At 32.1% G+C, this 232478-nt stretch overlaps 8 protein-coding genes and 1 long non-coding RNA gene across 14 annotated transcripts; 3 read left to right on the top strand and 6 right to left on the bottom strand.

The window, feature by feature from the left end:
* Nucleotides 1–3835: 3835 nt before the first annotated feature.
* Nucleotides 3836–21266, bottom strand: LOC143064324 (coiled-coil domain-containing protein 130 homolog). Its single transcript, XM_076237082.1, has 7 exons — nucleotides 21167–21266; nucleotides 18289–18422; nucleotides 9789–9963; nucleotides 9307–9391; nucleotides 8176–8348; nucleotides 7281–7419; nucleotides 3836–4385 (listed from the first exon to the last, which is right to left on the bottom strand). The coding sequence occupies exons 1-7, from the start codon at nucleotides 21167–21169 to the stop codon at nucleotides 3853–3855; spliced, it is 1242 nt and encodes a 413-aa protein (XP_076093197.1). The 5' UTR covers nucleotides 21170–21266; the 3' UTR covers nucleotides 3836–3852.
* A 158-nt stretch (nucleotides 21267–21424) lies between these two features.
* LOC143064295 (glycogen debranching enzyme-like) lies at nucleotides 21425–71373 on the top strand. Of its 5 annotated transcripts, none has more exons than XM_076237059.1 (30): nucleotides 21425–21559; nucleotides 22706–22819; nucleotides 23131–23353; nucleotides 24539–25118; nucleotides 25642–25750; nucleotides 25957–26074; nucleotides 29099–29311; nucleotides 29710–29849; nucleotides 30278–30465; nucleotides 33286–33309; nucleotides 34223–34322; nucleotides 34819–34982; nucleotides 35210–35311; nucleotides 36372–36524; nucleotides 37088–37238; nucleotides 41613–41838; nucleotides 42332–42603; nucleotides 42770–42903; nucleotides 43643–43776; nucleotides 44182–44348; nucleotides 44823–44925; nucleotides 52980–53205; nucleotides 53574–53685; nucleotides 55345–55480; nucleotides 58375–58487; nucleotides 59065–59276; nucleotides 59724–59821; nucleotides 60797–60884; nucleotides 66286–66474; nucleotides 66821–71373. In XM_076237059.1, the coding sequence occupies exons 2-30, from the start codon at nucleotides 22741–22743 to the stop codon at nucleotides 66971–66973; spliced, it is 4707 nt and encodes a 1568-aa protein (XP_076093174.1). In that variant the 5' UTR covers nucleotides 21425–21559; nucleotides 22706–22740; the 3' UTR covers nucleotides 66974–71373. The 5 variants fall into 5 exon arrangements, with proteins under 5 accessions (XP_076093174.1, XP_076093166.1, XP_076093151.1 ...); XM_076237051.1 differs by lacking the exon at nucleotides 33286–33309 and adding an exon at nucleotides 31885–31908; XM_076237036.1 differs by lacking the exon at nucleotides 33286–33309 and having other exon boundaries at nucleotides 34199–34322.
* Nucleotides 71374–79499: 8126 nt separating this feature from the next.
* Nucleotides 79500–94115, bottom strand: LOC143064287 (G-protein coupled receptor-associated protein LMBRD2-like). Its single transcript, XM_076237025.1, has 13 exons — nucleotides 94016–94115; nucleotides 90310–90505; nucleotides 89597–89823; nucleotides 88603–88770; nucleotides 87595–87805; nucleotides 87235–87309; nucleotides 83681–83966; nucleotides 83251–83432; nucleotides 82427–82560; nucleotides 81895–82003; nucleotides 81211–81412; nucleotides 80511–80657; nucleotides 79500–79857 (listed from the first exon to the last, which is right to left on the bottom strand). Exons 2-13 carry the CDS (start codon nucleotides 90481–90483, stop codon nucleotides 79631–79633), a joined length of 2142 nt encoding a protein of 713 aa, XP_076093140.1. The 5' UTR covers nucleotides 90484–90505; nucleotides 94016–94115; the 3' UTR covers nucleotides 79500–79630.
* Nucleotides 94116–94375: 260 nt separating this feature from the next.
* LOC143064280 (uncharacterized) lies at nucleotides 94376–99314 on the top strand. Its single transcript, XR_012975214.1, has 2 exons — nucleotides 94376–94517; nucleotides 98675–99314. It is a non-coding gene; the product is annotated as an uncharacterized LOC143064280 (long non-coding RNA).
* Nucleotides 99315–103363: 4049 nt separating this feature from the next.
* LOC143064273 (uncharacterized) lies at nucleotides 103364–114519 on the bottom strand. Its single transcript, XM_076237007.1, has 4 exons — nucleotides 114101–114519; nucleotides 108850–108951; nucleotides 106086–106142; nucleotides 103364–103564 (listed from the first exon to the last, which is right to left on the bottom strand). Exons 1-4 carry the CDS (start codon nucleotides 114434–114436, stop codon nucleotides 103454–103456), a joined length of 606 nt encoding a protein of 201 aa, XP_076093122.1. The 5' UTR covers nucleotides 114437–114519; the 3' UTR covers nucleotides 103364–103453.
* Nucleotides 114520–119405: 4886 nt separating this feature from the next.
* Nucleotides 119406–127929, bottom strand: LOC143064267 (alpha-ketoglutarate-dependent dioxygenase alkB homolog 7, mitochondrial-like). Its single transcript, XM_076236994.1, has 4 exons — nucleotides 127525–127929; nucleotides 124930–125103; nucleotides 121193–121317; nucleotides 119406–120854 (listed from the first exon to the last, which is right to left on the bottom strand). The coding sequence occupies exons 1-4, from the start codon at nucleotides 127816–127818 to the stop codon at nucleotides 120719–120721; spliced, it is 729 nt and encodes a 242-aa protein (XP_076093109.1). The 5' UTR covers nucleotides 127819–127929; the 3' UTR covers nucleotides 119406–120718.
* A 1-nt stretch (nucleotide 127930) lies between these two features.
* On the top strand, nucleotides 127931–139847 carry LOC143064264 (cilia- and flagella-associated protein 57-like). Its single transcript, XM_076236979.1, has 20 exons — nucleotides 127931–128059; nucleotides 129431–129925; nucleotides 130681–130928; nucleotides 131552–131711; nucleotides 131954–132106; nucleotides 132402–132547; nucleotides 132967–133132; nucleotides 133504–133830; nucleotides 134167–134352; nucleotides 134620–134784; nucleotides 135044–135199; nucleotides 135515–135608; nucleotides 135863–136053; nucleotides 136314–136487; nucleotides 136860–137018; nucleotides 137364–137507; nucleotides 137746–137862; nucleotides 138130–138261; nucleotides 138789–138932; nucleotides 139176–139847. Exons 2-20 carry the CDS (start codon nucleotides 129452–129454, stop codon nucleotides 139488–139490), a joined length of 3651 nt encoding a protein of 1216 aa, XP_076093094.1. The 5' UTR covers nucleotides 127931–128059; nucleotides 129431–129451; the 3' UTR covers nucleotides 139491–139847.
* Nucleotides 139848–144802: 4955 nt separating this feature from the next.
* On the bottom strand, nucleotides 144803–166017 carry LOC143064255 (putative very-long-chain enoyl-CoA reductase art-1). Of its 2 annotated transcripts, none has more exons than XM_076236963.1 (12): nucleotides 165949–166017; nucleotides 153330–153380; nucleotides 152874–152925; nucleotides 152644–152688; nucleotides 152190–152293; nucleotides 150422–150534; nucleotides 149423–149528; nucleotides 147750–147822; nucleotides 147333–147376; nucleotides 146692–146749; nucleotides 145595–145729; nucleotides 144803–145124 (listed from the first exon to the last, which is right to left on the bottom strand). In XM_076236963.1, the coding sequence occupies exons 1-12, from the start codon at nucleotides 165952–165954 to the stop codon at nucleotides 144997–144999; spliced, it is 915 nt and encodes a 304-aa protein (XP_076093078.1). In that variant the 5' UTR covers nucleotides 165955–166017; the 3' UTR covers nucleotides 144803–144996. The 2 variants fall into 2 exon arrangements, with proteins under 2 accessions (XP_076093078.1, XP_076093070.1); XM_076236955.1 differs by lacking the exon at nucleotides 165949–166017 and adding an exon at nucleotides 153675–153701.
* Nucleotides 166018–194117: 28100 nt separating this feature from the next.
* Nucleotides 194118–197094, bottom strand: LOC143064238 (uncharacterized). The gene is made up of 2 exons (XM_076236922.1): nucleotides 196931–197094; nucleotides 194118–196215 (listed from the first exon to the last, which is right to left on the bottom strand). Exons 1-2 carry the CDS (start codon nucleotides 197006–197008, stop codon nucleotides 195067–195069), a joined length of 1227 nt encoding a protein of 408 aa, XP_076093037.1. The 5' UTR covers nucleotides 197009–197094; the 3' UTR covers nucleotides 194118–195066.
* Between the last annotated feature and the right edge of the window lie 35384 nt (nucleotides 197095–232478).

Genomic DNA, 232478 nt, shown 5'->3' with positions numbered 1-232478 from the left:
AAACGGATGTCCAACTTTACATTTATGAAAAACTGTATTAACCCTTATGTATAGTGATCCTATTTCTTATTCTCTGATCTTCTTGATTCTTGGCAGGAACAACGACATGTGTTGGTTCTCTGTGCCGTTAAAGCCGTTATTTTGCCAAATTTCATTTGACTCGGTGACTGCATATCATGCTGGAATAAGAAAAATGTCCAACGACGTTTTTCATTAACTCAACGACTGAAAGTGAATTTTATAAGTAGATACAGCAGAAAATGAATAAAAAGAGTAAGACAATAATAAGATCTAACAAAAGTACAAATATTTGCCTCATGTGAGTTCAAATATTGCTGATTCAATAAAAATCTTCTCTACACAGTCGTTTTTCAAACGGTAGCCATTTTGTCCAAGTTGATATTTCATTTTTCAAAGCAGTTAACGCGTATTTTTTATAATTAATAAAAACAAAAGTTAGATAAAATCCTAAAGACGCTAATTTCCGACGTTACATGTGAACCTAAAGTTTCAATTAAATGTTCATGATAATTAAAACAAATCGTGTTATAAAATTTGGAAAAAGAGGTTGATGATTGCTGCCGAAAAAAAAGAATAGTGCATGTTGCTATAGACTCCGCCCGGGGACATAGGTTCGCCACAGGTTAAATTTTGCAATTTTTATTAATCGTTTATAGCTTTTAACGATTTATTTAAAAGAATTGGGAAATGGGGAAAACATCCCATTACATGAACTTCGTCCAACTTTTGCAAAGACAAATTGGAGACACCAAGACAGTCCTCTAAATGTAAAATGCGAATTGAAATTTATGTTGCGGAGGTACTCCGAAATAGATCATTTAAAGTCGTCACTTCAGTAAGGTGCAATCACCAATATTTAAAGACTTAATACCAGTTCACGGAATGTTTTACTTCGCGATTTGTCCTGCTATTCATGTTAACTTATAACGGTCGTGATGAAAATAATTCCTGTACTAGCGAAGCCGGAACTTTTCGTCAATATAAACTTGTGCATGAAATGGAGGTAATTGAAAGACGAATCCCAAACAGCAACGAAAACCGTTTCATCGAATTAATAAAAACCCGGGATTATATTTGCCGTTTTCACGGACGATCCAGGAGTAGATTACTATACTTTAGAATGTATATCAGAAGTTAAACGCTATAGATGACTTGGGAAATAATTCTCAAGCCAAGGTTCAAGTAATTGAAGGGGTGCATTTCGACAACTTATGTGCCAGGGAAAATACAATTCTATTCAAATTTAACCAAGGGTAAAAATGTTCGATTTACTTGCAGAGTGTCAGATATATTTGTATTGGTTGAATTAAGATATAGAAATTTTACAATGACAGATGATATGCACCTTGAAAGTTAACATCCTATGATAAAACAAAAATATGGAAAACCGTATGCATGTACTTCCGTCCCATCTTTCCTTCCTACATTACTTGCGACAGTACTGCATTTTTAGTTGAAATAACTTAAAGAGTAAACATTATTAAATCGATTTCCACAACTCGAGGTAATTTTTGACATCACAAAACGAACAGAACCAGAATCAACCAACAATATGAAAAACCGAATAAAACTTGCAAAAATTAAACGAAGTCAAAAACCCTCTACGACGCCGCATGTTAAAGTGTAACGTCGTGTTGTAGGAATGTCGTGCCCAACGTTTGAAAGTAGAAATAGAGCTATCAATACTTCAATTCACCCTTATTACAAGAAGCCGTGTAGTTTGCGCTTATTTAAAAGGAGATGGAATGCTTGCCATGCAATTTCAGTCCTCATATAGTTCCACGTCTTATTTGTTTATTTCAAACTTGTCTGGCTGTACAGCCCTTCCAAGGCAGGTAACTTTAAAACTTGGACGGGATTTTAAAAATATATAAGTTTCTCACTTAAGGTATCCAAAGAAGGTAACCAAAGATTTTGCGACGATGCAAATATCAAACTTTACAATATAAATAAAAAATCTTTAACCAATGAATTCAAATAGCAAAACCTATGCAATTAACAAATATATACTTATTAAGCTTCATGTAAATTATTTAACAATGAAATACATTAAATATGAAATTTGGATTTTTACCAAGGGAGCTAATAATTAATTAATAACACTGTCTGCCACACAGCATTTCGGGGATTCTCCCTTTTGGTATCTTTCCTCCCTCTTTTATAGCTGACTAATCGGGGGCTTTTCTCATTATTGGGGGCATGATGATGACCCATAGTTGTTAATTTCTGTGTCATTTAGTCTCTTGGCAATCATAATACATATTCTTTTATATATAGCGATGTCGTTATTACGACATAGCTATGTCGTTTTAACGACATAGTGATGTCGTTATTACGACATGATATGTCGAAATTACGACATAGCGATGTCGTTATAACGACATGTTATGTCGAAATTACGACATGTTATGTCGAAATTACGACATAGCGATGTCGTAATAACGACATGTTATGTCGAAATTACGACATGCTATGTCGTAATTACGACATAAAATATTTTTTTTGAATGGCCCTTATCGGCTTCCGTAGAATTCCCTCTGACGTGTTTCTAAATTTATAAAAACACTAAATATAAATACTGCTTAATTCTGATTTTCCGTGTTGTTAAAAACACGCATATAAGTCAAGGGAAAAATCAAACATGAAGATTATGAGAAGAACATTACAGGAAAGTTGTTTATGTTCAATCCTTTTGCTTGTTTTTACCTTTTAAAGCAAGACAATCATAAGAATCTGAGATGTTGCTGAATGTTTAGAATAAAACGGTTGACGTGAGGGAATGAGCCCTGAGTCAACGGTAAAAGTCTACAGATTGCTTAAAAGCAATCGTATCCCAAAAAGGACTAACACAAATTTCTCTGCTTAAACTGGACCACGATCAATACATGATAATTGTAAGGCAATTTTAATACTATACCAACAAGGTTCAAACCCCTGGAACCCTCCCCCTGGATCTGCAACTGCAATGTAGGTAGGCTTAACTGGATGTAGGTAAGTAAGAGATTGGAAAACACCCTTTACTGTTACAGCATAACTTACAGAAACTAACTTTGGTTCTGAATACCAAGATGTTTTGGTCAAGAGTGCACATGCTATGCCTAATTTACTTAATGATGGAACTTATGTTGAAGGTCAGTGATATGAAGGTTTTATGAAAAGTGTCACCTAAACTTAGTGTCATTAATGAATGACAATGATCCATGAAAATGATGTCAAGTAAACCAAGCCAGACAGACATGCACACCTATAAACCAAATATAATATCCTGTTGTTAATACAATGTGCCAAAGAAACATACCAAACCACAAAAAAATTAACATTTGACCAATGAACCATGAAAATGAAGTCAAAGTCAAAATAAAACCTGCAAGTTAAGTTTCATAAAGATCTGGTAAGAATTGTACACATGAGAGCACTAACGATTCAATTTTCCATATTATTAATGTTTCTCCGGGGAAAAACTCTTTTTAAAAAATAATAAATCGGCACTGATTTTCAAACTCATTCAAGACATTGCTGATACATGTATAAATCTATAATATAAGTTTTATAAAAAATCTGGCAAGAATTGTACATGTAAGACACTAAACAAGACTGGACAGATGGACATACAATATTTCTATGTCCTCCATTTTGCAGGGACAAAAATTTAAAAGTCTTTGCCAAAGTGAATCATAACAACTTTAAGGCCATTAGAGCAATACTTGTTTCAGTTGGGAAACTTTACTCAAGTGTGGGCCAATCTTATCAATTGTGTGTTGATCTAGTACATCATTTATTGTCATGGGTACAAGGAATAAAATGTAAACACAAATAAAATTAATAATTTATTTATCCTTCTGAAGATTCACTTTCACTGTCAGCATATACTGACACTAAACTAAGAGCACCACTGCTGGTTATTGGACTTTGTAACTTTATCACAGGACTTTTGCAAGTATCTGCTTTAATAATGTTTTTGTCTATATCACAAAATGATTTATAAGAATCAGGACGATTTATAGAATCTTCAGGAACAATATCACTCCCTGTATCTACAAAACCAGTGGTTAAATTTCCATTATCCATTGCCTGTTCAACTGAAATGTCCATACCAACTTTCATCTTTTTAAATTGTGGAGAATCTTCTTCTAAATTGCTTTCCAGTGATCTCTTTTTAACTCCTAACATTTTTCTGATCTGCTTTGATGAATTAGTAGAAGATTTAATCGTGTCAAATGGACTGGTTTTCCTCAATGCAATAGATTTGGCTAAGTTATGTTTGGTATCATTTCCTTTTTGTAGCAAGTCTTCTGTTTTATTTGTTTCAAAAATGGGTCTTGATTCAATTTCTTTCCTTTTCTGTATCTGTTTTTCATCATATTCTGAAATGTTGGAAATAAGTATTAAAACTAATAAAAGTGGTCAAAACACAAACATTAACTAGATTGAAATGTGGGCCCTGCTCTGGTAATGTAATATAATAACTTATGGTAAAAAAATTGTATCTTTACCATAGGACATGGGGTTGACAACTGAAACACAAACTGACAAACTGAAGTTTTTGACCTTAACCTATGAAGTTTTACATAAAATATGACCACGGGAGGGGTCTCTTCCTATATGAAGGTATATACAGATTGAAATAAACAATAAATTTCCCCATAGGCGACAATGATAGCCATTTTTGAGATAGACTTTAGAAAGTTGATTTTTTTAACGAAACCTTGCTAGAATTACAGAAAAATTATTTGGACAGTATTTTTTGGTCCAAAAAATATAGGTTCGCGATGCTTTTCTTTACATATTTTGTACTTATCTCCCAATCCTATCAATTTTGCACTTAAAAATACATGTCTCGTCCTAGCGTTGAAAAGACATCTAATTTCCGTTAGGGCTAAGGAAAATAATTTGTTTGGCCTATGATAAAATGCAGAATGCACAAAGTCTCTAATAATACAAAATAACAGGCGCACATATCAACCAACCAGGATTAGCCATACTCTTAATTCTGAATACAATGTTATGCTCATAAAATGGCTGCACCCCAAAAATCTAATGGTGTATTGTAACCTACAGATGTGCCGCTGAAATGGGTCCCTTTTTTGACACATCAAATATATCAATGGGTTGCTATTTCATCAAGGTAATATGTCAACGGGTCAATAATTTTCAACTTTCGATTATATTTTTGTATAAATGTCGTATTAATCGTTTAAAATCAAGTCCAGATGTAAAAAATGTAATATGCGATAGCTGAGGTATCTATGAATGGGTTATGATTTTGCCATGAAATATGTTTATGGGTTAGGATTTCACAAGACTATAATATATTAATGGGGCTATTTTTGAAATCCCAACTGCACATCGGTACCCAAAAATCCATGTTGTGACAGTAGGCCTAAGTCTCAGTAGTCCACTTTATATAATCTTACTTTCAGTAGGTCTAAGTCTCAGTAGCCCACTTTATATAATCTTACTCTGAGTAGGTCTAAGTCTCAGTAGCCCACTTTATATAATCTTACTTTCAGTAGGTCTAAGTCTCAGTAGCCCACTTTATATAATCTTACTTTCTGTAGGTCTAAGTCTCAGTAGCCCACTTTATATAATCTTACTTTCAGAAGGTCTAAGTCTCAGTAGCCCACTTTATATAATCTTACTTTCAGTAGGTCTAAGTCTCAGTAGCCCACTTTATATAATCTTACTTTCAGAAGGTCTAAGTCTCAATAGTCCACTTTATATAATCTTACTTTCAGTAGGTCTAAGTCTCAGTAGCCCACTTTATATAATCTTACTTTCAGAAGGTCTAAGTTTCAATAGTCCACTTTATATAATCTTACTTTCAGTAGGTCTAAGTCTCAGTAGCCCACTTTATATAATCTTACTTTCAGTAGGTCTACTCTCAATAGCCCACTTTATATAATCTTACTTTCAGTAGGTCTAAGTCTCAGTAGCCCACTTTATATAATCTTACTTTCTGTAGGTCTAAGTCTCAGTAGCCCACTTTATATAATCTTACTTTCAGTAGGTCTAAGTCTCAATAGCCCACTTTATATAATCTTACTTTCAGTAGGTCTAAGTCTCAATAGCCCACTTTATATAATCTTACTTTCAGTAGGTCTAAGTCTCAATAGCCCACTTTATATAATCTTACTTTCAGTAGGTCTAAGTCTCAATAGCCCACTTTATATAATCTTACTTTCAGTAGGTCTAAGTCTCAGTAGCCCACTTTATATAATCTTACTTTCAGTAGGTCTAAGTCTCAATAGCCCACTTTATATAATCTTACTTTCAGTAGGTCTAAGTCTCAGTAGCCCACTTTATATAATCTTACTTTCAGTAGGTCTAAGTCTCAATAGCCCACTTTATATAATCTTACTTTCAGTAGGTGTAAGTCTCAGTAGCCCACTTTATATAATCTTACTTTCAGTAGGTCTAAGTCTCAATAGCCCACTTTATATAATCTTACTTTCAGTAGGTCTAAGTCTCAGTAGCCCACTTTATATAATCTTACTCTGAGTAGGTCTAAGTCTCAGTAGCCCACTTTATATAATCTTACTTTCAGTAGGTCTAAGTCTCAGTAGCCCACTTTATATAATCTTACTTTCTGTAGGTCTAAGTCTCAGTAGCCCACTTTATATAATCTTACTTTCAGAAGGTCTAAGTCTCAGTAGCCCACTTTATATAATCTTACTTTCAGTAGGTCTAAGTCTCAGTAGCCCACTTTATATAATCTTACTTTCAGAAGGTCTAAGTCTCAATAGTCCACTTTATATAATCTTACTTTCAGTAGGTCTAAGTCAAAAGTGTAGCCCACTTTATATAATCTTACTTTCAGAAGGTCTAAGTCTCAATAGCCCACTTTATATAATCTTACTTTCAGTAGGTCTAAGTCTCAGTAGCCCACTTTATATAATCTTACTTTCAGTAGGTCTACTCTCAATAGCCCACTTTATATAATCTTACTTTCAGTAGGTCTAAGTCTCAGTAGCCCACTTTATATAATCTTACTTTCAGAAGGTCTAAGTTTCAATAGTCCACTTTATATAATCTTACTTTCAGTAGGTCTAAGTCTCAGTAGCCCACTTTATATAATCTTACTTTCAGTAGGTCTACTCTCAATAGCCCACTTTATATAATCTTACTTTCAGTAGGTCTAAGTCTCAGTAGCCCACTTTATATAATCTTACTTTCTGTAGGTCTAAGTCTCAGTAGCCCACTTTATATAATCTTACTTTCAGTAGGTCTAAGTCTCAATAGCCCACTTTATATAATCTTACTTTCTGTAGGTCTAAGTCTCAGTAGCCCAGCAAGTTTCTTATCTTCGTCTGTTTCCTTCACCAGTGAGATGTCAAGGGATGATTTTAATAATAATTCTTTATCTACCTCTTCTGTTACTTTAATTGCTTTCTTCTCATTCTACAACATATGTTATTTACTGCATCAAAACCTGAGTTAAGAGATGTAGGGTCTAATTCAATGAGGCAGCTCCAAGTCAACATAAGCTGCAGAAATTCATAAACTGCCACAACATGTCTAATTACTAATAGGTTTTTGAAAAATAAGACCTAGGCATATTCATGGATATTTATGTATATGGACTTCAAAGGCAAATGTGTGATAAAGCCACTTTTTAGTTGAAATTTTATAAAGAAAACATAAAAAGTATAATACATCTCCAATAACATCCTCAAGGGTTTACAAGACATTATGTCACATAGATCTGTCAGATATTGGTATTTTCATCTTAATTTTTTCTTTAGGATATCAGTCACCAAACATTTTTCAAATAAAGCTAGGTTTTACTATAAGTATTAAATATACTTAACCATGTAAATTATAAATGTATGTCAGGTCAATGTAAGGTGAACTCTGCCAGAAAGATATATGTGTTCTTTACATTTTATTCATCAAGTATAGTTGCTACATTGCTTATAGTATCTGAGAAATAGACCTTTCCACAAAACATATTGTTGACCCAAGGAGAAGAGACATGTACACCTTACAACCATTTCATATAGCAAATATACTTGATCTAACTTAGATGTAACTGTAAGCCTTGGCTACTTAAGAAAACATTTCTTTATGTAAATATAAAATATTGATCCATAGCCAATATCAAGCAAATCTTGGACTTAAAAACAAGTTCTTGAATTACAATAATAATCATAATACCCTAAATTTTTCTCTAGCTATTTTGTTAATTATATAGTCATCTTTATACTGGTTTCGTTCATCAGCTATTTGTCCTATTGTTTTAATAACAGATTTTCCTCTTTGTTTATCATCTGAACCATGTTCAAGTTTGTACATAGAATCTGTAGCTAGTTTCTTCTGTGTTGCTTTATCTGGAAAAGAAAGATATCATTTTTTTTTTCAGTAACATTTATTGACGCACACTCTTTTAATTAATTTACTGATTGTTGGTGTCTAGCGCCACTTTCAGATCTATTGGCTATATCATGGCAGTTAGTTTTTATTGGTTGAGGAAGCCGGAGTTCCTGGAGAGAACCACAGACTGTTGACAGGAAGCACTTGCTCTGTTGGCTATATCATGGTGGTTAGTTTTTATTGATGGAGGAAGCCGGAGTTCCTGGAGAGAGCCAGAGACTGTTGACAGGAAGCACTTGCTCTGTTGGCTATATCATGGTGGTTAGTTTTTATTGATGGAGGAAGCCAGAGTTCCTGGACAGAACAACAGACTGTTGACAGGAAGCACTTGCTCTGCACAAGGTTAGAACTCAAACCTTAGTGATGACAGGATAGTGCCTTTTCCTGTTTGTTATCAAAATAATCACTGACATGGAGTTTTTTTAATAGCTGTTTGAATATTAAATGAAGCTGTATGTCTTTTGCAGTTTTTTTGAAGGCCTTCTTCAATTGGTTTAAGACCTACAGAATTTTAAATCATATTAAACATAATTTACCATTTATCAAACCGTTTGTGACTATGAAAGTTTTTCGTTCAGTTTTACAACATTTTTTCCCTTTGACAGTATCAGGATTTTTAAAGAAATAAAATGGGTTTGTTGAAGACTGTACTTCAACCTTTAATGGTTTACTTTTATAAATTGTGACTTGGATGGACAGTTATCTCATTGGCACTCATACCTCATCTTCTAATATCTATCGTAAAACCGTGGTTTGAATTTAAAGGTAAATGGACATGACTGCAATCCTTCCAAGTAACTAGAAGTAAGTGCCACACTTTTTGTTTTCTTTATGTTAATTACTTTGTTTTAAAGTCAATAATAATTATGACAGTTTCATTTGTGGAAGAAATCTGAGTTTCTATGTACAACCTACCTTCTGGAACAATCTGTTCATTATCTTTTGGATCCCATCTTTGTTCCTTCCTTCTGGCACCACATAAGATTACATAGTCATGGTTCTTGGAAGAAAGAAATACGTCTCAAATTACCTTGCTCTAAAATTCATTTAATACATTCAAGAGATAACAAATTTCAAGCTTCATTTAAGATGTATTCCCATATTGTGCCAATATTTCATTTTTATGTCGCTAACTTTTGATAAATCAAAACATTAATTGTGGAACATAACATGCAGAAGAAGATATTTTTTTTCATATTTCAAAACGATTTTTATGAGACAGAAAATGATAATAATTTCTAAATGAAACACAAGTTCACATATATGGGGTTTTTCACTTTTAAAAGTCAGCAACATATATACATTTGTACCTCTCTATTTATTAAAATTAAGATTGATACTTTATTGCAAAGCCTTTAGGAGATAAAATCTTTCCCAGAATCAGCTGGTGATATTACCTTAGGATCTGTCTGTATTTCAAAGTAGTTGTCACAAAGATGGCATTTCATCCTGAACTTGTAGATGGGGGTCGTGTAGTAATTTCCAACTTTTGACTTTTCTGCATTGTACCTTACACCCATTCCAACAGGACTGTTACAACCACCACACCAAATATTATATGGCAACTCAAATCTGCAAGTATAAACAAATTATTCAGGGTTTTATTTTTTTTCAAACTTAAATTATATTTTATGGTCAAACAAATGCAAACTTTTATGGTTCAATAGTAGATACTAGTCTAGTGTTTTAGGATAGTAAAAACTGTTTCCATAATCAATAACTACATTGTATGATAAAATTCTGAAGACATGACAATGAAAGTATTTTTAACTAGTTTAACATTAGTATAACATAATATAGTAAAACAATAAAGACAACAACACCCATCAATTACCGCATGGTAAGAGTTTATTCTGGTCGACATGTTTCGCCAAAAAGGGTGGTGTCTTCAGGACAATATTACACATGAAATCAAACAGTGAAGTACAAATTTTGCGGTTGTGTGGTTCGCCGAACAAAAGAGGTTGTTATGACAACCTTATAGATATAAATAGAAAGTGAAAGTAAAATAAGAATATAGTATAGTTAAATAGTAGTGTTGTCAAATCGTACACTTTTGCCTAACCGGTTACTCGGACAATCGTTCGACCGATTAACCGGTTAACCGGTATAGTTCAGATTGGGGTTTGAAAGCCTTATCACTAGTACCCTACACATAGATATAAGATGTAGTATGAGTGTCAATTTGACAACCTTTCATCCAAGTCATACATTTACGCTTTTAAAATTTAATATTGTCCTTTTGGCATTATACGGCTTGCTTTGAGGATTCCTGGCGAAGTTTGATCTTTAATAATCAGATGCACCGTATCAACTATAGCGTATGTACCAACTTAAGATTGAACCAGGTGCTCCGCAGGGCGCAGCTTTATACAACCGCAGAGGTCGAACCCTGAACAGTTGGGGCAAGTATGGACAAAACATTCAAGCGTGATACAGCTCTGAATTTGGATTGTGATCAAATTTTTGACATTACATGGTTTTTTTTTACACAAAACAAATGTCAAGATTTTACAAATCAATTAAAGATTTCTTCTTCAAACTTTTTAAATCTAAAATTAAATAGTTGACACAGCATAGGTTTCTGACACAGAATGAATGTGGTCTAATGAACTTAAAAGTTTTTTTTTTGCCTTTGAGCAATTCACTATGCTGTTGAATATTAATCCTCTCAAAAAAATGTTTGAAGAAATTTTCTTTTTATTTATGAAATCTGAAATGAGAAAAATTTAACCCCCCCCCCCCCTTTTTTTTCACATCCCCGCTTCCCTTTTTCCAAAACTGATATTAATTCAAATTTCTAATGGAGTTTGCAACAATAACTACTCTTTTAAATACATCATAAAATATTAAAATGTAAAATAAAGTGTTTGTTATCACTGAATGGTAAAGATTGGTTGGTAGTAAAAGTGAATATACATTGTTTATTGTATAAAACAATAAAAAAACTTCATCAGCAACATTTTATATTGGTAAATTTCCAATGAAGTTATTTACATAAAGTTATTGGCAAATAAAAATAGAAAATGACATCATAGTCATGTCTGGCAAATGTCCAACATACATTATCTAAAAACATTTTAGATAAGATAAGGAAAAAAAGCTTCATCAGCAACATTTTATATTGGCAAATTTCCAATGAAGTTATTTACATAAAGTTATTGGCAAATAAAAATAGAAAATAACATCATAGTCATGTCTGGCAAATTTCCAACATATATTATCAACTACTATTCTATACAAAGAAAGATAACTCCAATTGAAAATTAATTGCTATTGCACAATATTGTGCAATTAGATATTTTTTGCTATTGTGCAATACTGTGCAATTGAAAATTTCTTGCTATTGCACAATACTTGATATGGAATCCTGATTTGGACCAACTTGAAAACTGGGCCCATAATCAAAAATCAAAGTACATATTTAGATAAAGCATATCAAATAAGCCCAAGAATTTAATTTTTGTTAAAATCAAACTTAGTTTAATTTTGGACCCTTTGGACCTTAATGTAGACCAATTTGAAAACTGGACCAAAAATTAAGAATCTACATACACAGTTAGATTTGGCATATCAAAGAATCCCAATTATTCAATTTTTGATGAAAACAAACAAAGTTTAATTTTGGACCCCAATTTGGACTAACTTGAAAACTAGGCCAATAATTAACCAGGTGCTCCGCAGGGCGCAGCTTTATACGACCGCAGAGGTCGAACCCTGAACAGTTGGGGCAAGTATGGACAAAACATTCAAGCGTGATACAGCTCTGAATTTGGATTGTGATCAAATTTTTGACATTACATGGTTTTTTTTACACAAAACAAATGTCAAGATTTTACAAATCAATTAAAGATTTCTTCTTATTTAAATCTAAAATTAAATAGTTGACACAGCATAGGTTTCTGACACAGAATGAATGTGGTCTAATGAACTTAAAAGTTTTTTTTTGCCTTTGAGCAATTCACTATGCTGTTGAATATTAATCCTCTCAAAAAAATGTTTGAAGAAATTTTCTTTTTATTTATGAAATCTGAAATGAGAAAAATTTAAACCCCCCCCCCTTTTTTCACATCCCCGTTTCCCTTTTTCCAAAACTGATATCAATTCAAATTTCTAATGGAGTTTGCAACAATAACTACTCTTTTAAATACATCATAAAATATTAAAATGTAAAATAAAGTGCTTGTTATCACTGAATGGTAAAGATTGGTTGGTAGTAAAAGTGAATATACATTGTTTATTGTATAAAACAATAAAAAAAACTTCATCAGCAACATTTTATATTGGTAAATTTCCAATGAAGTTATTTACATAAAGTTATTGGCAAATAAAAATAGAAAATGACATCATAGTCATGTCTGGCAAATGTCCAACATACATTATCTAAAAACATTTTAGATAAGATAAGGAAAAAAAGCTTCATCAGCAACATTTTATATTGGCAAATTTCCAATGAAGTTATTTACATAAAGTTATTGGCAAATAAAAATAGAAAATAACATCATAGTCATGTCTGGCAAATTTCCAACATATATTATCAACTACTATTCTATACAAAGAAAGATAACTCCAATTGAAAATTAATTGCTATTGCACAATATTGTGCAATTAGATATTTCTTGCTATTGTGCAATACTGTGCAATTGAAAATTTCTTGCTATTGCACAATACTTGATATGGAATCCTGATTTGGACCAACTTGAAAACTGGGCCCATAATCAAAAATCAAAGTACATATTTAGATAAAGCATATCAAATAAGCCCAAGAATTTAATTTTTGTTAAAATCAAACTTAGTTTAATTTTGGACCCTTTGGACCTTAATGTAGACCAATTTGAAAACTGGACCAAAAATTAAGAATCTACATACACAGTTAGATTTGGCATATCAAAGAATCCCAATTATTCAATTTTTGATGAAAACAAACAAAGTTTAATTTTGGACCCCAATTTGGACTAACTTGAAAACTAGGCCAATAATTAACCAGGTGCTCCGCAGGGCGCAGCTTTATACGACCGCAGAGGTCGAACCCTGAACAGTTGGGGCAAGTATGGACAAAACATTCAAGCGTGATACAGCTCTGAATTTGGATTGTGATCAAATTTTTGACATTACATGGTTTTTTTTACACAAAACAAATGTCAAGATTTTACAAATCAATTAAAGATTTCTTCTTATTTAAATCTAAAATTAAATAGTTGACACAGCATAGGTTTCTGACACAGAATGAATGTGGTCTAATGAACTTAAAAGTTTTTTTTTTGCCTTTGAGCAATTCACTATGCTGTTGAATATTAATTCTCTCAAAAAAATGTTTGAAGAAATTTTCTTTTTATTTATGAAATCTGAAATGAGAAAAATTTAAACCCCCCCCCCCCCCCCCTTTTTTCACATCCCCGTTTCCCTTTTTCCAAAACTGATATCAATTCAAATTTCTAATGGAGTTTGCAACAATAACTACTCTTTTAAATACATCATAAAATATTAAAATGTAAAATAAAGTGCTTGTTATCACTGAATGGTAAAGATTGGTTGGTAGTAAAAGTGAATATACATTGTTTATTGTATAAAACAATAAAAAAAACTTCATCAGTAACATTTTATATTGGCAAATTTCCAATGAAGTTATTTACATAAAGTTATTGGCAAATAAAAATAGAAAATGACATCATAGTCATGTCTGGCAAATTTCCAACATACATTATCTAAAACATTTTAGATAAGATAAGGAAAAAAAGCTTCATCAGCAACATTTTATATTGGCAAATTTCCAATGAAGTTATTTACATAAAGTTATTGGCAAATAAAAATAGAAAATAACATCATAGTCATGTCTGGCAAATTTCCAACATATATTATCAACTACTATTCTATACAAAGAAAGATAACTCCAATTGAAAATTAATTGCTATTGCACAATATTGTGCAATTAGATATTTCTTGCTATTGTGCAATACTGTGCAATTGAAAATTTCTTGCTATTGCACAATACTTGATATGGAATCCTGATTTGGACCAACTTGAAAACTGGGCCCATAATCAAAAATCAAAGTACATATTTAGATAAAGCATATCAAATAAGCCCAAGAATTTAATTTTTGTTAAAATCAAACTTAGTTTAATTTTGGACCCTTTGGACCTTAATGTAGACCAATTTGAAAACTGGACCAAAAATTAAGAATCTACATACACAGTTAGATTTGGCATATCAAAGAATCCCAATTATTCAATTTTTGATGAAAACAAACAAAGTTTAATTTTGGACCCCAATTTGGACTAACTTGAAAACTAGGCCAATAATTAACCAGGTGCTCCGCAGGGCGCAGCTTTATACGACCGCAGAGGTCGAACCCTGAACAGTTGGGGCAAGTATGGACAAAACATTCAAGCGTGATACAGCTCTGAATTTGGATTGTGATCAAATTTTTGACATTACATGGTTTTTTTTACACAAAACAAATGTCAAGATTTTACAAATCAATTAAAGATTTCTTCTTATTTAAATCTAAAATTAAATAGTTGACACAGCATAGGTTTCTGACACAGAATGAATGTGGTCTAATGAACTTAAAAGTTTTTTTTTTGCCTTTGAGCAATTCACTATGCTGTTGAATATTAATCCTCTCAAAAAAATGTTTGAAGAAATATTCTTTTTATTTATGAAATCTGAAATGAGAAAAATTTAACCCCCCCCCCCCTTTTTTCACATCCCCGTTTCCCTTTTTCCAAAACTGATATCAATTCAAATTTCTAATGGAGTTTGCAACAATAACTACTCTTTTAAATACATCATAAAATATTAAAATGTAAAATAAAGTGCTTGTTATCACTGAATGGTAAAGATTGGTTGGTAGTAAAAGTGAATATACATTGTTTATTGTATAAAACAATAAAAAAAACTTCATCAGTAACATTTTATATTGGCAAATTTCCAATGAAGTTATTTACATAAAGTTATTGGCAAATAAAAATAGAAAATGACATCATAGTCATGTCTGGCAAATTTCCAACATACATTATCTAAAACATTTTAGATAAGATAAGGAAAAAAAGCTTCATCAGCAACATTTTATATTGGCAAATTTCCAATGAAGTTATTTACATAAAGTTATTGGCAAATAAAAATAGAAAATAACATCATAGTCATGTCTGGCAAATTTCCAACATATATTATCAACTACTATTCTATACAAAGAAAGATAACTCCAATTGAAAATTAATTGCTATTGCACAATATTGTGCAATTAGATATTTCTTGCTATTGTGCAATACTGTGCAATTGAAAATTTCTTGCTATTGCACAATACTTGATATGGAATCCTGATTTGGACCAACTTGAAAACTGGGCCAATAATCAAAAATCAAAGTACATATTTAGATAAAGCATATCAAATAAGCCCAAGAATTTAATTTTTGTTAAAATCAAACTTAATTTAATTTTGGACCCTTTGGACCTTAATGTAGACCAATTTGAAAACTGGACCAAAAATTAAGAATCTACATACACAGTTAGATTTGGCATATCAAAGAACCCATTTATTCAATTTTTGATGAAATCAAACAAAGTTTAATTTTGGACCCCCATTTGGACCAACTTGAAAACTAGGCCAATAATTAAAAATCTAAGTACATTTTTAAATTCAGCATATCAAAGAACCCCAAGGATTCAATTTTTGTTAAAATCAAACTAAGTTTAATTTTGGACCCTTTGGACCTTAATGTAGACCAATTTGAAAACGGGACCAAAAATTAAGAATCTACATACATAGTTAGATTCGGCATATCAAAGAATACCAATTATTCAATTTTTGATGAAATCACACAAAGTTCAATTTTGGGCCCCTTATTCCTAAACTGTTAGGACCAAAACTCCCAAAATCAAACCCAACCTTCCTTTTATGGTCATAAACCTTGTGTTTAAATTTCATAGATTTCTATTTACTTATACTAAAGTTATTGTGCGAAAACCAAGAATAATGCTTATTTGTGCCCTTTTTTGGCCCTTAATTCCTAAACTGTTGGAACCAAAACCCCCAAAATCAATCCCAACCTTCCTTTTGTGGTCATAAACCTTGTGTCAAAATTTCATAGATTTCTATTTACTTATACTAAAGTTATTGTGCGAAAACCAAGAATAATGCTTATTTGGGCCCTTTTTTGGCCCTTAATTCCTAAACTGTTGGAACCAAAACCCCCAAAATCAATCCCAACCTTCCTTTTGTGGTCATAAACCTTGTGTCAAAATTTCATAGATTTCTATTCACTTAAACTAAAGTTATAGTGCGAAAACCAAGAAAATGCTTATTTGGGCCCTTTTTGGCCCCTAATTCCTAAAATGTTGGGACCAAAACTTTCAAAATCAATACCAACCTTCCTTTTGTGGTCATAAACCTTGTGTTAAAATTTCATAGATTTCCATTCACTTTTACTAAAGTTAGAGTGCGAAAACTAAAAGTATTCGGACGACGGACGACGACGCCGACGCCAACGTGATAGCAATATACGACGAAAAATTTTTCAAATTTTGCGGTCGTATAAAAATGAAATAAAACTTCTATATCTCGTAGGATTGAATATGTCTGAAACCGATTATTCTTTTCTTTTCTCTTGTTGTCTCCGAAAATAATGTGGAGTGGTTCAATTTGAAATGATTAATTATAAAAAAGAAGATGTGGTATGATTGCCAATGAGACAATTTTCCACAAGAGACCAAAATGACACAGAAATTAATAACTATAAGGCACCGTACGACCTGTTTCTTTGCTTTGTTTGCTTGTTTCTTTAAGCATGTTACTCGTACTATCACGTATTCATTGAGAACATTCACATTGGTTTGCATTTCACAATTTTTAGTAAGCAATTCGTTTCAAGTTAGACTACGCCTTGCACGACGGAGGTTGCACATTAAGATGTAGGTCTACACAAAATTAGATTAAAAACGAACTTTAAAATTTAATCGCATTACTGATTTAAAGTTACTGTTAAAAAAACATGTAAACTAATTATGTTTCTTTTAGATCCTGCCCCAAGCTGAGAGACAAGTTCTAATTAATTTTATGTTTTTAGGATTAACAATAACAATCAATATACTGGATAATTGATCTGTCTAATTAATTAACACGACGACAATTTTTAAATAAAACATAACTATTTAATGATTTCTATACAAATATATCAAATCTACCAAAATTGAAAAAAGTCCGGTTAACCGGTTAGCGATTTTGGTATTCGGTCGTTCGAACGGTTAACCGGTTAACCGGTTAACCGTTGACAACACTATTAAATAGTCAATAAAGTTATTAATGATGTGGTTAGCTGCTATTCTTACACGTCTGTGTAGTTGTTCTCATGGAGGTTTCTAGTGGTAATATTGTAGAAATGATGAAAGCAGATCATAAAATGTCAGTTCATTTCAAAATAGGACAACACTCCACTGGCCATCCCGTACCAAATTAACTGGCTTCGCTCTAAGGGAGGTACTGCTTCCAATTGTATTGGTGATAGGGTGAAGTGTATGATTGCCGCAATTTTCAAAGGTGGATCCTGTCGGATGCAGGGGTTCACAGTAAAAAAGTAAACTTGAATTTGAACAAGGTGAACCAACACCTGAAGTGGTTATCCTGCGGTTGGGTAATATTGGGTGGTTCACCTTGTTCAAATTAGTATAACATGTTTAAATTGTAGCTTGCTTGCTTTAATCCTTGCAGTACATCAGCAGATAACATCTTTCTGTCAAACAATTTTTACTTAAGTCATTTTTTTATATGGTTTTTGTCAACTTGCTAAAAAGTACTGAGCCAAAAGCCTTTGGAACTTTACTTAAATGTGCATCTCAATCAATGATCGCAATTTATACAAATTCTTAAAATTAGTGTAAAAAGAATATAAATATCAAACCTGATAACAAGGATTCCTTGACCAAGTTTTTTAGCCCTGTCTCGTAGTGGATGTTGACCAAAATGCTTATTAACAGAACCTTTAGAAGGATCCCAGTCTGGTGGATAATATTTGTTGACAGATTTTCTTTCTGCCTGTAATTGAAAAATTTGTTTTCTTATTATCAGATACATGAAATATTGACATGTATAACATATTGTACATGAAAGATCTATTAAATTATCATTCAAAGTTTTCTTTAATTCAAATGTTACTTTAATTAAAGAGTTTTGTGTGACAAGGTAAGATTTAAAAATTTTATGCTGTATGTTATAACCTGCACACCCATGTGATTTTTCTTTGTTGACAATTGCAGTGATTTTCCTGCCTTTAAAAACCCTGATGATATATAATGATATATATATCAAAATGTACTAAGAAAGAAAAAAAATAACCTCATTAAAATGTTGGCCCCAACCCTACCTATCCAGAAAATAGCTGGCTTCTCAAAATCTTTTATTGTCCTGATGTGAAAATATATTTTTTTATTTAGATAGGCATGAAGACTTATAAACATTAATACTTAAATTTCTCTTTGCCAAAAAAAGAAAAGAAAATGCCTACCTACCTACCCACTGTCTCGATGTTGCCTAGGGTTTGGGCAAACCGAAATATATTTTTAAGTGTGACCCTAAGGCCCCAGCCCCATAGTTAATATTAATTGTATTCAAGATGTTACCATTTTATTCTACCTTTCAAATAAACCTTTTTTTAAAATTGCCCAATATCACAGTGGTTGGGTAGAAAATGGATAGACACTGAAGCAGCAGATGACGAGCTTGTTACATAACTTCATAAGTAAACAACTTTAGTTATGCACAGGGTTAGGACGTACAGGATGTAAGATCATGATCCATATATTTCAGTTTCATGACGTCACAGGACACATATCAAAGGAAAGGACAGAGATTTGAGGTTGGACATAGATTGGAATTTAAAAGTTTCACAAGTTACATGAATATTAAATTTATTTTTTGGACTGTTGTTGGGGTTACATTTGTAACACAGCAACAGTTTCCAATTCCCAACATGCAGAACAGAAATTAGGAAAGAATCTTTCTATCCAAGAACAATAAGGGACTGGAACGCACTGCCACTCACCAACACCAGAGTAGGTAGTCAGACTTTCTTGAATGTTTCAAGACTCACCTACATGAGAAGATTTAGACCACAGTCCAGGATGTTTTTAATGGAAGCAGGACAAATCGCCCCACTGGCAAATCGCCCCACACCTAATCGTCCCACTGGCAAATCGCCCACACCTAATCGTCCCACTGGCAAATCGCCCCACTTTTTCACCAACTCGCCCCACTTTAAAAAAAAAACGCCCCAAATTGATTTACCAAATCGCCCCACTTTTTAAAAAATATGTCTGCCAACTCGCCCCACTTTAATGAAAACTAATCTACACAAAATACAAACAAACCGAAAATTTATTTAATTACTATTATTGATATACTGAAATTATAATTCTAAATATAATTTTCGTATTGTTGGAGAATAACTGTATTCTTAAAATTGAGAATGGAAATGGGGAATGTGCCAAAGAGACAACAACCCGACCATAGAAAAAAACAACAACAGAAGGTCACCAACAGGTCTTCAATGTAACGAGAAATTCCCGCACCCGAGGCGTCCTTCAGCTGGCCCCTAAACAAATGTAAGCTTAGTTATTTGCATAACAATTGAAAAGAAACCTGTTAATTGTATCATAATGCAATATATCACAATGATTAAAGGATTTGGATTTCAATTAACAGCAATTTGTTATCATAGCAATTACCGGATTAGTAACCTTGTCCCTGAATTAATATTTTATAATTATATAATAATTTATAATAACATTTGTTGTTGTCACTTGCATGAGACCATTTTTTGTTAAATACGATATTCGCACATGCCTTCCGTTAACTCGATTCATACTTGTACTTTTCATAAGTGGGGCTAGTTGGCATAAATCAATTCATCAGGATTTTTCTATTTTTCACAATTGGGGCGAGTTGACATTCACGTTACCGAAATACTAATACTCACTTCTTACTGCTATTTAAAAAAAAGGAATAATTTACGATGTTTCTATAAGGTTTTCAATGGGATAGCATCTTTTTCCATAAGTGGGGCGAGTTATCATTACTAAATTCATCCTGGTTAATAATATATTAATCTAGATTTTACCGTTTTCCATTAAGTGGGGCGAGTTGGCAGGAGTAATATTAACGGGATTTAACACATTTCACAAGTGGGGCGATTTTTTAAAAAGTGGGGGGATTTGGTAAACCAGTTTGGGGTGGTTTTTTTTGTGGGGCGATTTGGTAAAAAAGTGGTGCGATTAGGTGTGGGGTGATTTGTCATGGATTCTTTTTAACCTCACTGTATATATATATATATATATATATATATACACAATACATATTTCTAATCTCAAACATGAACATGCGCATCCAAAACTGGCAAAATAATCAGTGTATTGATGGTGGTTGCATAATGGTAGAAGAAGGTTAGTCCAAAGTCCCTCCAAATAATTATGACATCTAGAAACTTGTTTTTTTTTTGCTTTGACGTCTTACTGCAACGCATCACGATTATAAATCTGGAATAGGATTAAATCTCATCACTAATATTTAAATTACTAATGACACTATAGTTTATACCAAGGATTTTTATAGTGTCACTATACCAATCCTTATCACATAATCAGTTATCTAAAGACTATACACATTTTTTATCTCATATATTTTTCTCTTGCAGTTCTGTTGGGTGAGAAAATTTGTCCCACCCTCTTTAGTTCCTTTGTTTAACGGTATATTACATATAAATGTATAACATTATTTGATTTTACCATTTTTTTAAATGAAGGTACTCGATTTCAAGCAAAATAGTTGGTGAAAATGAAAATGAGACGTTTTTGTAGTAACACATCAGTTACGTCCCTTAATATATATTTTTGTTTCGGATATTATTCTGAAATTTTATGAATAATATTATTCTAAAATAAATAATGTTGCTACATAAATTAAAAAATAAAAAGTAAATATTGGACATAACAAATTCTAAAATATATATTCTCTTTAGATTACCTGTTCATTATTTTCGAACTAATTCAGACGACCTTGAAGCTGAGGGTTAACAGGTCAAAGTTAGGTCAGGTTTGGCAGACGAATTTATCAAAGTGTGGAAAACTTAGTGACAAACCAACTTACCTAGGAATACATTATAATGTAAAGACATTTTTGTGAGTATTTTCCCACAAGGGTATATCTAATGTTCTGAGGTACTGTGCTAAAAAAAAAGACATCCTGTTTGAGGGATTTTGCGTTTCCAAATAATAGGAAGCGACGAAGCAGCGCATCTATTTTAGGTGGGCAAATATCCACTTATTGATATGGGACGAGCTCTGACGTCCCACGGCCCCAGCTTGTCTGGCAAAACAGTCGTTGGACGTCAGAGTAATCTGGGATGTATATTTGGTCAGTCTGTTTTTTTCTGTCTCCTGTGTCCATATTTCACCCTTCCCATTTTTATTTTCCTCATTTTGACCTTTTTGATTTTTTTAAGGACGAAAAAAAAAAAAAAAAAATCCAAATGATGAAATGGAAATATGAAATGTCAAAAAAGAACACAGACAAATTATTCTGTCTACCTAAGCAGGTGAACTAGGGAATTACAAAATGTACCAGTACTTCTTTAGCTCAGTTGATCAGAGCAATGATTTGAATGTAATTTTCTAATAGTAATAAGAATCATGCTCTCCTGTAACATAAAATCTATTTAGCTAAATAACAAAAAATCAGAACAAGTCATAGATTTTTAAACTGAAATATTGCATTTACATAAAAGACTTCCTGTATCAATGCAGATAAAACCATGACTGGTCTTTTTGACATAGAAACGAATTAATCTTTAATGAATGGCTATTTTCTACATTTTGTATTTTGAATTTATTGAACCATAAAACTAATTTTTGACTTCTTCTTATGTCAAATGTGAAGAGTCAAAAATTAGTCTTATGGTTCAATAAAAACAAAATAAATTATTGCCATTCATTATAAATAAATTTCTATCAAAAATAAGGCTCAAAGAACGTTTTATATTATTTATATAAACAATAACAACGTATACACATGTTGGTGTATGAATACACAACGTCAGAGTGGGCGTGTTGCCATCAAAATTGACAACATTGAAAATAAAACTAATAATTTTAACCAATCAGAAGACAGTTAATACACCAAATTTATTTATTATAGAATAAAATCAGTTTTAGGAGTATAATTAAAGGCCATCTTGCTGCCCCATTTCCACTTTTTTTTTTTATTGAAACCTTATTTACAAATTACATTTTTATATGACAAAGTTTTTCAGTTTTCAACTTTTGTAGCTTTTTAAAGGTAATAGTGGGGAAAGAAACAAATCATGGCTGTGAACCAATCACGTGTGCTGACCCTTCATGGTGGAGAAAACAATGAGTTCAAACTTTACAGGCTGGAGAAAGGTAGGTTCTTTTTATTTAAATTTGTGTAAAGTTCGTCCTGTAAGTATAGTTGACCAAATTCATATACATGTAAAATTCTTAAACTCAAATAGAAAATTTGTTTTTATCATGCAATCATATTTTGAAATTGAGAATGGAAGTGTTGAATGTGTTAAAGAGACAACAATTTACTCAACCAAAGGGCAGAAGGAACATACGAAGGCCGTCAATGGTTCTTCTACACAGCAATTTTGAATTTGTTATTTATAAAATTAATTTTTGAATTACTATGAGTATGAAGGGAAGTTAATTTTTGATTTTTTTTGTATTAGGTTGGACCCTTCGATTTGTCTTGGGTCCGTCACTTCATGCCAGTCCAGTGAGAGTATTCTGTAATCATCCACAAGATAAACATACAAAGTATGACAGAGATACTTACTATGAAGTATATTGGAAGAATTACACTGGTTCTAAGATAGACAGATATGATGTAGTAGCTGATGTACACATTTATATTGCTGGATCCTTTAACTACTATTTTACAGTGGATGACAGGTCAGACTCAGTGATGTAAAAATTATAAATGCTTGGGTATCATCAAAACTATAAATTGTAATCATTATACTTGAAACTTTCAATACATCAAGTGATATTGTTTGCCTTAAATTAGTGGAGAATAAAGCCTTTTACCCCTGGAGAAGAATCCCAATTTGAAAAAAAAATGGCTTAAAATTATTCCCAAAAAGACATTTTTTTCCCCAAACAGTGCAGTCTCAGTAGTAATTGTGCATGAATACAAACTGAAAAACACTCATTTAAACAATTTTCTTGCCTAAAATGACTATATGTGCACATTTGAGGGTCTATTTATTTATCATCACTGACAAAATGGGGTCTTATTTTAAAGCAGGGTTTGACTCTTGAAAATGGGTCTGTAAATTGAAGTTTCAGTCAAATTCATGGTTTATTTTTAACTTCCCAATTTGATGAAAATGACGCATATTTTCCCCAATAAAAAAGGGTAGAGGTAGTTTTGAAAAAAGCCAACAATATCACTGACATCATATATCTCCATTGCCAGATCAATAATTGAAAAAAAGTTTTTTACATTTTTTACAAATTTTTTTGCCAATCCTTTGTATAAAGAAGAGTTAATACATTGTAGCTTTATTCTGGCCCTATAAACTGGCAAAAAAACTACTCAAAGGTATTTTGGCCTATCCTAAACTTGAGAATAACACAGTTTTGTATATTTATAAATGTATCTGAAAGTGTACTATTAAAATTTAACAGCCAGTTTAACCCTTTCCTCCATGGAATTTATTTTCTTACATACTTGATTTGCATAGGATTTTTTTAATAAAAAAAAAATCATCAGGTTTAAAGTATTAATGCATTGTGAAAATGAATATTTTATCAATGAAATTCAAATCAGATATTCTCATGACTATCCTTTTCATATTGGATACAATTTAAAGTCTGATGCAGACATTTTGTAGTCAAAACGTTTCAACTGAGGTCCTACACAGGCGTCAAAATGGAGTAAAGGGGTGGCGTCAAAAAGCGTCATTATGGAGGAAAGGGTTAAGTGAAATATCTAATTCAGCAGCGTATAAGAATGATGACATTGCTTAGGAATATTGTAAATTCAAGTTTTCAGGTGACTATGACATTTTCAACATTTGCTTTGTAATTTATCAAAGTACTAGAATTTTATAATGATAATGATTATAATTATAGGGATTCAAGGAAATCCGCATCTGGACAAGGCTACTTTTTGGTTGATCCAACTTTATCATTTGGTACAGAAGATGATGATGATGATGATGAAGATGAGATCACCATGGACTGCATACAATGTCAGTCTGTAATTACAAAATTGCTTGGACCGTTCCCTGAATGGGAACAAAAACTATATGCTGCCAAAATGTCTGGCTATAATATGATCCATTTTACACCATTACAAGAGTTAGGAGAATCTAATTCAGCCTACTCCATACGGGACCAGCGCCATTTAAGTCCTGTGTACAATAGTGATGGAAAACAGTATACATATAAAGATGTTAACCAATTAGTCCAGAAGATGTCTAAGGAATGGAAAGTTTTATCTCTGACAGACTTGGTGTTTAATCATACTGCCACAGATACACCATGGATTGTAGATCATCCAGAATGTGTTTACAACCTAAAGAATTCTCCACATCTCAAACCTGCTTACCTTGTAGATAGGATCTTTTACCATTTCAATGTAGAAGTAGCTGATGGCAAATGGAAACATAGAGGAATTCCCATAGAAATTACCACAGAAGAACATTTGAAGGTACCAAAAAATTATCAACTTTGACTGTTTTTTTTTAAACTCATCTGGTCTTTTAAGGATCATGTGAGCTTGGTGTATATTCTCATCAGAATTTTTTCATAGAATTTTTTCTCGTTGGCATTATCTGATCTACCTTTTAACCTTTGCATATTGTATGTTTATTCATTATATTTCTTAACTTGCAATAGTGGAGGTGGCAAAACAATAAAATATAAAGCAATGTCTAGTGAGTTATGGGGTCTGCTAAAAAAAATGAAATTACTAAAATGTATTTTAAGTATGAAAATAAATGAAAATGATAAGAAACGAAGTGCTTAACACAAAAAGTTCTCAATAAATACTGACTTCTCTTGTGAAAATAAAAGTTTTATGAAAAAAACAATAAGGAATAAAAGGTTCCCTTTTACAAAAGAACAAGAGAGTTATTTCCTAATTTCAATAACCAAATTAGGTCATGCATTAGAAATTCCTTATTTTTAGACTTCTAGACGTTTGGTAATATAATAATGATTTTTTTTCCCAGATAATTTATGAAGTCTTATCTAAAGAAGTATTTCCAATGCAGAAACTGCACGAGTTTTACAGTATAGATGTAGAGGAATGCTTGAAACAATTCAAATATGCTATTGAAGGTATACTATTTTCATATATGACATATTATTTATTTCATAATGAGTAGAAAGTACAAAGTAACATCTTTTCATTACAAAGAACTTTTTTTATTTCATCAAAAAAGAACAATAAATTTTACTTACATATATATCCTAATAATATCACAAACATTATGTGCTCAAAGAGAAATTTCATTTATTTTTAAGTTCAACATTTTGTTTTGTAGAAAACAGATTCATAACTTCATCAAGACCAGTTTTAGAGATAATTCAGGATAAAGAATTCCGTCGTAATAAATGTTCCATAGACTTAGACACAGCATTAAGGCTGTATAATACAGATAGGTAAGCTTTACACAACGTAGCTAATGTTTTGGGTTCAATTAATTTGTAATATTTTTCAAATGATAAGATTTCTGATTAGGTCAGTTTATTAAAAAAATGCTTATGCTAGAAATTTAATTGTTGATATGATGTTGAATTACCGGTAGCATACACAGATTTATTGTTCACGAAAAAGTTACTTCGTTTGTGCTTGCAGTTTTAATTGTACAAATTTAAAGAAAGTATCTACCAAAAAATTCAATTCCTCTTCAATATGTGTTATGCTGTTGTTTAAACACTCATGTATCCAGTCAAAAACAGAATATTTTCCTCTACCTTTAAGTCTTGCTTTAGTGATTTGTTTTTTTGGCATTGTAAGAAAGTCAAATATTGTAATAAAATGATGATGAAGGAAGATTATTGGTACCTAGAATGCTATTTTTTCCCGCATCTGAAATTCAAAATATGACTTTGAAAAAGATTGTTAGGGCTAAATCTTTATTAGATGTTAAGGGATTACATTGTTCAGTGGTAAGTTTCTGATCATGAGAACTACCTACAATCATATATGTGGAAAGTATTACAGATGTCAATCTGATTACTGATTTATTTTGTTTTTTCGCTGCAAGAGGCCAGACATATCTGTGTCAGACTTGTTGACTGAAGTTTTGAAAAAAAATGTGTGCATTTATTGTGATTTTAGAGGACAAAACAAAAATTAATGATTAATTATTTTAATTTCTGACAGGCAAAGTTTCATACTAATATACCAGATATCAGAATTCCATTTCGTATATTTTGATACTCAGTGAATCACCTAGTCTCATTTTTTATACGACCGCAAAATTTGAAAAATTTTTCGTCGTATATTGCTATCACGTTGGCGTCGGCGTCGTCGTCGTCGTCGTCCGGCGTCCGAATACTTTTAGTTTTCGCACTCTAACTTTAGTAAAAGTGAATGGAAATCTATGAAATTTTAACACAAGGTTTATGACCACAAAAGGAAGGTTGGTATTGATTTTGGGAGTTTTGGTCCCAACATTTTAGGAATTAGGGGCCAAAAAGGGCCCAAATAAGCATTTTCTTGGTTTTCGCACTATAACTTTAGTTTAAGTTAATAGAAATCTATGAAATTTTGACACAAAGTTTATGACCACAAAAGAAAGGTTGGGATTGATTTTGGGAGTTTTGGTTCCAACAGTTTAGGAATTAGGGGCCAAAAAAGGGCCCAAATAAGCATTATTCTAGGTTTTCGCACAATAACTTTAGTTTAAGTAAATAGAAATCAATGAAATTTAAACACAATGTTTATGACCACAAAAGGAAGGTTGGTATTGATTTTGGGAGTTTTGGTCCTAACAGTTTAGGAATAAGGGGCCCAAAGGGTCCAAAATTGAACTTTGTGTGATTTCATCAAAAATTGAATAATTGGGGTTCTTTGATATGCCGAATCTAACTATGTATGTAGATTCTTAACTTTTGGTCCCGTTTTCAAATTGGTCTACATTAAGGTCCAAAGGGTCCAAAATTAAACTTAGTTTGATTTTAACAAAAATTGAATCCTTGGGGTTCTTTGATATGCTGAATTTAAAAATGTACTTAGATTTTTAATTATTGGCCTAGTTTTCAAGTTGGTCCAAATGAGGGTCTAAAATTAAACTTTGTTTGATTTCATCAAAAATTGAATAAATGGGTTCTTTGATATGCAAAATCTAACTGTGTATGTAGATTCTTAATTTTTGGTCCAGTTTTCAAATTGGTCTACATTAAGGTCCAAAGGGTCCAAAATTAAACTAAGTTTGATTTTAACAAAAATTAAATTCTTGGGCTTATTTGATATGCTTTATCTAAATATGTACTTTGATTTTTGATTATGGGCCCAGTTTTCAAGTTGGTCCAAATCAGGATTCCATATGAAATATTGTGCAATAGCAAGAAATTTTCAATTGCACAGTATTGCACAATAGCAAGAAATATCTAATTGCACAATATTGTGCAATAGCAATTAATTTTCAATTGGAGTTATCTTTCTTTGTATAGAATAGTAGTTGATAATATATGTTGGAAATTTGCCAGACATGACTATGATGTCATTTTCTATTTTTATTTGCCAATAACTTTATGTAAATGACTTCATTGGAAATTTGCCAATATAAAATGTTGCTGATGAAGCTTTTTTTCCTTATCTTATCTAAAATGTTTTTAGATAATGTATGTTGGACATTTGCCAGACATGACTATGATGTCATTTTCTATTTTTATTTGCCAATAACTTTATGTAAATAACTTCATTGGAAATTTGCCAATATCAAATGTTGCTGATGAAGTTTTTTTTATTGTTTTATACAATAAACAATGTATATTCACTTTTACTACCAACCAATCTTTACCATTCAGTGATAACAAGCACTTTATTTTACATTTTAATATTTTATGATGTATTTAAAAGAGTAGTTATTGTTGCAAACTCCATTAGAAATTTGAATTGATATCAGTTTTGGAAAAAGGGAAACGGGGATGTGAAAAAAAAAGGGGGGGGGGTTAAATTTTTCTCATTTCAGATTTCATAAATAAAAAGAAAATTTCTTCAAACATTTTTTTGAGAGGATTAATATTCAACAGCATAGTGAATTGCTCAAAGGCAAAAAAAAACTTTTAAGTTCATTAGACCACATTCGTTCTGTGTCAGAAACCTATGCTGTGTCATGATCAACTATTTAATTTTAGATTTAAAAAGTTTGAAGAAGAAATCTTTAATTGATTTGTAAAATCTTGACATTTGTTTTGTGTAAAAAAAAAACATGTAATGTCAAAAATTTGATCACAATCCAAATTCAGAGCTGTATCACGCTTGAATGTTTTGTCCATACTTGCCCCAACTGTTCAGGGTTCGACCTCTGCGGTCGTATAAAGCTGCGCCCTGCGGAGCACCTGGTTGCATTAATAAGGACCTTGCAATAATTTCTGAATTGAAAGTAATTTTTTTTTTTTTTTAAATGTGATTTGTAACAGAATTTTATTCCTTTTTACATTTGCTTCTTGTAGACCTGGTGTACAAAGTCGTCAAGAAAGAATAGATGTATGTTCCAAAGTGCTAAGACACAGACTGGATGAGTTGGCTACAGAAAAAGAAAACATGGTCATAGACCATATTGGAAAAGCATTAGAGAACTTTATAGCAAACGCTAGATACAGATATGTGACTGAGGATGGTCCAAAACTAGGCAAAGTTACAGTTAAGGAGCCATTGATGTTTAAGTATGTCATCGTTTCTTAATTTTTGTTTATAAATCATACAGTGACATGAACTAAACTTGGCCTCAATGATTCTTGTATAAAGTTTGTAAGTTTTGTCCCATCAAATCATCCAACCAATATGGCTTGTAAATAGAACAGAATGGTTAATGATCTAATTTTCCTAATCAATGGGACAAAGTGTTGACAGGATAAGAACATGCAGAATGTCTGTATGTTCTAATTCCTACCATCCTAGTCTTTTGACAAATTCACAATACCGATATTTGACCAAGTAAAATCTTTTTGTTTATTATAGCTGTAACTTATTATAAATAGACAGAAACTATAAGCTGTGAAAAGGATAAACAATACAAGATCAGCAGAAATGCAATTATGTATTTTCAATGTTTCATTGACAGTTATTTTGTACAACCAACAACACACCAAGGAACATTGGATTTTGAAGAGAGTACAATGTATGGTGATGGAGCTGCTCACATAATGGCAGTAAATGGTTGGGTAATGGGGGATGATCCCCTTAAAAACTTTGCAGAGCCAGGTTAGTTTCTTGACATTTTAGACAAATTAAAAACTAGGAAGAACTGAGAGCTGTATTATTAAACTTTTATGTGATGGTGTTCTTCTGTTTAGTACTTTAAAGTATCCTCTTTCAAATTAAAGGGTTAAAAATATATGAAAATGTCACATTATGTGTGTTACAAAAGTTGAAGTGTTATGAAAACAGTATATTAGGGAACAATCAATTTACAACCAGTTTAGATTTTAGAATTTTTAGAGTTTTCGAAAATGCAAAATATAAGTAAAAACACATAGAACCCCAAATCTACAAATTTTACAATCATGCCAAAGATAAGGATATTAATTTGATGGATAGAATATATTTTTGAAAACGTTTTATCAAATAATGGTTTGCAAATAAATTATCACTTACTGTTTCTTTAATGTTGAATTGGTGTATATTAACAGGAAGAGATGTATATCTAAGAAGAGAGCTTATAGCTTGGGGAGATAGTGTAAAATTAAGGTTTGGAGAAAAACCAGAAGACTGTCCCTTCTTATGGGATCTGATGAAGAACTATGCTGAAACTACAGCTAGAATATTTCATGGTGTTCGATTAGACAACTGTCATAGTACTCCATTACATGTAGCTGCAGTAAGTGGAGATAATATACATTTATAGAAAAAGTTTGATTTATTTCAATAATTTAAAACATGAATTTGTCAAGAGGTTGTACCTATTTTACTTTTGATATTCATCAAGGGCTTTGCTAGTCTACTCTTTCAATTTAGGGTAAACTGTTCTTCTTCGGAAGACTTTCACATTTTTCTAACAAATTGAATCAGTATCAAGGATGTGCTAGTGACTGTCATCAAAAGTTATTCTTACGTATATCATTAGGGGAAAGGAAGAGAAGCCATACTCTTTATTTCTAATTCTGATTGAAGTGGTAGCCTACATGTATGATGTTTACTGTCAAATGTAGAATTGTTAATAAGTATTATAAAAAAAATATTCATATATATTATATTATCAGGCAGTCTTCAACAAACTAGATATAAGTTAAGTTTCAACAAACTTACACTTATTGTAATAAACCTACATTTTGTAGTATATGATTGATACTGCTAGGAAGGTGCATTAGTTTCAATATATACTCCAACTTATTGTAATAAACCTACATTTTGTAGTATATGATTGATACTGCTAGGAAGGTGCATTAGTTTCAATATATACTCCCACTTATTGTAATAAACTTACATTTTGTAGTATATGATTGATACTGCTAGGAAGGTGCATTAGTTTCAATATATACTCCCACTTATTGTAATAAACCTACATTTTGTAGTATATGATTGATACTGCTAGGAAGGTGCATTAGTTTCAATATATACTCCCACTTATTGTAATAAACTTACATTTTGTAGTATATGATTGATACTGCTAGGAAGGTGCATTAGTTTCAATATATACTCCCACTAATTGTAATAAACTTACATTTTGTAGTATATGATTGATACTGCTAGGAAGGTGCATTAGTTTCAATATATACTCCCACTTATTGTAATAAACTTACATTTTGTAGTAAAAATGTATATGATTGATACTGCTAGGAAGGTGCATTAGTTTCAATATATACTCCCACTTATTGTAATAAACTTACATTTTGTAGTATATGATTGATACTGCTAGGAAGGTGCATTAGTTTCAATATATACTCCCACTTATTGTAATAAACTTACATTTTGTAGTATATGATTGATACGGCTAGGAAGGTGTATTAGTTTCAATATATACTCCCACTTATTGTAATAAACCTACATTTTGTAGTATATGATTGATACTGCTAGGAAGGTGCATTAGTTTCAATATATACTCCCACTTATTGTAATAAACTTACATTTTGTAGTACATGTATATGATTGATACTGCTAGGAAGGTGCATTAGTTTCAATATATACTCCCACTTATTGTAATAAACTTACATTTTGTAGTATATGATTGATACTGCTAGGAAGGTGCATTAGTTTCAATATATACTCCCACTTATTGTAATAAACTTACATTTTGTAGTATATGATTGATGCTGCTAGAAAGGTGCATTAGTTTCAATATATACTCCCACTTATTGTAATAAACTTACATTTTGTAGTATATGATTGATGCTGCTAGGAAGGTGCATTAGTTTCAATATATATGATTGATACTGCTAGGAAGGTGCATTAGTTTCAATATATACTCCCACTTATTGTAATAAACTTACATTTTGTAGTATATGATTGATGCTGCTAGGAAGGTGCATTAGTTTCAATATATATGATTGATACTGCTAGGAAGGTGCATTAGTTTCAATATATATGATTGATACTGCTAGGAAGGTGCATTAGTTTCAATATATACTCCCACTTATTGTAATAAACTTACATTTTGTAGTATATGATTGATGCTGCTAGGAAGGTGCATTAGTTTCAATATATACTCCCACTTATTGTAATAAACTTACATTTTGTAGTATATGATTGATGCTGCTAGGAAGGTGCATTAGTTTCAATATATACTCCCACTTATTGTAATAAACTTACATTTTGTAGTATATGATTGATGCTGCTAGGAAGGTGCATTAGTTTCAATATATACTCCCACTTATTGTAATAAACCTACATTTTGTAGTATATGATTGATACGGCTAGGAAGGTGTATTAGTTTCAATATATACTCCCATTTATTGTAATAAACCTACATTTTGTAGTATATGATTGATACGGCTAGGAAGGTGTATTAGTTTCAATATATACTCCCACTTATTGTAATAAACTTACATTTTGTAGTATATGATTGATACTGCTAGGAAGGTGCATTAGTTTCAATATATACTCCCACTAATTGTAATAAACTTACATTTTGTAGTATATGATTGATACTGCTAGGAAGGTGCATTAGTTTCAATATATACTCCCACTTATTGTAATAAACTTACATTTTGTAGTAAAAATGTATATGATTGATACTGCTAGGAAGGTGCATTAGTTTCAATATATACTCCCACTTATTGTAATAAACTTACATTTTGTAGTATATGATTGATACTGCTAGGAAGGTGCATTAGTTTCAATATATACTCCCACTTATTGTAATAAACTTACATTTTGTAGTATATGATTGATACGGCTAGGAAGGTGTATTAGTTTCAATATATACTCCCACTTATTGTAATAAACCTACATTTTGTAGTATATGATTGATACTGCTAGGAAGGTGCATTAGTTTCAATATATACTCCCACTTATTGTAATAAACTTACATTTTGTAGTACATGTATATGATTGATACTGCTAGGAAGGTGCATTAGTTTCAATATATACTCCCACTTATTGTAATAAACTTACATTTTGTAGTATATGATTGATACTGCTAGGAAGGTGCATTAGTTTCAATATATACTCCCACTTATTGTAATAAACTTACATTTTGTAGTATATGATTGATGCTGCTAGAAAGGTGCATTAGTTTCAATATATACTCCCACTTATTGTAATAAACTTACATTTTGTAGTATATGATTGATGCTGCTAGGAAGGTGCATTAGTTTCAATATATATGATTGATACTGCTAGGAAGGTGCATTAGTTTCAATATATACTCCCACTTATTGTAATAAACTTACATTTTGTAGTATATGATTGATGCTGCTAGGAAGGTGCATTAGTTTCAATATATATGATTGATACTGCTAGGAAGGTGCATTAGTTTCAATATATATGATTGATACTGCTAGGAAGGTGCATTAGTTTCAATATATACTCCCACTTATTGTAATAAACTTACATTTTGTAGTATATGATTGATGCTGCTAGGAAGGTGCATTAGTTTCAATATATACTCCCACTTATTGTAATAAACTTACATTTTGTAGTATATGATTGATGCTGCTAGGAAGGTGCATTAGTTTCAATATATACTCCCACTTATTGTAATAAACTTACATTTTGTAGTATATGATTGATGCTGCTAGGAAGGTGCATTAGTTTCAATATATACTCCCACTTATTGTAATAAACCTACATTTTGTAGTATATGATTGATACGGCTAGGAAGGTGTATTAGTTTCAATATATACTCCCATTTATTGTAATAAACCTACATTTTGTAGTATATGATTGATACGGCTAGGAAGGTGTATTAGTTTCAATATATACTCCCACTTATTGTAATAAACTTACATTTTGTAGTATATGATTGATACTGTTAGGAAGGTGCATTAGTTTCAATATATACTCCCACTTATTGTAATAAACTTACATTTTGTAGTATATGATTGATACTGTTAGGAAGGTGCATTAGTTTCAATATATACTCCCACTTATTGTAATAAACCTACATTTTGTAGTATATGATTGATGCTGCTAGGAAGGTGAGACCTGATTTGTATGTTGTAGCAGAGCTATTTACTGGACATGAAGATCTAGATAATATATTTATGAACAAACTTGGCATCAATTCACTTATAAGAGGTAAGGATATGATAAAAGTTACTAATAAATGAACAGTGGAAAAAGATATCAATGGGACAAAAAACTAACTACACCATGGTCAAAGGCAAACAACAGTCCTCTCAACACAACACCTAAAAATTATCTGAAGATAGAGCAAAATGAATTCCAGTTAAAACCTATGGAAACTATTTATGGATTTTTGAGTGTTTCTTTCTTATTTCTTATATGTATGTGTGTATCTATTCACCCTGTAGTTAATGTATGTAAATTATTACTTTGCCAGTGTCATCATTTTGTTATCTGTACCTCATTTATTTTGTATGATGTTTAGACTTTTGATAATAAATCTTCAATAATGGTCACTTCCCTTTAAAAGGTGTTATCTTATTATCCTCCCTGCATAATACCTCAGGAAGTTCATCTAAACATTTATATTTTAATATAGCATGATTTAACTTATTGGATAGCACCACTTTGCAATAATGCAGTTCTATTTCATTGTTTTATTTTCCAGAGTCACTGAATGTTGGAAATGCCAATGAACAAGGCAGATTGATACATAGATATGGAGGTCATTCAGTGGGTTCGTTTAATCAACCTAGATTACGACCTTTATTACCAACAACAGCACATGCTTTATTGTTTGATCAAACTCATGATAACAAGAGTCCTATTGAGGTAATCATATGTTAAGTTCTATATTCGATGTTTTTCTTCTCTCTCTTTTAACTGAGGCAAATTATGCTTATACATTCAACCTCAATATGATACACTAGAGTGAATCATCACCAAAAACGTAAAATATGTACACTCTTTTTTTGGGAATTTTAATTCATTGAATAAATTTAGAAACAAAATGGAATTACTAATAACATACATAATCAGATTTGTAAACTTTATTGTAGTTGAGATCTCCATACGACAGTTTCCCTAGTGCTGCTTTAGTTTGTATGGCATGTTGTGCTGTAGGAAGTAACAGAGGATATGATCAGCTTGTTCCTAAACATGTAAGTATACTAACGTTTCCTGTTTATGAAATCTATGCAAGATGATGTGATCAATGATATGTCATAAAAATGGTAGTGTTGATTTTTCTATTTACATTAATAACCACATGGTTTGTTACAAAACATTAGACAAACACAATGTATATAATCAGTGAGATCAATTATAATAGAAAAGAAAGAATATGATGTATCCATCCATGACTCAAACTGAGTTCATGCACAGCAAAAATTCAAGAAGGCAAAGGAACAACACTTTCATTCCTGTTCTTCATCTCAAAGTCATAGTGAGACCTTCAACATGGAGCAAAAAATCACTGTGCTGCAAGTTTTAGACTGCCCCTAACAACTGTTTAGGCGTTATAAAAGTCAAGTTTTATTTTTACTATAAGTTTTGAATTGAGACAAACCTTTGCTTTATTTTGAGGTGTAATTTCTGAGATCATAACTAACAAAATGATAAATTAATAGGTGTATTTTATTTATATTGATCCTGATAACATTGTTAGGTTGAAGTATATATTAGTTATTTGCAGTAGTTATTTGCAGTATACTTCATAGTCAAATGTGCGAGTGCTTAATTGTTGTTTTTTTGTGTATTTTTTGTGTATTTTTTTATATTGAGATTTCTCCTCACAAACTACTAATGCCTCATGTTTGTCTTTTCAAAGTTAAAATACACTTACTGGGTGCACTTGAGTCAATGTCAACATAGTATTCATTAAATAATGATACATTGCTACTATTTTGTTGAGTGTATTTTCTGTGGTATATTATTTTATTTTATTATTTTTATAACACTTGTTACATATCTTTTATTGTTTGTGTATTGTATATGTTATTGTTTATAATAATATTATCTGTATGCTATATGCCCTCCTGGGGCCCTAATTTGGGAAATACAAATATTCTATTCTATTCTATTCTATTCTATTCTATTCTATATTTTCAAACTCTTACTGAAATGTTCTAAACAATAAAAAGTGTTTCAGATTGTCTTCTTTTATAATATTTCACTTCAACTACAACTTCACAAAAAATAAAATAAAATAGTTTTCTGCAGATCAATGTAGTGACAGAAGAAAGGAAGTATATGGCCTGGACAACTGATGAGTCTCCTGGTAGACCATTTATGAATAAGAAATTTGGAATTACAGCAGGAAAGAAAATACTTAATGAACTTCACTTCAAACTTGGTTATGAAAAGTATTCAGAGGTGACATATATTGACTATAAAATTATTTGAAATGTATATGAATGTTTACTTTATTTTCAATAAGGGTTTTGAATTTGATATATTTCACTGAACATGAAAATGTGATAAACTGAGTGTGGCATGTTGTCCTATTGACAAATTATATTATCTTGATTCAAAAGTCAGTAATTCGAAAATAGTCTATTCAAACAAAGAGTAAAATGTCACAGAGTTTGTGAAAATATATAACAAAAAATCACGATTGTATACGAAACATAAATTGAAGTAAGAGGATATAGATATATAAAAAAAGACTTCTGCAAGATGAGGTTTAAAACATGATGCAGATTCTAACATTAACCAACTTACAACCTTGTATAAAAGACCTACATTCCAGATACCAGCACTGTCAAAACTTAGAGGCTAGAATTGATCATAAACACTATCATTGGCACTCACACCACATCTTCCTATATCTATTTGCAAGAAGAATGATAATGACAATAGTGATAAGATATATTTTCTTTGAATAATTTTCAAATGATGACAGAGTTATTGACCATTTTTTTGGTTCTATTTTTCAGGTGTACGTTGACAACTTACGAGATGATGTTGTAGCAGTTACTAGACATAATCCCAATAACCATGATTCTGTAGTACTAGTTGCCAGAACAGCCTTCCAACATCCACAAGACCCACATGGAACAGGCTATATAAAGCCTATAGTAGTTCAGGGTACTTATATAGTGTTTGTTAAGGAATAATGTATGGGAGTCCTCTTTTGATCAGACAATTTAAACATAAAAATAACCTTGAAGAAAATTCATGTGCTAAATGCTAGTTCTTCAATAATAGGTTGTATTAAATTAGAAAAGAAGAGAACTGTTGTAGTTGTGCCTTCTCTTGACAAACAAATGTACTTAAAGTCATGAAACTTCTGATTAAAAAAAAAATGAGGCATGTGTTTTTTTATAACTAAATGGATAGTTTTATTGTAAAACTTATGAACATATACTTTTTCCCCAAGAAAATTCTTTAATTTGAGCAAGTTAAGGGCTATTCCAGAAAAAAATGTATGGGGGGTTGGAAGGCAGTTTTTGTCAGCACCCGCCACCCAGACAATTGTAATTGAGAATTATAGTGTGAAAAGTTGCTCTGATATCCATCACCCATGTATTATTAATACAATGTGCCTTCCAACCCCCCCCCCCCCCCCTTATACATTTTTTTCTGGAATAGCCCTTAGAAGAAATTTACTTTTTTGAATTATTAGCTTCCCAGACAATAATTTGACTACATGTTTTCATAAAGCAGTGACCTCAGCATGACCTTTCTCCTCAAAACCCAGTGATCATAATATGCTTGGCTCTGTCATCAAATAACCTTTATCTAACTGTACATGTTATACATGTTCATATCTCAATGGTTCTTTGTTAATTGTTTACTAAGGTGACAATCAGTAAACTCGGCTTCAAAATATGAAAATTAATTAGCTGCCATGTTTTCATACCAAAACAGACCGAGTGAAAATTGTTGGACGATTATATGTAACAGCCACTATGTTCAGTCAGTTACTTTTTTCAGGCAGAACTTTTCAACTAGTTGTTTTATTCCGAGTGCAGTCGATAAGTTCCGGAAAAGTAGCTAGTTTAAAGTCCCGTAACAATGTAGCTACATGTAGTTGAATAGTTCTGTCGGAACAGAACAACTAGTTAAATCGTTCCGAATATACCATATTTCGTCCTTTTTGTAGAAAGAGGGGGAAGAATGAGTATCAGTATATATAAGAGCAAATCACTAATTTACAAGAATACCCAATGCACTGAAAGGGGTTTCTTTGGGAACAAATATGAAAAAAGGGGCATGGAACTTTTTTTGGGGGGGAATAATGAAAATGTATTTATACTTTGATGTACTGAGGGGGAAAAACAAACTCCCCCAGCAAAATTTAAGTTGTATTTCATAGCTCACATAAAACGGAATAAGTTGCATTATCATTCATATTTAGTATTCATAGTACCCTCAAGAGAGGGAAGAATACCCCCCTCCTCATGTGGGTCTTTGCATCAGTTCTCCAAATGGATCTTTGTGACTGGTTGTTAAGTTCTGTTGGAACTTTTGGGCTAGTTTGTTAGCTCTAGTTTTGACTTATTTACCAAAGAGGAACTTTGTGGCTAGTTGATAAGTTCCTTTTGACTTGTAATCAGTTTATCTTGGTTTCCCTTTGAAAGGTACAAATATAATATGTTGCTTTTACTTTCATCAATTCTCCAAATGAAACTTTCAGTCTGGTTGATAAGGGCTATTCCAGTAAAATTTACCTAGGAGGGGCGGAACGCCGACGATATTTTTTTCCATAGGTGGGGGGTTATCAACATAATTGTATTCTGGAGGGTGGTGGTCCCGATTTAAATTCATTTCTGTTGGTGGGGGGTTTCTGAATGATAGGTTAAACATATTGTTCCCCCTGTTATGAAGGAAGATTCTCCTGAAAAGGTCATCCGACTGCAAATAAAGTTGGCAGACCACTAATTTTAAGCGTCCGTTTGTGTTCTTGTCAAACCAGTGATCGGGAAGGACGTGCCCCCTGCGCCTATAGCGCATATTGACAAGAAATGGCGCATACAGTGACAAATATAAGCGCCCACGTGGCGCACGATACTTTTCACTTCGTTTCGAAACGTTTAGATATCGTCAAATGAATTTCCATGCCGCCATGTGTGTGTACACAACTGTGTAATGTTCCTCCAATAATAGGAGCACCTATATATTTTTGGGACGTCTCGGATGTTTACCTATGATAATAGAACCATGCGATTTCACGTCTCGGGTGTTTTCCTATTGTAATAATAAAACCATGCGGTCTAACTGATAACCCGAAAAACGTAATTAACCATCATTCATGATATATATTTTTTTTATAAACAACTTTAAATTTGTTAAATTTGGCTAGTACAGACGAGATTTAGCCCTTATAATAATCTCATTTAGTTTAGCTTGCTATTATTTCGATTGAAGAACCCCAAAGACTTTTTAGGAATATAGTTTTTGTCTCCATAAAAGACGCTTAACTGTCCTTGTCATTTTTTGGTCTTTGGCTCATTTTGACATTTTGTAAACATGACTTCTTCAGCGATTTGTTGTTTTGTTCTATGAATTAATGGTACTCTATACTGTTATTCTTGTCACCGTGATGAAGATATAATGATACAAGAAGTGCAGAGGAATTGCCTGAAATGTCCTCTGATACGGAACGTCTGGAATAAGTATGGTATCGACGGACCCAAATTTAATGTAAAAAAAACCAACATGAACATGAACAAGGCAACAGTACCAGTTTAAACATTGTAAATAAAGGTTAACTTAAATATTGTTGCGGTTGGAAGAAGTTATTGTATATTCATTGAAATTGAAATGGCAGAATTTGCTGTACTTAAATCTCTTTCCTTGCAAAGAATATGTCCTTAATAAGGTGGACTGGCCAATTCTTTGCAATTTTTGTCCCAAATAATATTTTATTGCATACAGTTTATAACAACTTCAAGTACCCTCTCCCTTGTATACCGTCTCCCCACAAAAAAATATGTGTGGGTGACATCCAAACTATGCGGTCCATAAAAAAAAATTTATATTTGGCACAGACAATTAGATTTTTATTGCGCATGTTGCGTGGGTGGTATTGAAGGAAAAAAATGGCCTAATTTTTGCGGAAAAATATGGCCTTGTTACACAGGAGAGTATATCATCTTCCTCAACATTTGCCTATTGAAAAAAAAATGTATATAAGAAATACAAAAAATAAAAAAAGAATTACATTGTGCCTACCAAAAATATTTTATGGCTCAAACTAAACTCTGAAACATCAAATGGTTGGTGCCAACCAGTTTCCCCACCTGAAGAATATGTCGTACCTGAACATGTTATTGACAGTTTTAAAAATAAAATGGGCCATAATTAAAATCGCACCCCCCTTTTTCGGTCACTGTGAGCTATTGCCGTCATGTTGCATCTGTCGTCTGCTGCTCCATAACATTGTTACATGTTTCATTTTATATTTTAATAGCAACATAGCTAGTATAAAAAAGAAGATGTGGTATGATTGCCATTGAGACCAGAGGCGGATTTAGGGGGGGCCAGAGGGCCCCCTCTTTTTGGATGCACTGAAATAGATAAACCAACAAATTTTACATTTATTTGACAGGATGCAACATTTTTGTATACTTTAAAAAACTAGCTAACTTTTATTTTTTTTCTCTAGGTAGGGGGTCTTGGAAGAAAATACATGTTCTAGGTGGGGGTGTATTTTTTTAATCTTTTCCATAGGTGGGGGGTCAAAAAATAAGTGGCGTTCCACCCCCCCTGGATAATTTTTACTGGAATAGCCCTAAGTTCCGTTGGAACTTTTGGGCTAGTTTGTTAGATCCGGTTTTGACTAATTTGGCAAAAAGGAACTTTCTAACTAGTTGATATGTTCCGTTGGAACTTTTCAACTAGTCATTTTGTTCCGGTGGAACTTTAGTAAGTTCTTTCTGCACTGAACTTTTCAACGTCCGAACAAAGGAGCATTTACATATACAATATTGAAGCGTAAAATATGACAAAATTTTTAAGATTAAGTTTTAATGATATATACATGCATTGGTTCAAGAATTGGATTAACATCATGTTTCACCAATCACTCATTTATATGACTTTAAATCAGTTTATCTGATGATATATAGTTGGTGATATATATATATATATATATGTGATAATTCAACGGAACAGCCTTTTAATTACTGTCCATTGTCTAAAGGTTTCTTGAAGGTCTCTAATGGAAAGTTAGTATAATGTATTTGATTGCATTGACATGTTATAAAAAATATATCCCATGAAAAGGAAACTATTAAACAAAAACTAAAATGTTTTACTATAGTAAGTAGATTCTATAAAAAGAAATTTTAAAATTCGTTTGATTTTCTGCTATAACGTCACATTTTGTTTTAAATATACAATTAATTGTATAAAGTTGTCATCACTTGTTTTCAAGCTGGATTCGAGGTCCATATGTTGCTCTATATTCTGTGTTACTAATAAATTTAATAATAATGCTTCATTTGTTTTTTACAGGACGAGTTAAGGAAGTGTTGTTTGAAGGAAGAGTTCTAGAAGCTAAAGAATTCACATATGTCAAAGATACTGAATACATTAATGGTTTACCTAATTATTACCTGGAAATGAGACAGAACTTTGATCCTAAACAAACTAAAATGGTGGATATTACCTTATCAGAAAGTGGAGAAACTACACAAATATCATTTAAACAATTTACACCTGGAAGTGTTGTAATTATTCAGTAGGTATCCTAATTTCTATTTTGGATGAAGACATTTTTACAATTTGTGGATACACTAAATTATACTTATCAGAAATAAAGTGCTGATATGTTAAGACATTTGTTATACATCCCTATTTTATTGTCAAATAGAAAAGTTTTATAAGCAGTATTGCATGTTTAGGAAATCAGTTGAATCGTTATACTTGAAATGAAAGATGTCAGATGATTGTTTTTCATATATCCTAATGTTTTCAATTGAAAAAGTAATATAGTTTAAAAGAAATGATACATAAAAGGTAAACCACTTTCCCATGATAGGGGAGGATTGAGTGCTCACACACATGTTAAACCACTTTCAAATTCTATATATGTGACTGTCCTAAGACTAAACAAACAACTAACAATTAATCAACTAAAACATTTAATTCAAATCATGCATAGAGGAACATTTCAAAAATTCAAAATTCAAATTGGAAACAACATATTTCTAAATGCAACTTATATTTTGTAGGTGTGGTTTATCTAATTCTGCTTCTAAAGCAATATTAAAGATCCGACAATTCTGTGGTCAGTTTGGCTATCTGATGAGATCTTACAGTGGTCGTAAAACATACGATGAATCATGGGACACCACTAATTTCCAGGCCATTGTTGGGAAACTTTCCTTGACAGATCTCAATCATGTTCTGTATCGCTGTGATGCTGAAGAACAATCTGATGGCAATGGTTTTGGTGCCTATGATGTGCCAGGACATGGTCCTTTTGTTTACTGTGGTATTAGAGGTTTGTTATTTTTATTTTGAATTTAAACTCCTATCACTTTGATAAATAACTTTATTAGGGGAAAAAGGAATGTCTAACACATTTTCAGAATTTCATTGATTGATGTAATTTTTGTCAGTATGAGTAATTTTTTTAGTATTCCACTTTGAAATCTATTTATTTCAAGGTATCGTTGCTGTTTTGAATGAAATGAGAGAAAGAAATGATCTAGGACATGCTGTTTGTGGAAATCTCAGAGAGGGGAACTGGCTTCCTCAGTATATAGCTAACAGACTTAAAGTCAAAGAAGGAACAAAAGTTGTAGGTTAAGTTTTATCTTTATCATTATAAACTTATATTGATATACATATGGATGCCTACTTCAACATCTCGTTGATTACAATATTCCTCATAATGAAATGTCATTGGTTAAATGTTCAAACCTTAAAATTCAAGGGTTTACACAGATTTTTATACCGCCACTTTGAAAAAGAGGGGGTATACTGTTTTAACTTTTATACCCCCACTTTAAAAAGGAGAGGGTATACTGTTTTAACTTTGTCTGTCCGTCCATCAGTCTGTCAGTCTGTCCTTCTGTCCAATGAATATTTTTTGCTGCATCTTTTTTAGGAACTACATAACAAGGATTTCTGAAATTTGGTTTCAGGGTTTATAGGAGTCAGTTATACCGTTTAATGCATTTTCAGATTCATCACTCAAACAACTTCCTGTTTACCGAACACTTGTATCATTTTACACTATTCAAATTATCCGCTTGCAGCTGGGAAATTATCAGTGAGCAGTAGCTCATAGTTTCACTTGTTGTATTTACTATCAATAGGGGATTACTGTTGTAGTTGAGGGGATAAAGTTGTACAAATTTGTACTTTTTATGTCTAATGATTTATCTGTGAAAATGCAAATCTTAACTGAATTTTCTAACATTAAATGAAAAAGAAATTAATTTAAATAAGAGAAAATGTAGCAATTAAGTAAAGTTGACTACTTTATAGTTTTTATTAGAAATTGACTTGAAAGATTCACTTTTTTTTATTTACAGCTAGGACAGTGGTTTGATGATGTATTTAAACATCTGTACAATGTGCCAAGGTCTCTGGTTCCATGTTACTTTGACACTATTATAATGGGATCCTTCATTGTGCTTCGTAGCAGGGTTGTAGAACAGATGTCGGAGTAAGTGCCTTTGCTTTTATATAGATCATAAGATCATAGGATTCCAAATTGACAGTGCAGATTCTTCAAATATGATGATCTTATTTTAAAATAAAGATTTTTTATAATAAAAGTCCCTCAAATAAAAAATGTTGTCATGTTTAGTCAAATTTGTCTATTCACCAATATTTCCTTATAAGTTTGTGAATAATTATACCTGATAGCATAAAATATTCATAATTTATGGTTTTCTAGCAGTATACTTTTCTTTGATTAAGAGATATGTATTTTTAATAACTTCTGCTATGCTTTTTACACAGCATGGCTAAGAGGGTAGTGGTATAAATTGAAAATAAGTGAACATGTACTTCAAATGGTGACAAAAATACTTTTCTTTATTGATAATTATTACTTGCTTTATTTTAGTTTTATTAAAGATGGATCCACTTTTCTTAAGATATTGGCAATGGGAGCTGTTCAATTTTGTGGCTTTGTAAAGACATCTAAGTTGCCTCCCTTGTCCCCTAACTTATCACTACCTAAACCACCTGTAGATGAAGATGACAAAGAGGCCACATTATCGTTAGCAGCTGGTATGTGTGACTGTCATGTTTGTATTTTATTTTATTGATTATCATGACATATTTTTAAAGTCTTAAGTACCTATTGATGATAAAATTTAACTACCACAATACACACCCATAGATAAAAACATTTATTCCCTTTTTTTCAAATTCTGAGTTAATTATTTTTTGTGGTAATTTTCCATATTATGCTTCTCCACTGCGAATTTTTTTTCTCATAGTCATGTAGAGTGAGATCACTATGATGTCATAAGCCAAAATCATTGACCTAGCCTAGGAAAATCTCTAGGAAAATATGAGTAAACAGATTATCTTAGATCTTCAGACTTGAGAACAATCTATCCCCCTTAAATGAGATTGTAGCCAAGTAACTCTCTTGTATACTAAGCTGTAGGTAATCTATAAGTAACTTGTGCTTATCTTGTAGTATCTTGACAAACATAAAAGCTTTGTATTCTCTACGGAAGACTTTTTCTGTTTTAGGCTTTTCTCACTTTGGTGCTGGATATATGAGAAATTGGGGAAGGGATACATTTATTTCATTGAGAGGATTATTACTGGTAACTGGTAGATATCAGGAAGCCAGGTAAGTTAATTGGGGAAGGGATACATTCATTTCATTGAGAGGATTATTACTGGTAACTGGTAGATATCAGGAAGCCAGGTAAGTTAATTGGGGAAGGGATACATTTATTTCATTGAGAGGATTATTACTGGTAACTGGTAGATATCAGGAAGCCAGGTAAGTTAATTGGGGAAGGGACACATTCATTTCATTGAGAGGATTATTACTGGTAACTGGTAGATATCAGGAAGCCAGGTAAGTTAATTGGAGAAGGGATACATTTATTTCATTGAGAGGATTATTACTGGTAACTGGTAGATATCAGGAAGCCAGGTAAGTTAATTGGGGAAGGGATACATTTATTTCATTGAGAGGATTATTACTGGTAACTGGTAGATATCAGGAAGCCAGGTAAGTTAATTGGGGAAGGGATACATTTATTTCATTGAGAGGATTATTACTGGTAACTGGTAGATATCAGGAAGCCAGGTAAGTTAATTGGGGAAGGGATACATTTATTTCATTGAGAGGATTATTACTGGTAACTGGTAGATATCAGGAAGCCAGGTAAGTTAATTGGGGAAGGGATACATTTATATCATTGAGAGGATTATTACTGGTAACTGGTAGATATCAGGAAGCCAGGTAAGTTAATTGGGGAAGGGATACATTTATATCATTGAGAGGATTATTACTGGTAACTGGTAGATATCAGGAAGCCAGGTAAGTTAATTGGGGAAGGGATACATTTATATCATTGAGAGGATTATAAATGGTAACTGGTAGATATCAGGAAGCCAGGTAAGTTAATTGGGGGAAGGGATACATTTATTTCATTGAGAGGATTATTACTGGTAACTGGTAGATATCAGGAAGCCAGGTAAGTTATTTGGGGGAGGGATACATTTATTTCATTGAGAGGATTATTACTGGTAACTGGTAGATATCAGGAATCCAGGTAAGTTAATTGGGGAAGGGATACATTCATTTCATTGAGAGGATTATTACTGGTAACTGGTAGATATCAGGAAGCCAGGTAAGTTAATTGGGGAAGGGATACATTCATTTCATTGAGAGGATTATTACTGGTAACTGGTAGATATCAGGAAGCCAGGTAAGTTATTTGGGGGAGGGATACATTTATTTCATTGAGAGGATTATTACTGGTAACTGGTAGATATCAGGAAGCCAGGTAAGTTAATTGGGGAAGGGATACATTTATTTCATTGAGAGGATTATTACTGGTAACTGGTAGATATCAGGAATCCAGGTAAGTTAATTGGGGAAGGGATACATTCATTTCATTGAGAGGATTATTACTGGTAACTGGTAGATATCAGGAAGCCAGGTAAGTTAATTGGGGAAGGGATACATTCATTTCATTGAGAGGATTATTACTGGTAACTGGTAGATATCAGGAAGCCAGGTAAGTTAATTGGGGAAGGGATACATTTATTTCATTGAGAGGATTATTACTGGTAACTGGTAGTGTTGAGATTATCGCGGGAACATAACGTTCCAACTATTGTACATGTCTATTGTCGACGTCGTATTGTCAGTGACGTCGCCTTGGGCGGAAATACGTACTTGTATATTAAATGTAATGGCTGAACAGTTGTTGTAATATCGTTGCCTGAACTATCATCTATAGGTAGATATCAGGAAGCCAGGTTAGTTAATTGGGGAAGAGACACATTTATTTCATTGAGAGGATTATTACTGGTAACTGGTAGATATCAGGAAGCCAGGTATGTTAATTGGGGAAGGGATACGTTTATTTCATTGAGAGGATTATTACTGGTAACTGGTAGATATCAGGAAGCCAGGTAAGTTAATTGGGGAAGGGATACATTCATTTCATTGAGAGGATTATTACTGGTAACTGGTAGATATCAGGAAGCAAGGTAAGTTAATTGGGGAAGGGATACATTTTTTTCATTGAGAGGATTATTACTGGTAACTGGTAGATATCAGGAAGCCAGGTAAGTTAATTGGGGAAGGGATACGTTTATTTCATTGAGAGGATTATTACTGGTAACTGGTAGATGCCAGGAAGCCAGGTAAGTTAATTGGGGAAGGGATACATTTATTTCATTGAGAGGATTATTACTGGTAACTGGTAGATATCAGGAAGCCAGGTTAGTTAATTGGGGAAGGGATACATTCATTTCATTGAGAGGATTATTACTGGTAACTGGTAGATGCCAGGAAGCCAGGTAAGTTAATTGGGGAAGGGATACATTTATTTCATTGAGAGGATTATTACTGGTAACTGGTAGATATCAGGAAGCCAGGTTAGTTAATTGGGGAAGGGATACATTCATTTCATTGAGAGGATTATTACTGGTAACTGGTAGATACCAGGAAGCCAGGTAAGTTAATTGGGGAAGGGATACATTCATTTCATTGAGAGGATTATTACTGGTAACTGGTAGATATCAGGAAGCCAGGTAAGTTAATTGGGGAAGAGACACATTTATTTCATTGAGAGGATTATTACTGGTAACTGGTAGATATCAGGAAGCCAGGTAAGTTAATTGGGGAAGGGATACATTTATATCATTGAGAGGATTATTACTGGTAACTGGTAGATATCAGGAAGCCAGGTAAGTTAATTGGGGAAGGGATACGTTTATTTCATTGAGAGGATTATTACTGGTAACTGGTAGATATCAGGAAGCCAGGTAAGTTAATTGGGGAAGGGATACATTTATTTCATTGAGAGGATTATTACTGGTAACTGTTAGATATCAGGAAGCCAGGTAAGTTAATTGGGGAAGGGACACATTCATTTCATTGAGAGGATTATTACTGGTAACTGGTAGATATCAGGAAGCCAGGTAAGTTAATTGGGGAAGGGACACATTCATTTCATTGAGAGGATTATTACTGGTAACTGGTAGATATCAGGAAGCCAGGTAAGTTAATTGGGGAAGGGGTACATTTATTTCATTGAGAGGATTATTACTGGTAACTGGTAGATATCAGGAAGCCAGGTAAGTTAATTGGGGAAGGGATTCATTTATTTCATTGAGAGGATTATTACTGGTAACTGGTAGATATCAGGAAGCCAGGTAAGTTAATTGAGGAAGGGATACATTTATTTCATTGAGAGGATTATTACTGGTAACTGGTAGATATCAGGAAGCCAGGTAAGTTAATTGGGGAAGGGATACATTTATATCATTTAGAGGATTATTACTGGTAACTGGTAGATATCAGGAAGCCAGGTAAGTTAATTGGGGAAGGGATACATTTATTTCATTGAGAGGATTATTACTGGTAACTGGTAGATATCAAGAATCCAGGTATGTTAATTTGGGAAGGAATACATTTCTATCACTGGTATTTCTTTTGGTGGGTGGTTGTAATAACTTATCACCATTGGCAACAGTTAGTAATTGACTGTTATAGGTCTAATTTGGCAAAGGCATTTACCATATCTCTTTACTGCATATCAATTGAAGCTTTTATTACAGTGAGTTGACTATGAGGTTACTGTAAAACTTTATCTATAGCGCAACCTGTTTTTTAAATTGACAATACAATAGGGACATTTAAATTGACCAGTTGGTATTGTTAGATTTAAATCTACCTTGATTCTACCTGTAGTTTTTTATTTACCAGTTCCAACCTTACAGCATGCTTTTTTCATGAAGTTTTTCTTTACCTAGGATTATTCTATTCAAAAATTGATAGGGAAGAAAATAGTTTTGGTTTACATTGTTTTAAATCCCTGATATATGAATTATCTAATTTTTACCTAAATTTCCAAATCAGTAAAAGATTAAATTAACTACGAGTTAATATGTTTGAAAATTTAAACTGCTTTTACATGCTAAATCTTTCTTTAAAATTCGAACCCTTATACATAATATTGTCCAGCTGCCAGTGAAACAAGAAATAGCTGTTCAGGTGTTTACAGTTTAAATTTTCAGATGCATATGTTGTTCATTTCTTCTCATGACCCTTCAAGATTTCCATTTTGGATTATTAATTATTTGCAATGTTTGAAATCTATTGGTATCATTGTGCATACATTGGATTTATTTGATTTAAATTCACTTCTCAGACTTTTTATAGTAATTTTGCTTCTTAAAATGTGATTTGTTTTATTCAAGAATTTATTGCCAGGAAGGGATCAAGGAGAAATAATTCATTCGAAATAACTTTGGAGTATACCTTGCAGTGTTTTTTCTTTGAAATCTACTATTATATTAGTAGGACATTAGTGCATAAAATGCTGTGTTCACACAAGGAAATTCAATTTTCATAAGATGGGATTTAGTTATGTTAAAGATTAAAAAAATTCAAAACTGGAATTCAAGTAGGAGATATAGTGTGAGTTCATCCAACATGTTTCTGTGGCTTTAAATGTGATTTTAAAAACATTCATTATTAATTTTGGGATCTATTACAAACTTAAGATAATTCACCATTTAAATGGGATCTTGGAAATGAAATAAAAGTTGAATTAATGCAGTGGATATATATAGTCTTAATCTAGTGATAAAGTGAAAAATGAAAGTAAAATATTCTAAAATATTCCTAACATGAGGATATATGTTTTAAGTGAATGTGAAATTGGAAATAGTCATTATAAAATTCTGGATCAAATATTGTTTAATTTGGAAATTCATCATAGGAAATGAAATAAAAATGTACACTTTGGATATATTATAATCAAGTGATATAGCAACCATATGAATAATATTTAACAAAATATTTGTAAAGTGAGGATAACTATTTGGAATATAGTAATGGAAATGACAAAAAAAAATTACAAGATTCTGAATTATGTAAAGATTCTGTGAAAAATGAATAAAATTGGGAATTATTTAAAATCTTTGGAATTCTGGATGAGATGTCAAATATCAGTGTCAATAAATAAATAAAATTGTTTATTCAACTATGATTTTGATATTTCAATGGGCACAGGACGTTTGCGCTTTTTTACCTGTAAAACGATACGACATTTGCGCTTCAAATACTATGGACATTTGCGCTTTAAATTTTGATTCACCAGTATTAAATTGACCGGACATTTGCGCTTTTGCACCTATTGTCGTCTATCTGTAATTTTAAAGAGAAGTAATTATTGCGTAAATAAATTTAACTTATATTTGGCATTAGTACGACAAATGGTCCAGAATCATTCCCTGTACATTATAATGAACAGTTCTACTCGACTCATCCTGATATTTTTATCTTTTTAAAGAGCATCATTGAACAACAGTATGTGAATCACATTAGATTCGTTATATTGATGAACAGGCACCCCTGTCAAGAATTGGGAAAGAGAATATTGAATATATATTTGAAATGTGTGCGAAATGCCAGTCTGAACAGATAAACAGAGCTAAATTTGTCCAATCCTTGGTCTTCATATATCAAGCGAAAACTGACCTGTGATGACTGTACGTGTTTTTGGTCTTTAGAATGTTTACCGTTAGCTCAGTGTATATAGACTTTTAAACACATATCAATGTGCTATGAAATGAATGTGCTATGAAATGTGCTATTAAATGATTTTTTTAAACCTTTAACCATAAAGAAAAAATATTATTCTGCCAGTATTAAAGAGGAAGATATGATAGTCATAAAAATCCAATATTGCAAAAGGGCAAATGTCCTATGTTAACAGCGCAAATGTCCTTTTTTAAAAAGCGCAAATGTCCTATGATTTGAAGCGCAAGTGTCCAAAAAAATAAGCGCAAATGTCCTATGAAAAAGCGCAAACGTCCCGCGCCGATTTCAATATGCATAAACAATTTGTACAGGGAACATGTCAATAAGTATTCATCAACCTATTGAAATAATATATTTATTAAGATTTCCAAAAGAGCAAAAGCAAATTATATTGAGTTATCTCCAATTAGAAAAGGCCAAAGAAAGATAAAAAAAGAAGGTTTTTTTCAACAATACAAATGAAATAATGTAGCCATTAAAGTGAGTGAAATATTACGACTGGATTATTCGGGGTATTAAACACTGCTAGTATCTGGCTATGTAAACATTAAGATGAAGTGTAGTGAGTTTTAGGCCATGCAATTTTAAATACACTGCAAGAAAATAACATATAGACATTCTTGTTTGACTTGATCACTCCTAATATTTTAAATGACAGTAAAATTAAAATCTCTCTATTTCCTTCTGAATATTGTTTCTTTGGCAATTGTATGACCAATTACTTCTAGGAATACACTCATTTCAATAATAAAAAGATTGTAATTGCAATGTTTATTTGCTTTTACTTGTTTAAGGATTCTCAAACGAAAAACTTGAAAAGTGATTTTTTTTTTTAAATCACACAGAAATATTTATCAAATCTTTTACTGATTTAGAGTTTTAGGTAAAATATAGATAAATCATATATATTGGGGATTTAAAACAATGAAAACCAAAACTTTTTTCTTCCCTATCAAAAAGAAAAATCTTAGGTAAAGAAAAATTCATGAAAAAAGCATGCTGTAAGGTTGGAACTGGTAAATAAAAAACTACAGGTAGAATCAAGGTAGATTTAAATCTAACAATACCAACTGGTCAATTTAAATGTCCCTATTGTATTGTCAATTTTAAAAACAGGTTGAGCTATAGGTAAAGTTTTACAGTAACACCCATAGTCAACTCACTGTAAAATATTTTCTTGTCCAGCATGTCCAATAAAATACTTTATGTCTTTTTTATCCTTTAATATTTAATCTGTATTGTCTTGTTTTAGCAGCCATCTACATATGACTAGGTTATAAAATGTTTAATGTAGGTTTAATTTATAATGAATTCAATTATGTTTTTAGCTCACCTGGCCCTTAAGTGAGCTATTCTCATCACTTGGCGTCCGTCGTCCTCCGACGTTAACTTTTGACATTTTGAACTTCTTCTAGAGAACCACTAAATGGAATAGAACCAAACATGGCATGAATGTTCCTTATAAGGTGCTGACCAAGTGTTGTTACTTTGTTGCTGATCCATCATCCAAGATGGCCGCCAGGGGAGGACTTAGTTTAACATAGGACCCTATTGGAAATACATACAAATGTCTTCTTGCAGAGAACCACTGAATGGAATGAAACCAAACATAACATGAATGTTCCACATTAGGTGCTGACCAAGTTTTATTACTTTGAAGTTAATCCATCATCCAAGATGGACACCAGCGGGGGACTAAGTTTTACATAGGACCATATGGGAAATACATACAAATGTCTTCTTTTACAGTCTGCACCAAAAATTTTTTCAACTACTAGTCCGAAGACCAATATCCTGACATTTTTTTTATTGGTCCAAACAAAGTTTTGCAAAAACTTACTAGTCAGAATGAAATTTTACTAGTCTGGGGCATCGGACTAGTGGCTAACCATGCAGACTGCTTTTAGAGAACCACTGAATGAAATGAAACCAAACATAGCATAAATGTTTCTTATGAGGTGCTGACCAAGTGTTGTTACTTTTTATCCGATCCATCATCCAAGATGGCTGCCAGCAGAGGACTTAGTTTAAGATAAGACCCTATGGGAGATACATACAAATGTCTTCTTTTAGAGAACCACTGAATGGAATGAAACCAAACCTAGGGTGAATGGTCCTTTTGAGATGCTGATCAAGTGTTGTTACTTTGTCGCCGATCCATCATCCAAGATGTCGGCCAGCGGGGGAATTAGTTTAACATAGGACCCTATGGGAAATGCATACAAATGACTTCTTTTAGAGAACCACTGAATGGAATGAAACCAAACCTAGCATGAATGGTCCTTATGACATGCTGGCCATGTGTTGATACTTTGAAGCTGAACCATCATCTAAGATGGCCAACATTGGGGGAAATAGTTTAAACATTGGACATTATGGAAAATGCATACATATGTCTTCTCTTAGAGAACTACTGCTTGGAATGAAACTTTAAATGTCATAAATGCTCCTTATGAGGTGCTGATGAAGTGTTGGTGCTTTGTTATCTTTTTTTATATGATTTCAAAAACCCAAGTATAGTCAGGTGAGCGACATAGGCTCTTGAGAGCTTCAAGTTTATGTGACTATTGAGTCATTTTTGTTCTAATAAATGATTTATTTTGTAGGTTTATAATACTAGCATATGGTGGATGTTTACGTCATGGTCTTATACCTAATTTATTGAACGAGGGAAAAGGAGCTCGTTTTAACTGTCGTGATGCTGTTTGGTGGTGGCTGCAGGCAATACAAGACTACTGCCAAATTGTCCCAGATGGTACAAGTATTTTACATGATATAGTACACAGATTATATCCTTCAGATAGTCCAGAAGTTCAAGAACCAGGCTGTTTTGTAAGTTATGAAATCATGCTTCTTGGTTAATTGTTTTTGCCTAAATTTATATTTGCAGTAGCGGCTGTCACAGATTAATTAAACAGGGAGTTGGGGACTTAGTTTTTACGTTAAATTTTTGTTGTTGTTAATGTCAGATATACCTTTAATGTCCACTCATATTTATGTATGTATTGTAGAAGACATTACTAAGTTGAAAAATTTATGTCCAAAACTTTTGTCCTTTTGAACAATAAAATATGTTTAAACTAGTTAAAGGTTCTGGTTATAAGATCTCATGTTTCTATTGAACAGTATAATAAAACTTCAGTAAAATCTAAACTGTTTATTGTTAAGTGTGACTCCACTAAATTTGTACTGTTTTGCAGGATCAGCCATTATGTGATGTGATGCAAGAAGCATTACAAAGACACGCTGAAGGTCTGAAGTACAGAGAGTTTAAAGCTGGTCCAGAGATAGATAGTCAGATGATTGATCCAGGTAAGTCTGAAGTACAGAGAGTTTAAAGCTGGTCCAGAGATAGATATTCAGATGATTGATCCAGGTAGGTCTGAAGCACAGAGAGTTTAAAGCTGGTCCAAAGATAGATAGTCAGATGATTGATCCAGGTAAGTCTGAAGTACAGAGAGTTTAAAGCTGGTCCAGAGATAGATAGTCAGATGATTGATCCAGGTAAGTCTGAAGTACAGAGAGTTTAAAGCTGGTCCAGAGATAGATAGTCAGATGATTGATCCAGGTAAGTCTGAAGTACAGAGAGTTTAAAGCTGGTCCAGAGATAGATAGTCAGATGATTGATCCAGGTAGGTCTGAAGTACAGAGAGTTTAAAGCTGGTCCAGAGATAGATATTCAGATGATTGATCCAGGTAGGTCTGAAGCACAGAGAGTTTAAAGCTGGTCCAAAGATAGATAGTCAGATGATTGATCCAGGTAGGTCTGAAGTACAGAGAGTTTAAAGCTGGTCCAGAGATAGATATTCAGATGATTGATCCAGGTAGGTCTGAAGTACAGAGAGTTTAAATATGGTCTAGAGATAGATAGTCAGATGATTGATCCAGGTAAGTCTGAAGCTCAGAGAGTTTAAAGCTGGTCCAGAGATAGATAGTCAGATGATTGATCCAGGTAAGTCTGAAGTACAGAGAGTTTAAAGCTGGTCCAGAGATAGATAGTCAGATGATTGATCCAGGTAGGTCTGAAGTACAGAGAGTTTAAAGCTGGTCCAGAGATAGATAGTCAGATGATTGATCCAGGTAAGTCTGAAGTACAGAGAGTTTAAAGCTGGTCCAGAGATAGATAGTCAGATGATTGATCCAGGTAGGTCTGAAGTACAGAGAGTTTAAAGCTGGTCCATAGATAGATAGTCAGATGATTGATCCAGGTAAGTCTGAAGTACAGAGAGTTTAAAGCTGGTCCAGAGATAGATAGTCAGATGAATGATCCAGGTAGGTCTGAAGTACAGAGAGTTTAAAGCTGGTCCAGAGATAGATAGTCAGATGATTGATCCAGGTAGGTCTGAAGTACAGAGAGTTTAAAGCTGGTCCAGAGATAGATAGTCAGATGATTGATCCAGGTAGGTCTGAAGTACAGAGAGTTTAAAGCTGGTCCAGAGATAGATAGTCAGATGATTGATCCAGGTAGGTCTGAAGTACAGAGAGTTTAAAGCTGGTCCAGAGATAGATAGTCAGATGATTGATCCAGGTATGAATAAGCTACTTTTACTTTTTTATTTTATTATATAAACACACCCTTTCAAAGTAAATTTTTAACTTTATATTTGAAATATTAATTTTTATAACTTCTTACTTAATCATGTTTACATTCCTGTTTTGATCTCAAGACACAAGAAAAGTTGTCTGATCTGTAATATAAGATAAGTAAGTTAAAAATTATGTCCTATTCCCTATTGTTACAGTTTTCATTTGTCAGTTGATGCATTTAGAGAGGTGATGCTTACACTGTTTAATTATTGTCGAGTCTTTCTGTATTTAACAATTACAATATTTATACATATTAAATTAAAAAGCACATACAGAAATTACCAGACTTTTATTGACAATGTTTGTTAGTATTATGTGTAAAACTGAAATAGAGAAACTCCAAAATTCAGAAGAAATACAACTGATTCCTGGTTTTACTTATAGGTTTTAACAATGAGATTGGTGTGAACTGGGAAAATGGTTTTGTGTTTGGTGGTAATGAGTGGAACTGTGGAACATGGATGGATAAAATGGGAAGTTCTGAGAAAGCTGGCAACAAAGGAAAACCAGCAACACCAAGGTTATATATGCCTAATTAGCTACAAAATTTAAAAACTCATCAAAAATACAAGACATATAATTTGGTAGTTCAGACACATGTTTTGCCTAAAAAAGACAATTACGTGATGCTTTAAGTCAAAGAGCATTAATAACCAAAAATACCAAAATGTTATGTCAAATACTGTTCTATAGTAGCTTTATCATGTTTGTAAGATAATTTAGATTAATTTTTTGATTAAATATTCTCCAGCTAACATTTTGATATTGTTGTTGCCTATAATAGAATTTAAGACTTAAGCAAAGATTAGATTATCTATAGAAACAAGGGATTGTATAAAGTGATCTATTCTACAAGTCAAATTTTGAGAAAACAATGGCTGCAGGAAATTTTTCTTTTCTTGTTCATGATCATATGTAACTAGAAACAGGTTAAGTGGATTTGCTTTGATATCTATTTTATGGGTTTTACTTTTAGTCTTGAAAATAGAAGTAGATAGGTTTTAAAGAATGTGGGATTTTTAAAGTTCTCATGAGAGAAAAGAGATTTGGGTATCCATCAGTGAACCATATGAAGGTATAAACAAACATGCCGCTGGTATGAGTTCTAATATGACTCTCAATGAATTATAGGTCTGGGTAAGAATTTTTGGGAACTTCAATATTTAAATGTTAGTCCCATCTGCATATCTGTACCATATATTTGTATATTGAGGATTATTGTGATTTTTGACAATGACACTTTAGTTTACCTGGTGAAATAAGTTCCAAGTTGGTGAAATTTGTGCCTTATCTGGTGAAATAAGTTCTAGGTTTGTGACATATGTTTCTTACTTGGTGAAATAAGTTCTGGGTTTGTGACATATGTTTCTTACCTGGTGAAATAAGTTCTAGGTTTGTGACATATGTTTCCTACCTGGTGAAATAAGTTCTGGGTTTGTGACAGATGTTTCTTACCTGGTGAAATAAGTTCTGGATTTGTGAGATATGATCCTCACCTGGTGAAATAAGTTACTTGTCTGTAAAATGTATTCCACTGTTATCTTATAAACTGAGCATTTGTCTTCAGTGAGTTTAAAGCTATCATTCAAGTACATTATAAAAACATGTACTATATTGATATGTATGAAATCAGAAGTCCATTACTAATAAGAAGAAACAGTATAGTTAATGATGAACATTTGTACTAAGTTAATTTGAAAGGGACAAAGTGACTGATCAATTATATTAAAAGACATAAAGAAACAAAAGTCACAATCTTTTGAAACTGTGCCATGACCTAAGTACATGTATATAAAGAACAACCATGACTGTTAACCAGAAAAATAGAGGAATACCACATAAAACATGAATATAAATTATGATATCATATCTTCATCCTATGGTTTCAGTAATGCCTTCAATTGCAAATCATGTGTACCCATGCAAGCATAGTACAGCATTCAGCTATCATAATAATATAAATACTTATATTCTGTGAAAAAGTTTTAATTGGAACTTATTCATTGATTTCTATGAAAATTGTTTATTCAAAACTTTTATCACAGGAACGAATATTTCACTTATAAAAACTTTTACAGTGACTTGACTGTTAGTGTTGCTATCCACCAATTGCAACTCATTCAAAATTTTGACCAAATTGCAATTTGTTTTATAAAATCAAATTGTTCAACTGGTCAGAATATTGAACAAATTGTTCAGTCAAAATGTGAAAGTGCAAGGTGATAAAATAAAATATACTTACAATCCTATAAGACTTGTACTCCACTTAAATGATGTTATTACTAAATTTGTCTATCAATCTGTATAGTTATATTATAGCCATTACCATACTAAAGGTGAACTGTTTTATTTTGAATTGCTATAAAAATGTCCAAACTAAGCTTTTATATAGTTTTTCTTTCGAAAAGGATTTTATATTTATAAGAATCATATATCATTTAAAATAATACATCATATATTCAGTAAAATACGTGTGAAATAACAATATGCTATTGATAAGTTTCCTTGGGGAGATAACCTAAAATACTATTCTTTTGAATGAAGATTTTTTGAAACCAAAAAAGATTATCTCCCCTTCCTACAAACATATTGCAATTTCACAAATATTTTACTGAATATGAAATGTTTTTATTCACATCATGTGTGATTCTTATGAATATAGAATACTTTTCAAAAGAAAAACTATATAAAAGCTTAGTTTGGACATTTTTATAGCAATTAAAAATAAAACAGTTCACCTTTAGTATGGTAATGGCTATAATGTAACTATACAGATTGATAGACTGATTAAGTAATACCATCAATAAAGTGGAGTTAAAGTCTTATAGGATTGTAAGTATGTTTTATTTTATCACCTTGCACTTTCACGACTTGACTGTGGTTTTCTACAGCAGTTGGTTCAAATTTCTGACCAGTTGAACAATTTGGTTTAATAAAACAAATTGCAATTTGGTCAAAATTTTGAATGAATTGCAATTGGTGGATAGCAACACTAACAGTCAAGTCACTGTAAATATTGGCACAAAATTCATGGAGCTGTGATTTTTGTTCTGGAACTTATTTCACATTTGGTAAAAAAATAGTTTCGTGACAAATTTTCCAGTGCTGGAACATGTTTTCTGTGATATAAATTCCAGTGGAACATATTTCCTATATTACCAGTGTAAAACCATTCAAACAGGCATATATCAAACAGTAGTGGTAAACAATTATTAACACAAGTAAGATAATAGTTTCACATCTTATATCTGATTATAATATGACTTGCTTTTAAATAAATGTGTGGTTAAGGACTTTTGGGAACTTCTATATTTGAATGTTTGTGGTTTAACCCCAGCCACACATATGTACCATATATGTGTATATTGAGGATTATTCTGATTTTTGACAATGAATGAATGTGATATGTTACAGGAATGGGTCAGCTGTTGAACTTGTTGGCCTCAGTAAATCAGCAGTTAGATGGCTTCAAGAAATGAAAGCAAAAAGCAAATATCCTTATGATTCTGTAAATGCTAAAATAAATGGTAAGTATTTCTTCCCTTGAATTTTTTTATACTAGTTTTAATTTGTGTAATAAATGCTCAACAAATAGTATGACAAAATTGTATAAATCTAATTGTAAATGAAATATTTTATATTTATTTTTAAGTATCAGTGCAATTATTTCTTCTTCTGATGTCACCATACAACATTATGACTTCTTAAACAGTTCCAATGTGTCAGTCTAGATAAGAAATTTATATGCATACCACATAGACATGTTCTCACCATAATATACATGTAACATTTGCCACTGTACATTAAACTCAAATCAATAAAAATGTTTTTAGAATTGATTTCTTTCAGTGTTGCATACTTTAAAATGCTAAGATAATGCAAATAGATTTAATAGTACTTTATATTTTTCAAAATTGAGGGGCCAAAAACTAGTTTCTACTTTCTTTGCTTATTATGTCATCCTTGATCTGTAATTGTGAAACGTCTTTTGAAAAAAAGATATTATGTCCCAGCTACTACGTGGGGCAAGAATGTATTATAAGATGGCTTTTAATAAAAATGTCAGTTTCACTTCTACTTCAAAGTTACATTATATTGTTTCAGGTGCTGATGTAAAAGTTACATTCAAAGAATGGGAAGAAAAGATACAATCTAATTTTGAAGAATTTTTTTGGATCAACTCTACACCAATGCCTGACAGGGAACCTCACCCAGAACTGATAAACAAACGAGGGATCTATAAAGATTCTTACTTTGCCAAACCATTCTTTGCAGATTTTCAATTAAGACCAAATTTCTTTGTGGCTATGGCCGTGGTGAGTTTTTAAAATAGATTTACTACAATACAGACACTGAGTAATAAGATATGTTGATTTCAGACTAACTGTGAAAAGTAAGACAATGACATCATGGTTATAAAAGCATTTAGAAATGTTGACAATCTTCCTTGTCTAATTCTGTGAAATAATGAATTTGTTCAAAACAAGAAGCACTTAAGACTCAGTTCATGTCTGCAACTAATAATGTTAAAAGGTCATAGTAGAAAAGTATGTATTGATGTTGTTCATCTAAAAAGAAATGTGTACCAGTATTGAGTATATCACTGCATGTACTCGTAGTTCAATGAATGGATTGAGTATATTACATCACAATATTAGCTTCTATGTTTTTTAAATGGACAATTTTGTATAAACAATTATACATCAATGTAAGATATCAAGCTTGCTCCTTTAGAGTTACTTTGATATATTGATCTGTTTCAGGCACCAGAACTATTTACTCCAGAAAATGCATGGACTGCTCTGAAACAAGCACAGGATATTCTAGTTGGACCTTTAGGTGTCAAAACATTAGATCCAAGGTAATGAAAATACCAGATTTTACTTAATAATAAAACCTTCAGTTTACATGATAGTTGGATCATTTTAAATGATTTATTAAAAGGTTTGAATTAAAAAAAAAGTTCTTTAAAAGTTCGGTATTTTGTTTAGATGAATCAACTTAGATAACATCAGAATGATATATAACGTTGAATTTAGATAATTTCTAGATACTTCTCAAAATATTTTATATGTCATTCACTTGAGATTTGTTATATATAAAGGCTTTGTTTTATGTATTACAGTGACTGGTCATATGTAGCAGATTTGTTATATATAAAGGTTTTATGTATTACAGTGACTGGTCATATGTAGCAGATTTGTTATATATAAAGGTTTTATGTATTACAGTGACTGGTCATATGTAGCAGATTTGTTATATATAAAGGTTTTATGTATTACAGTGACTGGTCATATGTAGCAGATTTGTTATATGTAAAGGTTTTATGTATTACAGTGACTGGTCATATGTAGCAGATTTGTTATATATAAAGGTTTTATGTATTACAGTGACTGGTCATATGTAGCAGATTATGATATAAAGGCTTTATGTATTACAGTGACTGGTCATATGTAGCAGATTTGTTATATATAAAGGTTTTATGTATTACAGTGACTGGTCATATGTAGCAGATTTGTTATATATAAAGGTTTTATGTATTACAGTGACTGGTCATATGTAGCAGATTTGTTATATATAAAGGTTTTATGTATTACAGTGACTGGTCATATGTAGCAGATTTGTTATATATAAAGGTTTTATGTATTACAGTGACTGGTCATATGTAGCAGATTATGATAAGTTTTATGTATTACAGTGACTGGTCATATGTAGCAGATTATGATAAGTTTTATGTATTACAGTGACTGGTCATATGTAGCAGATTATGATAAGTTTTATGTATTACAGTGACTGGTCATATGTAGCAGATTATGATAAGTTTTATGTATTACAGTGACTGGTCATATGTAGCAGATTATGATAACAGCAATGACTCTAATGATCCTAAAGTAGCTCACGGTTTTAACTACCATAATGGTCCTGTGAGTATATTGGAAATAACATTTAAGCCCATAAAAATGACACATTTTAAGCATGATGCAAATCCAGATATAGTGTCGTAATTTCTGCTTCTTGCTATGTTTTGATATAGTTATAAAGCCAGCAAATACGAATATCTCATAAAACTAGTAAATGCACGGGGTAATAAATAAATACGGACGTCAAAACTGTTGTCTGTTCTCTCTCATCATTGGTAGCGTGAATAACTAGTCAATAGTAAAAATGATACTTTTATTAAACAGCCGATATATTTCCATACAAGTACAATATTCCAACAATAATATATATAATTTACATACGGGCGGAGCTACTAAAATAATAGTCTTTTACTTGTATTTTCGTACGGACCAACCGGGATTAACTTGACAATATAAATAAATATGCAAGGCATACAGCTATCTGCGCTGCTTCTTACCTCTAAATTATAACCCTTACTTGTAATATAAAATGCGAGGCATACAGCTAATGCGCTGCTTCTTACCTCTAGGAACCCCCGGGACGAGCCTTGCTGCAAGCCAAAAGTAAACACAGCAAAGACTGACGAACGTGACGTTGCACTCGTATTTATTTCAAATTACCGGAAGTAAATATTCTAAGCAGGAAGAAAAACATAACGTAACATAACGGAAAACGCTTACATAAAATATAGGAGTCCTCGACTCAAAATGCTTATAATAATACAACCTTATAAATAAACAAATCTAGACATATCAATTCTTTCAGTTAAGAACTCATAAATGAACACTTTTGGGTTCACGCTTAAAATATTGACCCAACGGTAACGTTCTGAACAATACATGACAAAGTTGCGCCATATACGACGTTATCGATACAGCTAATAACATAAAGTAAAACGTACGTTAATTACTCATTCAATATACTAAATACTAGAAATAACTTCTGACAACTTGTATAAACTCTCTTAATATAATAATAACAATATTCCTTTACTTGGAAATAACCAAAACACACATTTACAACACTGCCTCTCCCCCAGAATACATTTCGTCCTCGAAATATGTCTTGTCAATTCTGAGAGTACATTTACAAATTCTTTTCACATTAATACTCTATCATGAAAATAAAACAATTTTTGCTCATCTCCAATTTATAAAAAACAAACAAATATTTAAGCTAACTTTAAACTTAAACATACATCAACAAACTACTGCGCCTGTTAATGTTATCTTAAAAAGCAATATCTGCGTCAACAAACTAATGCGCCTGTTAATACTTTAAAGGCAAAACACACGTTTTATTTAAAATTTCCTTCAATGTATAACATGTATAAATATCTTCTCTTATATTTATATAACAATAAAGAATCATGAAAAACAAAGTTCTTTTTTTTCATCCAGTTACAGCACTAATATACAGTTACTCCATTAAAAGTTCAATCCAAAATTCTCAATTCTATCAGACGCTGGAATTATAAAACATTATGAAGCTAAACTTCATCTAAACAACCGGCTATAAACTATAAGCCTACAGATGTCCTATCTAGTACTATACCACAGTCAAGGGTACCACCGTGTATAAATATATACACAACCTCGATACTGATGCACCATACAAACATAAGTATAAAAATTAGTACAAAAGAATAAAAAATGGTCATCTGTATTCCCCGAGAAATATCTAAAATGGTGTAGACTATAGCTCAGCATACCCATGGTGTAACCTAAATGTATATTGCAATCTAGACTAATCATTAGCCTTAACTTATTCTCGCACCAAAACAAAAATGGCACCTAAAGTATCCCAACTGCCAATATACACCCACCGAAAGCAGCTTCCCACCAAAATAGTATTAAACAATCTTTACTGCAACAACAACAACAATTCAATAGGACCATCAAATTCCAGATTCTGATAAAAAATAACCTGTTTTCTGAAAATCTCAAAAACAATTTCAATACCACAATATATTTCAAAAGTGTAAAAATCTATAATACTGTATACTCTACATATTTGTGCTTAATGTACTCAGTGTATAAACTAATATTACAAGTCTTGTCAATAAAACATGAATCACTTATACATTTTATCAATAACAAAAAAAATCACACAAGTTCCATATCAACATTATAAAAAATCTGAATCTACACAAAAATACTCTGATATTTGGCCAGTGTAGGCTTATCTGCTATATAGTCCTAACTATTTCTGATAACCCTGACTTATAAATCCAAACTGCGGGTTCCCTCCGAAAGTATTCATATTTTCTGGTTTCCCTCTTTTTCCTCTTGAGAAAGGACAATCTCTGCTGTAATGTCCCTCCTGGTGGCATGAGTAACATGTATTTACTCGGTAACTGCTGTTTGCATTTAATTGGTCTTTCTTAATGTCTTCAAAATCAATCAACTCGTCTAAGCCCGTTTTAAATTCTGCATTAGCTACATATTGGTTTGGACTCTCTGTCCTACATACCTCGAAGTCTTCCGTTTTCCCTTGTGCTGTGAAATTTTCATAAGTATTTACCTGTCTGACATTACAATTTTTGCCTACATTTTTTCTACAACTTGCGTGCCATGTTACTATATTTATTGCATCCTGCAATGTTGCTGGTTTCTGTATGAGGACTTCATATGATAGTGACTGGTCTGGCAGACCCTTAATAAAGTGTTCTGTTTTAAAACGGTCCAGCAAATTTGAGTCATTTACATCAGGGTATGCCTTACCTACCATCCACTCAACACGAGAAGCATATTCTTGTATGCTTTCTTTCTGACCCTGTTTGATAAACTGCAAATTGGTCATATACGTCTCTGGTAAAATGTGATCCCCAAATCTCTGTGACATGGCATCATGTATTTGTTGTATGTCTCTGTGAAAGGCAACAGGAAGCTCATTTACAAATACCAAGGCGTCATCTCTAAGACTATTTAAAATGAGCTCCTCTACTTGTCTGTCGCTGGACCAATTGAACCTACTACCCAATAACCTAAACTGTGTCCAGAAGGCCTTGAAATCCCCCTTACCATCAAAGAGTGGACTTCTAGGTTTTGGTTCTTCCCTTTGTAGTTGCTGAACACGACTACTTTCTCTTACATCATGTGTACTAACTGGGCGTGGTGTATAAGTGTTATCGGTACTTGGACCAGCTGCTAACTGTTGGGTCACTGATACCTGGTTAGTTTGTTCAGTTGTGGTCATGTTAAGGCCTATGCTATTTTGACTAAAATTCTGAGTATTGGTGTTATTTTCAGCCACATGGTTACCCCTTGCAATTACTAACTGAGCTATACTTTCCTGATTTAGCTTAACTTGCGTGCTCATCTCAGAAAATCTGTCATTTTGATTTTTTAATTGTCTCTGAATGTCCATTAGAATCGCAATAATATCGTTATCATTCAAATTCGTCTTACTTTCCTCAACCGTATTCTGCACAGGCGAGGTCATAGGACTTACTGTGGGGCTGGAGGTGGATAAATTAACATCATCTTCTATGACCAAATCCATTAAATTACAGGTCTCAACAGTTCCGCTCTGTGAAATAATCACATTTTTCATACTTTCCCCCCTTCCAAAAATTGGAGCTGGGAATTTTCTATTTCTAAGATCCATGTTTAAAACAAACAATAATAAATTATGCCAAGGAAGCTAAATGCACCTCCTTTATAAATATTCTTTTTTCTTTCTAGGAAGCTAAATGCACCTCCTTTTTAAATATTCTTTTTTCTTTCTAGGAAGCTAAATGCACCTCCTTAATATATTTAAAAAAAAAAATCAGAAGCTAAATGCACTTCTGTATTTTCCAAAATAAGCCACTTATCACAGTATAATGTATAGAGCGAAATGCACTCCATACACAATATATGTCACTTACTGTGTTCCATACACAGTAATATTTCTAAAAATAGACGTGCCAAATTCCTTGAAACGTGAGAACTAAACCGCTGCCACCATTGTCGTAATTTCTGCTTCTTGCTATGTTTTGATATAGTTATAAAGCCAGCAAATACGAATATCTCATAAAACTAGTAAATGCACGGGGTAATAAATAAATACGGACGTCAAAACTGTTGTCTGTTCTCTCTCATCATTGGTAGCGTGAATAACTAGTCAATAGTAAAAATGATACTTTTATTAAACAGCCGATATATTTCCATACAAGTACAATATTCCAACAATAATATATATAATTTACATACGGGCGGAGCTACTAAAATAATAGTCTTTTACTTGTATTTTCGTACGGACCAACTGGGATTAACTTGACAATATAAATAAATATGCAAGGCATACAGCTATCTGCGCTGCTTCTTACCTCTAAATTATAACCCTTACTTGTAATATAAAATGCGAGGCATACAGCTAATGCGCTGCTTCTTACCTCTAGGAACCCCCGGGACGAGCCTTGCTGCAAGCCAAAAGTAAACACAGCAAAGACTGACGAACGTGACGTTGCACTCGTATTTATTTCAAATTACCGGAAGTAAATATTCTAAGCAGGAAGAAAAACATAACGTAACATAACGGAAAACGCTTACATAAAATATAGGAGTCCTCGACTCAAAATGCTTATAATAATACAACCTTATAAATAAACAAATCTAGACATATCAATTCTTTCAGTTAAGAACTCATAAATGAACACTTTTGGGTTCACGCTTAAAATATTGACCCAACGGTAACGTTCTGAACAATACATGACAAAGTTGCGCCATATACGACGTTATCGATACAGCTAATAACATAAAGTAAAACGTACGTTAATTACTCATTCAATATACTAAATACTAGAAATAACTTCTGACAACTTGTATAAACTCTCTTAATATAATAATAACAATGTTCCTTTACTTGGAAATAACCAAAACACACATTTACAACATATAGGTACAAGAACCATAATGACACCAAAGGAAAACATTTACACAAAACTCGTGTACTCATGCGAAACTGACAAATATGTCAAAAAGCTCAATTTAAAAAAAATTTACATTTAAATAATGATATGGGTCAAGGTTTTACCACAAAAATATTTTGCTACACAAGTTCTATACAAAGGTGTTAATGTTGATAGAATACTTTTGGAGTTAGGATTTGTCTCATTACTAATTATGCCAAAAACTATGTGTAAAAAATATCCATTTCATTTAAGACATGTTAATTTTAACAAGTGTATGGAATCATTATGACATCACAGGAACTGACGTGTCCAGATTAAATAAACCCATTTATTTTTCTAATAGTAAAACTAACATGATTTTGAAAGGAAAGAAGAACTTTTCTATTTTTGCCACTTTAGGGGCCATATATAGCCTTTATAATACCCCTTCCATCTTTCAGACACAAAAATTTGGATAGCAATGTTATCATTCCTAAAAACAATTGTTTCCTTAAATGTAAATATATATTCTATTACATATTTTGTAGGAATGGGTTTGGCTGATGGGTTACTTCTTACGAGCTAAATTAATCTTTGCTGACAAACTAGAAAAGAGAATACCAGGAATAAGGAAACAGACTATGGGATATATCAAATCTAAAATGACAGTACATTTTGAGCATCTTACAGGTTCTCCATGGCAATCATTACCAGAATTAACTAATTCACACGGATCTGTATGTATTATTAATCAAGTGGGGATTTAAAATAGATGGCTTTTAATTCTGTTTGTTTTCCATTTTTTTAATTGTGAAAAAAAAAAGTTTTCATTTTTTTAAATGGAGGATAATAATCAATATAAATTGATAATTGAATGTATTCTCTCTTCGATTTTTCTTGATCCTTCAGTTTGTAGTTTTATGGTAATGTTTAATGCAATCCCTTTATCATTGTGTATATTTAAGTTAATTCAAGATGATTAAATCATTATTAAAAGGAACATGTTTGATGTAAAATAAATATAAAAATGCTGTGATGTTTTTTTTTTTTATTTGTATGCTTAAAATAGTTTTCCTTTTTCAGTATTGTCGAGACAGTTGTGCTGCCCAGGCTTGGAGTGTTGGGTGTTTATTAGAAGTATTTTATGATTTGAATCAAGTAGAAGAAGAAGATGACCTTGTCAAGTCTGCTGTAAGACCAAAGGACAAACATGATGTTCTTGTTTCTGTTTCCTAGATGTACAATGATAAAATGTCAGCAAATACACCAAATTTTATGTAATATGACTAGCATATTAAGGTAAAGTTTTCTTGTGATATATGCTTATATACATTTTGGAAAAAATGTTGATATTAGTTTTAAAGTTTAACAAAACACTAGTATGCATACCTTATACATTTGTTGAATAGCATATTATTATTATATTCTCAGTTCGTAGACCTCTGCTTACCGATATGAGAGTATATATTGACTTTGTTGGAAGTTATTTTATTTTGTGAAATTTTATGATGGCCTTGCCATAGATGATAGTATCATGGGTTTTAAATAGAAGAATAACATCACAAATTAAGAATACTGTAAATTTAGAAATTATTGCGTGCATTTATTATTGCGATTTTGTCATTTTAGACTAAAATGCGATTTTTATTTTTGCGATATTCAGAAAAATCTTGTTTGTTTCACATAAAAAATTTCAAAATGCAAGATTTAATCATTTTGATGATAACCCTGTAGCAATTTTCACCATTATAAAAACATTGCAATAATTTCTGAGTTTACAGTAAACTTGTATAAAAGTAGCATATAATAAATTTAGTACTGGTTTTTGGAGTTAATATTTCCATTGATGTTTCAAACATTCCTATATTTTTATGCTATGACATAAGTTTTAGTTTATGCTGTGAAACCAATCTTTACTGATCTGTTTACTTCATGGGTACTTGGCCAGTAGGTATTGAAAAAATATTGTAAAAAGATATTTTTTTTAAATGATAAATTGAAATGAAAATACCAGGGGCATAGCTGGGTCCATATAATGTTGATGCCCAAATAATGAAAAGGGTTGAAGAATTTTTTTTTTATTTCTCAAAATTTTCTGTGATCAGATGCGGTGCATGTTAGCGAATATAGAGTTACTCTCCTGATTACTCTTCCCATGTAAATTTATTTCAAATTATTTTTTTTTAAAACAATGTCTACAAATAATTTACAAACCTGTATATAAATTGAGGTTGATAACCTAAGGTTTGCTACACTTCAAGTTATTTCCATTGTTGGTACATTGAAAGAAATTAAGACAACATGGACATTGTACATTAGTTTTATTAACAAACAGAATTCTCAATCTTAGATAAATGTGAACTCATAATCATGAAAAGAAAGGTTTTTTTTTTAATTTTATATTTTACCTCTTTCTTTTAATGGATATTTTCATTTATATTTGTATTTGCTTGGTACACCAACTAAATAACCTTCAGAATTGTTATGTTTTATTCAATGTAATTTATAGTTATACTTAAGAATTGATTATTGATTATGATTCGCTTTTGTGTCATTTTAGATAATGTTAGGTACTTTTACAAATGCCTATTTATGAGAAAGAAAAAATATTTATAAATTAAACTGTTAGATGGGGTGTAATTTATTAATAACTATTGTGCCATGTAAGAATATGATGACATGTTTGAAACCTAATTGGATATTTTTCTGCCTACAAATGGAAAATTAAAATCTGTGTTGGTTAAAGTATGATATGCAAGTTGTAAATTGACAAAGGCATTTTTTAAGCCTGTTTAGCTTATGACCTTCCCACATCATCAACATATTACCAAAAACTTTTGCTAAACATAACCAAATTATAACAAGTCCTTCTATAGCATGAAAATTTAAAAATTAATACAACAAAATATTGTATGACACAAAACAGGAAAAAATAAAATACTTAGTAATTATATTCAAATCAAAATTAGATAAACAAAATTACAAAATCCTGCATGCCACACAAAAAAGCAGGTTAAAAATCTCTTTTAAATTTATGTTCTTTAAATACGGTTTCTGATCACTGGGAATTTCTGGGTAAACCATCAAAGTTAAAACTTGATAGCGTTTTGGTCCAGTATCTTGAAAAGAAAAGGCTGTAGCAAAATTCATGATGGAAATTAAAGAGATTTTTGAAAATATGATAACAATGAGAAAACCAAAGTATAATACATCAACTTATGAAATACAGTCTAATTAGAAATGTTGCTTAAAAGTATCAGTATTAATTATTTTTGTATATTAACGTTTGATAAAACTACAAATGCTTGCCATTATATTTGTATCTGCTAGTATTACAGAATTTATAGAAATATTTGTATGTGTCATATTTTTTACATAATAAACCAAATAAATTACAACTGTTAACACTATTGATCTCAGGTAACCAGTATGATTAAATTTTGTTCTAAACAGTATACTCACAACAAAAGAAAACCTTAATGTATCTTGCATTATCTGTTATTAAGCCTTTCTAAAGTATTGGTGGATAGTTGTCTCACACCACATCTACTTAATTTTATATAAATCATAACAGTGTATTTTAGTCAATTAAATTAGCTATCTAAACTTGAGTCATTTAACTTTTGTATTTATTATTGTTGGGTTGCTGTCAATCAATTAAAAACATGATATCCAATGTTTCATGTGGAAATCTTACAAAATCACAACAATTAAATCTTTTCAAAAGGATCCGGTTTAGCAGGGCAAGCTGTGTGTGAAAAATGTGCCTTTGTTACAATCCATTAAATTGATTGAAATCCTGTTCATCTTTGTTTTAATAAAGTTTATACAACATTTATTTTTATGATTCACTTAAACCAAAGAAAACTGATAAAAGTGTTACATGAAAATTGAACATGTATGTGTTTCTTAGTTATTTTTGTTATCTGTTTTGTAGAGGCAAGATAAACAACTGTAAAATGTACATGTATGTGTTTCTTAGTTATTTTTGTTATCTGTTTTGTAGAGGCAAGATAAACAACTGTAAAATGTACATGTATGTGTTTCTTAGTTATTTTTGTTATCTGTTTTGTAGAGGCAAGATAAATAACTGTAAAATGTACATGTATGTGTTTCTTAGTTATTTTTGTTATCTGTTTTGTAGAGGCAAGATAAATATAACTGTATAAAATGTACATATACACTATATGTATTTAGATACTGTAAATTCAGAAATTATTATTAATCTGAATATTGCGACTGTTTGAGCAGCGCAAAAGTAAGAACTCATATTCTGATATCTGATGCATACATCTGCATGTAGCTTTATCTGAAATCGCAATAAATAATCTTGCATTATTGTCAATTCTTCAAAAATCGCCATAAAAAAATGCATGCAGTAATTTTTGAATTTACAGAAAGGTAAAGTGAGAAATTATGATGAGGGCATTATTTTGATTTAATTCACAAAAATAATTCCTTATGTTTGATTCATCTTCAAGAAGCGACATAATCAGAGACACGAAAATAAAACAGTTACAACTGACAGAACAACCTGGACATTTTTTTTTCTTCTCCCAAGCTAGATGCTTGCTTTGTGGGCATTAACCAAATGATTACTTTTATAAACTGTGTTATTAAAAATGATGCAAAGCACCATATGTAGTAATTTATAGAATTTACTTGCCTTAATTATTATGGTCAAATATTTGATCAGGTGACCTTTTGAACCCTCTAAACAACAAAGGGGTATCATCACTTTGTTATATAATATCAGTCAGTATTAAAATGCTTTATAATAGATGTTTAATCCTGTACTAGTTTTTACGGGTATTTGATATGTTGGTTACCCTTTATATCATTGTTGCATTTATTATTTTAACTTCTTAATGTATTCAGACAATGGTGAAATTGATCCTCTCCCGAACATAATCTGCCAAAAAGATCATATTGTATATACAATAGCACTTTATTTTTCTAATGATTAATGTTGACGTTTAACAGGCTTGTCCAAAGTGTTAAGGATATTAATAATAAGAAATTAATCTAAATGTTCTCATATTAAAGCTGTTCTCCCAGAATCTGAAATAATTACAAATTCTCAGTAGCTAACGATATTGTATATTGCAGACTTGTGACTTGTCAAATGAAAAAAATTGCCCCACTTATAATTTTTCGTTTTTTTTAAACCATAAAAAATCATTTGGTGATGAACACATTAAATTTGAATCCTTTAGGTTTCTTTACCGTTATTATTTTTTCTAGTATCTATTCCCATATAAGATTTGAAATCCAGCAGAATCCAGGGCTAACCTTGTCATGGAATTTTGCATTAATTTTCAGAATTTTGTTAATGAAATATATTCTGTAAGTAATGTCTTAAAGTCTACATGATCACTTCAAAACCATTTGATATATTTAGTAGATATTATTTAGTCCTCTTTGAAGTTTTTGATTCAATTTATAAAAATAATGTGTCTATATACAATCTGGTCATTTGTTTTTATAGTTTTTGTTTTAAGATCAGCTGATCTGATATTTGTACCTGTAATATTTTTGTTTTATATTTTAATTTTGTTTTTTTGCTTGTGTTACATATTTTTAACCTCATATTATAATATTTTTGTTACCAAGAATAAAAATCTTTTTATCTGAAATTCTTTTGAAAATTTCTTTCATGAAACAATGAAAAATAGACAACCTTTGATGCACTTCTGTCAAAAACTTTGGTTTTAGTGAACATTATTCATGCATTCAGGGGCATCATCACTTATGTTCCAATGTTGAGCAAGAGGTTGCAAAATTATGATGCTATATTGTATGAATTATTCGGCAAATTGAATTTTCATAATTGACCTTCAGCTCTGCTGTCATTAGGGAATTGTCATAAGGTACCTACGAACAAACATTATTTCTAGTTTATCCTTCATAATGACTATCACTAAGATGCTTGATGAACGTTAATAGTACAGGGATACAGGGAATTCCCTCTAACTGGTAAATGACGTCACAAAGGCGTGCATAATTTTTTTCCGATGAAGGACAAACTCGAAAGTGGTCTATTGACGTTACTTTTCTGAGCTGTAAATCTGTTAATATAATGTGTAATATCACTTAGTTTATATTTCACACCAACTCAAGTCATGAACAACACACCATGATATAAAATTAAGAAATCAAAGGTCTTCTCTAAATTTAAGAGATAATTTCCTGTTTAAAGAAAATTCACTGATGTTGGCTTACTATACATGGATGCCAAAATTGTATGGTTACTATGCACTTTTCTTTTAAATAAGTACACAAGACAACTAATATGAGTTTGCTCAAGGTCACGTGTCTCTTATTATACTTCATCACTAACCAGTTTAAAATTATAATCTGTTTGATAATTTAACATTTTCACAGCAATATCCACCATAAAAAGCAAAAGATTACTTCTGACCTGATAAACTATATTTACATATCAATGTCACAAACATATTTGCTCCCAGTTTGAGTTTATCTATTTTACTTCCTAAGGAGATGGAATAACAAGCACATGTCAAACTTTACAGCATGATATCATATTTTTTATTTGGATAAAGGAACACTACCGTAGATAAAATATCAGAAAACATAAAATAGGAGATTACTCTTATTCAAAATTTACTGAAGATGTAATTTCCTAACAAGAATGTGTCCAAAGTACACGGATGCCCCACTCGCACTATCCTTTTCCATGTTCCATGGACCGTGAAATTGGGTAATTATCTAATTTGGCATTAAAATTAGAAAGATCATATCATAAGCAACAAGTGTACTAAGTTTGAAGTTGATTGGACTTCAGCTTCATCAAAAACTACCTTGACCAAAAACTTTAACCTGAAACTCCCACTTTCATTTTCTATGTTCAGTGGACTGTGAAATTGGGGTCAAAAGTCTAATTTGGCTTAAAAATTAGAAAGATCATCTCATAAGCAACAAGAGTCCAGAAGTCATGGGTTCTATGCTCAGCCAGGTTAAATCAAAAGTTTTCAAATGGGTATTTGCTGCTTTCCCCATAGCACAAGATATTAAGGAGTATGAACCAAGATTGGACAGCCCAGAGTTCCAGTAGAGTGACAAGTCTTTATGCAGAAATTGGAACTTTATATTCATCTGACTCATCATGTTGGTCTTGTGCAAAGCAGTGTTCCTTTTCAAATTATTTTTGTCCTAAAAATGCTTTTAATATAAGAACTAGATTTTTGACTTAAACCAGTCAACTTGTCATTTTGGTGGCATTGTAATGAAAATCAGTAATATTTGAACATTTTATTCATTTCAAGTGTTAACAATACAACATTAATATATATATGTAAATAAATCCCAAGTAAACACACTAACCATACCATTCTATATCACCTTTAGAATAACATAAGTAAAGTCTACATCTGTAACTACGGTTATATCAGTTTGAAGTAATGCCATTGTTTATGTGTCCATGTGAAGGGGTTATATAAATACAATGTATGACAGCTGATAATGAAGTCATTACAAAATATAATGTCCAATTTTATTTCAATTCTAACTCATACATGTATACAACTTTTTTTCCCCATTTTTTTTAAATTTCCGAAGGATAACACTAAATACAGTCTACTTTCATAAGTACTGTTATTCTATTTCCATTTAAATACCAAATGAAATTGCTACTTTAGAATAAAATAAAACTTTTGCATCTTTGATATTGGATTTTTAGATCTTTGGAATGAATAAATGTCTTAATGGTAAACTGAAAACACTGAACCAAAACTAAATATATTTTAGAACAATAATTCTTGCAAATATGTGTTACTAACACAGCTGTGAAAATTGAATTACACTATATGTATGTGTTAACACAATAACAGTTGCTTAAATGTATTCAACAACAAAAAAAAACTATAAAATATAACAATAATAAGAACAGATAAAGATACTTATGGTGTGTATCAAATTAAGTATACAAATATCCTGAGCAAAGTTCAAAAGAAAGTATATTAAGCATTTCAAGCCACTATTTCAATCTAAGAGCAAACATAACTCTTTATCAGCTAAGAAAATAAATGTTTTAATCAAACCTCCTGGATTTTTTTTATAACATTTAAAATTGACATTGCTTACCCATTCCCTGCTGAACTACAGAAAATTATTTTATAGCCATATCAATTAATCTATGAATATAAATTCAATGAAATTAGCACCAATAACTCTACCATGTTACATCATATTATGCAATGTTCCAAGGCAGGACATCATTTGGTGCTTTAAACATTAATCATAGTCAGTGAAGCCCAAAAAGCTATAAGCTACCAACTAACTTATTAATATCAGCCCTCAGGGTCCTACATCTAAGTTACCTCTACTTCCATTACCCTACTAAATTTTACTTTGATTCAGAATTCTAAGATGCACATTTTCGTTCAAGCCTAGAGCTTTTGTGCATTTTTTTAACACATAAGAAGATGGAGTATGAAATATGATTCAGACTAACCTACTTTTGGCCAGATGTGATTTACTTAATGAAGTGTTCTATAAGCAAAGTTTGCCTTTATCTTCTTTTAATGATACCAAGCCTCATCACAATAGACATGTGCATGTAAAATTCTTCAATTTTTCAACTTTTATCAACTTCTGAAAACAGTCCAATACTAGATCTGGACCCGAGTCCCTGCATGCATTTGATTGAGGTCAGTGACATATACTGAGCCAAAAAAGTTTAGCAACACTTTTTTTTTCACTTTTTTTTTTTGGTTGTTTCTGCCAAAATTTTTTTAAAAAACATCATTGATATAAACGAGGGTTTGGATGGGGTTAAATGATTAAAGAATAATGCCCTTAAAAAATAACGGGCAAACAAAATGAAGATTAGAGAAATGCTTGGTCTAAGTTTTTGAAGATTAGAGAAAAAAGGGATGAAAATTAAATGTTTACAGAATGACAGACCCCCCATCCAGACCCTCATAAACCTAAGGTCTACCTGTAATTTTAAACAGTCATACTTTTTTCCCTGGTGATTGATTTCGCACCATTTAAGCTTTGCACATGTATTTGATGTTTTACCTTCTCTACCTGTTCTTTTAGAACGAAATTTGAAATTTTGTTTTCACTAATGTTCAGAGACACACCATTAGTTAGAAAAAAAAATGCATTGGGCGTCAACCAGTCGTCCCCGAAAATGACCGTCAGAAAGCTCTTGGAATGGTTGATGCCGGAATGAGTGTTGCCGACGTTGAGGCTTAATTTAATGTGCATAGGTCAAATGTTAAGAGACTAACAAACAAATATCGACAAATTGCAGCTGCACAGGATAGGCCAAGATCTAAAAAACTAACGTCAATGGAGGAGGGCTACCTTCGCTTAACGTCAACATGTGACAACTTTATTCCGGCCACACAAGTAGTGCATAGACTAAGGGCAGATACTGGAGTGTTTGCCAATCTGTTATCGATACACAAGGAGCATGGACGAGAAATCCATTTTGAATGACACTATACTCATTTCTGCATTTTGACCCTAATGCACTCCATACAAAGAAATAACTAGTGAATGTGAGTGATAAACATGCATGTTTTTTCTGACATGTCTTAATTCAATTTTGTTATTATTAAAATTATGTTTTTATGATTTTGTGATAAAATAAAATTTTATATTTTTGTTGCAAAACTTTTTTAGCTCAGTATCTATGTTAGACTCAGATTAAGGATCAGTCTCTAATCAATGTCCGTTCCTCAAATCGACGTCTAAATCTGACTGCTCATTCTCAAATCGACGTCCAAATCTGACTGTTCATTCTCAAATCGACGTCCAAATCTGACTGCTCATTCTCAAATCGACGTCCAAATCTGACTGCTCATTCTCAAATCGACGACCAAAATCGACGTCTAATTTGAAGTCATGTTTTGCCAAAACGACGCCTGATTGGTTGTAGTCTTAAATCGATGTCCAATATCAATTAATAATATACTACTGGACTAAATTTACACTTATACATGTACATGTTTTTTAGGGTTCTTATGACAACTAAATTTTCAAACATTTATACATACTTTCCATATAGATTTTTCAACCCAAAATAGGTAACATGCATACTTATCTTGATAAAATGTCAATCCAATCGATCTACATATAGTGTGTCATTTCTATTAATAATGAGAAATCAACCCAAGACAAAGCAAACCAAACGACATATAATAGAAGCATTTATTAGATCGTTGGTTTTCCTGCTTATATGGTTTTACACTAGTAATTTTGGGGCCCTTTATAGCTTGTTCGGTGTGAGCCAAGGCTCTGTGTTGAAGGCCGTACATTGACCTATAATGGTTTACTTTTATAAATTGTTATTTGGATGGAGAGTTGTCTCATTGGCACTCATACCACATCTTCCTATATCTATTCAACAATAGACAAAATAAAGAAGTACTCTGAGCCAATTGTTTTGAGAGTATTATAATTCGGACTCTGTAAAAGAGAGACAAAAGATACCAGAGGTACAGTCAAACTCATAAATCGAAAATAAACTGACAACGCAATGGCTTAAAATGAAAAGGACAAAAAGACAAACAATAGTAAATATGACAAAACATATAATACTAGAGAATAAGCAACACAAACCCCACCAAATATGGGGATGATCTCAGATATTTTTCAACAAATTTCCGAGTTTTACACCTGGAGTGAAACGTATATGCCAAAAAAGTTGGCATTATGTTTTTATGTTTTTCTGTTACACCCTGTTCTAGGTTTAGTGCTCTAACACATGTTTAACCTCCCTCCCCCAACATATTCTATATGGGCCTGTAGTGAAGTATTTTCGATGGTTTATGTCTGTCATATTTGTTTTTCAGAATTGTTTTCTTTTTATAAATAAAACCGTTAATTTTCAAATCTTAATTGTTTACATTATTCATGTTGTGAACTTTTATAGCCTTTGCAGTATGCTTTTATCATTGTTGTCTATAATTGCTCCACTTTATTTGAACTCTGGTGGATAGAATGGAAATATACCACAGCTCCTAATTTTAATATATTCTCTAAAATTTTAAAAATTGATATCACAACCTGTTTACATACTTTTAAAATCAAGTATGTAATAAATCTATATTTTTTTAAATATATCTTATTTGTCACACATAATATGTTTGAAGGTCTAAAGGTTTCAGCTGCTATCTGTTCAGTTCAATTTTGTTTTTTGTGTCCAAAACGGACATTGATTGGACGGACATTGAGAAGCTAAAAATTGGACGTCAGTTAGAGAAGCCAAAAAACGGACGTCAATTTGATAGGCATAACATTGGGCGTCGATTTGGATTGTTATTCTATTGTGACGTCAGATTTGGACATCGATTTGAGGAACAGACATCGATTAGAGACGGGAAGTCAATCTGAGTCTTCCATATATACCAGATCATAACTGATCATTCCAGGCGAAGAGTCCAATTGTCACTAGACTTACACTAATTTGAGAGCATTAGTGCACCAACTAGAGGCTCTTGTAAGCTAGTATTGCTCATTTGGAATCAAATTGATTGCCTTTAAGGGAACCATCAAAGAGTTAAATTATCTAACATTTTGAATTGATAAGCTACACAACAGCAGATCAAATACTTCAGTGATGTGTAGCTATCTGGGTCTCATTTAAATAAGATTTAATAAGAAAAACATCTCTCTATTCAACCATTTAAAAGCTTTTTGGATATTTAAAGCTCTACCTTTAAGTGCTAGTGTTTAAACACAAAAGTACATGTTATACCATAAAGTAATATTGTTCATGCAACTATCTTTGCAATAAAAGTGACCATTTAAAAGGTGTAAATAACAGTTTACTATTATGCTTCAACTTCCAGATTCTACATTGAAATGACAGTTCAACAAAATCTTAGGATAAAAGATCAAATATTTTGTGCAGCTTTGAAAATTAAAACCTATACATGTTTTTCATTTTAAACAAGATAAGATAATTTAAACATGACAAAACAATTTAAATAGCCTCAGGTCTACCATCTCTTGAAATAAAATGCATTTTACAATTCATACTCACAAAATGTTTCAATTATAAACTTTCATACAAAAATGCTTACTTAATAACAAACATTGATCATGCAGTTACAAGAAATAATGATCAAGATCTAATTGTGTAAATATAGTATGTAAAGTGCATATAATAAATTCTAGGTTCTATCACATTAAAAATTCTTGGTGTTCTATTTGAAAATGTAATTGAATTGTAGTAGATACTCATAATCAAACATTTTCTAAAAAAAAAAATAGAAGACAATGTATTCATGCGTTTTCAAATACATTTCCTATATCAAAATACATATGTTATTACTTCACAGAAAAATGGTGATTATTCAATGTCTTCATTTACACAGACTGACCATGGGTCAACAGGTGTGACTCATATATACTGAGAACTTGTAAGTGGTATGTTGCAGGTAACTGTTTTCTACTGCCAACAGTCATTTTAAAAGCTAGTATTCAAAAATAGTGATCCCTTTGGGAAAAAAGGACTTTGGTAAATTTTATGGAATTAGACTTTGAGAAATAACTATATTAATTCTAGTTCTATGGACAAAATAATTAAGGGATACACGATAACATTTACCACTGTTAATCTGAAAGGACAATGTTGTTTGATTGGTTTACTAAATATGTTTGAATCAATAATATCAACAAGATCAAACTGAAAATCCCTACGACAATTGTTATCTCCATGACATTTTTATAACAGGCACCTGCCTATAACTTTATATATAACTACCACATTATTCATATGACTACAGTGAAACCTGTTTAAACTGAACCCTGGATTAAAAAAAACTGAATTTTTATTTCAGGATGTTCTTTAACCTATGTAAATGGAACAACTACCTATACCAGACAAAATGTTTGGTCCTGAAGAGGTTCAGTCTTAACAGGTTTCTGTATATAACTATCTTTAATACAAATAATATATTGACCAGTATAATATACATACATACCCCTTTGCAACAGTAACAAATTTTTAATAGTCATAATGAGTCTATAAATTAGTGATCAAATATAACAACATATAAATATCATTTAAGAAATTAGAAACTCCATCATCACTTTATAATTCTAACATTTAAAGAACTAATGGTAGTTTTAAATATCAAACTAAAAAAATGTCAGGTCACAGGCTATAATTTTAAGTTATAAAATAGTGAACAATTTTTAAAAATTGGGCTATATTTTTGAAAATGATATCCAAAATATTTAAAAATTTAAAAAACCCGACAAATTCAAATCAGTATCATTCAATATGAAACTCTATTGATGAAACATATCAATAATGTTGAAGAGAAAACATGTGGAACATCCTGAATTACAATATGCCATTCCTATACAATTTGTGTTTCATTACTTTTAATTTTTAATAACAAGAACACAAATGTCAATAATCCCTTTATTTATCTTATTTCTGCTTTTCAGGTTAAAATTATTATACATGATCCTCTGGAGTTTTTCATATTTTTCTGAACATATACTTGTGCGGTTTTAACAACTTGACATCTTTATAAATGTGATATCAAATTTATAATTAATGAATGATCAATACCCTTTATTTCAATCATTATCAGTCTGTTAAAGTATTTGGTTTTTACACCATTATATTACTTCATTAGCGCATGTGTTGGGCAAAAAATTAAGGTCAGTATGTTGAACAAAGGACAGAATATCTTAATTTCCATATCACGACTTAGAAAAGTGTGATGATGATAATGTGAATGAAACGTCTTGACTAAGTACTAGATAAATACTAATCCTAATAGAATATAACCATAAGTGCATAAATTATTTTTAAATCTTATTTTCATTGCATCCTTGAACTACACTCTTTCGTACACAACCATAGAGATATTTCATTTAAACTTAAAACAGACATGGTATCTAAATATCATCAAATATTCCTTTAGGTGGCCGAGGTCTAGAAGATCCACTTGATGATCCGTATCTACTGGATGTAGTTCCTGGTCTACTAGACTGGTACCCTTGTGATATTCTGTTAGTATTAAAGTCCTCTACCTCTAACTCAGCTGTATAGTCCAAAGGTTCGGCTTCACGTAGAAGTCCAGTTTTATCATTCTCATCTGGACTTCTAGCAACAGACTGTTTGGCTGAAAAAAAAAATCATCTACAGTGAAACCTATTGTCCCTTGTCAGTAAGTGTCAAAATTATTTTGGTGTCAACTTCCTTTTACCTCTTCAATTCAAACAAACGTGAAAATCGAACAAAACGCAAAGTCCCGTGGGTGTTCGGTTTGGACAGGTTTCACTGTATTATATTTTTATCATAGTCAAATCTCTTTATCATAAGTATCTTGACTTGATCAAGAAAAAAGTTACAGATAGTGAACTGGGTAAGGTAATTAGAAATCTTTGAATGTTCAAATAAACTCATCATAGATACCAGAATTAAAATTTTATATTTAGGCCAGACGGGCGTTTCGTCTACAAAAGACTCATTAGTGACGCTCGAATCTCAAGTCTAAATAAAGTACGAAGTTGAAGAGCATTGAGGACCAAAAATTCCTAAAAAGTTTCGCCAAATACAGCCAAGGTAATCTATTCCTAAGGTAGAAAAGGGACATACCTAGTAAATAATAAAACAGCTAAAATAAATTTCCTTTCCTATATTTTATTCTTATTTATTTTGAATGTAGTGACAGGGCATAAAAGCTTGAGATGGAGATTAAACCTAAATTGAATGGACTGATTGATTGATTGATGTTTCCTTAACGTCTTAATTCTAATGTACAACTAAACCTACCTCTATTCATTTGGAAATCTCCAGCAGTTTCTACCTCTTTTCTGGCTGTTGCATTTCTAGAACTACTTGACCAGTCAACACCAAACTTTTCACTCCATTCTCTTTTTCTTTCGTCACTATTTGCCTTTCTCTCTAGTTTTCTTTTTTCTGATTTCAAAGAAAAAGTTTCAAGTGAAATGTTTCCATTAACATTCTTAAATTTCAAATTTGTTGTAATCATAAAACCGTTGTCTTGTATTGATACATTTAATTCATACTACAGTATAAAATATGATTTTCATTTTGATCAGATAAAGTACTTAAATCCTGCTTCCAGAAACCATAAGTGGTATTTAGCACAGATTTTATGTCAGCTGTATAACCCATATATGAGAGAGTAAAGTGCATTTACTGAAATGATTTTGATTTACTTTCTTTTTTGTCCACTGATCAGTAAAAAGGGGGGATGTGCTTAGTACCAATCAAAATCTAGTTTGACACCCTCACATAATATAGTGCCTGTCCTAAGTCAGGAACCTTGTAATTGGTTTACTTTGATTATAGGTTAGTGTTTCTTGTATTATTTTTTACATTTGTTGTTGAGGGCAGACTTTCATAGTTTCTGTTAAATTTGTGTTACAGGGTTGCTGCCTTATTGATGTAAACAACAATTTCCACTCACAAAAGGTTTTAATATAAATCTAAATAGTCTTTAACTTACCTCTACTTATAATATTCTTTCCCTCATCTATAAACTCCTGTGTCATATCATCATCTCCTATAAACTGTTGGAATCCCAGGAAATGTAGGATTCTACTTCCAAGACTGAAGTAGGTACATATACACAGCAGCACTATCATGATTGGGAAGTAAATGTTAAATCCATCCGATACTATAGATATCACATCCATGTGTCCCATTATCTGGAAATAGAGATTTTTTTAAGGAATATAGTGTGTATTGTTGCATTTCTTTATTCTACATTGGCTAGAGATCTTACAAAACATGTTTAACCTCATCACATTTTTTGTTCCTGTCCCAAGTCAGGAGCCTCTGGTCTTTGTTAGTCTTGTTTGTTTTAAATTTTAGTTCATTTATATGATTTGGAGTTTAATATGACGTCCATTTTCACTGAACTAGTACACATTTTTATTTAGGGGCCAGCTGAGCAGCATTGAAGACCCATTGGTGGACTTCAGCTGTTATTTGGTCGGGTTGTTGTCCCTTTCACATATTTCCCATTTCCATTCTCAATTTTATGAAATATTACTTTTCATAATTGATATCCTCCTGCTTTATTTCATTTTTGATTTGAAATCTCTCCATTAAATGTATCTTTACACTTTCTTTTGATACATGCACAATATTTGAAAGGATATCACTATACATGTATAACAATATTTACCTGAGTGTATGAGGTTTCTTGCAAGCGTTCATCATATGTTATATGACTATCCAGATGAATTAGTCCAAGAAAGTTCAAACAAAGTGGTGGAGTAAGTCTACAAAGCATCCTGTAAAAATACATGTATAAAACATAGTCCATTAAGTACTCTCTATATGAGCTGAAATTAAATGATTAAATGTACCTTTCAGGTTTTTCAATATATCACATTGTTTAGTTATTCCTCCTACACATACCATTTTTCATTTGCTTTTGTTGTGTTTTATCCTGTCGTTTGTTTCTGACCCAGCCCCCTGTATTATTTAAAAAGAACTATACATGCTTTGAACTCAATTTTTATATTTAAAAACAATCATGACCTTTATTGAAAGTTTTATGGTTTTAAAGTATTTACTACTTTAAAATTCATTTAGCTTATACAGCTTGCCTATACACTTTTTCACATGAATATGCAGTAAACATTTGAAAATTGCCAACTAACAACAATATCTCAATCTTATAGACATGGATATATCTGTGACAAGAAACTTACATTCCAGTGAATACTAAACTGTATTCATCTGTCTGGTGGTGGGGAGCAATGTAGTAAAAGTTAAGTATCTTGATCTGGAACACACTGTAGTAGGCACAGAAACACAAATAGGCTATTGTAATAATTGAAGCCAGCTGTAAAGAAATGTATTTATCATTATTTTGATGAATGCAGTTGGAAATGAGGTACAAATGTATTGATTTTATCCATGATCATTGATAAATTGATAAAATTAGAATGCAAAATCTATTTCTTAAAAATAACTATCTTTCAATTTCTTAAGGTTTAAAAGAAATCTCCTTATTTTCCGTACATGTATTAAAAAAAAGTTCTCTGTTCAACCCTGCAGCATCTTCATATGCTTGTTAAAAGTCAAGAACCTCATTGAAAGGTGATTTATTTTGTCATCTTAATAGATTTTTCTCATATGGAATATTTGGTGTCGATGGCAAGTCTTGATAGTCACTTTTTAAATGTATACTGTTTTCAGGGCGGGAAAGACCTGTCTCTGGTTGAAAGTGTAAATTGACCTCTAGATGTCTTTTGATTTATTACATTGTTTGGTTGCTGTCTCATTGCCATATACTCCTTAGATCTCTTTTACCCTTCTTTTAAGTAGACTCTACAGAAATAAACCAACAATCTGAATCTGGTTGTTCTATTGAGTTATATAATCAAACATGTTTCATACTAGACACATGTCTCTTTTGACACTGATCATGCTTTTACATTTTATACATTATTGTACATATACTCACCTCAATGTAAACAAGTCTAAATTGAAAACTCACCTCAATGTAAACAAGTCTAAATTGAAAACTCACCTCAATGTATACATAATCATAGTTGTGCTTGGCTACATTAAGGAACACAGCAAATAATGATAGGACCGGAGATTTAATGAAGAATAAGCATTCTGACCAGACGACCATGAAAGAGAAAATTGCTAAAATAACAGTGACAACTCGAAATGTCCATGGTCGTGCCCAACATTTCCAATACCATTCTGAAATTACATAATTTAAATTTACAAAAAACTCAAATATCATGTACCCAATAAACAATCTCAAAGAATATATATCAACATGACCAATATACAAACAATTTAGATGTAAACAAGGAATCAAGCTTAGACTTATACATTCACTAAAAAAAGTTGTGAGAACTCAAACTCTAAACAAAATCTTAATACACAATATTTTTCATCAAAAGAAGTATTTTGTTTCGATAGAGCAATACATTAAACAATCTTACCAACAGTTGGTGTATAAATACTACGCCACCACCCCTTTTCCACCATAAATGACCTTTTGAACCTTCTCTCTGGACTATTTCTATTCATTTCCTCATCCTCTAGATTGAATGCCTTCTCCATTAAATTATTCCATTGAATCTGTGTACGTCTGTGTGTCTGGCTGGCCTGTATCACACGTTTGTGTAGTTTAACAAGAGCTTTTTCACTAATGACATCTTGAGCAGCATTGTAATCTTCGTAATCATCTACATTGGGTTTAACAGACTTTCTCAAAGATTCTGGACACTGAAATCAATATAAATATAAAAATAACAGTACACTGTCACAACAAAATCAACTGAATACAGTATTGTGGTAGAGACGATTTCCACATCAACCACAAAAAGAGACTCCAACCAAGGTCATATCAGACGTTGAAACTGTCACGGACAGTGAGGATGAATCTTTTGTGGTCATGTGGAATGAACCAGAAAGTGAAAAGGAGACAGATGTCATCGTACCATCAGACGATGAAATTGATACTGTTCCTGATGAAATTGACGTTCCTGGTAACGTTGATGACGATCAAGTCTGCACCAGCGAACCGGATTCTGATTCAGTAGAGGACGCTCACGATGCTGATGATTAATTACAGACTCAAGATCAAAATGAAGAAAACGACGAAGCAAGTAGTTTTGTCCAAGATGCTCCAGTAGAGGAATCAGAAACAGAAGATGAAGAAGAAGAAGATGAAACAAGCGACAATGTAGTGAGACGATCCACCAGAATGAAAACATCGACAGCAACTACTAAGTACAAAGATTTTGTGACAAAGAGTGCTCAGAAAACAGATTGGATGATATGAGCAGAATATCTGAAGTCAGCTGTGTCTTCGGGAATTTTCTCAAAATACGGCGATGATGTTTCGAAGGCCATGCTGAAGTTAATTACGAAGTCAGATGATTGAGGATATTGAGGTGATTTTGTTTTAGACGAGGACGTCTTTTCCTTCAGACAGGGGGAAGACAGTTGATATGGATGTTTTAAAATATTTGATGTCATGGAAGACATTTTCTCAGAAGGGGGAGAATGTGGTAGAGACGATTTTCATTGATTTTATTATTTTAATCACTTCTCTGTATAGTTTATCATTATTACTTATTGATCAGTTTATCTATGTATTATTTAATCATTAGAGTATTTAGTATTAATCAGCTGTGCTTGACCGCACATTGGTAACTGTTTCTACCTGTACAATTTATATATCATTAGTTAGAAAGCTCAGGTGAATTTCTCTGTGGTCAAAATTATCTGTGTTCTCATTGGTTAATTGGGACATACCCCCAGATTTGAAATAGGTATATTGTTTGAGAAAAATGGAGAATTTATATTTACTTTAGTTTGTGCCATATCTATATTGTTTGGAATGGAATGATATTTCATTGATAGTCATTTGCAGTATTTTGGACATATGGAATTTAGTATATTCACTTTATAAGGTAAGAATGCACTTTATTTACTTTGAGTTGTATGAGAGATGAATGAATTGTATGTAACGCTTTAAGCCCTATTTGGTAGGTATAACCCTATATCTCTATATTATGTAAATGTGTGTAAAAGAGTTGATTCAGAGTATGATCTATATGAAAGCGTAGTTTGTAAGTAGGGAGATAGATTTTTGAATGATTATGAGAATGACCTTTGACCTTTATGTCATGAGTCTTATACGTCACATTGCTTTATATTGATACTACGTCATAGCCAGTAATTTTAATATATGATAACGAAGTTTATATTACTATTGTAATTGATTATAAAAAATGTTGTAATGCTTTGATTATATGGAACTATAATGTGTATTTGAATACTTATTGTGTTGTACATTGTTTGTAGGACCCATTGATCATACAGACATATATTGATGATAGAAGTAGAGCATTGGTTATAATGCTAATGTAATGCTGTTGATGTTATGTATAGCCTGATTCCACAAATTGGTAAGGCTTATCTTGATCTTTATTTATATACGTATTATTGATATACAGTGAAACCTGTCCAAACCAAACACCCACGGGACTTTGCGTTTTGTTCGGTTTTCAAAGGTGTTTGGATTGTAGAGGTAAATGGAAGTCGACACCAAAATAATTTTCGCACTTACTGACAAGGGATAATAGCTAGGTGACACAACAAACAACATTTTTTTTCATGTTGATTTAGATGAAAATGTAAAAATATCAGGAGATGAAGATACACGTATTGCTTCATTTTTGTTTATAAATAAAACGCCAACTTGTCGATCACGCTCGTCGTTTAGAAACTATAAATCCTTTAATAATGTCCGGCATGGAGCGATTTTGCTTTTATAATTATTTTCTCAGCCGTTAATTCACTAACCAATTTAGATTCCCAGTCACTGTCAAATGACGATCTGTAGTTGAATCGAGATTGTCATTGTACACACGAGTTCTCGGACTAAACTGGCCACCCGCTGATTGATACTTCGCCACAAGATAAGAGTGAAACAACAGCAGGGGTCCAGTTATTCTCGGACTTTATCGTTGCTAAATAGCTAACGGAAGTCTCTAGGAGCATCTGAATTATATATATATAGGGCCTCTAACGTGCATTTAATTGATCTAACGGATAGTTACTTTCTTGTCTTTATCGGTGATGGGGGCAGTTGACAAGTTTAACGTTTCTTTACAAAAAAATCCTTTGTCACTGAAAACATGGACACAAACAAGCTAATTAATTTGTAATAACAACTCACCAATTAATTTAACCTCAAATACCCTCGGGGATACTCTGTCATCCTGTGTATGTTTAATTAAATCATGCAAACAATTAAAAATACGTTTTTGACAGGTAATATTTTAATTCATATTTACTAACGAGCCTTCAAAAGGTGTTCGGAATTCTGTGTTGACAGGGTTCAGTTATTTCAGGTTAGATTAACGTTAATTGATAGGGAAATTGTGTGGGACTTTGAAAATTGTTCGGTTTAAACTGAAATTCGGTTTTATCAGGGTTCGGTTTACCCAGGTTTCACTGTACTATAGTACCTTGATATATGTTAATAGAATGTTTGATAGTTATATTCAAATGTAGATCATATACTTATTACTACGTTTATGTTCGTTATGGCTATGATATTTTAACTTTGTATTCATCAAATGACGTCAGCTTTTATAAATGCAAATATGTGATTACTTCATATGTAACTGTGATAATTAATAACTTTATTATATATTTGTTATTATTATTTCAGGGCTGTATTTATTATATTTCCTGAATATTAATAAAGTATGAAGAACCCTAAACAGAGTGTTGTTATACGATCCTTTAAAAAACACCCTGTTATAGTATTAAATCTAATCTCAAGTTCAACCTCATTTTATACTGAAGATGAATGGTTTGGTTTTAATTATGCAGATGCATAAAGGGACCAATCATATATCATAATTTAGATATAAGAAGACGTGGTATGAGTGCCAATGAGACAACTCTCTCATTCAAATCACAATTTGTAAAAGTAAACCAGTATAGGCCAACAAAACAAACAAACAAACCCTACCTTAGATAAGACTGTATCCACATGTTGTCTCAATGGATTATTGTAACGTACTTTGTCAGACACTTGCTTTATCTCCTGTAATAGAAGGGTGGTATTACAATTATATGTATGATCAAATCATACCTAATAAAGTCTACTTATATTATATGGAACATAAATATTGATATACATAATATATCCTTAGTGTAAACTTTTAATAATTGTGAAAACTTTCTTAAAACTAGTAGAAGGGGGAATATCGTTTCCAAGTTCAATTTTTAAAGATATTTTCATAAACAATATTTGATATGATAAAAAAATTCATACAAAAAAATTACAAAATAATATTTGAAATAGTAATTCGTTAAGCATTTCACTAACCTCAAGTACATCTTCAAGATTTTCTTCTGCTTCTGTTTTTTCTGTGCTAAGTTTAGAAATTTTAAATTGTGTCCTTCCCAACATATGTCCATGTTTACTACTATTCCAAACAGTGCGAGGGACTTCTACTAATCCATAACCAAGTAACAGGACAAGTAAGAACAAACCCCAGGTATTACTGGCTGTTATTCCAATCACTTTTAACTTCTCTCTGAAAAACAAGTAAAAATAAACCCAAGGTATATATCTAGACATTTGTTTGATCACTTTTAACTTCTCTCTAAAATACAAGTAAGAACAAACCCCAGGAATTACTAGCTGTTATTCTGTCAGATCACTTTTAAATTCCCTCTGAATATTTTTTTTTCTTTTATAATGATAACTAATTTATTAGTCTAAAGCTGTTTCAATTACCTTGCTGCTAAATCTTTCTTGAACATAGTACCCCCTGAATTTTTTAAGCAAGCATGCTTAAAATGGTAGGTGATATAAATCAACTACGTTTTATTTTATTTCAATTTTTTAATTTAAATGTTTGATCTTTTATTCAAGCACTAGAATCTTAGAATCTGCATTAATAAATTGATGTTTTTCTCACAGATACACAAACAAGAGCTACCAAAAATAGGTAAAATTGCATTAACTCTTAAATAAGAAAATCCTACAGAATTGTACTTGACTCGTGTTTTATAGTAAGCATTGATGTATTTACAATTTTTTTTAACTACTCGCCTGAAAAACATTTTTACAATATATTATTTACTAGACATCCAATAAACAGCAATAGTTGTATACTGACCAAACAATTTTTTACTTGCCTTAGCTATCAACCTTCTTGCTAGCTATGAAAACTGCTGTTGCATAAAAATTATTGACACCTCAGCAATACATGTCAGTTTGGCTAATGAATATATGTTAATCCTAAGCAATAAATACCAAATCAGCAAATATAATACTTAACATTGCACCATCTTATTTTCTATTTGAAAGTAAATCTATTAAACTTACGCATCAATATGAAGGTCAGGTCTTGCTGCTACATAAATCAAACAAATTCCAAATATTAATAGGTAGGTTCCATAGTATATGGCGTTTTCTATCAAAGCTGTCTTTATCTTTCCTGCTACACTGAAATCTCCAGCCGTTGAATAGGACTGCATCAGCGGTAATAGTAGCCTACGATAAAAACAAATCTAAGGTAAGTAATATACTCAATCTAAATCATCTTCAAATAAAAAGAGATGTAAAATGAAAAAGCAAGATGGCGGCATAAAAAAGCCAAAAGACATCAAAATCTATAGAAAAAAAGCACATTGATTAAATTATTTGTAAAGCTAATCCTACATCGTACATGTACTTCTTAATACCCTTATAAACATTTAAAGTAAAGTAAATGTGAATGTGTCTTCTTTTAAGTAGTCGTTAAGTTAGCATTTTACTGAAAGCACATACTTAAAGGATCTTAAAAAAGAGTAAAACAAATGGTTGTGCAGATAATTTTTGCTTTGATTAGTTTTCTTGTGTGCTTTTGAAGATTAAAAACAAATAATTAAAACTGTGCATACATGTTCTGATTTTTCTTGAACCAGACTGTTTTACATTGTTATTTTGGGGCCTTCTATAGCTGACTAGGCGGTATGGGCTTTTCTTATTGTTAAAGGCAGTGCAGTGACCTATAGTTAATTTCTGTCATTTTGGTCTCTTGTGGAGAATTGTCTCATTGGCAATCATACAACATCTTCTTTTTTATGTTAACACATCTCACAAAGATATTTATGACAGAAAATATAATCTATCTACTGTGGATTCATCTATTGTCGTGGGTACTAATTTTCGTGGATTATGGAAACCTTACTTATTCAGTGGATATTTTATTTTGTGGTTTTGCCAAAGTCTGCATACAAGCCTACATATAGAAAATTTGTCATTCGTACAACATTTAATTTCTTGGTTCCATGAAAATTGGTATCCAACAAATAATAATGAATCTACAGAATCTTACCATGTAAGGAATTGAGACGACCAATATACAACATGCCAAAGTGCAGGTAAAACATTATCTGGTACATGACTGAGAGGTTTTTGACATGGAGAAGATTCTGCACTATATTTCTGTGAAGGTGTTGGTCCTGGTGTTGTAGTCGCATTTGTGGTATCAGTGGTATTAGATGGGATTGGAGTTGTCACTGCAGGAGGCTGGTTGTCCTGAAGGCATTGTCTGTAAAATGTCTGAAATAATGAAAAGTTACATGTTTATTACAAGGGCTCTCTATAAACTTAACGATTTAAAAACTTAATATATATACATCATATACACTATTTTGAAAAATAATTGTTGGCTCTGAAAAAATTGGGACAGACAGCAAAAACAAACTTCAAGGTTTAACAGAGAAGTTCTTGAGAATCATAGTTTGTCTTTATTCATGTTGCCAAACATAATTATACATAATTATGTTTTCCATCTTGCAAATTTGGTCAAATTAAAATCTGAATAGTACATATATATTATTTTTACCTGTACAAGTAAGGTACAAAATGTGTTGAACATTTAAAGTTAGTATCTTTTAAAGCTCCATACATTCATTGTACATAGGTTAAAAAACTATTATCTGTCATCAACAAGAGAAGATAATTGCATTATTGCATACATTTGTAAATAAACAAATTTATATCTATTTACAATTCATTTGTAACTTATGTGAAAGTGATACTTACTGAAGAAACGTCTAAAGGTAAAACAAACACTATCAGGAAGGAGAAGTACCATGCCACAAATGTTGCTAATGTTGTCAATGCGTGATTCTTCCTTAGGTCACCATAGCGATGTAATAAAAATGCAGCTAAACAACACGTACATATAATCTCAACAACAAGGGGACCTGCACTCATTCTATCATTATGGAATCTGCAACTGAAAATAAACACCAATTTAATGTCATCTTAGTACATTTGTACATTTAAAAATTAATATATTATCATTCCACTGTCAAATATATTTTGTCCAAGCTCGATCTGGCTTTATAAACTCAAGCCAGTTCCAAGTCAGAAACCAGCTGTTGCAGTGGTTGTCTTTTGATGCTGTATATCATTTTATTTCTGTTCATATTTGTGCATTAATCTGGCTGTTATTTTGTGTGCCACTCCTTTAAGATTTTGCTTTAAACAAGTGAAATAAAAGATGACATTCTAAAAACATTAACACTTTTTTTTTTGTGAATTATTTTAACGAAATGGATAATGACTATTTTCATTTTACTTCTACCAAGCTAAATTGTATTTTATTTTACATGGAACACATAACAATAATACCAAATTGGCTTTGTAAATACCAATGAACAGTATCCTTAATAAATTACAAGTAATAATATATCATCTAATCACAAAAATACATTTCATTTAAAAAAATCATGAATTCATAAAAATATAAACATCTTCGTATTCAACATAAAATTGAATAAAAAAAAGGCTGTGAATGATTGTGAGATTCCAACCTGTAGAGTGCAAATTGGAAGGAGTGATGGCAAGGCCGTAGCTACCATTGAGGCAAGTGAGGCAATTGCCTCACTCAAATTTCGACACTGATTATTTTTTTTATACATATACAATATAATAGTCATTTGTTGTTCTGTCTCAACCTTAATTTCCATATAACTTGTCATCATTCCTTTTAAACTATTCTTCCTGGTTATAACTCAGCATCTCAACGGGTGATGTTTCTCGATAACATTAACCTAGTAATGATAATCATCATGGATCTCTAGTTAAAAACAGGCTTTTGCAGAAAAGGAAAAGCGACACTGAAGGTAAAGAAGGAATAGTTCTAGTAAACTAGTTTTTTTTGTGAACAGACTCTGAGTATTGTATATAACTTCATAAGAACAATCCAAAAACGATAAGTAGACTGACAAATCAAGTACTGGTATTCGGAAGGGGACAGTTCTGTCTTCATATTCTTTCTCCGTTTAACCAACTTTTGACAAATCAAGTCATCGCAAGGGGGCAGTCCTGTCTGCGTATTCATTTCACGAACTTTAATCTTTCTCTTTACAGATAAATAAAATATAAATGATATGAAACATGCATGTATTACTTTCTATCCATGTTTCTTTAACCTTAAAAATTGAAAGAATATCCCATATATTCCAATTTGATATTATTGAGGAATGGTAGAACCTTTAACACAGGATTTTGTCTTTACTTATTCGGGACTACGGAATTTCGTTTCTTTATATTCGGGTTTTCAGAATCGGACACCCCATACCCCTAAATTTATAGATTCTGGAACTAAAATACCACCAACTATTTCCAGAAATAATTTGAAATTATGGACCTACATGTAAACATCAAAAACTCCATTCCAATTCCCCTGTACCCATATCATATATACTCTATAGATAGAATCATATACATTTATCTTATCTCATTCTATCCCTAGTTTGTCTACTCTTTGTCAGCATAAAAGCCAGTTTAATATTTTGTAACTGCAACTGTATGATGGTGCTTACAGGAAAGCTTAATTCCCTTTTGCAAACAAAACTGTTACTACCGATGCTGCTACCAAATTGCTGATACAGAAGGAATTGGAAGAAGACATTGATCATTGTGTTGCTGATAATGTGCTTCCTTTAGAAACACAGAATGCCCTAAAACGACTGAAAACTTGGAAAAGAGCATGCATGAGTGGCGAGAGATTGTGCGGGCTTGCCATGTTCATCACGATAAGGATATCAGCAGACCAAATTATGATTCTGAAACGAGTTGACTGAACCGGCCAGCCATAGAAAAATTTGGCAAACTCTACTGAATCGATGTTTGTTCTATGTTCTGGCAGCAGACTCAAATCAGTGATATTTGGATGATTATCTTACATGTAAATTTAAATAAAGTTGTTAAAAATTTGGTGTTAGTAAAAGTCTTAAAATATTAAAAAAAATATATAAAAAGTGTCCAAATTCAAAACATTATCAAACTCTCTAAAAATGCCTAGAATGCAGGATTTTGCACCATTCATTTCATACCCTCCAAAAAAATTTTCAATTATTTTGCCTCACTAAGATAAGATGTCTAGCTACGGCCTTGGATGGGAGTGAACATGAACAGACCACAGTGGCGGATCCAGAACTATTCATAAGGGGGGCCCGCTGACTGACCTTAAAGGGGGGGGGGGGGGGGGTGTTCAAGTCATGATTCAGGGAATCCCTATATCAGCAACCAAATTTTGGACCAGGTGTTAGAAATGTCATCACAGTATCGGGTCTGTTCGCCCTGATTACATGTTTGACCTGGGTCCATTTGCCCTGAATTAGTTTGCCTTTGTTTTGTTCTCCCAACTTTATTATTATACTCATAAAACATGTATTATAGTAGTCTCAGTTATACTGCATATAGTGACTGAATACACCTTATTGGTATTCGTCTGATATTACTGGACATCACACAGGTTCCTGAAAAATTTTGACATCAATAATACAAAATATCTGACCTGGGAAAAGTGATTGTTGTACGACGTCAATAGTTCAAGCGGGACAGATTCTCTAGTCAGCTGGGAATAGCGGTAAGGTGTAAAGAATATTTTTGTTAACAAACATCAATAAATATATTCTACTAATCTATGCATATCAAAGGGAAACTAATGAATTGGTTGCAGCAATACAAATATTTGGCAAATATTTCAACACACTTAACCCTCTTGCTGCCAGAGGGACACATATGTCCAGACCGACTGTGCCATAGGGACATATATGTCCATGTTCTAATTTATGCAAGCTTCTCATCATTGATGAAATTCTTTAAAAATAAAAAAATTAAAAAGTGCAATATGTTTCTGCAATGGCTCTCAAATGTAATGATCATTACGACATGACTTCATATATCGAATGACGTCATTGTTTGGCATGTCACATCACAAACATTGAGCAGTCCTCTTTCCTGGCACATGAAATGCAACACTGAAAAACATATGGCAGCAAGAGGGTTAAACATATTCTGTTCAGATAATAAACATTATGCACTAGACAGCAAAAAAGGAAAACATATAAAATCAGGGAAAGTGGACCCAGAGGGAACATGTATCAGGGCGAACAGGTACTAGGGCAAAAGCGAATCAGGGCAAACATGAATCTAATCGAACGTGAATCATGGTGAACGGACCTGGATTCAGTCATCGCTGAAGAGTTACATGTACATGTATATTTAGTGAAATTGTTTAGAAGGATCTGAAAGTGAGCTATAGAGGCAGGTGACCGCTGAAACAAGGTGACAATTAAAGCAGGTTTGACTGTACATTATTAAACGACGATCTGGTAAATAATTTGGTAGAATAATAATTTTGCAGATGACATGATTTTTGCTACTTTTAAAAATATTAGATAAAAAATTTCGACCATCACTATTTTCCACTTGGTGTTAGGCATGTTTTTACCGTAATTTAAAAAATCAGCGTTAATGCATTTTCGAGTAAAATAGAAGAAACTGGTTAACTAATTTGCTGTCAGCATCATCTGACGTCACCAATCGATTTACAGTGAAATTCTAACAAGGAAATCGAGTTTCGCGTTAATTACATCGTAATCCGGATAATTGCTATTAAATTGCATAGAATCAATACTTCCCAACAAAAATTGTAAAAATACATTTATTCATAAATTATAACGCGAGAATATTAAAAATAAATATGAAGACAGCATTGTTATTGTATTTTTAAGAACAATTGCAAAAGTAAAATGCGTAAAATATTTCGTTGTTCCCCGTTAATATTTTTAAGATCGATATTTACTTTTCCATATCCGACTTCCGTCTTTTTACAACAGAATTTGCAGTAAAACAAATGAAATGTTTAGATTCTGTAAATGAAGTCTGTGTGTCAATATTAGATAAAAATGATTGTTGTCAGTAAAACCACCATACACGGATTATTAAATTTTGTAAGCATCATTATTGATTAATCAAACATCCTTTAATTAATGTAAAAATGAGTTACATAAACGTGTTATAACTCGATTTTTTTAGATTCATTTTACAAAATTCATTTAGTTGTTCAGATTTATACACATTTCAGATTTATTATGAGAGTTTTGTCATATGATGCCAGGGGCCTCTGTGGCCGAGTGGTCTAAGTAGTTACTACTGTAATCGCTAGCCAGTCAACACCGAGGTTGAATGAACTTACAGGTCCGTAACTAGCCTCTTATAATAGTGAAGCAAAATATATTCACCTAGCATAGCTATGTGGAAAAATTTTGGCAAGGGGTCTGGGGGCCACTCAAGGCCACCAGAAGCTCTGAAAAAAAGCCTCAAAATCGTGCATTCTGAGGGTTTTCCAGACTTTTTCTTACATTAAAACGAAATCAATTTTTAGCTATTTTTTTTTAACAATATTCTTGTCTCAAGGCAAAAACATAGATTTAGTGTAATTTAAGAATTAGGTTTTACGTGGACAGCTTTAAAGGTAGACCGATATGTAGGATTAAGCAAAAATCGTAATTCTCATTATAATTAAAATCGGATCTGTCTGTTCTTGTCTTGTATTGTGCTTTGTTTACGACTAGATTTAAATATAGTGACAGTGCAGTATTATACTTTAAGTACTGGTTCTGCTTAAGTCGACACTAAGGACCATCTTGACCTTGATTTAGGTTACTAATGATTCTTTTATTGTTGAAGACCCCCAGCAACTATCAAGATGAAGAGCAGGAATAAAAACTTTGACCATTGATCATTTGTATTTTTCTCTGAATTGACTATGTGTGAGATTAGGTCCTGTGCAAGTTTACTACACATTCCTTTATTTTCTGTTAAAGGGTCTGAACACGACTTAATGCAAGTTTAATCCGTCAATGTATGAAAAGGTCATATGGTAATACATTGATGTTTTTTTAGTAGATGATTTGATACTGGAAAATTGGTGGTCTTACTTTAATTTATACCATGTCAGCTATCTAGTTTTATCTACACAAAAAAAACAGTTTTGTATTCTTTGAAATCAAGTTCAATTCTCAATGCAGAAACGACCATTTTTTTCTGTGTCCAGTAGCATCATGTATTCTCAAAATATTTAGCACAATGTCTGGGCATCGGTGGACATGCAACATTGCAAAACCACACGTTTACAAATGAAAAGCAACACTCATACTATCGTCATAAAGTAGGACAATAAATGAACAAAAGACAAACCCAGGACACAGAAGTACAAACAATAGACCATCAAATCTGAAAACTAATAGTAAAATAGAAACATGGATCACGAAAAACATGCAGGTGCGACATCAGAGAGTGAAGAGAACTTGCTTCAGATTACAAGACACTTTCCGTGAAAACAATTTGATAAGAAGACAATCTTTTGTTTCAGTTTTGTTTTTTTAAATTTCCAACATGAGTCATTTGCCTCAATGTAGTTACGACCCTGACTTATACATTAGTGCCCACCTTAAACTTGCTCTGAGGTGAGAGTTTTTGCTGTTTGTTGAATGGTCACAATGTCACCTTATGCTCAACAATAAAAGCACAGTTTTTAGGCCTTTTGTACTTTTTGCAGGCCAATAGTTTTCACTTTGATTTAATTGTTTTATATCTGTCATATCGCTCCTTTTATAGCTGACTAGTAGGTATTTGTTTAACTCAGTGTTTAAAGCTGTACTGGTGGTCTATAGTTGTTAATTTTTTTATACGACCGCATTGGTCGTATATTGGTATGACGTTGGCGTCTGCGTCATCGTCGTCGTCATCGTCCGAATACTTTTAGTTTTTGCACTCTAACTTTAGTAAAAGTGAATAGAAATCTATGAAATTTTAACACAAGGTTTATGATCACAAAAGGAAGGTTTGGATTGATTTTGGGAGTCTTGGTCCCAACATTTTAGGAATTAGGGGCCAAAAAGGGCCCAAATAAGCATTTTCTTGGTTTTCGCACTATAACTTTAGTTTAAGTGACTAGAAATCTATGAAATTTTGACACAAGGTTTATGACCACAAAAGGAAGGTTGGGATTGATTTTGGGAGTTTTGGTTCCAACAGTTTAGGAATTAGGGGCCAACAAAGGGCCCATATAAGAATTATACTTGGTTTTCGCACAATAACTTTAGTATAAGTAAATAGAAATCAATGAAATTTAAACACAAGGTTTATGACCACAAAAGGAAGGTTGGGATTAATTTTGGGAGTTGAGGTCCCAACAGTTTAGGAATTAGGGGCCAAAAAGGGGCCCAAATAAGCATTAATCTTGGTTTTCGCACCAAAACTTTAGTAAATAGAAATCTATGAAATTTAAACACAAGGTTTATGACCATAAAAGGAAGGTTGGGTTTGATTTTGGGAGTTTTGGTCCCAACAATTTAGGAATAAGGGGCACAAAGGGTCCAAAATTGAACTTTGTTTGATTTCATTAAAAATTGAATAATTGGGGTTCTTTGATATGCCGCATCTAACTGTGTATGTAGATTCTTAAATTTTGGTCCCGTTTTCAAATTGGTCTACATTAAGGTCCAAAGGGTCCAAAATTAAACATAGTTTGATTTTAACAAAAAATGAATCCTTGGGGTTCTTTGATATGCTGAATCTAAAAAAGTACTTAGATTTTTGATTATTGGCCCAGTTTTCAAGTTGGTTCAAATCAAGATCCAAAATTATTATATTAAGTATTGTGCAATAGCAAGAAATTTTCAATTGCACAGTATTCAGCAATAGCAAGAAATCTTCAATTGCACAGTATTGTGCAATAGCAAGAAATTTTCAATTGCACAGTATTGTGCAATAGCAAGAAATCTTCAACAATTGCACAGTATTGTGCAATAGCAAATATTTTCAATTGCACAGTATTACGCAATAATTTTTCTCATTTCAGATTTCATAAATAAAAAGAAAATTTCTTCAGACATTTTTTTGAGAGGATTAATATTCAACAGCAAAGTGAATTGCTCAAAGGCAAAAAAAATATTTTAAGTTCATTAGACCACATTCATTCTGTGTCAGAAACCTATGCTGTGTCAACTATTTAATCACAATCCAAATTTAGAGCTGAATCCAGCTTGAATGTTGTGTCCATACTTGCCCCAACCGTTCAGGGTTCAACCTCTGCGGTCGTATAAAGCTGTGCCCTGCAGAGCATCTGGTTTATTTGTTATTTGGTCTCATGTGGAGAGTTTTCTCATTGACAATTATACTCTATCTTATTTTTTATATTGTACCGGTATACCAATATATTTTCTTTTCTAATATACTGTGACAGGATTTCTTCGTCCATTAAAACATTTGGTAGATACTAAGTCAGCTGTAAGCGGTTGAGCTAAGAAAGTACTTCTTTAGCTCAGTCATTTAACACACTGCCTAGCAACACAGAGGTCCCAGTTTCGCGTCTAGGTGGAGACGAGCAATTTTGTAATGAAATTCATTCTCTCCAGTTACAATACAATATATTTTAGATTGACTTCTGTCATAAATTATGATAAACAAACAATTAAAGATAAAGAGTCAGTTGGGAAGTTCAAAATGACCATAATCATGATAGTAAAACTAAAAACAATTTAGGATTAGCACTTTAATTTTCTATACATTGAAATGAGAACTTTTTTCCTAAATAAACATGTTTTTTTTTTAAATTTTAAGTTACTAGCTGTGTTTGTGTTGCTTGACTAGGTATGTATATGTTATAGCTGCTGGTCGATTTATTTTATTTTTTTTATTTTCAGTTACTAGCTGTGATTGTGTTGCTTGCCTGGGTATATGTTAAAGCTGCTGGTAGATTTATTTTGTTTTTTTTTATTTTCAGTTACTAGCTGTGATTGTGTTGCTTGCCTGGGTATATGTTATAGCTGCTGGTAAATTTATTTTGTTTTTTTTATTTTCAGTTACTAGCTGTGATTGTGTTGCTTGCCTGGGTATATGTTATAGCTGCTGGTAAATTTATTTTGTTTTTTTTATTTTCAGTTACTAGCTGTGATTGTGTTGCTTGCCTGGGTATATGTTATAGCTGCTGGTAAATTTATTTTGTTTTTTTTATTTTCAGTTACTAGCTGTGATTGTGTTGCTTGCCTGGGTATATGTTAAAGCTGCTGGTAGATTTATTTTGTTTTTTTTTTATTTTCAGTTACTAGCTGTGATTGTGTTGCTTTCCTGGGTATATGTTATAGCTGCTGGTAGATTTATATCCATCAGGACATTAGAAAAGCAGTTCCCAACCTCATAGATTATAAATCATACTATAGTAAAATGGAGGTGAAAAATGACAACTCTGCCATACTGAGTAATTATGAAGTTCTACAACTCCTGTCTGACATTCACACTGGAAGAGGACAAATCAAACCAAACAAGCACCAGAAAAACCTTGCAACTATTACCTATGAAACTGTTAAATATCTAGAAAATACACCTTGCAAAAATCAAAGTCCACAACTTATTCAAAACATCATGACTGATTTGCAAGCATTTAATTTAACAAAAGCAGAAAAACTACAAATTTTGAATCAGTGCCCAACATCAGCTGTTGAAATTCAATTGATTATAGAAGAAAGTGAAGAACGTTTAACAGAAGACCAGATTTATCAGCTGTTAGAAATCATAACAAAATATAACGTAACAAAAGAAGCATCTAACGCTGGAGATGAAGAGATGGAAGACGAGGAAGATTCTGTTGAACAAACTTAACTCATTTACATATATATCATGCCTCTAAATTAAATTTCTACGTACTTGTACATGTATTTATATATAAAAAAAATTAGATACTATTTATTGTATTGCTTTGTAATGAACACAGATATCTTTAAATAGGATATGGAAAACTAACTTACATATTGTTAGTGGTTTATAAATCTTTTAGGTTGTTGTTTCCCTGTTTTAATATTGATGGCAGATCTAAAGAATGTATGCCATATTAATGAAATCAGGACAAGACTTTTTGTGTGTTAATTTTTCAATTTCATTTTATGGATCTTTTATTGCTTTTTGTTGCCTAAACTTTCTGTGTATCAATAACTGTTTTCAAAATAACTAAAAAATTGAGAACTATGAGCATGAGTAGGCAATAATTAGTTTCAGTAGCTCTTTATTTTTGTAGGTCTTGTATATTCTTGACAAGATTTTTTTTTGCTATTTTCAGATTCTGTCTATCTGTTTGTCTGTTATAGTGTTAAAAGACAATTCTAAGGAATTTAAAAAAAAATTTATGCAAGTATAATACCAGGTGCTCCGCGTGGCGCAGCTTATACGACGCAGAGGTCGAACCCAACACAGTTGGGGCAAGTATGGACACAACATTCAAGCTTGATACAGCTCTGCATTTGGGTTGTGATAAAATTTTTGACATAATATGAGTTTCTGGCACAAAACAAATGTCAAGATCTTACAAATCTATTGCACAATATTGTGCAATTAAAGATTTCTTCTTCAAACTTTAAGAAATTTGGAAAAAAAATTGAAAACTACTACCAGCCCCTTTTTTTTAGCAATTAGTCCAAAACATTTCTTTAGACATAATTTACAAGAAGCGTAAGGAAGGTAAATCTGAACATACCCAAGATTGTATGTTAAATGATCTTGAGTTACCTCCCTTACACTGCTTATTTAAATTGTCTTAATTTTCCACTGACCAGAAAAACCTAGTTTTTCCCCCTTTTTTGGCCCTTTCACCCCTAATTCCAAAACATTTTCAGAAATGACCCGCCAAAGTCAATACTAACCATCCCTTCATGGTATGGAAACTTGTGGTATTATTTCAGAGATATTTATACACTTAAACACAAGTTATTGTCTGGAAAATACAAAAATGCTTTTTTGGGCCCTTAATTATAAAACGGCTGGAACCATAACCCCAAATATCAATCCCAACCTTCTTTTAGTGGTATTGAACCTTCTTATTAAATTTCATAGAGATCCATTCACTAAACAAAAGTTATTGTCCGGACAAGTTATTGACTAAAAACTACACAAATGCTTATTTGGGCCCCTTTTTTTGGCCCCAACTTCCTAAACCATTGGGACCATAATACCCAAATTCAATTCAAACCTTCTACCTGTGGTATGAAACATTGTGGTACAATTTCAGAGCAATTGAAATACTTATACACAAGATGATATCCTGAAAGTAGAAAAATGCTTGTTTTGGGACTATCATCCCCAAAATCAATCCCAGCCCTATAAAAAGAAGATGTGGTATGATTGCCAATGAGACAACTCTACACAAGAGACCAAAATGACACAGAAATTAACAACTATAGGTCAGTGTATGGCCTTCAACAATGAACAAAGCCCATACCGCATAGTCGGCTATAAAAGGCTCTGAAATGACAATGTAAGAAAATTCAAACGAGAAAACTAACAGCAATTGATGTTAACAAAAACATATATGTGACACATAATCAAACAACAACCACTGGATTACAGGCTCCTGACTTGGGACCATGTCAATTTTTGCCCCAATTGTTCAGGGGTCATATCCAGCTGTGCTCAGCAAAGCAATTTATTGTGGATTGATGTAAACTTGTATTTTCTTGGATATTTAAATATGTGGATTTGCCAGTCTGCACACATGTCTAAGAAAATAGTTACGTTCATTAAACATTTAAATATATGGTATACCTTTACCCAAAAAACCACAAAAGTTGATATCCCACAATCAATTATGAATTTACTGCATGTATATATTATAGACAAATATGTATATCTTTTATTGATGATTGTCTTTGCTGTTTATATCTTCTGTTGACCAGTACCTATGATAGTTTTCCTGATGGAAGGCATATGTTATCCTGATCTGCAGGTAACATCTACTGCATGTCAAATATCAATCTCTTCAATAGTTATGGTAAAACAAACAAACTTTTGTCCATGAATACAAATTTTCTTAAATCAACTTCAACAGTAACATGAAGCTTATAGAGATTGGCAGAAGTACACCTACGAACCATCTTATGTCAACTTTGCATAGAGTTAAAATCTTTGACAATATCATAAAAACTAATAGTGTCTCATCCTTCACAAAAGGCATCAGTCAACCAACCTTTTTCTGGATCTAATATTCTCATTTATGAAAAAATTATATCTCCAAACCAAAACCACAAAATATAATAAATCCTACAAATGAACCTTATATGCTTGAAATATAGTTGACCTTTTGCACATCTAAGAAACAAACTTAACCAGGAAAAGTTAACATTGATCAATGAACCGAGAAAATGAGACCAACTTACCAAGGTCAGGTGAACCTTGCCTGACAGACATTTTCACTCTCCAATTTTTCCCATTTTACATGCTTTAATTATAGTTGACATTTTAAATATAGCATCTTAGAAAAAACTTAACCAGGAAAACTAAAGATTGACCTATGAACCATGAAAGGTAGGTCGACTCATGGTCAGATGATATTTGCCAGACAGACATATACACATACAATCATTTCATACACCAAATATAGTTGACATATTGCCTATGGTATTAATAAAAACAGACCAAAAAACAAAAACTACACATTGAGCAAGTAACCGTAAAAATGAGGTCAACGTAAAATAAAACATGGTAGACTGACATGTACATTGTTAAATATTTTCATAAGCTAAATATAGTTGACCTATTGCATACAGTATTAGGCCAATGACAATGGACATATAACAGACAGAAAATTCATAACATGAGACATCTAAATAATATTTATATAGCATTCAGGTCTCTAACCTTCTAAAATATAAAGCTTGCTAATGCCGCCACTACACTATCCCTATGTCAAGCTTTCTGCCACAAAACATGCAGGCTCGACAAAAACTCAATCAACCCAAACGACCTACCTACATGGACATCTGTTTCAGGATTCAAAAATGTAATAAGGTTCAAGTAAATACAATAAACCATGTTGAAGGAGTTTCAATTACCAATATTTGGTTGTCTTATCAGCATCATGGGTAGACCTTCTAGTATTATATGTAATTCTATTAGTGTCCTGAATAGACGTTAGTACAATGTAATATTAATCAGCTTATAAGCATGAGGTGTGCCTTTTATCTTTAATATGTTTCTAGTTACATTGTAATTCTAGATGTTCTACAAGAACCGAAATAAATTTGCACCTATTTTACACAATAGATGTGTGACTATTGGTTTTCTCTTTCATGGGGTTGCTGTTTAATAAATATATTTATACTTTTCGTAAGTTGAAGGTTTAATAAGCTGTATATGACTATGGATAACGTATCCTTGACATTCTAATAAAATAGATTTCCCAAGTGGTGCTACTGTATTTGGATAATTATTTCTGGTTAAAGACGGATTTAATTTAGCAACATTTTTATCTGCAAGGAAATTGATAATAACATGTTCTTGTCATTTTTTACAGTTAAGAATAAAAACTAACAAGAATGTGTCCATAGTACATGAATGCCCCACTCGCACTATCATTTTCAATGATCAGTGGATGGTGAAATTGGGGTCAAAATTCAGAATTTTAAGTAAAAAAATCACATCATAGTGAACCTGTGCACTAAGTTTCAAGTTGATTGGACTTCAACTTTATCAAAAACTATCTTGACCAAAAACTTAAACCTGATGCACATGATGCAGGACAGACAAACGGATGCAGACCAAAGAAAAAAAATGCCCCTAGGTGGGGCATAAAAAGTAACAAATTTTTGATCACCCATTTTATAAATACATTTTGGAATGAATGTGGGGTAGACACTTCGATCAGACAACAACCCAATTATACAAGAACACAAGATACATGGATGCCAAAATACACTGTTATCAATACAATATATCAAGCTGCAAAAGTTTATCATATAAAGGAGAATTGTAGCATATCTTTTAATAACATACTTTAATTGTACACTCATACTTCAACAATTATAAATTTTAAATACAATCTAGTCTATGTCAATAATTAAATGACAACATCAGAGTTAAAACTAGTTTTTCCTCCTAGAAGTACTTTCCTTTCCTTAAATCCTTGGTTGGCAAAATCATTATGATCTCTCACAGGTACCTCACGTCCCTGTAAAAGATACATGCGGATTAATATACTGGTATCAGAAAGAATTTACCACAATTACTGGGTTAATTAATTTGCTTTCTTCATAGATGGGACATATGGTATTATAATGTATATCATTCTCAGTGTGTCCATCTATCTGTCCGTTTACACAACATACAAGAACTAGAGAATGCCATTAAAAAAAACATTTCTATATTGAATATAATTGGGACGAAAGGCTCAGTGTTGAAGACCTTACTTTGACCTATTGTAATGGTTTACTTGTATAAATTGTGACTTTGAAGAAGAGGTGTCTCATTGGCACTCATACCACATCTTCTTACATCTATATATCATATCAATTTTAAAAATGTTCTGTTTTTTGTGATATAATTAAAGCAGGGTTGGCAAAAACCCGGGTTTTATGAGTATTGCCCAGCCCAGTGGGAAATACTGGGAAAACCCGGGTTTTACTGAGTTTTAGTGGGAAATACTGGGCAATACTGGGTAATATAAAATATTTGTCTGAATTTTAAAGAGGATTCAGTGATAAACACAAATGCAATTTATTTAATAAGATATTTATACCCTATTTTGTTTGTTTAGCATTTGTCTAGATTGGCAAACTGTCAATAGAAAGCAAATAAATCATTTTTTTTTTCCAAATGAATATAGCTCCTATTAAGAATTAACAATTACATGTAGTAAAAAAACATCACATTTAGTAAAAAAACATCACATTTAAATAATGTATATGTACTGTCACTTATTAATAAGTAATTATTCAGATTAGAACACAGATTTGTTTATGTAACAATAATCAGTCCTTTCAATTTTATAAGTGTTAATGGCATGACCCTGTAGGGTGTTTATTTAGCAATATGAATGTATAACAATTAAAATTAACAATTCACTTAAACACTGCAATAAAATGCCTTTTCAAAATTTGGATTATTGAAACAATACTTGGTAATTAAAAGGTATCTTTAAATGTGCAAATCTTGTATTCTGCCTACATATAAAATTAATAGAGAAGAGAATGAAATTGAATTTTCTAGGTTATCTGTATAAAAAGTATATATTTAGCTGTTATACTATGAAACTATAACAAGTCTTTACTATTTTATGTTAAAATAAGCTTAAAAAATCATATTGCCCAGTAATGCCCACTATTACCCATTTCTGGGAGTATTGCCCAGCCCGGGAAAACCTCCCGGGTGGGTAATACTTTGCCAACCCTGAATTAAAGGACTATGACAGACAGATCTACTTTAAGGCAATTTTCCCCAAGTGACATACTAACATATGAATGCTTGTATTGATGTTCCTTGTTGTAGATTGTACTTTGACCTATATAATCAGTCTTCACGATGAACTGTTAAATCTAGAGGCCCGGAGCTCAATTTTTGAAAAAATTTAATTAGATTCTATTGGCCTGTAGATATGATTTTAACAGGCCCGAGAGAAATTTTACAAGCCTGGGCTGCCTGGGCTGCCATTCAGCGTGAAGACTGTATAATGGTTTAGTTTTACAAGTTGTGACTTGGATGGAGAGTTGTCTCATTGGCACTCATACCACATCTTCTTATATCTATTATATTGTGGTTGGATTGGTACAAATAATTATTGTATAATATAAGGTTCCTTCCAATTTGAAGATATTCCAGTTTGTCATTCTAAATTTATTATTATGGGACTCTATTTCAAGTTCAACTGTTTGATTTATAAGGCAATATTTCATCATTTATATCATATATAATGATATGCATGTCTATGTAATGTTTTCAATTTTTATACCCCTGTTAACAGGAAAAGTGCTTTGAGCATGAAACTGTAGTGACTTTTTTATATCTATTAAAATAACCTCCCTTTATAGTTTTTTGATAAATTTTTAATGTAACATCTAGGAGTTATAGAACTTTATGTGTTGTAAAAGCGATCGGCGTATCATGCGCTCATGGTGAAAGGTCTGTATTATAATTGAAAGAATTCTGCAGAAAAGTTCACTGGAGCTTCTGACAATCACCATTAAGCATAAAAGTTTTGATCCAGATTTTATAAAGGAGATAATGCAAGTAATATTGATTACTTCAAAATGAAATAGATTAAATAACTTGATTTTTATGCCACTGTCATACAAGTGAGATTTACCTGCCTATAAAACCAGGATTTATCCACCATTTTCTACATAAGAAAATGCCTGTACCAAGCCAGGAATATGACAGTTGTTATCAATACGTTTGGTGAGTTTCAGCTTTTGATTTCGCCATTAAATAAGGGTCTTTCCATTTTGAATTTTTGTGATTTTACTTTTGGTATTAGTTTGCTAATTAAATGTAATGTAATCAATTACATTTGAATTACACCTAAATTCAAATATAATTGTTCACATAGCTGACATGAGTACAACTTGATTCTCATTAATAATGGCAAAAAATGAATGGTAGATGTATCTGCCAAATAAATTCCAATCAACTTCCTGTACCATTCAACCATTGAGACACACAAAATCAGTACTGTAGAGTATGGGAACTGTACTTACATATAATTGTCTTGGTTTACTGCTATAAACATGCCATCCACGAAGAGATTCCCAATTCTACAAATACAATGTATTAACACTTTAAATAATCTTTATTCTTTTTTTTTGGAGGTTTTCAAGCTTTTATCAAAAGAATGATTGCACATTATCTGTAGATATCATTTTTATTTCTGGGTTTCCTTGTACTTTATCCTATCCTATGGTATTACTTTTTGTGTATACACTCATTTCTTCCTAATATTTTATACTATCCTAGGCCTATGACTCTTTGTGATTTATTCTGAGTTTTAACGCCACTTTTAAGCACTGCATTAAGGCTATTTCGTGGTCACGTTTTTATTGGTGGAGGTAGCCAGAGTGCCAGGAGAAAACCATTGACCTTTGATAGGAAAAGTGACAATCTAAGTCAATTTAGATTGGAGTCAAGTGCGACCTCATGAGAAGGATTCGAACTCACAACCTCAGTGTTGAATGGATAGTGATTACAGTAGTCACAACTTAAGACTACTCGGCCACTGAGGCCCCCGCCTTATTGTGTATACACTGATTACTTCCGAATATTTTATACTATCCGATGGTATTACTTTTTGTGTATACACTGATTACTTCCTAATATTTTATACTGTTCTATGGTATGACTTTGTGTATAAGCTGATTACTTCCTTATATTTTATGCTGTCCTATGGTATTACTTTTTGTGTATACACTGATTACTTCTTACTATTTTATACTGTTCTATGGTATTACTTTTTGTGTATACACTGATTACTTCCTTATATTTTATACTGTTCTATGGTATTACTTCTTGTGTATACACTGATTACTTCTTACTATTTATACTGTCCCATGGTATTACTTTTTGTGTATACACTGATTACTTCTTACTATTTTATACTGTCCTATGGTATTACTTTTTGTGTATACACTGATTACTTCCTAGTATTTTATACTGTTCTATGGTATGAATTTGTGTATAAGCTGATTACTTCCTTATATTTTATGCTGTCCAATGGTATTACTTTTTGTGTATACACTGATTACTTCTTACTATTTTATACTGTTCTATGGTATTACTTTTTGTGTATACACTGATTACTTCCTTATATTTTATACTGTTCTATGGTATTACTTTTTGTGTATACATTGATTACTTCTTACTATTTTATACTGTCCCATGGTTTACTTTTTGTGTATACACTGATTACTTCTTACTATTTTATACTGTCCCATGGTATTACTTTTTGTGTATACACTGATTACTTCTTACTATTTTATACTGTCCTATGGTATTACTTTTTGTGTAATACACTGATTTCTTCTTAGTATTTTATACTGTTCTATGGTATTACTTTTTGTGTATACACTGATTACTTCCTTATATTTTATACTGTTCTATGGTATTACTTTTAGTGTATACACTGATTACTTCTTACTATTTTATACTGTCCCATGGTATTACTTTTTGTGTATACACTGATTACTTACTATTTTATACTGTTCTATGGTATTACTTTTTGTGTATACACTGATTACTTCCTTATATTTTATACTGTTCTATGGTATTACTTTTTGTGTATACACTGATTACTTCTTACTATTTTATACTGTCCCATTGTATTACTTTTTGTGTATACACTGATTACTTCTTACTATTTTATACTGTTCTATGGTATTACTTTTTGTGTATTCACTGATTACTTCCTTATATTTTATACTGTTCTATGGTATTACTTTTTGTGTATACACTAATTACTTCTTACTATTTTATACTGTCCTATGGTATTACTTTTTGTGTATACACTGATTTCTTCTTAGTATTTTATACTGTAACAGTCCTATGGAATGACTTTTTGTGTATACACTAATTACTTCTGAAATATTTTATACTGTCCTATGGTATTACTTTTTGTGTATACACTGATTACTTCTTACTATTTTTAAATGTTCTATGGTATTACTTTTTGTGTATACACTGATTTATTCTTAGTATTTTATACTGTCCTATGGAATGACTTTTTGAGTATACACTAATTACTTCTGAAATATTTTATACTATCCTATGGTACAACTTTTTGTGTATACATTGATTACTTTTTAGTATTTTATACTGTCCTATGGTATTATTTTTTGTGTATACTGATTATTACCCAGTATTTCATACTATCCTATTACAGGATTTATTTTGTATACAGATTATTTCCTAGTATTTCATGCTATCATATAATAAGAATTTTGTCTGTCTTAAGTGCAATTACCCTATACCTCTTCTTTTCCAATAAAAAAAAAATTGAATCGTAATTTCCTGTTGATATGCACATCTACGTAGTATGTCCTTATTATCTGAAAAGGTTTCGTGAAATTCTGTTGTGTGGTTTGAGAGGAGTTGCGATGACAAACTGTTGCAGTAGTACATTAAAGTAAATAAGTTCAAAGGGGCGTAACTCCTAGAAAAAAAATTGAATCGCAATTTCCCGTCGATATGCACAACTACATAGTATGTCCTTATTATCTGAAAAGGTTTCGTGAAATTCTGTTGTGTGGTTTGAGAGGAGTTGCGATGACAAGAAACAGGACTGACGGACGGACGGACGGACGGACTGACAGACGGACTGACGGGTCAAAAACATTATACCCTCCGCAACTTCGTTGCGTGGGGTATAATTATGTATTTGACAAAGTGAACTAGATGAAAGTTTGTAACAGTAATAACAGTTATAACAGTAATTACAGTACATTTTAAAGAGTAATTTCTATTTAAACTTACATGTTCTGCATATTTGGCATAATAGAATACCCCCAAAATAACAGCTGAAACCTTGAGAACATTTGGGACAATCCCTCTCAGACCTGTGGCATTGGCCTGACCCTGCAAAGAATAAATAAAATATCATGCCTATAACATTTCAAACTAAAGAATCTAACTGTTTCTTTCATACCTGTACATGTTTTGAATATATAGATATGACTATTACACAGCTGTATCACTGTGTTATTTATAACAGAATTTTCTTTAAGGATTTTTTTTTCTACTCGGTAGCAATGGTCCAAACACACCTTATATTAATCAACTCTTGAGTCCAAAAGCTTTGGAGGAAGTTCATATACAATATATTTATATACATCAATACTAAATAAATCCTTTATATTTGTTGTTAATTCATTTCAGGTTACTATTTTTTGGCTTTTTGTAAATTTTACAAGATAACACCTACATGACCTACAGACATCATCTAAATCATCAATTAAGAAAATGGCTGTTCAAAGCAAACCTTATTACTTTCATTTCTAGACCCAAAGGCACAGACCCATATACCACTTGTGCCATATACATGTGTTTGAAAATATCTGTTAATAATTGAATGTAAACGTGTCCATAATATCCTTTCTCTCAAATAATAGTCTATTGTCAAATCTGTTATTGACCTGTAAAGATCCATCCATATGAATTGCTTTGAAGGGAAATAAATTTTATATCAGTGAAGAGCTAGCAGAAAGAGAAAGTAAAATGAGTATAATTTGCCAGTTTTTTTTATATCTTTTGTTATTCTAAAGATTTAAGATACATGTATCAAGTTATATCTTAATAAATATTGGTTAAAAAACCTATATATACAAATGTATTATGTTCAACCTATGATGATTTGAGTGGGCAGCAGTCCATTTGGGACATTATAGAAACAGTCTCCAGTTGACAACTTTTTTAGGGAAACAGCATATGTTGAAATTGTTTAATAACAGAAACAAATCAGTAATTGGCTATAGACTATTGTTAAATTATTTGTTTTTGGATTCCTTTTGGATTTCCGAAAAGATAGAGAAAATTTCTGGATAAGGGAACTAGGTACTGCAATGCCATATGGTTGCAATGATAATGTCAAAGGAGTAGGAAATTTGTCAAGTCCAGCCTGCAGTGATGTTAATGTAATGAGTTTATTTAATACTACCTTACGAAACCAACGTAGTCATGGACAAAAACGTTACCATCGGCCTAATGTAAAAAAGTCTTCCAAATCGAGATCGGCCTCTGGAAGCTTTGATGACCTTCTTTCTCATCTGCATCATCCGTTAGGGTTACATTACATTAGAACTATTCTTTTTTCACTGCCGGTTAATTTTCTAAAATGTTTGAGAGATTATGCACTTGACAAAGGAGGTACTAATACATTTTCTCCAATATACAGACTTGTCAGTATAATTTGTGATGTAGCTCTTTTCCGTCTCTTTAAACCAGTAAGATCGGAACCTTTACATGAGGAAAAGAGGAAATTCCTTCCTGTTCACTTTAACAATAGAGGAATTGATGCAATCAACATCAGCAACGTTCTACATCACAAGGAGGTAACATCTAAAATTCCTATTTATTTTCAAAATCAGTCTGTTCCTATTGTATCCTACAGTTACACCAAAACCATTGCACCCAAAATCTTTAACTATAAACAAGCATTACAGGACCTTGATTTAGAACAATACCTAAATAAACCTCTGACATGTGACTGTTCCAACTCGCCTTACAATTACAGCCCCTCTGGCCATGTTATTACTGGGGATCTAAACATAATTCAACATGAAAATCTCCGAAAGGTGATTTCTCGTGGTCCTAAGTTTAGAGAACCCCAACACATCAATTGGAACCATAACTTCAAAATAATTATGGATTCCATTGAGAACTACGCCAGAGCATGGGCTAAGCGAGAAGAAGTTCAACTGGACACTTTGTCAGAATGGGTCAAAACAATCAGGTCTCTGATAAAACGTCGCATTCATAAGTTGAAAAACTGTGTGAATGATCGACCTAAGTCCATTTTCAGTGACAAACAGGCTGTGAAATGTCTATCATCTCTTCAAGATAAGTATGTTGTTGTGCCTGCGGACAAAGCTTCAAATAATATTGTCTTTGTATGTAAATCGTATTACTACGAGTGTCTTATAAAAGAATTAGGAATAAATGAACACTCAGGTAATCCCACATACAAAAACATATCATTTGACAAGGATGAGATTTTGGCGAATCATAAGTCCTTCATGGCTTCTATGAACATTGCATTGAACAACAAATCGGAGGACTTACCTTGTTTGTATTGGATACCTAAACTTCACAAAATTCCGTACAAACAACGGTACATTGCCGGCTCATCTGCTTGTTCTACTAAAGAATTGTCCATTAGATTGACTAAAATTCTGTCCGCAGTTAAAGAGGGTCTTCAGATATACTGTGAAACTGTTTACTCACGTAGTGGTATTAACCATATGTGGATTCTGAAAAACTCTAAAGAACTTCTGGATAACTTTAAATCTCGGTCTTTTTCTGAAATTAGTTCTATTAAAACTTTTGATTTTTCAACCTTGTATACAACCATTCCCCATGTGAAATTGAAAACCCGTCTAAAAGAAATAATTCACAATGCTTTTCATCATAAAAATGGTAGCATACGCTATAAATTTATCACTTTGGGATACCACAAGGCATATTTTGTTAATAAGGAACAAAAGGGTAAAACATACTACACAGAGGAACAAGTGATCAGTATGCTGGAGTTTCTTATTGACAACATATTTGTTGAATTTGGAGGTAGACTTTTTCAACAAATTGTCGGCATTCCTATGGGAACGAACTGTGCGCCTCTCCTTGCCGACCTCTTCTTATTTTCATATGAATCGGAGTTCCTTCAGACACTTGTCAAAAACAAGAAGATCAAAGAAGCCAGGTTATTTAATTTCACTTTCAGATATATTGATGATGTTCTTTCCATTAACAATCCGAACTTTTCTGATTGGATTCCATTAATATACCCACCAGAACTAGAAATTAAAGAGACCACAGACACGGCTTCCTCTGCCTCATTTTTAGACTTGTACCTCGAATTTGACATACACAGTCATCTCAGTACCAGAATCTATGACAAACGAGACGATTTTAATTTTGAAATTATCAATTTCCCCCACCTAAGTAGTAATATACCAACTTCACCTGCATATGGAATATACATTTCCCAACTTGTTAGGTATTCAAGAGCTTGCAGCTCCTATTCAGACTTTGTAAAACGTCACCAGTGTCTGAGCAGAAAATTGATGAACCAGGGATATGTCAAAGAACGTCTCGTCCTTTTTCTAAAAAAGTTCATCGGAAGATACCCAGAACTTGTTGATAAATATTCCGTATCAACTTCACAAATAATACAAGATGGTCTTGAAGTATAGATTTTGCGTACTGACGTTTGTTATCATCTTAATTACGTATTATAGTATTCTTTTATATGTCTTTTTTAGATATTCATTTGAAGTGACTCTGTGGTTATGTAAAACCACATACTTTGAACGGCAAAATTATTTCATTTATTGATATTACTTTTACTTAAGGATCTTGACATACTATGAATGACAAAACTATTTTATTCAATAAGACTACTTTTTCTGTTTAGTCTGTTTTTTATGATATACATTTGACGTGAAACTGTACTTATGTATCCCGTCATACTTTGAACCACAACATTGTTTTATTTATTATTATTACTTTTACTGTTAAATCTGGTTTTTGTTATATCTACTTTACGTGAGTCTGCATTTATGTATGCCGTCATACGACAAAATTATTTTTATGTCTACCTGTGCGAATTTCAAACGCGCAATTTTACACCAGTAATGAAAACCTTCTATCATTTATGGGTAGACTTTACATAGATAAATTCAGCCGTATTTGACGTGAAACTGTACTTATGTATCCCGTCATACTTTGAACCACACCATTATTTTATTTATTATTTTTACTGTAAGTCTGTTTTTTGTTATATCTACTTTATGTGAGTCTGCATTTATGTATGCCGTCATACGACAAATTATTTTTATGTCTACCTGTGCGAATTTCAAACGCGCAATTTTACACCAGTAATGAAAACCTTCTTTCATTTATGGGTAGACTTTACATAGATAAATTCAGCCGTATAGGAAAAGCAAAATGAGAATGTTGAATTTGATGTATGCCTTTTTGTGCTACTTTGTTACATTTGTTGTTTATGTAGTGATATTAAGATGATAACACAATATTGACTGTTGTACCCCTATTTTTGACATTTTTACTCTTTGAGTATGTTTGTTTTGTTCATGCATCGTTGACAATGTAATGGAATTTGATGCGACTGTCATACAAGTGAGAGGTTTAGCTAGCTATAAAACCAGGTTCAATCCACCATTTTCTACATTAGAAAATGCCTGTACCAAGTCAGGAATATGACAGTTGTTATCCATTCGTTTGATGTGCTTGGACTTTTGATTTTGCCTTTTGATTTTTGATTTTCCTTTTTGAATTTTCCTCGGAGTTCAGTATTTTTGTGTTTTTACTTTTTTCTTAAACCAATGCATAATTGTACCATTAAAATTTGATACAGATTAATCATTTTTAAAAGAAAATAATAGGACTGAGAGGCAAACAAATTAGACTTAGTTCACTTTACTAGATATGAAGTTAAAAATTTCTTTTCTTCAATCATTTTTCAATGTTCAATGATGTGGCATTTGTCACATTTAATTAAGAATTAATGTAATTCAATTTCTATCTCATTTTTCTACATTTACAACAAATTCTATTTTCTTTAAAATGTTTTTATATCTTCCAGTCTTGTCTTAATATTTTATAATTTTTGCATAAATTGACTTGTATTGTCCATATGCCTTCAACTCTCTGTGTATAAATGTGTTTTTCATTTAATAAATATATATTTTAAGGCATTAGACCATAGGACTAGGTCAGTTAAAAAGAGTTAATGTTATGTCCTTGTTTTTTATACTACATGTTTCAGCTCTAAATAACAATTATTAAATCAATCTCATACTTGTTTACTGTAATAATCTATTATTAGATAGCGCTAACGACAGTGTATGAAACCTCTGCCTGCTAAATGTTAGAACCAGAAATAATAATGGACTTTCTGTCTTTAAACTGGATTTCATCTAATTTCAGGTATTTTGAAAACCCAGATTTTTAGTAAAAAATTAAATTGTATATTTATTTGGTAACTCACAAGTACTGGAGCCAAAGCTCTAAATGTAGCATCCATTGGCATTCTAAACACACGTTTAATGGGATTGACAGGAAGATTCATGGTTTCCAACGCAACGACTGAATTTGGGGGTTCATGTGGTGCTAAACGTTGATCTAACAACCATTGTTTTCTCAGTGCCCGGTCCTCTGCAGTCATCCCTTTGCCTGACAATCGTTCACGTTCATAAGCCATAGGCTCTATATTCATTGCAGGATATCGACTCTTGGCATGTCGAAAATGAGTTTCCATTCTTTTTTCCAGCTCCCATGGTTTTTCGTTCCGTCCTGGGACGTTTTCTAGGTTTTTATTTTCCATTTTTAGAGATGCAGTGATGTTTTTACCACTGCCCTTCAAGCGAATGCTCGGAAACCGTAAAAGATTTCATTCAATGTCAAGGTCACAATAAAGATATGATAAAATAAACGTAACAATTCCCGAACCCAGACCACAATTTAAAATAAAAACAAACAAAAAACACACAAACATTCAACAAAAATAACGAAGACAGAATTAAAAATTATAAATATTTAAGAGTACACATAACTGAATATGAATGAATTTAAGGATTTGTATATTAAGACTTAGTCTAGTTTATAATTAAATTTGAGAATGAATGTAATTTTATTCTTTTATTGAGCATTCACAATATATATTGTTGTAGGTTCTGACTCTGACAATGCTAATTTTCTGCATCCATTGAAATTTTCAAAAGTTGTAAAATTGGCTATTATGTAAGGTCCTGAACGTATATATTGCCACTCTGTAAATACCTTGTTCAATATGGAAACATATACAACAGGAACTAACTGATACATTTGCACATTTTTCTTCTATAAGTGTCACTATTCATAGTTGTAAAATTGTGGGAATTTTTCAAATATTTTTAAAAATTTTGAAATTGTCTCAAAATTGAGCAAAAAATATCGAAAATTGACATTTTTAAAACAGGGGCTAAAATAAATAAAAATTTAAAAAAAAGCACTCCTTTTTCTTGATTATTAAGGAGAACTAGATACTATTTTAGTAGAATAGTACTGGGGGATGTACAAAAAAAATCAAAATATAATGATATTTTTCTGATATGGAAAAATTAGTGAAATCAGTGATTTCTTGTTGGTTACCATGGCAACAGAGCTTTTTTTTGTAAATGTCTTAATCATATCAGTTTTCAAACAATAAACTATATCCAACAATATGTACTAAGGCAGCAACCATTTGATTTTCTGGGGGGGGGGCTATGGTTTTTTTTTCTGGACAAATTTTTTTTTTCGCCTGCGGCGAAAAACAATCTATTTTTTTCGCGACAAGTCGAAAACAATTTTTTTCTTTCAATTTTAGCATTACATATAGTGGCAGCTGAGGGGGAAACAAACAATTTTTTTTTCTCAGAATCAAAAACAAATTATTTTTTTCTCCGAAAACTGGAAACAAACTTTTTTTTCCAAAAAAAACCATAGCCCCCCCCCCCCCCCACAAAATCAAATGGTTGCTGCCTAACTATTTATGCCTATAAAGATATTAAACTATCAGAATAAAGTGTTGAAATCATACTAGTTTAGCCCTGAAATCAGCAGAATTTACATCCTAACCAAGTACCTAATTGTTACCATGGCAACCAGATGGATAATGGTTCAAAAAATAACAAAAATGTGAATGATATAACTTATTACACTCAAAAACTGAGAATGAGCCAAATCTAAAACCCCTCATGTGCCACTGCCTGCTTGATTCTTACAGATCCCAGTACTCAAATGTACACTGTGATGTTTATTTTTGTAATAATCAATTATGGCAATGATTTGTAATGTAAGATCTTACTATACAAATCCTTGATTATGGTAATTAATTGTAACATATTTTCTAATGCATGCCATTTGGTTTGGTCCCAGTAATTTGGGAAACAGTGGCGGATGCAGGAATTTTCGAAAGGGGGGGTGCTAGCCCAGGGCAAAGGGGGGGTGCAGGGGGGGTGCAAACATATGTCCCGATTCAAATGCATTGATCGGCCAAAATAAAGGGGGGGTGCGGACCCCCGGAACCCCCCCTCTGGATCCGCCACTGGGAAATTAAAATATTCCATTCTTTTCTATAGTCTATTCTATACAAATCCTTACTGAATTTTATGAACGCCTTTAAGATCAAAGTCAAAATACATTCATTTACACCGACAATAACTGAACTAGGCTATTACTTAGTTGGTTGGGGTTTTTTTTAAGAAAAAAAAAAGAATCATGTTATGCAACATTGACCAGTCCAATGACAACAATCTGAGGTATGATCAGATTTTTTTCCCTAAAAAAAATATACCTATCCCCATTTTGATGAAAAAAGATATTATAACCAAGCAGATGGCAAAAACAATATTCTGAATCTAAATTTCACCATACTTAGGCAGCAACCATTTGATTTTCTGGGGGGGGGGGCTATGGTTTTTTTTTCTGTACAAACTTTTTTTTTCGCCTGCGGCGAAAAACAATCTATTTTTTTCGCGACAAGTCGAAAACAATTTTTTTCTTTCAATTTTAGCATTACATATAGTGGCAGCTGAGGGTGAAACAAACAATTTTTTTTTCTCAGAATCAAAAACAAATTATTTTTTTCTCCAAAAACTGGAAACAAACTTTTTTTTCCAAAAAAAACCATAGCCCCCCCCAGAAAATCAAATGGTTGCTGCCTTAGAGTTTTAAATTTTGAATAAAAAATATTTGATTGATAGCGTCGAAAACTTAATTGGAAAACCCATGAAAATTTTGTCAAGGTTTGCATGTTTATCTTTGTCAAAGATGTAAAGATGAACATATAGACATCAGAGACACATAAACAGACAGACAACAGAGACAGATGAACAGACGGACAACAGAGAAATGACGAACAGGTAGACAACATATACTAGATAAACCTATAGACAACAGTCAGATGAACGGAGAGACATCAGAGACAGATAAACAGACAGACAACAGAGACAGATAAACAAATAGACATCAGAGACAGATAAACAGACAGACAACAAAGACAGAGGAACAGACGGACACACAGATAGACAACATATAGACAACAGAGACAGATGAATGACGAACAGATAGACAACATATAGATAAACATATAGACAACAAAGACAGATGAACATAGAGGCAACAGAGACAGAGGAACAGGCGAACAACATAGACAGATGAACAGACTGACAACAGAGACAGATGAACAAATAGGCAACAGAGACAGTGGAACAGACGGAAAGCATAGACAGATGAATAGACAGACAACAGAGACATATGAACAAAAAGATAATAAACAGATGAACAGACAGACAACAATGACAACAGAGGCACGAATAGACTGACAACAGAGACAAATAAACAGATAGGCAACAGAGACAGAGGAACAGACAACCAACCAACCAACAGAAAGATGAAGAGACATACAACAGAGACAGATGAACAGATAGACAACAGACAGACAACAGAGACAGATGAACAGATAGACAACAGACAGACAACAGAGACAGATGCACAGATAGACAACAGACAGATGTACAAACAGATAACAGAGACAGATGAACAGACAACCGACAGAAAGATGAACAGACATCCAACAGAGACAGATAAACAACAGAGACAGATGAACAGACAGATGTACAAACAGACAACAGAGACAGATGAACAGACAACCAACAGAAAGATGAACAGACATACAACAGAGACAGATGAACAGACAACCAACAGAAAGATGAACAGACATACAACAGAGACAGATTAACAAACAGACAACAGAGACAGATGTACAAACAGACAACCAACAGAAAGATAAACAGACATACAACAGAGACAGATTAACAGACAACCAACAGAAAGATGAACAGACATACAACAGAGACAGATGAACAGACAACCAACAGAAAGATGAACAGACATACAACAGAGACAGATGAACAGACAACAAACAGAAAGATGAACAGACATACAACAGAGACAGATGAACAGACAAACAACAGAAAGATGAACAGACATACAACAGAGACAGATTAACAAACAGACAACAGAGACAGATGAACAAACAGACAACAGAGACAGGTAAACAGATAGATATTATGGATCTATCACAAGTAGGTTCTATCAAACTAACTTATAAAGTAGAAAACTTAACATTGAAAATTGCTAAATAATTCAAAGTCACTTACCATGTCCTAGGGAGCATAGCCTCAAAATAGTCATCAAACTGATATACTGATATAAATGCAACTTTCTGTTAAATACCAATGATCTATCACAAGTAGTTCTCATTAATTAACTTAAGCAGAATCCTTTAAAAACAATCATTGAAGCTAGAACTGTTGCCGTCACCAGAAAAGCTATCCCTTTGTCCCACTTTCAGTGACTTTTGTCTCAGGAGAGACAAAATTTGATCAAAGTCTCAAATGGCTTGGTTGCATTTGTGAATAAATTTTGCTGAAAAATTACCAAGTTCCAAAGTCTGGAAAAAAATGAGAAAAAATCCTCAAACAATCCCATAATAGCAGGTGCTCAACTTCAACATATGTGCAATTTTCCTGTGAAGTTTCAGGGATCTGGATTGTAAAACGAAGGAGGAGTTGACTACACAAATCAAGTACCAACTTTTCTCTGCCTGCCCATCCTCCTTACATCACCATACTACTGATTTTGGAGTTAGTTCAACCCAGTCAAATGTTGGTGATAACCATCCTCAACAATGACCCTTTCAAGATTAGTTTAAACATATTTATTTATAGTGGATTGGGAAACAAGTTATTGAAACTTATATTAATCCCTTTCCACTTTGCGGGTGCGAGTGCTGCCTTGTAGTGGCATTAGCCTGCTCTTTTTCTAAATCTTCAAGGATGTCTTTTACGTGCAAGAGATATGGTTCTCTCCTTACAAGGGTCAGCCATTTATCGTCCCCTTTCGATGGACTGTCATCGTTTCCTCAAGAAAATACTCACAATGGTGTCAAGGGGATCCGAAAATTTAGTCCCTGAAATCATCATCCAGAAACGGGAATCAAAACAGGAACCTTTGTGTTAGTACATGTAGTCCGATGCACTAACCACTACACAATGGCTCTCATTTCAAGATTAATGGAACAGTGTCAAGTCCCCCTTCTAAAATTTCCTTGAAATGTACCTAAATGGCTTGAACAGCAGATATACATGTGATGGTATTCTAACATTGTTTTGATTTATGTTCTTGGTTATTTTTTGTGTAATGTGTTTTGACCTCTAAATATATTTTATGGGTTTTTTGTTGGTTTAATGTCACTGAAATAACACACATTTCATTTTACTGATCAGATACATTTTAATAGCATGGTCACATTTACAATCTATTACAACAAAGTAAAAATGTTTACATGTAACAAAGAAGAACAAAACTGTAACCACACAATCAGCTACAAGATGAACAAATAGTATGCAATGACTGGAAATCTAATACCGGTACTCTTCTCTCCTATTAATGTGGAAGACATGTGTTTCTTTGTGATCAATCATATTAAAAATCTTACTTTGAATATCATATCATATTATTAACATTATATTTTAGTTACTCAATATGCATGTAATATCCTATCATATTCTGAATGTCAAATTTAATAATATAATAAGTCACTAAACATTTCTGTTTATTTGCTAAGAACATTGTCACAAATTAATAGTCTTTTTTAAAAAGTATTGAACAGATAAAGATAATTAGTAATCATTTTGCATGGATAAAATCATATACTATTGTACAGTAAAACATTTCAATCAGTTAACTGCCATAGAGGATAGAGTAAGCAGTTCATTCATTAATAGTACCTGGATCTGAAAAAACATACATGTCTGGGAAAGTATCTATCACTCAATGCATTTATGATATGCTAATCACTTTTACCAAAAATATGCTGTTTGATAAAAAAAATAAAATAATGTATAACTTTTCTCCAACAAAAATGTTGGTCTCTAATGCATAACTTAACTGAAGTCCCCCATGCCAAACATGGGAGATTGACTAGATTTTTTGGCAAAAGATCGGTAGTTATTATAAAACCTAGTGCACTTAACATATGCTCTGCAAGTTCCAATTTTTTGGCATATCTGATTGTTATCTGAAACCTCAGTCAATATTCTCTTTATCCTTAGCTCCCCTTTTTCCAATACATGTACAAAAATTCACAAAATGCACTTTTTCATGACGATACAATAACATTTATAACTTCATTTTGTAAGCAAAGCCAGTAAAAGCTGTCTTTTGATGTCAAGTCCTGTATAACTCAGTGTCTCTAAGTTGGTCCGTCCTGAACATGCATGAAATATTTGCCACTGGACATTAAGCAACCAAAAATCAATCAATCTCTAATTTGGTTACTTTCATTTTCTATGTGTTGTTATATCTCCATATCACAAAAAATCTGCCTAAATTTCTTGGTATTTTCAGACTTGCCAGAAGCTATTTTTCTTCCTCTTTTTTGTACTAGCATGTATGGTGTAAAATTATCCCCTGGTTTGGAACATAAAGTACAGAAATGCTTGTACAGATGGACTATGACATAGAAAGCATTCAGGTACAATCCTGATCACAAATTTCATTGGTCAAATAAAATATTGATTTATTTTGTGTCCTCCTCATTCGGTTCATTTCGCAGTATTATTGATATTCTTCTGTCTTTTGGTATAATTTGTCCTTTAAATTTAGATTCTGCTTCAGGAAGAACTTCATGGGAGTACTCATACCTTATAGCATCTCTGAAATAAAGGAAGTCCATGTATACTTGTTTTATAGTACATGTAAAACTTAGCCAATCAAGTATGTAATACTAATACAACATTATTTTTTAATTTGATGTATCATAATACAACTTTAACAAAAAGTTGGATATGATAATCAGAATCTTTTGTCTTTGGTTTTCAAACTATGGATTGTTAAAAGATATATTTGTTATTATAATAACTTATTATGCAAAATCTTTGCACTTTGTTAATGTCTTATAAAACTAATTTTCACACTCAATAAATGAATCGCACTTAAAAAATCAATAACAAATTCATGGCTATCATGAGCTATTTCTTAATTTCATACTCACTTCATTATGTATAGTGACCTTCTTTTCAGTAATATATCAGCATATTTATTTTTATCCTTATCATGTACCAATCTCATCACAGAAGAAGACAATAAACTTAATCCAGCAATGGTATTACCACAAAACTGTAAGTAAAATAAGACAATAAACTTAATCCAGCAATTGTATTACCACAAAACTGTAAGTAAAATCAAATTCATTAATATTAAATGCCTTTATTTTCTTATTTGTGCCCTCAAACGCAAATAAAGTATTTATGAACAAAAACTCAAACACATATCTATGGGAAACAGCTCGCCTAGACAAGTGCAGCAAAGTTTTATTATCAAATAATTCAACTGTCCTCAAATCACTTTGCCAGCACACTAAGACCGCTGCAGCATTCATGTCTTACAAACATATCTACAATGAAAAATAATGAAATAGAATCTTTCATATCACAAAACCATAATTTCATAAACTTCACTGCACTAAGACTGAGCTTCAAATGACCAAGCTATGAAAATGTATTTTCAATGTTAACTTTTACCGAAATGACCAGTCTGTGCTATCATACAAAGAACTTTAAACTCTTAACTTTGTTAAGGTGACTTATTGTTATGCTAAAATTAATTAAATATTATTGTAAACATAAACACATGTTCCCAATATAACAACAAACCCATGTGCCATCGATAGTTAATAAATACATTTATTTTAGTTATTTCTCTATACCTCTCGAGAATATGTGAATAAATGAAGAAAACTTTATACATTTTCTAAAATGTTATCTTTCTAGAATGCCAAGGTATACAAGATCATACAAGTGTTAAGTCACAAAGTTTCCTCTTTACAATATATGAAATTAAGTGACGTTCTTGCATTGTGTTCACTCCATATTTACAAATTACAACAATACTTTCACACAGATACAATGTATAATTTAGTACATTGTATATCAGATTGGTATAAAAAAAATTGTTGATTGTACTGTAAAATACCATTTCTTGTTAGGTTAGTTTTCCTCTATGATAAGACAAAGTCAAGTATATATATTGGATATTGACATCCCCAAGATGTTACACAAGTTACTTCTGGACTGACTAATGGTATATTTGTCCAAAGCTGCATGGTTAATTTGAACTAAATTTACCATTATACAAGTTATAAGGGTAAACACATTTGTAAAGCATGTTCACTACATTACACTAGTCATTGTGGGGCCTTTAATAGCTTGCTGTTCGATGTGAGCAAAGGCTCTGTGTTGAAAGTGGTACTTTGACCTATAATTGTTTACTTTTTAACCAATTGAATGTATGGAAGGAGAGTTGTCTCATTTACACTCATACAACATCTTCCAATTTCTAATTCTATCATTTGCAAATAACTGTACAAAGTCAGGAATAAGACAGTGAAGAATATATTGTTTTATAAGAGCAGATTAGTCTTAATGCATATAAACTTAATGCAGTTTAACTTAAAAATTAACTCCCCTACATTTATTATGAAAAATTCTAGGCCAAACTTTTTTAGTCAAAAATTATATTTTTTATAGTGCTTTTTGTAGGTTGAAAAAAAGGAGCAGATCTATTTTTATTTTTAATACTCTTGATATATATTTTTATGACAGCCACATACAGTAGCTTTAATTTGATCTTACATTCTACTTGATCTAATAAATTCAATCCGATTTACTACTTAGTTTTACATAAAATAAATAGGGAATGTGTCCATGGGACACAGATGATGCCCCCGCTTGCATTTAAAGTAATTGAGGGACATAAGTTAAGAACAGTAAAAGTGCCAAACCCAAATTTGTACTTAATCTGAGTTTTGTTGTACATGTAATAAGCATAAGTTTCATAACATTTGCTATTGTGCAAACTAAAGTTAGAGAATGGAAACAATAAATTTGTTAAAGGGCATAACTTTAGAATTGTTACAGTGAAGCTACCCAAATTGAAACTTGATCTGTAATTTGAGGTAATAAGCATTATGTATAAGTTTCATAACATTTCGACGAGGCAAACTAAAGTCTGAGAATGGAAACCAATTTTGGGACATATGTAGCAATGGATATACAAAGGGTAAAACTTAATGCCCACTCCGCTATGATGGAATAAAAAGGTTTAAATCTAAAATCTGAAATATTTCACAATACCTAAACTGTTTCCCTCCTTTATTTTGCATACAATCACCAAGTTGAAAATAAACTAATTGTACCTTTCATCAGGCGGAAACCCAGTTAAAATAGAACAAAAGAATCGAAGCTCTTTGTTAGAAAAGGCGATAAATGCTCACTGTAATGTTTACTATAGTAACAACATTTTTAAAAGTTAATAGAAACAAATAAAACGACAATTTTTTTCCCAATAACGAAGTGTTTTATTTTAAAAACACCATTTGCATAAGTTTTCAATTCATCTATTACATAGTAATGCAGAACAATTAGATATCAAGTCCACGACATGGGTATCTATCAAGTTGGATGTAGAAAATGCATAACCTCCGAATTTTTTTTAAAATTACCTCGTACGGAGAACATATCAATCTTTTAGTTCAGTAATTTTTGTGTCTGTCCTTCCATTATTTGACTCAAGAAAAAATTCCCAAAAATGGGTAACAATTGTATCGAAAAGAGAAAATCAAGGGCACCTTTCTATGTTAGCTATATAGGGTGTGTTTGAGGTGTATATCTTGTCCTTTAACGTACAAAGTAAAAGTATTTGATATATCATCTCGCTTCAGATTCTATCATTTTTATATATCAAAGCTACAGGTTGACTTTATAACATAAAAAAATCACAGTACGAAAAGATGAAATATATGGGTCAAGTGAAATACACATCTAATGAATCACAAAAACAGAGTAGGTGTGTTTGAATACATGTAGCTATTTTTTTACTAAAAGTACTTGACGACAGTCTTTTAAGTTGGATGATGAAAATGCATATATCTTTGAAAAAATATTTTTTTTTGTGTGTGATAACTAGGTTTTATAATCTTCACCACTGAAAATTTTTAGTCTGCTCTTCCACGAAATATTTAATTAGAATTTTTTTTAAATGTTTTAGAATTTTCAAAAATTCCACCTGACAACCGATCAGACAATAGTTTGAAGTTGACCCAATGCAGACAAGATCATTAACTGGTGCTCATTAGCTAGTAGATACATTTTTCTTTTAAAATACAACTGACATATAAGGATCGTAATGGTGCTATGTGGATAAATTTATCGGTTTTCAAGAGCAAAATTGGAAGCATGTCATCCCTACAATGGCTTCCATTTCTACGATTGTGAAAATGAACTGGCGTAATGGGGAGATAATTTTGACGAAGTAAAATCCCAACTGTCATATGGTTACAAGAAAGCATCTGAAAGCTTGCACAAATTAAATTAAAAAGTTACAGTTTAGTTAAAAATATAAATCATACATGTACAATGAGATACATGTAGTTGAATTCGAAATAATCCTTTTTTTTATTGTAGTAATAAACCAATTTTCAAGACATTTTGACAAAATTATTTTTTTGGATTTTTAAAAGTTTTAAAACATATTGAAGTTCAGGTCAAGTATTGTCACTTACTTTGGACTTCAGTTAAACAAAATACCAGCATCAACGAACTGTCAAACATAAACATATCCCTACTCTGGGCCATGGCTGCCTCAATATAGGGTTTTATATATCATTTCTGTTCGTAGACAAGATTACACTGTACGTACATGCACATGTATGTTAACTTTAGAACAACTCACCCTTACTGCATCAATATGTGGTTTGATATATCCTTTCTTTTCTAGGTCTAAAATATGTACGTATGCTAACTTTGGAACCTCTGGTGGGAAAGCAATATCTTTAACTCTATTCAAAATTTTCTGGTTTTCTTCATTCCACGATCTTCTTTCTGTTTCTCTAAAACCATGGATTGCCTACATTTTAAAAAACTACATGTCAAGACCCGAAAAAAAATCAAACATTGACAAAGAATCATTGGAACTGATCTTTCTTTATAAACATGATGAAATGAAATATTATTTGCAAAATTTTGGTACTTTTTCTCTATCACATCTAACATTGTTTAACTACAAACATGATATGCATGGTACATGTGAATGTATTAAAAACATTTTTTTGAACAAAATTCATTGTCAGCAATGGTTACTTAAAAACTGCTATGATTATTTAATCACTTGCAAAAAAAAATATTTAAAGATTAAATTATTACTTTTTCTCCTTAGTCCTGTTAGTATCAATTTAAAAAAAAATTATATTGTGACTCTTTAATCATTAACATTACACTACTTTTCCATTTTAATGTACATGTATAATTCAAATATAGTTGACAACTAATAATTAATCATTATAAATTGATTCTATCATTACAATAATTTTTCAAGTCATCTCCAATTTATCTGTTTTTGTATCAATTGATAAATAAATAAATACTTAAAATACAAAAAAGTGATGGACAGGCAGGTTGGAGTATATTGCCTTCTAAGACTCTACATGTATAACATCATAAACATGTATCAATCAGTATGCATTCAATAGACAACTTTCAAATTCGTTGCAAATCCGTCAAAAAGTTTGGTTTTAGTAAACATCATTTTAGGGGTGTCGTCACTTCTGTTCCTTTGTTGAGCGATTGGTGGAATAAATGATAATGCTAAATTGCACAAACTATTCAGCAAATTAATTTTTTTATAATTGATATTCAGCACTGCTATATATATATATATATATCATAAAAGAATTGTGATTAGGTACCTACATGTAAGGAAAAAATAATGTTTCTAGTTTACAGGTTGGGAACAAACCCTCTATATGGTGATTATACCTGTATAGAGGGATAATCCTTCTATAGAGACATAAAATTATCCCTCTACAGAGTTTTTTTTTTCGTTTAGATTGGATTTAAATCAAAATAGGGCAGAATGGCATTTTCTACTTATTATGACGGTAACCTGCAACACTTGTTGCACCAATTGATGTACCTTATTTAATATGCACATGCCCAGTTTACTGCTTATCTGACTAAATATACAATCTATTGTTCACCATAATTGAAAGCTGTGATGATCAGGTAAATTCCACTCACTTATGCCTCACTGAACAGAATTTCTATTGTTAGATTTAACATAAAATTTTAAGGTCAACTATCCCTTTTGTTGTTGTTCAGATAGGTATACAATAGATAGCAAGTTTTGTCACTGAAGCAGAAAACTGGTCATCTCAATTTTTAGAAAAGTGCAATTATTGATGCATATAATGCTAGAGATTATAGCCAATAAAACTAGAAAATGCCATTCTGCCCTACTTTGCTTTAAATCCAGTCTAAACAAAAATACCCCTCTATAGAGGCCATTAGAGGGATAATTTTATCCCTCTAAAGAAAGATTATCCCTTTTATAAAGGTATAATCACCATATAGAGGGTTTGTTCACAACCTGGTTTATCCTGCACAATGACGATCACCAAGACACTTGATGAATGTTTGTAGTGCAAGGATACAGGCCCCTTTATCCAGGTTGGGAACAAACCCTCTATATGGTGATTATACCTGTATAGAGGGATAATCCTTCTATAGAGGGGTAAATTTATCCCTCTATAGAGGAGTATTTTTGTTTAGACTGGATTTAAATCAAAATAGGGCAGATTATGGCATTCTCTACTTATTATGGCAGTAACCTGGAACAGTTGATGCACCAATTGATGTACTTAATTTAATATGCACATGCCCAGTTTGATGCTTATCTGACTAAATATAAAATCTATTGTTCACCATGATTGAAAGCTGTGATGATCAGGTAAATTCTACTCACTTATGCCTCACTGAACAGAATTTCTATTGTTAGATTTAACATGAAATTTAAAGGTCAACTATTCCTTTTGTTGTTGATCAGGTGTTCAGATAGGTATACAATAGATTGCAAGTTTTGTCACTTTAGCAGAAAACTGGTTATCCCAATTTTTAGTAAAGTGCATATGTTGATGCATATAATGCTAGAGATTATAGCCAACATAACTAGAAAATGCCATTCTGCCCTAATTTGCTTTAAATCCAGTGCAAACGAAAATACCCTTCTATAGAGGGATAATTTTATCCCTCTAAAGAAGGATTATCCCTCTATACAGGTATAATCACCTTCCAGGGGGTTTGTTCCCAACCTGTTATCTGGTAAATGACGTCACAAAGGCGCGCATAATTGACAAGTTTTTTCCAGTGACTGACAAACTCGAAAGTGGTCTATCATAATTACAGTTTGAGTTGTCATTTTTGTAAAAGGTACAAGTTGTCTTCCAGTCATATTATTTTGTAGAAGTAGAAGTACCCAATAGACAATACTTACATTGTCCCAGTGGTCGTATTCATATCTAAGCCTCCTCATATATGGGTCAACTTCATGAAAAAGTGACATTTCTTCGTTTTCACTAAGGAAATCTTCTTGTACCAACATATTGGTATGAATTTCTTTTTCTAAAGAAATATCCTTAGTATCATAATAAGTCGTTATATAATTACTTGAAATTGTTTTATTTACGCCCTCATTTATCCGCATTGAAAACAGATTAGTCAAATTGACCTTTGTAAATGGCTTAAGCAATCTGCTTAATTGCATTTTCCTTCCATAGCTTCGTAGCATTTTCTTCTACTTAAGCAGGGATGACCTACAACCGTTTAATACATTTAGGAAGTCGAAAGTTGTTGACAAAAATCTCCATCTTGGAATCTGTATCAGCGCTGCGCTTTATATAAACTATATTTACAGAGATTACAAGCGCAAAATTAATCTAGATAAAACCGGAAGTAAACTGTGTTTCCGTTTCCCACAGCAACCAGTATATACATCGTTCATTGAAGAGATACAAGAAAGCTTAAGAAAGGTAACTTATGTTCCCATTTTGCTCCAATCTTTTGTTAAAAATATATTAGTGCTGTATAAGTTATTGCATTGTTAGAACAATCATGCAGGTACATTTAGTTGTCACAAAACTGCAATCTGTACAAACAAAACTTTGTTTCTCACAGTGTGATATGTTTCTTTCATCTGACATCTCATCATCTTCAAATAAATTATGTCCAGGAGTACACGACTCTAATTTGTTTCAGCATTGTCAAACTGTGCAACTAAATCTGTATGATTCTTTAAAATTTAATAAAAATGCTGTTTACTTTCTTCTTCTTCTTCTTTAGTTACGGAATACCATCAACTTTTTGAGGATTACTTTCCGGCGCATGCCTGTATGAGGTCGCTTCAAGAACCTGTTTGGAATTTTTTGAATTGACCACAGTTTTAACTTCTATTGGTATTGGGTTTGTCTGCTCCTCACACAAATTTGTACCTACACATTCCCCTTCTTGGCCTCTTTGCACCCTATTTTATTATCTTAAATACTGGGTGAATTATTAGATGAATAACTATACTACCAAAGGAAAAGCCCAATTTCATTGAGTCTCAACTCCTCTGAAACCATATAATGTCAGAATTTATATTTAGATAAATGTAGTGTTTTGTACTTCATTAATTTGTCTTTGAAACAATCTTTTATCTGCCTAAATCACCATTTTTTTTTTTTAAATATACAAATTTTTGAGACTGTTATCAGTCTGTGTTTTATATGCTTTCGTGCATGCTCAGTTGATGTTCTGCCTGTAAAATTTATAATACTAAAAATAATAAGGTCACTCATGTCATGAACTTTGCACAGGATTTATACTTCTAAGTCTTATCATTGTCACATAGTTTTTCCGGTAGTAGCAAGAAAACCAGGACAGGTTCAAACAAAGATTTTGATCTAGCAGAGAAAAATTTTCACCTTTTTATCATCACAGCTTTATTAATTATCAGATGACAATTCTAGGCTTAAAATAAGATGTATACATTTTGTAAGTACTTCAATATAGTCACAGATCCACAATTTATACTATATATTCCAGTTTTTTGAAGTAACAAAGGCACTAAAAATTGCTAAAGAATAAGTTAGTAAGGTGTTTGTTGATATGATGTTTTACCCTCTTGTAATCTTCAACATATTGAAGTATTATTTAGACTTCAGTGCAAATTGAAATGTTATTATGTTACAGTATTCATTTATCTACATGTAGATGCTAAAAGTGTTGTTATAAAAATCCTGAAAAGTATAAAGGTTCAAATGTTATTTGTCATTTTCTTTTATCTAAATGTTCTGTTTATATTCATGTCAGGAAATAAAGAGTAACCTGCTAAACATCTGGTTTTTATTTGATATTTTCAGGAATCTGAGAAATCTGTCAAGATGGCAGCAGCCAACTTTGATGCCAAGCACATCTTTGGTTTGAAACCAGGCGTAGCTGGAAATGTTTGTTACCATGATGAACAGACAATTGTGTATCCATCAGGAGCCAACTGTGTTATGTACAACATTGATCAGAAGACACAAAAATTCATTTTACCAACAGAGAAGAGTGAAGGAATGACAGCATTGGCAATAGGTCCAAACAGAAGATATGTTGCCATAGCTGAAAAGGGAGAAAAACTTGTAATAAACATTTATGACTTGCATAATAACAGAAAGAAGAGATCTTTAGTGCAACCACCAGATATCAAAGCCACTGAATATGTCAGTCTTGCATTTTCGCCTGATTCAAAATATCTGATTGCACTGACAGGGAAACCAGATTACACCTTACTGTATTACACCTGGGAGAAATCTAAAGTTTTGGCTTCAACAAAGACAACCAATCCACAAACCAATAATCCAGTTTATCAGGTATTTATAATCACTGTGTTTTAACTTGACCCTCATCAACATGCTGTATGGAAATTTTATATACATGTATTTGGAAAGAGTGAAATTTCAATTTGTTAGGCGTCTTGATAATTAGATATTTTAGCAAAGTTTTTACACATAGAATCTGTCATGAAATGGTAGTTAAAAAAATATTCAGTTGTACAGGGCTGTGTTATTTAAACTCAATTCTTATTATGGTTGTACATTGACCTATAATGGTTTACTTTTATAAATTGTTATTTGGACGGAGAGTAATGTCTCATTGGCACTCATACCACATCTTCCTATATCTATCAATTCTTATTAATTATTATTAAGAAATTTGAAGTAGCAGCTGGCAGCATTCTAAATTTAAGTTAAGGGAAAGAGGCTACAATAATTATATACATGTACCAAGTATTTATTAAAAAAGACCCAAATTTTACAATATTAACAGAATTGATTAGGTTTTCTTTGCAAGGTTTGTAACATAGAAGGTTTAGTTTTAAAAATTAAATACAGTATTTAATATTGTTAATAACATTGTGAAAAAAATGGGAATTTCCCTTTAATATCCTATTCTTTACCAAATCAATTGTACCATGAATGACCTCTACTCAAGTCTCATATCTATATTAATATTTCGTTGGAACCTTTAAATATATTAAAAAAATTGGTATAAAAATGTATTGTTAATTATTCTTTAAATCTTTTAAAAATATTTTGCAATAAGTCATACTTTATTACCCTTTCAGGCTAGCTTCAACCCACAGGATAATACACAACTGTGTGTAGTTGGCAATGGAATATTTAGAAACTTCCGCTATAGTGAGGGTAACCTCAAAGCTTTCAATTTCCAAAAGATGGAACCACAGAATTTCTTATGTCATGCTTGGGTGTCGGAGGAAAGAGTTGTGGTTGGAACTGATACTGGAAAATTGCTGTTGTTTGAAAATGGAGAAATAAAAAACGAATTCAACATCGGAGCATCACTCCAAGACAAGTAGGTTTTACTTTAAAAGTTCATCAAACTCTGCATGGTATTTTATAAATTATTGATAGGAATCGATAGAATCTTAAATGCTCTTTAGTTAAATTATAATTTTCCATATGTTTTGTTAACACATACAAAGGTAGGTTTTTGTACACTATTGCCTTTAATTGTATATATTGTTGTTACAATTGAAGATGTAACCATAAACCAGTATATATCATTGAACCAAATATTTACTGCTATCATTCATTTACTCTAATGACAGTTTTTAAAATATATCAAAAGCATTAATGATTTTTAATTGAACTATGAAAAGTGCAATCCATTATATGGTTAACAGCTACTGACATATATACAAATGTATAAATTATGATGCAATAATTTATCTGGACATGCCTTATATGAACATGTACATGTACGATTTAACGATATGTATTTAAATACATGTATGTAAAAAAAAAAAAATTTGAATTATGTGAGACCATTATTTATGTTTAAAAACAAATGACCAAGAAGGCCCCAAACCATGAAAGAAAAACAGTTACCTTCATGTTTATAAAGATCTATAACTCACTAAAGAGCATTCTGATTTTGTGGCAGCCATTGTACATGTAATGATTTAACTGTTTTAGGAAGCAGGCAGATGATGATTCCAGCATTGTAACCATTCCACAAGTTACTGCAATAGTTGCCTACTCTAAAGGATTTGCCTGTGCCTGCGGTCCTGGAACTGTACATCTATATGAAAAGACAGATGATAAAGATTTGTTCAAAAAGTCCAAACAAATTAAGGTATTCATCCTCAGAAAATATAATTCATATAAATGCAAAAAAAATAATTTTATTAAAACTACAAAATTATAATTAATTTTTTTTTTGTTTTATTATAATTTTATGTTTAAATATTTAAATATTTGTATTGCAAAATGTGTGTGTTTATCTTAATGAGAAACTTGTTCCGTGCCATTCCTTATTTTTATTCAGTAAATGGTTCTAAATAATTCTAACAGGAAAATTGAAATATTTTTTTACAGATTCCACAAGATAATTTCAGTTCTTATGCTACTAAGGCTCAACAGCAAATAATAACATGTTTGGCCATCAGTCCATCAGAAGAAACTCTTGTTGCTAGTACAGACCAAAGTCAGATTTATCATATACAGTTACCTAGTGCTGATCTTGGAAAGGTAATTCTAGAGTTTACATTATACATTAGTATGCTAAGGTTAGTTGTATAAAATGAGAACCATCAAAAAAAATTTATACTGTTAATTGTATTGAATTTCTAACAAATACAGCTTTAACAGAAAAAAATTGTGGAAACATCATGTTGATCTTAGTAACTGAAGCAAGTACAGTTTTATGTTTGTTTGGATTAATTTGGATACACATGTATTTACCTGTATTTATGTATTCTTATTTCTAATGTAAGATTTGTTTAATTGTATGATTATTAACTTTTATTGGCATTATCTTTTTCAGAGTGAAGGTGATGTTGTCCAGTTTGAAACTCTATCACAATCCTTCCATAGCGGACAGATTTTAGGCGTTGATATTTGTATCCGTAAACCACTGATAGCTACATGTTCTTTAGACAAATCTGTTAGAATATGGAATTATGAAAAGTGGTATGATTAATTAGTTTCATGTTAAAACTACCATAATAGTATATGTACCTACTAAGTTACTAATTAATATTTGTTAATAACATTGTCATGAAGACCTCAAAATACCTGTACTTTATATATAACAAAAATAAGAGACAAAGAAATAAGTAGACAACTTCTAACTAAGTTTATAACTTTCTAACAGTTATAAGTTATCCATTAGATGCAGTTAATTTACTTACTTTCTATTTCATACAATTTTGAAAAGGGGAGATAACCACTTTTTAATACATAGCATGTCTGTCAATCTCAACAGTTCAATGAGTTCATACATCCCAAGAACATAAAACCTCAAGCTCTAGCGGAATGTTATATAATTACTTGTATTTATACTTTTGATATTTGTTATAAACTTTATATTTAATTAATTTTAATTTCAGTAATTTAGAACTGTATAAAGAATTTCCTGAAGAGTTGTTTAGTATAGCCCTCCATCCTTCTGGTCTTTATATTCTTGTTGGTTTCAATGACAAACTGAGGTTACAGAACCTGTTAATAGATGACATCAGGACATTCAAAGAATTCAACATCAGAGGCTGCAGGGAGGTAAATATAAAAAAATATTATTTGTATGATTTGGTCAGTTATATATACAACCATATTTTTAACATATACAAAAATGTTATCCATGGAAATTATTACTTTGTGTAGACATGTGAACATTAAAAGAAAGTGAATTTGACAATGAATTAATATTTTGGTTTAATATTTGTTTTTCTTTGCTAAATAAATTGTTAATAAATTTTATGACATAAAGCAGAATAAATAACTGTTTAAATAAAATTTGTCTGGTTAATAGTTGACATGATTTATCCTTCAAGAGGTAAATTAAGGGAACTTTATTTTTGAAGGAAATGTATTTATTTGTCACATGTAATCCCAAATAAGTCTTCAATTTATACTATGATATTTTACAGTGTACCTTCAGTAATGGCGGCCATCTTTTTGCTGCTGTTAGTAACAATGTCATCCAGATTTTCTCTACTACAACCTTTGAAGATGTTGCCACCCTCAGAGGTCATAATGGCAAGGTCAGATCTATAACATTCAGTAATGATGACACCAAGTTAGTTTCATGTGGTATGGAGGGAGCTGTTTATGAGTGGAACATCTTTACATCAAAGAGAATCCGTGAGAATGTGGAGAAGGCCTGTAGTTATACTGGGGTTTCTGTAACAGCTGACAACAAAACAATATATACAGTTGGAACAGACAAGAGAATTAAAGAACTGGCTGATTTTGAGGTAAGATGATCAGTCAAGGCTATATATGTTGAAAATATTTCTATACTTGATCTCTAAATTATTGTCTGGTGGTAGTATTTATAAAAAAAATTTAAAAAGTACTGACGTCATGTCCTTCTATATTTTAAATTTTATCACACGGCAAGAGAAAATACCCATACATGTATATGTCGTTAGATTTTCTTTCTTTGTACAGTTCTGTAGTGGAACAATTTAAAATTTTGTAAGCTACATCATTCCTAAAACAGACTTTTATTTCTGCTTTAATGATGAAAAGTTAAGAGTAAACCCCTAAGTACTTGTCATTAGTGTTTAATCCAATTGTTTTTTATTTAGGTTGTGAGGAACATACCAGTAGGTGATATTTCGTTAACAACAGTTGCTCTGTCACATTCTGGTCGTATGTTGTTTGGAGGTACAGCCAGGGGATCTGTTTGGTCATTTAAATTCCCATTGACTATGCCTGTTGATGGTAAACCTACATGGGAAGAGAAACCAGGTCATGGCATGGCTATTACTAAGGTAAGTTATAATTTATTGTTTTAAAGTTATCTTTGGGAATTATGATGAATTATCTCCCTTCTCAGTGAACTGTATCATTTATATGAGTGTTCCATAACTTCTGTGTTTTATCTTCAATACTTATTAGGGACTTTTTATTTTGAATTTTGCTCAAAGTTCAGTATTTTGTGTGATTGTACTTTTTCACATTGAATATTTTCACAATCAGCTTTAATTTAAATCCTACAATTGTTACTGTTAATACAATAATTTTGTTTTCTGATTTAGATGAAGATCACTTATGACGACCAGTTTTTGGTGACTGTTTCTGAAGATGCTTGTGTCATGTTATGGAAGCTGAGGGATCAGGAAGCAAGAGGGGTATCTAAACGTGATAAAGATATTGGATGGACTGAAGAAATTCTCATTACAAAGAGTGATTTGGAAGATAAGGTATGTTAGCAACATATTTTTTATTTTAAATTATGTCTTATTATATATACTAAAGTTTCAATACTCTGCAAGTACTGTCAACTGATTAAAGGTTTTACAAAGAAAATCAAATTTTCGTCCTTTACTCTTAATTTCATAATTTACTGAAAAAATTAAAATACTGGAATTCATTTCATTCATTTACTGGACAGATTGTCTTGATATATATTTTTCTTACAAATCTATCATGAGATTATCTACCATAACTTTATTTTAACAGAACAACCAAATGGCTGAGTTGAAACAGAGGGTACAAGAATTACAAACAGAAAACGAGTATCAGCTGAGGTTGAAAGACATGAGTTACAATGAGAAAATCAAGGAATTGACAGAGAAATTCATTGAAGAAATGGAGGCATTAAAAACCAAAAACCAGGTAAATTTAGTGAAAAAACTTTGAAATGTTGCTGTAGTAACATCAATTATGTAAATGAAGGAATATTTAATAAACAACACAAATAAATGTTTTATAATATATTGATGGGTTTAAATGTTGTAATTTTGTTCATTTAGAATAAAGAAAGAATTAGAAAGAAAAAAAATTGTACAGTGCTCTGGCTATAATTTGAGGACAAGTTGTTTTTTTCTAAGGTCCCTACAATGTGATGTTTGGTTTAATAATAAACAGCCAGGTAAAATGTAAAATAGTTTTATGCTGAAAATTGTCTTAATCAACATTTCATATATACAGGTGCTGAAAACTGAAAAAGATAAAGAAGAAGCTAGACATGAAGAGGAACTGACAGAAAAACTAGAAGCTCACTCTAGAGAACTTCAGGATTTAGGTAACATAATTATATATAATTTATATGATTTTACTTTGTGCAAAAAGCATCAACTTCAGAATTTCTTAAGAATCATTATTATCTTTGAAGTTTTTTTAGTTTATGTTGTCACTTTGACACATTTCTTGTTTCCATTCTCAATACTATCAATGCTTTTTCTTCATATTTCATAAACAGATCTATCAAAAATCAATGTAAAGTTTTCGTTAGTTAACCATAATACATGAGGTAATAACTCACTATTTTGTTCACAGAATCTGCCAATAACCAGAAACTAATGTTAGAGTATGAGAAATTCCAAGATATGCAGGCCAAAATGAACCGATTACAGGAGGAATATGATCGTCGCCTCCAAGAGAAGGATGACAGTAAGGAGAGAGCTCTACAAGAACTGACTGAATACTTTGAAACCAGAGTCCAAGATATGACTGCTAAGTTAGAACAGGTATGTTATTTAATACAGGTTTAGAATTGTACTAGGTAGTAATATTATAACATGTTATTTCTTTTATAATATGATTATGTTTAATTAGTGCATATAGATCGACATTAACCGAAGTACAACTAATCAAGTACACAAAAAATGTAATTGATATCATTTTAATAAATGTGCGAAGTTTTTAAATTTGAATCAATAAAATGTCAAGCATTGTCTAAAAAATGCTCCACATAATTTCTTAATACCAAAATATTATGTCATTGCAGGCACATGATGAAGCTCAGCAAGCAGCCAGAGAATATGAGGAAACTAAGAAACAGATAGAGGAAGACTCTGACAGAGAAATCTTAGACATTAAAAATAAGTATGAGATGGCACTGAGAGAAGAAAAAGATAAACACACCAAACTGAAGGGAGAAGCTGGTATTACACAGAAGAAGGTATTTATAAAAATAGTTTGCTTATACAGATTGCTTTGAAGTAAAGATACATTGTCATCATTTCATACAAGTGAATACAAGTTTAAAATATTTTAGAAAGCTTAAAGTTCTAATGCCAACAATATAAATATCTTATTTACCAGCAGCTGATCCTTACATGCTATTGTTATTAGTTCAAGTAAAATGAAAACAATTTTGACATTTATTTATTTTGGTGTTGATGGCTGATATTTGAGTCTATTTTGGAATTGAGTTTACAGACACTTAGAGACTGACATATTGCTTTAAACTATTGTGTCATATATAAAACACATGTCCCATTTTATGCATATATTGCAAAGATAATTAAGACAATTAAAAATTCAATTTCAGTATGAAGGTGTACAAAAAGAAATAAAGGAACAAAAACAACAGATCAAGACCATACAACAAGAGAACAAGAAACATGAAAATACAATCCAGAATATGACAAAGGAAATAGAAAATCAAATTAAAGAAAAACAAGAGAGAGATGATACTATTCAAGATAAGGTATGTCTAACAGGATTTTGACGGGAGTGCTATATTTTAATGTTCTATAATTTTTTATTTGCATTTATAGGAATAATCTTAATATGATAAGTTGAACATTGTAATATGTTACAAAATAGAAATTGTTATATTTAAACATTTTGTTATTGATGTAGTAAATGTGAATACACAGAAGTTCTTAAAGGGAAACATGTCATAGAAATAATATAAAAGAATAATTGAAAACTGTATTTTAGTTACAAATTATAATTAACTCATTATGTTCTTAATTTGCAAAGCAAACAAATGAAGATTTATTTTAAACTTATGATGATAGATAAAATGATATTTATTTTTTTCCTCCAGGAAAGAAGAATTTATGATCTGAAGAAAAAGAACCAAGAATTAGAGAAGTTTAAGTTTGTGTTGGATTACAAGATAAAAGAATTAAGAAAGCAGATCTTACCAAGAGAAGAAGATATTAAGAAAATGAAGGAACAAATTCAAGAGGTATTGTATATAACTCTTTATAACAAAATACAATAGAATGGTCATTCCATGTAAAACACTAGATACCTACTTGAATATTGTATGTCAATGTGATCAATTTTAAGCAATATTTAATAAAGATGAATGGCACATTTCTATTTCAAGCAAAACCAACACTGTAGTGCTTTAGCAATATTTGTATTTATAAGGTATTATACACTCCAATAAATGTCCCTAATCTAGATATTAATATTTGTAGATGGAAAGTGAATTGGAGAGATTCAACAAACAGAACACACAACTAGAATTGAGTATTAAGGAGCTGACACAAAAATTGAAAGCTACAGACAAAGAAATGCACCAGGAGAGACAGAAGGTAAGATTGCATTGTGTAAAATTATCCTTATGAAACCATTGCTTAAAAAAATCTAAAAGCAAATAAGATTTAAAAAATATTTATTCAGGCCAATGTGCAGTAAATATTATTATTTAATTTTGAATTGATTTGTCCAATATATATAAGCTCTTTAAAACTGATTTCATCAAGAAGTTTAAGCCAAGCTAATTTTTTGAAAAAGAATGACTATTGATATTAAGGGAAGATAATTGAAAATATGTGATTATATAATCCTGTATTTAATAGGTGCGAGATGTTGAAGCAGTTGTGAAGAGATTTAAGACAGATTTACACAACTGTGTTGGTTACATACAAGATCCTAAGATGTTGAAGGAGAGCATCAAAGCATTGTATTCAAAACATGTACAAGAGGACATTGTAAGTATTAAAGTCTATTATTGTTATTAAGCTTGAAAACTACAATATCAAAATAAAAGTAATGTATAGATACAAACAAAATATTAGGCTAGAAAACTACCAAATGGGAAAAAAAACTGTTTGAAAGCAAACTCTGTCTAAAATACGGTTTCAAAATTTACATAATAAGAGGATGTCACTATGTTAGTGCAAGTTGTTTCTTTTAAACTTAGAAGGTTTGCATCTTTTTCGAGTCATATATACAATTTCTAATCTTGATTGCAACCACATACTTAATGTTTTGTTTATTCAAAACGCAAGATAATAAACACACTATATGTGAGAGTAGAATGAGAACAAACTAACATTTTGTCCTTATTTGGCAATATAGTGGACACATTTATTGAAGTGATCAAATACATGACTTTTTTCACACAAGTTTTTTAAGGGCTACAGGGGATCCAAATTTTGTTTGTGTTATTGTGTTATTTATGTTTTCTAACAATACATCTGTTTATCTAAGTTAACACACAATATATCTGTTTCAGACTGAATCAGCCAGTGTCGATGCTGATATCCAGAAAGAATACAGTAGACAAAGAGAACATCTAGAAAGATCTGTAGCATCTCTACGTAAAAAGTTAGCAAAGGATTCTGGTATCCACAGAGCAGATAATGTTAGGATTATGCAGGTATTTATCTCAACAATTTTATTCACATACCCTTCAAATATTATAATTCAGCTATTTATGGGAACAAATTATATTTTATATCGTATTTCTGTAAAAGTAGCTGCCCTTTTTTTTTGTGACAGAGATAAGTATTCCAATTCCCAGGAAAATTAAACCTTTCTATGGTAGACATTATGAAAAACTTTGTATTTTTTTTAAATTGTTTGTAAACTAATAATAAAGTTTTTAATCTATCTTTATTAGGAAAATGTATCCTTGATCAAGGAAATCAACGACCTGAGACGAGAACTAAAGATAGCTAGAACAACAATACATGACTTAGAAGCAGCTATGGGACTTCATAGTAAGAAAGCTAAGAAAGATCCAAATTCTGTCCAGACCATATCATTTAAAGCACCATCCGTAATGGCTGAGCAGGAGCTGGAGGAGAAAAATAAAATCATTGAAATGCAGAGAATGGAGATAAGGAGACTTCGAGAAGAATATGATTCAGGAGGATCAAGACCACCTTCTAGACCCTCATCAAATCCTAAACTACCACCTATGGAAGTGGCATAAACATTGTATGGAAATTAACAATTCTTTCTACTGCCCCTTTTATTCTACACTGCTAAATGGTAGATGAATAATTTTGGTCCGTTTAAACAATTTTGGTACTTGCATATCTATTTGGAATTGTTTACTTTTTAGAAATTTACTTTCTAAGTTTTTTTAAGCTCTATCATTGTTTTCCAGAGGATAGACTACTTCAGACTGTGATACTATTTTAATGACTTTTATATATATTTATTGATTTTATTGAGTGCTAAAGCTCTCACAATATTTTGTGTGATATCTTATTTGTAAATTTGTAAATATAATAAAAGTAAATGTTATATTTAATTGTACAGTCGAATAAAACAAATTAAAGTACAATCTTTGTATTCACTTAGAACGCTTATCAACATGGTAAAGGACCATCAGACACTCGTTACTAACTGTTCCTACTACTGCTCATCTTATACATTCAAACCAAACTTATTTTGGTTGATGTTTTTTCTATATATCACTAAAACAAACAATCTGTAGGTCAATTTATTGGTCAGTTTGTTTGCGATTTATTTTTAAAAATTAACAAAAAGTAGACTTAAAGAGAGAAGTTGTAAGTACCAGTCTTGTTTCAATCAGTGTGATGTTGGTAATAAGTCCAGGTCAAAGTTATTAAGGCAAGGTTAACACATTGTAAAGAACTGTGCAAACTTATAACAGACATGGAAAGATTGATAAATTACATTTATATAAAGATAAAAAGATGAAGTATGATTACCAAAGTCACAACTTTCCACAAGAGTTCAAATGATACAGAAATTAACAGCTATAGGTCACCGTACGGCATTCAACAATGAGCAAAGCCCATATAACATAGTCGGGTATAAAATGCCCAGAAATAACAAATGTAAAAAAATTCAAAGCAATGGATACTGAGAAGACAAACATGTTAAAACTTTGTTTACAGGATGACAACATATGAACAACCAAATAGAATACAATACTGGAATTCAGCTTTAAAATCTGCTTACTACATGAAGTTGGTTGAGGTACAATAATCTCAATAAACCACAAAAGTCACAATAAACAAACTAAAACCAAGGTCTCAATAGAAAAGTCAACAACACAGAAAAAACAAAAAAATAACACTGATCAGTTAACCATGAAAATGAGGTCATCATCAATTAAAACTTGCCAGACTGACATGATGTAAAATTTCCATACACCAAATACAGTTGACATAGGACAAAGTATTAGAAGGACCAAAACACAAAAACTTAACTTTAACCACTGAACCATGAAAATGAGGAAAAAGATAGATGACACCTGACAGTTTGACATGTACACCTTAGAATCGATCCATGTATACACAATATTATATACATTTGTAATAGACATATTGTGTAAGGTATCGGAGATATAAACTTGACCAGGAAAATGTTACCTTGTTTACTGATCCATGAAATAAGGTCTCTAGGCCAGATGAAAACTTAGTCTCAAGGACCTTGAAAGGTAAGAACATGTTAAATAAAGTTCCCTTTTACTCATAGTTAGAGAGAACTTAACATTACAAAAAAAATCTGAACTTTTTTTCCAAAAGTCACTGAGCCATGTTAAATGAGATCAGGGACAATGGGCATATGACTCTAGTAAGCTTCTTAACATATATATATATAGATACAAATTATGAATCATCCAGGTCTTCCATCATCTAAAATTTAACGCTTTTAAACAACTAGTTATCGCTGCTGCCTTTGCTGGATCACTATCCCTAAGTAAAGCTTTCAACAGAAGTCACTGGCTTGACAATGAAAATAAAATTATCAGCAATGCGCATCATGATACGAACCCTGAACAGTTAGGGCAAGTATGGACACAACATTCAAGCTTAATACAGCTCTGAATTTGAATTGTGATTACCATAAATAGCTGACACAGCATAGGTTTCTGACACAGCATGAATGTGGTCTAAGAACTTTTTTATATTGGACATCTAACTTTTATGGTCCAATTTCCAAAATCTAAATACAACATAACATGGTTAGATTCAGCATATCAAATTAAAGCTCAAGTCAGACCCCCATTTGGACCAACTTAAAAACTGGGCCCATAATCAAAATTCTAAGCACAGGTTCGGATTCAGCATGTCAAAGAACCCCAAGAATTCAATTTTCTAAAATCAAACTAAGTTTAATTTTGAACCCTTTGGACCTTAATGTAGACCAATTTGAAAACAGGACCAACCAGATGCTTCGCAGGGTGCAGCTTTATACGACCACATTATTATTATTTATGAAATCTGAAATGAGAAAAATTGACCCCCCCCCCTTTTTTTTCACATCCCCCTTTCCCTTATTGCAAAACAGATCTCAATTCAAATTTCTAATGGAGTTTGCAACAATAACTACTCATTTAAATACATCATAAAATATTAAAATGTAAAAAAAGAGCTTGTTATCACTGAATGGTAAAGATTGTTTTAATTTATCAGTTGGTAGTAAAAGTGAATATACATTGTATATTGTATAAAACAATGATTTAAGTTGATTCAACTACTATTCTGGACAAAGAAAGATAACTCCAATTGAAAATTTCTTGTTATTGCGCAATATTGTGCAATTAGATATTTCTTGCTACTGCGCAATACTGTGCAAATGAAAATACTTGCTATTGCACAATACTGTGCAATTGAAGATTTCTTGCTATTGCACAATACTGTGTAATTGAAGATTTCTTGCTATTGCTGAATAGTGTGCAATTGAAAATTTCTTGCTATTGCACAATACTTAATATAATAATTTTGGATCCTGATTTGGACCAAATTGAAAACTGGGCCCATAATTCAAAAATCTAAGTTCATTTTTAGATTTAGCATATCAATGAACCCCAAAGATTCAATTTTTGTTAAAATCGAACTAAGTTTAATTTTGGACCCTTTGGACCTTAATGTAGACCAATTTGAAAACGGGACCAAAAATTAAGAATCTACATACACAGTTAGATTTGGCATATCAAAGAACCCCATTTATTCAATTTTTGATGAAATCAAACTAAGTTTAATTTTGGACCCCGATTTGGACCAACTTGAAAACTGGGCCAAAAATCAAAAAGTTAAGTACATTTTTAAATTCGGCATATTAAAGAACCCCAATTATTCAATTTTTGATGAAATCAAACAAAGTTTAATTTTGGGACCCTTTGGGCCCCTTATTCCTAAACTGTTGGGACCAAAACTCCCAAAATCAATCCCAACCTTCCTTTTATGGTCATAAACCTTGTGTTTAAATTTCATAGATTTCTATTTACTTCAACTAAAGTTACGGTGAGAAAACCAAGAAAAATGCTTATTTGGGCCCCTTTTTGGCCCCTAATTCCTAAACTGTTCCGACCTCAACTCCCAAAATCAATCCCAACCTTCCTTTTGTGGTCATAAACCTTGTGTTTAAATTTCATTGATTTCTATTTTTCTATTTACTTATACTAAAGTTATTGTGCGATAAACCAAGAATTATGCTTATTTGGGCCCTTTTTTGGCCCCTAATTCCTAAACTGTGGGAACCAATACTTTTTAAAATCAATCCCAACCTTTCTTTTGTGGTTATAAACCTTGTGTCAAAATTTCATAGATTTCCATTTACTTAAACTAAAGTTATAGTGCGAAAACCAAGAAAATGCTTATTTGGGCCCTTTTTGGCTCCTAATTCCTACCTAAAATGTTGGGACCAAAACTCCCAAAATCAATCCCAACCTTCCTTTTGTGGTCATAAACCTTGTGTTAAAATTTCATAGATTTCCATTCACTTTTACTAAAGTTAGAGTGCGAAAACTAAAAGTATTCGGACGACGATGACTCAGACGACGACGCCAACGTGATACTAATATACGACCAAAAAATTTTCAATTTTTGCGGTCGTATAAAAATTAAGAATCTAAATACATGGTTAGATTTGTCATATCAAACAACCCCAATAATTCAATTTTTGATGAAAAAGTTTAATTTTGGTCCCTTTTGGACCCTCATTCCTAAACTGTTGGGATCAAAACTCCCAAAATCAATTCCTTTTGTGGTCATAAACCTTGTGTTTAAATGTCATATATTTCTTTTTACTTATACTAAAGTTATTGTGCAAAAAACAAATGTCTTCTTAAGACGACGACGTGATACCAATATACGATCGCAAAAAAGTTTTTGCGGTCGTATAAAAACACTACCAAAGACTTAATTAACAAACCAAAACAAGTCTCGTTAATCAAGAAGCATAAACTGAGTCGTAATTATAATATATTAGTTTATAAACAAATATCAGGGATAACTTATCCCTCCTATTATATATGTGAAACTCTCAAACATGTCCATCCCCCCCAAATGTGTCGTATTCCCCAAAATGTCTATTTCATGTGAATATGTCCCTAAAATTCAAAACATTAGGCAAGTGTTATTTTCTAGAAGAAAGTTTCCCTGCATAGAGGAACATACCTTTTGAATGTTTTTTTTTTGGTATATAAGTTATTATTTGTATGGTGTTATGTTTTGCCACTATTAGGGGATTGGACACCTTTGGACAATTTTTTTAATGGACAGGAGATGTTCTTAAAATAGACACATGTTGGTGCCCTGTAGTACCTAGACATTTTTTGTAGTTCAGTGACCTAATATGGGCATGTCTTGGTAAATCAGTGATGGGTATGAACTGAGTGTTAACACATTTTATATCATTTATAGAACAATTGCATATTGGCTTTATTCAGGTTGTAGTTGCCTATAACTGCTTACATCTACTTTATTTGAACTTTGTTGGATATCTATCTCATTGGCAATCATACTAGATCTCCATATATTTATAAAGTGCCAAAAAAAAATGTTAAAATCTCCTACATGCCAACATCTGGTTCTCTGACTTAAAAACTTTGCTGTGCATACAACCTAGCTAGGCCTAACTGCAGAGGACCTTGGAGTAGCAAAGACCCTAGAGATGAAGTGTGTAGGTGTGGATACGCCCTAGCACTTATCAACCTTGCCCCAGCTATGGGTTAATATAGTCTAGATGAAAGTCGTCAGCCTTGGAAGGCAATTCATATAGGAGAAGAAAACTCTGATATAAAATTCCAGGTAGATTTAACTTGTCAGCCTTGGTCGGCAATGGATCTATAGGAAAGACACCTTTAGTAAAGATTTTCTGGTTCTCCAGGTTGGGGATTGAGCGATAGGCCAACAACCTATCCTTGTAAAAAACTTAAAAGTTACAGAAAAGAGAAATGGAAACATTCGCGCCCTATGCGACACATGGCGCTAACAGGAGTTCTATATCTATCTATATCATACAAATTTTAAACACAAAAAATTCATTTTGATCGCATTTAATATCAAAACTAAAAATAAAATTGTATACAAGACAATAAATAAAGTGTTGACACATCAAAACAACAAGCACTATGCATTCAAGTGGCTTAAGTACAAGATTAAAGAATTCATTTTATGATCTCTCTGACATTATTTTTGTAACTTCATTCATTCTCTCCTTTAAAAATAGAAAGTCTACAACAGGAAAGGGACAATACTCTTTCTTCCTCTTGGATAATCTTTGAACTCTTTCTTGTAGTTTTTATGCTTTCCTATTGCCCATACAGCCATCTGGTAAAATCCTACAGCAGTAAACGTTGCAGCTAGAATAAAATATATTTGGTTAGATGGTTTTGATTCACTACAAGTAAATATGTGAATATTTATTTACAAAGAAGCAACTAAATTTCATTTTTAAAAATATAATAAATGAAAGAACTTTATTGGACTACCGGTAATTGAAATACATGTCGCTCCAGCACAAATGAAAGCAAATGAATTTCATATTGATCTTATGATTCATCTTTCAAAGATTGGTAAGAGCATTTAAGTTTGAAGATGAACTGAAGTATTAAATCAATAATTTATTATTTCTCACCTTCTCCTTGATAATCTTAATCAATAAAAGGCAGGCTTGCATAAATAAAGTGTATGTGCATTTTAATATAGTCAGACATCCTATAAATACTACTTAATTTTACATAAATCTTAAGTATCTACTGTTTTATTCTAGATATTTGAAGAAAACCACATTATGTAAAGTTTTAAGAAGTAAGTTAAATATGCTTGTTACCTGGTAAACACTGAGTCATTATACTGAAACTCATCCATGCCATCACTTCATACGTATAGTTAGGACAAGATACACATTTAAATAGTTGATTGAAGGGATTTGAGTCTGGTTGTGGAATCTTCCTGACTTTGGTACCTTAAATAAAAAGAGTATAATTTAAACCACTTTCAAGAATTATTGTGTATGAAAGAGGCTTTTCCCTTCAAATAAAGCATAATGTGCTTTAATAGGATACCGGTAGTTGTTGCCTCAATGTGGAGGTTGAAAAAGTTGTATCAACTGACATTTTCTATGCACATGTTGAGTTTTTCTCACAGGTGAATTAAGCATAGGAGAGGATTTCAATCTCTTTCCACTAAAAATATGACCACACTTTCCTATTCAGACAGTCTCACTATCATGAATATCTATTATAACATATTATACTGTTTTGAAAGTGCATATAATTTCGGTTCTTTTCTATTTTTAGTAATAAATATAGTCAACTCCCATTATCTTGAAACTGAAGTTTCACTCAAAGGAAGCTCACAGGAATTTAATTAAGGTTCGACAAAAAGAATAACTGTTATTGTATTAATCTTTTGTCAGATCAGATCATCAGTGTTCAGTGATCCAAATTACATTTTCCATTTGAAAGCTGTTGCTGTTTACATGCTTTATTCTCTCTTATTTGCAACCCACCAGTTCATATTGTGAGAAAGGTCACTTGAACTGACTCAAGCTTAGCATTATGTACATGACCTCATGGCAGGAACATTAGGACAATCACTTTAATCCTAACATAGTTATAATTCATTTAGCATGAAAATTGTGTCGAAGACGAACTATCTGATAAAGTGTACTATAAACAAATCATTGATTGTGGGATTGAATTGAAGGTTTATTAACATTTCGTGGATAATCCCCGCAAGTGATTTTTGACAGGTGTAAAAAAAGTATATGTTCAGACTGAATACTTAGTGTCTGAGAGTCATGGGAAATTTAGACACATCATAATTTGACCCATTAAGTACTTGGTAAATAAGAGTGGTATATTTGTAATTCACTATAATGAAAATATTGTTTGGTTGTACCTTATCTACAGCTATACAACATACCTGGTGGTCTCATATTCTTAAAGCACAAGTGGACAGATAAGTTTCCAATTTCAGATAACTGTAAAATAAAGACAATGCATCTCAAAAGATATCCTCTGCACTGGTATAGATGGAAGCAGAATTTAAGAATACCATGTCATTTAAGGAATAACTGCTCAACAGGCTTACATACCAATTAGTTATTATTAAATGCAATTCATACTATGCATGTGCAATGTAATATGCTGACTAAATTTGAAGTCTTTCTGGTCCAACATAACGTAAAATTTACAGTATCTTCAAATAGAAAGTAGTTGTCTAACAGAGTTGAACAGCTCTCCCATGATGCAACTTAACACTATCAAGCTTCTTACCAAATATGAAGTCATTCTGGTCTGTAGTACAAATGCATAGGATATATGTTTGACCAATATCAAGTCCATTCAACATATTGAAATTTAAAGTATCAGCAAACATGAAATTGGTGACTGACAGATCCCAAAAGTATTCTTTACAAATTATTATTGTGAAGCTGGCCTGCTTACCAAATACAATGTCATGCTAAATATATCCTATATACCGACAAACCATGAATTCCGTCATCTCTAGTGCAGTGAATAATTTTGATATTTTATGTTTTGTCTGAGCTCAAAAAGACTTACCAAGAATGCAGCTAATCCACCATATATCTGAAGGTCTCCATATGCTAGATGAAATGTAGAAAATTTAATTATATCATATAGTAAAATAGACGTGTATATAGACAAGAGAAACATCAACCCATTAAAACAAGTTGACCAAATATAGTCATCAAATGGTCAACACACATTTTCAGGAAAAGATTTCAAGGATTTTCTTTCTAATTTAGTTTATAAAATTATAATCCTGGTACTTTTGATAACTATTAACCTCTACTTTTATAGAGTTATGAAAAATCTTTTAAAAAGAAGCACAAGCTTCAATAATCAATTCCATTAATTAACAAGTAAAAATATATTTAAGTTTTACTTTCAATTAGTCACATTTAAGCGTAATGACAACATTAAAATGTGGATATTTCTATATGTGTGTATTCCTACCTGGAGTAGTATACAGAGGATGGTTGATAAAATAGCTGATAAAAGCTGAAAATCCCCAGTAATAACTGCAGTTCTGTAAAGTAAATAAATGTGTAAATATATATGTGTAGTACACTGCACACATATGAAAACTACAAAAAATTGAGACCAAAAATAATTTTCAATCATAGGAAAATGTACCTATTTGTTGCAGAGCTCCAGATAAGCTGCGTATTTGCGTGATCACGCAATACAAATAATAAAAAACCCAATGCAATTGCCCATTGCAGGGTTCAATAACCCAATTAATTCAAAGGAACACCCAATTATATTCCAAAACCATGAGTTCTCAACCCTTTTATTGGCTACAATTTGCGTTATTTACCCTTATCTGTTTACAGTCGTCGCGTAAATTATTTTTATAATATTTATAATTGGAAATTTCTTTCGTTCTAAAATAGATCCTTGCATCATGTAGCTTAAATGGGTCCCTGTTAGAGTTTTCCGTTGCTCAATAGGTACACGTGTTTTTGAAAACATTTCGATCTTCTCGGCGTTTATCCAATTAGCGTGTGTCATGAAGTCATATTTTTTTCGCATTGCTCAGGATTTATCAAAACATACATTGAATTAAAACGAAAGTGAATGTCCGGTAAAATATTGAATAGAAGCATGTTTTCTGCTTCTTTTGAAAAGCTGACGGAAAGTTATGATGATAACAAGACTCAGCCAGTGTTTTTAGGAAGCGTCCATCGAACACACGGGCGTGTGTGCGTACCTTAACAAGAACATTGCTAATAAAAACAGGGTTTCCTCAAAAATGAAATCAGTTGAAAAGTGAAAGGCCAAATCAATTATGACATGAAAAAGCATCAGAAACCAAAAGTTCTAATAAAAGACAACAAAACCCAGATTTATGAAAATTGGAATAAAACAAAAACATTCAAGTATAATTAGAGTTTATATACTATTTTTTTTTCATTTTACGGTTAATTAATGAATACACACGCAGGCACTGCATGGTCTCAGAATTTATTATATAAAGCATTGTAAAGGTATAAGACGAGTGCCTGTGAATACACATATCCGTTTTTTACAGTTTATATGAGAAAATATAAAACTGGCAGAAGGTTTGAAACGGAACACAAATTAAACATACAATTGCTCCTCAGTGAATTCACCAAATAAAACAGCTAGCAAATAACCCTAACCCTAACCCTTAACCAAATAAAACAGCTAAACAAAGAAAGAAACATATTTAAGATGGAAAAAATCTGGGGTTGATATTGCCTAAATATTCAATATTGTGTTGATGAAAAAACCCAATACATTAAGGAGCTTGGTGGTGAAAAACCCAATTTGATATTAACATGAGGGGTGAATTGGAATTGATAATGCAATTAAAAAACTTTATCACCCAATTGTATAAGAAAATGGTGGGTAAAAAACCCAATTTGTGAATTCTTATCTGGAGCTCTGTTGTTGCATGATATATTTGACATTCCAGCATGAATGGCTTAAAATGAAAAAGGAATACAGAGAGATCTAAGGCTGTGTAATAAACTTATCTATTTACAAATAATAGTCTCACCAGCAAAGATTGTCTATATATTAATCATAAAATATTCAGCAAGATCAATTTCAGTGAAATTGTAGTTTGATGCAATAATTTTAAATATAGAACTGTAACCCACCTTAAATAAATTCATAATAGGCATTGTAGCATTAGAGAATCTATGTACAAATACTGTCTCTAGTAATCTTTTGATGTAATGGAAGGAATAACATGCTGCTGCAATGCTGAAATATACAATGTTCAAATAGGAATTTAAATCAGACATTTCTTTTTATGGATAATCCATTCAATCTATACAGGAAAATAAAACATAGATTTACTTTTTAAAGAAATATTTCAGGATAAAAATCATTGTGTGGGCAGATGAATTATCGAACACAAACATGATCATGACAGAAAAGGTTAAATTAATTTTGGTAACACAAAACAAAGAATATGAGAGATTCAAGAATTGTCTGTTTTGTTGATGAAATATTTTTGAATTATCTCCCTTATTAGCAGGTCCTTCAGATATGAAAATAACTTTTTTTTTAAATGATCCAATCTTTTAACTCAATGTCAGTTGTTTACACGAAGACAAATAACCAACTTATTTACAATCACAGTATTTTTTAATATTTATATCTCATAAAATATATTATTTTTTTCATCAAATTACCAACTTGGGAGTACTTTTCAAATAAAATCTATTAGTATCTCAAAAAGCCATCATACATAACTTATATTTAGCATAAATAGTCCATTTTCTTAAAACTTTTTTCTTTTAATAATCTGTAGTAAATTTTATTATTGATTGATTGATTGATTGTTGGTGTTTTAACACCACTATAAAGCACCACTTTTTAGCTATTTCACAGGTGAAGGAAGAGGGAGTGTCAGGAGAAAACCACCAAGCAAGTTGAACCTTCGATAGGAAAACTGACAATCCTAGTCAATTAAGATTAGAAAAGAGAGCACCCACACGGTTCGAACTCACAACCTCTGTGTTGACTGGCTAGTGATTACAGAAGTAGAACTACTTAGACCACTTGGCTACAACCACTTGGCCACGGAGACATATAAAAATTTTGAAAAAGAAAAAATTGAAATTTTTTTTATATAGTTTGTAACTACTCACTGTACTACATTGGCTCTAGGTTCTGCTGCTGCTGCTACTCCATAAATAATTGCTGGTCTGGTATAAAATATGAGGTATACTACTAAAGGTCCTGCATATTCACACATAAAAACCTACAATAAAGATATGATCATAGTAAAAAATATATACACCTCACCAAAAGTTAAGCAACACCTGATAATTTTCCAGAATCATTTTTTACTGAATTCATAACTCATCGAAATATCGATACAATTGACTAAATTTGTGGTTTTATAAGATAACATATATAATTTTAGTTGAAAAGTGAAAGTTTGGACTGTTTTCATGATTGAATTTTTTACTTTTTCATTTTGGGCAAATGGTTGTAAAATGGCAAAATAAAATACAAGATAAAGTTTCAACTTATACTGACGCTTTTGAAAATTTGCTTTGCACTATACACAAAATTCTTTTTAAAACTCGAGAGTGACAATTTGTGAATACATTCAAGTAAAATTTAGTTCACTAGCGAGTGTATCCTTCACGCTTTCTAACAGGATTTTTTTGCCATTCTTAAATCAAGGCTGCTCATAATTCCTGTTAATTCTTACTAGCAAGAATCCTGTTGTTGATTTTTCGACCAATATCATCCCAGACATGCTCAATGGGATTCATATCCGGTGACATGGGTGGCCAAGGGATAGTGTCAGTTACCTTCTTGCATAAATAAACTGAAACAATGCGTGCTCTGTGTGGCTTAGCATTATCGTCAATAAATATTGGTCTTGTGATAGTCAAATGTGGCACATCGATATCCCAGGTATTTTATCGTGATATTTTTGACACGTCATTGTCCCATCCAGAACATAAAGGTCCATTTTGCAGTCAAATGAAAAGCATCTCCAAAATGTCAAACCCTTACCACCAAAAGCTGTAGTTCAAAGAATGTACTGTTTCCTGTATGCTGTATTCCAAGGACGCCATACGCGCATGCGCTCATCAATATGATGTTGGAGGAATCTTCTCTCGTCAGACCAATGGACATAAAGCCACTATCTCAAAGTCCTATTGCGGTGACCAAGTGACCACTGATATCGAGCTTGACGATGTCTACGAGTCAGCAATGATCTTTTGACTGGTCTACGGACACGTAAATTGACACAATTTAGTCTGCGGTTAACAGTTTCATTTTATTGCACAAAACTTGCAAAGATAAAACTTGCATGTAGCTATATAAAACCTGTTTTTTAAGGTACCTAGGAATAGAATTTGTACCTGAATTCTTACCTGTAGATTAACAATAAATTAACAATATATATATATGGAATCAAAGCAGTATCAAATTTAATTTTAAAACAAAAAGTTGAAGCACAAACATTTAGGTGTTGCTTAACTTTTGTCGAGGTGTATAAATAAAACATATATTACTTAAAAGTTTCTTCCAGAGTGGAGTTTAATTAAACATACTAAATATAGATCTTTATTAGATGAGAATAATACTAAAATGTCCTTGCCCAAATGAAAGTAAAAACTGTAGTCTCTTAGGAATTCCTATCCTATGATTATTATGATTGTTTGATAATGCATGTGCTCAGCAATATTCTGTAAATCTTGTTTCAATGAGAACTTATGCTTTATTTCGCAATTTTATGAAATATTTATACCATGCATAAACTCTTAAAGGCAATTTTATCGTGTTTTTTTTTATTCAATATTACAACATTTACATGTACCGACTAAATCATAGTAAATCAATTAATATTTTGTTTTGAATTCAGATAATGTTTTTTTAATGAATCAAACTTACTGTAGACCATCCTATCTGAGGTCCAAGGTCTTTGAAATACAATGTTGGTTTACTAGCTAGTCCAAGATCTCCCAATATATCTTCATCCTTCAACACCTTTCCTTCTGCAAGAAATAATAAACACAGTAGTAACATGTCTAGGAATAACAAATTTACTTAAAAGTTTTCCATGAAGCAACAACTTTCTGACATAAAAAAAGAAAGAAAAAAAAATTACTCAGCAAAATGTTTTTATTTTCCCACTTTTTGTTACACCGCAAGTGTTACAACTGTTAGTTACTTTCTTAATGGACTTTTTTTCTATACTTGTGCATTTTATTTCTATAGAGCTTATTGTTTCACAAATTAAAACATATGAGTTGGACACTATTTTTTTTAAAGCTAGGCTTGAAAATTATGTACATGCTAACACTACTTAAATAAATAGATATTACCGGTAGTTCTTTTTACTTACTTGGATCAGCTTTAAATGCTTGTCTAGTTGGATATAACTTGGAATCTGGAGAAAAAATAAATGGAATTAAATATTTAAAAGCTTCATACATATTTGATGTCAGTGTATACTCTAGGATTAGTTATTAATCTTTATCATTGAATATGCTAATTTAAAACTAAAATAAAATCTCCTGCATTGATGAAGCTTGATTTTTGTCAGAAGCAATATAAAAATCTATAAGAACTTACTTTTAGCCTGGTACAGCTTTTTGACATCTGCTATTGTGGATTTTGCATTTAGCTGAAGAAGAAGAAGCATACATAGTAACATGATTCTTTTACTTTATTTGCATGAATTGTAGTTACATGTATATTCTTCTGCTTTCTAATTTATAAAGGAACATAGTATGTCCAAAACATGTAATAAATATTTGTTATCCTGTTTCTGTATTAGACACGAGAGCTTTGCTGAAGGGATTACATTGGTTGAAATTTCATAAAGAGTTTGATATTTGAAATAGCCTTTATATACGCTTTATTATACACATGTATATAACTATAACAGGTGTTTATCTGCTTGGGTTTAATAAAGCATGTGACGGGTACCGATGTCATCTGGAATGACTAATACAGAATGATGGTCATTGAATTTATGACACATTTACTTGTAATTACTACTAAGTATATAATAAACACTATACTCACATTTTGTAATTTTGTCAATGTCTTTCCACTTTTTGCATGTAGCACAGTAACCTACAGATAAAAATAGCTATTGTTTATTGAATTCACAAGTTGGAAGGAAGAATCTGTCTATTCAACATGAGACTGGTGCCTTGAATATTGATACAAATCATACAGTCATGTGTCCTTACTCTTTACAATATCATCACTTTGATTTCTAGTATTATAACATGCAATATTCTTTGTTCTGTCATCAATGGGTACAATCATATTCATACAACCATGTTAATATCCAATTTGGCGAGAGTATCATATAAATATAATATTATCAGGCCATTTGTTTTACAAATTGTCATGCTACCCTGCCTGATACTGCATCCTACATGATATGTTTTGCTCATTGTTGAAAGGTCATCATTTTTCCAATGGCAGTCCAAGTTTCTTGCCTAGTTAAGGTCAACCTTCCTTGCCGGACCTACACATCAAATTTATTGCTAATTTGTTGTCAGATCCTTAAAAAACATAGTTGCAACTGGATGCTAAGTGATCAACTACCAATCAGTCATTCATACTTTTCATATTTTATAAAATGACAATAGCTTGATTAATGTTGTTTATATGTAGATACATGACTTTTTATTTAGCATGGGTCTTGAAGTCATTGGCAATCATACCGCCACTACTTATTTTGACATTTACAACAATAGATATTTTCCAATTGTGCATTTTCATTTCTGTGTAGCAATACTTTAGCAAAACCTGCATCAAGCAGTCAAAAGTTTTAAAGCATGCCGTCAAAGTTATGTCCTCTTTCCCCAATATTGACATTATTCACTTGCAAACAACATTCGCTTTACTACAACATGTTCAATGACTACCCATTAGGGTCTTACATAGACGGTTAAAAAACCCAATTTTGTCATCATTGATCATTAAATAGCAGAAAACAGTTAGTTGAGATGTTTAAAGAAATATGCAAATTTTGAGAAAGAAATGCAATTCATTGGCAAGACTTCTCATTTGAATGATAAAATGTATGCGTTTAATCTTGCTGATACAGCTGTTTTTTACAAATACTAATTATGTTTTGATTCATTGAATCTTATTTTTTTAATTTAGCCATAAAAGGAGAGATAACTCAGATAATTTAACCGGTGGGTACCTTCATGACGATTAACGTTAAAAATTCTTGCCAAATGAGGTAACAGTAATTTTTGGTGCGTGACGATAAATTGTACACTTTCTTTTAGACGTTAAAAAAATCAACTGATTTTAACAAATCGCGTTAAATTTTTTACAAAAAATGATGGTAAGGGAGCTACCATTTGATTTTTATGGGGGGGCTAGGATGAAATTTGAAAAAAATAGGCAGGACAGGAGTTTTGAGTAAAAAAAAAAGGCAGGATGAGACACTTTGCAAAAAAAAAAGGCAGGATGACAATTTAGGTAAAAAAAGTCAGGATAAACTAATAAAAAAAAAGACAGGACCGAATAGAGTGAAAAATAAAAAGGCAGGACAGAGATTACAACTAAAAAAAAATGCAGGACAAAATTTTTCATCCTAGCCCCCCCATAAAAATCAAATGGTAGCTCCCTAACGATAAATGTTTGAGACCTCTGACGAATAACAACTAGAGGCTCTCAAGAGCCTGTGTCGCTCACCTGTTAATGTGTTTACAGATGTTGGCCATCTTCGTTGGTAGGCGGGGTCATTAGACACTTTTTTTTTTTAAAAGATACCCTAGTATTATGATTGTGGAGAAGTTTGGTTAAATTTGGCCAAGTAGTTTTAGAAATGATTTTTATACAAGTTACAAAAATGACGAAAAGTTGTTCAATATTGACTATAAAGGGCAATAACTCCTTAAGGGGTCCTCTAACAATTTTGATCATGCTGACTTATTTGTAGATCTTACTTTGCTGAACATTATTGCTGTTTACAGTTTATCTCTATCTATAATAGTATTCAAGATAATAACCAACTAGAGGCTCTAAAGAGCCTGTGTCGCTCACCTTGGTCTATGTGCATATTAAACAAAGGACACAAATGGATTCATGACAAAATTGTATTTTGGTGATGGTGATGTGTTTGAAGTTCTTACTTTACTGAACGATTTTGCTTCTTACAATTATATCTATAATGAACTTTGCCCATTAGTAACAGAGAACTATATTTGGTAAAAATTTACATAAATTTACCAAATTAATGAAAATTGTTAAAAATTGACTATAAAGGGCAATAACTCCTTAAGGGGTCAATTGACCATTTAGGTCATGTTGACTTATTTGTAGATCTTACTTTGCTGAACATTATTGCTGTTTACAGTTTATCGCTATCTATAATAGTATTCAAGATAACCAAAAACGGCAAAATTTCTTTAAAAATTACCAATTGGAGGGCAGCAACCCAACAACCAGTTGTCCAATTCATCAGAAAAATTCAGGGCAGATAGATATTGACTTGATTAACAATTAACCTTCTTGTCAGATTTGCTCTAGATGCTTTGGTTACATAGTTATAAGCCAAAAACTGCATTTTACCCCTATGTTCTATTTTTAGCCGTGGCGGCCATCTTGGTTGAATGGCCAGGTCATCGGACACATTTTTCAAACTAGATACCCCAAAGATGATTGTGGCCTAGTAGTTTCAGTGGAGATTTTGTAAAAGATTACTTAGATTTATGAAAAATGGTTAAAGATTGACTATAAAGGGCAATAACTCCTAAAGGGGTCAACTGACCATTTTGGTCATGTTGACTTATTTGTAGATCTTCCTTTGCTGAACATTATTGCTGTTTACAATTCATCTCTATCTATAATAATATTCAAGATAATAACCAAAAACAGCAAAATTTCCTCAAAATTACCAATTCAGGGGCAGCAACCCAACCGATTGACCGATTCATCTGAAAATTTCAGGGCAGATAGATCTTGACCTGATAAACATTTTTATCCATGTCAGATTTCCTCAAAATGCTTTGGTTTTTGAGTTATAAGCCAAAAACTGCATTTTACCCCTATGTTCTATTTTAGCGGTGGCGGCCATCTTGGTTAGTTGACCAAGTCACGCCACACATTTTTTAAACTAGATACCCCAAAGATGATTGTGGCCAAGTTTGGATTAATTTGGCCCAGTAGTTTCAGAGGAGGATTTTTGTAAAAGATTACTTTAATTTACGAAAAATGGTTAAAAATTGACTATAAAGGGCAATAACTCCTAAACGGGTCAACTGACCATTTTGGTCATGTTGACTTATTTGTAGATCTTACTTTGCTGAACATTATTGCTGTTTACAGTTTATCTCTATCTATAATAATATTCAAGATAACCAAAAACAGCAAAATTTCCTCAAAATTACCAATTCAGGGGCAGCAACCCAACAACCGATTGACCGATTCATCTGAAAATTTCAGGGCAGATAGATCTTGACCTGATAAACATTTTTATCCCACGTCAGATTTCCTCAAAATGCTTTGGTTTTTGAGTTATAAGCCAAAAACTGCATTTTACCCCTTTGTTCTATTTTTAGCCGTGGCGGCCATCTTGGTTGGTTGACCAGGTCACGCCACACATTTTTTAAACTAGATACCCCAAAGATGATTGTGGCCAAGTTTGGATTAATTTGGCCCAGTAGTTTCAGAGGAGAAGATTTTTGTAAAAGATTACTTTAATTAACGAAAAATGGTTAAAAATTGACTATAAAGGGCAATAACTCCTAAACGGGTCAACTGACCATTTTGGTCATGTTGACTTATTTGTAGATCTTACTTTGCTGAACATTATTGCTGTTTACAGTTTATCTCTATCTATAATAATATTCAAGATAATAACCAAAAACAGCAAAATTTCCTCAAAATTACCAATTCAGGGGCAGCAACCCAACAACCGATTGACCGATTCATCTGAAAATTTCAGGGGAGATAGATCTTGACCTGATAAACATTTTTACCCCATGTCAGATTTGCTCTAAATGCTTTGGTTTTTGAGTTATAAGCCAAAAACTGCATTTTACCCCTATGTTCTATTTTTAGCCGTGGCGGCCATCTTGGTCGGTTGACCGGGTCACGCCACACATTTTTTAAACTAGATACCCCAATGATGATTGTGGCCAAGTTTGGTTTGATTTGGCCAGGTAGTTTCAGAGGAGAAGATTTTTGTAAAAGTTAACGACGACGGACGACGGACGACGACGGACGACGGACGACGACGGACGACGACGACGGACGCCGGACGCCAAGTGATGGGAAAAGCTCACTTGGCCCTTCGGGCCAGGTGAGCTAAAAACTGCAAAATTTCCTTAAAATCACCAATTTTAGGGCAGCAACCCGACAACAGGTTGTCCGATTCAATTGAAAATTTGTGAGGGGATATATCTTATTCTGATGGACATTAAAATCTTGAAAGATTTGCCCTAAATGTCTTAGTTTCAAAGATATAAAGCAAAAACTGCATTTTACCACTATGTTCTAATTTTAGCCATGTCGGCCATTTTGTTTGGTAGGCTGGGTCATCGGACTCATTTTATAAACTGTAAACCACAATGATAATTGTGGCCAAGTTTGGTTAAATTTGGCAAAGTAGTTTCAGAGAAGAAGATTTTTAGAAAAGTAACAATAAATGACGAAAAGTTGTTAAAAATTTACTATAAAGGGCAATAACTCCTTAAGGGGTCGACTGACCATTTTGGTCATGTTGACTTATTTGTAGGTCTTACTTTGCTGAACATTATTGCTGTTTACAGTTTATCTCTATCTATAATAGTATTCAAGATAATAACCAAAAACTGCAAAATTTCCTTAAAATAACCATTTCACAGGCAGCAACCCAACAACAGGTTGTCCGATTCGTCTGAAAATTTCAGGGCAGATAGATCTTGACCTGATCAACAATTTTACTCCTGTCAGATTTGCTCTAAATGCTTTGGTTTTTGAGTTATAAGCCAAAAACTGCATTTTACCCCTATGTTCTATTTTTAGCCATGGCGGCCATCTTGGTAGGTTTGACGGGTCACGCCACACATTTTTAAAACTAGATACCCCAAGGATGATTGTGGCCAAGTTTGGTAGAATTTGGCCAAGTAGTTTCAGAGGAGAAGATTTTTGTAAAAGTTTACAGACGACGGACGACGGACGACGGACGCCAAGTGATGAGAAAAGCTCACTTGACCTTTCAGGTCAGGTGAGCTAAAAATGATATTTAGACAAATCACGGTAAAATTTTAACAAATTTGACGCTAACTGTAGCTGAAAATGATCGTTTGACGCCTGACTGTAAAGGGCATTATTACCCTCTAATTAGACCCACTATCATATGGGACAATACCCCTAATGCGCCTTGAAATGAGGAACACAAAAGTCACGTGTAACAAAAAATCTCTGTGTAGTGATATTTGACACATTTCTATGATAAACAAATGACTGAGCTGAACCATTAGTGTTAATTTAGAAAATAAGGGAACACAGAATAAATGTGTAAAAACCATGGAGCTATGAAATGTGTTCAAAGTATTAAAATTTCAAAGAACTTATTGTGTTAAAATTGGGATTTTTTACCATGAGGAGCGACATCGCAAAAGGATACTCGGGGTTTGCTAAATTACGGAAAAATGAATCACACTTCGTACCCCGAAAATTTAACCACATATGTAACAAGAGGCTCTCAAGAGCCTGAATCGCTCACCTGGTAAACAATGCCTTCGGCCATGTCTTTTGACGAAATAGAAAATAAAACACAAACTTTATTTTATACACCCTACTGATCATTCAAATGAAGTTTGGTTGAATTTGGTTGAGTAGTTTTAGAGGAGAAGATTTTTTAAAGTTAGCAAATATGATGAAAAAATTGTGAAAAATTGTCATTAAAGGACATTTACCCCTTAAGGAGTCAATTGACAATTTTGGTCATATTAACCTATTTGTAGATCTTACTTTGCTGATCATTTTTGCTGTTTACAGTTTATCTTCATCTATAATAATATTCAAGATAATGACCAAAAACTGCAAAATTTCCTTAAAATTACCAATTAAGTGGCAGCAACCCAACAATGGTTTGTTTGATTCATCTGAAAATTTCAGGGCTGATAGATTTTGACCTAATGAACATTTTTACCCCATGTCAGATTTGCTCTAAATGCTTCCGTTTTTGAGATATAAGCCAAAAACTGCATTTGACCCCTATGTTCTATTTTAAGTAACGGCGGCCATGTTTTTTGACAGATCAAAAATCGAAGCACACACTTAGTGCAGGATAATCTAAGGAACAATCATTTTAAGTTTCATTCAAATCCATTCAGTAGTTTCCGAGGAGAAGATGTTTGAAAAATTGTTAACGACGACAGACGACGACGACGACGGACGCCAAGTGATGAGAAAAGCTCACATGGCCTTTTAGGCCAGGTGAGCTAAAAATGTCTCAGCTTCGAAACAAGCCATCATACATATACAAGTTTACGATATGGGCTGAGCAACAGAAGAAAACGTTACCATTACGGCCTATGGAGAAACAATTGCGCATATTGCCCCATATCTATAAGTTTTTTTTAAATAAAATTTATAAAATTCTGCAAATGCTAAAACACCTGCTGAATCTTGCAAACTTAATTTACACATCTAAACCTGAGACTACTATATTATAGAGTGGGGTGCTCATTTTCGCCACATCTTTCCATGTTTTCTACAGTTTATGTTCAGGTCTAAATGTTTTTGAAGTATACTGATATTTAAACTACTAATAATAATTCATTGAAATTTTGCATTTAGACAGATCATACTTATTTCAATATTTTAGGCGAAAAAAAAATTGGGGTCACCGATGTTGTTTTCGAGATATGACGTCATCAAAAAGTAAAGAATTGCGTTATACCGTAATATAGAAATAGCGCTCAAAAATGCTAAAAGCAGGCAAAATTATTGAAAAATGATGTTTAACTGGTTTAACTAAAACAGTCAATTGTAACTTTTATCTTATACACATTAATTTTTCTCAGTTTCCTTATTTTTTAAGGCCTTTTTACATTTCCCGCCATTTTTAATTGCCGTTTATTATAGATTTTTCTTGAAATAAAAAAAATCTACTAATGTTTTTTCCTTTAAACTTCTGCATTAGTTGCAGCTTCAGGGGAGATTTTAAAAGCATTAATAAAAAAGGGGGGTCACCGATGTTTTAAATCCGCTACAGTGGAAATAATCTTATTATCAATTTTTGGCGGGAATTATAACTTTTTCTCTTAACGTTATAGAACGACGTTGCTAGCATATTGTAGCAGCATTTATTGCAATGCTTGGAACTATTGGGTTTAAATTATATATATATTTTTTTTAATACATAATAATATTTTTTTAAGGTATTTTGATTATTCATTATTAAACATACAGTGACAGTTTATTAAAAAGTAATTGTCAAAGTTGGAGTCAACTTAATTTTTTAATTGCATTTGTTGTATAGGAAAAACTAATGTGTGCCTCATGCCGTATTAAAGAATTAATTTACGGCTTGCAGATTTAGAATCTTCCACTTCGGAAGATTGAGGGTATCTGGGCTGAAAGTAACACGTTCCATTTAGACTACAAACAGAATAAATTCTGATTTCACTAACTTGTCCATTGCACCGGGACTCGGTACTTTAAAAAAAAAGCCCTCAATGACACTGTTTTCGGAAGAAATTTAAAATTGGCTAACATTTCTGTTATTACACAACGCTCCATAATCGACACAAATTAAGTTCGAGTTCCAGTTTTATTTTGATTTCGAATATTTTTTCCAGTAAGATTTCTAGTTTAAGCTCGAGTTACACTTATAAACTTCTTGAGTTATACTGTTAGATAGAGTAAAAATTCTGGTAAGAGTTTAAATTTAGAGATCCGATGAAATTAAGAGTAAGAATGAGGTTTCTATTTTCTGTTCGTGCACCTCTTTTTGTTTGAATGTATATTCTTTTATCACATTTATCTTTCATTGTGGTAAATGCACCTATTTTTGCCAATACTGATTAATGAGGGAGACAGGACCATTTTCGGGACGTCGGGATCAAGTGTTTTTAAGCTCGGGATTTCGGGATTGACCCTTTCGGGATCTGGGATTTCTTTTTTCGATGTTCGGGATGTCAGGATTTTTTCTTTAAATTCAGGACCTCGGGATTTCATGTTTTAAAGCCAGGGATTTCGGAATCAGGACCCCTCTGACCCCCCCCCCCCCCCCCCCCCCCCCCCCAACACCCCCAACACCCGTCATTAATGATAGTTAGTTTGAAAATAATTAATTGAATTTGTGTGCCAATATTTAAGCACTCTCTGATGTATCATGTTGGCTATTTTTGTTTAAAGAACCAAAGAATATAGAGTAAAAAAACTGGATGTCCTTTTCAGTCACGGTCTCCGACAATATCCCTTTATCACTGTCGACAGTGATCACATTGAGTGATCTAAACTCGAACTTTTATTACTATTTATTAATTATTTTACCATTGTTTTTTTGCAAAACTTTCAGTGGCAAATATTACATAAACATCAGCACTAAACATTTGTCTATATGAGTGGAATATTCTTTCACCAGACGGACCATTAATGTGTTTGTTACAGTTTAGCAGTACTCTGTGAGACATGAGTATATCTCTACATAAATACATGTGTGTGTGTGTGTGTGTTAAATATTTCTCTTGTTGGAGACTGGTAAAGCCAAATGTATAGTACGTGTTGAATTATCATACGCCCGGTTACGGGACGTATTATGGTATACATCTGTCCGTCCGTCCGTCCGTCGTCAACATGTCGGACATTAACTCAAAAACGCTTTAACCAATTGGCATAAAACTTTAAAGAAATTGTTTATATCTATTGACGAGATCTCCCTTTCTTTTTTTTTATAAATTTTGATTTAACGTTTCCGAGTTATCCATTTAAAAAGGGGGGTTTTCCAGTTTTCGGACAATTATAACTCAATATCGCTTTCATCAATTTTCATACAACTTTGATAAATTGTTTATATCTGTTGATGTAAATACCCTTTTGATTTTCATAAATTTCTAATATGACATTGAGAAGTAATAAAATTGAGAAAGGAAATGAATCTTTCTGAAATTGTACCACAAGGTTCCATATCACAAATGAAAGGCTGAAATTGATTTAAGGGGTACATGTAATTGCTCAAAATGTTCAGGAATTAGGGGCCACAAACAATCATTTTACTAAAATTACTATTTTACAATAACTTGTGTTATGGATCAATCTAAAATTGTACTACACGGTTCCATACCACACAGGGAAGGCTGGAATTGAGTTTGGTGGTAATTACTCCAAGAGAGGAGGGGGTGGCGTTTCATTTTATTTTTTTTTGCAAATTTTTCGAAATATCTCAAAAAGAAATCTCCAATTGCACAGTATTGCACAATAGATTTTTAATACCTTTGACCACATTTATTTTGTGTCAGAAACCTATATTATGTCAAAAATTTTATCACAATCCAAATTTAGACCGTAATATTGTATCCAAACTTGCCCAAACTGTTCAGGGTTCAGAGGCGTTAGATATCAAAGAAACATTTGGGAAAGATGGACGACACTTATATCATTTCTGTCGTCACATGTGAAATAAATAACGATTTCAAATAGGACTTCACACATTTACGTCCAGTGACAAGTTTAATGCATATTCAGAACTAGAACATATGAATTTGACTCTGCTTTGTAAAAACCCGACAGGCTGAGCCGGATAAATACTTATATGAAATGAGATGTTTGATGAATTATTTATACATGTAGTATAGAAGACTATAATAGTTATGACGTTGCATGCATGTGATATGAGAAAACTGTAAGTTGAAACTCATTGTTCTTATTTACAACCCTCTTTTGAACAGAAAACTACAGATTCCGATAGCTATACGCTAACATGCTGGTACTCTTGGTCTATATGTACCCCCCCCCGAAAATGTACGATGAACCCTACATACCGCATCGCGGCGATACGCTTCCAAAGTTGTGCCATTTCATGACCGCTTTCGGCTATTTTTTTGCCATACATTTTGTCCATTTCGAGTAGCATTTTCATTTTGCACTTAAGGTCAAGATGAGTCCATAATATTTTTGGAAATTTAGAATTCTATACAAATATATCATGCTTCCAAGGGGTATTTGCCAAAATACCGGTTGAGAGGTACAAATTTCCAGAGCTGTTAGGCGAGGGAAATTTGATTTCCTCGAAACCGGTATTTTTGGCAAATACCCCTTGTAAGCATGATATAATTGTTTAATTCCACCGAATGTTCCACCTCAGAAATTAAAGTTTATTACAATCAGGAATCATATGAAATTTCGACTTGAATGTATAATTTTTGTATACACTGCAGCTGTGCTATTTGCACAGTCAAATTGCATTGATCATTTCTTATCATTTATTTATGTACAGTCACTGACTGTATATATGTCTCCCTTTTTATGATAATAAGCTGGTTCTCGGCTGACTACTACACTTTGTTCATCAGTTTCAGTGAAGCGTAATACAAGTGGATTCCAGTTTTATGTGATCGGTTGACAATTCGTTTCCGTTGAGTTTTATTTATAACGTCATTCCCGGAATTTTTACGTCATTCGGTCCAAATTCAATAATGATGCTTTTTATCCTAAATATTTCATCTGGAACCATATATTTAGAATGACCATGAATTTGTCATATTAGAATAGAAATAATTCATTAAGTTATTTATAGACATGGTATTCCCCATCTGCCATGGTATTTGCTAGGGTATTTCCCATCTGCCATGGTATTTGCTAGCAAATACCCCGGCATATGGAATTCCCTAATGGCAAATACCCCGGCAGAGAAAAGAAAATCTCAATATATAGAAATTGGTGAAAAATACCATGGTTCTCATCCAATCAAAATACAGCATTATTACATAAGGTGGAATTAAATAAGATATTGAACATATACATCAGAAAATTAAAAAAAAAATATATGTCACCGACTTCGTTATCGAGAAAATGGTCGGAGAGGATGAAATTCCAACGTTCTTAGTGTTGATTATGCATGATGATTATGTGTTTTGTATTGGTAGATCCTTTTTATTAACATGGTCTGGATAGTGGGTCATTCATTTGTTAATGTGTATTTTGTGTTTCCAATACTTTTTATTCTTTATATTTTAGCACCTCATCATTCAATCTTTTTTTTGCCTTTTATTCTGCAGTATTTGCCCATTATTTTGTATTCCGCAGGTAAACCCCAATGTAACAATTTAGAAACTCGCTAGTACAACATATCAGTTGTAAAAAATATGATATGTCCATTATCATTTCTCCTGCTTTAGTGGAACATCCCTTCGAGCGTTCGATTTTTCATAAATTAGCAACCTTTACGGCGGAATCGAAAACGGCGACGTCATAATACAGTTACGACACTATGGCGACGCCGAGAGCGATGCGTATAAACAATAGTGTGATTTCCCTTTAAGCTTGAAAACCGGTTTGTTTTAAGAAAATCATCTGAAAAGTTAGATTAAAGGGTGTTTGAAATTTCCGGATGTTTTGACACAGGGGGACACATATTCGCCGTTTTTACACATCTATTTAAAACCAAATAACCGCAGCTTTTAACAATTTTTATCAAATCAATTGCATTATAGATGAATAGCAGACATTTCAAAGGTATAAAGAATTCAAAATTAGGGCATTCAGTCAAATATTTACTTAGAAATACTTCTTTGAAATCGTGTTTTTTATTCAGGAAATTGTCCGAAAATCGTTGTCCGTTTTTCGGTCATTTTCGGTAGGAGCCGCAATTTTGTCTCAGTTTAAAAAAATATTATATTTGTTATAAAAATATAATTTACGGGTACATTTCTTCCATTTCAGCCATCCTTTGAAGTTTTTACACCTCAAAATCCTTAAACGGCGAAATTGGGTCCCCAGCGAAAATGAGCACCCCACTCTAGTAGTCTCAGTCTATACCAAGTGATCCAATGTATAGCATTCTAGATGAAAACTGGAATCCACTTAGTTCTTTTCCTTTTCCTAAACGAGAAATGTACAGTGGAGTCCCCGGTGTACACGCGGCTGGTGATACCGCGCATTAGCTGACTTCGTCATATCAACACAGTAACACAAATAAAATTGTTCTTGTTATTGTTTTAGCATTCCGAAAGGATAAAAAAGAATAAAATTCATAAAGTTCAAGAGTTAAATAATATCTGCAATCCTGTGATTTACAATATTAGGCAAATTCCATTAAAAAAATTACATCATCAAATAAAATTTGTTTTATTTAAGTCATAAGTCTTAGGTGTGCGGATACACCGGACTGCACCGTACGGGCTTGAAAGATGCTTCAAATATGCGTGACTGCACAATTTCCATTGTCTATTCAACTTCACAGGACGGAATTCACAGCTAATTAGCTACTGACCACAGCCTTGTGATTTCTACGGGTGCGGATAGTTTACCGTATAATTTGACAAAAAACAAGTCACTGAGTGTGGCAAATAAAAAAGTAGAAAACTTCTTTCATCTGTTCATCGCATGGGTCATCGAAATTAGTCATTATTACTGGAATAACTGTATGACAACATTTTACTTTGTGTAATTATTTCCTTGCATGCAAATGAAGGTGTTAAAAAAGTGACAAATAGTTATAGACTTTGACCAGTACCTCCATTCTGCTTTGCTTTGGGCTCGTTTGTTTGTCAATTGAAATAATCGGAAAGGGAGATAATTCTTGACCAATTTCACGTTTAGGCCAACTTGATTTGGATTTTATTTGCTCCATATTTTAGCGCCGATAGGTTTTTCAGTAACCCCGAGTTACGAACAAGAAAAAGTAATGCAGAAACATAAACTTTAACGTGTATTTAAAATAAGTAATATCTCAGTTTAAAAAATATTTCTCTTTTAAAACTTATTCAAAAGCAAAATTGCCATTATATTTTAAAAATATGCCATACAGTACGTTCTGGAAGTTTGATTACAATCAAATTATTGTTTTTAATTTGATATTTTAGAAATGCTTGCATGTTAGAAATTGGTGCATTTGAATATGTATGCATTAAATTAAAAAGCACTTGATAGTGCACTGTGTCCATTAATTTTGATTTAAATTGAAGTTGAACTGCATGAGATATTGAATAACGATGAAACAACCGGTGAAGATTTGTGGTCTTTGTGACAGGAATACAGCACTTTCTCACTTGCACAACAGACTATATATATCGTTACCATAAAGGTTTTTTTTGGTGCTGTTGTTTACTTACATTTTATAATCACGTTTCCACCGTTGCAAGTAGATGTCTTTTTCATAGTTCTCCAAAACATGTCTTCATAATTTTATGAGTCATTGCGATTATTTCATATTATATTTACAATAATCTCAAATAAGACCGGCAAAATAGCAAATAAGAGTCTATTTTGTCGGCTTCAGCTATTTTATTTACACAGTAGTGACTGTCTTCACGTGACGCGTTTTGTACTTTGTAAATTAAGAAACTTAAATTAGCTGTGATTTTTTATTGCACGGTGTTTTGATTATGACCTTATTGTTTGTCATAACTTTATAGATTTTACCCTAGTAAAAATCGATTTTTCCTAAATGAAATACATATTTGAATATGTTTTATTAGTTATAATTCATCTCGGGCAACTTAAAGAGTAAATAAAGGCAACAGTAGTATACCGCTGTTTTAAATCGATAGAGAGAAAACAAATCCGATGAGAGCTAATTTACCTTTTCTATTACTACCTGTCTCTTATTTTTCGAAATTCCTTTGCATCTTTCCTAATTATTTATAGAAATAAGAATCCAGTATTTTGAAAAACCGGGACCATTGACCAGCCAAAGTTTGGATTGATACTTGTAAACAAAACAAATATGATAAACGACAATAAAAGAAACCATTGAATTGAGGCTCGATCCTGACTTGGGACAGCCACATACAGAATGTGACAGTGTTAGATATGATTGCTGGCGCCAAGCCCTCCTTACAGCCTGGGATAGTACAACATATTAGACTATGTCAAACCATAAAAATCCGCTGAAAAGGGAACACCTCATAAGATCGATACGAACACAAAAAATTAAAATTAAATAAAAATTAAACTTAAAATTTTCTATAGCAGGTACACTGATGTGATCTTGTTTCATTCGACATTGTCGAGCAGTTTATTAGATCTGTATGCCTGTTTTAAGTTTACTCCCTTTCATCTCTATTCTTCGTTAACTTAAAGGTATCTAGCCAAGTATTTCGCCAAAACCAGTGGAGAGGCATCTTTAGCTTGCAGCGAGTGGTGTGTACCTTTTCTCTGTGTTGATGGTAATTACAACAACAAACATCACAATGTACATGCAAATGTATATTTAGTATGTATGAAGCTCTTTACTGAGGAAAAAAAACTTAAATCCTCCTCTGGATCTATAGATCACCGCATATATACGGTCTTCGACAATGAACAAAACTCACACCGCGTAGTATATAAGCTATAAAAGCCACCAAAATGACAAATGTGATTTTATTCATACGAGAAAACTAACGACCTTAGTATGAACAGTTTAGTAAATACTTATTTGAACCTAAATTTACTAAAGATTATGATTGATTGACTGATTCGTGTTTGCTTAATGTCCAGTGGCGAATATTTCACGAAAATCAGGGACATGCACACTTAATTTAATTTATTGTAATTCCTGTAGAGTCTAAGGATGGCAATTTTAACTGTCACTGGAAAAAAATGGTCCATAAGGTTACGACAGATATCAACGTATGATCTCTCTAAGGCGTTTGCATTCCCGTTGCTTCTATTCAACCCCGAAAATAAGTTTCAATAATTGTGATGTCAATTGAATATTTTTCCTCAGTATCATTATAGCTGTGTCTGTCTTTATTTGTGACAGTTAGTGTAGGCTTCTTTATTTGTGACAGTTAGTGTAGGCTTATCGTGTGCATATTTTTGTATCCTGTTTCATTTCGGAAGGAATTTTGGACAAACAAATACTTAAAAAAAGTTTCAAACATTTCAGAAAGTTCTGATAATATGTTACAAATTTATATTTGATTCTGTTTGATTAAAACTTCCATACTAATTCAAATTGTATTGAAAATGAAATGCACTTTCTTCTGGAATGCCCACTTTATAATAACCTCAGAAGAGATGTGACTGATTATATAAAAAAATACCCCAGTTTAGATAATTCAAACAGAAAAGATCTTTTTTCATGGATCATGATAAATGAAGATAGCAGATGTTTATCTATTTCATGTGCATACCTCGATAAAGGCCTGCAACTTAGAAAATCAGAAAATTAGTTAACTTAAATACTCTAAAAGATATCAAAATTATCTCCCCTTGACCACTGATTCTTTCCTTATGCATTTGAATTATTATTTTATGTTTTTTTAATCACTCTGTAATGTTTATGTCATGTTGTAGTTAATGTTATGCTCTTAATGGGCCCTTTAATTTGGAAAATAAAAATATTGTATTGTATTGTATTGTATTGCATACTTATTTCCGTCTTTTGACGTTGATAGTAACATGTGTATTTTCTTATCCCAGGCATAGATTACCTAGATCGTATTTGGCACAGCTTTTTGGAATTTTGTGTCCTCAATGCTCTTCATTCGATCTTTTTTATTGTTTGGCTTTATGAATAGTTTTATCTGAACGTCACTAATGAGTCTTTAATATGAAGACGAAACGCGCGTCTGGCGTATCAAATTATAAGACTGGTATATAACGGCTTTGATAACTATTATGTGAATGATTATCATAACATCCGTTGCAAGATTCGGTCTCATTTGTTCGATAGACATTCATCCCAGTCGAGTCACTTTGCTGAACCATACTTAGCATTCATTTCTTTACAAACTTAAGTTACCCACAGCCGTTTAAGCACAGTGGCTGTATTGAAATGTTAATAACACAAAGGTATCTTATTATTTTAGTATCAAAACCTTCCACTGCTGAAATGTAAATAATTAATTTTTTTGTTATTGAATGTTATTTGTTTTAATTTCAAATTATAATGTTATTGACATGTAAAATTTTTATTCACTTCTTAAGTTAAATAGCAGATCTCAATTCGAAGATAGTAAATGACAAGACGTTCCAAATAGCCTGAATCAATCATCTATGCTAGATTAATAATAAACAAGAAGTTCCCAATAGCCTGAATCAAGATTAATAATAAACAAGAAGATCCAGGCGCGGATCCAGAGGGGGGGGGGGGGGGGTTCCGGGGGTTGGAACCCCCCCTTTTTTTTTGGCCGATCAATGCATTTGAATGGGGGCATATAGCTGGAACCCACCCTTTACTCTGGGTTGGGAACCCCCCTTTTTAAAAAGGCTGGATCCGCCCCTGAGTTCCCAATAGCCTGAATCAAAATTAATAATAAACAAGAAGTTCCCAATTGCCTGAATCAAGATTAATAATAAACAAGAAGTTCCGAATAGCCTGAATCAAGATTAATAATAAACAAGAAGTTCCCAATTGCCTGAATCAAGATTAATAATAAACAAGAAGTTCCCAATTGCCTGAATCAAGATTAATAATAACAAGAAGTTCCCAATTGCCTGAATCAATCATATACCGGTATGCTAAATTAATAATAAACAAAACAAAATAGATGTCAAAACCGGGGTATGCGTCAATGAAACAGCAATTCAAGAACACAATTACAGTTTAAGAATAACAATAAAAGTTAAACGAGTTCTCCAGTGACCCTTGTTTAGTCTAGGTGATTCAGCTTATACCTCCTTCAGTATACCAATATTTTTGTATATACCTTGCAAAATCATGGAAGTGGAAAAACGTATGTATACAAACGTGTAATATTTGTTATAGAACAGACTCCAAGGGGATTAAAATATCGAGATTTTAGAGAGATTTAATTATTGATACTTCGTGATTTTTGTCAAATACTGGAAGTAGAACTGTGGCGAATAAATTTAATCCTTATATCTTAAAAGGTATTCTATACTGTATTTTCTTTACAATTATCAATAATTTATTCCGACTTAAAAATTTCAATTTTTAAAGTATCATCTTAATTGGCTTTAATAGCTCTCAGTATTGTTTTCTGTGTAAATATCAAAATTTAAACTTTCAATACTTGGGATTTAATTGGCATTTATATTGCAAAATATTTATATTTATACAGCTAAACATCCAAATTTACTTCATTTTGTGTGTATCCTTCAACAATTTGGATTCCATAGCCACTTTCATTAACATAAGAATCGAATTTGTGATTTTCTAACTCCATGGGACCCTTACTAGATTAATATATTTGTCATTGTGTATTGGTGCGAATTCACTGAATAAAAAGATACATAAAAGTAAGATTGATCGGCTATAAACACTTTCATCTTCTTTGACATTGAACCAATCACTGCGGACAAAAGACATCTAGCCAGGATCGATACATATTTAGTGAAACATATCGATTTGTTCCCAATAAACATTTAATACATCCGGATACATTTCTCCAATTTCATACATCTTGGATAAGGAGAAGAATTGAACAGATTTTAGGGACAATGTTTAGTAAAGCTTCGACATCTTCAGGAGGGGATTCCTTAAGCAAGGAAAGTTCAAGACTGGACTTGAGAAAATCCCAAGTCAAATCACCAAATGCAGAACTGTTCAGACGGGAAAGTAGTATGGCTTTAAGTTCTACGCCAGCGTCGAAAACTCCCCCACAGGGTTTCGCTGCAGGTGCTTCTCTCGTTGGATTACTGGCTTCTAAAAGGTTGGCAAAAAGGCTAAGCAACAAGATTCACAATAACCGTACTGGGAGTGTGATGAGCTCCAGACTGTCTGGAATGGGAATAAGACGTGAGCCAACATATCGTATGGAACCTTATAAGAAATTCGACCCACAGAGAGTTGAGGCAGTGATTAAGAGTGTAGTCAGTGACAAACTGGGAGGATACAAGTATAACCCTAAACTTTGTGCTGTAATGAGTAAAGTTATTAGTGAAGAAATACGTGATAAAGTTAAGGCACTCCATTTTGACAGATACAAAATAATATCCTCTGTTGTAATTGGGGAAAAGAAAAATCAGGATATTATAACTTGCAGTCGATCTGTTTGGGATGACAAGTTAGATAGCTATGCAGTGTACAATTATCAAATAGACAATATTATGTGTGCTGTTACTGTATATGGAATTTATTTCGAGTGAATCAGAGACGTTCAGGTACGGACATGTTTACTGTATTGATACAAAGTTTGTAACAACGAAATATGATATTTTATATACAATGATTAATAATTTATTTTCAATCAAAACTCTTTATTCTCTCAATTTCCGACAAGACGTCAATAAAACGTATTGATTGAAAATAACAGGTGCGATCCATACGAGAGGAAAAGTAGATGGATGTTTGAAAATTAAAGTACAGTGTTGTTATTGCTTATTTTATTCTTATAGAGTAACCAATTATTTTCCAGAGTATAAAGTCGACGATGGCATACCGATATTTAATGGACGGCCAGGTTTCGACAATGAATGGTTAAATGTTATACTTTTCTAACCACTGGCATCTCATTGAAAGCGTGGGAACGGAACTGTACGAATACTGAACATTTTGCGTTAATTTTAAATGAATATTGTGTTAATTAACCAAAAAGTAAACTTTTTATGTTAACTTAGCACAAGGTGACGAAGTGCCGTGTATGAGCGTTTGATTTATGATTTTCTGTGTTTTAACGCCACTTTCAAGCACCACTTTTTGGGCTATAGGAATCACAATATTTAAACATACAACATCCTGTTCTTTGCAGCACCATACACAAGATTTTGCTTTCAACACTTGTTTTGTTTTCTCGAGCAACAGTATTCAATCCCAACGCCAGCTGTAGTTTCATTAGCTATAGCTTCGTATTCGGGAGCACATTTTTACCCTGCTTTCTAAATTTTCCGTCTTTTGTTTACTTGTTCTGGTTTGTGAGCATCCCATGGAATATTCTTTACTGTATATCTAAAGAGGCAGAAGAGGGTGCAATTGATTCTTGGCGATAAGTTTTAAGTCGTATGTCGTATGTCGAAGTGTACACTGTATACGGCGTTGTCCAATATCGAAGGGGTCGGTATTCAGAGAAATATGGGACAGAAGGTCACACGAACGGACGGTCAGACATGTGAACAGAAGTACATACAAACAGACGAACGGCCGGACTCTCCATCGATATACCACCGCTTTAAAACATATGTTTTGATAGAGAGTAATTAGACTCAACAGGAAAAGGACTATAAACATTCGTTAAGACATCATTTTCTGTCATTATCATTTATGTTTTGAGTGTTTCAGGATAACGTTTGTGTTTTTGTGTATACTTGAGTATGTTGAGCTATGTTGAAAGACGTGCATAATGGTAATTTATAAAAATATGAATTGTTTAGTTTCTAAACAAAAAACTATTTCCTCTGCTTTCATTCAAAACGGATGCAAATTGGTAATGTAACGATATATAATTACCTCGCTAGAGAATAATTTAGACGTTTTATATTATAATGCATGTTCGATCTGTTTGTAAATTGTATCTTTTTCTAAGATAATGTATGATATTGTATTTTTTGCCTCTGCTCATGTGTTATAGCCCATTTGATTGAAAATAAACGTATTCTTATGCTCCTAGAATTCAAAGATCTTTTTTAAAATAACTGTGAAGTGGTTTTCCTCGCAGTTGTTTCGGGAAAATCTTTGAAATTCTATATATACCTTGCAATGGTAGTGACGCTTCGCTAAGAGTGTAACATAAGCAAACAAATAGTATAGAAAATTTGCTTTCCAGTTATATCTCGAGAGTTATATTCATAGCAAAAAAGAAAAAAATCTGTAGTTATATATAGATATGATTATAAAAAAAGATTTATTGAACTATGGTGATTTTGTTAAAAACCAGTCGGGGACAATGATTATAGAAGAAAAAGATCAAAATATTTACCAGACAGGAATCTTATTCATTTTAACTTTTCTACCTTTTATTTTCAGAGGGTTTCTCCCATTGACAGCTTATACAACACTTTTAAAAGAAAGGGTGATTCATGGCCGGTAGATACATTCAATATGAACAATTTCTGTTATTTGAAAACATGTTAGGACAACATTGACATGAAAAATATATGCACATAATGACACTTTCTGGTATGTAATACACATAGATAAATCAGAACGTTCAACTGGCATTTGTCGTCAATAAATGGACTATTAGTTTTTCAAATGCATTCAGCTGGCATTTAAAATTTGAAAGAATAAAATTGAAATAGTATAATAAAGTGAATACGTAACAGCCTAATAGAGAAGGATCTTCGAATCAAGGTCATCTCTGCACTGAAATAAAATCAGTTTAATTTAGCATGAAGTACAGAATGTACCGGTAAACCGATTTACCGCTGCACAATTGATAGTTGTTCTTACCTGTATACTCAAGACAATTTTCTACGTTTTTTTTACTTAGATTAAATTTCGTTATACACATGCATACATATAATGCATGAAGGTAGATTTGTAAAATAACATCCTTGGTTTATGATTCTTTTTTTTTAATGTTCCAGATGTCAGTGTTGGGAATTTAATTATTGACTTTTTTTCAATTTAATTGTCATATTTCAAATATAAGATCAATTCGTAGTTGCGAGCTTTAATTTCAAATATTGTCATCACAGGCGCTTGGATATAGAATTAATATATCGAGTGTGTCGTTGTTTGCACTGAATATTCAATTGTCTAATACTTCTAGTTTGGAGTAAATTCGCTAGCTCCGATACAATCGCTTATTTCACTATCAATACAAATAAAATTCGCTAAAACTAATTAAGAAAATCGGAGTTAGCTAAGGTATGATCAGGTATGTGGTATCGTCATTTTTCTTTTTTTTTTTACAAACTGAACTTTCGGTGCAAATATTGGAATACTATAATATTGAAATCCTTTACTCAAGCGCCTGTAAATTTCATAAAAGAAGAGGTTTAGCTATTTTTATCCAGTTAGATATTCTCAACTGAATTTCTGAACAATAAAATAAAATTTACTCCGTAATTGTTCCGAATGGTGACACTGCTGCATAGATTGATCACACCAACCTATAATGATACTGTGGATTCATTATTATTCGTTGGATACCAATTTTCGTTGGTACAGGTGAACCACGAATTTAAATGTTCAACGAATTTCAAATTTTCTATGGGCTTTGTACAAGTTGTATGCACTGATTGGCAAAACCATGAAATCAAATATCCACGAAAATGAAAAGTTTCCGCAATCCACGAAAATTGGTACCAACGAAAATAAACGAATCCATAGTAGTATATATACTCAGCACCGATCCTTTTCATTGATTTTGCAGTTCCTTAGATAAAAATGAAGGGCTTCGATATACATAAAACTATGGTGGCCAGATGCGGCCATTTCGCCTTTTCGCGTTTTCGTGTTTTTTTTGCAAACGCGAAATCGGGAAATCGAGATCGAGAAATTGAGAAATCGAGAAACAGGGAAATCGAGAAATAGGGAAATCGGGAAATCGAGAAATCGAGAAAGCAAAAACGCGAATTATGCTTTCTCGATTTCCCGATTTCCCAATTTCTCGATTTCTCGATTTCCCGATTTCTCGATTGTTCAATTTCTCGAATTTGCTTTCTCGATTTCCCGATTTCCCGATTTCGCGTTGGAAAAGTGAGAGGCGAAAACACGAAAAGGGGAAATGGCCGCATCCGGCCACCATATAAAACTGATGACATTGTATTTCATTTGCAGTCGGAAATCCGGTTAAAATAGAACAAGAGAATCGAAGCTCTTTGTTAGAGAAGGCGATAAATGCTTACTCTAATGTTTACTATAGTGACAAAATTTTTAAAAATTAATAGAAACAAACAAAATTACAATTTTCTTCTCAATTACGAAGTGGTTTATTTTAAAACACCATTTGCATAAGTTTTCAATTTATTTAGTACATAGTTAAGCAGAACAATTAGATATCAAGTCGACGACATGGGTATCTTTCAAGTTGGATGTAGAAAATGCATAACTCCGATTTTTTTTTTTTAATTTACCACGGACGGAAACCATATCAATCTATTAGTTCAGTAATTTTCGTGTCTGCCCTTCCATTATGTGACTCAAGAAAAAATTCCAAAAAATCGGTAACAATTGTATCGAAAAGAGAAAATTGAGTGCACCTTTTTATGTTAGAGCGTGTTTGAGTTTAATATTTTGTCTTGATATCGTACAAAGCAAGAATATTTCATACATCGTCTCGCTTCAGATTCTATCATGTTTATATATCTAAGCTACAGGTTGACTTTATAACATAAAAAAAATCACAGTACTAAAAGATGAAATATATGGGTCAAGTGAAATACCTATCTAATGAATAAAAAAAACCCAGAGTAGGTGTGTTCGAATAGCTATTTTTTTTACTGAAAGTACTTGACGACAGTCTTTCAAGTTGGATGATGAAAATGCATATCTTCGAACAATTATATTTTTTTGTGTGTGAAAACTAGGGTTTATAGACTATAAAGGGCGCGATGAAGGCACCCAGGGCGCGGCGCCCTTCTATTTTGGGCTAGCGAGACCACTATTAGTCTTTAACCACTAAAAAAATCTAGTCTGCCCTTCCACGAAATATTTAATTAGAATTTTTTTAAATGTTGATCTTGTCTGCATTGATTCAACTTAAAACTATTGTTTGATCGTTTGTCAGGTGGAATTTTCGAAAATTCATAAACATGACAAACGATCAGACAATTGTTTTAAGTTGAATCAATGCAGACAAGATCATTAACTGATGCGCATTAGCTAGTTGATACATTTGTCTTTTAAAATACAACTGACATATAAGGATCGTAATGGTGCAATGTGGATAAATTTATCGGTTTCCGAGAGCAAAATTGGCGTAATGGGGAGATAATTTTGACGAAGTAGAATCCTGACTGCAAGGTCGCCAAATCAGTCAGGATTCTACTTCGTCAAAATTATCTCCCCATTACACCAGTTCATTTTCTCAATCGAAGAAATGGAACCCATTGTAGGGATGACGCGCTGACAATTTTGCTCTCGGAAACCGATAAATTTATCGACATTGCACCATTACGATCCTTATATGTCAGTTGTATTTTAAAAGACAAATGTATCAACTAGCTAATGAGCATCAGTTAATGATCTTGTCTGCATTGATTCAACTTAAAACAATTGTCTGATCGGTTGTCAGGTGGAATTTTCGAAAATTCATAAACATTTAAAGAAATTCTAATTAAATATTTCGTGGAAGGGCAGACTAGATTTTTTTTAGTGGTTGAGGACTATAAACCCTGGTTATCACACACAAAAAAATATAATTTTTCGAAAATATGCATTTTCATCATCCAACTTGAAAGACTGTCGTCAAGTACTTTCGGTAAAAAAAATAGCTATTCGAACACATCCAACTTGAAAGATACCCATGTCGTCGACTTGATATATAATTGTTCTGCTTAACTATGTACTAAATAAATTGAAAACTTATGCAAATGGTGTTTTAAAATAAAACACTTCGTAATTGAGAAGAAAATTGTAATTTTGTTTGTTTTTATTAACTTTTAATTTTTTTGTCACTATAGTAAACATTAGAGTAAGCATTTATCGCCTTCTCTAACCAAGAGCTTCGATTCTTTTGTTCTATTTCAACCTGGTTTCCGACTGAGGTGTCTTAGTTCAAATGCTTAAAGACAAACTTGGCAACAAGTAGTCGTAAATAAAATATTTAATAATTTACATACGATGAACTACATTAAGATTATAAATATATATATATATATATTTATAAAGGAGATTATTTCCTTTATATTTTTGGATTAAATAATAAACTTATAAATCTTCTACAATAAAAAGGTTGAACTAAAGAAGAGTTTCATTATTTAGTATCTAAAATGTGTATACATTTCTAACTATAGCAGCAGCAAACAAAAATCAAGGACTATATGTATTCATAATAACAATTCAACATTTAAATTGGATATATCTAGTGTATATCATGTTCCATACATCCATTCGCAAACAAAGTCCTCAACCTTCAGGCAGTATGATCACACGACTATATAAACAATGTTTGTACCTCCTAAGTATCAGCGCAAGGTCCCAGTATTATTAGAATTAAGATTAAAAGACACAGATGAACGCTTGAAAACGTTTCACGACGAAATACATTACTCATTTTCCCGTTGTGAACTTTCCATGTTTATATAGCAATGGAAATTTCAATGATTGAAATTATTTGTTGGAAAATATAAGTATGCTGATAACAGAGGGTTGAGGACCTATGACTCATCAGAAACTACATTACACGGTACAGCATACTTACATGAAGCCTGATTACAAATTCCAGGAAGCTCTGAGTTGTAAATTTCTAACAAAAATGCGACTGAACTTCACGGGATGGACGGACAAAGGGACAGACAGAGGTACTAGAAACAATATATACCTAATTCGAAGCGGGGGTATAACGGAATATTATCTTGATTCATGATGTATACATATTGAGGAATGTAAATCTACTAACGGAATACACACGACTATTGGAATATATCGATCGTCAATCCCCAATACAAGCCAGTCTCTGATCTTGCTATTCTTCTCATATTGTACGTGTCACAAAACAAAACTTTAAATACGTTTCGAAAATAAAAATGAAAGATACTACGAGTTGTTCCTTCAATGAACTTACACTGTATACCCATCTCAATGTTATAAGTAGATTAGTTGTACCAAAACAATACAACAAAACAACAAATGCAATTTACATACCCCAATAAAAACTTAACATTGTAATATTTGTCACTAGCTCCTGCATGGAACTTCACCGTTACTAACAGGCAACGATGAGTCATGTCTGACCTTTTTCATAATACGACCAGGAAATATTGTTCAGTATAATTTTGAAACTTCTAAAACTAACTTCACTGAGTATCCATCTTATTCTCTGAAGATTCCATAAACAGTGGCTGAACAGAAGATCTCTTGGTTTTGAAATGAAGAAGTTGCGTAACAATCAAACCTATCGTCCCATGTACATCTGCTAGATAACATCATACCTTGATTCCCCATCTGTCCGATGGTTAGAACACATATAATCTTATATCTATCCAAATTTAGACCTTTGACTCGGTCTTTGATTTCATCTGACAAAGATTTGCCTATTTTTGGTGTAAGCCTTGCACTATATTTCATTCCGTTTAACCTAGAGTTTAAAACGTTTTCTATAATGTCCTTTACGTCCTGTATATTGAACTTAACTCTTGGCTCCATCCTGTAAGTAGGTTCCATTTCTGGTAGAGGCACAGTAGCTATGGATGACGCTTTGCGATTCCCGAGAGCTTTCATGGAAAGTTTCTTTGCAAATCTTCGTGATGCCATAAGTCCTATAAGTGATGGTCCTGCGGTGCTTTGACGGGGACCCATGATACTCTTCTTTCGCTCTGAGGAATCGGCTATCGAAGGACTCCTTACTTTTTCATTTGGAGTTACGGCCTTTCTCTCCAACTCCGCTTCCTGCGTTGCTGCAGCTGCAGCTTGAAGTCTTTTCAACATTTTCGAAATATGTCAACAAATAAGTATTACAATCCACATTCACATGTATAAATATAAAAGACAATTTCGTAGAAGCGTATCCAAGCGGTTTTTAGATCAATGCACAATTATATTCCTTAACACCTGAAATACACAAGATCGTAATAAACATTGTATTAAGCTTGTGTTTACTTATAAGTGGAATAAGAATACTCAGGCGCACAAAGAAAGGACTGAATAAGAAAATAAGTAAGACTATTTGGAGATTTAAAACACTTAAAGTAATTACTATTCATTATTTTGAAATTCTGCCACTTGTTTTGACAGTTATGATTATGGTATAGGTTTAAAAGATTCAACTTATCATATTTCAAAAATCGTTTGAACTGATAAGTTGAGATGAAATGACAATTCTTTAAATTTTTTAATTGCCGAATCTATTACTGAAGTGGATAAAAGATCTTTTAACAATTATAATGAGACATAGGTATAGACAATACAAAACAAGGAAGCCCGGGTCATTACGGTTAAAAAAAAAGCACACGTGAATATTTTTTTTAATAAAAAGCCATTAATATCAATAATTGACAAATAGTATATAAAAAACTTACGTAGATTTTGAGAATTAGAAGGAATAATATGATGAACTTACAAATACATCATGTTAGCGTCCTGTTGCTGACATGGCAACCAATGATACGTTAGAAGTAAAAGTACGATCAACAATTAAACATATATGGTTTGTTGAAAATATTTAAATTAGTATTCAAACCAATCAATAGTTTTCCGAGCTTAGTCAATATGAAGTAATTTTGAATGAAAATATTATTCTCCCAGTTCCATAAAGCTTTAAAATATACAAGAGAAATATCGACCATAACTTAAACATATAATTTCCCAAGTCGTTCATTTAAAGGCTTTAAATTATGAAAACAAATTCTATTTTTACAAAAACTTGAGTCTATAGATGATTTAATTTATATCTCAGATTTTTTCAAAAAGATAAAAAGACTGCAATTTAATTTTGAAATCATGACATTGTCAATTAATCATTCAACTTGCCTTTTAAATTTAAGTAAAGAAAAATATAAAAGAAATTTGAGCAAGTTTGTATTATACAAGACCCCCAGTGCATGTATAATTACTTTGCTAGCTGGTAAAGCACTAACTAGAACGACCAGAGTACTTTATGTTTGTATTCTTTTGCAAAATCTTTTCAATTTAAACGTATGCATTCTTCATCCTTACATCTGTTTGAATCAGGGATGCTGAATGACAGAATACTCCTTCTGATCTCAGTGGCGGATACAGGGTACGAAGAAATAAGGGGGGTTTGTGTAGTTGTGTGTAATGGGAGAAAAAATGTATATAGAGAAGATTGTATGCCGTCCTAAATGATATTTTTTCCGATCAAAGAGAGAAAAAGTCCTCTGTGCTTCCATATGTCCCCACAGGGATCCTTTACTGACTATGCGATAAAAAACCATTTAAAAATTTAAAGCTTCTTTTTTGTAAATTTGATAAGGTGTAAAAGCGTTGACCGACGTACATTTTCTATGAAGGACGGAAGCGGCGATTCATTCCAATAATGTGCAATCTAAGGCGCCGTTCCGTGTTAAAGAAAGGCCGTATAAATCAATGGTTAACTTTTACAAATTGTGACTTGGATGGAGAGTTGTCTCATTGACATGCATACCACATATTCTTATATCCATTAAATAAAATCTAGAGAAATTAAATTAAACAAGAATGTGTCCTAAATACTAATACACGGATGCCCCACTAGAACTATCATTTTCTATGTTCAGTGGACCTTGGAATTTGGATCAAAACTCTTATTTGGCATAAACAATAGAAAGATAATATAATAGATCTAACATGTGTACTAAGTTTCAAGTTGAATGGACTTCAACTTCATCAAAAACTACCTTGACCACCAACTTTAACATGAAGCGGGACAGACGGAGGACGGACGAACAGACATATAGACCGAAACATATAATGCTTCGAAGTGGGACATAAAAAGTGCAAAACAATTATAATGACATATTGTAAACTTACATTTTATATCCAATTTATCCAATGTTGAATGGCTAGCCGAATTGTAATATAACCGATCTCGTATTCTAATGCGAAGGATCCCAATAGTTTAAACGTATAATGAAATAAGTATAGTAGATCAACTATAATTATACTTCCTATACTAATCTGTTGTGGTTAATCTGCTACAAATAACCAGACTCAAGCTAACAAATATACTTTACTTTGTCCGTCAATTAGTGTGATCAATATAGTAATTTTAATATTACATTACCTTATATTACAGCTTATATTATATAACTGGTACAGTTCTCACACTTTGTAAGGTCTTTGCAAGGACCATAAAGCTAGAAAAAGAATATTGTTGGCATAAATGCAGTTTTAATAAGTCCATAAGGGATAACAGATTATCAGAACAATATTGTTTACATATATTTTTGGTATCTGGAAGGCATGAAAGCGTTAGTGACTTCGGTAGAGTTAAATTGATGTTATAGTTCTGTGCAATCTTCTGTTTTAAATCAATGAAATATAATCATTAACCTGAATGCCCATTCAGAAGTAAACCGGAAGAATTATGTATTACTTATTTTGCCATGTGTTCTATGAATACCTATGAACAAGAAGAAAGAACCGAAACTAACTATAGTCTGGTCTGTTTGTTAATACTAGCATTAAACTAACTACAGTCTGGTCTGTTTGTTAATACTAGCATTAAACTAACTATAGTCTGGTCTGTTTGTTAATAAATACTAGCATTAAACTAACTATAGTCTGGTCTGTTTGTTAATTAATACTAGCATTAAACTAACTATAGTCTGGTCTGTTTGTTAATACTAGCATTAAACAATAATCGACTAATTTCAAAAGGTTGAAAGTATTTTTAAGAAGAGATGATCAAAGTTCTCGATCCACCGAAATACTTGAAAGCACCATGATGCAAAGGGGATAATCTTGTGATGATTTCTTATTATCTGACTCTAATAACAACCAACAGCTATACAGTTTGACGTTTTACTTGTTACTAAGGTGCGGTATAAATACGATATTGCGGTCTTCTCCACAAATCTATACTATAAGGGGAATAAGAAAAAATGATAAACGTAGATGTTATGCAGCTTTGCCTGAATTGTTGCAAAGCAACTTAATAACTGTTTATGTTTATGAAATATGCATTACAGACAAAAGTAAAAAAAAATCAATAGCGTTTAAAAAAGGTGGATTACAAATCTTGATTCAGGGACAAAACACGTACCATAGAAACCAAAGCAACAATGGGACAACTGGTAATGGTATCTTTACACAAAATCCATTAGAGTTGGATGTGAACTGATTGACAGTTTAGTCTTAGATCAATGATTAGTTGTTATAAGCTTAGAACTAGCTTTCTGTAAAACATGTGAGTACTCTGGATTCTTTACATGGTATATTCTGTTTCTTCGTTATTGGGTTTGTGTATCGATCTACTGAGTCAAGCCCTTTTAGTTTGTTCTTATGCGTTACTGTTACAGTACTGTCTCAAGTTAGGGGAAGGGGTTTCCTACAGCAAATACGTTTTACCCCATCACATTCTGTATATGTCTATCCTAAGCGGGAAGCTTATAATTTAGTGATTATTAAATGTTGCTATATATCATATTTGTAGTTTTTTTTCGTTTATTGTTTTGTGCAGAATCCACGTTGTTAGTTTTCTCGTTTAAATTGTTTTACATTTGTTTTTTAGAGGTTTTTTTGTATAGATTATTTTGCGTTATGGGTCCTTCTCTTCGTCAAATGCCGTACGGTTATACCTATAGTCGTTATTAACTTCTAGATATGTCACTGGTCTCAGTACGGTTATACCTCTATATATAGTCGTTAACGTCTAGATACGTTATTGGTCTCAGGTAGAGATTTGTCTTTTCTGCAATGGTACTACATTTTCTTATTTTTAAATGTAATAAAAGGAAACTGATGAAAAAGAACAAGATAGGTGTTAGACAATGACCCATGGTAGGTTAACAGACATTTTTCTATGTTGTGATGTTATGCTATTGTTTCGGAAAATGGGAGACGGTTTGGTACCATTAAAACGTAATCCCGCTGCAAATGTTTGCACCTGTCCTAAGTCAGGAATCTGATGTACAGTAGTTGTCGCTTGTTTATGTAATTTATACGTGTTTCTCGTTTCTCGTTTTTTATATAGATTAGACCGTTGGTTTTCCCGTTTGAATGGTTTTGCACTTATAATTTTGGGGCCCTTTATAGCTTTTTGTTCGGTGTGAGCCAAGGCTAGGTGTTGAAGCCGTACATTGACCTATAATACTTTTATAAATTGTTATTTGGATGAAGAGTTGTCTCATTGGCACTCATACCACATCTTCCTAAATCTACTTGAGGACTTTTTACTAGTGGAGGAAGTCGGAGTGACTGAAAAGAATCAAAGACCATCGTCAAACCAAGTAAAATAAAATTGAATTATTCCACGTGCATCTATATGTAATAGTGTTTTGTTTGCATATTATTTGCTTGTGTGTAATTTATTATAATGTCGATTTTGTAAGCTCACTAGAGCTTGTGTTACTTTGTTTACTATGTATCGACAATAAATCAAACTTTGATTTGAAGGTTAGACAAGTTGGAAAACAAAATCAAAGCACAACAAAAGATCTGTAATGAACACTGATTTATTGAAAGGATTAAAAAAAATCATCAAAATGTGAGCAAAACATCCACTAACGAGGCTTTTGCTTCGGGAAAAGCATACTAAATTGGATCCCCCTTTTCTTTGTGCTCAGTGGAAAACCAAACCTTGCTTAGAATATTGTACCATAAAACACTGAATAAGCACAAGAGTAAACATCGGCATAAGAGGACAAAAAAGGTATACGTAAACTAGTACTAAATAGCACAATCAAAGATTGCTGTCCCAGTCACCGAACGGATTTCAGTATGTCATAAAGCCATATTTTATGCTCCAGTATAGACATATTTTTTTGTTTGAGGTAGGAATTTTAGATATTTCACATGGAAGGTTAACGATATTTTGTAGGTGAGTATATCATAAGATGTACCTGTGCATGACAAGGTTAACTTGGCATTGATGTCAGTTTCAGAGTTCAATGATCTGAAAAATCAATTCAGATATTGCAACAGGCGTGACAGTTTGTAAAATATTTTTTTGTAGTAACAGTTTGATTAATTTATTATGCTTCACACGAGAAAAAACTACACATAGAAAACCTCACCGATGTGCTCATACTAGTGCTAAAATTGATTAAAAAAATGTCCACTTAATTAAATACCTGACCTGTTTAATTAAAAAGATCAGAAGCTCTCTACACTGTATCTTCTGGGTAGTACTTCTAGTTTCAATAAGTATGATAAAATATTTCTGTAAATTAGTATTTTAAAGTACTTATTGTTTTAATCGTGACTGTATCAAAGTGCCTCAATCTTCGTACAACCTTCCGTCTGGGGAAAACAATTTTTAAAAACAAATTTGGCATACATTTTTTTCCCATTTTTTTTTTAACAGAAAACGATGACGTATAATTATTTTTGTTTTGAGACGATCTTAAGTTTGAATACTGTTACGAAACTAAAAGCCTTTGAATTTGAAACATGTTTACATGTAGAGATAAACAAATTCGAACGCCAATATTTATACTGTTCACGTGATTTAAAAATCATAAAAACAAAATTAGTGGTATTCGTCCCAGGCTATTGATTTAGCAAGTCAATGATGGTATGATCTCAACTCCGAGATATATTTATTTGCTTCGTAATTGAGAGTGATAAAACTTTTCATATTGAAGATCAATATAGATTATCGAGCTAGTTTAATAGTATATTCAATTTGTTGTTGAAACTTTTAATGTATCATAATTTCCATTGTCATGCACAGGTTCATCTTATGCCGAATACATTTTTTTAAATACACTAAAGCACTTTCAGACTCTTGTAAATGCCTGAAACAAAACAAGTTAGTTTTCTCGTTTGAATTGTTAAATTTAAAAATACATTGTCATACCTGGGCCTTTTATAGCGGACTATGCGGTATAGGCTTTGCTCATTGTTGAAGGCCGTACGGTGACCTATAGTTGTTAATGTCTGTGTCATTTTGGTCTCTTATGGATAGTTGTCTCATTGGCGATCATACCACATCTTCTTTTTTATAAGACATTGAAACCTTTTTTTTTTAACTTTTACTTTTCAAATCGTAGCTAATGACGCTTTTCACTCTAAGTATGCTCTTTGACTATTACTTTTAGAAAATAAAAATATTGTATTGTATTGTATTGTATTATTCTAACATAATATACAAGCCTTAGGTATGCTCAATTTAATCTGAAAACAATCAAAAAACATTTTTAGGTATTTTAGATATTTTCATACCGAGTTTAAAAAGATACAAATAAACAAATAAATATATACAAACAAAATGCAAAAATTCCTAATACTGAAATTGTATTTTCCACATTTGAACAAGGGGAGGTAATTCAATATTACTCTCGCTGATATTCATATATCTTTATAGTTTGTTTTTACCAATGTCAAGTGTTAGGTGGAAGGTTGGAACAGATTTAATCCCGCCACATTCATGTATACCTGTCCCAAGTCAGGCGCCTGTAATTGAGTTGTTGTTTGTTGCTGTTGATGATATGCTTTGTATGTCTATTATTTTGTACAGATCCTGTATTATTCTGTTGCACCACAGTCCCATGAGGGGAGAGTTTGGTGCCCTTTAACATGTTTAACCTCACCACATTCTGTATGTGCCTATCCAAAACCAGGAGCCTGTAATTCAATGGTTGTCGTTTATTGCTCTGATACATTTTTGTATTCCCGTTCTGCATATGTAAATGTATTTGCTATTGGAGGTTTAATGCAATTTTTATCATCAGAATGATTTCTTTCTCGATAATAATCAAATTTTGGACATGAAGGATAGATTTTGGTGTTTGTTTTGATTATTAATTAACCGTGGCGACCAATTATAATGGTTGATATGTTCGTCAATATTATCATCAAAATGATTTCACGAGGATTCTTTGAATCTTGAATTTTCATCTTCACATTTTGAAGGGGCATAACTCACGGCGGAGATAACAATATTTTTCTATCAACTGGATACTGCAATGAGCCTGAACCGATTAATTCATATCTTTCATATCGATTGTAAAAAGTGATGTTTTCCTGAAAAAGGACCTCCACAAACTTTAATGAAAAAAACATAATCATGATTTTTCTCATCGTTGAAGACCGTATGGTGACCTATAGTTGTCAATTTCTATGTCACTTGGTTTCTATAGAGAGTTTTCTCAAAGGAAATCATACCACATCATCAAATTTTCATATAAAATTAACTCAATATACGTCTATTTTTACACAAAAATTAACAAGTTAGTCTTTTTAGAGACAAGAGTGATAAAACAGTATCTTAGGTAGAGGGGACAGCACTCGTCAGTCTTTATTAGGCATAGGATGATTCTCTCCCTTTGAATGGCTTAAATATTTCTAACGTTCGATTTCAATCGCCCGAGTGGTAGTGTATTTAAAAAGATGTATTGCACATACTGACTTAAGAAAACAACTCGTTAATTCTTTATAAGTATCCCATAATATGCCTGCCTTACAATACTAAGAAAGCTTTGATTAACTGAATTCCACTGAAACACCATAATGCATTCGGCTGTTCTCCTTGGTCGGGTTCTTGTATCTTTAGAACATCACCCATTTCCATTCTCAATTTTATATAATAGTTATCTAGTACGAAAAAAAGTCAAACGCCGTTCATTAATCTTTGATTTTCATGGCCAAAATATTCACAGAGGGTCTTAACTTTTATAAAATATACATTTTAAAGTATTATTTGTATATTTTTTCCTGAACCAAAAACACGACAAGACAAAAAAAATATGTAAAATGAGTTTTGCTTTAGACAACATCATGTAAGAAGCTCACGTGAGATAACTTTATCATGATACAATATCAGCTTACAGTTAAGAATAAGTTATACGATTAATCTTATTACATTTAAGGAGCTTACATTTCCAAAGCTGCAGGAAAAAAATAGATATTAAATAATATAGTTAGACCTGGAATAACGTGCAGAACAAGACACTAGACACGTATGAACCCAATACAATACATAACAAAACCATGTTAATTTGATCATTACTGTTGAGTCAAATAACATATGACTTCGCATTTGTGTTTTCAGGTATCATTCGTATATTTTCATTTTGTATTCAAATTGATTGTAAAGACTAAAAATAGAAAAATTAAAAAATGAAAGTTGCAAAATATAGATAAAAAAGTAAATATCCAAAAAAAATATAAGAACAGTATTCCACGCACGCTCACCCAGCAAACCAACTTCACGAGATGTACACATTTTATCTGTTCAAAGACAACAACTTAAAAACGATTTTCTTCTCTTTTTTTTTTTTTTTTTTTTTTAAATAATATCCATCAAGAAATAAAGGGATAAATTTGCCAACAATGTTATTTTTCATAATTTCAATTGGCAAGGAGTATAGCTCCTCCAACTCTTCGAAGTCTTTGATTATACCTTTGATATACATTTCACAAAAATCCAACAAGAAATGTAGATGGGATACTATTCAATGTTCAATGTAAATTACATTACAAATGGATACTAGTATCGGAAATGATCAAAATCGGTGATCGGCACTCAGTTTTCAAATATAACATAATTGATAAACACCTCCGATATAAATTTCTTGGGATATCGCTAGCTACGTAATTTCCATATAATATACATGTCCAAGGGACATAACTCTTGTAAAAACGATTGATCAAATCTGATTTTCCGAAATCTTCCCAAAAATAAATTGAAATTGGAAATGGGGCATATGTCAAAGAGAAAACAACAAGACCAAAGATATGATAACAGCCGATGGCCACCAATGGGTCTTACGAATAAATGTTTTATTTGTACTTTATCTGCAATAAATAAATTAAAGTACAAAAATATGTAAAACGAGTTTGGCTATAGACTCAACCTCACGTAAGACACTCACGTGAGTTAAATCATAATATATTATAATTCAATATCAGTTTCAGAAAAGTGTTATTCATAACAATAATCTTGTTACAAAGCCGCTGTTCTAAATCCGCAGGAGAAAAATAGAAATTAGATAATTTACGAAGAGAACTGGAAAACGTGTTAAACCAAATAACATGTAATTTTACATAACAAAAAACGTGTTAAATTGATAAAACTTTTTGCTAAAATATAAATATGAACCTTGAAATGTGTCGGTGAACAACTTGTTTGGTCTTGAGTATTGAAATATCCGTCTGGCTGTGTGGGGTACACACATACGAAGCCCTGTCCGATGGGTGAGTATTGAAATATCCGTTTGGCTGTGTGGGGTACATACATACGAAGCCCTGTCCGATGGGTGAGTATTGAAATATCCGTTTGGCTGTGTGGGGTACATACATACGAAGCCCTGTCCGATGGGTGAGTATTGAAATATCCGTTTGGCTGTGTGGGGTACATACATACGAAGCCCTGTCCGATGGGTGAGTATTGAAATATCTGTTTGGCTGTGTGGGGTACATACATACGAAGCCCTGTCCGATGGGTGAGTATTGAAATATCCGTTTGGCTGTGTGGGGTACATACATACGAAGCCCAGTCCGATGGGTGAGTATTGAAATATCCGTTTGGCTGTGTGTGGGGTACATACATACGAAGCCCTGTCCGATGCGTGAGTATTGAAATATCCGTTTGGCTGTGTGGGGTACATACATACGAAGCCCTGTCCGATGGGTGAGTATTGAAATATCCGTTTGGCTATGTGGGGTACATACATACGAAGCCCTGTCCGATTGGTGAGTATTGAAATATCCATTTTGCTGTTTGGGGTACATACATACGAAGCCCTGTCCGATAGGAATCTTAATCTTAATCTAATTCCGCGTGATCGGAGAAGAATCCTTGGAATTACTCATACAGAGATTTAATATTGACATGCAAGGTTTCATCCCCTCTCTTTTCCCATTGATATTTTGAATTCCAAGCCCTTCATCTTAATTGACACACTTTTTAGAAGTTTACTTATTTTGTTTATTGTTACATAGGTACTAGTAGTAAGACCAATATTTATCCACTATTATATTTGTTTCAAAGATTATTTCAAAAAAACAATTTGTTTTTATAGATATAGGAAGATGTGGTAATAGTGCCAATGAGACAACTCTCCATCCACGTAACAATTTATAAAAGTAAACCATCATAGGTCAAAGTACGGTCTTCAACACGGAGTCTTGGCTCACACCGAATAGCAAGCTATAAAAGGCCCCAAAAAATTTCTAGCGTAAAATATCCATACAAACGGGAAAACCAACGGTCCAATCTGTCTAAAAAACGAAAAACGAGAAACACTTATTTGATTTTGATTTTTAACCCATTTTATTCATTCAGATATGAAAAGGATTGAGCAGCAGGCACAGCCTATAAAAGCTCTCTACATAATAATTAAATGTTGCATAGAGTTATGTTCCTTAATTTAGTTCATTTGTGAAATTCTAAATTTATTATCAAGTGAGATTGCTATTTTATTGTGTTATAATTGAGCAGCACTTTGATTACTGATTTCAACAAATAAACATCTTCATTTACCAGCACTGTCTCTTGGGTTACACCAGGTGCTAAAAGTCATCAGACGCAGCAGAAAAGTCAGTACGACACATGTACAAGGTATAATTCAATTATAACAACTGTATTTATAAATAATGCATTAAAGTAGAACATGCATGCTACTTGTTAGCACACACGAGCAAATATATGTTAACAGTGTTACTTACTAAATGCAAAGTATATTTAAATATATAGGCGATTAATCATCAGTTATTAGCAAACAGAACAGCAAGCTATACAAGGCCCCAACAATTACTAGAGTAAAATAACCATACAAACGGGAAAACCAACGGTCTAATCTATATAAAAAACGAAAAACGAGAAACACTTATGAACCACATATATAAACAGACGACAACCACTGAACATAGGATTCCTGACTTATGACAGGTGCACACAATTGCAGCGGGATTCAACGTTTTAATGGTACCAAACCTTCTCCCTTTTCTAGTCTGTAATGTTGGAATACAGCGTTAGCGAGTACTACCAGGTTTTTGTTTAGTATTATGATATATTTTTTTTATATATAAATGCCGAAAGGTGACGTAAAAAGAAGCTGAACAAGAACAGTAATTACGTCTGAAATAAAAATGTGCTAGCCTAAACCTTTTTCATTTTAGTAAGATGCAAAACATAAAAAATATATTAAACCATTAATTTATTTAATCAATCAAAATATTTATATAGCATATCATTCATTGTAATTAAGTTTCTCTTGTTATGCATTGTTTAATTTACATTATTTGTCATGTTGTAAATGTCATATATGTTGTACACATGGATAACGCAATTTATGAAAGTTAAGCAAAACGAATCATTGAAATAACATCAGTTTAAAATATTGTAAAGTTATAAATTATTTACCTCAATATAAAAAGTTTCAGTTGATATAATTTTCTGTCTATGTTTAACTTTATTTAAGCTTCTATAGGGAAATGTATGAACACATCAATGTGCTAGTCCTATAATATACAACTTTCGCAGTCTGTTTCAATTTTTTACGTTTTTATGCTGCTATGATATTTTCATTTTTATTCCTATTAACAGTGAAACCAACAAGTATTAAATGAGAAACAGAGAACAGTTAAAAAATACAAATATCAGGAAAAAATAGAGAAGAAATATAATTTTGCTTTTTAATTCTAATACGGCGTTATCTCCCTTATACTGTTTAATCCTTACACTGAATATGACCAGACAACACCTTTTTTTGGTCCATTGAAACATTAGTGTGAAACATTTTCCCATGCATATCTATTTTTTAACAATTTGTTGTAATAATGGCTTGAAATGTCATGCATCAACGAAAGTACTAGATGGCAAAATGAAGTCAGGTATTATCAGAACCTGAGAATGTGTGCAAGTCAATCAATCTAATACTCAGTAACATCTGTCTTTTTCTTACTTAATATCTTCATAATGACAAGTGATCAGGAAAAACGTGTAATGGATAACAGACAAAAACTTTGAACTAATAATTTCCAGTTAATATTTTTTGGAAAGACTAATTAAATTGAGAATGGAAATGGGGAATGTGTCAAAGCGACAACAACCCGACCATAGAGCATACAACAGCCAAAGGCCACCAAATGGTCTTCAATGTAGCGAGAAACTCCCGCACCCGGAGTCGTCTTTCAGCTGCCCCTAAACAAATATGTATACTTGTTCAGTGATAATGGACGTCATACATAACTCCGAGTAATACACCAGAAACTAAAATTTAAAAATCATATGCAAGACTTACAAAGGCCAGAGGCTACTGACATGGGACAGGCGCAAAATTTCGTCGGGGTTAAACATGTTTTTTTTTAGTTTTCAACCCTCCCCTATACCTCTAGCCAATGTAGAAAAATAAACAATACACAGAGTAAAACTCAGTTTAAGAGTAGTCCGAGTCGGATGTCAGAATATGAAACAAAAGAAAATAAACAAAATGACAATAATACATAAATAACAACAGACTTCTAGCATTTACTGACATGCCAGCTCCAGACCTCAATTAAACTGATTGAAAGATTATGTCTTCATCATATGAATACCAGGCACAATCCTTTCTGTTATGGGTTTAATAATATACCATCATGAAATATATGAGAAGAACATAACCCGCGTCATGCCAACAACTGGTTTTCGAATAAATGTTTTAAATTCCGATGCAAAGATCCGATAAGTGAATCAATATTAAAGCCAAAATATGCAATCTTTAATGACCTGACAACATTATCGTAACTATATCCATTCTTAATCAGTCTGTTTAAAGGTTTTGTTATCTTTTGGGGTGAATACTCACATGTTTGTGCTTTGTAAAGAATATTACCATAAAAGATTGGATGTGAAATACCTGAACGTATAAGATGTCTGCATGTTGAGTTATATTGACGAATGATTTCCTTGTACCGTTTATAGTTTTTGAAACTATTTATCGAGTAATAGTTTTTTTTTCCAGACAATTCCGAATAAGATTTAAATTCATTCGTATAAATTTTATAAAGAAAATTCCTTGTGAGGTATATTGATATAATAACTATATTCTTATATGGTTTACAATGGACTAGCTACACATACTAGTAGATGTGCATATAAAAATTTGATTTCGTATTTAAACCCCAGGGTTATAGATTGCAATCACCTTGTCCATTCATCAATTCGTCCATCCGTTCGTTCGCCAAAGAAATATTTTCGTTTTATTTTTATCAGAAACTTATATACAGAATGACTTCAGATTTGGTCAGAAAATAATTCTAACGAATTTTGTCAAGTGTTTTCTGTCTACCAGTACTTAGAATTTTCAATCCGTTTACTGAACTTAAAATTGTTCTCTTCGTCACTCATTTCGCCCTTAATATTAAACAGAATGGCGTCCCATTTAGTCAGCAGCGTAACAACGATTAGTCTCAACGTATTTGTATTTTCGGATTTGTCAGGCACATATCTCCTTATTTCCGATACTTTAAATTACAAGTTAGGGTATAACATGCTTGGCACGACAACGCGTGAAATTTGTTTAAAATTCTAAGCAGTTTTGGATTTCGATTTAAAACTGCAAAAAAAAAGCTCCGTAAGAAGGCCAATATTGTACATTAGTTTTGTCATAAAAAATAACGGTCAAGTTTAAAACCCGGTTTGAAATTTCTTTTAGTAGACCGCTTCTGTCGTTGGAAAAGTAAACATTTTTTTCAAATCGCCATGGCTGGAAAATACCATAAAGCATCATGTAATGGAGGTCTTTTTTGTATTCAGCTTCCACACAACAAATTATAACAGACCCTATAGACCAAAATAGACCCTTCCTCCCCCGCTGTTCGAGCTACTGGATCATACATCTGAATAATTCTCTGGGTCTCCATTTCTAGATCTTTTTTAATGTGTTGAAATTTATCTCCGTAAATCGACTCTTTGTCTTAATCCGTCATATGTACCCCTTTTAGACGTCTCTCGGTATATAACCTCTTCCTCTGCATCAATAGACAAGTTTTATTTGTCTCTGCATGTGTTGACTCAAACTTATTCGTTCAGTGTATGTTTACTTGTTTATACAGTGTGTCTGTTTATGTTGTTATGTTACACTATACTATCTCATGTAAGGGTGAAGGTTGGTGACTGTTTAAACCCGCTACATTTTTTTTGTATGCACCTGCCCTTAGTCAGGAGCCTGTTTAGTGGTTGTCGTTTGTTGGTGTGGTTTATTAGTGTTTCTCGTTTTCCATATAGATTAGACCGTTGGTTTTCCTGTTTGAATTATTTAAAGCTAGTAATTTTTGGACCCTTTAAAGCTCGTTGTTCGGTGTGAGTAAAAGCTCCGTAAGAAGGCCGTACTTTGACCTATAACCTTTTAATACATTGTAACTTGGATGGAGAGTTGTCTTTTTATAACTTATCTTCTTATTTATATCGTATGATGTGATGCAGTACAGAAACCAGTTCTCTGCATTTCATTATATTGACTCTTCTCTGCTTAAACTTTTGATCTGTTACAGGTATATGCATTTTATTTTGTCCTTTGATGTTTAAGGCAGGCTATTAGCCCGGTGATATGATTTATAGAGACACGTGTCATTTGCATTGTTGGTGACCGTATGATGGCCTCTTAAGTTTTGTTTGTATCGTTGCGCTCCTGTCTCATTTACATATACCATTCTTGTCTTTGCATTCCTATTCTAAGATGCTTAAGCAGATTAGATAAAAACTAACATTCTAAACATGAATATTTGAATCTTCCAGAATAATTCCTAAGTCAGGGGTCTGTTGTTTAGTGGTTGTCGTTTGTTTTTGTGGTTCATTAGTGTTTTTTTTTATGTAAATTAGACCGTTGGTTTTCCTGTTTAAATTGTTAAACACTGGTCATTTTGTACCCTTTATTGTAAAATTTATTGTTCGGTGTGTGCGAATGCTCTGTGTTGAAGGACGTACTTTGACCTATAATGGTTTACTTTTATAAATTGTAACTTGGATGGAGAATTGTCTCATTGGCACTCATACCACATCTTCCGATATATCTATTAAACATTATCCGCTGGTAAAAATATTGACCATTCAGCAACCAAACCTTTAAGACTAAAGTAATCAGTAAAACAAACAAATTGAATAAGTTTTAAACATATTTATTATATATTAAGGTGTTAACAGACCTGTACGAGTCAGACCATGCTGACTCCACAGGCTTGCTAATAATATTATACTTATAGTATATGGCACTTTAACGTGAACACCGTTGACTAGGTAAGGGGGGCATATTATATACAAGTACAAATAATATCAAATAATTTAACAATATAAAGCACCAAAGTTAATAATATAACAAAAATAATTAACCCTAGAAAGATGTTTTAATCAATAGTTTGATTTTAATTATTAAGTACCGACTCCTGCGGTGGATGAAATCAACATAATTATGTGGTCTCTTTGCTATCCTAATATATTTGACTTTTTCTGATTACAAAGGTATACATATATGACCTGAAATCGGGTCTACACAATTGAAACCAGTCGCAAACGTTGCATGTCAAGATTAAATCTTTCCTTCTGAAAAAATCATTTGTATAATTCAGAACTTTAGTTTATAAAGAAATTAATGAACAATACAAAATAAAATATGTATAGGCACTTAGTATAATTGCACTTGTCCATTGTTATAACAATAACACGACAGTTAAATAACAATAAATAACTTTTCGTTGTTTGTCACTTTCTTGCATTTCATTACAACTTTTTTGACGCTGCATAGTTCGTCTTTAATAGCACTTTTGTTCAAGACTGGTCACAAAACCTTTTACATGTTTTTAACATGATAATTTTACATTGAGAGTTAACTCTCTTTAGACCAACTTGGACTTTTTCGCCTTAACCGAAACGGACCAGCCATGACTTTCGGCAAGGTACACCATACCATAGTAGTTCTCGGCCAGCACAACACTGGTCGGATTGGTATGGTCTTTACATACTGACATCATACGACGTATAAAAATATTATTACAGTCAATATAAATGTCATAATATATAAGTTCTTGACCATTTTTGAGTCCTCATTGTCATTGTTAAATATGCCTCTTCATGTGAAGTGACAAATGGTCGCTTCTTGAGAAGGCGCGTTCGCAAAGGTGGCACTGGAATGGACGATCACCAGTATGTTTACGATAGTGGCGAGTAAGTTCGTCGGATCTGGCAAATTTCCATCCACATCCTTTCCATGTACAATGATACGGCTTTTCACCGGTATGGGTTCGCAAATGAGCCTTTAAATGTGAACTTTTGGTGTAAGTTTTGCTACATCCTGGATGGGTGCATGTGTGACTTGTCTGTCGTTTGCGTCCCCAGGTACGACGACCTCTTCGTTTTGGCTGTATGGTCCCTGGTTCCATCGTCTGTTGTGGAAGAAGAAGATCAACTAACTGTGGCGAGGATGGTGGCGTAATCATTTGATGTGGCATCATCTGTTGCTGTTGTGACATTTTGGCCATGAACGGATGACCAGACATAAGATACATATGGGTTTGCGGTGAATGTACTTGTTGAACGGACTGTGGTAGGTGGTATGATGGCATTTGATTGTGTGTTTGTGACATCACATTGCCTAGTTCGGGTGATGAAGGAGGTGATAAATGGCCTGGAATATTTATAGAATATCGCATCTGATGAGGTGATGAAGGACTAACCACGTTACAGTGAGATTGTGGAACAGTCATGGTGGTATTTGTATTGTGCATATATGTACTACATGAACTAGCTGTATACTCTTGTTTAGGAACAATTGGTTTCGTAAAGTCACTTTTCACATTTTCCATTTCTAATGAGTTGTTATTGTTCATACAATTGTCAAATTTGATATCAGGAATGTCCATAAACGTAGAATGAAAATCTGGAAGTGGGTCTTGTGCTGACGACATAGGCTCTCGCTTCACTTTTGATTCGTTGTCTTCTGGATACAATGAATTGTTCTCAATACTATTTGAAAGAATAAAGTCAAAGTCTAGTAAATCCTCAATCGTTTCTTGTGTATCAAGACACAGGTTCGCGGAACACAAATCTTGTTTTCCGAAAGCTAGATTGCACTGTTCGGTAGATGTTACAGTAGAAACTGGAGATGCTGAACTGCACTGCATTTGGTCAATGACATGAAGCATACTACTCTCGTAAGGTGTGTTGTCTTGGTACATAAGAGCTAAACTCTCAACGTCGCACCAATTCTGAAAAGATAAAACATCAAATAATTATACAAACTGTATGTCACAATAAGATTGATGTAAGGGTAATAATTTAAATACACAACTAAGATGTTCCCCTGAAGAAAGTGGTTATCAGTTGTCTGACATTTCCCTAGGTAATTTTTAAATAGAACGATGTAAAATCATACAAATAACTTCATCACTACAAACTAACAAGCCTATCTTTTACCTGTGAATCAAAATCGAACAAGTCCATGATAATAGATATAGGAAGATGTGGTATGATGCCTATATACAGCTGAGATATGACAGCCCCCTTGGTGTCTCTTCATATAATGAATGTTCAGCTATAAGAGACTTTTCATTTTATACCGTTAAGTAAGGGGGCTTAAAGAACACGCAATAATGAACTGAAATCGCATTACACCATTCTTTTTAATTAATTAGATGATATATAATAGATATTTTCGTTATGTAGGAGACAATATAATGTTACACGTTAATCCAGTAAACGTGAATGTTACAGAAGATCCTCACACTTACTTAAGTTCAGGATAAGCTAGCATCTTTATCGCATGTGAAAAAAATACATGTGATATTAAAGTTGCATTTGAGTTTGAATAATAGCAAAATTATGTCTTTTATTATGGTCCGCAAAATCTTTCAAACATAAAAATGAACAAATACTCACTGATACATTATGCAAAGTATATATAATATAATAAATTATACTTACATTTGTCAGCTTTTCAAAGTTTTCTTCATATAAACTTTTTGAATTAAAGTTTCCTGATTCCATTCGATCACACAACATTTTGAAGTATTAATTGATCTAAGTTTGTCCTCACATTTAACTCTTAATCAAATTATGTCAACAACGGATTAATATTTAGAATGAATAATACTGATACATATAGTTAACTTTATACAGTTTTACAAGGTTTCCGTCAAAATACTCCTCAACCAATCATATTGAAGGTAGTATTTATAGATACCTATATAAACCTAACTTCTACCTTGCTATCACTACAATTCTGTCCCACACGAAACACAACACAGAGACGGCGGAAATATTTTATTTCCTCATCGATTACAAAAGTGGAAAAAAAAACATATAATAAAAGATAATGATCAATATTTTTAAAGATTTTTATATATTTGATTTCAAGCAGTTTACGCTGTATCAATCAAGAACACTTTCTGTCCTGATTAATGCATGACCTAATTCGTAAACAGGTGAACAAACGGAGATTGTCGAATTCCTACGATGCAATACACATCCTCATTTTTCGCTGAGCATCACTTGGTATTATAATTAGTAATCTATAAATAGTACTGGTATATAAACTGTCTGTTAGGTATGACTGCTGACATAACACAGACTGAACTATGATGTGTGATCATCGGTACACCTTACAGTGAAATATCTTCTGTTCAAATGAGTATTTCTTATACACACAATTATTCATGATATAATTAAAATATATTGTAGTTAATAAAATTAAAGTATTAAAAAGTAAACAATTTTATAAAAGGAAAGGATTGTAATATGTTTGAAATAATTTAATTCTGCAATACATAAATATAGACATAAGCATCAGTGCAGAAGCTAGTGAAGGCTTCTGTTTCCCCTGAAAAAAAATTGGGAAAAGGCGTTTAACGAAATTTAGGTATAACTTTTAACCAAATTTTATAGCAGTACTCAGAACTATTTTTATCTATTTTGACCGTGGAATCGGTTAATCGTGGATCCAGAAATCTCAAAATGTGCCAGAGGAGGGGGAGGGGGTGGAGAGTTCCAACATACAGTTACTTTTCGTCGATTTCTAATTGATTAAAAAATATATACAAGGCTCTGTCATCCTTTAAGATAAATAAAGGCATCAATAGATAACTGGTTTAAAATGTTGTAAACCAGACTACAAGAGACTCAGCAGTAACGCTCGAATAAAAAAGTTAAAAGGGCCTATTTAAGAACGAATTTCAAGTGAATGAAAAGTTATATTAAGTTTGATTGATCCTCTGAATTAATTAGTGGATGCACGAAATTTGCAGTGAAGTTACTATTTCGGCCTTTTCAATTCTTTTAACAATTATAAATATCAAAACAAAATCAAAAGAAAGTGTGAAAAATGAACGATGAAGAAAAAAATAATTGGAGAGTTAATTATGTTATGTTAAAAAAAAAAGCCAGTAGCGGGGTCGGTGAGCAAGAAAGAAATTCTAATATATAAATAAGGAGATGTGGTATGATCGCCACAACAACTGTAGGTCACCGAGTGGCTTCCAACGATAAGGAAAAAACTTGAACTGATATCGTATTAATCATTTTTTAATAAATGTCAGTTATAAATTGTACTGCAACAATAAACAAAAAACAGTTATGACAGAGCAACAAACAACGACCACAGGATTACAGACTCCTTGATTGGGACAGACACACGAAGACCGTGGCGGGATAAACACATGTTAGCACTACAGTCCCCCTTACAAGGGGGAAGGATCGTAACAGTTCAACATAAGAACAACACGTTAATAATAATATGTATAATACCGATTACATGTAGGTATGTTTCTCCAGAATTCCAAGTGTAATTATAAGAGCACGGCCATTCACTAGTTGAAAAAACACTTTAAATACGAAAAACTGACACAATATAAAGAGGTTATTCGCTTATAGTTATACGGTTGTGTCCAGCGCATTGATATTGTTAGCTAGCCTACATGGTATTATCCGCACATTGCGCATTGATATTGGTTGTACCGCACATAGCGTATTGCTTTTGTGAGCTATAGGGTTATAGTTTCATATTTCTTTGCTGTGTTATCAATTCAATATGGTCTTATCGCCACTCTTAAAGTCTGTATGTTATATTTTCCAAGCAACTTTTTTCAGAAAGTACATGGCTGCTTTTCACTGCGATAAACGTCTAGTACAATTTAACACATTTAAACTGCATGAAACTGCATGCACAGTGGCGGATCCAGGGGGGGGGGGGGGGGGTTCCGGGGGTTGGAACCCCCCTTTTTTGGACTGGGGACCCCCCCTTTTTTGAAATGGCTGGATCCGCCCCTGATGCAGTAGAGAATTTGTCCAGCAAAAAAGATATATATTACACGGGCTTTAGTTCATATAATGTTTTATTCACATGCACTTTCATTTCCATATTGCACCCCGGGATAAACTGTTTAAGGTACTATTAGGTTTTATATGGTGGCAGGGCATCTCACCCTAGCTAAATGGTTGATAGTTTAATTACAACCACTGTTCAGCTACTTACTTATTTCATGCTTTAAAAATGCAATTAGGAAGGGCTTTTGGAAAATATGGAGCCAAAGAATAATGGCTATTTCTTGATAATGTACCTGGACGAACGCCATAGGTTGATTCTATTTATATTTTGGTCATGACATGAAGATTAGTAGGGCCATCTAAAATAAGACAACATTCCATATGTATATATTCATATACTGGCTTGGACATTTAAAAATAGATATTATTTGACCGAGCGCGAAAGTTTTAAATGTTGACCTTTTATTTAAAGTGGCACTAAATTATGAACTTTAATAACATTATACTTATCCTTATGTTTACTATGTGAATCTTTATAAGGTTGGATAAAACTTAATCATGAAAGAAACAATAAGCTAAAGCTTGGTCGCTATATACAGTTCGATTACAAGTCTACTGTATACTAGTTATTGTTTAAAGACGACCATAAATATTTTTAAAATAAAATGGGGGGGGGGGGGGGGGGGGGATTTTCACCTTTTGCTAGGCTGGCTCATTCTCCCGTCCAAAATTTATTTTCACTTTTTTACCCAATTATTCTCTTTTTTGGGAACCAGGATCTTCTTTCTCATCCAGTATCAGCCATGATTTTATTATCAGGTCTTTCTAAGCTAGGTGTTCATTTTCAAAATTCATCCTCCTTTCCTTTATTAGATTTCCAAAATGAAATTGTCATTCCCTTAATTTCAAAGAAAAAAAATCATTTTCCTATAATTTACTCTTGACCAGTACCTACTATACAATGACTTTGTGTGGTATATATGTGGAACCTTCTCCACTTCTTGAGACTATACATGGCATTTACCTGGCATTACACTATATATAATTTCATGAATAGTGAAACACACCCTTAATTTTTTTAAAACCTTTTTCACATATCAAATATTGACCTCGAACTAGAAAGGGCGAGACTAGTATAAGGAGCTGTTCCCACCAACAGTTGTAAGTAGTCAACATCCAAAGCAAAGGTGTTTGACAGAACTGCACTAGAAATTGTACAGGTATAAAATTGTAGGAGGATATCTAAATTTATGCTCGAGTAATAAAATGTCAATTTTAAAACCATAAAAATTCCTTTCAGATTTACTCATCTATCAAAAATATAAATATTTACATGCAAATGCTTGGTAGCGAGACGAAGGTCGGTGCATTACGAAGGTTCTCACGTTCTGTATCCTTATAGTATACAGATTTTAGATCCTGTTCTCTTTTACAGACGGTAAGTCCGATTAGAATGGGACGTTCATGGTTCAGTCCGAACAACCTGTATGATAAAATGTCTCTGCACATTACATCCGAGCTTTGGCACTATTTAGGAGTTCAGATTACCTGTAGAATAACTTTCTGACCATAAGAATGCAGCACACTATTGTTTCCCCAAAAGCTGCTTTCCATTAGCTTGCTTAATGTTTGCTATGGACTGATAACTTGCAAACTTAATTTTGTAAGATCTTTTTGGGTTTGCACAGCAAAACGGATGCATTCCTCGTAATAAGAATCTACTGGTTCGAGATGGATTTGCATTGGAAAAGTTTTTTTCATTATTCCCCATTCAGCCCTTTTGAGTGCATAACAGTCTGATACGAAATACGATTTACAAATATAATAAAAGCTAGGGAAAGGAGAAGAGGGGTTTACGAACTATCAAAACACAAACCGAAACTATTATTATTATTTAATTATACCCAGAGAGTCGTGTTCTTTATCTTTGCAGGCATTTTTGGTATAAAAAAGTATCACAAAACTCCAAGCCAAAAAGAGGAAGTCCCTATAGAATGACAAAAAATCAAACACTATCAATCAACAGAACATGTGAAAAACAACGGAAAAATTCATGCATGTTACATATTTCACGTATCATGCATGCCAGTGGTGTTTTCTTCTTATTTCATCAGTTCTTTACAACTATATGCTGAATCATTCACCTTTTACTCGACGTAGTAATGTTTTACGCTATCTATTTATATTTAAATAACGATTCTGTAACGAAGTAAATTTATCTTTCAAATTTTAATTCAAAAGATATCCGTATTTAAATATTAAATTTTCTCTCGAAAGACGTTTTACTTTAAAATAAATCGTCTTCACTGTAGAGTGACCGCAATGTTTACCTCCCCCACTTTGACCTTTGGCCTGAATGATCAAACAAAATACCTGAGCAAAGACAGCTAGGCCGAGTAATGACGTCAATCCAGCTAGAAGAATGTGTCTTCAATAAAAGCTTGTTTATACAGAGGTCGTATAAGGATTGATATGAAAGTGGTGTGATATAAGAAAAAGGAAAGATTTATATGGATGCAAAAGCATCCGGTATAACGCAAACCTTAAAATCGTGATTTGCATAGAAAATGCAAGTCAGCCACGGGATTCATGACAGATAGTAGCGAATTGTGCATTTCAAGATTACGTTTTAAGACAACATTTTGCATTTTATGTGGCGTCATAGCAAAGATCGACCAAGAATTACAAGCTAGCTTGAACTCATTTATTTAACTATTGTGGTTTCTTTTGTTTTGTGAACATACATAATACAATGCATAGATATACACATGTTCTTTAGCGTTCTTTGGTAAAGGCTATACCAGTGCTTGTTTTCTTGCATGGAAAAACACTGATTGTTTCTTGTTAACCGGATAACCGGTAACAGAATGAACGTATGACCTTAAAGTGTAAAAAATACTTTCAGTAATGTAAAAAATACCTTCAGTAGTGTAAAAAATACCTTCAGTAATGAAGTTTACAAACATTTTTATCTCTAAAAATATCAAAGAGACAAATAAACTCCTTTGACCTGTTTGAAACGTATGTTTGAATACAGTCTAATTTTATGGTTCGATCTCATTGGCATACTTGAACTTTTGTCTATGGAGAAAAAAATATCTTCTTTTCGCGTAATGTCCAGTGCCAAGTATTTCAGGACTTTACCACATCAAACACGTATTGACCTGTAGGGTATGCTAAGCCACTTAAGGTCATATGGTAAAAGCAATAAATTGGACTGTCTTAATATGTTAAAACTAGTTAAACAGGTGCCTGTAGCATTTTACCAAAAATTAAAATCACATGTCCATCTTGTCTTTTTAATTTTATGTTGATTTAGCTGTGTATGACATTTGTGCGACTTTTTAAAACATTTTGCAGATAGGCATCGGTTTATTGCGATCACCTTACAATTTGATGGATTTTTTACAAAAACAAATGCTATTAGTAAAGTTAAATCACGCTTTGAATACATAAATGTCATCATTTTTTTTCTTTAACATAGATCTAAAATCATAACGTATTCATTGATAAAAAAAATTATTTTGATCATGCGACCCCCGAGAATAATTGTTTGTTTGTGTGTCAAGCTACTATGTCGTAAAAAAGATATGCCAGTAAGCATTAGTATACTACATAAAATCGGGAGCGAAATATAGAAATTAACTTAATATCTTCAACAACAGACAAGTGCATGCACACTCATGTGTCTTCATAACATAAAACTACAGCAACATAACACTTCAAATTTTGCTAAAGTCATCATTCAAAATTATTCCTACATATAACTGGTGAAATAAGTAATCATTTTAAACTGTATGTTTGCGAGTATCGCCAAAGAGTAAACAAATGTGTGCGACGTAACCATCCATATGCTGTTCAACATGATAGTCACAGACACCGTTGTCTGACGAATACTTGTTTGTCATCTTGTCGTTGAGTAAGTTATCACAGATTAATTTCTGACATACTTTTGATTCTGATTGTCTTTTGAATAATAATTATCTTATCGTCCAATTGATGCAGGGATAAAACTTCACAAAGACTCGAGTTACAAATGTGGACAAGGTATTTTAATGAAGTTCAATATATTTACCTAAATCTTACTTGGAAGAGATAATGACCTTACCGGTTAGATATGACATTGGAGATCAATGCATGCTATAAACACTGTCGTCTAAAAGTCGGTTAGACCACAATGTCTGATAAATTGCGTCTTTCGTTTTCAATTTCAGGAGATTCAACTTCATTTACTTCCCATACAATTTCGAAGAGAATTTTCAATGTTTGTAAATTTGGGCGGGCTTTTTATGGCACTGCCTTGTTTTTTTATGGTATTAAATGCATTTAAAGACCTTGTCGATACAGTTAAGGCATGTGACTATGTAAAATGTCACTCTTTAATATAATTGACTGTTAGTTATACTTTATTATAAAATATATATTAAAATTTTATGCAGAAAAGTATCTCATGTTTTGATCTATTTTTTTCAAAATTATCAAATTATCAAGAATTTTTATATAGTTTTCTACTAAGTACGTTGAACTAACCTTTAGGATAGACTTTTCTGTACTTAATTAAATTATAGAAAAAAGAAAAAAATACGAAAAAGTGCATCAAGAGTACACGGACTTGATAACTACAATTTTTAGAAACTGAAAAAAAATATTCATAGCTTTGGTTGCTGAATTTGTAGTTAGCTTCATTCGCCTTATGGAAATGCTTTGCTGAACCTTTTTTTCAGATTTCTTTTGGTAAAATTATCAATAGATATCAATCGAGGAACTTGCCACACGACCTGTTGTTTCAGTTCGCCTGTATATACCGATCCTTCAATTGGCATAGATGACATAACTAAATGGCATAGAAGCTAACAATTATAGTCACCGCACGGCCTTCAATAATGACCAAAAGCCATTCTGTATAGTTAACTATAAATGACCCCGAAATGATATACAGAATATATAAACATTTTGCATTCGTGATCTATTACCATTGTGCTACCTACCCAAAACCGTGCCTTAAAATAAGAATCAATTATATATAGCGCGCATCGATGCATATATCTGAATTACCAGTGTATAAATCTTTCTGTACACATAAAAAGGAGTTTAGTATATTAACGCCATCACTTGAAATACTTGAACATTATTTTTTTTTCATAAGGATGCAAATTGTATTTTTATAAAGATGAATCAAACATTTTGCCACCTACACAATTTTAATATAAAATGTACTTTTAATGGTGATGCAGAATGGAGTATTACTCACAGATTTCCCGTGACATCACATTTGTTACATTAGTTGAACGATTTTGTTTCTAGGGGTGGGGTAGGGTGTCATTTTGTTTCTAGGGGTGGGGTAGGGTGTCATTAAGGTTTATTCTAAAGAAGATGAACAAAACATAACTGGTTTTCTTTGGCAGAATCTTACGGACCATGCTAGACTACTTTTTACAATTTGATATAACAAATTATTAATTTGATGTAACAAATTATTAATTTGATATAACAAATTATTTATTTAATATAACAAATTATCAATTTGATATAAAAAAAAATATCAATTTGATATAACAGATTTTCGATTTTGATATAACAGATTATTAATTTGATATAACAGATTATTGATTTGATATAACAGATTATCAATGTGATATAACAAATTGTAAATTTCTCTACAAATAGTGTGATTTTATCATGATAATGATTAATTAAAAGTTGAATAAAATGCATTTTCAAAACTTAATTTACAGGTTTAATGTTTTTATAACCACCCCCCCCCCCCCCTTTTCCCTTTGAGACAATTTTCGGGACTTGTTTCTCAATTTCGCATATGGGACCTGGTGCCTTAGAACGAACACCTATCAGAGAGAAAAGTGGGGTCTATTTGATCAATTTATATTGCATATTTGCAGGTCAAAGCAAAACGAAGAGTTCTATTGAGATGTTAGTGTTTTTAGGAACATATGAACATGCAAGGATAAAAAATGTTTTTCCTTCTTAACAAACCCTGGCATGTTACTTTATGAATTTCAATAGGAATATGTTTAATCCCGCTGCAAATGTCTGCACCTGTCCTAAGTGAGGAAGCTGATGTACAGTAGTTGTCGTTTGTATATGTAATTTATACGTGTTTCTCGTTTCTCATTTTTTTATATAGATTAGACCGTTGGTTTTCCCGTTTGAATGGTTTTACATTAGTAATTTTTGGGCCCTTTATAGCTTGTTGTTCGGTGTGAGCTTAAGTTGAAGGCCGTACCTTGACCTATAATGATTTATTTTTATAAATTGTTACTTGAATGGAGAGTTGCCTCATTGGAACTCATGTTACATCTTCCGATATCTGTGAAAGGATTTATTTAACATCCTTCAATTCATCACTGCATTTGTCTTCAATAAATTTGTTTCAACATTAATCTTTGATTTTGATATTTTTTTTATTAATAATAAGGAAACATGCGTGAGATTTTGAATGATTGTGGACTTTCAATTTCTGTTAAAAAAAAAAGAGACCACACGAGTATAATCTGAGCACCCTAATAACGTTGTATATATAGAATTAAGATTTCAGATCATGAGCAATGCAAAAACATTTAGGTCTATATCTCTAAATAGTTTAAACGTTTCACTTATACACCCTTATGTCAAATAGAGAAGGGGGATAACCCTAATCCATGCATAAGTAATTTATCATATCAAATTTCCCTTTTTTTGTTATATCAAATTCAAATAATTATATTCCGTTAAATCCAATTTATAAATATAGATTCTACCACTGCATCGAGTGTAATACGATATTTATCCACTCGAGATTTGGTGGTGGAATCTGTTTCTCTAATGATTTTCTAACATTATGCAGGCAAACATATTCCTTCTTTTCGAATGATCTGCAAAAAGATGTGTTCTTCCTATGCGTCATCGGGCATGGTCGCCTTTTTTCATGCCGTCACAATAGGTAATTCAGAGAAAAGCGAGAAAATTCGACGTCATAATCGGATTTTAACCAATGAAGTACTGAGATCAAACGAACCACACGTTGATTAAATTTTTTATACAATGGGTGCAGAAAGGGATATATTGACGAAGAATTAGAGAATCTGTTATATCAAATAAATAATTTGCTATATCAAAAAAACAAAAATCTGTTATATCAAATTTATAATTTGTTATATCAAATTAATAATTTGTTATATCAAATTAATAATTTGTTATATCAACTTAATAATTTGTTATATATCAAATTAATAATTTGTTATATATCAAATTAATAATTTGTTATATCAAATTGTAAAAAGTAGACTAACATGTCCCTAAAAAGCTTCCGTACAAACGTGCTTTGAAGTGTTGTTGATTCTAAGATTATTTTTGTACATGGCATTAAATCTGGCTGAGATACTAGTATATACATAATTCAAAACAAAAATGACAGCAGCCACCCTTCCTGTCTTCATGTGCCACTCGGCTTCTTCTTAATTACTTGTTTTTATTAATAATTTCTCAAAATATCAGCACAACAATGTTACATCTGCAAAAGATGGGCGAAAGATACCAGAGCCTGAGGGACATTCAAACTCATAGCAAATAAACTGACAACGCCAAGGCTACAAAAGAAAAAGACAAATAGACAAATAATAGTACACAAGACACAATTTAGAAAACTAAAGACTAAGCAACAGGAACCCCACCAAAAACTAGGGGTGATCTAAAGTGTTCCAGTAGGGTAAGCAGATCCTGCTCCACATGTGGGCTCATCGTGTTTCTCAGGTTATTAAAAATCCGGTAAATAGTCTAATTCAGTAGGTCACATAAGAGAAAAGAGAAGGGGAAGCAAATGTTTGTTCTTCCCTTGACTGGATTCGAACTTATATATCTATTGGGATACCGTGACAACACCGCCTGCACTGTGTCCAGCGCCCTAGACCTCTCGACCACCAAGACTGAACTAATAATTCAGCTTTTGGTGGCCGAGTGTTACCTTTCCTCGTCTGTAGAATCTTGAGTTGTACACACAGTACATGATATCTTAGGCATACAGATGGAATCCATTTTAGATTAGCTGAATTATCTGTCCTAAATGATCGCAAGATGCAGTCACAGAAACGTCTTACTGATCTATCTTTTACTCTGTAGCATGAATGCTTAATGCTATGAATTTGATGAAATATTTTTTAAGCGATTTATGGTTTTGAAAGTGCAGTGGTTTCATATACATGTATACAGCTGTAAAGCTAATATATAGATGCCTATATAGAAAAAAAGCAACGTTATTTTTATACCATATCTAATTATATGACAAGGAAGAAGTGTAAGTGAATACATCCTCCCACAACAAGTTTTTAAAATTATAATTGTTTATTAAATGGAATGCATTACACCTTTCCGGTTATTCATACATTAGTTGTGATAGGGATTTTTTTTCAAGTTTTATTATATTTTTGAAAACAATAAGGAACAGGCTAAATCTTTTTTTAAACAAGTGTCTCTTTCCAAGACAAAATGTCACCAGAATTAAGTTTCAAAGTGAGTCAAACTATTGAGAGAGAAATTTAATGGATGAACCAGAAGGAGAAAAACATTTCAAACATGTTCAATATCTTTGCTTCCTTTATTTGTTAACAGACTTTTGTTCAGTATGATTATCAGAATTCATATAATAACAGCTTCAAGTTCTGATTAAAGAAACTCCAGAAAAATAGAAGATAGCTGTCAGGCTTAACAATAATGGTATAAATTATAATAGTTCTATCCTCATAATACTGATACAATACATTATGTGGTCAGTTATATTAATTAGATGGTCAGTAATTTTGACATTAACAAGACATTTTGACAATGTTTATTATGCAATGGTTTCAACACAAACATGACTAACAAGGATTTGATAGCTTAACCCATGATTAACGACACCCGCCATCCACACGTTTGACCATACAACGCCGCTACCCCAGGCTTTATTATACCTCAAGTTGTCCACTACACCATCAAATCTAGTATGTCAAAAGATATACTCTACTGATATAACAGGTCCACGTGTGAAAACGATTGTAATCTTGGACCTCCCAGTCCACCGAACCCGCAGGTCCCTAAACTGACTATATCCAATACACTAAATACTTCAAAGTGTATTAAATTAAAATAAAGATTGTCCTTTGTACACTTATCATTAAACGGATCGTTATAATAAAATGAATGTATTAGTTTTAATGTTTTGACCCGAAGTCACTGAATATATCTTGATAAAGTTATTATATTAATGTCAACTGAGGTCACGTTAAAAAGGGAAACATATATCTTAATTTAATGTGCATTAATTAAGTTTAAATAAAAAAAATCCTAATACTATGATAAAAGATCTAAATATGGAAAATATCTTGCATGTTTGCTATTTTATCTACCTTTATCTTGATTTTTTTCTGTATTCTCTGTTAAACAATCATGGACACAAAAACATTTCAGCAATATGTGCATATAACTTCTTTTAAACTGAATTTTACTGTGCGTATTGATTGCTTTGTATTTGTTTTGGTTAGAGGTATGAGGAGGGGGAGGGTTTAGATCTCATAAAACATGTGTAACCCCGTTGCATTTTGCGTCGGTCCCAAGTCAAAAGCACTGATCTGGCCTTTGTAAGTCTTGTATGTTGGTTTTTGTTTTTAAACTTCATAGATTTAGGAAGATGTTGTGTGAGTGCCAATGAGACAACTCTCCACCTAAATAACAATTTATAAAAGTAAACCATTATAGTCAATGTACGGCCTTCAACTCGGAGCCTTGGCTCACACCGAACAGCAAGCTATAAAGGGCCCCAAAAATTACTAGTGTAAAACCATTCAAACAGGAAAACCAAACGGTCTAATCTATATAAAAAATGAGAAACGAGAAACACGTATAAATTACATTAACAAACTACAACTACTGTACATTCAGTTCATTTACTATAGTATATTTATATATATATATATGTTTCGAAGTTTAATGTGACGTCCGTTTTTCTCTGGACTCTTATAGGGGCCACCTGAAGTTTGACTCTGGGTGCGTGATTTTCTCGCTGTGTTGGAGACCCATTGGTAGTCTTGGGCTGTTTTATGCTCTTTGGACGTGTTGTTGTCTTGAAACATTCCCAGTTTCGATTCTCAATTTTATGAATGACTTTTCATTATTTAAAGATTATAAACGGTATCGCTTTGAGCATTGGTATTCTGGAGTGTTTAACGAACTAAAATTAGAACACATGTTTCAATAATGCCCCAACTTCTGTCAAGGAAGTAGGTAAAAATTCCCCTGAAAACAAACAAGGGAAATTAACCCTACCTACCTTGCCCCTCTTATGCATTTGTTATGTTGTCCCCCTTAACATACATTTGTTATGTTGTCCCCTAACATGTATTTGTTATGTTTATCGTTGTACAATATCCGTTGGAGATGATTGTGTTTACATTTCAAAACATAATCTAATGAATATTTATCTACAGGTACTTTCTCTTTAAATCGAATCAATTGACTCTTTAAATATATCCATTGCCAGCAAAGATGAATTGTATAAATTTGTCTTTAAAGTTACATCACAAGAAAGATATTTTTATTGGTATTAAATGGTCAATGAAGACGTTGTTAAACGTACGTTCTCTGGTCTACATACTGTTTGAAACAACAACGAGCAATCAAATTCCACAAGAAGTAAGCCATGTGCATATAGTGTTATGACAATTGATAAACAGATAAATATTACAACGCAATTTTCATATTACGTAGTAGCTTCAACATTTCAAGAATAAGACTGAGCTGTTAAAATAGGTATGGTATGGGGACAGGCTCTTCAACTGGACCCTTATGACAAAGATGCAGAAATTCATTGAATTAGAAAAAACTACCAAACAAGCAAAGAATCGATAAAAGACAAAAACCTTCACATAAAAAAGGTTGAAAAATCAATATTGAAGCTAAGTCAAGATGCCATTCAAATATAAATTAAAACTTCCATCATTCAGAATTAAAGTCGTGATAATGTCAATCAATATTTCCCTTCAACAAGACAAAGTTTCCTTTTTTAATGTTAATTTTTCAATACAAAAACTAACTTGTTTTGATATAAAATACAAACCAAGTCGCCTTGGCATTACAGTAAATAAAACGAATACGTTCATTGCTTGATCTTCTACAAGAAAATGCTGATTAAACTAAATTCCTATTTCTATTAAAGATTTGTTTTCCCTACTAGACTGTCCTCCGATAGTTGTACAAGTTTTTATCGAATTTTGAAAAAAATATATCAAGCTAATCATTTGGAAATGAGGAAATGTCACAAGAGTTGGCATGAAGGTCACAATACAATCTATCTTAGGCCATCATAGGAATGTTTCTGTTTAATCTATTTAAGGCTATACTGTTTGGCTGCTGTATGGTGGCATATACCTGTATCTGATTTGAATCATATGCCTGGTATGTTCACAGTAAGCCGGATCTTTTTTAAAAACTGAATATCCGGTGTAAATAATTGTCTTGTCTTCATGTGTAAATCATTGTTTTCATGAATGCTTCATGATCGTGGACAAATGTACATATTCAATATTCCAAAGAAATACACACATAAATGTTGTTCTTGCATAGAACATAAATACCTTTTGATAGTATTGTCACGGAATAAAAGTTCCTTCATAATATAAGTTCCAAATGGAAACAATATTCCGGAATATTATTTCCACTGGAATAAATATTACAGTAAATGCTCCTAACGGAATAAATGGTATAGAATATTTGTTCCAACAGGAACAGACATTATGACATTTATACTCTGAATTCATACTTCAATTTAATATATAGAACTTGTATGCGGTATAAAAAGTTTAGTTTCACTTTTTGCTAGTTGGGTTAATTTTTTTAGGCGGTTTAATTTTTAATTTTTTGTACACTTTTATTTCGGACATTTTGTGTATCAAATATTTTGTTTTCGTTTATTGTTTTGTTATGAATCTGTATTTGCTTAAAAAGCATTGGATTGTTGTCTCCTTGGTAACCATACAACATTTCCTTATGTCTTTTATCAATACGTTTCTGTAAGTTATAGATATCTTCAAATATTTGAGATGCAATTGTTCCCCTATTTTACCTGAATAATAGACGAATTTTGTCAATAAATAGTGGCACACAAGCAGAAACAACGAAGACCTATTTTTCTCATTTGTACCTGAACGTTGTAACATTGTAAAAGTTGGTATGTTACACGGGTTTTGTCAATATTCAACAATAGTGGCACACAAGCAGAAACAACGAAGACCTAATTTTTCCCATTTGTACCTGACCGTTATAACATTGTTATGTTGGTATGTAACACGAGTTTTGTCAGTAAATTATCATGTTCTTCCGTCAAAATAAATTCATTTGTTCAATATTTAATACCATCTAAGTTGTAAACAAGATACAAACTTGATTCTGTGCGTAATCGGTCACATCTTAGTACATACGCAGTTTGGAAAAGTTGGTTGAAGATTTTAAAATAAACAAAATTAAAGGGGGGAATTCATTTCACCTTCTCAATTCGAATTAATAATGTTGTCCACTTGGTTCGGTTCAAACCAACAGTTATGTTATATAAAACTTAGATTAATTTCCCATGGCAAGCAAACATCAACTAATTCACATTTAAAGGCATCCTCTCATATTTATACTGGTGTAAAAATAGAATATGGAAGTTAATTTTTGCACAATTACCGGTATTATATGCAAACTGGAGTGTTTTTCGATCACATGTAATCATGTTTAATTGAACGTTTATACAGGGTTTAATAAAATACAATTGAAGTTATTGTGAAGTAAGTATAATATTTCATTTTTTACCTGGTAACCTTAAGTATAGGTATAAAAAGTATACATAACAGAAGAGCCTATAGTGACATTGAAATAGAAAATGGTGGTTTTTGTTTAAATCAACAATATGTCTATATCGAAAGAAAAATCTTGATCGGAAAAGAAATGGGGTCGTTCATATGGCTTTCTTGGTTAAAACGTTTTACAAAATTACAATTGACAAGAGAAAAATGAACAAGAGTATTTATTTTGAACAGTTGGTAATTTAATGGTCTTCGTACCGCATAATTAAGATACTTTACATATAAATTTACATAAATTAAAGCACTATATGAACTACTTAAAACACTTATACAGCAAACTTGTAGCATTTTGGTCGATCATTAATTTGTTTGGAAGAATGATAAGTATAGGACAAAAGACCCAGTTGTCACTTTCAAAGTTAAATTATATCTAGGTCAAAAAATTTTTTTTTATCAAGTAGACTTGGTCAAATTCATTTATTTTCACTTTTAAAGGTTTTTACACAAAAACTCGGTCAAAGAAAAGTTTCCAAGAAAAATGGGATGATATTCTATTCCATCCAAGTTCGTCAAACTTTTTCAAGTTGCATTATAAAAGAAAATATGGATTCATATAAAAATACAATGTATTTTTTAAACGTGTATTGAGTTTGTAGGTAGCACGCTTTCCGTTAACGAAACTGCACAAAAGATTTCTCAATTAAACTTAAATTGTTCATCCATTATTTTGATGAAAGAAATTAATTGCCTTGCAAACGGAATTGGATTGGCGAAAAGATGTGCAGATGAATTTTTATATTTCTCAATAATTTATATATAGTGGATAGGGAGGGATATAGAGAAAAAAATAAGAAATAATTGAATATCCACAAGAATGGACCCACCCTTTATTCACAAGAACTCTCAGTTTATTTTGGTTATGTGAACTACTTATACGAGTTTTAATATTTCCTTTTCCATTTCATTTTTTTTGCATTTGCATTCCAAACGTATTGAAATTCGTCTCCAACACAATAAAGAATGCAGAGTCATCAAAATCTATTTACTCGTGTCGTTGAATATTTTGTCACCTTCCTTGTTCTCGGTATATAGTTTATGCTTTATTGAATTGAATTCATAGTTGTGCAGAATTTTTTTTTTTAGAGACTATCGTTGGTTATCTCAACGAGATTAATTTTCTCGCATGAGCCGGTACGTCGTAAGTCAGAAAGGTAATCGCGTTGAGATGACCAATGATAATCTGTTTATCGCTAGTTTACCTATGACGACGGTGTTAATTTCATTTACAGCGGTACGTGCGCCTTTACTTTCTAGCGATAATTTTGCATATCACTATACTCTGTTGAGAAAAGAAATTATCAGGTAGTTAGATTAAACGATAATGATGTAAATTTACACGCTCAATACTTTATAAATATGCATTTGCTTACTACATCCATGGAAGTATTATATTGACATAATACTTCCATGCTACATCCAAAAGTAAATGTTGACCAAAAATATTTTATTGATTTTCTTCATACAACTTGATTATTTCAAATTAAGGAATGTATCTCCCTCATGCAAAACTCTGAATCCATGTTTGGCTTTGGACATACTGTTTTACCTTTAGGATTATAGGTCTTTATCTTTTGAAAGCCTTTGGATTTTCAATTATTTTGGACTCGAGCATCACTGAAGAGACATCTTTCTAAGACTCAGACTGAAGAGACATGTGTCTTAATGCTCGTCTGTGACAGAAAAAATAGGTTTCAAAAATGTTATAAGACTCATATGCACAAAATAGAGGAAAAAAATACACGAGTTGTTTGTTGAACAGTTTCAAACCAAGACGTCTTAAGCTTACAACGTGTAAATCAGTAAAGTTCATTGTATTTTGTAAAAACACCTTTTTTTTCAATGTAGATTTTAACAAGGTATTATCAAACAGCAGAGACAATTTAAACCAATTGTTATAATAATTAGGACTGTGTACGTCAATATACTATTATTTATGCCCAATTTCACTACTGTGGAAAGATTTAAATGTTCAAATCATTAAATGCAATTATAGTTTACAATGATTGAAAATTGATATTTAAGGCGATAAACTTCTCAATTTGAAGACAGGTATAGATTTTGTAACTGATTAATTTTATGTTTGTTCATTTTATACTATAGAAATATGTTTCTTATAGTGAGTACTTCACCTTACGAAATATTTTCTTGCAATTATAAGGTTACGACGTCCTAGATAGGTTTGCTCAGAGTAAGTTTTTTATAAAATACACGAGATCATGCTAGTATTTTAGCCATTTCGGTTATGGAAATTATGTCAACATAAGCTTGCAGAAACTATTGCATTTATTTTTTATAGATTTAAGATTATCCCAGATGCCAAAATTGTATTTCAAATGCATCTTTTAATTTCCATTTAAAAGTAATCTTAGAATATATATACATGCAAGATTGTTTTGCTGGAGATTTGTTTGTAATGTTGATTTTGTCAGACATATATAGCCTATGATAATTTCCATAAATGCAGTACAAGAACAAACCCAAATCGTAGTTGTGTCTCCAACAAAACGCGATTTTCAAAAGAACTACATCTCGATTTCCCCTTACCAACTTGAAAATATCTTTAAATCGGTTGAGGTTTTTAGGGATCTGTAATGTTCTAAAAAAAATAAACTTGGACTACAGCAAAAATATGGGAAGGTATCTCTTTTCCACATCTTTACTTATCAAATTTAAACACAGCCGAAAAAGGTGATATCATTGACTATCATTGGGTATTTCTGTCAAGTATTTGTATGTGAACATGTTGTCATTTTGATGAACTAGACTAATTATATACATTAACAAGTAAAAGAACATAATATACGATTTGATTTGTGTGTGACAAGTTCCATACATCTAAAATATGAATACATTTTTCACCTGTACGTATGCAATCCTTACTTTATTTGTTGTTTCTTAATACAATTAGATGAAATATTACCAGCCAACATTAGAGAAAACTTTGAGGTTAAAATGATTTAAGATGTCAAACATTAGACATGCATGTAACACATGTATATATACACTGATGTAAGTTTTTGTTCACGTCACTATGTTTCTTTGATGATATAGAAATTTATCTGTTTATGTTTGTCTCTGTTTTAAAATTTCGAGCAACAAATGATTTCTCAAAACCTTGTCTGACTTTTGAGTTATAACTTATTGTTTTCAACCGTTCTTTGGAAAATCGCCAATATAACCAAAAGATACAAGTTGATGACCATATGTAGTGTGCTCTGGCAATAACAGTATCAATTAAATACCCCTTTCTTGCCCTTGTTGATACTGTCCGCAAAAAGTATATAGTTATATAAACTGAGTTTCTTCAACAAAGTATATTATCTTTTCTCTGATTGGAGTATATAACATATAAGAACATGGATGAACCGGGTCGTAGTTATCTTCTGACGGAGATACCTCATTCAAGAAAATACCCCAATAAATTCCTAAATTTATCAATAAAAGTGTTTAACTAGCTTTTTTATGCAAAATTTAATTTGCTCAAGTTAATGTATGCTGTTCCCTAACTTTAAAAAGATCAGCGAATTCTAAGTAAATACCGTTATCAGATGGGTAATTTCTTCCTGGCTCTATAGTACAGCATACTGTAAAAATAAAAAGAGGATCGTGTAGAAAATTGTTTTAACACCTTGCACGTCTAAGTCTCTTTCTTATAGTTTTCCAAAAAATATTGATTTTTTTTAGAAATTATGGATTTTGGTTCTTGAAAATGAAATTTTACGGACATTTTGTCTATACGGGTTTACATATTGAGTTGTTTTTCAGTTTGTGAGTCTACTATGATGAATAACAGACCGAGTTTACATCTGGTTCCACTCTACTGATTTTTGCCAAAATTATAAGCTTTGGACTTTGAAAATGTTCACTCCTAAAATATGGCTTCAAGCTTTTATTGTGAGCTTCGTGTCCTTCTGACACATCTAATGTTCTCATGTTTTGTGATTAGATTTGATATGTTATAGTGAGCCTGGTCGTGTCCCGAGCATATATGACACAAATGCCACCAGGTAAACACTGAAAGTATGGAGGCTATACATAAAAAGAGAAACAGACTTATGTTTTGGATGGAGAGTTGTCTCATTGGGACTCATACCACATCTTCCTATATCTATTATGTTTTATACACACTGATTTGTCGTTGGGCTTTTGCCTTGCTGGAATAAAGCACAAGTCCTTTTACGTCCTGCTTTCTAATACATATGAAATATTATAGGTAGCCTTATGCTTATGTACGATGATCTCTACAATAAGATAAGGTGCCAGCTAGATTGTCTACATGCAGTAATACAGATTAGGTTATTCATATAGTTAAACAATACAAACTCCTCAAAGAATATTTTTTATGCAGTTTATAAAACGTGTCTATATGTAACAAACATATATACAGGAAATATCTGAAGTATTTCAATGTGGTATAATAGCTTCTGGATATGTATACTTCAAAGACATGAAGTATTTACGGGTCTGTTTGATAACTAGAGGTTAATGTCCTCTTGTCTGAATCAGTAATAATATATGGTAGATGTGTATGGATTAATGTTTCCGAGCCTGGGATGTAAATTAAACATCGATGAAAACTTGTGATGCAGATTTGTTCAATTAGGGATACATATAGTAACAGAACTGCCCAGTATATGGTTATTCTTTTGCATGGACTTCCAGTCATGACTGTCGCGAGTTTCTAATTGATTTAATGTTATTACTAAGATACAAATCGGACTCTAAAACGAAGACAACCGGTGTCTTTTTCATCTTTTAAATCGTTGCCTGAGACCATAGATATGTATAACAGGTGCGTGTATAACCTAAGCGGTCTCTGGTCTTTAGTGGAAGAATACAAAATGCTTCTCTTTGATGTGGCATATAAAAAGAAGTTCTTACCATATTAAGTTTGTTTTATTATATGATTTATTTAATGTCTTTTTACGCTTTTTTTTTTTGGCTTTCATGTGCATTATAAATGTCAAAATGAGAGAGTTGGCGGCGATGACGATGATGATGGTGAAGATATAACCGAAAGAGGAAGAGTATCAGCAATCCTATTTTAAACGTAAACTCGCACGCGTGGTGCACAAGGAAATCATATACGTTTTAGCTGATATTTTTGGATTTTGTTTGCTTCCAATGTTTTCAATGTCCATTATTTTTACAAAGGTTTTGCTGATGCAGTCTGTATAAGTTCCTGAACAAGATTCAGTGAATTCAAACTTTTACTGCGTTACGATTCCTGGGAATGATTTATCATGTTGTAGTTTTTATCATGTTGCAGTTTTGTATTTATTTACTTATACAATGTACATAAAACAAAAGATTGTGTTCAAGAATTACAAAAAAAAAAAAAAAAAACACAAAAAAAAACTAGACAAAGATAATGCACGCGCTTCAGCATGGATCACTAGAATACTGGATTTAGTATAACAATGATGTTCATGGGCTGTGTCTGAAAGATGCCCGCCAGAAAACAGTCATTATGTAAAAAAACCCGTCATTTGTGGAAAATATAAAGAAAAACCAAAATCCCGAAAAACGTGCACATCTTATTACATCAATCTACATAATATACTTTAGGAGGAGTTGGTCAGACAAACCAGGTACCAGGACGAAATGACGGGGACGGACAGGGTTTCTTTTTAAACAATATGCTCTCGACATTTTGTCGCAGGGTATAAAAATAGTCAGTATGACACTAACAAACCAACTTCTTCGAGAAAACAAACATAAGAACAATAAAAAGATACATACGAACAATGGAAAGATACACATACGAACAGCGAAAACAGGCATACGAACAATGAAAACAGACATACGAACAACGAAAGGATGTATTCAAATAATGAAAACAGACTTACGAACAATGAAGGGATACATACGAATAATGAAAACAGACATACATACAATGAAAACAGACATACGAACAATGAAAACAAACATATTTATAATGAAAACAACAATGAACATCACATGCAATGGTCCAGATCACGTGGTCCAAATAGCTTGGTTTGTTTCGATGTGGCGTGGTACTACCAGTTTAAAGTGTACACAAACCTAGGCAAAAATATAAAATTCTACAATATAAGTCATATACATATAAATTATAATATCTAAAGGTATATCTATAATTATAATTCACTTAAACAAGAGGTTAAAAGTTTTCCTAAGGCTTGTACGTTTTATGATAGTTTTATTTGCATCAAATTTGTCTTTTAAAGTTTTTAATCTTGAAGCTAGCATAAAAAGGGAATGATTGCATTATATAGACAGCTAACACGGACTTCGTGTCATCGCCATATATCCATCTTTGCTACGCTAGTCCTCAATTTTATTCATTCGAACACACACTGTCAACTACCTATCATCAGTAGAATGTACATTAGGTCATACATAATTGTTATAAGCCGCTTCAATTTAAGGTTCTTCTTTTAACAGATATGTGCCTAATGTAGTTGTTTCTTGTTAAATATGTCCACAAGAAAACATAATGTTATTTTTAGTCTTATTTACCAGTGATGTAAACAAGTAAGATAATTTGTCCTCCTACACCTTGTTACTGGATGACATTTAATGTTTCTTTTTAGGTGGCCATCTGTTTCACACCATGAATCACTGTAAATTGTAGTAATAAAAGTATATTAATATTCATGAAAAATCAACTTTGTTAAAGCTTCAATTTCTTTCTATTTTTAAAGTTACTTTTATGGGTTTTTTTTTACGAAGTTCTTACATTTTACTTTTCCTATTAGCAATTATATTGCACACGGCAAATTGTAGACTGAACAAACGTGCACGCCCCAAAAGGTAGGTAACGTTTTCAATTTGAGGTCTATCACTGGTTATGGTCGGTCTATAGCGCCCTTTCTGTTCTAGTGTAGTAAGATAAGTATTTTGTAAAAGTATCACTTGAAAACAATTGATGAATTCATAGATAAGAACGTAATTTTATCCACTAATTACTTGTGTAATTGTTTTAAGATCAATAAATGATAAATATCCTTTCAAGATTTTGATCTGTCTGATAGTCCTTTGGAATATTTCCAGCTAAATGAGCGACAGGCATGTCCGGTTCTGACAGTACATATGACATCATCGGAACTTTGAAAACCATGAACCTAAGTTTTAACAGTTTTAAATTCCGTTCTGGATCGAGGGTGTATGCTTATCAGCGATATAGAAAACCATGCTTTATGTTTTTTGTGATATAAACATTAATTGGCTGATCAATTTCCGTCAATTACTTTTATGATAATCAGCTATCTATTTCGTTATTAATTACAAAAATTGTATCATTTAAGAACGACTTATTGTTTTGAGATCTAAATCGTTATTTTGTAACAGAAAATGAATTGTCTGATCGATTGAATTAATGAACTATGTACTCGGGGTTAAATGATTGGAACCACTTTTCTGGCACTATTTTTTTTAGATAATAGCCTTTTTGTTTTGTCTAACGACATTTTGATTCTAATCAGTACATATCGACTTGTTGACTGCCTCTCATAAATACAAATTTGAGAATGATTTAAGTGCTGATTAGCATTTTAAATGCCAAAATCCTTTAAGTTTATATTGTTAACTGTATCAGATCTATACCTTTTCTTAAAGCCTTTCTCAATTGTGATATTTTCAACTTTTATCTTTCTGCTAAATATTTTAGGGAATTTACCCATCAGTTCCACAAACAAGTTTTAAAGTGATTCAATTTGAGAGCCCGACGCTGCATGTATTATCTGCATGACTATATTGGACACTCAGTGTATGGACAAATTGTGATGCATACTTTGAAGTCAAGACAACAACCAACCAGTCGGTAACAGACGGTCACTTGAAAACAAGAGCGGACTGGATATGTCACACACTGGTTCCACTGAAATATTAAATGTCAAATGTTGCGACGGCCCGTCAGTCTTTCAAGTGCATTTGTGCACTAAATTCACACTAAATCGTATTATCACCATTTTGTTATTTGTGTCTAAAGAATATTAGATGTAGTTTTACCATTTTAAAAAAGACCAGCGTGCATCGCAGTATCATAAATAACGTCCAAATGAAGCAATAATTGGTGATCGGGACTTGACTACCTATACTGTTATTTGATTAATTTCTGTTCGTATTTGATATGATAGGTTCCCAAATTATTCTATATATAAATGCACGGCTTAACGTTAAGTTTGCCTGGTGGGGATGGTTGACTACAAGAATCTTGTCGACCTACAACCAAAACTATATTTTCTAAAATGTCACTGATGTCGTTTATATGGATATGAAACTTATCTTATAAAATGCAAATTTATTATCTATTGATCCTTATCAGTAAAAATTATCAATTAATCAAAAAAAAAAAAAAAAAATGCCTGCGACTATTTTGGAGTTGACGCGAAATTATATATAAAGGTAAACCAGTAAAAGCATTTTTTTTAGTTATTCAATGCTCGGGTATTTGGTCGGATCTAAAATTCCCGTACTGATATTTTGAGGGCGGCCACATGAGAAAATTGCTCCAAGCACCGACTCCAAAAAAAAAAGGGATTACGCATTATGATTCGGAGCAATTAGCTGCAAAGAATACTCGTTTTGAATATGCATCAAAGTTCTCGCACTAGATATTTAGCAAACAACAATAAGGATTTGTGGTGTGATTGCTAATGAGACAACAATCCAACATAGTTCAAATGGAGTAAATGTAAGCAATTATATACAAACGATCGTCCTTCAACAGTAAGGAAAATCCATCATCTATATTCTGTTATTAAAGGTCATACAATGGAAAAGGTTAAACAATTTTAAACCAGAAGACTTATAATACCGAATTTATAACAAAACAATTTACGAAAAACACAAAAGACAGACAAGAACCAATAACAACCATGAGCTACAGGTTCCTGACTTTGGGGAGACTCATAAACATGTTTGTGAGAGCTTAATGTTATGTATGAATCACATTTAAGTTGTTGCCTTGACAATCAACCTTGACAATCAACTCCTCTTCATATACCGCTAATACTTAATATGGAATACAACATATCTTATTTGTGAATTGTTATTTTTAGAATATAAGCGAGGTAAAAGAATATTTAGATGAATCAAAAATGTCTCATTTATAAAGTGACGTATAATATTCTCTTAAGTCACATTGATTATGACGCGGGGGTGCAAGCTATCTGCGGTCTGTGTGGCTTCGATTGTGGTTTAAGGGATCACTATAATATTGTCAAAGTAAACATGTAGGCGAAATATCAAATCTTCGATTTTGAATACCTTTGTAAAATACACCAAGCCCTATGCCATGTAATAACACACTTGTGTTGTTTCAATTAAAAGCAAAAGAAGGATGAGTAAGCAATAACCATATTTGTATTTTCATAAATAAGGTGCTAGGGTCGGATACTATATATTTGGTTTGGTCTATTTTGTCTGCGACTTTTGAAACTCGGGAACCGTCGCATTTTAAGCAGTTTACGCATAGGCCAATTTCTCGTTTGAAATAGTGAGAGGCACATTCATAAAGATGGATGTACAATGATTTGATTAAATACGCCATTAAGGGTTTAGTCAGTGGGGTTTCCGTTGTGTATGTCTTTATCCACTCGACTCATTGTACTAATGATAATAAAACTTATAAACAACTAGAAGGACCACAGAGGTGTACTGCGACTGATCTTTCAAACCGCCACCAACATAGCAGTAAAACTAATGTCCGGTTTGTCAGTTTATACAGGAGTCTCAGACAGGAGTCCACAGTTAATACAATAAGACAAATTGTTTTATGTATCCTTAGAATTCCCTTACCCTTGATTCTACCTCAGTCTCAATAGAATTCGATTTGCAGAGAGTTGCATACATTCGTTTGTATTTTGATTAAAAACTAAAGGTCTCTTATAAGTTTTAAAAGTACTGCCAACTATATATAGGTAAGTTCTACTTATGAATTTAGTACAATCATACTGTACTTTGTGTTAAGCATTTACAAACACCGATATATATCATTTATCAAATAACATACGATATTTTGTTTTAGTTTGTTTGAGTTTGCTTTGGATACTTGTATTAACCTGGTTATCTCCAATACTTGATATCAAGGGCGATCGATGACACCCCCGCCATAAACAGGTCGTCTGCCAACAAGGATCTTAAGAGGAATCTCATTTTATTATATTTGCACAGAAGAACTGCATATTTAAATCCGACGTAAAATCTATAGCTGACCCGATTTTAAAGTTTGACCTCGAATGCCTACTAAATAACCACCCACAAGATTATACATGTACGTCTACACGTACAGGACGTACAGGAGGGTCTAAGTCTTGCCGGAATAATAGTGAAAAAAAGGAAGAACAAAAAATTAGATGCTACGATATAAAGAATACACAATTTTGGACAAAAAAAAATAAATAACAGAGAAAAATGAAATTAAAAATTACAGAATACAGCAACGAAGACTCCTCTATAGACCCTCATACATATAACACTAACAATAACCTAGAGTTACAGCAAACAGAAATAAAGACGCCGCTATAGACCCTCATACATGTAACACTAACAATAACATAGAGTTACAGCAAACAGAATAAAGACTCCGCTATAGACCCTCATACATGTAACACTAACAATAACCTAGAGTTACAGCAAACAGAATAAAGACTCCGCTGTAGACCTTCATACATGTAACACTAACAATAACCTAGAGTTACAGCAAACAGAATAAAGACTCCGCTATAGACCCTCATACATGTAACACTAACAATAACCTAGAGTTACAGCAAACAGAATAAAGACTCTTATACTGCAATCAGCTATTTTACTATACAGATAAAGCTATACGTATAAACGTTAGCTTTATACGTCAATGACCCCAACTAACCTATTAGCCCCGCCTACTTACCGGAACTACCGTTTTTCATTATATTGTCTAACTCTATAGACCCTCATACATGTAACACTAACAATAACCTAGAGTTACAGCATGCAAAAGAAAAAAGCCTCCGTTATAGTCCCTCATACATGTAACACTAACAATAACCTAGAGTTACAGCATGCAAAAGAAAAAAGCCTCCGTTATAGACCCTCATACATGTAACAGTAACAATAACCTAACGTTGTATAGTAGGTTTAATCAAACAACAGTTCTAAGTTCTTCTAATACTAGCATTATCAAAACGTATAGAAATTAGAGGTTAAATGGGAAAAGAACCGTTCGATACAATTAAAGGTCATATGGTGACCTATAGTCAGTGCCCGCAGTATCTTAAATCCACATCCTCTGGACTGTGATGATGATTATACTCTTACTTTATCAAACCAAGTAATACATCACTTGATATAATAATTTCACAAAGATGTCCAATATCAAAGATTTTATATTTCGCCTACATGATAACTTTGATGTACTTGTACTTTGACAATATTTTAGTAGTCCCTTAACCGCAGTCAAAGCCACACACAGACCGCAGATAGCTTGCACCCCCGCGTCATAATCAATGTGACTTAACAGAATACTATACGTCACATTACAAATGTGACATTATTGACTCATCTTAAAATTCTTAGACTCCTTTTATATTCTAGAAATAACAATTTATTAATATATCATATTCCATATAAAGTATGAGAAGTGTATGAAGAGGAGTTGATTGTCAAGGTTGTAGGTTCCCTGGAGATACGTTATTTTCACATCTAGGGTAGACAATTCTGCTACCCTTTCATTCCCCACTGACGGTCAGACCTACACGATGGAGCAGTGGGTCTGTATACAGAATGTACGAATACTGAAAACTTTAAATGTAGAAGTTAAATCTGTCCAATGCTAGGAGGGTGGCAATCTCAACTAGTTGAGCGGTCCTTTATAATCGTGATTTAAGAAAAACATGTCCATTAACATACTAGTACCACTCAGTTTTTCAACGACAAAATTGTTCCGCCTTTTATCATTTGCAGAACGTTCCTGATTGAATATGCAATAACAGATTGGGAATTTGAATTGAAACAAGCAAGCAACAACCAATAAATCAATCAATCAATCAATCAATCAATCAAATGCTTTCATCATCTTGTAACTAAATGGAGTTGTTTGGTAAACGTCAATGAGACAGCAACCAAACGACAAAAATAACGACATAAAGAAGGCATTATACAGACATCAACAATATACTAATACAACATGTGTATATGTTTTCCCATATAAATCAGTTATTTTCTTGCACTTTTTTTTATAAATCTCGACAGACTGCCTACTTTAAGTTATTATCTGAAAAATTGAGTCGAAAGAAATATATGGGCACTGATAAAATAAATGGAATGTGAAAACAACATTTAATAAATGATAAATGTGACCTGCATTCGAAGCGTTTTTCTGGATTTACCTTCAACAGGGACGCTCAAAACCATATTTGAAAGTCAATATTGTTTAAATACCTGAATGCAAGAAAAGATATGTATGTCAAAGGGTTTTGAAAATGAAATGTTATCGATTAAGTTTCACTAGAATCCATTCATATTCTGGGATATAAATATAGACCATTTTTTATAAGCTAGGATTTAAACAACCATTTACTGAAAAACTCTAGGTGATGCTTTCACTGAAAAACTCTAAGTGATGCATTCACTGAAAAACTCTAGGCTAAGGTGATGCATTCACTGAAATACTTTCCTGAGTTTGAAGATCTTTGAAGCCGGCGAACAATCACAGCCGGATTGGCAAGCTTGAAGGACCCATGTAGAAGGGGAGAACAAACTGCATAATTGTCCTGTAAAAATAGCTTCATAGTAGAACAAATTAACAGTTTCCACAGTCATTGTTTTAGTTTTTACTTAAAGCGACATATTAAAGTCCATTTCATATAGAAAATTACACTGCTTTACAAATAGATAACACCAGAGTGACACCACTATTCGTGTGCGTCACTAACAAAGACTATTTCCGCGACAAGGAAATTAAAAGTACATGTATATATTTGTTAAGACATGTACTTAGCTTTAAAGGATTGGGCTTGATGTTCTAGTTTTTCAATACTTTACCTTTGCACTATCACGTGAGCACGTGAAGCGATCTAATTTCTACATTATTGAATGAATGCATTGCAAAAGCATTCGGGTGACTTGTGTCAAAATTTAAGACGACTTACGTGACTTAGTCCCAAAATATATAATTATTTAGGGCTAGTGACTTAATCCAAAAAATGACTATTAAGGGCTTTTTCTTGTTATTGTAAAATGTTGCAGAAAATCAGCTAGTGGAACATAGATGATTGAAAAAAAGCTTAACTGATACTTGATATTATCTTTAGTTTCTTTCAAATCAACAATATATATATTTCTGCATGGAGTAGCACAACTTTCATTGACCCAAATAAGTAATATTTTTTTCAAGCAGTGAAATAATATATTACTTTTTGTTATTCTATGTAATCAATCAGACTTTGCTCAAAATCCATCACCAAAATATATTAGGGTCATTGCCCATGTATGCTTTTAAAGCTTCTATACAATTGATATTGTAAAGAGTTAACTCACAAACAAGGCTTTATTTTGTAAATAAATAGGATTGACCTTCCCCTAGTAAATTGGTTGATGCTTTTATTTTCTTTTTTAATAATAAAAAACCTAAAGTTTCCTTGGCAGCAGCTCGGTTGTTTATTATGGTCCTTTCTAGTAAAGGGTAACCAAGCTTGCTAACAAGAACACAGAATGAGTGCTTGTTCTGATTGTTCTTTGTGATGCTTACTAGTCAGAGCACTAAGAGATTGTCTACTATTTGTGTTGCTTATACTAGTAAGTAAAACACGTACTCAATTTGCGTGTTTGTGATCTTTTTGGGCTAAAAAGAATACTGTCGACTGCTTGTGTGTTTAATTTTATCATCGTCCTTTCTTGAAAGAAATATCATTGTTGTTCTTTAAGTTCGTTGTGTTTTCTAGAAGAAGCACTGACTGTCGTTGTCCTTCCTGCTTTCAGCTATAAAACACTGACTACACAGTGTTTCTTCATTGTGCTTACTCTATGGAAAAATTTATAAGGGTTCCGCGATACCCAGTGTCTCGCCTACTTTATGAAGGTAATACATGTTTTAAGAACTTTAACTGCAGATTGTATGTAATGTTAACTAGAAGAAAAACTACGTCCATGTATAAGTAACATACGAAAAAAAAGGAAATATATTTTTACAAAATTTCCTTTTAGATACTAGCTTTTGTTCATAAACAAGCTTCTGTCCAAGTTTGGTAGAAATCCAGGATAGTTTAAGAAAGTTATTAAATTTTCTAAAACTTTAACCATAGATCGAGTGATTATTTGTGAACGCCGACGACGACGGAATGTAGGATCGCTGTCTCGTTTTTTCGACAAAAGTCGAAGGCTTGACAAAAATGACTGTGCAATTTACTTCATTGAGCTCTTTCGTAAGAAAATAAACTGCAATATTGTTCGTCATGGTGCTTAAGAAAGAACAGTCTGCACGCTTTTTTTTCATTGTGTTTTCTGTGTTAGGTGTGATATGTTTTACAGTTGAATGTATTATTTTGGTTTTGACAAAGTTTTTGATTTGAATATGCGTTAAATATTTGCAAATATGGTAGATACGCTTAGATCAGCATATTCTTAAAAACCTATCGTTCCTAAAGGTCTATGTCTGCTCGGAATGGACACATATATTAAGTTAGGCTGCTTGGAATGGACACATATATTAAGTTAGGTTGTACTAATTGTATAGATATAAGATGGTTAAGTGTACAGGGGCACTTTTTCCTGACAGACCACCAAACATTCTTGACAGACTTGAAGGTTGATGAACGTGTTAACTCTACACCACCAATTTGTTGATTTTGCCATGTATTCTGTCATGACCACAAACAAGTTATTGTTTTGGCAGATGAATCAGAATTAAGACAATTGATGAAGCTGTTTTTCTGTCTTGAATCATATGAGGTTTATTAATTGGTCAACAAGGTCTTCATTTATCAAATTTTATAAGTGATCCTTTTCGGACAAGTTTTTCGTATGATATATCTAATAATTGATTTCTATCCTTTAGGCTTCTACAGCCAGGTGACTAATTGTATACAGCTAGAAACATGAAACATACAAGGTATAACCTTGTGAACCTAAGGCCAAAATCTTCACAAACAATACCATACCTACAGGCTGTATTAACATTGATCGTGGAAAAGATACGTCTTTAATATTCTTATCAATATTTCATATTTAATTTAAAGATTAATGGATGATTTAATTTCAGGTGATAACGGTATATGTTAAATATCATTAATGATTGGTCTGTATAGATACATATCACCATGGCCTGTACCAGAGCAGATAAAAGTTTGATTAATTATAACTTATGTGTTATTGTCATAAAGAGGCATCCATTATCCCTCACATTCTTTTTAAAGTAGCCCAGATTTATTTTATTGTTACTTGCTAATTAATTTTTTATCCATAAATTCTATGGTAATATTAAATTACAAATCCAAAATAATAATAAAATAAGATCTTGTTTACTATAAAAAATAGTATACCCCTTTTCACAGAGATGATATGTTTTGTCTAGTTTTTCACACTGTATAACCTTAAAGAACTTGGATAATATATCCTTCCTAAGAAAAATGTTTAAATATCTAATTTACAGTAGACTAATATTTTTAACAATATATAAAAGACTATTGTCTTCTATGTCCTTGTTTTATAATTTTTCCAAATCGTTATATAAATACCTAAAAAAAAATCCTGTGTAAAACAACAGATAACATGTTACATGTGGAGAGTTAGTAGACGACTGATCAGGCCATCAGTATCAACTTACTTTATATACTGTGTTATAATTAGTATCAAAAGTAGGTTTTTCCCTTTCAGTACACTTGGGGAATATATAAGAATACAAAAATAAATAAACAGGATTATTATTTTGATAAAACTGTTAAGGATCTTAATCTAAAACTAAGGTTTTCTGAGGTATAAAATTTCTTTCAGTGATAATACAAATTAACCTTTAAACTGCAAATAAATAACAAGGAAATAATCTTTATCAAAGGATATGGGTTAACAGCTTTTAATCTTCAAAAAATCCAACCCAACTTTTTTTTTCGGAAAATTATATAGATCTTATTGTTAAAACATAGAAATCCAACATGTGAAAGAAGAAAATGTATTTTTACCCCTTAAAATTGTCGTAAGATTAAGATCACACACATATTTTGAAGAATTTCTAGAATGCTATTTTTTCCTCCATTTCCTGACTTTATTTCCTTTGAAAAGTTTTCCAGCATAAACATATATATAGATCAACTTTACATGAAAGTGGTATTTTTGTATTTCCTGAAAAATATTGTATCGATCCTAGACAATACTAGAGATGTTTTCCAAATAAAAATATCATAACATCAATTAAGATTTTTTTCATTTTTTTGTCTTAGTATTTTATACTGCATGACCTTTTCTTCTATTTTAAAGAACTTGATAATATGTGTTTGTAAGAAAAATATTTAAATTTTCAGTGGTACTACTATTTTTTTTTCAATACCATAAACTATAAATGTGTTTTTTCTTTTCTTAAATTTTGTAGATACTAAAAGAGCATTTTTTGTGCATAAAAGGATCTTAATGCCCTTGCTTAATAAGCTGATGATGGAAGTTTTAAGGTCAAGGTCGTTAAAAACTTCCATCATCAGCTTATTTTTGGAAAGTACAGATTTTATTTTCTACTTATCGGAACATTTTGGTATCAGAGAATATTTAGAAAGATAAAAACATTAGCTAATAAACTGGACTGCAAATGAAACTTATTCTGCAAATGTATTAAGTTTTTATTACTGTTTTTTAATTGAAAAATTCTTTATTCAATGGAATGTACTTGAAGAAAGAAGTCTTCTGTAATGTCTGGATCAAGTAATCAACCTTTAAAAAGCTTATATTGTGAAAACAGATATCTCAAAGTTAGTCATTGTCACAATACAATAATGAAATATAACAATAGTTTAACAAAGCAGTCCTTAGATTTAAACTGACACTTTAATTTACAATCATTACAAGTGCATGTGTGCAGGGTTTAACGTGCAGTGTGTCTCATACTGCACTAGACTAAAGCATAAAAATAGTATGAAATTCTCCCCAGAAGTAATATTTAATAATTCTCATGCATAATAATAAAGTTGTCTGAACTTCCTGTAGTAAAACCTAATAATCAGCTGACAGATGTATAGTGATACAAAACATGTACTTGGTTATCTTTATTTTATGGACAAAATGATAGATTTCCAAATAAAATATTAATACGATTTATGCAATTAGTTCATTTTATGATAGATTTAACTAAGGTTTAATCAGAAAAAGATTTCCAGTCAGATTTATCACATTTTTATGTGCTAATATCAGGAATTTATATGCATGTCCAATATTATATCAATGTGAATAACAGCAGATGTTTGGGGGAAAGGTAAATGAGACAGCAACTTAACAACGCAAGTTCACCAACTTAGACAATTAAAGGACTGACTATCTAACACACCAGGTGACCCTAAGTTTTTAGCAGGTAGAAAAAGTAGAAGTCACAGAAACAGCTAAATGATGATATAGTTTTAGAAAATCATTGAAAACAAGAGAGAACTAGTCACAGTCATAAAACAGGTATCTGTAGTAATAAGACTAAACCTGATCAGCAAAATAACAAGATATATGTTAATATTTAGAATAAACAGTAGATTTCATTTTAATTAAACTTTTTCTAAACCAATTTAATATAAAAGGGATGATGTTTGTCTCCATCTATCCTGTTTCCCGGTACTATGTTCCAGGTATTAGCTTATAGCCATACTCTCTTACTGAATATTGCGATCGGGAACCAGTCTAGTCTCCATCCAAGCATCTGATATATTAGAGATTTTCATTTGTATTTTCATTTATATAGTGAAGTAAATATAGCCTCCAATGTTATTCAGGAAACCATCAAAACAAATTGGATGAATTGTTAAGATTTGTCATCAATTAAGTTCCTTTAAATTGTGGAAAAAATCATTAACTTGTTAAATTGCACATGGCTATTAGTTAGTAATTTCCCCATTTTATAAACTTGAAATAATTTATTAGTATAATAGGCAAAGAACATACGAATTGTACTTATTTTTTAAACAGCATTACATATTGCCTACTGGTACCTGCTGTTACTATCTGGACAACTTAAAGAGTTATTTATTGTATGTCAAAGGCGCCAGTTTCAACAACATGCACAAAAGAAATTAAATGTATAGAAATGTTAAGATCTTGATCTTAAATGGGAACAAAGTCAAAGGGGAGTAACTCAAGTGCTTAAACCTAATTTGGGAAGTATCAGATGTAAATTTCTCATTATAACATATGTCAGCATGTAAGTGGTTTGTTGAAAAAGTTTTACAGATTAATTTTACCAAAACTTTAGTTTTGAGAAACAATGATGTCCTGATTTTATTTAGAAAATCGTTTTTTTGTTTAATATTTTAAACAAAGTTTTTTTTCCAAATACATAAACAAGTATTGGACTAACAATTTTCTGGCATTGTAACTTTTAATTAGATCTTATCTTGGCAATCATTTTCGCTGTTAAGATTCACTCTATTGACTATTGTTTTTTCAGAAAAACAAAAAGAGTTAACATTATCATTGAAGGGCAATAACTCCTGTAATCTTGATTGCTTAAAGACGAAACTGACACAGTTCAACAGTGCAAAAAAACTGACAATATTGATCATAATAACTTTAATTCTTGATCTTCTTTATTTTGACTGTTTAGGGTTTATCTCCATCTATTGTAATTTTTGTTTAAAGGTTACCAGTAAGCCAAAAATGCACTATTGGTTAAAAATCATCTTTCAGGGGCAATAACTTCTATATGGAGAGGATTGACACCTAGTAAGTCCACAATGTTGTAGATCTTGCTAGTCAGTTTTGCTAATAAAAGTTTTTCACTCAATATATAATAGTTTCCAAGATAAAGAATTTACTCTAAATGGATATTTGAGGGGCAGTAACTCCAAAATAAATTATGAGATAGTTCTGAAAAGTTCAGGGTAGATAGATCTTGACCTCAGAACAGATGTAAAATCATCTTATATCATTTGTTTAAATGAATACTTTACATTGTAATTGTATTAATGTACTATATTTTTGTATATGTTGATACAACTGAATTATGACTGTATCCTGGTCAATGCCCCCTAAGGGATGTTAACTTAATTGGAACCAACATATATTGTATTATTTTCTATTGTATTGTTACAAAACTTTTCTTCATCAAATATTTACATCAACAACAGTGTTTGTTCATTCACAACTTAATTGTAACACTGGCAGTAATGACTTCTGTTTATTATTCTGAGAAACAGCATGACCTACTTGAAGCAATCTTTATCAAATCAGATGTGTGTAGCCTTTCAAAAGTTAACAAGTGGTACAGTTATCAGACATGTTTTAGATACCATCATCCATTAGATGTAATAAAGTCTGGAAAACCTGATAAATCTTCTCTTTAATATTAAAAACATATCTGAACACTTGATGAGTACCAGAATAAATTTAGTCTGAAAGTCAAACCTACATTTACAGCCCATTTAATTTGAAATAAAAAAGACTTTCAAGCGTTCTGATAAGCCACTAGTAAAGATTGTCCAATACCAATCATAATGTAACCTGCTTCAAATTTATGTGTTTAATACTGATTTGAATGAAACATGTTTAGGGGAGGCTGTGGGGGTGGGGGTTGATAGGTATTATCATTTATTTAATTTCACCTAGAACAGTGAATTGAACTACAATTATTGTTGGTCATATATGCAGGTTTTCTCTGCCAGGTGATGAAAAATAAAAAAAATATTTTACTCTAATATTTTAATTGTTAATATAGTATAAATGTGTAAAATATTAGTACATCAAAAGGACTAATAAATATTATTACTAAAAGTAGCTTTCAGCAATTTACAAAAAGTACATATATTTAACTAGTTAAAGATGTTGAGGAAAAAATCTAACAAAATCAACTTTCTGCTTGGCCATTTAGCCTATTTTAATTTCATCAAAATATATTGGATATAACTTCATGTTTGATTTATCATGTGGTTGTATCTGGACGATAGCATAATAGATAATGGATTTATTCACTCTGATGGGAAGGGGAGATAACCCACTGTGTAACAAGAAAATTCAATTGAGAGAACCAGCTCTCGTTGTAAAACATGTAAAAAAAAATATATATAAATATTAAATATAAAAATATGCTAACAATTTGTTTTCATTCACCAACAAATAGAAATCTTTCATAAACCATGTTAACAGAATAATTATATATATTCAGGAGTGTTGTGACATAAAAAAATCTGTCAGAGTGCATTCAT

Source organism: Mytilus galloprovincialis, chromosome 1 (genome assembly GCF_965363235.1).
Source record: "Mytilus galloprovincialis chromosome 1, xbMytGall1.hap1.1, whole genome shotgun sequence".
In the NCBI taxonomy this organism is placed as follows: domain Eukaryota; kingdom Metazoa; phylum Mollusca; class Bivalvia; order Mytilida; family Mytilidae; genus Mytilus; species Mytilus galloprovincialis.
Note: the sequence above shows the minus strand (reverse complement) of the source record. Positions and strands in the feature narration are given on the sequence as shown.

Bases quoted from the DNA above. Each gene is read 5' to 3' on its own strand.
- LOC143064264 (XM_076236979.1), top strand. From the start codon at position 129,452: ATGGCAGCAGCCAACTTTGATGCCAAGCACATCTTTGGTTTGAAACCA. The intron at 133,831-134,166 runs GTAAGATGATCA...TTTTTTATTTAG, and splicing joins AAGAACTGGCTGATTTTGAG to GTTGTGAGGAACATACCAGT. The intron at 137,508-137,745 runs GTATTGTATATA...TAATATTTGTAG, and splicing joins TGAAGGAACAAATTCAAGAG to ATGGAAAGTGAATTGGAGAG.
- LOC143064287 (XM_076237025.1), bottom strand. From the start codon at position 90,483: ATGAGTGCAGGTCCCCTTGTTGTTGAGATTATATGTACGTGTTGTTTA. The intron at 88,771-89,596 runs GTAAGATTCTGT...TTTTTATCGTAG, and splicing joins TCGTCTCAATTCCTTACATG to GCTACTATTACCGCTGATGC. The intron at 83,433-83,680 runs GTAAGATTGTTT...ATGTAATTTCAG, and splicing joins TATTTATACACCAACTGTTG to AATGGTATTGGAAATGTTGG.
- LOC143064324 (XM_076237082.1), bottom strand. The intron at 7,420-8,175 runs GTATTATGATTA...CATATGTTGTAG, and splicing joins TAGCTAGAGAAAAATTTAGG to AATGAGAAGAAAGCAATTAA. The intron at 4,386-7,280 runs GTAAGATTATAT...CCAACATTTCAG, and splicing joins GAGACTTAGACCTACAGAAA to AATATGATGAAAAACAGATA.
- LOC143064267 (XM_076236994.1), bottom strand. From the start codon at position 127,818: ATGCTACGAAGCTATGGAAGGAAAATGCAATTAAGCAGATTGCTTAAG. The intron at 125,104-127,524 runs GTAAGTATTGTC...TTTAAAATGTAG, and splicing joins AATACGACCACTGGGACAAT to GCAATCCATGGTTTTAGAGA. The intron at 121,318-124,929 runs GTGAGTTGTTCT...TTTTACTTACAG, and splicing joins CACATATTGATGCAGTAAGG to TTTTGTGGTAATACCATTGC.
- LOC143064295 (XM_076237036.1), top strand. From the start codon at position 22,741: ATGGCTGTGAACCAATCACGTGTGCTGACCCTTCATGGTGGAGAAAAC. The intron at 26,075-29,098 runs GTAAGCTTTACA...TGCTTCTTGTAG, and splicing joins AGGCTGTATAATACAGATAG to ACCTGGTGTACAAAGTCGTC. The intron at 66,475-66,820 runs GTATGTATTATT...TTCCTTTTTCAG, and splicing joins TAACTAATTCACACGGATCT to TATTGTCGAGACAGTTGTGC.
- LOC143064238 (XM_076236922.1), bottom strand. From the start codon at position 197,008: ATGTTGTGTGATCGAATGGAATCAGGAAACTTTAATTCAAAAAGTTTA. The intron at 196,216-196,930 runs GTAAGTATAATT...TTATCTTTTCAG, and splicing joins ACTTTGAAAAGCTGACAAAT to AATTGGTGCGACGTTGAGAG.
- LOC143064273 (XM_076237007.1), bottom strand. From the start codon at position 114,436: ATGGAAAATAAAAACCTAGAAAACGTCCCAGGACGGAACGAAAAACCA. The intron at 108,952-114,100 runs GTGAGTTACCAA...TATTCTTTGCAG, and splicing joins GAGCTTTGGCTCCAGTACTT to GGTCAGGCCAATGCCACAGG. The intron at 106,143-108,849 runs GTAAGTTTAAAT...TTGTATTTGTAG, and splicing joins ATGCCAAATATGCAGAACAT to AATTGGGAATCTCTTCGTGG.
- LOC143064255 (XM_076236955.1), bottom strand. The intron at 152,689-152,873 runs GTAAGTTCTTAT...TTTTTTCTCCAG, and splicing joins AAAGCTGTACCAGGCTAAAA to ATTCCAAGTTATATCCAACT. The intron at 147,377-147,749 runs GTAGGAATACAC...CATTTCATCTAG, and splicing joins TCCTCTGTATACTACTCCAG to CATATGGAGACCTTCAGATA.